Source organism: Erinaceus europaeus, chromosome 4 (assembly GCF_950295315.1).
Source record: "Erinaceus europaeus chromosome 4, mEriEur2.1, whole genome shotgun sequence".
Taxonomy (NCBI): Eukaryota; Metazoa; Chordata; class Mammalia; order Eulipotyphla; family Erinaceidae; genus Erinaceus; species Erinaceus europaeus.
Genome location: NC_080165.1, coordinates 71,691,784 through 71,980,141, shown reverse-complemented (window position 1 = coordinate 71,980,141; position 288,358 = coordinate 71,691,784). Strand labels below are relative to the sequence as shown.

At 38.0% G+C, this 288,358-nt stretch overlaps 5 protein-coding genes across 9 annotated transcripts; 2 read left to right on the top strand and 3 right to left on the bottom strand.

Moving 5' to 3' along the window:
* Positions 1-20,126: 20,126 nt before the first annotated feature.
* ANKRD66 (ankyrin repeat domain 66) lies at positions 20,127-25,745 on the bottom strand. Its single transcript, XM_007529733.2, has 3 exons — positions 25,545-25,745; positions 23,512-23,740; positions 20,127-21,057 (listed from the first exon to the last, which is right to left on the bottom strand). The coding sequence occupies exons 1-3, from the start codon at positions 25,705-25,707 to the stop codon at positions 20,856-20,858; spliced, it is 594 nt and encodes a 197-aa protein (XP_007529795.1). The 5' UTR covers positions 25,708-25,745; the 3' UTR covers positions 20,127-20,855.
* A 33,004-nt stretch (positions 25,746-58,749) lies between these two features.
* On the top strand, positions 58,750-77,362 carry PLA2G7 (phospholipase A2 group VII). The gene is given in 12 exon segments (XM_007529718.3): positions 58,750-58,889; positions 61,742-61,863; positions 62,849-62,993; positions 64,985-65,078; positions 67,959-68,027; positions 68,539-68,653; positions 70,345-70,458; positions 71,459-71,550; positions 72,593-72,763; positions 76,303-76,451; positions 76,923-77,003; positions 77,006-77,362. Coding segments are annotated over 12 exon segments (1,314 nt in total). The 5' UTR covers positions 58,750-58,762; the 3' UTR covers positions 77,041-77,362.
* Positions 77,363-82,263: 4,901 nt separating this feature from the next.
* TDRD6 (tudor domain containing 6) lies at positions 82,264-101,681 on the bottom strand. The gene is made up of 5 exons (XM_060189925.1): positions 95,606-101,681; positions 91,607-91,731; positions 87,463-87,552; positions 84,124-84,187; positions 82,264-82,813 (listed from the first exon to the last, which is right to left on the bottom strand). Exons 1-5 carry the CDS (start codon positions 101,646-101,648, stop codon positions 82,764-82,766), a joined length of 6,372 nt encoding a protein of 2,123 aa, XP_060045908.1. The 5' UTR covers positions 101,649-101,681; the 3' UTR covers positions 82,264-82,763.
* Positions 101,682-107,299: 5,618 nt separating this feature from the next.
* On the bottom strand, positions 107,300-135,402 carry SLC25A27 (solute carrier family 25 member 27). 5 transcript variants are annotated; one of them, XR_009549508.1, is made up of 10 exons: positions 135,112-135,402; positions 132,257-132,448; positions 128,843-128,927; positions 127,253-127,375; positions 124,986-125,098; positions 121,693-121,777; positions 117,741-117,833; positions 116,781-116,883; positions 110,001-110,440; positions 107,300-107,653 (listed from the first exon to the last, which is right to left on the bottom strand). XR_009549508.1 is itself a non-coding variant. In XM_007529717.3 (9 exons), the coding sequence occupies exons 1-9, from the start codon at positions 135,215-135,217 to the stop codon at positions 110,369-110,371; spliced, it is 972 nt and encodes a 323-aa protein (XP_007529779.1). In that variant the 5' UTR covers positions 135,218-135,402; the 3' UTR covers positions 109,115-110,368. The 5 variants fall into 5 exon arrangements, 4 of the variants coding, with proteins under 4 accessions (XP_007529779.1, XP_060045904.1, XP_060045906.1 ...); XM_007529717.3 differs by lacking the exon at positions 107,300-107,653 and having other exon boundaries at positions 109,115-110,440; XM_060189921.1 differs by lacking the exons at positions 107,300-107,653; positions 135,112-135,402 and adding an exon at positions 133,439-134,909 and having other exon boundaries at positions 109,115-110,440.
* A 150-nt stretch (positions 135,403-135,552) lies between these two features.
* Positions 135,553-251,955, top strand: LOC103119449 (24-hydroxycholesterol 7-alpha-hydroxylase). The gene is made up of 13 exons (XM_060189920.1): positions 135,553-135,632; positions 135,882-136,021; positions 143,824-143,959; positions 146,623-146,797; positions 148,592-148,741; positions 149,677-149,770; positions 153,278-153,385; positions 162,069-162,159; positions 188,051-188,184; positions 210,880-210,975; positions 211,946-212,034; positions 247,330-247,417; positions 251,245-251,955. The coding sequence occupies exons 1-13, from the start codon at positions 135,575-135,577 to the stop codon at positions 251,314-251,316; spliced, it is 1,431 nt and encodes a 476-aa protein (XP_060045903.1). The 5' UTR covers positions 135,553-135,574; the 3' UTR covers positions 251,317-251,955.
* Positions 251,956-288,358: the final 36,403 nt, after the last annotated feature.

Genomic DNA, 288,358 nt, shown 5'->3' with positions numbered 1-288,358 from the left:
CATCACTAGTTAATTAATATGAGAGGGGGAACATAAATTGTATGTCTCGAGTTTTTCAAAACACAAACTGAATCTTTTCTCAATATATGCAATGTAATTGATATGCAGACTCTCTCAAAAGCCTAGACCAAGTAGATCAGAAGCAACCAATAGCACAGCTATATACAAGATACTGAGTACTCTACAGCAAACCCTAACAAAAGAACTTTTCAAAGTTAACCAAATTACCAAATAATGTGATGATAACATTAACTATCGATTGTCTTTTTGAACCCTAAGACAGCAGGAACCTCACATCTCCACTATAGAGCCTCTACTTCCCCCAGTCCTGGAACCCTTGGATAGGGCCCACTTTCCCGTATGCCTCTCCCAATCCATATCAAATAATATTGCATCTGCCGATCACAACCTAACCAACACAACGATTGCCACCTCAACATGTTTCACTTCAGACTGTGTCCAGCGACTACACGTGTGGAATGACAACCCTTCAGCTTCATTACTCGGGTGAGACCTTTCCTTGCATAGTATACTCTAATTCCGTCTCAGGTGGTTCACTTTCTAACAAAGTCCCATAACCTAGATATACACCAGGTTCTGTGAGAGAGAGCAAATGTTCACACGTATCCATAAACTACTGCAAAATATATACCTGAAGGCAGAAGTACACTAGAGTTTGCAGTGAGTATCCCCCTAACACTTCCTCTCCACTATTCCAAGCTGTGGGTCCCTGATTGCTCAACAACTTGTTTGGCTTCGTATGTTAACTCTCTTTTCAGTCACCAGGTTCCAGATGTCATCAGGATGCCAGCCAGGCTTCCCTGGACTGAAGACCCCACCAACGTTTCCTGGAGCTCAGCTTCCCCAGAGACCCACCCTACTAGGGAAAGAGAGAGGCAGACTGGGAGTATGGACCGACCAGTCAATGCCCATGTTCAGCAGGGAAGCAATTACAGAAGCCAGACCTTCTACCTTCTGCAACCCACAATGACCCTGGGTCTATGCTCCCAGAGGGATAGAGATTGGGAAAGCTATCAGTGGAGGGGGTGGGATATGGAGAATGGATGGTGGGAATTGTGTGGAATTGTACCCCTCCTACCCTATGGTTTTGTTAATTAATCCTTTCTTAAATAAAAAAAAAGAAAAGTGAATCGGGTATGCAGGTGTCATATCTTTCTTCTTTTCTTTAATTTTCTTTTCCTTTCCTTTCTTTTCTCTTCTTGCCTGCAGGGTTGTCACTGGGGCTAGGTTCCTACATTATAAATTCACTGCTCCTGGCTGCCATCTTTATTTCAATTATTGGTATTATTGTTGCTGCTATTATTATTGTTGGATAGGACAGAGATAAATTTAGAGAGGAGAGTAAGATAGAGAGGAAGATAGAAAGATAGACACCTGCAGACCTACTTCACAACTTGTGAAGCAACCCCCCGCAGGTGGGGCTCCAAGGGCTCCAACCAGGATCCTTGCACCAGTTCTTGCTGTCTGCATTATGTGCGCTTGACCTGGTGTGCTATGCCCCTTGCTTATTTTCTATCTTCCCCTCCTCTCAGTTTCTCTCTGCCCTGTCAAATAAAGATAGAGAGGAATAAATAAAATTTAAAAAATAATAAGGAAAAAATGTCTGCTGGAGTTATAGAGTCTTAGTGCAGACACCAAGATCCAATGCTAACCCTAGTGATACATATAGATATAGATATGTATGTTATAGTGAGAAAAATTAACATTAGTTTCTCTCTTTTAACAAAATTTTCGATGTACATTTCAGTATTGATACCCAACATGTTCCTAGAACTTATTCATCTTATATAATAAACTATAGTCCCATTTAACAGTAACTCTTGATTTGCCCCTCACCCAGGACCTAGCAATCACTGTTCTTCTCTTTGCTTCCATGAATCTGAATATTTTAGATACTTCAAATAAGTGGAATCATCAACCTTCTGTAACTGACTTATTTTATTCAGCATAATGTACTCCAGTACCATCCATATAGTCACCTGAAGAATTTCCACCTTTTTTAAAGGCTGGGTTACATTTCATGGTGCATATACACCACATTTTTACCCAATCCCCTGTCAATGGACATTTAGATTTTTTCATATCTTGATTATTGTGAATAATTCTCTAGTACAAATTTTACCGTAATAGACTCAAACTGGAAGAAATCCAAATATGAAATCCAAATATTTATTTGGATTTCTGTTGGTGAATTCCAGAATAAATTCTATTATACTCATTCAGGGAATGAAGATGAATCTTAAGTGCATTTTGTTGAATGAAAAAAAGTTAAGACACAAAACTTGGATCATGAAGATCATCTAACCCTACTTATGTTAAGGAACTCACTGTTATGCCCAGTGAGCTGTTCACTTAATCTATGCTCCATTGACATATGTACATTGTACCCCAATGACATTGTTGTTCTTTAGAAAAAAGAAAACTAAACAAATTTGTCTGTTGTATTTAACTAGACAAAAAGAGATCACAAGACAAAGCTGAAGTACAAGATACAGTAAAAACATGATACTTACAGAGGTAGCTTTCCTGGCAAACAGTAACCCAGTGATGAATAAAGCAAAAGCAAGTTTCCAGAAAGAACAGGTCATTCAGAAAAATAATCAGCTGATGGAGGCTACCCCTACAGAGAGCTTCTCTCTGTGAAAGTTGAGTTGTCATCAAGTATAACAGAGGACTATGAAAAGGGTTGATGTAGCACATCCAGAGCATTTGTGTCAGTGAATGTGACTATAATTTGTCTATTCACCTTGCAGACAGGTTCTTTGCTATCTCTTCAACATATGCCCATAATATGGACGCTTCTCCACCTTCACTGTAACTGTAGTCACCACAATCCCCAGCCTGACTCCCCTTGTCCTCCACAGCCTCTTCTCTGCACAGTATCTGAGATGTGACTGAAATTCTCCACTATGATTTTCTATGACTCTCTGTGTTTTGTTAGTGATTTGAAACTGCTTTACAAAATTGTAAGATTTCAGGGATGTGGTTTCACATCCCATTACCACCAAATTTCTGTGCCCCCACCCCATTAATTCTTAAAAGGCCTGAGAGAAAATTTGATCACGTGTGTGTGTGTGTGTGTGTGTGTGTGTGTGTGTGTGTGTGTGTGTGTGTGTGTGTGTGTGTGTGTGTGAATTTATAAGCTTTGATTAGTTATACTGCAAATTTAAGTGAATCTACCTGATAGCTGTATTTCACCTATTTACTAAGCATAATCACTTCCAATGCCATCCATTTTGTCCCAAAGGATACAATTTCACATGTTTTTAATTTCACAGTTGCATTCCATTAATAATACATTGTTTATTCAGTCGATGGGCATTTCTACTTCTCTTGTCCCTCCCCTCTCATTTTCCCTCTCATAATAAATAAATGCTTTTTAGAAAGAAAGGGGGAATTACATAAATTATCTAACTAATATGTGGTATATAAGGCTATAAAGCAAGGAAATAAAGTCCAATGGTACAATCCCTTAAGTTCTGACTTTAGAGATGAGTTTTTTAAAACTGAGTGGGAGGTGGGAGTGAATGAAAAGGGTAGAGGAGTTCCAGAGAACTGCAGTAGAGGGATATTGATACTTGGGGTGTAAGTATTGTGTGGTGCTAAATATCTTGAAGAGTTGTGAGGCTACACTCATAAAACATGTACAATCTTGTAAACTAACATCACCTCAAAAAAAAAAACTTTAAGGCCACAAACGATTTTTTCAATCATAGCATGAGACATCTAATGTACATATTTGAATTAGTGATTTTATGCACTTTGTTTTATGAGTCCTATAACTTTATCAGACAGCCAAAATGTTCCACCATGCAAAAAATGGTAAAAGCTTACTCTACCATATGAAAATTACTTGTGAGTAGGCTCAAAATATTCATTTTAGCCACAGTATTTAATAAATTGCAGCTCACGGTAACTATTTACTGAGTAGAATCAGAAATGGAGAGCATCTTGGCAGTTCCACTGCTTAATATATCATATTTGTTGATAAGGTCTTTGTAGCAAGCACTGCAGAAAATACATACAAGGCCTATCTATCACTGATGTTCAAATATCAGTTCTTTACGAAGGCACTATCATTTTCCTCAACTCACAGATGAGCAGCTTAAAATGTTGAATAATTTTCTCAGTTAAGCACCTCACAGATCAGTCTGATGAAGCATTGTTCATTGGGATCTTCAATGAACAAGAGCAGAAGGCAGGCTAGCCAAAGTGGTAAAGTTCGAGCTTTTGGAAACAATTGCTTTGATTTGCCACTGCATTTTGAACCCCAAATACATAGTAAAGTGTAAGGAAAGGCACATTCCTTGTTTTTTGGTCATATGGGCACTGATAAGATTTCCTAAAGTCATTCACTACCATAGATAAATCAGTGGATTCCCCTCCCTTGTCAATTTGTATTTAGAAAAGTTTGAAACACACAAGAGAAGTTGAAAAAAATCTTACAGTGGGTAATTTCATACATAATAGAATCCACTGCTAGGTTTGTCATCGCTTCAGTATCTGGTCATCCCTCAGTATTCCTTCACAATATTATTTATTGTGAAAGCCTTTGGTTCTGATGAATTTTGAGAAAGATTTTTTTCTTTTTTTTAAATTTCTTTAAATTATCTTTATTTATTGGATAGAGACAGCCAGAAATTGAGAGAATGGAGGAGAGAGGTTGAGAGACACCTGCAGCCGTGCTTCACCACTCACAAAGCTTTCCCCCTGCAGGTGGGGGCTGGGGGATTGAACCAGGGTCCTTGTGTAATGTGACATGTGCGCTCAACCAGGTGAGCCACCACACAACCCCGAGGAAGATTTTTTCCATTGAGCTTCCTCAGTCTTTTCTCCTAGGTCACATAGTGCTTAATCATTACAAAAGCTAGTTTAGAGGTGTGATTATGCCTTGTAGATAAAGACATAAGTTCACAGAGCCTAGAAGCTGACTCATACTCCCTCTGGTGGGAAATGTAGGAGCACATGTCTCTTTCAGGTTAAAGTCTAGACTCTTAGTTCTACTCTTGTCACCTGACAGGTGACTTCTCCAAAACATGGGCAGCATGCTTCATTTGAGCCAATCTCCTTTGTTTTCATTATTCTGGATGCAAATTGTTGAGGAACAGGAAGTGTAGCTGGAGGGGAAACCATCTGGGGGAAAGGAACCAACTGCCCAGCAAATGGGAGTGGTGAAAGGTGTGTCTTGGAAAGGTGAAGGTGGGGCTTGGGTGTTATAAGCTAGACCTGTAGGCATGGTCTCTAAGTCTGCCCAGGTCTCTCAGGTGCTTCTCCCTCTTTCTGCCTTTCTCTACCTACATGGGGGTGTCCCATCAAGATGTGAGTAAGGGGCTTCTCTCTCTCTTCCTCTCTCATTCTCTTTCTTGACCTACCTAGCATGTGACTATTCTCAATTTTCCTGAATAAAGTTTAAAATTACTGAAAATTATGCTCTTTCCTCAATTCTTTGTTGAGATAATGTGTAACAGAATTTTAAATGTTGGGGAAACAAGCGGTGGTCCATAATTTCCCCAATACAAAATCTTTTGTTATATGTAAGTCTTGAAAACACTCTCAGAATTTGATTAGCATAGAAGTTTTTGAAGAGCAGAAATTCTTAATTCACTAATTTCCCGTTGTAAATCATATTTTTAGTGTGTTGTATAAGGCATCTTTATCTAACCTGTTGCTACAAAGATTTTATTTCTTTTTTAAAAAGTTTCAAAGTTTCTGTGTCTTATTTCAAATTCCTGATCCATTTCAATACTTTTTATACTTGGTACAAAGTATGAGTTGATTTTTTTTCCATTTAGATATCCAATTGTTTCTGTACCATTTCCTTTATTTAAATGTCTTTGATATCAAAAAATCTTATTCACAGTGTTTTGTGAATCATTTTATTTCTCAATTTTCTATTCTGTTTCATCCCTCTAGGTACCTGATTTTGATTGCCTGACATCTTCATAAAATAACTAAAAATCTTGAAATCATGTGATGTGACTGCTTTAGCATTGTTCTACTCTACAGTGGTTAAAGGGAAGCTTTATTTTATTTTACTACTATTATCATTATCATTAACTAATTAACTTTTTACCAGAGCACTCCTCAACCCTGGCTAATGGCAGTGCTGAGGATAGAACCTGGGGTCTTAGGGTCTCAGGCATGAATTTATTTTGCATTATCATTATGCTATTTCCTCTCTTCTAAATTGTTTAACTATAGTAGTTCCTTTGTCTTCCTTATACACTTTAGAATCAGTTGTCTATTTCTCCTCCCTTCACCCCTCCAAAAAACAAGTTGATAGAGTTTTAAATAAGAACTACACTGAATCTTAGGACAATTTGGGAATAATTCACATCTTTACTATTGAGTTTGACAGAGATAGCAAATTGTATACATGTGCCAACAACTATACTGCAAATCATTAGCCCTCCTAACAAAATGATAATATGAAATAAAAATATTGATTTTTCGGAGCTGGGCAGTGGTGCAGCAGGTTAAGCACACATGGCGCAAAAGCCCAAGGACCAGTGTAAGGATCCCGGTTCAAGCCCCCGGTTCCCCACCTGCAGAGGTGTCACTTCACAGGCAGTGAAGCAGGTCTGTAGGTGTCTTTATCTACTCCTTCCTGCCTTCCCCATCTGTCTCCATTTCTCTCTGTTCTATCTAACCACAACAATGATAAACAACAAAGGCAACAAAAGGGGAAAAAATAACCTCCAGAAGCAGTGGATTCCTAGTGCAGTCACTGAGACCCAGCCATAACCCTGGTGGCTATATATTTATATATATATTCTAATCAGTGAACATTTGATCTATCAATTTATTTAGATCTTGCTTTTTCAACAATTTAATAGTTTCCATATACTTATGTTGCTTACAATTTATTAGATATGTCTAAGTATTTTATGTGATTTGAGTCTTGTTATTTATAGTCCATATGTGCTATGGTTCACAATTAGTAAGCAGTAGGGGACTGGCAACCGGTTTACAGCACCACTGTCTGTGTCACTATTCAGGTCAACTTCCATGGCCCAGTCTACATATTATAGGTACACTTATATATTTGTATGTCATATCATAAACATTTTAGCGAGTATTTGAAGTTAAATTAACCATGAATTTAATCTTCTTCTTCTAGCATTTGCCATGAATTTAATGAAACCATATTAATCCACTGTCTGCTTCACTGTATTTTGCATCAATGAATATAAAACTATAATTTGTTAATTTTATATATATCTCACTATTTTTATTCTATATGTCCTTAATTTATAATGAAATTTTCATATTGTGTGAATTCTTTTAAGAATTCATTCTGGGAGCCAGGTGGTGGCTCACCTGGTTGAGCGCACATGTTACAATGCGCAAGGACCCAGGTTTGAGCCCCCAGTCCCCACCTGCAGGGGGAATGCTTCACAAGTGTCTCTCTCCCTCTATCAACCCCTTCCCTCTCAATTTCCGGCTATCCTTATCCAATAAACAAAGACAATAAAAAAAAAAAAGAATTCATTCTTTATCAGATACTTAGTATTTACACTGATACTAAACCTACTTTGCTTTATTCAAATATTTTTGCCCTTCTGGTACTTCAATAAGAATTAACACTTGTTTGAATATATATATATTCCTTATTATATAGAGGTAGAATTGTCTTTATATTGATTTTGTTTCAAGCTACCTTGCTGAACTCGCCTATTAATCCTAGGAGCAAACTTTGTAAATTGTTCTCAATTTTGTAAATAGACAATATTATGACCTGAACAGAAATAGTTTCCTTTCTTAATTTCTAGTACACATTCCTTGTCTTTTATTTCAATTCTTATTTTATCTAATGGAGCCTCTGGCATACTATGAAATAGGAATGATAAGACATCCTTGTTTTATGCCCAATTTTAGTGGGCATATTTAGGAATACATCGAATACATATTCGATGTATTCCTAAACTGTGATGCTATTTACATTAATTTTAATTTTAAAAAATTCCAAATAATTTTATTAGGGAAATAGGTTTGCAGGATTCTTCTTCTTCTAGCGTTTGCCCTTCTTCCGTAGCCAGTAAACAGAGTCAGGTTGAGCCTGATGTAAAGTTTCAAGACCTCCATTGAATCTAGAGAGGTGGAAGTCCTTGACTATGTGGGTCATAGTCTGTCTGTAGCCACAGGGGCAGTTCAGGTCGTCTCTGGCTCCCCAGCGATGGAACATAGTGGCGCACCGGCCATGGCCTGTTCGATAGCGATTGAGGAGGGCCCAATCATAACGTGCTAGGTCAAAGCCAGGTTGAGGCTTGCAGGGGTCTGTGATGAGGTATTTGTTCTTTACCTCAGCTGACTGCCAACTCTGTTTCCAAGAGACTGAACAGAGAAGTTCAGTGTAGGCATAGGGGACCAGATTGGGTGACAAGACGTCAAGCGTTGGACTTATCTCGAGGGCTTCTGTTGTTTCAAGGCTTAGCTTCTATCAAGCAGAGAAATGGCTTCTGGCATCTCCTCCTTTCGTTATAATTTAACTGAGGCAGGAAATCGGGGGTGAGGAGCAGAGACCTTAACAGCAGGTTTGGTGGGCATAACCAGAGGGAGGGAAGTATTGACCTGATTCCTCCCGCGGGGTGAATGTAAAAACAATCTTCCCGCATCTTAAGGCCCTAGGTGTCTTTTTGGGGAGGGGAGGGAGAGCCACAGTTTCCAGGGTGCAGACAACTTCAAATCAGAAGTTTTTTGTTGCTGACACCAACCTCCATGCAAATCAGGTTTGCTTCACGGGGGACTCAGAGGCGGACTATAAGGTCCTCCCCCTGCAGTGCTTTGCCTTACACCCCTTACTGGTGTCCTTGCCCTACCAAAGTTGGATGCCTCAATGCATAATTCTGAGTTTTATGCCATCCGAAAAGGAGGTCTGTCACCCTCAGGTTCAGCCAGGCCTCTGTCAGCCAAATTAAGTCTGTGATAATGTATTTGTAAAGGTTTTGATGGCAAGGAGTCAATCTGCCATTTTATAAAATCAGTAATCTTATTGAAAATAAAGGGTCCTAAGGTAATCAATAACAAAAGACTAATCAAGGGTCCCATAAGGGGCTCTGTAGTGACTCAAGACTATTTGTGGTGGAGTCTATAACCTGTTGTAATTTGTCAGAAAATTCATGGGAGGAATATATAGAGTGTCCTAGCGTGCCACCAGCAAGTCTAAGGGAAGCAGTCAGTGGATGTTATGTCCAGGGAAAGAAACACAGCATGTCTGGTCCTCTTGGTGGTCGTCAGCACCAGCTGATGAAATTCTTCTTCTTCATAGAGGGTCAGTTGTGGAACAAGCAAAACTAGGAGGCAAGGACCAGGTAGAGAAGAATTGACATGAAAATATAGGATGGTGTTGTACCAAAACACAGAGGAGGTGCATACACATTAGGTGAGGTTCCTTGAACATGAGGAATATTTTGAGAAAAGTGAGCAGTCAATAAACATGCAAAGGTGAAGTCAGCAGTGGTAGGTCAGCAGAAAGAGAAGACTTGGATAGGCTGGTGCGGTTAGCTGGAGTATATACTGCCATGGCGTCCTTTGTGGTAAGGACTTGCCAACAGGGACTCTGTGGATTTTGCAAGATCAATAATGTCATCCACCATAATAAAAGGAAAACAAACATGGACATCCAGTGTTGAAAAAGAGAAAAAGAATATGTCTCTGTGACTGGAAAAGTGGGTGGCTTTGTCAATGAGATAAAATAAATGGACAATTCTAATTTTTGTAAATATTAAAAAGGCTTAGTATAGTTACTTCATTGACACTTTAGCCAACTGAATACTGGGGGGTGCATTCCCCTTCTTTTTTTTATTAATTGACCTTAAGGGTTTTAGTTTTTCTTGTTTGAGCTGTAGCCCACATAAATTTGGAAAAAATATCAACTGAGAAAAAAAAAAGGTTTTTGTTTACTAAACATGGGCAGGTGAATTACATCAATCTGCCAGAGAGCATTGGCTTTTATCAATGGAGATTAATCTTAAAAGTCTGAATAGCAAGATCTTAATTAAACAATGCAGGAGCCAGTAAAGTGCTCTCACTATGGCAGGTCAAGCGTTAAAATTTTAAGAGGCTTGTAAAAAAATGAGAAAAATTTTAGGATATGAGTGACTTTAGGAGTCATCACACACCCATAAATAAAAAAATGAAAAATGTTTAGTTTTAAATCTTACCATATGAGCAGTCAGTTCTTCATGTGCAGATGTACCTATAATTATTTACTTAGGGAGAGAACTTGTACCAACTTAATTGATGATCTAATGGTTATAATTGGCTTGAGGTTTTTTATATGATTTTAGAAGGCTCTTTATTAGAATATACCAATATGTTATAGAAAGTCAATACCTAATGTGTTGACATGATAAAATGTTTACCATTTTTTAGCATTATTTTAAACTGATTAGACAGTTTAAGCACACTATTATACCTTTAGTTTACTAAGATCTTTACTCATCACAAGGCTATCATGAGTAAGCATAGATATAAAAGTCTTAATAGATTTTGCTCTTTAGAACTCTAATATGGCAACTTAAAAGGCTAAAATAAAACCTTATAGTTTAAATGTTCAAAATAATAATTTTGTTAAGTCAGGATTTGCCAAAATAAATCTTCTATCAGACCAAAAACACCATTTGCCAAGAATAAATCTCTGACAGCGTCTTAAAACAAACCAGATAATTTTTAAAAGCAGAAAGATATAAAGAGGAAAACCAGAGCAAAAGCCTCTGGCATGTAAATAATTAACATAACCATTGTGTTATCTTTTACTAACCCAAGACAGTCTTAAACAATTTTAAGTAGAATGTTAAACTTTGTTTGTTAGGATCTTTGTTTATCACAAAGCTATCACACCCTTAGGGCAGCTATGAACTTTGTTTATATATCTTTGTTTATCACAAAGCTACCACACCTTTAGGGCAGTTAGGGTGGGTACACAACTTAATTGATCTTTCACTTTGATATGGATAGGTAACTTAAAAGGCTAACATAAACCTTATAGCTGAAATGTTCAAAATAAATTTTTACTGTTAACATTTCTTTTAGATGACCATTTTATACTAAATAATTTTGTTGAATGATATCTGTTGAATAAAATTTTTTATCAGGCCAGGAATATCATGTTTAACCCTTTTTTTCTTGGCAAGGCCACTGCTCTACACTGACTGGGTTATTAGAAAGCCAGTTCAAGCACGGAATTAACAAATTAACAAACAGTGGCAGTTGGTATTGGGGTGCTGGTAATATTTAGAATTTTTACAAGAGTGAGAGAGACTGGAGAGGCATTTTACCATGCCTAGAGATCTCAGAAAATCTTTTAACTAATGAATTGATGCTGATATTAGCTATCAGAAGGACGAAACTGTCCTATATTTTACTTTGGTAAAGGTGTGCCAACTCTATGAGTCGGGATCTTTAAAACCACATTTAGCTTAACTAAATCTTATTTAAAACTTAAAACAAACTTTAGTTACTTAGAGGTTAACACACCTTAATGAAAACAAGGTACAGGCTTAAAACAGACATTTTTGGTGAAAAGAAAAATTTCCCTTTGAAAAACCGCTTTGCTTTTGGATTCCTAACTCACAGACTCTCTACCCCCCCAGGAGGGGCGTTAGTGGCTAGGGAACGATTGACTGGAGTCTTTTTTTTTTAATTATTTATTTATTTATTTTATTTATTTATTCCCTTTTGTTGCCCTTCCTGTTTTACTGTTGTAGTTATTATTGTTGTTGTCGTTGTTGGATAGGACAGAGAGAAATGGAGAGAGGAGGGGAAGACAGAGAGGAGGAGTGAAAGAGAGACACCTGCAGACCTGCTTCACCGCCTGTGAAGCGACTCCCCTGCAGGTGGGGAGCCGAGGTTCAAACCGGGATCCTTATGCCGGTCCTTGTGCTTTGCGCCACCTGCGCTTAACCCACTGCGCTACAGCCCGACTCTTGACTGGAGTCTTTGCCAATCTGTGGAGCAGTATCTCTGTGCTGTGATTGGCTGTGCAGGTGGAACAGGCGGGCTTAGTTTACCACCACGCATGGAGAAGCGCAGAGAAAAATCTTTGAAAGTTCTTTTTCTAGGCTAAGGTACATTTTACAGTTTTAAGGAAACAAATCATTAAATTTCTATCAAAAGTGTGTACTGGTTCTCTGATTAATAGCTTTTAAGTTAAAGAGAACGTCTTGTTTGATTGATTTCATTCTTTCTCTAAATAGCTTGCTAGCCAGATAAGATCTCACTCAGAACTGGTTTAACACTTTCTGAGAGCTCTGGGGGAAGCCGGAGGGAAAAACCTGGATCTTTTTGGCTGGATAATTTTAAGATAATGCCAAATCAAGAGCCCACAGTTCTTTAACTAATTGTAAATGCTCTCATTTTTCTTCTACTAATTTTCTAAGGGAAGCTGTTTTTTTGTGCTAGTTGCGGGGGTCTTAAGGTTGTCAAAGAGAGGTAAATCTTAACCAGAGGGCACTTAACAGGTGGCCTCAGGGGCAGATCTCCTGAATCAGGCATGGGAATAGAGACAGACTCACAAAAAGAAGGTGGCCGGGAGTGTCCCTGTAAGACTTTTTCTCCCTCTCTCATGACTCACTGTACATCAGGACAATACTTACAGACTTTGAGTATATCATTTACTAAATTCCAATAAGAAAAAGCCTGGACTGGAATCTTTTCTGGACCAAAGGTCTCATAAAAATCTCTTAAACAGTTTCCTATTCTAGCCTATCTTTTTTCATCAATAGTCCCCTCTAAGGGAAAACATGGACAAACATCATTCACAAAATAAAAAAAAAAACTTATTGAAATCCTTTTTCTTAACCCTTACTCCTCGTGTCTTGAGGGACTCCTTGAGTCCTTTAATGAACAAGTCTTGTTTGCTAAATTCATGTCCCATGGTATTGCTTACCTCAGCCGCTGTGACACTCCTCCAGATGCGACTCACGGTCGGGTAGTTCTGTGGCGATCTATGCGAGTCTTTGCGTTACCCCCTAGACTGCGGTGACTCGGTGAATTCGGGTAGGCCTACCCTCTCGATCAGCAGTGTTCCTAGGTCCAGAAGGCTTCTTTGCCCCACGTCCGGGCGCCAGAATGCCCCGACCAGCGGGGCAGTGAACAGGGGCTAGGAACCCACGAAACCTGGAATGAAAGGGACAGGAGACACAAGAAATGACAGCAAGACAGGACCCTGATCAAGCTGCAAAATTTTATTGTGTTCACAGGCATTTTAAGGCTTCGGGGAAGGGGGAGCATAGGGGGAAGGGGAAGGCAGAGATCGTGGTGGAGGGTCCCTTGCAACTATTTCTGTTAAACTATAACTATATGGTATGTCACTATAACTATATGGTATGTCACTTAGTTTCTGGCAAACATCCTTCCTACGGGAATTAGAAACTTATCTCAAGGGCTTCTGTTGTTTCAAGGCTTAGCTTCTATCAAGCAGAAAAATGGCTTCTGGCAGAGCCCCAGCAATAACCCTGGAGGCAAAAGAGAGAGAGAGAGAGAGAGAGAGAGAGAGGACATTATGTGCCACCAGCATATACAGAAAAGAAACAGAGCAGTGAGTACCTCCCTAACACTTCCTCTCCACTATTCCAAGCTTGGGATCCATGATTGCTCAACAAATTGTTTGGCTTCATATGTTAACTCTGTTTTCAATCACCAGGTTCCAGATGCCACCAGGATGCTGGCTAGGCTTCCCTGGATTGAAGACCCCACCAATGTGTCCTGGAGCTCAGCTTCCCCAGAGTCACACCCTACTAGGGAAAGAGAGAGGCAGACTGGGGGTATGGACCGACCAGTCAACGCCCATGTTCAGCGGGGAAGCAATTACAGAAGCCAGACCTTCTACCTTCTGCATCCCTCAACGACCCTGGGTCCATGCTCCCAGAGGGATAGAGAATGGGAAAGCTATCAGGGGAGGGGGTGGGTTATGGGGATTGGGTGTTGGGAATTGTGTGGAGTTGTACCCCTCCTACCTTATGCTTTTGTTCACTAATCCTTTCTTAAATAAAAAATTAAAAAAAAAAAAGAAAAGAAACAGAAAATAAAATGTCAATCTTAATTCACAAGATTAGGATAACACAGATAAGAAGAAACCTTTAGTAACATTTTTGGTTGAAACAAGTCTTTTTGAAACTCTCCCTCAAGCAATTTCAAATAAATTCCACTAAATTCTTTAATGTAATAAGTAACACAAAGATCTTTCACTGTATTTTCCATGCTTCTAACTAGTCATTTTAATTTTTCTGGAGACACATCCTGAATACTCATGAAATAACCAGAAATAATACATATAACTTCATAACTGAGCTTCTGTCACAGTGACCATGCCAAGGTGTACAAGTAATAACAGAGGGATTCACATACTTGTAGAGGCTTATAGCAGTTTTAAAGTCTGGTTATTTTTGGTACTTAAATACTTTCTTTCATCCTTGTGGTTTGAGAGATATTCACAGTTTATTTTGAGTAGAATGTCAGGCAGTGTCATGAAAGGAATAATGGTAGTGGGAAAAGACCAATGTAGGATGGATTTTAAAGGGAATTTGTTAAGTGTGGGTAGTGATCCTAGGACAAGTCCTATACCTCTATAACTCAACCTTTAAGATCATAACTAATATGGGTATGAGAACCTTATACCTAGACTAATAAACTAAGGTAAAGCAAAGTACTTTCCCTCATTGAATTTATACCAGCATTTGATATATTTAGATTCAAATATTCACTTTTATAAGAACCACAAATGCTGGTGTAAGATCACTAAGGAAATCACTAGTAATTGTTATTTTTTTGCCACTAGGAAAATCCAGAGAAAGTTGTATCATCCCTTCTTTTTTCCCTCCCTTCTTGTCTTCTTTCTAATTATTTTTTATTTAGAAGTGGAGTTTTATCACCTTAAATTAGAAACAGTGAAATATATTAACCACTCCTTCCCCTTTCACGTCATTGTTTCTCCCCTTGCTGGTCCAGCTTTCAAATGTCCTTGGCTCAGCTCGATTCAGCTCCATACTTCAAGCTTAAACTACATCCCATCTTCTTCTCTTGTTATTTTTTATTAGTGATTTAATATTGATTTACAAAATTATATGCCAACAGGGGTGTAATTATATTCCTCCTTTTTATCTCCTCTCTCTGCCAGTCCTGATGGAATTGGAGTTCAGAGCCCTCTTATCTTTTTCCTCCTATCACTTCTCCCTTACTCGGAGTCTGGATCAAAATTGTTTTGGGGGTGTAGAGGGTAGGAGTTATGGCTTCTGTAATTGCTTCTACACTGGACTTCCTCATTAGTAGGTGAATTCATACCCCCAGCCTGCTTCTATCTTTCCATAGTGGGCCAGAGGTGAAGTGGAAAAGGTGTTGTTCCAGGACACGTTCTGCCCAGAGAAGTCAGAATGGAATAATCATGGTAGTATCTGCAATTTGGTGTCTAGGAAGTGGCAGGAAATAAAGTGAGACAAAATGATTAATGAGTAGGAACCAAAAAAAAAGGCACAAAGCAGAGGAGATTCGGGATCTTAGGGTGGAAGAAAGTTAGGAAGTCCATTTTAGGCATGTTTCTAGAGGCCCATGACTATGGTAGTTTTTGCTTGAGTTTGATAGCTAGGATCAAGTTGGATAAAAATATTGTCTGAGAAAATGGTGTCAGATTTCTAATATAGAGGACTAGAAAGTCTTCTTAGGGCAGAGAGTAGCTTCCATTCTTGAAAAAATTTTGTGGATAACATTAACTATTTATCTCTATCCACCCAACCTAGAGCCTGCATATATATTTAGCACCAGAGCCTATGTAACCTCTGAGTCCCTAATGGTCTGAGCTCACAGCTCATGGTCACAGCTGGGAATATTGCAGGCTTCCCTCATTTCAGGACCAGTCTTCCTTGAGTGGCAGGTCAGGATACCTCAACCTCCCTTCAGAGTCTAGGGCAGTCCCTACCATATCTGTGCTGTGGTGAGGCCCTGGGAGGGCTTTTGATAACATTCCTGTTGGAAGTGACCAGTGGTGGTGCAGAGAAGGATCCATTAGAAGTCTAGGTCTCTCCACTATTCCGAGCTTTTGGTCCATGATTGCTCAACAATTTGTTTGGCTTCATATGTTAACTCTCTTTTCAGTCACCAGGTTCCAGATGCCATCAGGATGCTGGCCAGGCTTCCCTGGATTGAAGACCCCACCAATGTGTCCTGGAGCTCAGCTTCCCCAGAGACACACCCTACTAGGGAAAGAGAGAGGTAGACTGGGAGTATGGACCGACCAGTCAACGCCCATGTTCAGCAGAGAAGCAATTACAGAAGCCAGACCTTCTACCTTCTGCAACCCACAATGACCCTAGGTCTATGCTTTCAGGGGGATAGCGAATGGGAAAGCTATCAGGGGAGGGGATGGGATATAGAGATTGGGTGGTGGGAATTGTGTGGAGTTGTACCCCTACTACCCTATGGTTTTGTTAATTAATCCTTTCATAAATAAATAAATAAATAAATAAGAAATTTATGGGGGGAAAGAATACAGGTCCAAGAAGAATGACAGAGGACCTAGTAGGGATTGTGTTGTTATCTGGAAAACTGAGAAATGTTATGCATGTACAAACTATTGTATTTACTGTCAAATGTAAAACAGTTCCCCAATAAAGAAATTTAAAAAATTAAAAAAAAAAAAAAGAAGTCTAGGCCCGGCACAAAGCGCAAGGACCAGCGTAAGGATACTGGTTCAAGACCCCAACTCCCCACCTGCAGGGGAGTCGCTTCACAGGTGGTGAAGCAGGTCTGCTGGTGTCTGTCTTTCTTTCCCCCCTCTGTTTTCCCCTACTCTCCCCATTTCTCTGTCCTATCTAACAATGATGACATCAATAACAACAACAACAACTACAACAACAAGAAAAACAAGGGCAACAAAAGGGAAAATAAATAAATATTTTTTTAATTAAAAAAAAAGAAGAAGTCTAGGACCCGGAGTTGGGCACAAAGTGCAAGGACTGGCATAAGGATCCCAGTTAGAGGCCCCGGCTCCCCACCTGCAGGGGAGTTGCTTCACAGATGGTGAAGCAGATCTGCAGGTGTCTATCTTTCTCTCCCCCTCTCTGTCTTCTCCTCCTCTCTACATTTCTCTCTGTCCTATTCAACAATGACAACATTAATAACAACAATAATAACTACAACAATAAAACAACAAGGGCAACAAAAGGGAATAAATATATAAATACATTTTTTTAAAAAAAAGAAGTCTAGGCCCATCATGTTTGTGTGGAAATCCAAATATTTCCTAACTAGGGCCTCAGATGTGTGGTGCTGTGTATTGACCAAAAGGGCCATTATTAAGTGAGCCTGTCTCTTGCCCTTATCCAACTTTTGTAGTCCTCTCTTTATCTGATGACCTTAGACTTCCTTCCATTTGTTTAAGTATTAAGTGTCATTTGTTGAACCCAACCAGAATTAGTTTTTTTGGGATCTGTCTTCTTTGGGCCTTTCTGCTAGGTTGCCAAGCTAATTTGGTCTAAGTCTAATTGATTAGAGAATTTATGATGCCTTCTTTAGGCACTACAACTAGGACTCCAGATTTATTGGGTCTAAGACTAACTAATTACCAAGGCCTTCTTGTCTTCTTGCCATTGTGCTATTTATCAAATACTTACAGGACCCTATTTTTGCACTTCCCACTAAATCCTCACAAAGACCTTATTGAAATGAATGTGGTATTTTCTCAGTGGTGATAGGACATGTAAATCCACCTGTTAATACCTGTGTACCTTAGAAGGGATGAGCCCAGTGACAGAATCTCAATCATGAAGTGAGGTGACTGAGAGCTCCACTTCTAGGTCAGGAAACTAGGTCAACACTTTCTTGATGGACTTCAGAGGGAACACTTTCCTAAACTCTCCCTGTGGTGTTGGCAAACAGCTCAACTAGACAGTGTTCTCTTTTGCCTTGTATGCAGCCCAGGTTTAAGCCCAACCTCTACCACACTGCAGTAAGCTTCAGACCTGTGGTTGTCTCTCTTCTTTTTGCCTTTCTGCCTTTCTCCTACTTGAAGAAAAAAGAGGGGGAAAAAAAGCAGCAAACCCAGAGGTTTAAGGGGAGGAGGGGAGAGCCCCTAATCTAAAGTGGTGCTAGGGATTATTAGTAAGTCATCATTCTTTATTACATATCTGGGACACTGAAGACCAAAAACATTTGACATTTACTGACCATTATCATGCAAGGCATATTGAACTCTGTGGCTGATATGTATTACCAGAACCCTATGGCAGACACTAGGATTCTCCCCCAATTTACAGGTGCAGAAACTAGAAAAATTAAACATGGTGCCACAGCTGGAGGGACTGAGCTCCATGAAATTCAGGTAAAAATTCAGAACTACATAGGCAGGGCTGTTGGCTCACCTGATAATGCACACACATACCATATCCTGCATGAGGACCCTGGTTCAAGCCCCTAGTTCCCACCAGCAAAGTGAATGCTTCACATGAAGTTTAACAGTGCTTTTGTTTAACAGTCTCTTTTGTTATTTCTTTCTGTCTCTGTGTCTCTCATCCTTTATGAAAAAAAGAAAAGAAAAGAAAAGGAAAGGAAAAAAAAAGGAATTGTATAATTATCAGCCAAGAGAACTAGGGCAAATCACTCAGCCTTTAAGAACCTTAGTTTGTAATATCATTTGAGTAGAATGATACCAGAATTGTGTGGTGATTAGATTAGATTAGATTAGTTTTTTGAACCATTCACTCGTGAATAAAGAAATATTGCTTCTACGCTCAGCCATGTGTCCCTGGTCATCTGTCTCCCGCCGCGAAGCTAGCCCGGCATACTGGCGCCCTGAACTTTTACTGACAATTCTTCATAAACAAAAGCTGTTTTACTATCCTCTTCCTGTTATAGTTATTTGCTGTGCAAGCATTAGTGTGAGAGGAAGCATATTCCTTCTCCTAGCACCTCAAAGTAAACAAGTATGAAAGGAGGACTCAGTGAGAAGACTGAGAAGTCATAGGGTTACTTAATAGGATAATGGTCTCTAAGAGCAATCACCATGATTTGATCCAGATCTCTCTGGCCAGTGGAAGGCAGACTATTTCCTTTCCTGATATTTTCCATGGTGGTAAATTAGACTGGGAACATTTTATTGATGGACAATGGAGAATCTCAGTCTCGTCTGACCTAAAAATTGTATTCTCCTTAGACCCCTCTAGGATTCTCAGGAAAAATCAGAGCTTTCCTCAATTTAATAAGTAATGCAAGCGTCATTACACCAACCATTTACATAGTACTAATGCAGTATTTTGACACACCTTGTCTCCTTTTGTCCTTCCAACAGTCACAGGGAGTAAGCATCACTTTGTCTCTTTCACAGCAAAGGATACAAACCAATTTCTTAAATCATAAGCCTATACTAGTAAAATTTGGTACTTGTTAGAAAATATTGGTTGTAAGGGAAAAACATTCAAAATGTTAAAAGCTAAAGAGGAAGTATTATTTTGAAAGTAGTATATCACATGCTATTGAATAAGGAACCAGAATTATAAAGTAGAAATCGTTCTTTGTCACTTCTTCCCTCCATCTCTCCCTTTCCCCACTCTCCATCTTCCACCACCATCTTTTTGTAGAACAGCTGTCTACATCTTCTCATCCTTATTCTCTATTAGCTACTCTGAACTTCTGATGTTACATGAAACTGGCTCATTCTCTCTTAAAAACTTCAATTTCACAGGAAAAGAGCCACACCGGTGTAACTTAAGTAAGTTGTCTTCCATTATCTATATTGTGGGGTGAAAGGCAAAGAGATGAAGATTGGTGCTCTAAGTAGGTTATAATTCAAAATGTATACTCTGGGGCTACAGTACTTTCCCGTGGGATAATCACCTACTTATTAATTTCAGAAGATTCAATCAAGCATAGCCTATATTAATATAACCACTAATTAAAGAATGAGTAATAGAGATATTTGATACCTAAATGTATTGATTCAGGCAGAGAAATGAATAAACCTATGAAGTGGAGTAGTTAATTAAAATACATTGGGGCAGCCGCCAGCCACCTAATAGTTTTTGCTCTGTAGTAGAAAAAAAACGAATCAAAATATGCTATATTAACTGTATATCATCTAGTAGTCATGTTTTTAAGGTGAAAGAGAAAAGGTAAAATTCATGGTAATAGAATTTATTTAGCCTACAATCCAAAATATACATATTTCAAGATGTAATCATTATATTACTGATGAACTATTATATACTTTTGTATTAAGTCTTCAAAATCTAATATACATTTTAAATTCACTTCACATCTCAAATTTAGACGAGATAGTTTCATTGGCAATACCTGTCCTGAATTTGGAACTAAGGCAAGTTCCATTTCTTCATGTGATCTCTCATTAGTTATGTGGGATGAAATACATTCAGTCAGGGTTTCTTGGCTACTCATTACCAGCAGGGCTGTGACTTAGACTGTTTCTTTTGTATAGACAAGATCACTGGTACAAATGACCCCATGGAGTTTGTGAGTCTCTACCAAGAAAAAAACGAGCTAGAAGCCAGGAATTACATTTGTTCAACTCTTTGTTGCATACATAACTGTTTAGAGAGGATTAGGAAATGTTGACAATGCACATCACTGATGATAAGATGTAGACAGCTTATATTCGCCATCTAATTTGGTTAATTTTAGGAACAGCAAGTATTATCAAGTAGTCAATACCCTTGTCTGAAAATCATCCAGGCAAGACTTGCAAACTTAATGATAGGTCATGAGATACCAGTAGACACTGACTGGGAAAATCATATCAAAACAACATACCCTGGAAACCTCTATGCTAGTGCTAGGGAGAAAATTCCCGCCAGAAAATATAGGTTCCAGTATCTAGGTTTTAGCCCATTTTATTTTCTCCTCCATTTGGTGATGTTGGCTCTGGTGGAACATGGGCCTTTCTTGTTCTTTTTCTTGTTAGTATTTTTACTTGTGGAAGGAAGAGACAATTCCAGCTCCCTTTTCTTGTCACCCCACTCTTCATCATGTTGATCCAGTGGCAACCCTTTCTGTGTGGCAATGAGGCGATGGTTACTGCACTCAAGTTCTGCCCTAGGAGAGGAGAGAAAGAACTGCTCTTAGTGTGTGGGTATGGGCATGGAAGTCACTTTAGCTTTGGAATCACCTCTTTTCCTGCCCTCTGAACACAGTGTGCACACTGCAAATTCCATTCAAGAAAGAAATTGTTTAAGTTCAAGCATTTCCATGGTATGCAGAGGGTGGTCTCAGACACTGCAGAAACTACTCTGAACTGGAGAAAAATAGTGTTTCCAGAGTGGAATAATAATAGAATCAAAGACAACCAGGCACTTAGTTTGAAGAAGGCATTGCTAAGTCTTAACTACCCACTTCTAAAAACAAATGTACTACTGGGTAAGTTTTCCTTCATTTATTTTTATTGCTTTTTTTTTTTTCTAATAATAACAACCCTATCTGCTAATTGTAGAAAATGTTAAAATACAAAAACACATATGAAAGAACATAAAAATCACTCATAATCACAAATGTACCCTATGTATGATGGATTTATATAAAGAATAGTTAGAAAAGCCAGGGAAATGATTCAGTAGGGCTTGAATGCATGGGGATCTCAGTGCAATCCCCATCATGGCATATACCAGAGTGGAGTTCTGGTTCTCTCTCTCTCTCCTCTCTTTCCCTCTCTCAAAACAAATGGAACTCAAAAAGAATACATGACGGTACAGGGAAGGAAGCCAGGAGAAAGAGAATAAATGAATGAATCTGTGGATTCTTGAAGTCATTTCATTTCCTTTTAAGTAGATAAAACATTAGAGAGGAGGACCTGGACTGAGGGTGACAGTATTTTGCAGAAAGTTGAGAAAGTTTACCCATGTATCAACTACTGACTGTATTTACTGTAAGCCATTAATCCCCCCAATAAAAAAATTAGAGTTGACAGTACGTTTCCAATTAAGTGCTCATTTAGAACTAAAACGAAACAAACAAAAAAGAGGATAATTTTAATAGTTAAAATGGCTGCATGCCCATTATATGACAAGATCACCACACATTTTCTCTTTTAATAGACTCAATAAATCTATATGATGCATTATCAGTATTCCCCAATGTATTCATCTTCTGAGGATGCAGTAAGAGAAACTTTGCATACTGGGCATCTTAAAAAGACAGGAAGGTGTTCTCTTACACAAATTATGGTGTTTGAAGTGTGCACAGACATGAAACATAAAATGTTATAATTCCATATTGCTTCAACAATTTTATTTACTTTATTTATTGTTTATTATTTATTGGATAGAGGAAGAGAGAAATTGAGATAAGAGGAGATAGAGCAGCACACTGCTGTACTCCTTGCAAAGCTTTCTTCTGGCAAGTGGAGACTGGGAGTTTGAACCAAGGTTATATCAGCATTATAACATGATAGCACAACCATTTGGTTCCACATTTGGTCCCATTTTTTAAAGAAAAAAAACTTCTTTAAGAAAGAGAATTAGAAACATGAATGGATGGGTAATTATGTTTGAAAGCTGAGCATTGTCCCAATAGCTTATTCACTGGGATAAGTAGCGACCAGTAAGGGGAAGACATATTTAAGTGCAAACCATCCTAAAAGGTAGATTTGATTTGGGGGCTAGAAAAGTTGTCTGTCACTCAGCTCCCACTTCCCCCACAAACAGGAAGTAATGTCTCAGCATTCATTGTCTGCTTCTTCCCTATTCTTTTGACATTTTCTGCTTTCAACATTGTACTAGTGCTACTCATGTGTAAAAAGTTACCCCTTCTTGGGAGTCAGGCAGTAGCGCAGTGGGTTAAGCACAGTCGGTTAAGCGCACATGGCGCAAAGTGCAAGGATCCCCTTAAGGATCTCGGTTAGAGCCCCTGGCACCCCACCTACAGGGGAGTAGTTTCACAGGCAGTGAAGCAAATCTGCAGGTGTCCATCTTTTTCTCCCCCTCTCTGTCTTACCCTCCTCTCTCCATTTCTCTCTGCCCTATCTAACAACGACATCAATAACAACAACAATAAAAAATAGAAACAAAAGGGAAAATAAATAAATATAAAACATATAACATCCTATAACTGATGACATGATTTATCTGCCTCATTTAAAATGTGAGGAAACAGGTCAGGAGTGATTTGACTTTGCCAAGGTCATTCCGGAATCTGAAGCTAGTTCATGAACCTTATTCCATGTCCCATTTCCAAATGTGGAAGGTGCTAGTACCTCTCTTACCTGAAATACCTTTTGTACACTTTTAAATGATCATTTTAGCAATCGCATAGACTATTTTAAAAGCATGATGATACATATTTATACATTTTGTAATATCTAAAAATAATAGATCTCACATAAACTAAAAAATTATAGTTTCTTCTTCAAACTAGAGAAAAAATACAAAAATAACTCAAATTGCAGTTAACTGAATGCCTACATTTTATTTCACTTATTTCTGATCAAGGAAACTACATAGACTTTGGATACATATTTCTCTGCCTTTTCTATAGGTGAGAATCAATGAAACTTACTTTTCTAGGAATGCCACACAGGCTTTCTGCCCATAGATCTGTGCAATCCTCTTTGGTGTGTCTCCAAAAAAGTCAGGGGCATCCACAGCAGCATGCAGTGCATGGAGAGTTTTAAGTACATTCAGATGGCCTGACTCAGCTGCAAAATGAACTGGGGTCCAGCCCACATCTGTTACCAGGCAGGGCCTGGCTCCATATTCTATCAGCAGCAGCATCACTTCCACATGACCTTCGATGGAATGAGAAGGTGCAAGAGGTAAAGATAATGTCTTGTGCTTTAGAGGATGTTCAGTGGTAGAGTGCATACTTTGCACATGAGGCAATTGATTCAACCCCTAGCACCTCTTTTAAATATTTAAAAAGAATAAAATAAAATACTAAAAAAAAGGTCAGCAAGATAGTTGTACCTGCTTTGTCATGAGCATAACCCATATTTGAGCCCATCCCCCAATGCACAGGAGGAATCTGGTGCTGTAGTCTCTTCCGACCACCCTCCTTCTCTATCTGAAAACTGTCAACTAGGCATGGTGAATTGACAGCAGTAACAGTAATAAATTTTAAATTATATATATATATATATATATATATATATATATATATATATATATATATATATGTATGTATGTCAGGAGACAGCTTCCATGCCAGAGTGCACATTTTGCCATGCATGAAGACTCAGTTCAATACCAATTCAAATGCCAGTTTTCCAAATGGGAGCATCATACACAGTGGTGCTGTCACACAGAGAGAATGAAAGTCCTAACAAGCCCATAGGTTCAGTTTTCACCATTATCTTTCCTTCTCCAACATTACCACTAATTCATGTTAGGCATAGGGTTGGTGATACTATCCTACTATCAGGAATGATGCTTCATTCCTATTAGATATTAAGAAAACAAAAATCCTGCCTTTTTAATTTGAAATTTATTTGCAGAGACCACTTTGCTAGGGAAATGTTGATTTTCAAGGCTGTTAGTGTCACAGGTGAATACTTTTTTATCTTCTCATGATAGGTCAAAACCTCAGATCCTCCACCAACATGTCATCTCCCTCTATCAAAGGATACTAGGATCTTATTCTCCTTTCAAAGGCCTCCTCCCTCCCCTCTTCAGAGTCCTTGGATATGCTACAATAGACGATAGCTGATTAGAATTTCACCCTGTAGTTTTTCCTTTCTTTGTTACTTAAGCCATACCTATAATTATATGCAAACCAGCCATCCTAGGTGGTGGGAGAGGAGAGATTATGTGGCAGGTGCTGCATAACAATGATCTTACTGATTCCTCATCTTAGGAATGCAAGGAAGCATCATTTCTCCCATTACACCAACAAAGTCCAAAGGTATTCAATAACATATATGGTGCTTTGGGTGATAAGTGGCAGAGCCCATACTGAAAGGTTTTATCTAGTGCCCCAAAATGTTCCTTGTAGAAATTAAGAAAAAGGACATATCAAAGTCATTTTGGATAAAGAAATTGAAATGCTTTGCTTTGCTATTTCCAGGCTGAAGACTGTCCAGCTATAAAACAATAGATTGTTTTCCTCTGCTAAAAGACAGTAGAAATACATAATATGTCTTTGCTTTTCTTATTAGCCACTAGTAAACAACTAGATGGAACAAATATTGTTTTAGCTACTGGAAAATAACAGGACAGGTCATTTTTTAGTAACCACAAAACAAGTCTTAGAAATAAAAATGCAAGTTTAATTGCAAAACAGGTTGCTTTTAAGATTAGGATTCAAATAAATATGGGACAAAACTCAGGTCTGGGCATTGTGTTCTTCAGTGTTTGCTTCCCCTATATTTCGTATTTCTCTATAAGACCCTACTGGAGGGTCTTATAGACCAGGCAAAACAGTCACTCCCTACAGACTATTGATAGGTTACTTTATAAATGGGTAGTTAACAAATGCTCTACATTTGGATGGCAAGGAAAACCTATACTTTTATGTCATTATTGAATAGGAAATACTTTTATATTTGCAGACCAAGAGGCCCCAAAATGGGTTCTTCCTGGACATTACTCACTCACCTTTAATTGCAGCCCAGTGAAGTGGAGTCCGATCATTCCAGTCCACATCCTTATAGTTTGGGTCACAAAGACCTTTCTTCAAAATCTTTTTCACTGTGTTGCAGTCTCCTATGGCCACAGCTTGGTGGAGCTTGGTCATGTCTGACAATTTAGCTAACTCCATGTCAGGGGAAAAAAAAAAAAAAAAAGAACTGTGGGGAAAAGAAGTCTCTTAAATTCTCTACAATTATTTCTTTATTCCTAGTGAGTGATTCTATAAGGACTTTTTATTATTTACTTCCTGTATTGTCTCATTAATTTTCATCCTGTCCAGGGTTGCCTCAAGAGTGTATGCTGAGATCTTATCTATTGTAATTAGTGTTATTCTGGTCACCTGTCCAAAAACTATCTTTGACTTACTTCTGCCTCAGGATCACTCCAAACTAATGGGCTGATACCTTGATATTTGACCTCAGACTAACTACCAGCACTTTTTCCTACTCCTACTCCAAAGTAGTAGCAGCAGTACCCCAAGTTAATTATATAATTCTGTGCCTTAACTTTCTAGTCTGTAAAGTGGCTATAAATTACCCCTGTTGTGAGAATAAAAGAACAATTCACATGAAAAGCTTATATTGGAAACAGAGCAAGTACTCCACGAAATCAAATACTATGGGTAAACCAGTAGGAAGATGGGTAAGTTGCAAACAACCAAACAATATTCTAAAAGTTGTTTGTTAAGGCATAAGCCACCACCAATTTCAGTCTACATTCTATGGGCACTTAGGCCTCCCTGGGACTCTTTCAAGGGTAGATACTGGGTCAAAATAGCTTTTACTATAATACTAAAATGCCATAGACCTTGGTCATCATAATGATAACTGTCTTGATGGTTCAAAAGCAATAGTGCAGAAAACTGCTGATGCCTAGGATGCATTAAACAGTGGGAAGTCCTACCAACACAATGAGTAGTCATATTATGATTCACCATCATGCACACACAGTGTGAAAGACAGAGCTAATTTCATAGGAATAACTTTACAAAATAATGAGATTTCTAAATTAAATTTTGACCTTTTACTACATGACTGAGTAGCTCCCTGAACAAGTATTTCCCATAAGACAAGCATATGACATTACAAAGTCAGGTATGGGTTGAGAAATCCACTCAAGATAGGTCAGCAGATCTTAGTAAAATAGAGTGTGAAAAGTACCTGGAGAGTTTTTCAGATCTTACATTGCAACTAATAATTTAAGACACTACCATTTGTCCAGGTTAGATATTGTATCAAAAACATATGTACAAAATTATCTGAAAAAGTTCTCAGTCTTTTCCAACTCTCTATGTGTATAAAACCAGATTCTACTTATATTTTTTAAGCAGATCATAAATTAAATGTAGAGGCAAATATGAAATATGAAATACTATACTTTCGGTATCTCTCTCTCTCTCTCTGGTTTGTGGTGGTCTCCAGGGGAAAGGTAACAGACTGGTTCTTTCTTGCTCACGACAAGGGTGACACGAAGTAAAAGACACCAGGGGACTAGAATCCCAGAATCCGTAGAATCCACTTATTAGCAAAGTGGACATGAGTTAAATAGAAAAGCAACGAAGGGGCTGGGGAGACAACATAATGGTTGTGCAAAAGCCTTTCAAGCCTGAGGCTCTGAAGTCCCAGGTTCAATCCCCAGCCCCACCATAAGCCAGAACTGAGCAGTGTTCTGGTGTCTCTGTCTCTGTCTCTCTCTCTCTGTGTGTGTGTATCTTTCTCTCTGTATCTACTCTTTCTCATTACAATAAACGAAATAAAATATTTTTAAAAAAAAGAAAAAAGAAAAGCAAAGAAGGGAATTATTGTTGAAATATGTCAGAAATTACAGGTTTCTTAATGGTCGGCATGCCCCTAAGGTAGGGGGCTGGTATGACAGGAATTGATGAGATACAAGACAGCTATTCTCCATGACACAAGCAACTTAATTATCCAAAGGTATTTGAGAGAAGCATAGGGGTTAAACTCATAGGGTGAGACAGAGAGAAGATGGATATCAAAAGGTCATATAGTTTGGAGTTTCTCTTGTCTGGGGTCTGAGGTGTGTGATGAAGTGTGTGATAAGGTGTGTTCTTCTGTGATTAGAAGGTGACTTTGAATAAGTGGATCTGCGGCCATGTGGCCTGCGGTTAATGGAGGGAAGTACTGGGGTTTCTGTGGGCCTGAGAGTCAAGAAGGAAAGAACCAAGTCTGAGTTTCCCCCCCTTATGCTCACCCCGGTTGAGAGAGACTTACCAAGAGGTTATCTTCTCAGACCTCCATCCAGCATCCAGGGACGGGGGTGATTCTCCCTAAGCTCTATCAGGCTTACACATGGTCCCAACATCATACAGTATCTATCTTCTATTAAATCACCATGTGTCCTCTCTTTTCTCTAAAAGTACAGCCAAACTGACAACTGGCAAGATGACTTGTAGAAACCAAGATTCTGCTGCTCAGTGCCAGGCAGCTGTCATTAACAGTGTTCAACGTGTAGGTAGTGACCAGTAAAGCAATGGGCAACATAGTTGTGGGTTTGGAAGGCCAATTCTAGGAGCAGTCCAGGTATACATAACCTGACTTTCTGGACTTCCCTGTAATTTCCCACTGAGATTCTGACCATGGCTATATAAACAAGACGAGTTACTCAAATATCAAACATAAATATAAAACCACTATAGGGTCCAGCAATTTTATTTCCAGTATTTATCCAGGGTAAATAAAACACTAACTCATAAAGCACTCCCATTTTTACTGCAGAATTACTCACAATAGTGGATGTGAAAAGCAATTTAAATGTCCACTTATAGATGAATGGCTATGAGTTGGTACACAGAAGATAGTCTCCCTAAAGTTTACTTTTCCCTTGCACAGCCTCCTTAGGCCCCTATTTCCAAAACCAGGACAGTGGAATCTGCCTGGCACAAGGTAAGAAGTGGTCACTAAGGAAGCTTACCATAAAGAAAGTCTACCATCAAGCTACCCAGTCTTGCATTCCCAAGACCATTTTCAGGGCATCTGGTCAGAGTGGTGCCTATCTAGAATGTTCCAGTCCACTCCCATGCCCCCTGCAAGATAAGTAAAATCCATGACCTCCAAAACAAATGACTGTACTGTTCCTCCCTAAGAACTCAGAAGAAAAAAAGTATTGATGCAATTCCCTCTCCCTTTCCCCAGACATCTCTCCAGTAACTTTAAAAACCCAGTGCTCAGAGGAGGACCTAGTGAGGGTTGTATTGTTATGTGGAAAACTGGGAAATGTTGTGCATGTACAAACTATTGCATTTTACTATACACTGTAAACCATTAATCCCCCAATAAAGAATTAAAAAAAAAAAGCAATGCAACTGCCCTGGGGTCATTTGGTTTCTTGTGCCAGGTGGTCCTTTCCCTCTCTTTGGAATAGAGAAAATTTTCTTTTATGTAGTCTTTTTCCATCTCCATTCTCTTCTCGGATGTTAACCTTTGAACAGTAGACTATTAATCAGTTCAAGAGAAGGAGCTGGTGTTTTCAATAACAGACAGATCCTGAGAGTGTTATGCTAAATAAAATCAAATACAAACAGTGTACCTGATAAAATATTTACTACTTAGGCCTAGATACCCACCTCTCCTACCCCCTACTTAAATTCCCTCAATTACTTTGTCTAACCTCATCAGATGAAGTAAGGACTACAAAATCTGGATAAGGGCAAGAGACTGACATAGTTGAATGATGGCCTTTTGGGTCACTACAAGGTCACCCCATCATCTGGGGCTCTAGTCCTTGGATTTCCACATAGAATTGGTAGGCCTAGCCCTTTAAGAGATCTCTCTCTCCACCATCACTGGTCATTTCCATCAGGAATATCTTCATAAGCCCTCTTGTGGGCCTCTCTAGAATCTTGCCCTCAACATAAAACAGCAATGGCAGGGAATGCCCCACTCTCCAAAAGGAGGCTGGGTCAACCTACTGTGCCACTTGAAGAAGGCTGATCTTGAAATGAGTGAAGCCTAGAATGTTCCTAGCTGTGACCATGAACTATAAGCTCAGACTGGCAGGGACTCAGAGGTTACACAGGTTCCTGTTCCAAATATGAATATATATGGGCCCTAGGTCAGATTATTGGGGTTTACAGTTATATATATATTCCCTATATTTGGGAGTTACTCTCTGCCCTAACCCAGTTTTCTAGGTATATTCTCAACTCAAACACCATTTTCCCAGACAATATTTTTAGTCCATCTGTATGTTAGCTATCTGGCTTAGACAAAAATAATTAAAGTCATGGACCCCTTGGAACATACTTAAAATAGACTTCCTAGCTTATTGTCATATGAAGACCCCTAGTTACATCTGCTCTATTCTTACCATTAGGTTCCTAATTGTTAAACAACTTGTCCTGCTTTATATCTTACAACCTTTCAGCTGCCAAGTTGCAGACTCTACCATAACTTTCTGGGCAGACAACCTTACCAGTGTGTCCTGGAACCTCACCTATCTAGAGTCTTACCCCATTAGGGAAAGATAGAAACAGGCTAGGGATATGGATCGACCTGTCAAAGCCCTTATGTAGTGGATAATCAATTACAGAAGGCACGCCTTCCACCTTCTGTACTCCATAAAGAAGTTTGGTCCATACTCCCAGAGGGATAAAATATAGGGAAACTTCGAATAGGGGGATGGGTTATGGAACTTTGGTAGTGGAAATTGTATGGAGTTATACCTCTCTTATCCCATAATCTTGTCAATCAAAAATAAATAAATAAGGAAGCTTCCAATGAAGGGGCTAGGACACAGAACTCTGGTAGTGGAAACTACATGAAATTATATCCCTGTCATCTTACAATCTTCTTAATCATTATTAAATCACTAATAAAAATTAAAAATATATAATAACCAGTAATAAATATTAGTGATCTATATAATAGCTGTAGAAAACGTCAAAAGACAAATGTAACATAAAAAAAAAATACTTACTTCTTCATTTGTAATCTGAGCCTCTGACTGTGGCTGACAGTTTTAGCAGTCAGGGTCTTGTTGTGCTCACACCATGGAAACTGACTCCTCCCTCCCTATTAAGACTGCCAACCAATGTTAGCTTCACTGGGTGATGACTGCTAGTGGAGTGGGTCTAATTCTCTGCTTGCCACAGAAGGAGTTCTGCAATTCCAGTCTGTTTCCAAGTATGGACCTTAACAGGTTCTCTTTAATAACACTTGATACACAACCATTAAAAAATAATAATAAATGATGGTCAGTCCTCCAGACACTGTGGAGAAAGTAAATTGCTTGGCAACCACTGTAGAACGAGTAGAGGTGGCACTGTGGGGCTTTCACAGTCAGCTCTTGGGAGATGTTTTTCATTTCCTGAATCTCTTTTTTGCTTACCCATATAGTTGTCTTAACATCTTCATCACAGTTGTTGGACAAAATATTAGCTGAAGTGACTTAGAAAACAGTTGGCTATGGGTAGATGAAAGGAAGAGATGATAAAGAAAGAGAAAAAAATAAGGATGGAAGGTAAAAAACATGGAAGGAAGGAATAAAAGAAGGAAAGAAGGAAGGAAGGAAGGAAGGAAGAAAGGAAGGAAGGGAGGGAGGGAGGGAGGGAGGGAGGAAGGAAGGAAGGAAGGAAGGAAGGAAACTAAGTGTTTCTACTTGACTACTTTTTTGCTTCCTAATTCTAAACATCAATCATCTCTGATGACTGTAGTCTAAAAGATCTTTGGCATTCCCTTCCCACCCCTGGATCTTTCCTCTTTCCCCTCTTATCATTCTGCTTCTTTTCTTTATGTTCTCTTTCTCCTTCTTTATTTGTCTCATCTTTCCTTTTTTTTTTTTTTCTCCTCTTATTCCTCTGTTATTTTTTCCCCAAAGCTATAATGACTCCCAAGCAGACTTCTTCACTCATATAGAGACTAAGAGAGACCATAACACCTGTGCTGCCACCCCTGCTGCCATGGCACTCATATGTAGTGCCAGGACTGGAATCTGGGCTGTGTATATGACACAACAAAACTTTTTTACCCAATGAGATATCTCAATTCAATGAACTATCTCTCTAACTCCCTCCATATCTCCACTGATTGAAAGCTTCATAATGCCAGACACAGTACTCAACCCTGTGGAGAACAAGGCACTCATTTTACTTTCTTCTTTGACCTTTGAGTTCAGAGAAAAAAAAACAGATAAGAAGAATGAAAGTAATGAAATAATTAGTAGAGAAGTGGCTCAGTGGTTTGAGTGCAGACTTGCAAATATGAAGTCCGAAGTTTAATACTAGGCACCACACATGCCAGCAGAACTTTGGTCTCTTTCTCTTTTTAATAAATAAATGTCAATATATAAATAAATAATTTTAAAAGAAACAAATGCCTATACATAAGTTTATACTTTGTATATAGAAGCAAGCAGTGTGTAATGACTGTTTCCATGCCTGGACCTTGAACAGTTTCAAAAGTTCCTCAGATGCCTGATCCAGGGATGGAAACAGCTTGACCTAAATTAAGAATAACAGGGAAGAAACAGGGACCAGTAGCTCATTGAGAAGGATGCCCCTCCATTACCATGTGCATGACCACAAGGGAAATGTTTTGGCAATGAAAGAAGCTCTGGTGCTATGGTGTCTCTTTCTCTCATTCTGAAGAAAAAAAGAAAATAAACTAAAGATAAAATTACACATGGATGCTGCCATGATTCCATATATATATATATATATATATATATATATATTTACATTTACTTTAAAGAAGAGCAGACTAAGACACAGGAATTTGCTTCAAGTTATAAAGCTAGTGCAATAATTCAGTTGTAGTATCTATGTTCTTATCTACTCTGCTACATTGCATCCTGAGATATGAAGTCAAAATCAAGTACAAATACCATTGAAGTCAAGGCTTCACCAAGAAGGAATTCTATTCAAGTCAATATATGTGAAAGAGGCAATGATATCAAGGGAATATGGAATCTTGTGTAGATTTTGCAGAATGGTAGCTAAATAGAATGAATGAATTAAAAAAAAAAACTGAATGAACTAAGAGCTGTGGCATAAACTCATAAACGTGACTTTTGCCAGGCTGAAACCATTTGAAACCATTCATTTGAAACCAGCAGTTTATTCATTCATTTGAAACCAGCAGTTTATTTTCAATTGAGGTGAAATTTACAATATGCTAACATTCAAGGTAACAAATCACTTTTGCCTAAACAAATCACTTTTTGGCTATATGTTTTCAAAGAACTTGCAGTTCTGTGTGGTTTGACCTGTCTGGGAGGTGCTTTTTACTTTGGTAATTTGGGGGTAAGTGACCAAAAGTTAAGGTGTTCTGTTGTGCAGACTAGACAGTTTAGTTTTGACCAGCAAAGGCCTGGGATCCTTAAGACTACTTTATGCCTTATTCCAATTAAAACAAAAAGAATGTAACTAAATGGCTTCCCCCTGGAGGGATTGTCACACCCTCTAAACCTCCAGCCTCAGGCCAGATTTTCCTTTGCTAAGAGGTTTTTTAAAAAAGTTAGGTGGGGGTGAGGGGCAGCTATTCAGAATTATTTCAGATTGAGCGCCCTCTAAAGCCCACCGTTACCCACTCAGTTACAAACTCAATATCAAATCAAGCTGCGCCCCCCCCCAACACACACACACACACACACAAGCAGCATATTTTATTTTAGTTAACACAAAGTTGCGTTAAGCAGAGAACAGATCTGAGTCAGAATGGACTATTAACAGGAACTGGGCAGGGGGAGGGGGGCGGCCATAAAGCGAGAAGTAGAATCATCAACACCCACACCACACCGGGTGGGCGGGGTGGTGGGGATGTGGGCTAACCAGCCAGACTCAAACTCTGAGAAGGGTGTGTGTTGCTTGTGAGCACCCTCTAGTCCCTAGCTGTCAGTCATTTGGGAGGTCAGTGACCACAAGCTCCTCCCAGCTCCTCCTCCCGCCTTGGGAACAGAGAATCGGAAGATAAAACCCGCACGGACTGGCTCGCTGGAGGTGTCCGGCCTGCCAGTGGCAGCAGTGTGGCTGGCCGAGGCCAGAAGCAGCCCGGCTCTGCCCTGCTGACTGAGCCCAGGGATCCTGCTTCCAGCAGCAGCTCCTCCCAGCGCCGGGGTGAAGCGGGACCCCGGGGCTAAATTGAGGACCCGAGGTGAGTGCGGGCCCAACTCCACTCTAGACTGGCGCGGCTCTGGTGGCTGGCGGGGACTCAGAGGGGACCAGGAGGGATGGAGTAGGTGGACCTGTGTCTTCTCCTAGTTGCCATCCCTGCAGCTCTTGGTACCCGAGCTGGGGTCAAGACAGAGGTCATGATGAATTCGAACCCACTTCTTCCAAACCTTTTCGAGAGAGGAAGTAGCTCTAAAAATCCAGGGCTGGAGCGAGAGAATTAGGAGTAGGGGAACAGGAAACACTGGGAGTAGTTTATCTGTAGGTCTCCTGCTGGGACAAAACAAACACCTCCCTTTGGGCAGGTATTGCTGTGGCTTCTGGAGTTCTATTCTGAGTAGCTGTTATCGATCATATTTAGCAAAAACAAAGCTGAACCTTCTCTCACTATCCCCTCATCTTCCAAAGACCCGACCCCTTCTTCTACCCTGAACCCCCTTTACCAACCAGATAACACCAAGGCTGCTTTACTTCAGTCAAGGGAGAGAGGCTTTTTTTAAAAATTTCATTTTCATTTGTGATTCATAGTGGGTTATAAGATTGTTAGACTACAAGGTATAGTTCCACACCACACCCACCACCAAAATTCTGTATCCCCACCTTTCCACCTCCCAAAGATAACCACTATAGCTTACAAAGCCTTAGAAGCAGTTCATTTGCTTCTCTCTCTCTCTGCAAGTTTATGTGTATCAGTTCTCTAGATTCCACATATGAGTGAAACAACCCAGTTGCCTTTCATCTATTCACTTACTTCACTAAACTTAATCACCTCCAGTTCCACCCTTTTTTTTTTTTTTTTGCCTCCAGGGTTATTGCTGGGACTTGGTGCCTGCACTACTGGCGGCCATCTTTTTTCCATTGTTGGTTAGGACAGAAAGAAATTGAGAGAGGAAGAGAAGACGAAGAGGGGGAGAGAAAGACACCTGCACACCTGCTACACAGCTTGTGAAGTGACCCCCAGCAAGTGGGGAGTCAAAGGCTCCAACCAGGATCCTTGAGCATGTCCTTGAGTGTCCACTTCCCACTATGCACTTAACCCGAATCGCTATGCCAGACCCCTTATTTTGTTTTTATTAATTTTTTTATTATCCCATCCATCTTTTTATTGCAGAGAACTATTTCATGGAATATATATCCCATAGCTTCTTTACCCATTTATCTGTGGATGAGTATTTACACTACTTTCGCTCTTTAGTGAGAGACTTTAAAAAAAAATTTATATAAAGGAAACACTGACAAAAACCATAGGATAAGAGGGGTACAGCTCCACACAATTCCCACCACCAGAACTCTGTATATCCCCTCCCCTGATAGCTTTCCTATTCTTTAGGTATGGACCCAGGGTCATTATGGGTTGCAGAAGGTGGCTTCTGTAATTGCTTCCCCGCTGAATATAGGCTTAGATAGGTCAATCCATACTCTTGGCCTGTCTCTCTCTTTCCCTAGTGAGTGGTGCTCTGGGAAACGGGGCTCCAGGACACAAGAGAGACTTGCTTTTAAATAGTCATATGCTGAAAACAGTATTCCCCCCCCCCCCCATCATCCTCCCCACTCTGCCCATGAGCTTCTCCAAAACAGTAAATTCTTTTTTAAAAATTCATGTCTATAGTTCCCTTGGCTACTGCAGGGGTTCAGAGAGAGGAGAAGGGAGAAGTATGAAGGACTCAGTCCTGAGCTTGTCAAAAAACAGAATTCACTTTGAGGAGGGATTTGTGCTCATAAATCACTCTCTCATTACTATATCCCAAATGAGAATACTAAACTGTCAGGCATATATGAGTAGGAGCTGGAAGATGTATTTTTTTTAAATGTTAAAAATCTCAAAAGGCTCAAGACCAAATCTTGGGCTAGTACTAAACTCAGGGTTCAGGGTTTCTCCACTGAGAGAAGTCTGGTGGCCACAAGGAAGTTACTGAGAGAACTCACCTATACAGCCTGCCCACTTCCACTCATTACAGAAGGGCACTGAGGACCCATCCCCTTCCTCAGACATTTGTGCAGGAGTTGCTGCTATGTAGTTGACAGTGATGTTCATCCCAGAGCTGGATACCACAGACTGTGACCAATGCTGTCATTGTCAATAGGGCTGTAGAGAATGAAGGAGTAGTAGAGTTGGGAGGGATGTTAACCTGGTTCAGTCACTTTTCAGTTGAGAAATCCCTCCTGAGATGTGTAAGAGCTTAAACAGAATCTAGAGTAGCTGGTTCCTCATTTCCTCTCCATTGCATCTCTGTGCCTTTTAGTAGTAAAATAAATACATAAGTATATTAAACAAATAAATGTACTTGAATCTAATGTAGTAAAATGATGTTTTGGCTGGTAATGAGGGTTGAGCACCTGGTGGTGACCCAAGGAAATAAATCCACAGCAACAGACAAAGTTGTAGAAAAGGTTAATTAGACTAGGAAAGTCAAGAAACAGTCACTAAGGAAGGTGATAGACAGCCAAGTAAAGGACCAGCTGGCAACTGAAAGGTAAGAAGGGTATGTATTTATTCCTGTTATTTTAGGGTTACTCAAGAAAAACTGCTTCTTATCCTATCTCAGGCATGAAGATAGGGATCTTTCTACAAAAGCTTTCACTGATGGTGGTCCACAACCTGGGGGGAACCTCTATATACAAACTCATCAAGGTGGACAGCAAGTCTCATTGTTTTAGTGACTTAAGTTCTCCCTGATGCTGAGGTTTTGCTCATGTACCTGGGTGCATGATTGCAGTTTTGTTCACCTTTGCTACTTAGGCTGTCAGCCTGGAAAAAGGCACTTTTATGAGTTTATGCCACAGCGCTTAGTCCATTCAGCATTTTTCTTTTTTTAAGTCCTTCATTTTATTTAGCTACTATTTTGCAAAGTCTACATAAGAATACTCCTTACTACAATATTAAAAGTTAGACATTCCCTCACCCTGTTACTTTTGCAGATAATAAAGTTAGCATCCTCTTTGAGACTCTCAGCATGGAATCTTATGACAAATGCCAACACTTAACTTCTTCAAATTAGTAAGGGGATTTTGTTCATGTACTCTCTTAGTGGTACTGAGGAGGACTGTTATGTAACTCTGTGGCTTCACTTTTGATCAGCTTGGTTTGCCTAGGCTGCCAGTCTTGCAGAAGCCACATTTGAACGTGGGCCATTGCATTTAGACTATTCAGATTTATTTTATTTAATTCATTCTGTTTGCCTTTCTTTTTTTTTTTTGCCTCCAGGATTTTACTGGGGCTCAGTGCCTGCACCATGAATCCACTGCTCCTGGAGACCTTTTTTTTCCCCTTTTGTTGTAGCCTTGTTGTAGCTATTATTGTTGTCCTTCCTTGTTGGATAGGATAGAGAGAAATGGAGAGAGGAGGGAAAGAGAGAGAGGGGGAGAGAAAGATAGACACCTACAGACCTGCTTCACAGCCTGTGAAGTGACTCCCCTGCAGGTGGGGAGCTGGGGGCTGAACTGGGACCCTCACGCGGGTCTTTGTGCTTTGCACCACATGCGCTTAACCCTTTGTGCTACTGCCAGACCCCTCTGCTCGCCTTTCATATGCATTCAAATTCTTTCTCTTGCTTAAACAGAAAAGACTTAAGGTATTCCTCCTATTCCATACATGTGCATGCCCCTCTTTATATACATGTAATTTTCTGTCTTCCTCTACAAGTTCAATGGATGCTAGTGTCAGGGAAATTTTTCTAGCAGCTTTCTCCTAGGAGACTACATTCCAATGTCTGATAAGATCAGTCTAAGCAAGCAGAAAAAATTTGAGCTTTCTTTAGCAAAATGAATTAAATTTCTCAAATATATATATATATATAATATGTTAATCATTTGCATTTACACACTGTTTCTGGTATTTTTTCCATTTATACAGAATAATTAATTTCTGCCCAACAAGAAATATGGAACAAATATTTTAGCAATATTGGATGTGAAAAACATGTATGCTTAGATTTAACCTTTGCATTGTAAAGCATTCTTAATTCACCAAGAACAAACTTTATTGAGTCATTGGAAAAGTCATGATGTATTTTTCTATGTTATAAAAACAGAAATACAAATGCAAGGGGGTCGGTCGGTGGCGCAGTGGGTTAAGTGCATGTGGCACAAAGCGCGTGGACCTGCGTAAGGATCCCAGTTCGAGCCCCCGGCTCCCCACCTGCAGGGGAGTCGCTTCACAGGCAGTGAAGCAGGTCTGCAGGTGTCTATCTTTCTTTCCCCCTCTCTGTTTTCCCCTCCTCTCTCCATTTCTCTCTGTCCTATCCAACAACGAACAACATCAACAATGGCAATAGTAATAACCACAACGAGGTTAAAACAACAAGGGCAACAAAAAGGAGGGGGGGGGATGGCCTCCAGGAGCAGTGGATTCATGGTGCAGGCACCGAGCCCAGCAATAACCCTGGAGGGAGATAAAAAAGAAATACAAATGCAAAAAAATATGTAAAGTGCAAAAAAATAAAATGGGAAAAATTAAAATGCAAAAAAATGAATCACTTTTCTAATAACCCAATAAAATCCTATTTCTTGAAAACTCTTTGGGTTAGTGACTGTTATTTATTTTCTCCCAACAGCTGCAATGAGAGACAATCAGCCTCTGAAAGAGACAGTTTGACTTCATATGTCCCTTTCTCTTCCCAGATCATTGGAATCACAGCTTTAACTGTGAAATCATAGCAAAAAGATTTCGTTGAATGACTATCTCTCCTCAATTTATTTTTATTTTATTTATTTACTTATTGGATAGAGACAAAGAGAAATTGAGAAGGAAAGGGGAGATAGGGAGAAACTAAGAAACATCTGCAGCACTGCTTCACTGCTCGTGAAGCTCTCCTCCACCCCTTGCAGGTGGGGACTGGGGGCTTGAGCATTGTAGCTTGACAGGGTTCCTGAGCATTATAGCATGTGTGCTCAACTGGTGTGCCACCACTTGGCCCCATCTCCTCAATTTTTAGCATTGTAAATATGAAGACTCATTGTCACTTTAGTCAAGACACAGAGATCTTAGTGGTTCAACAGGTTAGGATTTGGTCTTTTAGATGTACTTTTAGGTGTTATCTAAGATGAGTAAACACTTTAGTGTTTAATTTGATGTTTCAGAAATTCAATCTTCATTTTTAACTTTGCAAATTAGCTCATTTGATCTTTGTAGTAGGGCCATAGATTTCTTTATAAAAGTATTTTTATGAAAGTTAAAATTTAGGCCAGGAAGGTAGCTATCTGCAGTGTTTAACTGCCTCAGGGGCTCTCAGACTAGGTATTTCTGTTCTACCAGGTGTTGGAATCAAACAGCACTTTGATTAAACCTAGAGATTAAACCTTGGCATTTAACTTAGTTTTCCATTCATTGAGTCTCATGTTTTGCTTCCCTTTTAAAACACAGTCAATCCAAAGCAATAAGATCTTCAGAATCTGGGAGACAGGCAGTGGCGCAGTGGGTAAGCACACGTGGCACAAAGCGAAAGGACTGGCTTAAGGATCCTGGTTCAAGCCCCGGCTCCTCACCTACAGGGGTGTTGCTTCACAGATGGGGAAGCAGGTCTGCAGGTGTCTATCTTTCTCTCCCCCTCTCTGTCTTCCCCTCTTCTCTCCATTTCTTTCTGTCCTATCCAACAACAGTGACATCAATAACAACGACAATAATAACTACAACAATAAAACAAAAAGGGCAACTAAAGGGAAAATAAATGAATATTTTAAAAAAGAAAAAATGTTTTTTTAATTTATTTTTTATTTAAGAAAGTATAAATTAACAAAACCATAGGATAGGAGGGGTACAATTCCACACAGTTGCCCCCACCCAATCTCTATATCCCATCGCCTCCCCTGATAGCTTTCCCATTCGCTATCCCCCTGAAAGCATAGACCCAGGGTCGTTGTGGGTTGCAGAAGGTGGAAGGTCTGGCTTCTGTAATTGCTTCCACGCTGAACATGAACGTTGACTGGTAGGTCCATACTCCCAGTCTGCCTCTCTCTTTCCCTAGTAGGGTGGATCTCTGGGGAAGCGGAGCTCCAGGACACATTGGTGGGGTCTTCAGTCCAGGGAAGCCTGGCCGGCATCCTGATGGCATCTGGAACCTGGTGGCTGGAAAGAGAGTTAACATACAAAGCCAAACAAATTATTGAGCAATCATAGACCCAAAGGTTGGAATAGTGGAGAGGAAGTGTTGGGGGGGTGCTCACTGCAAACTCTAGTGAACTTCTGCTTTCAGGTATATAGTTTGCACTTGTTTATGGATACGTGTAAACATATGATTCTCTCTCACAGAACCTGGTGTATATCTAGGTTTTGGGACTTTGTTAAAAAGTGATCCACCTGGAATGGAATTAGAGAATGCTATGAAAGGAAAGGTCTCACCCGAGTAGTGAAGCTGAAGGGTTATCATTCCACACCTGAAGTCTCTGGACACAGTCTGAGCTGAAGCATGTTGAGGTGGCAATCGTTGTGTTGATTAGGTTACAATCGGCTGATGCAATATTATTTGATATGGATTGGGAGAGACATGTGGGAAACTGGGCCCTATCCTAAGGTTCCAGGACTGGGAGAAATATAGGCTCTGTAGTGTAGATGTGAGGTTCCTGCTGTCTTAGGGTTGAAAAAGACAATGGATAGTTAATGCTATCATGACATTATTAGGTAATTGGGTTAACTTTGAAAAGTCCTTTTGTTAGGGTTTGCTGTATAGTACACAGTATCTTGTAAATAGCTGTGCCACTGGTTGCCTCTGATCTACTTGGTCTAGGCTTTTGAGAGTCTGCATATCAAATATACAGCTTATATATTAAGAAGACTCAGTCTGTGTTTTAAAAACTTCGAGACATACAATTAATTTTCCCCCTCTCATATTAATTAACTAGTGATTTATATGACTACACTTTACTAGGAGTGTACATAAACACCATTCCCACCACCAAAAGACTGTCCCATCCCACCCACCCACCCCCACCCCCCACCAGCCCAGGAAGCCGCATGTCTACCCCTCACCACAGGGTTTTTACTTTGGTGCTCTACTTTAAATATAGTCAGATCCTGCTTTTAGTTTCCCTTTCAGATCTTCTTTCTCAACTTCTGTTGATGAGTGGGATCATCCCATACTCATCTTTATCTTTCTGACGTAGCTCACTTAACATAATTCCTTCTACCTCTGTTCAAGATGGGCCAGAGAAGGTGGGTTCATTGTTCCTGATAGCTGTATAGTATTCCATTGTGTATATATACCACAGCTTTCTCAGCCACTCATCTGTTGTTGGGCACGTGGGTTCCTTCCAGGTTTTAGTTTTTATGAACTGTGCTGCTATGAACATAAGAGTACACGCTTCTTTTAGGTTGGGTGTTATGGAGTCCTTGGGGTATAAGCCCAGGAGAGGAATTACTGGATCATATGGAAGGTCCATGTCTAGCCTTGTGAGAGTTTTCCAGACTGCTCTCCACAGAGGCTGGACCAATTTACATTCCCACCGGCAATGCAAAAGGGTTCTTCTGTCCCCACAGCCACTCCAGCATTTGTTGCTGCTGTCCTTTTTGATGTATGCCATTCTCACAGGAGTGAGATGGTATCTCAATGTTGTCTTAATTTGCATTCCTCTAACAATCAGTGACCTAGAGCAGTTTTTCATATGTTTGTTAGCCTTTTGGATCTCCTCTGAGGTGAATGTTTTGTTCATATCCTCTGCCCATTTTTGGATGGGGTCATTTGCTTTTTTGGTGCTAAGTTTGCTGAGCTCTTTATATATTTTGGTGTTTAGTTTCTTGTCTGATGTATGGCATGTGAAGATCTTCTCCCATTCTGTGAGGGGTCTCTTTGTTTGTTTAATAGTTTCTTTGGCTGTGCAGAAGCTTTTCAATTTGATGTAGTCCCATTGGTTTGTTTCTACTTTAGTCTTTCTTGCAATTGGGTTTATTTCATCAAAGATGTCCTTGAGGTTTAGGTGGGAAAGTGTTTTACCAATGTTTTCCTCTAAGTATTTGATTGTTTCTGGTCTGACATCCAGGTCTTTGATCCATTTGGAGTTAATTTTTGTTTCTGGCGAGATAAAGTGGTTCAATTTCATTCTTCTGCATGTTATAACCCAGTTTTCCCAGCACCATTTATTGAAGAGAGCCTCCTTCTTCCATTTAATGCTTTGGGCCCCCTTATCAAAGATTAGATGTCCATAGGTGTGGGGATTTATTTCTGGGCTTTCAGTTCTGTTCCACTGGTCTGTGTGCCTATTTTTGTTCCAGCACCATGCTGTTTTGATGATGATGGCTTTATAATATAGTTTGAGATCTGGGAGTGTGATACCTCCATTTCTGTTTCTTTTCCTCAAGATGGTTTTGGCAATTCTAGGTGTTTTAATGTTCCAGATAAATGATTGTAGTGTTTGTTCTATTCTCTTAAAGAAGCTTGGTGGAACTTTGATGGGTATTGCATTAAATTTGTATATGGCTCTGGGGAGAATATTCATTTTGATGATATTTATTCTTCCAATCCATGAGCATGGGATATCTTTCCATTTCTTGCTATCAGTTTCTATTTCCTTGAGTAGCGACTCATAATTTTCAGTATACAAGTCTTTCACTTCTTTGGTCAACTTTATTCCTAGGTATTTGATTGATTTTGCTGAAACAGTAAATGGGAGTGATTTCTGGATGTCTTCTTCTTCAGATTTAGTGTTTGCATAAAGAATTGCCACTGATTTTTGTACATTGATTTTGTAGCCTGACACCTTGCTATATTGCCTAATAACTTCCAGTAGTTTTCTGCTGGATACTTTAGGTTTTTCTATGTATACTATCATATCATCTGCAAATAGTGAGAGCTTGACTTCTTCCCTTCCAATCTGTATTCCTTTGATTTCTTTCTCTTGCCTGATTGCTATGGCAAGAACTTCCAGTACTATGTTGAAGAGTAATGGTGACAGTGGACAGCCCTGTCTAGTCCCCGATCTGAGGGGGAATGCTTTCAGCTTCTGTCCATTGAGTATGTTGTTGGCTGTAGGTTTGCTATATATGGATCCCACTATCTTGAGGAATCTCCCATGTATTCCCATTTTTTGTGCAGTTTTGAGCATGAATGGGTGTTGGATTTTGTCAAAGAGTTTCTCTGCATCTATTGAGATAATCATGTGGTTTTGGTTTTGGTTTTATTGATGTGGTGAATGACATTGATTGATTTACAGATCTTGAACCAGCCTTGCATTCCTGGAATGAATCCCACTTGGTCGTGATGAACAATCTTTTTGATGTGCTGCTGTATCCGGTTGGCCAAGATCTTGTTTAATATTTTGGCATCTATGTTCATCAGCGATATTGGTCTGTAGTTTTCCTTTTTTAAACACAGTCAATCCAAAGCAGAAAGATCTTCAGTATCTGGGAGATAGGCAGTGGTGCTGTGGGTTAAGCACACGTGGCGCAAAGCGAAAGGACTGGCTTAAGGATCCTGGTTCAAGCTCCCGGCTCCTCACCTACAGGGGTGTTGCTTCACAGATGGGGAAGCAGGTCTGCAGGTGTCTATCTTTCTCTCCCCCTCTCTGTCTTCCCCTCTTCTCTCCATTTCTTTCTGTCCTATCCAACAACAGTGACATCAATAACAACAACAATAGTAACTACAACAATAAAACAACAAGGGCAACTAAAAGGAAAATAAATAAATATTTAAAAAAAGAAAAAATGTTTTTTTCTTAAAAAAAAAAAAAAAGATCTCCAGAATCTGAATACTGAAGATGAAACAATTCCAAATTCCCAGACAAATAGTTGGGGTTTGTAGAGACAGTAAGAAGCAAATCCCTGCTGACATAGGCTTGTAAAAGGACACCAGAGGCAAGGGGAGCTATTGATTGAGATAATTAGATTAGAATATTAGATTGAGATAATTACTATTAAGACACTGTTGGAAAAAGAAGAAACTGATCCTCAGAGGGAAAGGAAATAAAGGCTTCAAGAAAGAAAGCCTTGGAAAACTAGAGAGAAGGGCCTTCCTCAGTCATCAGAAAGAGTGACAGCATGGGATCCTTCCACTGGTCCTTGCACTTTATGCCATGTACACTTAGCCCGCTGCGCTACCACTCGACTCCCAGCTGTTTTAAATTTTAAAAGTGCTAGATTCTCCCCACTTTTTTTTTCTTTTCTGATAAGAGAAAGAGACCTCTAGCAGACCAAAAGAAAGAGCTGACCTGTCTCATTGATTGTCATATACTTCTGACCAGAACTAACTATGTAGGATCTAACATATTGAGATGGGCAAGAATAAAATCGTAGAGGGGATTCATAGGTGGTAGATTTTGTCCATAACATACCACCCTTCTGATACACACACATATGGAGACAAAGAGTTGGCTTTTCCTGACAACCCCTTAAAAAACTGGTGGGGTGACTTGCAGAAAGTCATTTAATCTGTCAGCAGGTTTAGTGGAACACAGCCACTCCACAGCAGCTCAGGGTTATCAACCAAACATGTAGAACAATGGATAGAAGTTGAAAGTACAGAGAGGAATTTGAAACCTCACCCAATTGTACCTTTGTCCTACTCAGACCCACAGGATAAGTAAGGGTGTTGTAAGAGAAATACTGGCTCACTAAAATGATGCATACTCCTGGAGGGGAAGAAATTTTAGGGGAAGATGGTCAGAAGACTCTCCAATTCCATCAAGACCTGGAGAGAGAAGAGGGAAAAAAGGAAGGGCATTCAGAAGTAGCAACAGATAGATATGACTTAGAAAGGAAGACAAGGCAGAATCATAGAAAAAAATGTATGTGTGTGTATATATATATATATATATATATATTTATAGAAATAACCCATATCTGTGACACTGGGAGAGCCACTGCTGTTTTCAATGGAGGGAGTGGGGACACAGAACTCTGGTGGTGGAAATGGTGTGGAATTATGCCCCTATTATCTCATAATTTTATAACTCAATATTAAATCACTAAAAACAAACAACAACAACAAAAAAGCAAGACCAACTACCAGCTGAGTGGTGGTAAAGGCTTCTATTCATTCCTTTAATTCTCAGGTTGTATTCTTCTGGGTTGTTCAAGAAAACTTCTTTCTACATGGTTATAGGCATGAAGACAGGGTTCTTCTATCAAATCCTTCATCAGTGGTGGTCCATAGCCAGGGGGAAACTTTTCTATCAAGAATCTTAATCAAAGTGGACACCAAGTTTCATTCTTTCAGTCAGTTAAATTCTTCCCAGTACTGACAGGACTTTGTTCATGTTCCCTGATGCATGGCTGCACTTTTACTCACCTTTGCTACTTAGATCATGAGCCTGGCAAAAGCCACATTTATGAATTTATTCCACTGCATAATCTATATAAGAATATTTCTCAATAGTAAGAAATAGGCATTTCCTTATCTAGTTACTTTTGCACACAGTGCAGTTAGCATATGCTATGAGGCTCTCTCAGCATAGAACATTAGAAAAAGTGCCAGCTAGGTATCTAAGAAACTGGACTGGGAGCCTTAGGGAGTGTCAGGTGGAATTAAGAGTTCTGTATTTTTTTTTTGAGTCAGGACCTCAAATATGTGTGATTTCACTGTTTGTGTTCATTTTATTTAGACAGAAAATCAAAGACAGAAATGACATCACAGCACTAGAGTTTCCACCCTGCTGCTATGTGACTCTCATGTGGCACTGGGGTTTGAACCTGGGCCATACAAGACACATGCTGTTCCTGGTGAGTGATCTCCTGGCCCTCAAAGTTAGTAGATGTGCCATCACCCTAGATATGACTCTACATGACTAAGTGTGGGTACAAAGATCTGTTGGTCATTGAAAACCTATATATTCACAGCAGAATTTCTGGAAAGGGCTGTCAACCTGATATGAATAAGACTGTTTTCCTAGTGTAGCATTCTCTTTCTTGAATATTTCCTCACTGATCACTGAACAAATTTCAGAGGGTCAGGAGAAGAGTTTCAAAATTGTTTTTTGTCCAGGACAGAGTCAACAACAGGACAGAAAACTGCCACAATGAGGCAATCCTGTTTCTCTTTTTTGCCTTATGTTGACATCAGGGTAAGATGTATGTGTGTAGCATAGAGGCACTTCCTCATCTATACTGTGTGTAGTGGGAAAATATGCTCTTAGTGATTTAGTGGTCTTTTTTTTTACCAGACCTTATTAATTACTTTGCCAGATCTTATTAATTACTTACTGGTCGCGTCTCTGAATGAAATTTAGCTTGAAGTGATTAGTTGTAGATAAAACATGACAGTAACTCTGGAGTTTGTATGGTTTCTCTTTTGCAATATCTCCTATCATTGTTTCAAAGAACTAGGGCAGGAGCTGGTCATCTTTAAGGGAGCGGTTGGTTTCTCCTGGGGAAAAAGCCACTAATCTATAATTTTGACTTATGTTTTGAAATGTTATATTAGTTGTTAGCCTTAAAAAAAAATCAATAGATTTGGGGCCAGACTGTGGCCAGATGGTCGCATGTCTGACAATGTGCTTAAGCTCCTGTCCCCTGCAAGAGGCTCAGGCCCACCAACAAGGTGAAAGCTTCACATATAGTGAAGTAGTGCTATAGATAACTTTCTGTTTTCCTCTCACTATCTCCACCTTCCCTCTTGATTTTTCTCTTTCTCTGTCCAATAAATCAAAATATCTTTAAAAACCAATGGATTTTTTCAATGCAAAAAAACTTTTTTTTAAAGCTTTCTAGGAAAAAAATGATCCAGTAACAGGGTGCTCTCATTCCTATGTGGAAGCCATCAACTGAAGTTCAGTGGTATTACTTCCTTTCAGAGAGCTCATTTTACCATAGTTCCTGTGACTGTTTGTTTGTTTGTTTTTTTCTAGTATACAAATCAAATTTAACTTATTTCAGTTACCTGGCAAGCCCTTTAACTTCAGGTTTGGGACTTCCTACTTTGGTCTTTTCATTTTATTTTTACCCTCCTCTGACATAGAAATCTCTTCTTCATTGTTCTTGCTGGTAGTCTCTAGACCTGCACATAAATTCTGCCTCTGGTACACAGAATGCAGTGTTTGTTGAACGGCTCCAGCTAACAAGAGTTCTGGGTTCCCACAGAATGTCGGATAGCTTGTGCCAACTTGTTTTCCCCATAGTAAACATCCTTTATTCCTTAAGCAGCTCTTTGTAACTTACTGCTGTGTTCCCTCATCACTCAGTAAATTTTCATTTATTAAATTCCTTAGTGTCTCAACAATTTAGGAAGATTTGGTTTAACTGGTGTGGAATATACCAGTATACTTCCAGTATCACAAAAGCTGTCTGGTGATTTTACATAATTCTCAATGTTTATGACAATTTCTTTTATTTTACATTCAGCTATTAAATATATATATACGTGTATATATATATATTATTTTTACTGGAGCACTTCTTAGAAGTTCTGGTTTATGGTAGTTCTGGGAGTTTAACCTGGGACATTTGGTGTCTCAAGCATGAAAATATTTTTCTTAGGTTGTGAAATGATTATACAAGATCTATACACAAGATAAGCACTTTTAGACTTGCAGAAGTAACTTAAGTATTATGTATTTGAAATAATGTACAGATTAAACTTAGTTATTTTAGTTATATGGTAGAGAGAACATTAATTTAGTTAGGCAGTGTCTTTTATATTTTCAGTATTAGCAAAGTAAAGAAGGAAACTTCTTGTGCTTTTAAGAGAAACCACATATTCAGCCTGAGAGGTGGTGCAATAGATAGGTATTAGGCTCTCAGACATGAAGTCCCTGGCATTGCATATGCTACAGTGGTGCTTGATTCTGTCTTACTTCCCTCCCTCTTCTATTAATCAATAAATATTTTAGAAAAGCCAACCATTTATCTCAGATTGAGATAGAAACTCATAGTCCAGGGTGGTAGAGCCAAGATGGCAGCTTGCAAGGAAGCTGCTTTCAACCTGGGAGTCTCAGCTACCAAGTTGCAGATGCTACCTGACTTCCCTGAGCAGATGATCTCACCAATGTGTCCTGGAGCCCCACCTCTCCAGAGCCCTACTCCATTAGGGAAAGACAGAAACAGGCTGTATGGATTGCTGTATGGATTGAAACAGGCTGTATGGATTGCCCATGTTCAGCAGAGAAGCAATTACAGAAGCTAGACCTTCCACCTTCTTCACCCCCAAATGATCCTGGGTCCATGCTCTCAGAGGGATATAAAGAATAGGGAAGCTTCCAATGGAGGGAATGGGATACGGAACTCTGGTGGTGGGAATTTTGTGGAATTGTACCCCTCTTATCCAGTGGATTTATTAATCATAATTAAATCAATAAAAAAATACTACAAAAAAAGACACTCAGAGTCCAGCTACACCTGTATACCTACCTCCTTCAAAAATCCCAAAGTATCAGTTAAGAATTTTAAGTCATTATAACGGAGAACTCTCTATACACTGTAAGTGGCCAGATTATTTAAAAATTCTTCCTTGGTTTAGTCATCCTCAGAATGAAATAAGCATTTCTTCCTTATTAAACAAAACTATAGTTTCTATAGCATCCCCTTATATCAGGGCTTCTCATTCTAAACATTATTGATGTTTTGGGCCAGATATTTCTGTTATAATGTCTATCCTATGCATTATAGGATCATCCCTGGCCTCTACCCACCAGATGCCAGTGGCAGATCTCTTCCAATGGTGATGACCAAAAATGTCCTCCAGGACGCATTGGTCGGGTCATCTGCCCAGGAAAGTCCAGTTGGCATCATCTTAGCATCTGGAACCTGGTAGCTGAAAAAAGAGTTAACATATAAAGTAGAGCAAATTGTTGATTAATCATGAACCTAAAGGCTGGATTAATTCAGATGAAGAGTTGGGGGGGGTGTCCTCCATTTTGTAGATAGTTAGTAGGCCTATTTTAGTTATATTTCAAAAATCTTATGACTATACTAGTTTTTTTTTTTTTCCTAAGCCTGACATCTGATATGCAGGTGGACCCAAATTATTGTCTGGGGAGATGATGTCATGGCTAGATAATGGACCAGAGAAGAGAGTAGCTCCCAAATATGGGAAAGGTGTATAAATATCGTTGACTGTAAACCCGATCGATTTAATCTCATCCGGGGCCCATATTCAGTTTAGGAGCCTATGTGACCTCTGCATCCTGTAGATGTGAGCTCACATTCTGTGGTCATGAGTAGGAACATTCCACGCTACCCCGATTTCAGAACCCATCTTCCTCAGGTGGAACATAGAATATGTTCTCCAGGCTCCCTTCGGAGGATGGAACATTCTCTACCATTGTTGATCCAAGTTGAGTGCAAGGTCCTATGGGGGCACATGAAGGGGTCTATTGTGTTGTTCCTGATAGAGATGACCTGTAACAATGCAAAGAGGGATTTATTCGAGGTCTAGGTCCATCATGACTGTCTGAGAATCTCAGGACTCCCCTACTAGGGCTCCAGCTGATGGGGTGGCTTGAGAGTGACTAAAAAGTCATTGTCAAAGTATGCCACTATCTTGCCCTTAATCAGCTTTTGTAGTCATTACTTTGATATAGTTAGCTTTGGAGTTACTGAAGGAAATATAATATGAAGTAGGTGAGGAGGGTATCTAAGTCTAAGTAGACACATTAGCAACTTTATGGTGTCTTTTTAGGTCTTTCTACTTGCTTTCTGCATATACTGACTCATTGCAGACTATTGTGCACTTTTGCTTTCAGGTATATATTTTGTCCTAATTTATGGATACACGTGAACATATGACCTATCTCCTATGGGGACCCGGTCTATTTCTAGGTTTTGGGACTTTGTTAGGAAGTGAACCTCCTGAAATGAAATTAGAGAATCTTATGAAAGGAAAGGTCTCACTCGAGTAATTAGGCTGAAGGGTTAACATTCCATGCCTGTCATCTCTGGACACAGTCTGAAGTGAAGTATGCTGAGGTGTTACTTGTTGCATTGATTAGGTTGGGATCAACAGATGCAATATCATTTGGTATAAACTGAGAGAAGCATGCTGGAAAGTGAGCTCTACCCTATAGATTACAGGACCAGGGGAATATAGGCTCTATAGAAAAAGCGGGAGTTTCTTGCTGTCTTAGGATTTAAGAAGGCAATAGACAGCAGCAACAAATGCTGGAAAGACTGTGAGGACAAAGGAACCCTTTTGCACTACTGGTGGGAATATAAATTGGTCCAGCCTCTGTGGAGAGCAGTCTGGAGAACTCTTACAAGGCTAGACATGGACCTTCCATATGACCCAGTAATTCCTCTCCTAGGGATATTCCCCAAGGACTCCATAACGCCCAACCAAAAAGATAATGTGTACACCTATGTTCGTAACAGCACAATTTGTAACAGCTAAAACCTGGAAGCAACGCAGGTGCCCAACAACAGATGAGTGGCTGAGAAATGGAATACTACGCAGCTATTAAGAACAATGAGCCCACCTTCTCTGACTCATCTTGGATGGAGCTAGAAGGAATTATGTTAAGTGAGCTAAATCAGAAAGACAAAGATGAGTATGGGACGATCCCACTCATAAACAAAAGTTGAGAAAGAAGAACAGAAAGGGAAACTCAAAGCAGGATTTGACTCAGTTTGGAGTAGAGCACCAAAGTAAAAATCTGTGAGGTGAGAGTGGATGTTCGGCTTCACTGGAGTGGGGAGGGGGCAGGGGGAAATCTTTTGGTGGTGGGGATGATGTTTATGTACACTCCTATTAACTTGTAACCGTATAAATCACTACTTAATTAATATGAGAGGAAACATTGTTTGAATGTCTCAAACTTTTTAATGCATAGACCATAGGCTGAGTCTTTGAAATGTCGACTGTCTTAAAAGCTTAGACTAGAGAGAACAGAAGCAATTGGCATTACTCTATAAGACACAGCTCTATATGAATAATGTCAAATGGCATAAATTATGGCGATGTTGTATATGATACAGAAAATGCTAACAAAGGGATTTTCAAAGTCAACCCAATTACCAAATAATTTGATTATCCCCAGCCTGTTTCTTCAATCTTTCCCTAGTGGGGTAGGGCTCTGGAGAGGTGGGCTTATAGCTCTGTAGGTCACATAAGTTTTGCATAGCCATAGTGGACTAAAATCGAAAATAGCATACTTTCAGGGCTGTATCACTTTCTAGACATGCTTAGGGAGAATCAATATCATTACTTTTTTCAGATCCTAGATGTCACCCATACTCCTTGGCTCCTGGGTACTTTCCTCGCTAACTGGTTTGAATTCTCACTTCTCATTCCCACCTTCTTCTCCACCTTTGTGATTATATTGAGCCTACTCTAATAATTCAAAACAGTGCCCCTATTTTAAGTAAACAATCAGTGTCCTTATTCCATCTGTAAGCATAATCCATTCTCCTTTGTCATGTATCAATAGCACAAGTAAAGGTTTTGGAAATTAAGATGTGGATTAAGGCATTTTTTTGAGGGAAGGAGAATGTGATTATACTCCCTGTCATATACTCACTCCCATTTGAAAAGTTGATTAGAAAGAAGTTAACAAAGAAAGCATTGATTCCTGTCAAAGAGCATTTTATTTGGTCATTACTAAGAACAGAAGAGTTAAATCACATGCCTTAATAGCTATCAAGTCTGGATTTCTCTAGCATTTATTCATCAACTCCAGATAGAAATTCTAAACTTGAGAATTGTTGAGCTTGACACTGAACTTATTGTTTTGGTTTGTATCTGGTTTCAAAAAGAGAAGTTATGCTGATGAAAACTTAACAGTGACAAACAAATAGGGGAAGGTGAGGTTAGCAGAGGTCATGCTTAGCACATGAAGATCTCAGCTGACATTTGAAGAATAACTGGGAAACTGTGGTTTTTATGCTAGATACAAAATTTAGAAAGGAAAGATCAAATAATGTTGTCAGCTTTTTATTTATCTTTATTTACTTTTAATATTTAACATTTATTTATTTATTTATTTTGGGTAGAGACAATTTGAGAAGGAAAGGGAGCAGTGAAGCTCCTGCAATGACAAAAGAAAAAAAATAGTTGCCCAAGGAAAGACCTTAGGTTTTCTTTCTTTTTTTTTCTTGCCTATCTGAGTAATTCATATTCATTTCATAAGTAGGAAATTTTTAATTTGGACACAAATTAGAAAAAGTGCATGTTGGAAAAAAACTAAAACAAGCTATAAACTGTTTAAATATAAATTTAAAAGATTATGGTTTATATTCATCTAGAAATGTCTTTCTCTTTGTGTGTAAATATATATTTTTAAATAAAAATCAGAGCACACAATGCTGAGAGTTTTTGTTTGTTTGTTTTATTGCTACTAGGGTTATTGGTGCCAGCACAACAAATCCATAGCTCCCAATAGCCAATTTTTCATTTTTTTCTTTTATTTTTACTGGATAGGAAAGATAGGAATTGAGAGAGGATGGGGAGATAAAGAAGAAGAAAGAGAGACATATGTAGACCTGTTCCTCCTCTCGTGAAGCTTCCCACCTGCAGGCAGGGAGTAAAGCTAGAACTGGGATCCTTGTACATGGTAATGTGTATTATTATCTAGGTATGACACTTCCCAACTAGGTTTTTTTTTTCATTGTTCTTTGTTTTAATAATTTTATTTTACTATCTTTATTTATTTGTTGGATAGAGACATCCAGAAATCGAGATGGGAGGGGAGAGGGGGAGATAGGAAGAGAGACAGAGACACCTGCAACACTGCTTCACCATTCACAAAGCTTTCCCTCTGCAGGTGGGGACTGGGGGCTTGAACCGGGTTCTTGTGTATTGTAACATGTGTGTTCTATCAGGTGTGTTACCACCTGTTGGAACTTAGTAGTCACGTGACTTACCTAGTTTCTCCATAGCTCAGTGTTTTTTCTTTTTCTTCCTTTTTCTTTTCCTTTCCCTTTCTCTCTTTTCTTTTGTCTCTTTTTTAAATCAGAGCATTGCTCAGCTCTGATTAATGGTGGTACTGGAAATTGAACCTGTGACCTCATCTTCAGTTATGAAAATCCTTTATGGAGGCCGGGTGGTGGTGCACCTGGTTAAGTGCACACATTGCAGTGCATAAGAAACTGGGGCCAATCCCTTGGTCCCCACCTGCAGGTGAAGCAGTGCTGCACATGTCTCTCTGTCTCTCTCCTTCTCTATCCCTCTTCTCTATAAATTCTTCTCAGTCTCTATCAAATAAAATAAAATTAAAAAAGAGAAAATCCTTTGTATATCCACTCTACTATTTAACTGGCCCAACTCAGTGTTCATAATTGTAAAAGAGAGGTAATAATATTTGCTTAAGTCAACTCCTTGTGAGGACTAGAAATATCTATATAAAGTACATAACCAGATAGTATTGCATACAGTAGGTACTCAAAAAAGAACTGTTAATACCTCCAATTTCTTTTCCTTAACTAAATCCTTAATCTGTCTTTGGTTTCTCATCATAATTTAAGTCAGAACACTTCCTTCATTATATTTAAGAGTGTCTGCCTAATAAAAAAGCAAAAACAAAACCAAAATTAACAAGTTAAGACAGTAAAAAACAAACAAAACAAAAAAACAATCCCTGAGTCTCTTCTCTGATGCCTGCGATATGTTAATCAGGGCATTTGTTGATACTTCTGGAAGCATGCTCCATCAAGACCTCTTTCTGGTCCAAGGAGTCCTCATTCCAATTTTCAGAAACTGTAAAACTGATCTTAAAATTCCTGTCAAAATCATTTTTTTCCCTTACTGCTTTTTTAAGCTTCTGACTTATTGGGGGGGGGGGTGCTAGGGGGGAGTTAGGGTGTTAATTTGCCAGTGGTGCCTGGACTTTCACTAAGTCAAATGTTGGGAAATCAAACTGTATTAGCATAGGCTGAGACAGAGATTGTGTGCCATGGGTGTGTAGGGGGTGGGGTCTGGGGGAGGGTGGGGGAAGGGGCTTATAAAGCCAGGTTCATAAAAAGGAAACAATACAAAAGTAGACTGTCAGCACCAGTAATTGCCCAGGTTATTAGAAATAGATAAACATAAGTTGGGAAATAGGAACATTCATTGTAAAACTGCAATCCCCTTTCAAAGGTGCTCACAACCTATATTTGTATTGTTTCCTTTTTTAAGATAAAAGGTTTGTTTCATCCTTAGTATCCCATTAGAGTGTCATTCCAAGAACAGAACAGTTTGCTCTGAGCTTCCTCTACCCTTTAAGGGTTGTCTGTTCACTACTTGTATCTCTCATATATAGAAATTACATTATAATCCATACTCTGAATAAAATCCTAATTTACAAACTGTTTCTTCATCATAGTGCTGGGTGATAGAACATAGCCTCACTCTTGTCTGAAACTTGGCAGTCAGAGGGTGTGGGGAAGCAGAGTAGAATCTAATTTGGAGGACATAAAAAAGTCCTTTCCAGTCTGCAGACTGGGAGTATGGATCGACCAGTCAACGCCCATGTTCAGCGGGGAAGCAATTACAGAAGCCAGACCTTCTACCTTCTGCAACCCACAACGACTCTGGATCCATACTCCCAGAGGGATAGAGAATGGGAAAGCTATCAGGGGAGGGGATGGGATATGGAGACCGGGTGGTGGGAATTGTGTGGAGTTGTACCCTTCCTATCCTACGGTTTTGTTAATGTCTCCTTTCTTAAATAAATACATTTTTTTAAAAGTCCTTTCTTCCCTAAACTGTTTGTGCTTCTTTCCTTTAGAATAAATTTTGTGGGACTTTGATACGATGTCTCCAGGCAACCCTAGTTAACTGGAAGGATTGTTATTTGGAAGTCAATGGGGAAAGACTTAAGAATACAGAAGTACCTCTTAACAATTTGTTAGATTAGGGAGCTGTCAGCTTGAGAAGATGTATAATTAGTGGGAGAGTGCGTATGATGTTTTAAGAGGTAAGTATGGTAGTGTAACACATAGAGTGGCCCAAATATTACCAGGGTACTAGTAACCTGAAGAGAAGACGGGCAGTGATCAAAATTTCCCTTAAGAGTTTTCCAAGAACTGCTATTTATAAGACTTAGGAAGATATTAGAGCACTTTATGGAGCCCATAATATCTATTAAACAAGAGTACTTATGAACGGGGAGGATCACTAAGAAATGACTTCAGTGAACAAAGAAAAAGTTTTCTTGTTCTTATCACAAGGTCTTGCATTGACTACGTTGGTTAACACTTATTGAGCAACTTACTGTGGGCACTGCATGCTATTAAGAATGCAAAATAAGTACGTTAGTTTTTGTCCTTAGCTACATACAAGTATGCTGATTTTGAAATATTTATTATTTAATCTAGGATAATAGTATTAAATTCAGTCCCATTTCACAGGTGAGGTGATAAAGCACAGAAATTTCTGCAGTTTATAGGAGCTGGTATTGAGGTTGGGATTCAGTTATGTATTAAATTACTTTGGTGAAATTGTGTGGGGATGTATTGTGGTGATACCAGGTAGCCTATACTTCAAATAAGACAGGATCCTTTAACCTCATTGGAGAAACATTTATCAGTACTTGTATGTAGGGCCCTTTATTAAGCAGTAATAACAAGACAAGTCCTATAGGTAAGTACATAGCAGATATGATTTGGAGAAGCTAAGAAGTCTATTTCAGGTTTGCCCCAAGGGACCCATAACTTTACTAATATTTGCCTGAGCCCAACAGCTAACATGTGGGTGGGCTCTAAGTATTGTCTGGGAAGATGGTGTCAGAGTTGGGAATAGGATTTGTATTGCTGTATATCTTAATGCTTTTCAGTTACCAATTCGCAAATGCTACATTGATGCCAACCTGACTTTCCTGGGCAGACTACCTCACCAGTGTGTCCTGGAACCCAGCCTCCCCAGAACCCTATCCCACTAGGGAAATATAGAATCAGGCTGAGAGTATGGATCAGCCTTTCAATGCCCATGTCCAGTGGAGAAGCAATTATAGAAGCCAGACCTCCTACTTTCTGCACCCCATAAAGATCTTTGGTCCATACTCCCAGAAGGATTAAAGAATAGGGAAGCTTTTAATGGAGGAGATGGGGTATGTGGAACTCTGGTGGTGGGAACTATATGGAATTGTACCCCTCTTATCCTGCAGTCTTGTCAATCATTATTAAATCACTAATAAAAATTTTTTTTAAAAAGAAAAGATGAATCCTTGCCCTGGAGAAACTCAGAGGTTATATTTAGGCAATTTTGTAAACAGAACATGCAGTAGGATTGAAGAGTATCTGGATGGAAGGTATGTGGAAAATACTGCAGAGTTAAGGGGAGACAGCTCTTGTAATACTAGTGGCCTTGTGGCTTGACTGCTAGACAAGGGAACCTCTCTATTTCCTGATGTAGGAAGTGCCTTCTCTGGCGCCCTTGAGGAGAGAAGATATCCTCCCTGGACTAAAGGGAAACTGATGGCAGTTGTCCACTGCTTCAAATATAGCTATCTTGCCATCAGCACAGCTTTCTAATCCCAGGACAAATAGGAGAAGGTAATATGTTTTGTGGCACTAGAAGGGTGGAGAGAGGAAAGGGATCCAAATCCCATTTGGGTTCTTTCATCCCTCAGTACATTGAAGTGAAAGGAAAGCCTGCCATCTAGTTGTGCTCCTCTCAAGTGGTCACTGTGTGACTGACCTCAGACAGGCTACGTAGCAATTTTCCAAAATAAAAACTGTGGGTTCTAAGACTCATTTCTCTTCTTTTATGCCCACCAGACACTTATCCTCCCAAATTTTGTACTTAATTTGTCATAACATTTATTGTGATGGTGTGAAAGTAATCTTTCCCCACAAGGATTATGAAGACAAAACTCATACACAAAACCTGTCTTTCTCAAACATAGTTATTATAGATAGGCACTCAGTATTTTGTTTTATTGTTTTGTTTGCTTTTTTTTCTTTTTTGCTACCAGGGTTATTTCTAGAGCTCAGTGCCTACAAATCTCCACTGTTACAAGTGTTTTATTTTTATTTTTTCTGGTAGAGGTAGGAGACAGAAAGGAATACATAGGGAAGCACTTGCAATGCTGAAGCCCCCTACCTCACCGTCACCCACAGGTGGTGAATGGGGCCTTGAGTTCTGGCCCTAACAATGGTAACATGTGCACTCTACCTGGTGAACCCTATCACCTGGCCTTGGATAGATAGGTATGCTTAATATTTTTATTATCTTTATTGAATGAATAGACAGGCAGAAATTGAGAGGAGGAGGAGAAGAGAGAGAGAGAGAGAGAGACCTGCAGCTCTGCTTCAACACTTGAAAAGCTTTACCCCTGCAGGTGGAGACCAGGGACCTGGACCTGGGTCCTTATGCACTGTAATGTGTGTGTTAAACCAGGTGCACCACCACCCAGCCCCAATAGGTATGCTTAGTAAATAAATTGATTGACAAATAAGAATGAGTAAGACAACTAGTCACTACATTATTTAGCGTATTATTATTATTATTATTATTATTATTTTCCTCCAGGGTTATCGCTAGGGCCCAGTGCCAGCACTATGAATTCACTGCTTCTGGAAGCTATTTTTCCCATTTTGTTGTCCTTATTGTTGCCCTTGTCGTGGTTGTTATTGTTGTTATAGCTGTTGTTGTTGTTGTTGGACAGGACAGAGAGAAATCGAGAGAGGAGAGGAAGACAGGAGAGAAAGATAGACACTGCTTGCGAAGCGATCCCCCCTGCTGGTGTGGAACTGGGGACTCAGATCAGGATCCTTAAGTAGGTCCTTGTACTTTGCATCATGTGCGCTTAACCCGCTGCACTACTGCCCAGCCCCTGAGAATTATTATTTTAAGGATAAGATCAGGTAGCACATATGATAAGGTGATGAAGAAACTCTAGACAGTACTTTTATTCCATTGCAGCAGTTTCCAATTACTTCATTCTGGGATTGCTTGTACTGGAATCTTTAGGGAATCATACACAGTATGAAGATTCCATAGAAGGCTCTTTTAAAATTTTTTTTGCCATTGGGGTTATCACAGGAGCTCAGTGCCTGCACAAAAAACCACTCCTGACAGTCATTTTTTCCTTTCTCATTTATTTGCAGGGGAGTTGCTTCACAGGTTGTGAAGCAGGTCTACAGGTGTCTATCTTTCTCTCCCCCTCTCTGTCTTCCCCTCCTCTCTCCCTTTCTCTCTGTCCTATCCAACAATGGCGACATCAATAACAACAACCATAATAATAACTACAACAATTAAAAAAAACAAGGATAACAAAAGGAAATAAATAATAAATATGATTTTTTTTAAAAAAGAAAGACTCTCTCTCTCACTCATATACACACACACACACACACACACACACACACACACACACACAGAGCTGTAAATCTATTTTACTGCTGATGAAACTGCTACTCTGCAGGTAGGGAGATGGGGGGTCTGAACCCAGGTCTTTGTGCATATGTAATATGTGCACTCAGCCTGATGTGCCACTGCCTGGTCCCCCATGGTAGGTTCTTGACAAGTTACTCTGAATAAAGAACAATGAGATCAAATGTCATGGCTTTAGAGGATGTTTTCCATCTATTTGTTAAGTCATCTTTTCATTATGAGAGGTGGTGTTGAACACTTTAACATATTGGTTTGTTGTTTTTGTTTGTTTGTTTTGTTTTTAGTAGAGCACTACTTACCTCTGGTTTATGGTGGTGTGAGGGATTGAACCTGAGACTTTAGAGCCTCAGGCTTGAGAGTCTTTTCACATAACCATTATGCTATATAGCCCCATCCCTAAATATTGTGGTTTTTAAAGTGAACAAGTAGAATTTCAGAGATTGCCAAAACCACAAAATCATCAGCACCAAAAACAACACAGTAGCAATTCACTTTGTTTTTATGAGTGTTATATGCTAAGTGTGCCTATGAATGTTGCAATTTATTATGTTTATGTCATGTGTTTGTTATAATTATTGTATGTTTATGTTATTCTCTATACCCAAACTAGACTAACACCAGACAGACCCCAAATATAACAACCTGAAAGTGTTTTTTCTGTGCTCTATAATCTAGCATTACCGGGAATCTTGCCACCCTTATCTTCACACACACACACAAAAACTAACTGAAAAAAGTGCATGTTTTCTTTGAATAAGCCTTATATATTTCTCCTAATATATAAAATCAAGTTGCTACTACCTTAGTCTCACTGATTTTTTTTCAGCCTATTTAAGTACTAATTTATTGCATTTTTTTCTCTTTTTTATAATCTGCCTTGAAGAAGGTTGAGTTGAATGAGCTTAACTTCCAAGATGTTGCCACACAAAGTCCATTCACTTTTCTGCCTCTGTGGCTGCCTCATACTGGTTCATACTTTGGAATGGCAAGATGTAAATCCTGTTGCCCATGTTAAATCATCAGGTAAGAGGTGACTTTGTTCAAGAAGTCAGACTCCAAAAAGCTCCAGAGAAGTTGCATGTGTGAATTTCTTACAAGGGCCCAAGAAGATGGCTATTAGTCTCTATTTTCTGAGAGAGGAAAGTATCTCACGAGATCATCACAACTAGAAAACAAGAAATGACTATCTTTTTCAGCCTCAGGATAGTATAACAGAAGTAGAACATTTTAAGGCAAACCAGACACTCAACTGTACTGCTTCCACAAGCCCTCTTCTCACCCTCACTGAATCAACCCCCTCCTACTGAAGTGCAGCAACACAAGGCCCTTGGAGTTATCTTCCAAATGACCTCAAAACACGCTACTTGAAAGCTGGAGATAAAGCAGATGCTTCACTCTGCAAGTGTAGTTCTGGTGAGCAAGAGGGGATAGTATGAGAAGGTCGGTATTTCAGCGTGTGAAGATCCAGAGGGAAAATGTGTTCCACATGAGAATGAATGAATGAATGCTATTTCTTGGGGAGGAAAGAGAAGAGATAAAGGATTAAGCAAGCACAAGAGAGGTAGCCAGAGTGGAAAAGCCATCACTAAACAGTTGCATCTTTTAAAAATTTTTTTATATCTTTATTTATTTATTGGATAGAGACAGCCAGAAATTGAGAGGAAGAGGGGAGATAGACAGGGAGAGAGACAGAGAGATACCTGCAGCCCTGCTTCACCACTCGCATAGCTTTCCCCCTGCAGGTGGGGACCGGGGGCTCGAACCCAGGTCTTTGTGCACTGTAATATGTGTGCTCAACCAGGTGCGCCACCACCCAGTCCCAACAGTTACATCTTTTATTACTTAGAGGACCTTCACTGCAAAATGATTCTTTTGGGAGCTTTCTGAGTTCCTGCTATTCTCAGAGTGCCATGATGCATGAACTTCTCACTCAGTCTCCTCAGGTGAATAGTGTAGGTGAGGTGGATTTTACATCTTGCATCTTGTCTGTAGTTACAGATTTGTCCATCTGAATAGATATGGTTATTCTGGAGCTAGTTCTTCAGGTTTGATGAGTCACTCATACTGTAATCTTTACAAATGAACTTATATAACTTTGGTAACTTATAGATTAGTTTTGCCCTACTTTGTTGTTGAGGAAATGAATGTATCATCAGATAAGACTATTATCTTTTATCTACATTAGCATAGGAGATGTCATACCTTCACAATTTCATTCATTCAACAACAATGACCAGGAAGTCAAGGCCATCAATGATACACAGGTGACTAAGACAAGGAGCTAGTACTCAATTTCAAGGAGCTTGCAGATTAATTTTCTCATTACCTTTTCTATGGATTTAAAAGCAGTAGAACCTTCCATGATGAGTGGATTATCATCTAGAAGATGTTGACATAATGCATTTGCTTTTTTTTTTATTTTTTAACCAAAGCACTTATTAGCTCTGGCATATGGTGGTGGTGCTGCTGCTGCTGGGGATACACTATGATTTTTTTCTTTTTTTTTTTTTTTTTTACTGGTACAGAATATGTCTTTCAAAATATGTTTTACATTCCCTCATGTCTAAGAAAAAAAAACCCCTGAAGAACCGTCACTGACTGACAGAAACCTGTGGACAGGAAGACAGGGACATTGCTTTATTTATCAACATTTATTTACCAACACTGAGCCCACTACCACTCTCCTTCTAAATACTAGAAAATAGCAAGGAGGAATAAATAGTTTTGATCCTTACAGATATAATTTATGAAATAAAATATTAAAATAATAGATGATTATACTATGCTTACTAAATGAGTACATTTAAGACACGGTTGTAAGTGTACCAGAACAAAAGGATTCTAAGGAATCAGATAATAGAAGGTGGCTGGCTGGGACTTGGATATAATGGTACAGATAACAGACACTTATCATAGGGAGATGAGAAATCATACCCACATGTCAACAACTATACTATAATCCATTAACCCCTCTCCCAATAAAGTGTAAAAAAAAATCTGTTTAGGTAAGGGCTCTAGATAACCTTTCTTGTTATTGAAGGTTATAAAGCTATATAGATAGTATACTGTTCTTAGCATGCATATAATCTATCTCCAAGCCCAGGAATGAATATCAGAAATACTTTACAAATAAATGCTACTAAAAATATGTAGTAAGATTAAAAGCTTGTCATACCTTTAACACTTTTATAAAAATAAAGTTGAAGAATAGGAAGTTATTTCATAAAATGACATTTATTAGTTCTAAACAACAAAACCATATCATATAGAGAGTGACCATTCAACCTGATGTGTCTTTTCACTGTCCCTTCCTTCATGACAAGACCTGTTAAATAGTCAAAGAATGGAAAGTCTAGGACAGTGACTGAATTAGCTGTGAACTAGTGAGCCTTTTCTTCAGTCACCCTGGCACCGATAAGCCTCAAGATCCAATGCACATATACCCAAACCTGGGCCAGCACAGTTTCCTGAGTGGTAGCGGTAGCAGTAGTGGTGGTAGTGATAGCTTCTCCTCCTCCTTTGTCGTCTTCTCCTTCTCCCTCTCCCTCTCTAACTCCTTCTTCTCTTCCTCCTCCTTCTCTTCTTCTTCCTCCTCTTTTTTTAATTTTTGTAGTCACCTGAATTTTACTGCTCCTATCTGATTTTGTTTTTAGATAGCCAGTCAGAAAGACAAAGAGACAGAGGGAAAGGTACCACACTATCAAAGCATTCCCAATATTTTAGAAGTCCAGCTCAGACCTGGGTAATTTGTATTACAAAGCAGGGACACTATTCCAAGTGAGCTATCTTACAGGCCATTCCTTTGGAATTCTTTTGCATAATTGTCTTGAATGTAGTATATGACAAGTAAGTTGATACTTATTTGTGTGTTCCAGCATGGTTTAATAAAATACAGACTGTACTCGCTGCTGAAAATTCTGGCCTAACTAAGATCCCCAGTGGAGATGGACCCTATTCTGTTGGTTGTACAGATTTGATGTTTGATTATACTGAAACGGTAATGTCTTAATACCACTTATCCTTATATTTTTACATTGACTGTTTTAATAACCTACTAGAAACTTTGTAAACGTGACCTTGTCCTCTACTGAGAGTGACTCATTTTGTCATTTGTAATGCTTCATAGGAAGCCTTTGCTAGTTAAATCATTCCCCAATTTACTGCTGTTGCCTTATTATTTCATCTATAAATTTTATTTTCCTCTCAATGGCTGGAATCAGAATGATTCCATTTTCCTTTCATTCAGGAAGCATATTATTGTTCTATCTCTCTTCCTTCAACTATATTCAGTCACTACTTGCTTAAAATTTTCTCCTGGGGGCCAGGCGGTGGTGCACCTGGCTAAGCACTCACATTGCAGTGGTCAGGGACCCAGGTTCAAGCCCCTGGTCCCCACCTGCAGGGGGAAAGCTTCAAAAGCAGTGAAGCAGGGCTTCAGATGTCTCTGTCTCTCTCCCTGTCTATCACCCCCCTTCCCTCTCGATTTCTGGCTGTCTCTATCCAATAAATAAATAAATTAATTAATTAATTAATTTTATTTTTAATAAATAAATAATTTTAAAAGGAAGAAAAGGAAAAAAAGACGATTAATTTTTTTTTTCTCTGAAGACCAATACAGAATGGTCTCAGTTATAGGTGAAGCTTAAGAAGAAAGGACATAAGGTGAAACTGGACTGAATGTGGCATGTCACACTAAAGCAAAGGACTATGAGGACTAAGGGGAAGGGGTATTGGAGTCCTGGTGTGTCCTCTAGACACCTATCAAGGGAAATAAGAGGCTGTGCCTATGTGTTAAATATTCTACTATAAGCCATTAACTATTAATGCCTCCCCCCAGTAAAATTTTAAAAAATTCTCTGACTTTGTGAACAACAAAAAGTATTTGTGTTGCTACTCATTAAATATTTTCAACACTAAATAGCCATTGGAATATGTTTGAATAGTAACTTGACTTTAAGTATATTCATTTCTTTCTTATACAGAGCACATTCATGCGTTTGTATTATCCATCCCAAGGTGGTGATCACTCAGAAACTGTTTGGATTCCAAATGAAGAATATTTTTTTGGTCTTAGTAAATTTCTTGGATCACACTGGATGATAAGCAAAATTTTGAATTTATTATATGGTAAGGTTTCAGTTGGCCCTGCCTTCTAGGTTCTAGAATATAATAAACATTTGAAAAATAGCAAGAGTTTCAGGCAACTAAAATAATGTAGGGGAAAAAAGTCCTTGGGAGTAGTGGGATCATATAGGCCTAGTTTCCAACAATAATGCTGGTGGCAAAATAAGTAAATACAAATAAATCAAAGTCATTTTCTCCAGGCTAGACTTCTAATATTACAAGGAGATTATTATAAGTCCCTGTAACAATGGGAGAATCAAGGGTTCTCATTTTACCATTCTGAATATGTTGGGATGTGGTGAATAAATGAAAGTATTAGACTAAATTGAATATTTTTACATGGCTGTCCTTCTTACAAGCTATGGGAGAGTGATAATATGAGGGTCTAACAATTTCTCTGGTGTGATCATTACTTTATATGTTCCATGCCGAAGTACTGCTTAATGTCAAAAGTATAGGAAACATAGCATGATAGTTATGCAAGCAGACTCTCACACCTGAGACTGTAAGGTCCCAGGTTCAGTCCCCTGTATTACCATAATTCAGAGCTGAGCAGTACAAAAAAAAAAATCCATCAATCATAAAGTTAGGCAATAAGCTATAGAATGTCGAAGCTGCCATAACTCTCCAGGTTCAAAATAAAGATCCAGAGTTCATAGACAGTGGCATGAAAGCTATTTTTTTTTATTTTAAAATATGGGGAAGTTTCTCTCATTCCCATCAGCCACCAGCATAGCACAGGGCCAAGAGCTATCTTTATTACAATCTTCTGTGAATTCATCAATTTAGTATACTAATACAGAGTTTTCTTCCTTATTTTTCTGACCAGACACAACTGTTGGGCTGGTGTTAATATGTCTTTAAAATTTCCTCTCACAATTACTTACAGTTCATTGCATTAATTTTAGAACACATATTTTTGGAGTTTCCTTAAAAGTCACTTTATACTAGGAATGATACAAATACATGTCTTCCTAGTATTGAAAGACTTATAAATCATTTCCATAGCATCAACCATTAGATAGTCATTACCATGTCTCCATTTTAAAAATGAGAAATTGAAACACAAGTAATTAATGATAATAATGATCTCAGTAGTAGCTGAGAAGTTAAGGAAGATTTTTCAGTTCCTTATTATGTGTCTAAACTGGAATTTTACATATATCGCCGTCTTAAGTTCTGATAAACCCCTATGAGGTAGATAGCATTTTCTCCATTTTACAAAAGAATCTGAAACTTAAATTTCAACCTGCCAGGACCAAATTATGGTACACCTGGTTAAGCACACACATTACAATGCACAAGGACCCAGGTTCAAGCCCCTGGTCCCCACCTGCAAGGTGTAAGTTTTGCAAGTGGTGAAGCAGGGCTGTAGGTGTCTATCTCTTCCCCTCTCTGCCTTCCACTTCCCTCTCAGTTTCTCTCTGACTCTATCCAATAGTAAATAAATAAATAAATTTTTTAAAATTTCAACTTGCCAAAATTCATAGCTAAATGATAGAATTGCATCAAAGACACATTTGAGTATGAAATCAAGGTCTCTCTCCTACTCTTGGTCTCTTTGGATCATGACCAAATTATAATGAGCAGTCTCCAGTTTAATGGTTCTGGTTCATAGTATAATATATCTAAAGATTTGCTAGATAGTTTGATTTCAGTATATTATTTTTGAAATTTTGCTTAAACCTGGAAATAGTAATATACACTTACAAGTAAGGAGAAGACTCATCTTCAGTTTAGTGCTGGTACTGAGAACTGATGATCTTATAGACTTAAAAAATATAGTTTGAATCTTCGGTTGGTAGGCATGATGGATTAACTAGTAGCTCATAAAAACACAACTATAAATTCCATGGATCTGTGGTCCGGGAGATGGTGCAGTGGATAAATTCCATGGATCAACATTTCATACTAAAAAGATGTAAGTTAAATTAATCAGAAACATTCAAGTCAGAGTGGGAAATATGAATTTTTGTCTCCTATTTGTTATCTAGGCTCAGTAACAATTCCTGCAGCCTGGAATTCTCCTCTGCGAACTGGTGAAAAATATCCACTAGTTGTTTTTTCTCATGGTCTTGGAGCATTCAGGTAAGATTAGAAGATTAAATAATTTTAACCCTTAAGGATCAATGACTGAAACTGCTTCCACCACCTCCCCCCAAAAAAAGTAACAAGTATTAGTTTCATATTGGTTCCTATTTTAGAAGAGATTGATCAGTTCTAGTAGTGCCTTATCAAATTACTTGTTTCTTCCTTCCAATCATGGACACTAACTCCTCAGCAAAGCAAAGGAAGTGTAGTATTCTGGGTTGCTATACTATTATATACACTCTGAAAAGGCATTGCCCCAGCACTGCAAAAAAAAAAAAAAATCAGTAATTTAGTAGTAGTCTAGCTATTTGATTTATACCATATCACTCTTTGGAAAATTAGAACCCAGCACCTAAATTCAACCTTCTGTCAGTTTCTATAAATTAAGTTTTATTAGAACACAACCACATTTAATTTTTACAAGTTTATGGCTTTTGTGCCACAGCAGTAGGATTGGGGAGTTATGACAAATAATATATGACCCACAAAGCTGGACAAATTTACTTTCTGAACCTTTACAGAAAGGACTGTGGAGTCCTGTGCCAAACCATTTCCCCTTATATTTTCAACAATAGAAAGCATAATTCCTAATTTAGCTATCTACCTCCTTTTATTTGTGGACATTCTGTAATGAATGCATGACATGAAAAAAATTGTGAAAAATGAAGACATAGAATAGGGTAGAAATGCAGTTGCTTGGTACATGACTATTTAACTATCTTATCCTGTTCATTAATTTAACAACATATATTAAATAGTTTCCAACTTTCAGATATGGCTGTAAAAACTGAAGTCATGTTAATTTACTTAATCCTTCCAGTAATTTCACCAAGCACCATTACTATTGGGTTCTTAGAAAAAAAACAGACATATTTTTGCATAGAAAAACTAAACTTATCATTACTTTTCTGACAATCAGTAAATACAGGTGGCTTATCTAAGGGTGAAAGCCAGTAAGTAGTAGGATTAGAATTCACACCAGTGATCATGGACTGAAGAGAGAGCTCAGTGAGAAACACATAACTTGCCATGTGTGATGCCCCAGGTTTATTTCCTGGTACCAAATGTGCCAGAGTTCAGTGGTAATACGATTGTTTTTCTCTCATTTAAGTAATTAAATCGTTATAGAAACAGGCTAGGGGTATGGATCAACTTCCCAATGTCCACATCTAGTGGAGAAGCAATTACAGAAGCTAGAACCCTCCCTTCTACACCTCAAAAAGAAATTTGGTCCATACGCCCAGAAAGGGAAAAAAGGGAAAGACACCAGAGGGCTCTGGACTCCAATTCCACCAGGACCCAAAATGTCATCAGGAATCTGCTTTTATATCATCACTGAAAGGTGAAACACCAGAGGAAATCAGTCAGTTTCACTTATCTGCAAGAGAAGAGGAAAAAAGGACACCTGGTTATAGTAATAAGTGTAGTTGTGACTTAGAAAGGAAGTGAAGGCCGGACAGCAGAAAAATGAGCAAAAAAAATAGATACAGACATAGACAGACAGACCACACGTAGAGTAAAGTGCAAGAACCCGTGCAAGGATCCTGGTTTCAGTCCCTGGATCCTCACCTGCAAGGGGGTCACTTCACAAGTGGTGAAGCAGGTCTGCAGGTGTCTATCTTTCTCTCCCCTTCACTGACTTCCCCTCCTCTCTCCATTCCTCTCTGTCCTATCCAACAATAAGAAAGAAAAAAAAAAAGGAAAAAGATGGCCGCCAGGAGCAGTGGATTAGTGGTGTAAGCAGGGAGCCCCCATGATAACCCTGGAAGCAAAAAAAAAAAAAAAAAAAAAAAAAAAAAAGCAGTGGTCCTATTCTTTTATCAGTATCCTGTACTGACTGCTCATGTATACTATTCTTTCAAAATAATATAGCTTAGATGGGGGAGATAGCAAAATGATTATACAAACAGACTCCATGCCAGAGACAGCAAAGGTCCCAAGTTCATTCCCCGACACCTCCATAAGTGAGCGCTAAGCAGTGCTGTAATAAAAAATAAATAAACGTATATAAAAAAAGAGAAATAAAACAAAGCCTTCTAGCTTTTTAGCTGCATGTTATGAGAAGGGAAAACAACAAAGCAATTATGTAAAAGGAAGAGTAATTCAGAATTCCTTTTTTAATTAACTTATTTTATTAGTGATTTAATATTGATTTACAAAATTGCAAGGTAAGTGTTATAACTCTGCACCATTCCCACTACCAGAGTTCTGTATCCCCAGTTCCTCCATTGTAAGCTACAGCAGTTCCTCCCAGGCTGCAGATATGGGTTTACTATTATTCTTACAACTGTCTATTTTTGTATATTACTATCCCCCCCCTTTTAAAGGTCCCATCTTCTCTTCCTTTCCAAGTTACACATACACCTATTACTACATCAAAATGTCCCTCCCCTTTTTCTTCTCTCTCTCCAGTTCCTGATGGAATTGGAATTCAGAACCCTCTAGTCGTCTCTCCCCTATCATTTCTACCCAACTGGGAGTATGGATCAAAATTACTATTTTTTAAAATCAGACTTCTTAAAGGTATAATGTAATCACTACATCAAGACATCTCAACTTGGTACTACTGACATTCTGGACTGGATAATTTCTTGTTACTGAAGGTAATTCTGTGTCTGTTAGGATATCTAGTAGCATTCTCACTAAAAGTAGCATTCTCACTAAATGCTAGTAGCAGCTTCTGCTGCAAACAGTGATAAAAAATATGCTCATAGAGATTGTCGAATGACCCCAGTGTGCAAAATTTACCCCAGTTTGAAAACTATAGCACTCTACCCCATAGGTATAGTGACATCCATGGTTCCAAGTTTGCTACTACTGGATGCCATTTTGTAACTATGACTACTAATTAAATGCTTCTCACTTTGTATTTTGAAGGACACTTTATTCTGCTATTGGCATGGACCTAGCATCTCATGGGTTTATAGTTGCTACTGTAGAACACAGGTATGGTATATCATAATAGCCGGGCTATAATTTTCAAAAGGATTCATCAAAAATTTGATGAAATTGTCAGCTATAAGTCCATAAGAGGAAATAAAAATTGTGGAAAAAAATTAAAATATATTTCTACAGTGATCATTTGTGTTTATAAAAACTCTACAAAATGGTTACTATTATAACAGTTTTGATATGGAAGGAAATGAAGCTGAGAGAGTAAATAATCCACTAGCTCTGGAATTTGGTTCCAGGACTGAATTTTCAACATAACCTGCTGGAACTGTGGAGGTAAAATGGTTTTTTTACCCAAAACTATAAAGTTTTTTTTTAATTCCTTGGAATTTTTTCTAATTCCTTGGTCTTAAAAACAATATAAAGTGGGAGAAGAAAGGGAAGTCAGAAAGATAAGAATAAAGTAAAAAAGGAAAAAAAAAAGACTAGGGATGAGGTGCAAGAGGATTGATGAAGACAGAAAGAAAAAAGCTTGTACAAATGATTAATCTTGTTTTTATTGTAGAGATGAATCTGCATCAGCAACTTACTATTTCCAGAATGAGTCTGCTGCAGAAATAGGGAGCACGTCTTGGATCTATGTTAAAAAAAAGGAGGGACATCTTGAAAGAAATATTCAGGTATATTGCAGTAAGTGGTTTTGTGACTAAATAGCATATGTAAAATGGTATAATTAGTTTATATAATTTTATATATGTCAGTCTATGCTCCTTTCTTCTCACTCTCCAAAACTTTGTCAGAAGATTCTCTGAGTAGTAAAGTTCCCTTAATTATGTCTAAAATTAGTAAAAAAAAAAAAAAAAAAACAAAAACATCAATTTCTTGTAATAATACTATTTAGTTTACTTTTAAAAAATCTAATTTTAGAATATCAAGATAAATTAGTTGATACTATCTTCCACCTCTGTCCCAGACCATATTTAAAAGACCATTATTCAGGGGGTCGGGCGGTAGCACAGCAGGTTAAGCGCACCGGGCGCAAAGAGCAAGGACCGGCATAGGGATCCCTGTTCTAGCCCCCGGCTCCCCACCTGCAGGGGAGTCACTTCACAGGCAGTGAAGCAGATCTGCAGGTGTCCATCTTTCTCTCCCCTGTCTTCCCCTCCTCTCTCCATTTCTCTCTGTCCTATCCAACAACGAACGGCATCAACAACAACAATAATAACCACAACAAGGCTACAACAACTAGGGCAACAAAAGGGGGGGAATGGCCTCCAGGAGCAGTGGATTCATGGTGCAGGCACTGAGCCCCAGTAATAACCCTGGAGGCAAGAAAAAAAAGACCATTATTCAGTTAGGTGAATATTATTCACCTGATATTATTAGTTCAGGCTTTAGAACCAACTTTATTTTTTATTAGTGATCTAATACTGATTTGCAAAATTATGATATAACAGGGGTATAATTCTATACCTTTCCCACCACCAGAGTTCTCTGTCCCCATTACCTCCATTGGAAACCGCATTAGTTTTCCCAAGATCACAGATTTGGATTAACTATTATATATCTATAGCTGTATCTATCTATCTATATGTATTTATATATATTTGCCCACTTTTTCCTGTGACCCTACCTTCTGTTCCTTTCTAAGTCACACCTACTACTTCCAAGTTAGAACCAACTTTCTATATTTAATCACTATGTCAATTTGTAGTCATCTAGGACAAGTTGATTTGCTTCTCTGACTTATCTGTTGCAGAATAATGAGTGATTACTTTTTATTCTCTCAGAATAGTTGGGAATTTTAAGTGAAATAAAATGCATTGGCTTGGGGGCCAGGTGTTGGCACACCTGGTTGAGTGTACATGCTACAAAGCACAAGGCCCCGGGTTCAAGCCCCTGGCCCCCCATCTGCAGGTGGAAAGTTTCACAAGTGATGAAGCAGGGTTGCAGGTGTCTCTCTGTCTCTCTCCCTCTTTATCTCCCCACCCTCCCACTCAATTTCTCTCTCTCTACCCAAATAAATAAATAAATAAATAAAATATTTTTTAAAAAATGCATTGCCTTCTGCCTTTGTGCCAGGCTTTACAATGGGTGCATTATATGTATGCTATTTTATTTCAGTCTCACCCACTATACAATAAAAAGCTCAGAGGGGTTCAATAAATTATGAGGTCACAGAGTTAGTAAGCAGTAGAGCCGGGACTTGACCTAAAACTATCTACAAAGCTAGTCCCTGTGTAATTATGTTAGGCTGCATTCTAGTTATGTAAACTTACATATTTCCAGTGTACAAGCACATGTAACCTATACACATAAGTTAAGTGTTACAACTTTTTGCTTTGTCATTTACTTCTAATAATTCCACTAGGTACGACAGAGAGCAATGGAGTGTTCTCAAGTTCTCAATTTCATTCTTGACATTGATCATGGAAAGCCAGTGAAGAATATATTAGATGTAGAGTTTGATGTAAAACAAATGAAGGTGAGACAAAAATATCATTTTCCCTTTGTCCTTTGATTTTTTTTGGTATTGTTTGCTTACAGTGAGGAATGCATTAGATTGAATTATATGTAAAGTTACCAATAGTCAGTTTTGATCTCCAGCAGTGAAAATTTCATTTGGTTCATCTTGAACCTAAATCATTGGTCAAAAGTTTCAGACAAAATGCTGAACAGAGGTGAAAGAATATCATACCAAATAGACAGCACGCACAGATACTAAAGGTGTGTGGGGGGGCATGGAATACAGACAGTAGAAGGAACTGGAATACTTAAGTTTGAGCCTAAGATGATGAATGATCTTGCTTTCAGATACAACAAATCATTTCTTGTTTCTCAACCAACGGATGCCCCTCCTGCCCCCATACTTTTGTACATATTATCCCCTTGTCCTGACAAATCCTTCCTACCAACTAAATCCTCTTTAATCATCAGCTCGAGTTAGGTCAAGACTTCTTCCAAGCAATTATCTTGGCACAGCAGTGTTCACTCCTAGACTGGACTAGCCATCTATTAGGCATAGGCTCTTTGGCACCTCGGTCCTGAATTGACATCATGTGTCTGTAACTCTTTCTTTCCTAACACACTGTGAGCTCATTGAAATTATCTCCAGAACCTGGCTCAGAGTCAGTGTTCTCATGAAATGAGATGAATTAACTCATGGAATGAATGAACTAATTAATAAACATGGAATAGAGAAAAAGCAGAGTCAGAAATGATGTTGATTATTTCAAGTGTAGGTGACTAGGAACACCACTAAGTTCACCTTAGTGAACTTTTATGAATGATTAATGTGTAAGTGCTTGTATATGCATGCATCTGTGGGTACATATCTATATGTATTCGTGTGCGTATTTCTCTTCTAAGAAATTTAGGTACTTGATCATGGCCAGAAAATGAGTAATAAGTATATGAGTGACAAAATAGATTTAGTCTGTTCTTTATGAACTAGTTATGAACTTATGTCATGTTTTTTTACATAGGGTTCTGTTGATAGGAATAAAATAGCAATAATTGGACATTCTTTTGGTGGTGCTACAGTTATGCAGACTCTTAGTGAAGACCAGAGATTCAGGTAAGAGAATAAACTATGTATAGAGAGAGAACAGTAATTTCTTGGAAAAGAGGAAGCAATAACCCACATAACACAGACTTTTAAATCAAATTCTTAGGAAAAAAAAAGTATCCTTCTGGGCTTACAAGTCTTTTTTTTTTTTTTTAAGAAAGTCATTAATACTTTCTTTTTTTGATTTTTTTTCTCTTTCATTACCCTTGTTTTATCTTTGTTGTGATTATTATTATTGTTATTGATGTCATTGTTGTTGGATAGAACAGAGAGAAATGGAGAAAGATGGGGAAGACAGAGAAGGGGAAAGACACCTGCAGACCTGCTTCACCGCTTGAGAAGTGACCCCCCTGCAGGTGGGGAGCGCGGGGCTCGAACCGGAATCCTTAAGCCAGTCTTTGCACTTGGCGCCATGTGCACTTAACCCATTGTGCTACTGCCCAACCCCACAAGCCTATTCTTTGCCTCCATAAATTTCCATATATGGATTTTCCTAGACAAAAACCATCTTCTTTTCCTACTACATAAAACTCATGTTTTACTTCTTTATTCAAATTTATCTGCTTAAGCACCTAATATTTTAATTTGACCTTTAATATAAGTTTTTATTAGTGATTTACAACCTTTGACACTTACATATACATGTTAACTATTTTCCATGGATGAAACAAGATCAAAATCAGTTATTTGGGTAGAAGTCAAACAGCTCTCAGTTTTCTAACTCAGAGAAATATTTTCTTTTATTGAATTCTTTCATTCCAAACTGAAAATAAATTATTTTTAAATATTTTGAAAATAAGGCAAATTAGCAATAAAATGTTCAAGGTCACTTATTCATAAATGCCACCCCCCCACAACTATTGTAATGCCAAGTCTGCTATGTTTTCAAGCTAACCATATCAGCCCTCCCCTGTCAAACATAGTGAGATGATTTATAAATAAGAATGGAATGATATGGACTTACTATTCCCCTGCTTATCCCAGAATTAAGAGAAACTGGCCAATGTGAAAGAGTCTTCTCTGATCATTGCTAATGAATATCTATCTGTAGGTGTGGGATAGCCCTGGATGCATGGATGTATCCATTGGGTGATGAAGTGTATACCAGAATTCCTCAGCCCCTCTTTTTTATCAACTCTGAGAGCTTCCAGACTCGTGAGAATATTGAAAAGATCAAAAAGAGCTACTTACCTGGTAAAGAAAGAAAAATAATTACAATCAAGTAAGTAGTATGATTTATTTAATTGTCTGAAACAGAAACTTGCATAAACATCAGTAGATATCATTTTGGAAAACATGACTTGGTAGCTTTTACAGATTTATTACATTTAATGTTTAGACTTCCAGTGAGGGAGAATATTTACCTCTGTTTCTAATTGCATTTACTGTTTTAAAAATAGAGGGATCTTGAGTAATTTTAATATGTATGGTTCAGGTAGTGATAATTAAGATCTATATTAGAACACATTATGTTACTGACAAGAGCATCTTATCTAAAAATGAGAGGCAGATACCATCATTAGGCTAGGATCAGAGAATTTTAGAAAAATGTCAGCTTGTCTAGTTAGACCTAAACTGTGCTTAACTATTTGGAAAGATTTTATATTTGTCCAAAACTCTAACGGGGGCTCCTTGAGCACCAGCAAGCAATATGCTTATATTATGGGCATGAATACAACTCCTAGTAGGGATTTGAATTCACCATGAGATGTTATAAAGTAAAGACAGAGTTCATTTCTCTTCTGCTCCAAACCTGGCTTATTTAAGAGGATAAAAGAATAGTTGGCAGGAAAGAGATACATATACAAAATGAACAAAGTAGGGTCAGAGAGCTGCTATTCCATGAATTGGTCAGGAAAGACTGCTTGTAAGAGACTAACAGTAGCTTTTAAGTGATCCAATCAGATAGATACATGATAAGGAAGGATCCAGATATTTCAGGTAAGGACCTCAATTAGGTTTATTCATATATACAAGTCTATAAAAACAGAACATAGAACATCCAATCTTTCCTTAGCTCTGCTTTGTTACTAGGCTCCCATTATACCATTGTCTCCCCCTTTTTCTGCTGGAAATGATGGAAGAATACCTTATATTTAACATTGTGTGTTCTTCCATTAACTCTTTCATTCCTGTGGCTCATCTTCTTGAGCCCAGATGCCAAAGCCATCCCCCTCTAGTACTCTTAGTGCAGTCTTATACTTTACTGTGTCTATTTCATTTTGTTTACCAACCCCATTTTTCCTCCTCTGGCTCTCACAAACCTACTCTTTTGTTTCATTTTTATTTTATTTTATTTTATTTTATTTTATTTTATTTTATTTTACCTCCAGGGTTATTGCTGGGGCTCAGTGCCTGCACCGTGAATCCACTGCTCCTGGAGGCCACTTTTCCCCCTTTTGTTGCCCTTGTTGTAGCCTTGTTGTGGTTATTATTGTTATTGTTGATGCCGTTCGTTGTTGGATAGGACAGAGAGAAATGGAGAGATGAGGGGAAGACAGAGAGGGGGAGAGAAAGACAGACACCTGCAGACCAGCTTCACCACCTGTGAAACGACTCCCCTGTAGGTGGGGGGCGGGGGGCTTGAACCGGGATCCTTACACAGTCCTTGCGCTTTGCGCCCCTTGCGCTTAACCTGCTGTACTAACGCCCTACCCCCACAAGCCTACTCTGACTTCTTTTCCCCCATCTTATCCTTAACTAACAGTGGCACCCAGGCTTCTGTTCTCTTACTCCCTTGTCTCTACCTTCTTTGTATTGTTGACACTTTAGTTTGAATGTGAAGTGCATAAGAGTGAGAGAAATTAGTTCTGTTTTGTGTACTGAAAACCAGAAGAATGGTTTAAGGTAGCAAGTAAAGAAGAAAAGGTGCACTGGCTAGGACCAAAGGAATTATTATTATTATTATTATTGTCAGTAGGAATATTGTTGGGACTCAGTGCTAACAATACCTATCTACTGCTTTTTCAATTTGATAGAGAAAATTGGGAGTGCAGTGGAGATGATGAAGAAGAGAGACACACCTGCAGCACTGCTCCACTGTTAGGCTTCCTCCCCACTATAGATGGGGATCATAGACTTGAACCCAATCCAGGTCTCTGAATGCAAGTCTTTGCACGTGTGCACTTTTCTGGGTAAACCACCACTCAACTGCTAGAGTGAAGTGTGTTTTATTACTTTTTTTTCAGGAATTTTAAATTTTATTCAGGAAAATTGAGAACATTCACGTTAGAACACGAGAAAGAGAGGAACAGAAACAGAGTTGATACTATGATGGTATCTTACTTTTTATTGCCACTAGGGTTATAGGCTCAATGTCAGCACTATGAATCCACCCCTCCCAGCAGCCATTTTTTTCTTTTCCCCCTCCCCTCTACAATTTGATAAAATAAGAGAGAAATTTAGAGATTTGGGGGGAGGGGGGTAGGTAGGGAGAAAGAAAGCTAAGACACTTATAGACCTGCTTCACTATTTGTGAAGCATCTCCCCTATGATTGGTGAGTAAGGCTTGAATCTGGGTCCTAGTACATGGAAATGTGTCCTACCTGACCCGAGTATGATGTTTTTATTTTTTATTTAGTGTTATTTTGTTTACTTATTATTGGATAGAGACAGAGAGAAATTGAGAGAGGTGAGGGAGATAGAGGAGACACACAGAGAGGGCTTGAACCAGGTCCTTGTGCACTGTGCTGTGTGTGCTTAACCAGGTGTGCCATCCCCTTGCCCCCCAGTATGATGTTTTAATCTTGTAATTTCTTAGCCAGAGACTGGGAAATCTGGATAGTGATGATAGGCCACTAATTGAGAAGTGAAAAGAGAATTGGTCTTAAAACTTTGAGAAAAACTTTTGTATGCAAGTGAAGAGCCAGTGAAAAATAAGAATAATTAGATAAGACAGGTGCAATGTCTGTAACAAAAATAACAAAAAAATGCAAGATAGTCTGTCAAATATCCCAGAGGTAACAGTAAATGAGCACTTAAAAATGTCTAATTTTTTATGCTGTTAGTAAATTTAAAAACCATAACTAGTATCACAAAGTACGTATAGCTTACATACAATGAAAAGTTTTTTTAAGTGCTGCACTCAAGGTTGACATGTAAAATGTTTTGACTGGCATAATATCGATATCAAGATAATGTTCATAAGGCAAGAGACTTGCAGTTCATGCCCCCTTCAATGTGTAATATTCCATCTAGTCAAATTGTAAGTCCTGTACTTGATTAAAAAAACTTGACTCATGGGAGTTGGGCGGTAGCGCAGCGGGTTAAGTGCATGTGGCACAAAGTGCAAGGAATGGTTAGGATCTGGGCTCAAGCCCCTGGCTCCCCACCTGTAGGGGAGTCACTTCACATGCAGTGAAGCAGGTCTGCAGGTGTCTCTCTGTCTCTCTTCCTATCTTCCCCTTCTCTCTCAATTTCTGTCTTTATCCAATAACAACAAAAAAAATTAAAAAAAAAAACTTGACTCATTTCTTCTAAGACTAAGATGACAAGACAGGAATTCTTGAATTTTTGATATATAGGGGTAAGTGAATACATATTTTAAAAAAATTTCTTGTTGGTAGTTTTAATTAAAAATAAATATTTAAAATTTAATTGTAAAATGTGAATATATGTTTTAAGATCACTGGATGAACACAGACTAGATGTTTTCACCTTGGCTTTTGGTATGTAAATCAATTAAGACGAATCTCTCTCTTTTACCTTAACTACAAAAGCATCTATTCAATGTGACTTACAAATATCTCATTTCTCTTTCAGGGGTTCAGTCCATCATAATTTTGATGATTTTACTTTTGTGACTGGAAAAATAATTGGAAAATTACTCATATTAAAAGGCAATATAGATTCAAATATAGCTATTAACCTTACCAACAAAGCTTCATTGGCATTTTTACAAAAGCACCTAGGTAAGAAATTAAATTTTTTAAAAGAAGTTTAACTGTTGAAATTGTCTTTTTGTTGGGTTCAGGTGGTGGCACACCTGGCTGAGTGCACGTTACAATGCGCAAGGACCCAGGTTTGAGCCCCTAGTCCCCACCTGAGGGGGAAAGCTTCTCAAGTGGCAAAGCAGTGATGCCGGTGTTCCTCTGTTTCTCCCCTATCACCTGCTTCCTTCTCAATTTCTGGCTGTTCCTATCGAATAAATAAATAAATATAATAATAAAGTAAAAAAACGTCTTTTTACAAAGACAGGGGTAGAGTCCATACAGAGGATACAGACATATACCTTAGCCACATTTTTAATTTAGACAGAGCAAATAAAAGAACATAGCTGCTCTCTACAATCACTATACAATCTGTATATGGTGATATGCTGCCACCTAGAGGAACTGAATGCCTAATACTCTCCAAAGCCTAACTGAGTTTTTACTTTATAGGACTTCAGAAAGATTTTGATCAGTGGAACTACTTGATTGAAGGAGAAGATGAAAACCTTATTCCGGGGACCAACGTTAACACAACAACAAAAATATACTTCTAAAGACTATCACATGAATAGAGAAATAGAATATAATTTGGAGGAGCTTTAAAAATGTGTTAAAAACTAAAACTGTAGGTATGTGATTTTAATGCTTTAAAACTAATGTACTTTAAAATGTATACTATACCACTATAGTGAATGAAATTTGGGCTAATATATTTTTCTTCAAATGTGAAGAAGGTGTGCCTCATAAAAAACCACTATCAGTATAAATTTATGATCTTCCTCAGTGCTAGACACTTGGCTTGGGGAGATACGAAACTGTACCTGCATGACAACAGCAATTTTGTTAATCAACATTTCATTAAATTCATGTGGCTGAAACAAAAATTAAAACTTCTTTTTCATTAACTTAGCAGGCCAAAACAAACACAATGGAAAGGAAAACATGTAATACTCCCTAAGGTATAGTAAAAACAGATTTCCTTGCCTTTTTTTTATGAGCAATAGAACTAAGTTTTAGGAAGACGGGCGGTAGCGCAGTGGGTTAAGCACACGTGGCACAAAGCACAAGGACCAGTCTAACGATCCTGGTTCAAGCCCCCAGCTCCCCACCTGCAGGGGAGTTGCTTCACAAGTGGTGAAGCAGGTCTGTAGGTGTCTATCTTTCTCTCCCCCGTCTTCCCCTCCTCTCTTCATTTCTCTGTGTCCTAGCCAACAACAATGATGTCAATAACAACAATAATAACAACAACAATAAAACAATATGGATATAAATATGGAAAAATAAATAAAAGACCCTCACTGAAAACAAATAAAAGATCTCAATCAACATTATATCTGAAGGAACTAGAAAAGGAGCAACAAATACATGAAAGTCAGCATAAGTGAAGTAATACAAATCAGATTATAAATAAATGAAGTAGAAAGCTTAATGATACAAAGGATTAATGAAATTAAAATAAAGTTCTTTGGATTGATAAATTGATAAACTCTTCAGTAGACTAAGGGGAAAAAAAGAAATCTATGATGGAATCACAGTTGGAAGAGGCAACATTACACTTTAAGCTACAGAAATACAAAGAATCATATAGAATGTTATGAGCATCTTTATACAAACAGACTGGAAAACCTATAAGAAATGGACAAATAATTAAATCACACAACCTCTCAAGACTGAACTATGAAGAAACAGATAGCTTGAGGACAGTCACTAGTGCAGAAATCAAAGTAGTAACTAAAAGAGTTGCCAAGAGCAAGAACCCAGTTCCAGGTGACTTCACTAGTAAAGTCAACAAAAATTCAAAAGAACACCCATATTGCTCAAATCCTTTCAAAAAGTGAAGATAGGGGGACACTCCTAAACACATGATATGAGGTTATCACACTGATCCTCAGTGCAGGACAGGGCAGTACAAAAAAAGAAAATTTGTAGACTGATACTCCCAATGAATACTGATGCAAAAATTCTAAAAATTCTCTAAAATCTTGGCAAATTCACTCCAACAACACATTAAGAGGATAATCTATCAAAGAGGGGATTGGAACTCTCAGTTGAGTGCACATGCAGCCATTCACAAGGATCTGGGTTCGACTCCAGTCTCCACATGCAGGGAAGAAGCTTCATGAGCAGTGAAAACAGTAATGCAGGTTCTTTCTTTCTGTCACCCTCTCTTGTCTCCCCATCTCCTAATCTTAAGTTTTGTCATATGAAATATAGCAAAAGATTAAAAAAAGAATAGTCCATCAAGACAGGGATGCAGGAATGGCTCAACAATGCAAATCTTTCAAAGTAATGTATCACATCAACTATAGCAGAACCATTGCCAAATGCCAGGGCGCTGAGATCTGTCACCTCTCAGGGTTGAGAGGTTGACTTCAAACACCCTTGCTGGTCTGGGTACAAACACAGGACATCCTGAGATGGGACACTGTTACTGTGTGACTCAGACCAGAACTCAAGAGTATTTATTGACATGATTCACTGCATCAAAGAGGCTGAGGAACATCAAAGGTGGTTTCCAAGTGTGCATACATTATGGGATAAATGTCATATCAAGATTTATGGTGACATCATACAAATAAAAAGTGAGGATATATTTCTCAGGCAGACATATCAAAGTACAGGTAGGGTGGTTTCAAATCTAACTACAAATGCCATTATGAAGGTCATTATGTCAGGTATATTCTTTAAAAAAAAACATTTTAAAAATATATATTCTTTTGATGCCATGAGAAATACTGAGTTTAATCTCAGGTCACCCTCATAGCATTTCAGTAGTTGGGAGGGCCTGATTTCCATCAGAGTACATGGATAAAGGTTTGTGGCCTTTTTTTCCTCAGTCTATGGACTCTAGTTATTCAGTAGTTAGTGACTTCTCTATGACCACTGCGTCAGAGAATGTGGGAGTTTATAATAAGGGACAGCCTGAAGACTTGCACATCAGCAGATCTAGTGGCTCTGAAAAAAGAAGTGAACCAATGGACAGTGAACAGTCAGTAGACATGTTCTGGCAAATGTCAAACAAATCAGGGAGATGCTACTAACAGGTACTGTGATTCTCCAATAATCAAGAAAAAGAAAGACAAAACTACATGGTAATTTCAATAATGAAGAAAGTATTAACTGTCTATGGTTATACTACCCTGAATACATGTGATCTCATCTGAAAAGAAGCAATGAGATGCAGCATCCACTTTTCATAAAAATTTATATAAACTGGTAATAGAAGTGTACAGACACTGCAGGGCTAGTGCAGTGGATAAGATCTGATTATAGATCAGGAAAAAATGTCACTATAATAAATATCATTTATTATGATAACCTAGACAGTAATGGTGAAAAACTGAAATTTTCCTGAGAACAATGGCTTAATCAATCAGGATGATATAACTTATATTTATGTAGCAAATGAAAGTGCTGAAATACAAAATATATGTGCATATGCATATAAATGTATATATAAATTGTTAACTTGAAGACCTATATAACATTAGTGATAACCCCATTCTCTCCAATAGCTTAGCCAGGCAGAAAATTAATACACTAACAAAAGGATTAAATGAAGCAATAGTTTGGACTTAGTATTGGGTTGTCAGAAGTCATAATTTTTTAAAGGTTTATTTACTTAATATTTATTTCCCTTTTGTTGCCCTTGTTTTTTTATTGTTGTAGTTATTATTGTTGTTGTTATTGATATAGTTGTCATTGGATAAGACAGAGATAAAAGGAGAGAGGAGGGGAAGACAGGGGGAGAGAAAGACACCACTTGCAAAGCGACTCCCTTGCAGGTGGGGAGCCAGGGGGTCCAATCAGGATCCTTACTCCAGTCCTTGCGCTTTGTGCCACCTGTGCTTTACCCGCTGCGCTACCACCAAACTCCCAGAAAAGTCCTAATTTTTTCTATGCAAAAGTGTATCATGACTTTCCCTACAATCCAATATACATAGTTAGTCACCTCCCACAAATCCAAATATATATCCTTTTCTAGTGTATGTGAAACATTATCAAGAATAGATCTATGCTAGCTCACAAAACTAGCATCACCCAAACTAAATAACATATGACTAAACGGAATAAAATATCTGTTTACCACGCATAGGACAGTGGGCTAGTAGCCAAGGTACTGAGTTATCAGAAAAGTTGTGATGCATTTTCACACAGAACAACAGGAAAATATACCATGACTTTTCCAGCAATTCAATACAAGCAACTCAAAACTCGTAAAAAATAGAGATAGTCTGACCACACACTAATAAAGAAGATGTATATTGTCCACAAGCACACGAGAAACGTTCATTGTCACTTAGTATAAAAAAATGCAAATCGGGCTGGGTGGTGGTGCACCTGGTTGAAAGCACGTTACAATGTGTAAGAACCTGGGTTCAAGCCCCCAATTCCCACATACAGGGGGACAGCTTTGCTAGTTGTGAAGCAGTGTTGCAGGTGTCTCTCACCTTCTCTATCAACCCCTTCTCTCGATTTCTGGCTGTCTCTATCCAGTAAATAAATAACTTTTTTAAAAAATGCCAATCAAGGCAACAATGAAAAACTACTTTCCACTTTTGAGAATGGTCAATATCCATAAGGATAGAAATAAAGCATGCTGGTGATGGGGACAAAAAAATAAAACTTTCCACTGTTGGTGAAAATGAAAATGTGGAAAATAATATGGAGTCTCTAAAATATTAAAAATAGATATTCCGTATGATGCTGTAATTTCCCTCCTACTATATTATATATACACATGCAAAGAGAAGTATATGCACTCATGTTCATCACAGTATATGCAGAACAGCCAGCAGAGGAATGGATAAGGAAGATATATACATACTCAACAGAATTATTACTCAACTGTAAGAAGTGACGAGATCTTGTCTTTTGCAACAACACAGAACTGGAAAGGATTATGCTAAGGGAAATAAGCCAAAAAGGAAAAGACTGGATGATCTTACTCATTCATGAGGTTTAGGAAATAAAGCAAAGGACAAGATAAAACAAGCATAAACCCTTTGCCTGTATGAAGTAGATCTGAGGACAGTAAAGAAGAAGAAAGGGGGTTGGGAGAACTGTACTCTCAGGTAGAAGATAGAATTCGGTGGTGGGTGAAGTGTTTTGGCACATATTTTGAGGGAGAGAGTATTATACCCCCGAGGCATCAACAGTCTTGTAAAATATTTTCCCAATAAAAATTTAAAGACCCCACCACTGGCAGAATTCATACTGAGTATCTGTTAGGGATAAGGAAGAAATATTTAACAAATGCCTACTTCTCAGGAAGATTATGTAAATTACTTTTTTTATTCTTATAGGGCGAATTTTATTATCTCCCTTTATAGATGAGAAAGAAAATGGCTCAAAGACATTATATACCCTGACCAAGTTTATATCTAGTAATCAGCATATAGCCAAGATCTGTTTCTAACGTAATAAACTTTATGCAGTGTAAACTACAATCTATGTAAAACTATGATTAAAATAATAGATTTTGACATTAGATGGATATGGGTTTGGTCAAGTCTCTAAGACACATTAATTCCTCCAAAATCTTCAACTTTATAAAGTAAAGGTAATATTAAATACACTTCAGGTATGTGTGTGAAACTGGCATAACTTCAGAATCTAGGCTCAAAAGAGAATATGTATTTTACAGTATCAGTTCAGTATCCAAGACATAAGGCCAACAACTACTTAAGTGTTTCAGTTTCTCCCATTATAGAATACCAGTATCTAATATAAATATTCAAATATCACACGTTTCCAAATCCTATTTCCTTTTTAATAAAAAGAGACCATAATGGCTTTAAAGACAAACTTTATTCAAATCTTGTTGTAATATTTCCAAACTCAAACAGAATGTTAGTCAAATGTTTAACTAGACAAAGAAGACAAAGAAAGCTTCAGAAATGAAAGGAAAAAAATCTGAAGTTACTGCGACTAAAGCGATCCTCCAAGCAGCAACATATAATATACTTGTCATAAACCTATAATTTTCTATTTAAGCACTATATTCAAAATGAACCAAAATAGTTTTTTGAAATATAAACATTAGCAGTTTGTTTAGCAAAATAAATCCTCCCAAGTGATTAGCAATCTGTTTAAGGGGGAGGGGAGCCCAGATATGTCAATATAGCAATACCGCTATAAATAACACTGCAAAGTCAACCTGAGATCTTTTTGTTTTGCACACATACTGGTTTTTAAAAATGACAACTTCTTGGACTTATGTCCTCGCAATTACTCCGCTGGTCCACGTAAGTTACTACTAGTTTAGGAGCAGCTTCTGACTGGTGACATCTATGAATCCATAGTTAAATCTATATTGCCTCCAGATCCCTTTTCTGAAACTAAAGGAAAAAACATTAAGTTGAGAAACACAGAAAGAAACAAGAAACTTATTTACATTAGTGCTATTTACTCCAGTAGTGGGGAATGGGGATAGATAAGTCTTCTAATTACTCCTATAATTTCTAGAGAATTGTGTTTTTAATATTTTTATTATTGCACTGTACCTGTTATCAAGCAAAAATTCTCTAAAATGTATGAATTGGCATATTTTGTAGCTCCTTAGAATGATATCAACAAAGCTAAGAACTAAGTGGCCTTTTAGCCTTTTTGAACTTTTTAAAAATTGTACAGAGACAGAAAAAAACTGAGAAAGAAGGGGAGGATAGAAAGAGGGAGAGATACCTGAAGCACAGCTTCACAGCTTGTGAAGCTTCTCCCCCACAGGTGGGGAGTGGAAGCTTGAACCTGGGCCCATGTGCATGGAAACATAAGCATTCAACCAGCCCTCCTTTTATTTTAGCCTTCCCCCTCCCCATTACTTAGTTATTTTCACAAGATAGTAAAATGACCAGTAGCCAATTTCACTTGTAATGTGCCTTAATCTAGGAATGACGATCACACAGTAACTAGGAACCTCTGACAAACTGAACATGAACATGTACATAAACAAAAAATCTGGGAAGGAATTCCAAGAGATTATTTAACATACAAAGGACATTTCCACATCTAAATTAACACTGAGAAATTCATGGGCCAGCAAGATAGCTCACCTGGAAGATGCACATGGCACAGGTTTGAGCTGGACTAGGAGAAGCTTGGGTGCTATGGTGTCTTTTTCCCTTTCTCCCTGTCTCCTAGCTCTTTCTATCTGAAAAGGTCATCTTGAAGTGATGATGCCCCATTAATAGCAAAGAAACAAATCTGAGAAAATTCTTTAAAGTATGAATTTATCAAATTTGCAACTTGCATTTTCAGGACTGGGCTGATGAAATTGTGTACTTGGGTGGTATGCTGTTTTGTCATTTGAGCAGCCCGGGTTTGAGCCCAGCCCCCACTGCACTGACGGAAGCTTTGGTAATGTGTTCGCTTTTATTCTTTCTCTGCCTCTTTCTCTCTTAAAAGTAACAATCTTCAAAGTTAATTCAACCAACAAACAAAATTTTCAGGGAATTATTTTCTTGATGATTTTCCCTATCTAGTACACTAAGTATCTTAACTGCTGCATTTCATTCTTTTTTCAACTACTAATGTTCACAGAAATTGAGAAACCCTTTTTTGTAATGTTTATGTTTTAGGATTAAGAACAATGGTATCTTTAAAATTTATCACTCTGAGTGATGACAGGAAGTACTTTGCATAATCAAGATACCTTTGAATGTAGTATCATCAGGTGATGTGAAGGAAAGATCCTTTCCCACTGTTTGGAGTATAGCCTAACAAAAGGGACAGTTTTGTTACAATCAATTGTTACAGGCACAAAATAATTAAAATCTGAATGGACTTACCCTATGATCCTGCAGTTCCTCTCCTGGGGATATATCCTAAGGAACCCAACACATCCATCCAAAAAGGTCTGTGTACATATATGCTCTTAGCAGCACAATTTGTAATAGCCAAAACCTGGAAGCAACCCAGGTGTCCAACAACAGATGAGTGGCTGAGCAAGTTGTGGTATATATACACAATGGAATACTTCTCAGCTGTAAAAAATGGTGACTTCACCATTTTCAGCCAATCTTGGATGGACCTTGAAAAATTCATGTTAAGTGAAATAAGTCAGAAACAGAAGGATGAATATGGGATGATCTCACTCTCAGGCAGAAGTTGAAAAACAAGATCAGAAAAGAAAACAGAAGTAGAACCTGAAATAGAATTGGCGTATCGCACCAAAGTAAAAGACTGGGGTGGGGGTGGGTGGGTGGGGAGAATAACAGGTCCAAGAAGGATGACAAGAGGACCTAGTGGGGGTGGTACTGTTATATGGGAAACTGGGTAATGTTATGCCTGTACAAACTATTGTATTTACTGTTGAATGTAAAACATTAATTTCCCAATAAATAAATTAAAATAATAATAACAATAAAAATCTGAAAGGATGTCAAAAAGAAACTAAAAAAGGTAAACAAAAACCAAGCCTTTTAAAAATGTGACAGTCTAGTTTTATAATACAGGTTTTCTACAAGTAGATTTTCTATTCATAGATATACAAATTTCTCTGGAATATCTCCAGGAGGCCATTGCAAAATAGGAGAAAAGTGCCCTTTTCTAATTTTGCAATTTTAGCTTCCAACTTCCACTCAACTCTGGTGTTTGGTGTATTATTCAAAGAGCTGACAGTCAAAGACACTTCCCAAAACAAACCAGATACCTTCTTAAAGATTTAATAAAGAGGAGTATTGTCTCTGACATCTCTTTCAACAACTAAAATCACTGTGCATATGCATGATGTTTATACCAAAATTAACTCATGAAACATTCTTTTAGCAAAACAAATAGCTGAGATGAATGAGATTTTTTTCCAAAGTAATAATAATTAGAAGACACCCAGATAATGATTTGATGTATCACAAAGAATAATTATGCATAGTCTAATTTCTTGTCATAGTCATTTTAAAGGAAAACCAGCTTGTTTGTAGAAAAGCATCCATATGCAGGGAAGAAGGGGACACTTTTCCAGTGCTCATGGGAGTGTACACTGGTCCAGCCCTTGTTGAAAACAGTTCGGAGATTTCTCAAGACACTAGAAATAGCCCAGCAATTCCTCTCCTGGGGATTACCCAAAGGATTAAGAAAAAAAAAAAAACTATCAAAAGAGATCTATGCATAGCTATGTTCATAGGAACCCATTTTGTAGTCGCCAAAGTTTGGAAGTAACCCAGTGATAGATAAGTGGATAAGCTAACTGTGGCATATATACGAAATGGAATACTTGGCTATTAAAAACAACGAAGTCATCTTCTTTGTCTCCTCTAAGATGGGACTTGAGGAATCATGTTAACTGAAACAAGCTGAAAAAAGAAGGACAAATACAGAATGATTTCACTTATATGCAGAACTTAAGACATAATGGCAGGGATAATACAATGTAAAACTTGGACTGGGTGTCCTGTATTGTACTAAAGTAAAGGTTCTGGGAAAGGAGAGGGAGAAAGTGGGCAGACATCCTGTTACATGATGTACAGAGAAATGAGTAATAGCACCTATGATTCTACAACTGCACTATTAACCATTCACCTCCAATTAAAAAAAAAAAATAAAAAAGCACCCATAGTGGTCTGGAGCTGGGGCAGTGGATAAAGCACTGAACTCTCAAGCACAAGGTCCCGAGTTTAATCCCTGGCAGCACATGTATCAGTCATGGCTCCTATCTTTTTCATTAGTAAATAAATAAATAAAATCTTTTTTTTTTTTGAAAGCATCCATAATTTAAGGATTTCCTCAAACTTGAGCATGGTAATATTTAAATATCATTAATAATCAAGTAAAAAAACACAAAGCCTCTCTTATAAGCAGTGTCATTGTTTGATAACCGGTTTAAAGTTAGAAGTACTTATGCCTATATAATTTTATGCCCACATTAGATCACCTTAAATGGTTCTTGTTTATTTGTTTACAGGCTAGAATATCTATAGTTATATCTAAACATGTATATATTCCTTTTGGATATATATTCATATATGCACACTTGACTGTGAATATTGTAAAATTAATGAGTGGGTAAGATGAGAATAGTACATAAAGTTTTAATAAATACTAATGAAAGGTAAAATAAGCAGACTGTTATTTTTGACAACAAAAATATAATTAACGCAGAGGAGGAACAGAGTTGGTAAGAAATTTTTCCACATGGAAAAACTTTTAATGATACCCAACACATAAAGAACTGATTTTTAATAGCTTATCATATAATTGCATAGAACTAGGGCCTTAGGATTGTGGCTAAGATGCACATGTAAGCTGATTACAGTCTCTCATTTGCACTGAATAAAACTGAAGTTTCTGGAAAGAATACAAAAAGTAACAACCTGAGTTGAACTCTGAAAAATAAAACAATCAGACTATAATCCAAACTCACAAGCTTATTAAGAAGCAAAAATAACTAACCAGTTTTCAAGACAATAGATGCAAAACCTGAAATAACCAGATACTGGAAGTATCAGGCAAAGACTTTGAAGCAAGAAGTTCACATTTTAAACAGGACAAGTGACCAGATACACAATAGCATGGGCAATTGTTTGCCAAACCATCTCAAATGAAGAACAAAGAATGTAAAACTGCACAAAAGAATGAAATCAAGTAAGTCCAAATTTACTAATCTAACTATCCCATATAAACAGAAAAAAATTAAACTATATGTCTTTGTCTTTGTATAGATGCTTATATAGGTGACTGATACTTTCTTTCTTTGAACTGTATTCTTCCCAGATTTCCTTTATCAAACATGTATTTTATGAAGATCAAGAATACCAGTTTTTTTTTTTTAACTTTCTAAGTCCCCAAACTAAAATCAAGAGATGAAATATTGATTAGTTTGCTCAAAGGAATATATGGCATAATGCCTGGAAATACTGATTTTGTTATTGCTTTTCTCACTGGTGTTATTTCATTACTTTTTTCCATTAATTTTCCAACACACAGATTTTGGAAATAGTTTAAGTTACCTTGCAAAATGAAAGGCAATGCTCTCATTATTACCATAACTGCATACCTCAGATGAGCTCTTATCCAATTTGGGTATGCCATTCCAGACATTCTCAGGATTCACTACCTCTTCTGTCCCATCTGAGAGGTGCAAAACCTGTTAAAAATCAACAACTTAATAAAAATTGGTATCCAAATACTGTAACTGATCTATGTGCTACCGCAATATCTTTTGAATGAAATTCTTTAAAACAACAAAAGCAATTTTGTTAAAACTTCATGTGACTACTGAGTAACAGTTCAAAACAAGTCCAGTGTGATAGCTTCACTTGAAAGACTGTCTACTTTGCCAACAGCATAAACCAGGTGTGAGCCCAGTCCTTACCACATTGGAGGAAGCTTCAGTGCTATAGTGTCTTGCCTTATCTCCTCCTCCCTGCCACTATATCATTCTATCTATCTATCTATCTATCTAAAAAAAAAAAATCATCCTGGAGCAGTGAAGCACTGGCAACAACAAGCAAAAACATCTATGATTAAGGATCAAGAAGGGTAAAATTTAGACCTCATAAAATTCAAAATTTAGTAGTGAAATAGACCTCTAAAGAAAATAACTAAAAAAAATACAGGAGGTACAGAGTTTTGCCACAGGAGGTACCAAGATTTAATAGAGGTATAGAACTATTTTCATGGGGACAGGAGTGAGAGCATGGAGAGACTTACGAACCCACAACTATAAAGCTTCCTGAGAAAGACAGTGGCTAAAGCAATCTTTATTTTATCTTATTATATGAAAAAAGAGCTTTTTTTTTTTTTTAACTTTCTGCAACATAATCTCAGGAACTGAGATTTTTAAAAATAAATTTATTGTCAATTTTTTAAAAATTTAATTCATTTGGGCAAAGGACAGAATGTAGGTAAATAAAAGTGCATTTTTAATGCGGCCCTGGGGCCTTATGATGTGTGCTATCATTGCTCCTAGTGGCCAACATTTTCAGTCAAATTATTTTAGAAAAAGAGAAAGAGATAGAGTGGGAGAGACACCACAGCACTACTCCACTACCCATGGAGCTTCCCACTGGTGCTGGGATTCAAATTCAAGGCCTCATGCATAGTAAGGTACACATTCTACTGGGTGAGCTATTGCTTGAAATTTCAAACACACTGTTACATATTTCAAAGATTATGGTCAGAATAATACATCTGAGATAAGTAAAGCAGTTTAATGCCTATCTAATCTGTTACAAAACATAAAACTAAATGCTGGAGAGATAACATGGATGCTCAAGTTTAGAGAACTGAGTATGCATTATCAATGATCTTTAACTTTTCTATTCTAGATCACTTGTTATCCGTATTTTTATTTATTTATTTATAATATGGAAACACTGAAAAAACCATAGGATAAGAGGGGTACAACTCCACATAATTCCCACCACCAGAATTCCGTACCCATCCCCTCCCTTGATAGCTTTCCTATTTGTTAACCCTCTGGGAGTATGGACCCAAGGTCACTGTGGGATGCAGAAGTCGGAAGGTCTGGCTTCTGTCATTGCTTTCCTGCTGAACATGGGCATTGACAGGTCGATCCATACTCCTAGCCTGCCTCTCTCTTTCCCTAGTGGGGCAGGTTTTGGGAAATCGAGTTCCAGGACACACTGGAGGGGTTGTCTGTCCAGGGAAGTCTGTTTGGCATCATGCTAGCATCTGGAACCTGGTGGCTGAAAAGAGAGTTAACATACAAAGCCAGAAAAGTCAGGCATGTGATGTCAACCCTTCAGCCTCATTACTCAGGTGAGACTTTTCCTTTCATAGGATTCTCTAATTCCATTCCAGGTGGTTCACTTCCTAACAAAGTCCTAAAACCTAGATATAGACCAGGTCCCATGAGGTTGGGCCTATGTTCACATGTATCCATAAATTAGGGCAAAATATATACCTGAAAGCAAAAGTACACAACAGTCTACAGTGAGTCAGTGTGAAGTTTATAATGAAATAGCGTCTACTTAGACTTAGCGACCTTCCCCACCCATTTCCCATTATACTTCCCTCACTCTCAAGCTATCCTTATTAAGCAAGGACTGCAAAAGCTGAATAAGGGCAAGAGACCGGCATACTTTAATAATGACTCTTTAGTCACTATCAGGCCACCCCATCAGCTAGGGCCCTATTTGGGAAGTCCTGAGATTCCAAATCAGACATGATGGGCCTAGACCTCGAATAAATCCCTCTCTCCACTCTTACTGGTCATCTATATCAGGAACAAAACAGACCCCTTTGTGGGCCCCCATAGGACCTTGTCCTCAACTTGGATCAACAACGGTAGAGAATGTTCTATCCTCTGAAGGGAGGCTGGACAACATACCCTATGCTACACCTGAGGAAGATGGGTCCTGATATTGGGGCAGCTTGGAATGTTCCTACTTAAGACCACAGAATGTGAGCTCAGATCTATAGGGATGCAGAGGTCACATAGGCTCCTAAGCTGAATATGGGCCCCAGATCATATCAAATCGATGAGGTTTACAGTCAACAATATTTAGACACCTTTCCCATATTTGGGAGCTACTCTCTTCCCTGATGCAGCTTTCTGGTCCTTTTTCTAGCCATGACATCATCTCCCCAGACTAACTAAGATCCACCTGCATATCAGATTTCAGGCTCAGGGAAAGAAAAAAAAAAACTAGTATAGTCACAGGCCCTTTGGAATATAACTAAAATATGCCTACTTGCTATCTACAGAATAGAGACCCCCCCTCAACTTTTCATCTTCACTACTCCAGCCTTTAGGTTCATGATTAGTCAACAACTTGTTTGGCTTTGTATGTTATCCATATTTTAATGGTATAAGAAAAATGCACATTTTTGGTTCTACCTACATGAATTCCTAGTCATCCCGCCAGAGGCAAGATAAAAGGTTCTATAATTTAATAAATAAGCCAACTAATTCTGATACAGGGGATATTCAGATTCAGATCACAGGAGAAACATATTCAACTGGAAGTCTCCAAAGCAAAGATGTTGTCATAGTTATATTTGACAAACTTCACATAGGCAAGTGTAGAGAATCAACTGAAAATCAGCTGCGGCAGTGACAATGTTGTGCATACTCTGGGATTAGAAGGAAATAGAATGCAGCAGGCCAAGTGTGCCCATGGGGTCTGTTATTGAAGACACTGAATTCCAACATGGAAACTACCAGATCTATACTCAACAAGCTACTGAAAAGCAGCTGCAGTTGTCAGAAGGGCTGCCATTTTCACTCACACTCTATTCTTTCATAGCTTGTAATTTCTTGTTTCACATTGTTGTGGAGTTGTAGGAATAAGACTAGGAAAATGAGATTTCAGTCCAGCTTGCCTCCTGTTCATCAGATTAGATAGAGTTCCATATTTTTCAGATCTCTTCTGATTGATGTTTATTGTTGGGTTTGTTTTTATAAGTGTGATTTTTTCCCCCCTTCTTGTGGGTGGGCATTTTTGCTCCAAAACTTAAATGGGTATTGTTAAATCAGTTTCCCTGTATTTACCAATTTTGGCTTTGCTCTTCTCTGTGGACATTAAAAATGATTTTTGTGGGGGACAGGTGGTGGTGCACCCAGTTGAGCGTGCACATTACCATGCACAAGGTCCAAGGTTCTAGGCCTCAGTCTGGAAGCTTCATGAGTGATGAAGCAGGTCTGCAGGTCTCTCTTCTTTCCCTGTTTACTCCTCCCCTCTCAATTTCCCTCTATCCTACCTAATGAGACAGAGATAGAGAGAGAGAGAGAGCTGAGTGGCGGTACAACCAGTTAAGTGCACATAGTAAATATGCAAAAGGACCTGTGCAAAGATCCTGGTTCAAGCTCCCACTCCCCACCTGCAGCAGGGATACTTCATGGGTGGTAAAACAGGTCTGTAAGTACCTATATCTCTCCTTCTCTATCTCATCCTCCCCTCTCATTTTCTCTCTGTCCTACTGAATAAAATAGAAAAAGAAAAAAGAGAGAGGAAAAAAAAAAGAAAATTGGCATCTGAGAGCAGTCGATTCACTGCATTAGGCACCAAGCCCCAGTGATAACCTTGGTGGAAAAAAAAAAAAAACTGTACTGCATCAAATTACCAGGGTGAAATAAAACATCTATGCACCTGGTCACTTAAAAGTTTCAAATCTTATTAATGTTTGGTAAGAATTTTCTTAAGTGTCTGCAAATAAATTTTGAGATAGAATACCTTTGTGCCTTCTTCAGCTACTTCCAAAATCTCACATTTAGACCATGTATTTCTTAGACTTGACCACACAACACATTTGGATCCAATAGTAAATCCCTTTAGGGTGTAGGTATTCTCTGGTTGAGCTGCCAAATTGAATAGAGTTAAATATGAAAGCAATGCATTTTCCTAGTCTGTATTTAGTATTCCTGTGTAATCAATATTGTGAAATTAGTAAAATGCCATAACATTTTTGATATGTTCTAAGTCTTTCTTGTGTCAATTTTATCTTAAATGCTTCCACTGTCCATTTACTCCCCCATATAGTTCCTTATGTACCCCTCAAAAAATACCACCACAAGGTGAGGGTAGATAGCATAATGGTTATGTAATGACTCTTCTGCATGGCGCTCTCAAGTCCCAGGTTCAATCCCCTCAATCCTCTACAGTACTATAAATCAGAGTTAATCAGTGCTCTGGTAAAAGAAAAACAAACAAACAAACAAAAACACCTGGTAGTTTAGATGGGGGTGACAGCATAATGGTTATGCAAAATGACTTTCATTAGAGCCAAAGGTTCTAATGTCCCAGGTTCAATCCTCTACAACACCGTAAACCAGTGCTAAGCAGTGCTCTGGTAAAATAAATTAGATAAATAAATAAATAAATAAATACCACCATAATGTATTTTTAAAGAATGAGTAGTTATTTTCTAACCCTGAAATTTATAAAAAGTAGTTATCTTCTCATAGTTGGTATGGTCTGTGGTGGAAAAAGACTTACTGCAAGTGAGCAGACATTTAAAGCTATTACTGATGATTAAAATGCCATAATGAAGATTTAAAACCTATAAAAATAAATTATTTAAATATCACTATATTAAAGCATACCCACAGAGCATACCCACTGCGCCACCGCCCGACTCCCCTCTACTTAGTTTTTAAAACTGTATGCAAACAGGGAGTCAGGCGGTAGTACAGCGGGTTAAGCACATGTGGCGCAAAGCACAAGGACTGTTGTAAGGATCCTGGTTCGAGCCCCCAACTCCCCACCTGCAGGGGAGTTGCTTCACAGGTGGTGAAGCAGGTCTGCAGGTGTTTTTCTCTCCTCCTCTCTGTCTTCCCCTCCTCTCTCCATTTCTCTCTGTCCTATCCAATAACAACAACAACAGTAATAACTGCGAAAAGGGCAACAAAAGAGAATAAATTAGAAAAAAACTGTATGCAAACATACACTCAGGTTGGAAAAAGAAAAGAGAAACACTACCACCACAGTACTAACTTTGGTCTTTTCTTAGTGTTAGTATTTATGGCATTTCCATTTCCCTTAGTCCATTGTTTTATGTATATTTTTACAGTCGCCCTCAATAATATAAAAATTGACATTTAAAGACTCTTCCCTTGAGGAGAGGTGGTAGTGCACACAGTAGAGCCTAATATATTACCATGAGCAAAGACCTAGGTTCAAGCCCTCAGTCCCCACATGTTAAGGGAAGTTTCACAAGCAGTGGAGCAGTGGTTAAGGTGTCTTTCCTCTCTGTTTCTCCCCATCATCTTTCAAAGTCTATCAACAAAAGAACAAAAAATAACTGCCAGGAGTGGTAGTGTCATCATGTAGGCATCAAGCCCCAGCAATAACCCTGGTAGAAAAAAAAAAATCTTCTGTATTAATTTTTTCCCCAGATCTAGGCCCTTGTGTATGCCTAATTTTCCTATTCTAGGCTTCTCTTTCATTTAGAGAAAGAGAAAAGGCAAGGGAGAGACATCATAGAGAGACACCACACCAACTCTTCCCCAGATACAGCATCTCCTATGTGAGGCTGGAATTAGAACCTGTGCCATGTGTATGGCAGTGTGTAGCCACGTACACACAGTATCTGACTTATCTTTCCTGTGCCCTAGATTTATTCTTAAAAATACCCTAAAAATTGGACCAGGAGGTGGCATAGTAGATATCTATAAATATTGGACATTCAAGGCTGAGGTCTTGAGTTCAAGTTTCAGCATCATGAATGTATCAGTGGTGCTCTCATTCTCTTACTCTTTCCTCTTCTCTATCTTATTAATAAATAAATAAATGAAATGCTTTAAAATGCCCTAGAGTAGTGGTAAGCAGTATAATAGTTATGCAAAAAGACTTTCAAGCCCGAGGCCTCAAAGTCCCAGATTCACTCCCCTGCACCACCATAAATCAGAGCTGAGCAGTGCTCTGGAGGAAGGAGAAAAAAAAAAAAAGCCTAGAGCTGGGGAGATAGCAAAATGATTATGCAACAGACTTTCATGACTGATGCTCTATGGTCCCAGGTTCAATCCTCAGCACCAGTTTAAACCAGAGCTGAGCAGTACTATGATGTCCATCTCTTTCTCTCTCAAATTTTTTTTAACCCTAGAGTTAATCATCTGTGTAAGTTTTAAATCTAACGGAGTAGCAGAAAAAATAGTTTATTAAAAATCTAATGACAATAAATGTTCTCCAAGGCTGTTCATTGTTTCTGGCTAATATGGACTCCTTAAATTCATTTTTTTTTTTTTTTTACTTAAGTGCTCCTAAATGAATGGCAAATACACATATGAAAAAACAAAATGGAATCTGAAAACCCAGCTAAAATGATACTTATAGTAAATTCATTTCTGTAGATGAATTTAGTGAAGGAACACTACTTATTTAAACTTATCAAAAACTATAACCTCCTGAATTTAAACAGTATTTACCTGTGGCTAATACTACTTATTTATTTTTAACACCAGAGCACTGCTCAGTTCTGGCTTATGGTGGTGCGTGGGGCTGAACCTGGGATTTAGGAGCCCCAGGCATGAGAGTCTGTTTGCATAATTATTATGCTGTCTCCCCTACCCTACTTATTTATTTTTGACACTGTTGGGGCTTTAAGGCTCTAAGATAACTTTTTCAGACAGAAAGTAGAGACAGGAGATAGGGATAGAGACACCACAGCACTCAAGTTTCCCTGGTGTCACGAGAACTGCAGTCTTGAACCTGGGTCTTTCGTGACAAAGTTAATGAGCTATCTCATTGGCCCATTTGTTTAAATTTTAAGTGTAATTAAAATTTAAGTAGTCTATTTTCAAGCATAAAATTATTCATATAGGATTAGATCTGGTATATAAAGTATTTATTTCACAACTTTTAAGATTTAGAGAGGGAGGGAGACACAAAGCATGAGTAGGACACACACAAGTGCATCATTCTGGCCTATGTAGTGCTGGAGAAGGAAATTGGTACTTCAAACATGCAAGTCCTGTATGCTACTTGCTAAACTACCATTATCGGATCTCATTACTTAATATCTTCATTTTAGAAACCTACAAAAGAGCCATCCTCTCTTAAGGCAAATATGTACTTTTGAGAAACTCTTTTTTTTTTTTTAGTATTTGCATAGAGTTATTTATTTATTTATTTATTTATTTATTTTTTACGGGGGTGCTGGGAATTGAACCTAATACCTAAACTGCCTCAGGCATGAAAATCTTTTTTTTTTTTTTACTTTTTTTTTTTAATTTAAGAAAGGATTAATTAACAAAACCATAGGGTAGGAGGGGTACAACTCCACACAATTCCCACCGCCCAATCTCCATATCCCACCCCCTCCCCCGATAGCATTCCCATTCTCTAACCCTCTGGGAGCATGGACCCAGGGTCATTGTGGGTTGCAGAAGGTAGAAGGTCTGGCTTCTGTAATTGCTTCCTCGCTGAACATGGGCGTTGACTGGTCGGTCCATACTCCCAGTCTGCCTCTCTCTTTCCCTAGTAGGATGGGTCTCTGGGGAAGCTGAGCTCCAGGACACATTGGTGGTGTCTTCAATCCAGGGAAGTTTGGCCGGCATCCTGATGACACCTGAGAAACTCTTAAGTTAAACTCAAAAAGAGAAATAATTTTTTAATATAAGTGGGTAAAGATGTCAAATTATAGTGCTGTATATCTGAAACTTATCTAATTAACTTTGTAAATAAATATTACTTCATTAAAATTCTTTTTTTTTATAAAAGAAAGAAATGACATACCTGAGACATGACCCGGTAAGGCACTGTTGGGTTTCTGTCCATCTTTAGATTCTTCTTCAGTGAACAAAGCAGTGAGCGGTGAAACTGCATCTCTGATTTTATATTCTATAAATTCTTCTTTATATATACTCATATCTTTCTGTTTTTTGGGATCACAATTCTTTCCATAGAGTTGGGTTGGTAACCTCTGCTGATCATCAGAACATTCCACACAAGACTTTCTTGTGTCCTCAACACATACGGGTTCTTGGACTTCCTGACCAATTCTTAAAGACAAAGGGCTTATTTTGTCATCGAGACACAAGTGGGATGTAGGAGATTCTATTTCTGGCTGTTTTTCATCTTCACAACTTAGGGGAAGCTGTACTGCAAATGGCTGCAAAGTCGCTTCTGTGTCACAACCTTGGGGAAGAGGCACAATAAGTGGCACCAAGCCTAGCTCTTCTTTCTCATCATCTCCATCCAGAGAATGTTGTAACTCGATAGATTCTAGTTCCAAGAACTCCTTTGATTCATCATCAGGAGAAAGTGGCACCTCCAGTGAATTTAATTCTATTATCTCTTTTGTTTCACTAGCATGTGGCAACAGTGTGTTAAATTCTGTAATTAGATATTTATCATCAAACTTTGTCTTGTCAACCAACTGGCACTCTAATTTACCTTCCAGTACCGCAGTACCAATTTTATCTGTGCATGCATCTTGAAAAGCTTCGAAAATGTTGGTAGTATCAGAGTTATAAAATAGACTTGGTTTGGTTTCAATAATGTTTAAGTCACTTTTAATAAATTCAGAAGGATCATGTGTCTCTGGTTCCACATATGGTATTTTCTCCTGTACAGCTATACTACTTAACTTCTTCAGTGCAACATCAGCAGTGGGGGAATCAAGAGTTCCCTTTATTTCTGTGCTACTTTTCTCATAGAGCAGATCACTCTTACCAATCTTAGAATATTTCTTCATTTTCTCATTAATGCTTTCACCTTTACTTTTTAAGTCAACCACTGCTAAAGGGATACCACAAATATCTCTTTTGACCTCTAATATTGTTATTTCCAACACATCTTCAGTTACAATTTCATAAAAATAGTCATTTCCCTCTTGAGGGCATATGCCTTCTGATACATTAAACTCTGAGAGGCAACATGGGAAGGCTTGCATAGGAACCACCAAAAGTTCAGAAGGAATGTTCCAGAGTGCTTTTTTGTCCACACAGTCTTCAACATTCCCGAAGTCTACAAGCCTGACAGATACAAGATCATCTTCACAGATGTTCGTGATAAGTGCCCTATAATAATGCCCATCTTCTCTATATTTAACTATGCATGGATCTCCAATATGAGGACACAAGAGGCAACTTCGCAAATCTGCTACTTGGTCTCCAGCAATCTGTACTTTGACTTCTAAAGACTGAAGTTTCTCAGTATCAGCAAACTGACACCAAAAATATTCAGGTCCATCTATCACAGTGGCATAAGCTCTTATCATCTTAATTTCTGGATTATACCAGTTAAGAAATGCTGAAATATCAAGGTCTGTTTTGTTGATAGACTTTGAACAAACACCTGGAGTTACTTGGGTAGGAATTTCCATTTGAGCTTTTTCACTGAAAGCATACCTGCTAATCATGTCCTCTGCTATGATCCCATGTTCATCTTCAAGAATAACCTCCCATCTGTCTAAAAATTTAACAAATTCACATCTTATTTGAATCTCATTTGTCCTTCGGGAAAAGTAATGCATAATTTCCTTAGAGTTTAAAATCTCAGGAACACAAACCCCTCTTAGGGAACAGTGAATACACAGTCCTGGTATCAGTGCATTAATTTGGTCAAGTTTACCTATCTTGTTAGTACTAAGCACAGAAACATTACCATAATCTATAAACTGTACAGAGAGAAGATCATTCACTTGTTGTTCCTTAACCATAGCACGATACCATAAATTATCTTCTGGAAAAACGGCACATACTATATCACCTTTTTGCAATGGTGGACCTGTATAATGTTCAGGCTTTGACCGAGTGTCATTTAATCTCTCTGAAAGATTATTAATTTCAGCTTCATCTTCTATTAGTTGAACATAAAAGTCTAAGAGGTCATTTATGTGAGAAATGTATACAGTTGTTTTAAAGCCAGGGGCTATAGTTTTCTGAGGGAAATCAGAAAATTTTAAAGGCAGATCTTTGTTATATGAATCTTCTGCTTTTATCTCTGAGACAGTGGCTTCTAGATTTGAGGTTTTCAAAGACATTTCAGCAAAACTTTCCTTTTTTTCTGTTGTTAGCAGAGATAATTGATTACTTTTATTTCCCACAGAGTCCTGACATTGAGTAGTGATGCTTGTCTTCGTTGAACTCTGTAAAAGTTTGAGTTCCTTACATGCTAAGCTGATTTTAGGGCTATATGATGCTCCCACAGTCTCTGCACTACATGATTTGTTTTCTTTTGATTTACTTAAATACTCTGTAGGTGACTTCACATTTTCCTTTTTAATTTCAAGAATTTCAGTTGTAGGCAGCAGTGGTTTAATTTTTTTTCTTCTGGTCCCACCTTTGTAACCAAGTGGCCCTAACTTCTCATTAATATTAGCATTAATTTGAGCACTGCCATCATATAGTTCTATAATCAGTCTTCCATCTGGATCTTTTGCTACAACCAAAGCCTTCAATGACTTATCTAAAACAGTTTCCTGAAACCAAGTTGTAACTTCTTCTGGTATATGATCAGGAATGTCAGATAATGAACATTTAACACCTTGCATAGGCAAAAGTAAAACATCATATGCATCACTAGGGATTGGAAGGAGATCCTCATTTTTCACTACATAAGTGTTCCCAAAATCAACAAAGAAGACTTTATTTGATTCTTTCTCTATTATTATCCCTCTGTACCAGTTTCCATCAGTATACCTGGCAAGGCACAAAGGCCCAGGAACCAAGGAAGGTGTCTTCAAATTAAGCAAAACTTTACTTAACTGTGTAATGTTACGAGACAACTGGTCTAAAATATGTGCATTTCTTCCCAGCTGGCAATAAAATGTCCAGGGGTCATTAACATGTGTTATATACACTGATTCCTCACTTCCAATTTTCATATCATGTGTACAATAGTAGTAGGAATGTAACTGAACAGAGGACTCCAGAGGTTTCTGAAGTTGTACTAGTCTAGCAAATCTCTTTTCCACCAAAAAATGGCACGCACTCTGAAAGGGTGTTAGCAAATCCACAACAGCAAACATTTCTTCATCATGTACTGACGCTAAAGCAAAGATTGTGCATTTTAATTCTAGATTGTTTGCCCCAGCATTATCTACAAATTCACTAAAAGCTTGTATTGCCATTTCATCCCAAACAAAAGGATCTTCACCAGTTGGTTGAATTAAATTATAAAGACTACACCTAAAAGCCTGAGCCTTCACCTTCAGGAACTCTTCACTAACTGAGTACGTATTTTTCACAGAAACCATTTCTTCATCTCCATAATCTACAAATATTACTTTGACATGTTCCAATGACTGTGTTCCACTAACCAGAGCTCTGGACCATTTTCCACTTGCTGTTCGTTTTGCCAGACAGGCAGGAGTGGTTCTGTCATAAGGAGTAGGTGTACTCTCACAGTAGTCCTGAATATTATACATGAGAGTTTTAAACCCTTGAATGTTTCTGGTCAGTTGGCACCAGAAATAGCCAGGATTTTCAACAAAAGACACTTTGACTTCTACTGTACTTCCAACTTCTAGTTCTTCTTTACAAGAATCTGGCTTAACCTCTAAGAAATGCTGTAAGAGAGGAGAATAGAGAAATACTTTGCTCTCTTTGTCCTGTATAACTAGTCCAGTAGAAACACTTGTGACAACTGTTGTGTCAGTCAAAGCTTCTGAAAAAGAAGTAGCTTTAGTATCTTTCTGGGCACTCTGTTCTACTTCCACCTTCTTGGCAGACGCCATTTTATTATTCTCTTTGGTAAAATGATTTGAAACCTGCCCAGGAGAGTGAGCACTCTTATCTTCCTTTGTTTCAAATTCTTGATACTTGGCATATCCAGCTTGAGCAATTACCTTACTAATGTTCTCTTCTCCTGTTCTTGACTCATCAAGAATTTCAATGATATACTGATTATCCCGTTTATCAAGGACATGGATAACTAATTCTTTGTGGAGCACAGTCTTTTTAAAAAAGGTAATTGCGTCCTGGCTCCAAAGCTTCCCCAAAGGCCAAATGTCGGCCAGGGTGCACCTCAGAGCCAATACTGGTAGCCGTCGAAACTGTGGAAGCAGCATCCTCACATCATACCAGTCCACATTTTCTGAATTGCCTCGGTCAACTAAGAACACATCCACACTCTTATCACCTAATTTTGTGACAACAGCCCGGAAATAGCCATTTTCTTTCCACTTCACACAACAAAGGTCATCAGGTTCAGGCCTGAGAACTATACCATCCAGCTTACTTGCAGAAGAATAGAAACTGCACATTCTTCTCATCAGTTTGCTGAAGGTGCCATTGTGCTTCCTCAACCTAATCCAAAACTCGGAAGGATTTTTAACAAACTCTACCTGGGCATCATAGAAGGCATTTATCTTTAACCTGATTGATCTTAAGGCTGGAAGTGAAATCTCTTCATCCACTTCTTCAGCAGGAGACTGAGAGTGAAGAGCTGTTTCTGGTTCTTCTTCCTCTCCCTCCTCTACTCCTGGGCTCTGAAGGAAACGGTCAGCCAAACAACAGGACTGTACTCCAAATACACAGTTAAGATTAATTCCATCTTCTCCATACAGGGTAACATAATATACATGCTCAAAAGAACAGTAAAATTCAATCTTTGCATTCACTGATTGACCCAGTATTAGTGCCTTCAGGTCACCAACCTGTGACCGAGACCAGCCTCTCCCACCATCCCAGAGTCCATACAAAGCACAAGGGTATGTCACCACAGGCATTCGAAAATATTCAGGCAGCAAGTAGCGAAGGCTACTACAACTCACTAATTCCTTCCTTCCATAGTCTACATGAAGCACCTGGGCACAGCGTTGGGGTCGAAAAGCCTCAAGTAAGAGAGCCCTGTACCACTGTCCATCCAAACCACAGGATGCACAGGGAGAGCCAGGCTTGTCTGGACTCTCTTCCTTCTCCTCCCAGGTGGCACTGGTAGAGTTTTCATCCCCAGTCCCTGTGGAGCTCCAGTATACCTGGGCCATGCTCTCCGAGAGGCGGCGAATCTCCTGAGAGAGGCTCCGGAGTTGGCAATGAATGCGGTGGGGATGGCACACTTGTGTTACCACTACAGGCTCTGTCACACCCAGCTGCAGCTGGGGATAGAAGTAGTCCAGGCCTGGCTGTTCCTGCTTGGGCAGGACTCGTGGGAGAACTGGAGCCACGGGCGCCATGCTAGCAGTGGCCACAGAAAGGTAGCGCTTGAGTATCGAACGGAAGAGGCTGTCAGGCACCTGCCTGGCCAGGCCAAGCTCCTGCATCTGTTTAAACAGATCTGGTATCTCCAGAAGAACCAGGCGATGCAGAAGCAGCACATCCAAGACGAGCCCTTGCACCTCCTTGCCCTGCAGGTTGCTGAGGAAGTCCACGGCACTGGAAGGCCAGTGCTGGGGCTCGCCCCCTCCTGCACCGCCGCAGCCCACGGGCACCAGGCCGGCGAGCACGCAGCCCAGCACCTCTGAGGGCAGGTGGAAGAACTCACTGCGCCCGGGCGCCAGGGAGCCTGCAGCAGCCATGATGGTGCGGCCCTCGTCGAGGAGGAAGACGCGGCTTTCCTGAGCATGCTGGCTGACCACGCGGCAGCGGTGCCACAGGAGTCCCACCTGCACCAGGCACAGCTCCCCTGGCGAGGGCGAGGCGCCCCCCAGCGCCCAAGGGCCGCGCGTGGCCGCCACTTCCTGGATTTCCTTGCTCAGCTGCACATACTCTTCCCGCCGCTCGCCCACCAGCCCCCACAGCTGCACTGGGATCACCTCGGGGCGCACGTCCACGAAGGACACCCGCAGAGCCAGCGAGGCCCCGGGCGTCGGCAGCCCCGGCGTCGAGCACATCTCCGCCCCCTGCCCCTCTGGCTGTCAGCACCGCGCGTCGAGGCTGCAAAACCTGCGCCCCCACCCGCGCCCCCTGCGCTGCCTTCCAAGAGCCCCGCACAAGCCCAGCGTCGGAAGACCGGGAATGGGGAAGTCGCCTGGCGAAGCGACCCCCTTGGTCAAGCAAAGGCCAGACGCTGGACCTCACCGACTCGCGCCGACTGGTAACCGCCCACGGTTGCGCCGCCGCTCAGGCATTACCCGCGCGAGGGGTGCTGCTGGCTTCCGGCCGCGGAGCGCAACCCTGCGGGCTCCGGCGACATCTGCAGGAGGCTCCTGGAGGAGGCAGGGCGGGGACTCCCGGGGCGGGGTGCCAGGGCAGGTGGGTGGGGCCTGGAGGGCCCTGCAGGAGGCCAGGAGGGGGCCTGACTGGACCACCACCCGCTGCTCCTTAGAATTTTTGCATCTTTGGCTGCAAGAGAAGGCGAAGGGGCTGTAGTGTGGCCCAGACCAGAAAGTTCTCTTTTTATTCTATCAGACTAAAATGGATGTAGTACTTTGTGCCAGGCGCTGTGCTAGCCACTAGAGCAACCGGAAGTAGAAATGGAGGCGCCAACAGCACATTTAGGGTCTTAGGACCCTCACCCCTTTTATTTTTTAAGAGTATTTATTTGATAGAGATAGCGTGAAACTGAGATAGAAAGGCGGGGTGGGGAAGAGACACCTGCAGCATTGCTTCACCCATATTGAAGCTTATCTCCCTGCAGGTGGGGACCTGGGACTTGAACCTGGGCCCTTCCCATGATAATATGTGTGCTCATCCGAAGTGCATCACTACCGTGCTAGCACCCCAGGGGCTTAATTGTTAAAGACTTTGGACAGTGCTCCCTCAGGGAACAGAGCACATGCTCACTCACTGGGTTATCATTGTGGTGACCCACCCCAGCAGATTGCCTATGCACTTTTGTATGGTATCGTTTTGGTTACCTGACTTGATAGTGTTGTTTTGAGGGTTAAGCCAAGTCTGAGCCTATATGGAGGCTGTAAAATGCTTCCTTCTCCATCATTAATTTACCTGGATTGGGTTTCTTTGCTGTTTTGTTTGCCTAACTAGCATCCCACTTTGCAGGAGTGGAGCGAGTACAAAAGTAGACTTCTAAAAGGAAGTCAAGAGGAATGTAAGAAATGTAATTTTTGAAGTCTTACCAGTATTAGCTATGGCAGAGGGTCTCGTCTGGACTCTTCTTTCTCTGCCTTTAATCTTACCAAAGTACCTCCATCAGAGGACTCCATTTGTGAAAGGAGGAGAAATGGGATGGAAAAATACTGACAAACCTATGTATGAGAAGCTACCAGATGTAAATCGATACAAATAACTAATAATATAGAGGGAGAGGAGCTACCAGAGATTAAGTCTACAGCAGAATTTCGGTTATTTGCAAATTAAAAATCATTCCTGGGAACTTCTCATATTTGCCTGTACTTTCTCATTCTAATTGTTCACTTGCCAATAGTCATCAAGTACAGTGTAAGTGAAATTAAGATAGTGGTTAATATAATTCTATTCTAAGAATGCAAGATTTAGTGCCTTTAGTCTATACAGATGGCAAGTTGTCATGTGCTTCCAAAGCAGTTTGTGTTCACATTTATAAGGCACCTTTTCACTTTGCTGTATTTGTATCTAATCACTTCATCTTCTTATAGCATAACAGTTCATTTTTGGCAAAAACTCTTGCATTTCTGGCATCTAGCATGGAACTAAGGCAATAAATATTCACTGGATGGATTAATTTTGGTTTTTCTAAAAAGTTAGACTTTTACCTAATAAAACTCATCCTTGAAATTTTAATTATATAATTATAAATTATATTTACATTTAATTGTATAGTTAAATTAATTGTAATTTGTTATTGTTTAGTATTTTTGATTGAAGAAAAACTAAAATATGTATTAAAAACTTGCAAGATCTAGTTGGAATGTCTCTTCCTCATGATTTCACTATTCACTCAAGCAGAAATGATTATTCCTTTTACATAATGAATATATCATCTATCACCCCTAGAATTTATTTATCTATTCATTTTTTATTGTTATTAGCTATAAAATAAAAAATATTGACAATATCATAGGATAAGAGGGGTAAAATTCCACACAATTCCCACCACCAGAACTCTGTATCCCATCCCCTCCCTTGAAAGTTTTTCTATTCTTTTACCCTCTGGGAGTATGAACCCAGGATCATTATGGGGTGCAGAAGGTGGAGGGTCTGGCTTCTGTAATTGCTTCCTGGCTGAACATGTGCATTGACAGGTTGATCCATACTCTCAGCCTGTTTCTTTCTCTAGTGGGGCAGGACTCTGGAGAGATGGGGCTCCAGGACACATTGGTGGGGTTGCCTGCCCAGAGAAGTCAGGTTGGCATCATGGTAGCATTTGCATCTTGGTGACTAAAAAAGCATTAAGATATAAAGAGAACAAGTTGTTTCAGGAACATAAAGGTAAGAATTTAGCAGATGAGTTTTGGGATCTCCATTTTGGAAAAAGCTAGTATGTCTATTTTAGGTATATTCCAAGGGGTCCATGACTTTACTAATTTTTGTCTACACATGAGAGCTAACATGCAGGTAGACCAGAAGTATTGTCTGGGGAGATAGTATCAAAGTTGGAAATAGGACTAGAAAGCTGGGTCATCCAGAGCAGAGAGTAGCTCCCAAATATGGGAAAAGTATGTAAGTATCATTTTATGGTGTCTTTTTTTTTTTTTATGTCTTTCTACTTGCTTACTGTTTTGGGTTACTGCAAACTATTGTGCACTTTTGCTTTAAGATGTGTATTTTTCCCTGACTTATGGGTACATGTGCACCTGTGTTCTGCCTCATGGGCCCTGATCTATATCTAGGTTTTGTGGCTTTTTAAGGAGGTGCACCACTCAATATGGAATTCAGGAATCCTATAAGCTAGGAACAGTCTCACCAGAGTGCTGGAGCTGAGGGGTTGACATTCCATTTCTGGTGTCTCTGGACACAATCCGAAGTGAAACATGTTGAAGTGGTACTGGTTTCATTGATTTGGTTGAGTTCAGCAGATGCAGTATCAAATGGTATGGTTACCAGAGCACTGCTCAGCTTTGGCTTATGGTGATGCAGGGGGATTGAACTTGGGACACTGGAGCCTCAAGCATGAGTCTCTTTGCATAGCCATTATGCTATCTATCCCCACCCCTGCATTTGTTTATTATTCCTCCTTTTGACTATAGAGTGAACTTCTTGAAAGTAGGAGCTCTTTTCCTTGCTTTTATACTCTCAAAGACCTAGCACAGCAAAGCACTAGACTCTGAGCACACTATAAATGTTTAATAAAACAACATGCCTGGTGCTAGGAAGGAATTCAGTATAAAATGTTCCTATGTCTTTTATTATCACATGTACTATAATGGATGGATAATGAATATTTCAAGGGGCTGGGCTGTGGCACACTGGGTTCAGCATACACACTGCCATGTGCAAGGACCAGGGTTCCAGCCCCTGCCCTCCACCTGCAGGTGATTGGCTTCACAAATATAGAAGCAGGTTTGTTACTACCGGATATTTTCAGCAAGCAGACATCTTTAAGCCTCTTCATCTGCTTTTATTAAAACTTGAAAGTGGCTCCTGCTGCTATTGACAGTTACAGCAGCCTGTATGGGGGTAAATTATGGAAAAACAAAAATAATCACATGATCACATGTTCTTCAACATTCAGAAATAATCAAACACTTGACTGGTAAGAGAATTTGTATGGTATCAACAATGGTCAAAATGATGATATGTTGACTTATACACTCTAGAAAATGATAATACTACTATTAATAATAACCCATCACATATGTGCTATTAATCAACTAACCACATATTTTTATGGGACAGCTACTGAACTGATGAACTGGCATATATAAACATATATGATCTTATCAAATGAATAGTATTTAATATGTTAAAAAATCTCATGAAATTAATGTTACTGAATCAATAGAATTATTCTAAAGACAGGTGGAAAACAGCACGTATCTTAATCATATGTACGTAACTTGTTTTTCTTTTTCCACCCCCATATACCAAAAACTTTTTTTTTTTTTAACATGAGAGTGACAACAAGAGTATCACTCTGGCACATGCAGTGTCTGGGATTGAACTTGAGATCTCATACATTAAAGACCAGCTCCCTTCCTGCTGTGCCATCTTCTAGGCTACCAAAAAACATTTTTTTTTAAACCAGAGTACTGCTCAACTCTAGTTTATGGTGTTTTGGGAATTGAATCTGGGATTTTGGAACCTCAGGTATGGAAGCCTTTCAATATAACTATTATGCTATCACCCAGACCCCAAAATTTTCTAAGTTCAACAAAATACCTTTGAAGTGGTTTCTATTGGAAGTTTATAAAGGATACAGAAATGTGTGCTCAGCCAAGTGTGCTACCACCAGCCCCTCAGAAATGTGTGTTACATTTTCCTAGCTTTTAAGCCATTTATCTTGTGTAGAGGAAGCAGATCTGTACTTTGCAGACTTTCATAGTTGGGGAAGCAATAGAAGCACAGGGATGTTAAAGATGCTAAGACTTCAGATATCAAGTAGCATGAAGTCATTACAAATATTAATGTAGAACTGCAGATGAAGGTGCACAAACGGTGGTGAAGTGAGGAAGGTTGGGCAGAAAGTATATCATGAGAAGCATCCAAGTGACAAGCATCTCAGACAAGTAGAAGAATGCATTTGCTAAGTAGAGTACAGGTATGCAAGGGAATACAAGGGGCACAAAATTGCATTGGAATCATATTGAGAGCATCTTGAATCTAACATTAAATATTTTAATTTTCATTGTATAATATGAAGGAACAAAGGAATGCAAGAATATTAGCCAACATGCCCAGAGTTGCCTGAAGGAAGATAACTGTTACTCTGAGGGAAGTATTTTGGACTGAAACTGGACAGCCCTGTAAGTTTATATTATGCTTTTAGACTTGAATAAATCTTTTCCAGTCTTGGGGGGGGGGGAGTAAGTTCAAAGGGGAAACCCAATACAAAAATTCTGTATCCACAATGGTGAAGAGAGTTTCTTAGTGGTGGGAATGTTACGCAGACACTTATTATAGGAAAATAAGAATCTGTACCCATATGTCAACAATTGTCCTGTAAACCATTACTTTTCCAATAAGATGATTCAGAAAAAAAAAGAATTTTTAATTCCATTTTTTCCTATGACATGAATATAGTGGTTCCCTTCAAGTATAATCAAGTTAAGATTCTAGAACTGAATCACTTCATTTTATAAAGAAGTGAAAATTAATAGAACTGAAAGGATTTGATCACAGTTATACTTCTCTATCAGATTTTGATACTAAAATGACATAAAGGCCTTTAGAATCCACATTTCATTTTTCCTCTACAATCCTTGATGTTTATAATACTACATATGTATTTTCTAATCATTTTTAAAGAGTTCTTGCTTAATTGGAGAGAAAAGACTGAAAATACTCCCATTTTTTAAACCACCAGGTATGTTTCCAATGGAGGTTCTAACAGAATCTGCATTTGTGAGACAAATATGTATAATATATATATTATAATATGTATAATAATTTATTTTGCAGTAATAAATTAATAATAACAGTAAATTCAGTAATAACAGTAATAAACAGTAATTCTTAAAAATGTTAAGATAATTTAACAGCAAATATTTAACATTTAAAACCTTCCTAAGACCAAGCAATTATCTCATGTGATAGAGCACAAGATTTGCATGCCTGAGGGATTCCAGTTGCCATATATACAGAGTAGTGTGATAACTTCTCTCTTCCTTTCTCATATGAGAAACTCTCATGGCATAATAAATCCTGAAGAAGAAAAAAAAAAAACTCCTTGGATATTTTTGCCCTTTTTTTCTTAGCAAATGGATGGTAATTTCAGATTTGTCTTATGATAGTCACATGTTATTAAAATAGTAAAAACAAAATTGTTTTAAATATGTAGATACCAATTTCTGTTGAGAACCTAAAAGTAAAGAAAATGCTATTAAGAGTAGACCTTGTTCATATAAAAACAAGCCATCATCCTACTCTAGTGGCTTATATTCAAATGTGATGCAGAACACTTAATAAGATAAATTATTCTTTACTAAAGACAAGTTTAAGAAATGTTATCTATCTATATATGTATGCATATGTTAATTTAATTACAATGAACACTGTTTAATAAATAAAATATTTTTAATGAGAAAAATTCGTTTGTGAAGAGAAAAAATTTGATAACTAAGCAAAGGAAACTTAGAAGTTAGCTATTGTTAATACTGAGCTGAAAACATATATCCCATACAGGAATTTCATAAGACATATTGAAATGGTTAGACCTTTCAGGTTGGACACATACTAAATGATATATTTTATTCGTTTATTTATTTTTGTTTGTTTTGTTTTGTTTTACCATGGATTATTTTGGAGAGGAAGACGATGACTTCAAGTTAGTAAAAATAAAGCAAAATTCCAAGGGATATTAAGAAATAAAATGTCACTGGAAAAGTATTAATGTGCTAGATAAACAAGATTGGCTCCTAATATAGAGGAACTTCATATTTAAGATAAAGCACGATAACTTTATTCTAAAAATGAATGCTAAAGACCATTCAAATTCACTTAAAATATAAAAGATAAAAAAATGTCATAAAGAAAAGTCTTGTTTCTGGAAGACTCAAGAGTCCATTTGATTGTCTGCTGATGTCATAAGGTACTTACTCAGTGTTTAATTAGTATACAATAGCTGTGAGTTGGAGAGCTGTTCACTTATCCTGGCTCTGTTACTAAGTCACTTATGAAAATGAACAACTCTGTTTACAAAACCTTAGGTTTCTTTTCCTAGCATGTGAGAATGAAAGAATTAAGCCAGATGACCTCAAGGATTCAAGTTAAAAGATTCCAGTTAGTCAAGTTGAATTCAGATAACAAGGAATAGTTTTTTTTTTTTAACCTAAAAGAGAAATGTCAATAATATTTTTCATAATTTGGTTTTCAAATGATTATTTGGATCCAGTCTTTACTTAATTAAAAAAATTGTAGAACACACACACACACAAGTTCTACAAAGTGATTCTAAGAGAGAACACTTAGGAATTAAAGTACATATTACCAATTTAACAACTCCATTTACACAGATTAACAAGTGCAATAGAAAGTAGATAATTTAAATATTTTCATAGATTAAACTTCAGTCTGAAAATTCAATAGAAAAACAATAAGCTACTTACTGCACATGAGTGTGTCACATTAAATATGATAAAAAGTATACTTCCCTCTTTAGATGGCAGTGATTATACATTAATGCAGCCACCAAGCATTTGTAAACACTTTTCTATTCAACACCACCTCTGCTCATTCTTAACAATTCTGCTTGATTAGCTCAAGGTCTTTCTTAGGTATGAGTTTGTGTGTGTGTGTGTCTGTGTGTGTGTGTGTGTGTGTGTTTTTCATTTTCTTACTTTGATACTTCCTCTACCCAACAACAGTGCTGAGTAAGTCAGAAATGCCTGTTCTCTAAGGTTGGGGGTATGGGAGACATGTATATGAATCTAAAGAATCACCTTTCTAAATTAAGAAATTCAATTTAGTGATTCTAGATATGACTATATTGTATACAGTTTATACTTATTTTTTAGGTAGGAAGCTTTGTCAAACTAAATAAGATTCAGACAACAAAGACAATTTCACTGTGATTTCTGAATTTTCTCTCTCAAAGGTCGTGTTAAGAAAAGATGAGGAAGAATGGGATGTTAGAATTCACTGACTTCAACTCAACCTTACTTTTAAAAAAATGCCACTGAACAGCTGGTAATAACCACTGTTTCATTAAGGAAGCATATCCACCTGACTTTTAATCTAATAAATTGTATTTATGTAGAGAGAGATTCTTGAGAGCTAGTGATAATTCAAGTTGTGATGACATATGTAACAAGACAAATATATCCTGTTTTCATCAAGATTCAGATTCTAAAGGCTACCAAGAAGTCCTTAGCTTGTATAGTGAAATGTACAGCTAACCAATTAACACAGATGAAATGATGGGGCAAAGAAGAAGGCAGCTTCTTTCCTTTAATTGCAAAACATCATCTACTTGATTTTTCTCGTCTTCCTGTCAAGAAAAGGTATATCAACTTCCTTTAACACTAAGGAAACTCAAAATGTTTATTCATAAAGTTTCACTCACCTCCTTTTAAAGTACAGTATGTACTTTAATGAACAATGTACTTTAAACTATGTACTTTAACAACAACAGTGTAAATACTGACATAACAGGTTGACTCTATTTCTTAATCACTTAATCATGTACATCCCTATTGTCTTCTTCAGACCTGAGATGCTGCCTCTCATCTGGCACTTGCCCTCTAAGCAGGTTCTTCAACAGAGACTAGTATCTCAAAGGTCAAATCTTCTTGCTCAAGGTCAATACTAGGTCAGAACTTGACTCTTTAGAAAATGGTACATGGAGTATTTCATTGGACAGCCTTGTATTATCCCATCAGATTACTTTTGAACAAAAAGAGCAGTCAAAGAAAACTCAGTGTTACCCAGGAAATACAGAGTACTACCCCCTGTATATCAGTCTTTGTTGAATATGATGTCTTCTTATAGAGGTAGAAAGAATAGAGATGTGTGTTGCCGCTGTCCATACTTCACTGACAATGACCATAGTAACTTTAAGGGTTGCATCTTTAAAGTCTTAAAATGGAGTGACTCCACTCATCTCTCTGATTTTTTCATATGTAAGCCAGAATACCAGTGACCAAGGGGTCTGAAAGATTAACCAAAAAAGTTAGTGCATATTTCAAAGTAATTATAAATTATAAATATTCCACATATATGCATACACAACTCTGAATGACAGTCATTTTGAATCTCTTTAGAATGTAAGTAAATATGTTGATATTTTGTCTTTATGAGGCAATCTGTAATTTACAATCTTGGGGTTCTTTTTAGGGGGTTTCATATCCAGGGCTTCACTACTTTGGACTGACTTTTCCAGATAGACAGAGAGGCTGGCTGGCAGGGGAAGGGAGAAGAGGGAAGAGACAGAGAGAAGGAAAGAGTGAGTGACAGGGAGAGAGAGTGACAGGGAGAGGAGGCACCACAGTATCGAAACTTTTCAGAGCATGGGAGTGGAGGGGAATGAATTCAGACCTGGACTACGCACACTATCCAAGTAAGCTATTTTGACCACCCTATGTCATATTTTTTGTAGATTCCTCTGAAGCATTTTAATAGACATGAAAGGGAATAATAAATAGTCTTATGGTATCTTTGAGGACACAGAAGGCTAGTTACTAATCAAATGCCTAATAGCATTCTATGGAGGAAGACCACAGATTTCTATTCTTATATATATATATTTTACTAAAACATTATTGGTTAACAAACCAAAGCTATCACACATGTGAATTCTAGGCTGAGATTCTGTCATATAGCTTGTATAGATAAAATATTATCCTTTCTGAGTTAGGGCATACAACCAACAACTGATATGTCAAAAAACAGATGAAAAAATATATAAATAAAGAAAAGAACTTCCAACTCAAAAAAAGTTTATCAACATGAATAGAGGTGTAACTCTAAAGAGTAAGGGGAATGTACAATATAATAATACAATATAAACACTAGGGACACAGGGAACTCACAGGGTAGACAAAATGACCATCAGAGAAAGGGTGTCAGCTTCATTTCATATCAACTTTGGTTCATATGTGATAGATAATATTGGGTCAAAGGATAAATCTGATAATACTAAAGTAGAAAAACAAACCTAAGTAATTTTATTGCTAAATGTAATTTCTTAAGAGTGTTTGCAAAAAAATACTAATGTCATATATGTTTGTAACTCTTTTTTTCAGCCACCAGGTTCCATGACGCCAACCAGACTTCCCTGGGCAGATGACCCCACCAATGTGTCCCGAAGCCCACTTCACCAGAGCCCTACCCCATTAGAAAAGAGTGAGACAGGCTAGGAGTATGGATCGACCTGCCAACACCCAGGTTCACTGGAGAAGCAATTACAGAAGCCAGACCTCCCACCTCCTGCACCTCATAATGACCCTGGGTCCATACTCCCAGAGGGTTAAAGAACAGGAAAGCTATCAGGAGAGGGAATGGGATATGGAGTTCTGGTGGTAGGAATTATGTGGAGTTGTACTCCTCTTATCTTATGTTTTTGTCAATGCTTCCTTTTTATAAATAAAAATTAAAAAAAAAGAAAATTTTGAGCATGTTGCTTTGATAGAGAATTGACTTCAATTTAAGAGTATACACATTAGTTAAATCCAGACATAAAATAGAAAATATGAAGTTGTGATGGTATGTTTTTATAAAAAATAAAATGAAGCTAGTTATATAGCCATGATTAAATCAAAGAGCAAAACTCAAGAGTCATGCACTGTGGCAAGTCAATAAGAAGTCACCTAGTAATCTCTGGTGATTAGCCAGTTTTTCAGATGTCTGTTTCAATTCTCTTAAAATGCAAAAATAGGTATAGGATCTTTTTTTCCCCCACTCCAGATCAACTTTTACATATAGAGAGATAGTACAGTGACTAAAGCTTCCCTCAGTGCCATAATACTCCTATGTGATATACTGGAATCTTGAACGTGGGCTGAAATCATGGCCAAGGCAGGCACCCTCCTAGGTAAGCTGTCTTGATAGACCCTCTTAGCTGTAGGATCTTGAGAAGCTTAAGTCTACTGTTAGAAGCATGGGGTTAGAGTTGAACAAGCCTGCAATCAATTCCCAACTCTTCCCATACTGTTTATATGAACTTGAGCAAGTTTCTTATACTAAGATATGTTTCTCATCTGGAAAATGAGGATAACACCACCTATTTTACTAGATTCTTATAAAATATATTTTTTTAAATAATGAAGTTAAAGAGTTTATTACAGCCATGAGCTGCGAGCTCAGACCAATAGAGACTTAGAGGTTACGCAGGCTCTGGTGCTAAATATAAATATACATGCCCTGGGTCAGGTGGGTGGAGGTAAATAGTTAATTTTATCCACAGTATTTTTTTTTAAAGAATGGGAGCTACTCACTGTCCTAGTCTAACTTTCTAGCCCTTTTCTCTACTCTGATACCATCCTCTCAGATAATATTCTTACCCAACTTTAGGCTAACTATCAAACTCAAGCAAAACTACCATAGTTGTGTGCCCCTAGTTCTTAGCTTTCTTCTACCCTAAGATCCCTAATCTTATCTGCTCTATTCCTACTTTTTGGCTACTGTTCATTAACCATTTTGTCTCAACTTTTGTTCTACCACCTTCCAGACACCAAGCTACAGATGCTACCATGATTCCATCCTAATTTCTCTGGGCAGACAATCTCACCAGTATGTCCTGGAACTTCTCTTCAGAGCTCTGGCCTACTAGGGATAGATAGAAATAGGCTGGGGGTATGGGTCGACCTGTCAGTACCCACATCCAGTGGAGAAGCAAGTACAGAAGCCAAAATTCCTACCTTCTGCACCCTAAAAAAAACCTTGATCCATACTCCCGGTGGGGTAGAAGTGCTAGGATGAAGATAAGAGAGCACTGAACTCCAGTTTCATCAGCACCCAGAGAGAGAGCGAGAAAAAGAGAGGGACATATGGAGGTAATAATGTCCTCATGAGTGGCTTGGAGGGGAAGAGAGGATTGAGTCAGGAAGAAAAAGGGGGCAACTATGTATAAATGTGGACAGATAGTTGTAGAGATGATGGTTGGCCCATGTCTACAACCTTAGGGGAACTGTGGTGGGTTGCAGTATGGAGACTGAAGATTCAGAACTCAGGTGGTGGGAATGGTGTGGATTTAAACACCTGCTGACATGTAATTTTGTAAAATAAAATATTTAAAAAATTAAATTAAACTCAGATGTCTCAAAAAGAGCTTATCACAGTGCTTGCCACATATTATTTTTTTATGCTTAAGTTTCATGTGGAAAGAAAAGAGGTCAGAACACAAGATATCAATCTTTCTATATACTTTTGACAGTCTTCTTGTCCTTGTTCCTTCTGATGTTGATTTTTTTTTACATCAGGTGTCTTACTCTTCATCTAAATTCTACACTAGAAACACAAAAATTTCATCTCCCCTTTCTATAAATATTCAGTTACCAAGTTTTAAAATGCCTGGAAATTGGTTTTCTCTCCATTTCTACAGTCATCTCCTTGCTAGACTATTACCCAAACTTCTATATTGTTACTGAAGCAATTTTATTCCCTAACAAACCTCAACACATTACTACCATATTTTAGCAGCTGCTTGCTGGATATAGGGCCATACCTAAACTACTAAACTTGGTCCACAAGTTCCTTCTCTGGTTGGTACATGCATATTTTTCTGGAATTCTCTATCACTTCCTCCACAGACCTATTCTCCAGCCACATGGAATCTTCCCCAGTTCTCCAAACAAATTTTGCCCACATATGACCTGATGCCTATGCTCATATTGCTCTCTCAGGCTTTTCTTCATAAATGCTAAAGCTCAGATCAAGTGACAAATGCTAAAACCATTTTTTACTCTACTATTCATTCGCCTGAAACATTTTGTTCACATCACTGACAGATCATTAATACAGTCTGCTTAACAACACTGTCCTTTGGAATTAAGCTGCCTGGGTTTGATGTCCTAATGTTATTAATTCTTTTTCTTCTAGCGTTTGCCCTTCTTCCGTAGCCAGTCAACAGCGTCAGGTTGAGCCTGATGTAAAGTTTCAAGACCTCCTTTGAATCTGGAGAGGTGGCAGTCGTTGACTATGTTATTAATTAATAACCACTTAATCTGGTCAAGTTTTTTTTTAGACTCCCTAAGGTTTTGTTTCCTCTACTAATATGTCTTCTATTTTCAAATAATAGAATTATATAATATACTACATTAGATAATAATAGAATAATAGTAGCCTACTTAGTAGATTATTGAAAGAATTAATTTGATTAGGCTGTTAAAATGATGAGCACAGTATTGGCCATAAAACAAGTGACTGAGTCATAGGTTATTTCTGTTATCTCAACTACTTGCATGCCTACATCATTACAGTGCATGCTCCTCTAATGTAGGGAAAAACAAAAATATTTTATACCTCATAAGTGGTTTTAACAGCACTTACAATACTGCATGCAGTACTGAAATTTAGATATCTATCTTCATTTTTAAGGTCCAGCCCAAAATACTGCATTGTTGGAAAAGCCTTGCCATATTTTTCTATGCAAAAGTGCACCATGACTTTTTTTTTTTTGCCAACCTATATTAAGCCAGTTATCTTATTATCTATTCTTAGATGTCCTGTGGGTATCTAAAACATAACATGTCTAAAATCAAACTTGTTTTTCTACAAAATTTTCTCCCCTGGAAATAACACCCATTTTAGGAAATATATCTTGTGTTTCTCAGGACTACAGTCTAGGACTGAAACCTGACTTTTCCTTCTCTTCCTCAACTATCTTCCTATCCACACCCAATCATGCTTTTATTTCCTTTCTCCTAGGTGTCTTTTGATACTACCTCCTTCTTCCCCCGTTTTTACAGTCTACTTGAAGCTATCATTATCTCCATCTGTAACTACTGCTGACTTTTTTCCAACTCAAATGGCAGCAGGAATATATTTCTAAAAACGCACATGCCATCAAGTCAGTAAAACTGACTCCAATGGACCATGTGACCTTTGAGATCCATACTCTGGTTCTCTCTCTTGCCTCCACACCCTGTGCAGCTCTCTTCCAGGTCTCTGTGACTTGTTACTCTGGGCTTTCTTAAATACTTTGAACTAATCATGTTCTCTTCCCACTCCAACTATTCCCTCTGCCTCAAAGCTGTCTTTTTTTTTTTTTTTCAGCTATATTCTAATAATTTTTATCTCAACCTCAAAGTCCATTCTTCCAGGATATTTTCTTAACCTCTCAACCTAGACTGTACTTAATTGCTAAATTTTTTTTCATAGTACTACATACCTTTATCCTACAACTCATCATTTCATGGTTTTTTTTTTTTGTTTTTTTTGTTTTTGTCTCCAGGGTTATTGCTGAGGCTTGGTGCCTGCACTACAAACCCACTGCTCCTGGAGTCTATTTTTTCCCTTTTGTTGCCCTTGTTGTTTATCGTTGTTGTTATTATTATAGTTGCTGTTATTGCTGTCGTTGTTGCTAGATAGAACAGAGAGAAATGGAAAGAGGAGAGGAAGATTGAGAGGGGGAGAGAAGGATAGACACCTGCAGACCTGCTTCACTGCCTGTGAAGCGACCCTGCTGCAGGTGGGGTGCCGGAGGCTTGAACTCGAATCCTTACACCCAAACTGGGATCCTTACGCAGGTCCTTGCACTTTGCGCCATGTGCGCTTAACCCGCTGCGCTACCACCCGGCCCATTTCATGCTTCTTATTCAATGCCTTCTTCACATAAGGAAGACCTGAGACTTCTCTGTTCATTTAATGCCTGGCATGAAACATAGGACTTTGCATGAAAAAGGTGCTCATTAACATACTATACTAAGTGGGGATTATAGAGTGCTAGAATTTTTAAAGAAATAACTTATTCAAGCTTTCAAATATTTTATAATATAAAATGCTTGAATAGCTTGTTTTTTTTAACATTTGTTACGTTATTAAGATAAGTCTTAATCTATTTCTATTTAAATTTAGCTCAGTAAAAAATAACATTCCAAGTCAAATAAGTGACATGTCTTTTTACTAAACAGAACTTTTTAAGTACTAAGTTCAACATTTACCATAAAAGTCATAATTTTTTTTTGAAAATAGCAATATTTTCATAGGAATAATCTAGTATAAAATCTGTGTGCCTGTCCCAGACCATAATACTTTGGTAAAAGAGACTACTACTCAAGGCTCTACAATACATGAAATCTATACCTATTTGTCAGATTTACAATAATAGGATATCCAACAATTCATTCCTGGATATAACTGTATTCTTTTAGCTTAATCTATAGCAAGTATGATCCTTATAAGGGATAAAAGGAAATAAATGAAAAAACTATAAAGCCAAGCTAAAAATCAAAATTGGAAATATTTACATATTAAGACTAATGTAACAACTTAAGACAGGCACTCTGAATATGAAGAAAACAAAAATAAAAATAGGAAAATTCTAACTTTACCATTCGCAGCCAGGATGGTAAAAAGCCTTTATAAAGACTCATGAATCCTTCTCCTTGAACAGCCTGAATCAAACAGTCAGTTGATGATTTATATAAAAGTCCCCTAAAAAAGATCATTTTATTACATTTCTTGTGTGCAAATCAATATATACATAAGAGTAAATAAAAAGTCAAGAAAAATTACCATAAGTTAAATATTTTCTGCTAGTTTAGAACAAGTACTATTTGTGGTTATTTATATAGAGATCACCCCTTCTGAGTTGTAAGACATTTTCAAGGTTGACTCTTCTGATTGCTTCCATCATTAGTTTTATTCTTAGAATTCATGGCACCTGATCTCTTTTGGAGAAAATATACTGCATTTTCTAACAAAGCAAATTCTTTGTGTTAGCTGGAAGTCACAAGTCTCTTATGAGGAAAGCGCTCTATATAGATTCTCACCAGAGTTCTTTTTCAAAAACACTCTGAGGGGGCCAGGTGGTGGTGCACCTAGTAGAGTGAGCATGTTACAATGTGCAAGGAACTGGGTTCAAGTCCCCAACCCCCACCTGCAGGTGGAAAGCTTCACCAACAGTGAAACAGTGGTGCGGGTTTCTCTCTCTCCCTCTCCCTATCTCCCCTTCCCTCTAGGGTTTCTCTATTCAGTAAATAAAGAAATAAAATATTTCAAATATTTTTTGAACAAAACAACTAAGTCAAAATGAATACCCTGTGTCTAAATACAGATTGTCAGGTAAGTCATGAGGAATTTTTGCATAGAAAAATATGTCAAGTCTCTCCCAACAACCCTATACCATTAAATTAGTTTATTTCCCATCAAGGTATAGGTAATTACATAAAAATAATTGTCTGGTTGAACACAAATACATAAATACATTTCTGTTATGAAAAATACAGAAGAAAATCTCTAAAGAACAATATTTTAGACATTCAAGTATATGAATACTGAACTCTTTCTACCTTCCTTGTTTATCTCGTGGTTGATTCATTATTCGACTCTTGATGACATCAGCTGGTGTTCCCAGAATAGAAGCTACCAGTCCTGAACAAAAACTAGATACAAAGAAATGAAATTGAAAAAGACAGTACATAACAGTTTCTAAACCTACTAGAGGGTTGTTGGTGAAAGTAGAGGACTGTTTATAGGAACACAGGCTATACGTTTCTGTGTTCAGGGGCAGGGATGGCTCATGAGGAACAAAGAAGTACATTTAAAATAAGGCCTTTAATATATCATGAACAGGGAACACTTCCTTGGTATAGTCCTTATTGCTCACTTTATTTCTCTATAAATATGAGACAAAGAGAAAAATGAACAGTTTCTAAACTGTAAGTAAAGGAGAATGTAGCAATTAGAAAGAATGGAATACTAATCCACAATTTTAATATCCTTCATGAAAATGTACTTAAAATCAAAGCTAAATCAATTCATTAAAATGGTAGAACAAAAATAATTTTAGTCAATGAATATATAATGAACCACTCACTACAGGTGTCAGGCAGTGAAAAACAGTATGATCCTGTTCTCAAGATATTTAGATTCTACTTCAGAGCAGACAGAAGAGAAATTAACATTTATGATGCTGACTAATAATATAAAAAATGTTTACTGGCGTAATGTGATAGGAATGACAGGCAGACCTGGAAAGTCTCTTGAGGTGATAGCAGAACTGAGAACTGATGTTGGAGAAAGAAGCATCTATGTAAAGAATTGCAGGAAAAAATGGTGCAAGCAGAAGGGATAGCACATGAAAAATACTGAGTGAGGAATACTCTTGCTGTGATTGAGAGACAGAAAACAGCAAGCATAGTTAATGGCATCCTGGAAGAGTTAAGAGTTAAGCCAGAAGAAAACACTAACGAATCAGGCAGAGCCCATTCAAGGAGTTTGAATTTATTCTAGATGAGAAAGGAAGTCAGTGAGAGTAATTTAAATGCAGGAATCACATAATTTCGTGAACATTTAAAAACTAAACAAGATATCCACCATGGTCACTGTGTAAGCTTTATCTCACTAAATTATTCCATTTGACCATTATAACTGTACTTTCCTATATCCTAAAGGATCTTTCTAAAATACATGTATAATTATGAGGATTTTCCTTCTTGAAATAGTCCAGAGCTCATTACCTATTTTCAGAGGTAGCTTGTACCTCTGACCATATCATACATGTTTCTCTGAGGTCTTATCTCTTCTTGCCTATATCATGCTCAAACACAATGACAAAGTGTTCTTCTCTGTATTTACCAAACTATGCAAAAATTACATGCCTTTAATTCTTTCATTTGTAATGTTCTGCAGCACATTAACTATGCAGTTTCTGTTTTTCCTTCCATTAATCCTCAGACATCAGGTCTGATGAGTTCCTGCTTATCACTTTTCTCCACGTTCAACAAGGTCAGTATTCTCTTCTTAGAAAAAAAAAAAATCTCTTTGTCCTATTTTAGGTGACTATATTTAGAATATAAAAATACCTATCTGGAAAGATATGTGTATTTATCATTGCAATAGCAAAATTACAGAAACAAGCCAGATGACAGATGAGTGGATAAAAATGTAGTATATCACACAACAGACTACTACTCAGCTATGCAAAAAAAAAAAAAAAGATAAAATTCTATCTATTGTACAACATAGATGGAATAAGAGGGAGAATCATGTTAAGTAAAATAACTCATAAGGAGAAAGACATAAACTGGATGATCTCTCTAAGAAGTAAGATAGAAAGAAACAAAGCAGTTAAATAGACAAAGTCAATTGTAAATGAACCATAGAATAGAGGTTGCCAAAATGGGAGGTAGGGAGATTATCTGTATTTGTTATTATCAGAGCATGTTGAAATTAAGAATAAATAGGGGCAATATTATTCTGTGTCTATTGGGAAGACCTGAATTTTCAGATTCCTAAGTAGAGTATAACCCCAGAACAGACAAACATCTTGAAATATGAGAATTTTTCACAAGGTTACTTGACTAAGTAGAAAGTTGGAAAATCTTAGTGGTAGAGAGGACAAACAGCAGAACAAAAATGGCAGGGGAAAGAACAAATATAAAGGCATATAGGAAAAAAGTAGAAGGCCAAACATTGTCTTCTCTAAGAAATGGAGGCCAGACAATTGGTTAGAGTAAGAATGGTGTAGTTTATGAGTATACGTAAGTTAAAAGATTGGAATAGGCAAGAAGAGTGACTAAAGAGATATGAAGAAAGTGCCCAAGGAGAACCTATTAAGTACATTTTATTGATTTATCAGTGGTTTATAATGCTGAAAAATTTTCTTCATATCTCATCATACCTCAACACTTATTTTAAAAATGATAGAAATGTGGCCAGTAGGGGAGTCGGGCTGTAGCGCAGCAGGTTAAGCGCAGGTGGCGCAAAGCACAAGGACCGGCATAAGGATCCCGGTTCGAACCCCGGCTCCCCACCTGCAGGGGAGTCGCTTCACAGGCGGTGAAGCAGGTCTACAGGTGTCTTTCTCTCCTCCTCTCTGTCTTCCCCTCCTCTCTCCATTTCTCTCTGTCCTATCCAACAACGACGACAACAACAATAATAACTACAAACAACAATAAAACAACAAGGGCAACAAAAGGGAATAATAATAAAAAAAATAAAGAAAAAAAAAGAAATGGGGCCAGTAAGATAAGACAGCTCACCTGCATAGTGTATCTGCTTTGTCATGCACACAACACCACACTGGAGGGATAGTCTGTGCAGTGGAGTCTTTCCTTGTCTCCCTCTATCTCTGTAACTTCTCTATCTGAAAAAGTCTGTTTAGGGTGATGTAACCCCAGTGATGACTAAATAGAAGGATGGAATAAGAAAAAGTACTCTAAAAATATTAAGATAAGGGTCTGGGTGTATTGCATCAAAATAAAAGACTCTGGGGTCAGGGGAGGGTTCAGGTCCTGGAACATGATGGCAGAGGAGGACCTAGAGAGGGTTGAATTGTTATGTGGAAAACTGAGAAATGTTACACATGTCCAGACTACTGTATTTTATTATTGACTGTAAACCATTCATCCCCCCAATAAAGAAAAAAATTAAAATAAAAAGGGGGTTGGTTGGCAGTGCACCCAGTTGAGTGAACACAAGGACTTGGGTTCAAGTCCCCAGTCCCTATCTAGAGGAAGAAAGTTTCATGAATGGTAGAGCAGTACTACAGGTGACTCTCTCTCTACCTTCCCATCTCCCTTTCCCCTCTCAATTTCTCTATCCAAAAATAAATGAATAAAAATATTAAGATAAATTTGAAAACTGAAATCATTTGTATCTATATTTTTTAAATATTATTGATTTGACACTAATAATCAACTTTCACGTTGAAATAAATAGCATAGAGGATTTAGAGCTAAATCATAATGTTGACGCTGATCATCTGTAAAGTAGCCTATTCTATTGAATGATTATATTGTCTTCACAGGCCTTTCCAAGTGTTTTATTTCTCTCTCCTTTGAACCCTACAATAATTAGTAACTTTCCTTTCACATTTTCTTGCAGGGATTTTATACTTGTCTTGTTTTCTCCTTTGGCAAACTCCTTGGGAAATATTTGCGCTTACCTTTTGAATTCACTATAGGGCATTACACAAGACCTTTAACACAAAGTACTTAAACATATCTGCTGGATTAAGCTGGAGAGTCAGTGATCAGAACCTGACTATGTGGGAGCCCCAGGAAGGTGCAAATATTCAGGGAGGTTGAAACAGAAACATTCTGCAGCTTTGTCTTTTTTTTTTTTTCCCCCATAAGAGCTGCACAAAACTGTAAAAGAAAAATTCTATTTTATATGGATTGTGAGTTTTCTATAAGGGCATTATAACTAGATATCATAAGAAACAAAAGGTTAGAATTTGTAAGTATGAAAAGAAAAGGTGATATAGGAAAAGAAAGTAAAACTAAAACAAAAACTTACCTTGATAAACCATGAGTCATGATATTGTCCTCAAGTGTCGTATTCAATACCAAATAGTGTTTTACTGTATCATAAGTGGTTAAATCTGGCAATAGACAGAAAAAAAAAAAGGCTTAAGTAAGTGTTCACTTACTCAACAAAAATGAATGTCTTTTGGGTCAGGAATATGCTAGGAGTGGTGTGAGGATCTATACAAAGATGAAATAAGCAATTCTGTTTCTCAATTGGAAGAAGCAAAGCTACACAAGAAAGAAGGAGACAAGAAGAAGAAAGCTAAAATATTCAGTTGTATCTTGTAAGCACTTAAAAGCAGCTGTGACTAACATCAACCCCTGGACAATTCTGTATATGATCTGATACATTCCTTTGTGGGTCTAGGTTAGAGCTGAGGTAGTCACATATAATCAGAAGGTTATAGCATTATTCTCCATTAAACTTGTCATACTTCTCTTTTCCCTAATGACAATGAAGATCTGTTGGAGAGTTCTGAATAAAGAAGTGGTATGGACTTCATTAAGATCACCTGCACTATATGGAAGATAATTATTAAAAAAACAATTGGTAGACGCCTTTAATCATTCACTAGATGGGAGTCGGGCAGCAGTGCAGCAGGTTAAGCGCAGGTGGCGCAAAGCGCAAGGACCGGAATAAGGATCCCGGTTCGAGCCCTGGGCTCCCCACCTGCAGGGGATTCACTTCATAAGTGGTGAAGTAGGTCTGCAGGTGTCTATCTTTCCTCCTCTCTGTCTTCCCCTCCTCTCTTCATTTCTGTCTGTTCTGTCCAACAATGACGACATCAATAACAACAACAATGATAATTACAACAAAAAAACAAGGGCAACAAAAAGGAATAAATATTTCAAAAATAATAATATTTATAAAAAATCAATCACTAGATAGCTGAGCACCATATTTGACTATATGATAGGTATTATTTTACTCATGAGGTAAGTAACTATAGATAAAGTCAACAAAATGCCTATTCTTTCTTGCAGTATGAGACACTAAAAGTCAAAGTAAGCCACAGGGAGTTTTAGGAGGTAGAACTTCTCTGAAGATAAAGCAAAGGAAGAAGATGCAAAGTATAGGATGAGAAAAATACCAATTATTAATTTAAAAAAGAATGATGGGGGCAGGGTGTGGATCACCTGGTTAAATGCATACATCACCATGTGCAAGGACCCAGGTTTGAGCCCCTACTCCCCTCCTGCAGGGGGAAGCTTCAGGAGCAGTGAAGCAAATAGTGCAGATGTCTCTCTGTATCCCTCTCTTTATCCTCCCCTCTCTACTTGATTTCTCTCTGTCCTATCAAATAAATATATGAAAAAAGAAGAAGAAGAAGAAGGAGAGGAAGAAGAAGGAGGAGGAGGAGGAGGAGGAGAAGGAGAAGGAGAAGAAAGGTCAGGAGCAAGGGCTCTGTCATGCAGGTTACTGAGCTCCTGGTGGCAAAAAATTAAATTAAATTAAATTAAAAAGTTGTACCCCTCTTATCCTATGGTTTTGCCAGTGTTTCCCTTTTATAAAAAAAATAAAATAAAATAAAGTAAAATGGTCACGGAAGTTTTTCAATGCCATTTTGCCATTTAAGCAGACTTAAAGGAAGCTAAAGAAAACAAACCTTACATATATAAGAAAAAATGTCCCAGGCAATCCCAAGGCAAAGGCCAGTTTGGTATGCAGGAAGAACAGCGATACTGAGTCTATGCTTCCAGGTTATTCAGTTGAAAGCAAGGTAATAGCATAGTTTGAAATCGGGGGAGTCGGGCTGTAAAGCAGCGGGTTTAGCGCAGGTGGCGCAAAGCACAAGGAACAGCGTAAGGATCCCCGTTTGAGCCCCCGGCTCCCCACCTGCAGGAGAGTAGCTTCACAAGCAGTGAAGCAGGTCTGCAGGTGTCTTTCTTTCTCTCCCCCTCTCTGTCTTCCCTTCCTCTCTCCATTTCTCTCTGTCCTATCCAACAACATCAATAACAACAACAATAATAATTACAACAATAAAAAAACAAGGGCAACAAAAGGGAATAAATAAACATTAAAATTTTTTTAAAAATTGGTATCCGTGAAGAAGAAAAAATAATTTGATAAAGTAGTTTGGGAATATGCAAAGTGACAGATCTAAGATAGCCTAATGAAGGCTGTAGCTAGAGCTTGGAAAAGAAACCTGAACTGCAACAGATTTGAAGCAACAAATGAAGAAACTAGTCAGAAAGGTTTCCTCACAATCAAAATATTCACCAATTTGATTCATCAAACATGAGTGTTCTTAACTAACAAAATAAGATTTACTGTCTTTGATGTTCAAGTGCTATAATAATCCTGAAAAACGTTATTTGTCTGCTTTCTAGAATTGTTATTTTGTAAAGCAATGAAAAGTATAAGCAGTGAAAGACAAGTGCAGAAAATCACAGAAACTCATAAAAGGCATCTAAGACAGTATAACCAGAAAGAAGAGGAGATGTTGTAGGAGGTGCAGTAAAGATATACCGATGAAGAAGAGACTTTAATTAAGCATTAAAAGATCCTAGAAAAAGAAGAAAATTCATTAGAAGGTACAAAAAAGTTGGCTATGTGCAGACAATGAACCTAATGACTTTCTGCCTCAATTATCAACAAATTGTGTTAGCTGCTGAAGGCACAGTCTATGCTATGCAAACATTCTACGTTGTATTAGGAAATTTATACTTTATTCTCCTACATAAGTAGGTATGATAAGTCAGTGAAGAGTTTTAGAAAATCACAGTATGTTCACGTCTGTATCCCAGGAAGATCACACTATAGAGTGGACATACATTTGAGAAGAGAGGAAACTAGTTAGCTAGTTTTTGCAGTGGTCTACGTGCGAGATTTTGATGGTACAATACAATTTATAAGAGAAATTTTATAAGACAAAAGAAATTAGTGGCTGATTATTGGAAGAGAGGGATATGGATGAATTAAGGAAAACATTCAGGCCCCAGGCTATACAAAATGGACTGTAAAGCAATAGAAGCAGGATTACTTGGAGGGAGAAATGAATCCAGATAATTCAGAGGTAATGATCACCAACTGGCTGTACAGAACTTTTCTAGCCTTACAGGAAAGTGTGGGCTGGAGAGGAGACCTTAGAAATAATTTGAACTTAACTCTTTATTGCCACAACTTGTTGAAGAAATCTTTTTCACCACAGAATAAAGTAGAAATGCTCTTAAGTACAATTCAAATGTAATAGTATAACTCAAGGAAGGCATAATTTTCCCTTTACTCTTGAAACCATTTAGACAATTAGGACTTCAGAAAGTTCAGTAGTTTCCAATTACCTCCCATATTCACCAGTGCTGCTCTTTGTATATTGGGTATCCAGCCTGCCCAAAGCCCACGAATTCCACCTTCAGCTAAGATTTTTGCAAATGCATGATGCACACCACGGAATCTAAGAGAAGCAATAACGTATTGTGAAAACTGTGTATTCCTTCAACTACAACTGTTACAGTTTGGAGTAACCATAGCTATGATCATGGAATGCGAGCTCATACCTACAGGGATGCAGAGTATACACAGGCTCCTGTGCTGAGTATGAACTGACATGGGTCCCAGATCAGACTGATGGGGTCTACAGTTGATGATATTAATATACTCATCCATATTTGGGAGCTACTCTCTGTTCTGGTCCAGCTTTCTAGTCCTATTTCCAACTCTGACACCACTTCTCCCAATAGGCTCAGACAAAAATTAGTAAAGTCATGGGCCCCATGGAATATACTTTAACTAGATTTCCTAACTTTTCCAAAATGGAGACCCGAATCTTAACAGCTATATTCTTATCTTTAGGTTCCTGATTATTAAGCAATTTGTTCAGCTTTATATCTTGATGTTTTTAAGCCACCAAGTTATAGTTGCTACCATGATGACAACCTGGGCAGAAAACATCCCTGGGCAGAAAATCTTACCAATGTGTCCTGGAACCCCACCTCTCCAGAGCCCTGACCCACTAGGGAAAGATATAAACAGGCTGGGGCCAGCCAACAACCATGTCGAGCAGAGAAGCAATTACAGAAGCCAGACCTCCCACCTTCTGCACCACATAATGATCCTGGGTCCATACTCCCAGAGGGGTAAAGAATAAGGAACCTTCCAATAGAGGATGGGATTTGGAACTCTGGTGGTGGGAATTGTATGGAACTGTATCCCTCTTATCCAACAATCATTATTAAATAATAATAAAAAAATACAGTAGTTGGAGACATACTGGGGGGGAAATTAAAGTAATCGGAGATTGACTGGGTGGTAGTGTTCCTCGTTGAGTGCATACATTACTGTGTGCAAGAATCCAGATTCAGACCCTGGCCCACACCTGCAGGAGGGAAGCTTCATAAGTGATGAAGCAGTGATGCAGGTGTCTCTTTCTCCCTCTTTACCCCCCCTTCCCTCTTAATTTCTGTCTTTATTTATTTATTCAAAATAATAAATAAATAAAATAATAAAGTAAGCTAGGCCAGGTGGTGGCACACCTGGTAGAGCATATGTGTTACCACGCATGAGGATGCATGCAAGCTCCTGCTCAGCACAAGCGACTGGGGCAGAAGTAGAAACACTTCAGGGGTGGAAAGCAGTGCAACAGGTATTTCACTGTCCCTCTAAGTGGCTCTCCCTCTCTATTTCTCTATCAAACCAAATGAGAAAAAAAAGGGGGAAAATGGAATTGTACAGGTACTAAGTCCCAGTGATAACACTGGCTGAAAAAATAAACAGAAAAGAAAAAAAATCAAATTAATACAGGTAAGTATGATTCCAAATAAACTTTAAGAGGCCATCTGGTGGTACCCTGGTTAAGTACACACATTATAGTGCACAAGGACCTGGGTTCAAGCTTCTGGTTCCCACCTGAGAAGAAAAGCTTCATGAGTGGTGAAGCAAGGCTGCAGGTGTCTCTCTGTCTTTTTCCCTCTCTCTATCCCTCTTCTCTCAATTTCTGTCTCCATCCAATAGTAAATAAATAAAAGATTGTTTTACAAATAAACTTTGAGCAAAAGTCAGCATTTAACTTAAGTACTTTATGTAACTTTTCATGAACGGCTATACCCTCTTTTTATCCTCTCAAATGATTAAACTTTGGTTAAAATTCCATTCATGATACTATTTTATCATCATTGCAAATATTAAACTATAGGAGGTAACGGCAGTCTTCAGACTCCTGTGTTTGCTTTACTGTGCTGTAGAAGAACAGCAATTTTTATAATTTTATCAAACAATTTTGAAAAACCAGTCTTCTTATAAACTCATTAAGGAATTATTTTCTATGATCAGACTTTTATATCAAGCAAACAGGGGACACGTTTAGCAGTTTTGACTAGGAAAAGCAGCTATGAGCTATTCTAACATAAAATCTGTCAGTAGCGGACACATATACTTTATCATACAAAGAAAAGATCTTACCACACTTCTTAATAAATATAACTTCCAAATTATAGAAATTAGAATTAATGTCTTTACTGAGTGGTAAAGTACAAAAAAAAGCTGTCATTGTCATTAACATGTTGCAAATATGATCTTAGCAAAGGAGAAAGGTATCAATTAAAGAACTTACCTCAAAGGTTTTCCTTCAAGTTTTCTTCTTCCTTCCATTTGCATCTGAACCTTCACTAAGTCAGTTGGATTAGCTAAGAATTGGCCAATTACTCCAGCCAACATTCCGCCAATTACAGATTTCCTATTCATAAAAAGAGATACACTTTTTAAAGCTTATCATCAATTTCATTACTTTTGTAATGAAGAATAACCAGGTGACATAGTCCCTGTACAAGAGATTTAAGACCAATTGAAGAAGAAAAAACATAAAAAACCCAAGCTGGTCTTCTTTTATAAAGTTCGTTCACTGTAGAGAAAATCTAAGAATAACAGGACATAAAATTCAAATCTGCTGGGCTAGCTCCTATATTGGTGAGATATGAAACTGTAACCCCATGATAATAATCTTGTAAAATATTTACTCAAACAATTAATTTAAAAAAAACAAAAAACAGTACTTTGCATAAGTCTGTGTAACCTCTGCATCCCTGTCAGTCTAGTCTCACATTCCATGGTCATGGTTATGAACAATCTAGGCTGCACTCATTTCAGGACTAGTCTTTCTTGAGTGGCAGAATATGTGGACCCAGTCTCTCCCTTCAGAGAGTAGGGATGTCCCTACCATACTTAAAATGGATTTCCTAGCTTCTTCCCACATGAAGACCACTTATTTCATCTGCTCTACTCCTCCTTTGGGTTCCTTTTTATTAAACAATTTGTTCTGTTTTATATCTTACCACTTTTTAGTCACCAAGTTGCAGATGCTGCCATGATACCATCTTGGGCCTGGGCAGATGACCTCAACAATGTGTCCCAAAGTCCTACCTCTCCGGAGCCCTATTCCACTAAGGAAATACAGAAACAGGCTAGAGGTATGGATCGAATCTGCCAATGTCCGTCCAGCAGAGAAGCAATTACAGAAACCAGAGCTTCCACCTTCTACATCCCATAAAGAATTTTGGTCCAATTTCCCAAGGCGATAAAGAATAGGGACAACAGAGGTGATGGGACACAGAACTCTGGTAGTGGGAATTGTATGTAATTTTCCCCGTTACCTTACAATCTTGTTAATCACTATTAAATCACTAATAAATTTTAAAAAATTAAAGTACATATAGAAATAAATTTCAAATCTGAAGTTCTGGGAGTTCAAATGACTTGAAATTCAAAGATATAAACATCTGAACTGATAGTTTAATTACATGTTAATTCAGAACACTGGGGAATCAAATCAGCTTAGATGTAACCAGTGTTAGAGATAAAAGCTGGTAAGTCATTTTATCTGCTATAATTGTAGTTTTCCAAAGCCAAGAAAGTGTTGAAAGCATTCCTATTTGAAGCAAGTCTTTCTGTCCCGAGAGTCTTATTTCTCACCTCCTAGAACCACTTTCTATTTTCTCCGGTCACTCCCTGATAGTGCCAGGGTCTGAAGCTGGGTTTTGCAGATGGCAATATATGCAGTCTACCTGCTGGGCTATCGCTATAACCCTACAATTACTATTTTAAATCTAACTTGGGGGGAAGTTTTAGAATAAATTAATAAGTTATATAATAAATAAACATTAAAGCCTTATTGCAGTAGTCTATTACTTTTTAAGACAAAACTTACCAAAGGGGATAATGTTTATCTTCACTTTTGCCAAACACAACTTCACGGAGATGTTCATATGTTACCATTCGACCTCCAGAGTACACTGTGTAAAACAGAACATTAAAAAGTTAAATTAAGGGGGCCAGGCGGTAGTGCAGTGGGTTAAGCACCAATAGCGTGAAGCGCAAGGACCAGTGTAAGGATCCCGGTTCAAACCCCAGGCTCCCCACCTGCAAGGGGGTCGCTTCACAAGTGGTGAAGCAGGTCTGCAGGTATCTATCTTTCTCTCCCCAGCTCTGTCTCCCCGCCTCCATTTCTCTCTGTCCTATCCAACAACAATGACAAAAGTGACAACAACAATAACAACAACAATAAACAGCAAGGGAAACAAAAGGAAAAAAAATAGCCTCCAGAAGCAGTGGATTCATAGTGCAGGCACCATGCCCCGGCGATAACCCTGGAGGCAAAAAAAAATTAAATTAAATTATATGTTTATCAAGGTAAGAGGACATTCTCACCTCACCTAGTTGATCTTCCTACCTGTGTCTTTCTCACATGCACCTGATATATCTGATACATGAACTTTTTAGTGTTTGTCCAAATCTAACATGACTTTTAAGTCATCAGGTTGTCTTATATTGTGCCTGATTTTTTTAAAATGAATTTTCCTTTCTCTGCTTTGTTAACTTTTGCAATAAAAAAAAAACAAAAAAACTCTATTGCACCAAAGTAAAAGACTCTGGGGTGGGTGGATGGGGGAGAATACAGGTCCAAGAAGGATGACAGAGGACCTAGTGGGGGTTGTATTATTAAATGGAAAACTGGGAAATGTTATGCATGTACAAACTATTGTATTTACTGTTGAATGTAAAACATTAATTCCCCAATAAAGAAATTAAAAAAAAAACTCACCTCAGGGGCTGGGTGATGATGCACCTGGTTATGTGCATGTATTTACATGTTCAAGCCCCTGCTCCCCACCCTCAGGTGGAAAGTTTCACAAATTGTGAAACAGGGCTGTGGGTGTCTGTCTCTATCTACCTATCTCCGCCTCCCTCTCAATTTCTCTCTGTTCTATCAAGTAAAATAAATAAAGTTAAAAAAAAAAAGGCAATTCAAAGAACATGTTTATAGAAAGTGCTCTTTGACCTCTTATCTAATATTCTTGGCTGTCATTATCATGCTTGTTGCCTTAAAACTATCTAGACATGTATCTGATATAGTATTTATCATGCTGATCAGAGATCATTATGAGTTTCTTGTTCATCTTTCTAGGCCATAAACTTTTCAAAGCAGACTTTGTGTATTTTCATTATTATATATACCATAAATGTATGAACAAAGCCAGCACCACTGAAAACACTAACTTGCTCATGTGAATGAAAACAAAAACAAAAAACAAACAAACAAAAAAACTTTAATTAAAGATGCCGAATCATCTGGTCTCCAATATGGACATAAATTTTGGATTGCTGAAGTTGTCTAGCTGACATCTAGTCCATAGGAAGCTACTCAAAGCATATACTCAGACAAGGGTCTATAGTCACTTGAAAAGAGGGTTGAACAAAAGTGCCATCTACTTATCAAAACATACTTCGTCAGTGTGTGATTTTTTCCCCCACTGGAAAAACATTAGTCTAGGAATGTATTATTATTTTTTTGAAGTTTTTTACATAAAAATAATATGTGAGTTGGTTCAGGAGGAGGTATAGTAGAAAGATGGTGAACTCTGAAACAAGAGGTCCCCAGTTTGATCCCTATCATCACATGCTTTGCAGTAATAATCTGGTTCTCTCTCTAACCCTTTCTAATTAGTAAGTAAACTCATCTGTAATAATATTCTGATAAATTTAAGTGCTGGGTCCTAATATTTGGTCAAGGATCCCTGTACATTTGAAACATTATAGATGTAGTGTGCTACTCCTGTACCTCCTCCTATTAAAGAGCAGTTTATGTTCTCCTGTTTAAAAGCTTGAAAATGTAACACTTCATTTTTGTGTATGTGTGTGTGAGTAAAACTCTGGAAGCAGAGTGGAAAAATATTCTTATTGGCTGTACTGTACTTATAATTATTTTTCTTTAAGGGTGATTAAAGAATCTAGCTAATTAAGCAGCTGGGGAACGGGAGCAAAAATTCTTGCTCTATGCTGGAAGAGGCACACCCAGTTGAACACATATGTAATTTATTGCAAGGACCTGGGTTCCAGACCCCAGTATCCACCCACAGGGGAAACTTCCCAAGTGGTGAATCAGTTTAATGGGTGTCTCTTTTTCTCTCTCCCTTTCTATCTCCCCTTCCCCCTCAATTTCTTTATCCTATCAAATAAAAACTAATTAATTAAAAATAAATCTTAAAAAAATACTTTGCATTGAATGTACCCTAATACTAAAGCTGGAAGAATTATCCCTGCTACTTTTCAATATAACCTGGTCTCTAGTGTACGGTGCAGCGACTGGTGAGATTTTTCACTGTATTTATAAGTCAATGTAAAAAGTAAATTAAAAATCCAAATGGGGGAAATGCTAAGAGGAGGTTTAAGGTCTAAGGCCCTATCTTGGAAGAGGAGGATGGTTTAATGAAGAGATGCACTGATAAGATATACTGTAGTGATCATGATCAAATGTGGAAATGTACCACTGTGACAACAACAATCTTGTAAATCAAATTTCCTCATAGAAGTGAATCTGAAGTCGGAAAAGAATTAACAAATAAAAACTTGTATTTAAAGTTTCTGCATTGGAGAAATTATCAACTTTTTATTTAGTTTAAAATATTTTATTAGTAAAATTTTCAAATGTACAAGGGTCATGGAACTTCACACCTAAATAATTTCATATATATGTCTAATAAACTTGCGGATTATTTAATAATAATTGGTAGTTAACTTTTTTTCTTTTAGAAAATAGGAGGAATATCAAAAGCCAGTCAATTCCACTATCCATGGAACTTACTCATTTTCATCCATGGTGCTTTTCTTGGTGTGAGGGATGGAACATGGTTCTTAAACATGGACATCATGCACTGTAGTTACAAAGCCATCTTCTGGGTCCTGATTTTCTCTTTATATTTTGTTTATTGGATAGAGACAGAAATCGAAAGGAAGGGGGGGGTGGTAGATGGGAGAGAGGGGTGGGGTGGGGAGAGAGAAAGAGAGAGAGACTGGGAGACACCTGCAGCACTGTTTCACAGCTCACAAAGCTTTCCCCCTAGAGGTGGGGACTGGAGGCTTGAATCTGGGTTCTTTCCAATTGTAACCTGAGCTCAACCTGAGCTCAACTGGATGAGTTACCCTCCCCTACCCCCTGCAATTCCTTTTTAAGAGACTGCTAGAACATTAAACTAACTGTTGTTTATACAGAATTAAATAGAGAAGCCAAGGAGATAAACACAGAAAACATAACAAACTTACCAGCTAGAATCAAGATAAATACCTATGTGCCTGTAAATGGCAGGTGTCACTCCTTGCCAAAGCTTTAGAAAGCCTTCCTCTTGGACAATACCTAGGGCTGTGCGTACCATGCCCCTATAGGGAGCAGACTGCTGTGCACACTCCCCCAACTGAGCAAGAGCGGCTTCTCCTTGCATTTGGAGACGAGTTTTTGTGAGATCGAGAGGAAAGGTTGCTAGCAAAAATGAAAAAAGAAACCCGCAGAATCAGAGAAATAAAAAATATCCTGGAATCATGGGACTAATATTTTCCCTTCAAAAAATTGTTAGGTCTCTAATTTTAGAGTATTTTAGAACCATCTAGGGAGACTGTTAAAAATTACAAATCTCCTAGACCCATGCCTATGGATTCTCAATAGGTTGATGTAAATTTTGAAATCACACCTAATGTATATGACCACTGCTTGATTATTATATATTCATAAACGTAAACATTATTCTATCATTTCACCCTAAAACCACCCTCCAAGTTTTTTTTTTTTGGGGGGGGGTGTCAAGCCTTGGTTTTTTTCCTACCAGAATTTTTCATCTAGACATTGTTTTTGTTATTACTTTTTGCTGATAGAAATATTTTCAGGTATCCATCTACTATGATGTTCCCTTGACTATAGCCATGACTATATAAAATTTTCAATGTGACTTTTAGAACACTGTAATATTCATGGTATCATCTTAGTGCATGGCAGATGAAGCTGAATTATATAATTTCATGGGAGATGTTCACAAAGAAACAAATCACCAGTCTGATATTTTGAGACATAGAAAATGCAATGTGATGTCTACTATGTTTTTCAAATGAAAAAAAACACACAATTTTCTTTCAATTAAGGCTTATATTGAGCTGTTGGCACTGATACATTTATGCATCATATCCTGTTAAGTATCAACTGTAAATTACACCTTTTCTGATTATATTCTGAATTAAATATATAGTGTTAGATCGTTTATCTTAAAGTAGAGTGAAAGTGCCCACTTATAAGGAAAACCAAGTCCATAACTTTATATACACAATGTCCTGAATAATTTAAACAGATAGATTCAGCTAAATTCAAGAACATTACTGATATTATATGTCTTTTCACTGATCACCACCTGATTGATACAAAGTCATACTTAATAATAACAATGCCTTTTCCATGAAAAAAATAGAGAATAGTAAATCTTACCATTGTGTCTTTGGAAAAGTCATTATCTTCTGATAGTTTCTCTAAAATAGAAGTAGCCTTCATATAGACAATTCAAGCAATAGTGCAATAGACTTTTTGACTTATGAAACCTGAAAAGTCTTAGGATGTAGGAACCTCTATTTTATCATAGGCTAAAATTCTAACACAGGACTCTCAAAATAATTTTGGTTCCCTTGCTACTTAAATAATACTTCAAATTTTGATGCTTAGTTTCTGGATATTCAAAACCATCTCCTACTTTAGTTTCCCTGCCTCCCACCTCCTTCACAATTCATAGAAGAAAAGTTCCATTGTTGTAGAGAGAAGTCTCTGTTTTAAAAAAAAAATGTTAACTAGACTTATTGTGATAATTTAATAATATATACAAAGATAAAACAATTGTACACCTGAAACAAAATAATGCTCTATGTCAATTACATCTCAGTAAAAACAATGAACAAATAGTAAAGTAAACTTAAGTGTAAAAAAAAAAATCTTGGAAATATAACCAGTCATTGAAAAATATGCTTTTAATTTTTAAAAAAACGCTTATGATTTCAACTGAAACAATGAATAACAAAAATTCTCCATCCGTTTTAAGAGAGAAGAATAAGAAGGCCCAACGGGAAAAGTGGAGGATTATAAAAGGAATAACAAAGAGATTGTGTTTATTCCTCTGGAATACAAAATAAAGTTATTCTGGAAGTGGACAAATAAATGGTAGCACATCAGATATGTGTCTTTTTTTTTTTTTAATGGGCAAGAAAACGAAGGTTATTCTTAAAATACACGGTGAAGAATTCACAGGATGAACATAGGCACTCTACTCAAATAACCCTTGGAAGAAATAACACCTCGGCATACACAGGTGTCAAAATTCCATCCCAAGTGGCCGATTTGCTTAGGCAGAAGTCATTGTTCCTCCTCTATAATATTTAATAATGCCTTCTTTATAGTAAATAACACCATGCAATGCTCTGTATCTGCATGTCTCCCCACTAGCTTGTGAAGTCAGGATTGGGTGTTAATTTTATTTCCACAGTTCTAGTATTGTAGTGTTTCTTAAAATGTTGTGATTATCAGTTGGTGTCCTGCTTATATTACTAATAGGTAGTACTGACTTCTCAGATTCCTGATAAGTAGTCCTAGAATAGATGTTCCAGTTAATTGGCAGATGTTTAGTATAGATGCTCATTAAGTGATAATAACTCAAGTCCAACAGGATAGTCCCACAACTTAGACCCAAAATACAGCCTAGCTGTGCAGAAATACAAATCAAGATAATATCAAGAAGGATAAAAAGACAAGTTTTTTTTTTTAATAAGACTATTGTCATGTAAAGGAAAATGATTCCTATAAATGAATGACCCTTCATAGAGCTTCTAAAATATTAGTACACATTTAGGTAAAATAGCAACACACCTCTAAGGGAAATGAAATTGGATGGAAAGGACCATAGCGACCTCTAATGTTTGCTCCTCACCCCCCCCCCCCACACACACACACACTGGTCTGCATCCATCCAGCCACATCTGAGGGACAGATATATGGGGGGGGGGGGGGGGTAAAGGAGAGGGGGCTTGCAATCTAGCGGGTAACAGAGGTCAGGAACCAAAACCTCCCGCCCGTCCCCCACCCCAAAGGGGGAGGCCCAGGCGCGGGGGGCCGGGTACCTAGCTCGGCCACTGTAGCCGCGCAGCCGGACAGTAGGAACTTGCTCGCTCGTGGCCATCTCTGGGCGAGCGGCACAGGGTTCTCCTCATCCTCTGGGACCGACATTCAAGCAGCAGGACAGGACAGTGCACCCCTTCTGACCAGAATCGCCGCACCCAGTCAGTACCACTCTTCCTTCCTCAGCCAAAGAGTGGCGAGGCAGGGACCATTTTCCTTCTTGGGGTTGGCCAGGCCAACCCAGTTGCACGGCAGCCTTCCAGGTAGCCCTGGGTTGGTGAGGTCCAGCACATTCCGAGCAGAAAAACAACGCAACGTCAAGGCTTCTGGGAAATGTAGTCGTCTGGATTCCGCGCCTCTCTGGCTTCATTCTTTGATTGGATGTGAGCTTGAATCCCCTCCCCCACAAGCCCCCCAAGGTCCCCACACCCCCTGGCCAGTCTTCCTGGCAACAGCATCTATTCTATGGGACAGCCCCTCTCAAACATCCAAGTTCGGTCTATACCTCAAATATCTATGCCGGGTGACTGAGATTTGAAAGAGCTGCAGAGGTGGGAGGTGGCGATGGTAAAAAAATGGGGCGGGATAGGTTAGAGTTAAGCCAAACAAATTGCAAGAGTTGCAACACAGAGATTGGGAAATGCGATAATAACTCCAGGGCCCATAAATTAAGTGGCACAAAAGCAAGACATTTTCTTTCTCTGAATCTAAAAGGTGCTAGACTGGGGGGAAAAAATGGTTCTAATTTCTACAACCATGGTTATAATCCTAGGCTTCCTTGCTCATTGGTTATTCCTCCAATGGAAAAATCTGCGTGCACCGCCTTGCATAAAGAGCTGGATTCCCTGGCTTGGAGCTGCATATGAAATGGGAAAAGCCCCTCTAGAATTTATAGAGAAAGCAAGAATCAAGGTATGTGATTTATAACAGGTGGGGTTTAAGAAGAGGTAATTATTATTATTGTTTTATTGGTATTATTATTGTATTATTGGTATTATTATTATTTCTTTCACTGTGTCTAAAGTGTAATGATTTGTGGCCGTCAAGTAAATTGTGTAGTCTTTATTTATGTTTTTCTTGAGAGAATTTTTTTATCATTAGTGATTTAGTATTTGTTTACAAAATTATCAGATAATGGAGTATAATTCCACGACTTTCTCATCCCGAGTTCTCAGTCCCCATCCCTTTCATTGGAAACTGCATTAGTTTTCCCAAGATCACAGATATTAGTTGACTATTATTTCTTTTTTTTTTTTTCTTTTTCTTCACTTTGAGCTTTATTGAGTTCCACTTGCCTTTTAAAAAATAAGTTTGAGGTAGGGGTTGCAGGAGATAATCTGGCCTGGTAGAGCACACAGTTTATTATATGCATAGTTTACCCAAGTTTAAATCCCTGGCTACCACATGGGAACACTTGCATGAGAGGAAGTTTCAGGAATGGCAGAGCATTGCTTTGGCATCTTGCTCTCTCTCAGCCTCTGTCTAAAAAAAAAGGGGGAGTGTGTCCAACAAGGGTGGTGGGATCTTACAGTTACAGTGACCCAGCTCATTCATAACCTTAGTAGAAAAAAAAAACATGAAGGGAAAAACAGAAACAGGCTGGGGGTTATGGATCAACCTGCCAATGTCCATGCCCAGCAGAGAAGCAATTACAGAAGCCAGAGTTCCCACCTTTTGCACCTCAGAAAGAATTTTGGCCAACTTTTAGAGGGGGTAAGCCCATACTCCTAGAGGGATAAGTGATAGGAGAAGATGACCATAGGACTCTGACCTGCAGTTCCACCAGGACCCAAAGTATCTGTCACGAGGAATCTTGTTTTTATTTCATCACTGAAAGGGAAGTGAATCTGGAAAACAGGAATTCAGGTGCTGTTTCTCTTAATTGAGAGAGAAGAAGAAAAGAGAAGGGCACTTGAAAGTAATAATAGGTGTAGATGTGATTTAGAAAGGAAGTGAAGGTAGGACGGAGACAAAAAAAAAGGGGGCAAAGAAATATATAGAGAAATAGATATAAAGTCAACCCATATGTGTGACTTTGGGAGAACTACTGCAGTTTCCAATGGATGGGATGGAAACACAAAACTCTGGTGGTGGGAACAGTGTGGAATTACACTCTTGTTTTCTTTTGCTTTGATCCTGCCCAGGGAAGCTTCAGCTTCATTAAGAAGACTTTTCAATTTCAGGATCAAAATCTGTAAGTAGGCAGGTAGTGTGTCTGTAGTAGAGAATCAGGGACAGCTCCTCAGTGAGGAACAATAGGTAGAGAGAGGGCTTAGGGAAGGATCCCTGCAGATTGTACAGAGTCTTTGTCAAAGTCCTAGAAAGATGCCATTTTCTCCAGGCCATGGGCTATGAGGGCAGTCAAGAAAAGTAGATCTCTTAATCATCTCAGAGCAAACCAGAAAATTATGGTAATTACAGTCCTACAGACTTGCATTGCCTATAAAGTTTACAAATATATGATTAACTAATCTCTGTATTGACCAGTAAAAACCTCTAGGAGACACAAGCACAGCCCTTGAAAAGTTAAAAGTGATAAGAATAAATAAAGCAAGTAGCAGGTATATTTACTCCTGAAGTCATATCATGGATATCTTTGAAACGCCCCCTCTGTAACTTGAGAAGAAAATCATCTTGATTGTATGCTTTAAGACTTGCAAGAATCAGAGCCAAAGCCCCCCAGCCCACCCACCCCCACCCCAGTCTTCAAAATCACATTTCCTTCCATCCATCCATTCTTCCATCCATCCATCCACCCATCCATCCATCCTTCCTTCCTTCCAATGATAGTTTGGTATTTGTTTATTTATTTATTTTTTAAATTAATTATTTAGTACTGATTTGCAAAATTAAAAGAAAACAAGAGTTGGGACTATTATTTCTATAACTACCTATCTATATTTACATGCATTTGCCCCTTTTTTCTTCTCTGATCATGCCTTCACTTCCTTTTTTTTTTTACAGTTTAATTTTATTAGTGACTTAATATTGATTTACAAAATAATCAGATAACGGATATAATTCCACACCAGAGCTCTGTATCCCAATTCCCTCCATTGGAAGCTACAGTAGTTCTCCTAAGGTCATGGATAAGTGTTGACTATCCAGGTGGATCCATATTCCCAGCCTGTTTCTATGTTTCCATATTTCCATAGTGGTGTAGGGCTCTGGATTGGTGAGGTTCCAGGGCATATTGATGAGGTTGTCTGCCCAGGGAAGTCACGATGGAATTATGAAATGAGTGTAGTCGGGAGTCTGGTGGTGGCGCAGCTGGTTAAGTGCATGTGGCACAAAGCACAAGGACCAGTGTAAGGATCCAGCGTAAGTTTGAGTCCCGGCTCCCCACCTGCAGGGGAGTTGCTTCACAAGCGGTGAAGCAGGTCTGCAGTTGTCTGTCTTTCTCTCCCCCTCTCTGTCTTCCTCTCCTCTCCCCATTTCTCTCTGTCCTACCCAATAACAATGACATCAATAACCACAACAATGTTAAACAACAAGGACAACAAAAGGGAAAATAAATAAATATTAAAAAAAAGAAATGAGTGTAGTCTCCCCTGCAACTTGGTGGCTGAAAGGTGGTAACATATAAGGTAGGACAAAGTTATTTATGAACAAGAGTCAAAAAGTAAGAATAGAGCAGATGAGAATAAGGATCTTAGGGTGGAAGGAAGTAAAGAAGTCTTTAGGTATGTTCCTAGGGGCTTAGGACTTTCATAGTTTTTGCTTGAGTTTGATAGCTAACATGGAGTTGGACAAAAATATTGTCTGAGAAGATGGTGTCAGAGTTGACAATAGGGTCAGAAAGTTGGATTAGGGCAGATAGTAGCTCCCAATCTTGAAGAAAAGCTATGAGTAAAATTAGCTGTTTACCCCATCCACCTGACCCAGGGCCTATATATACACCTCTGAATTCCTGAAAGTGAGCTCACAGTCCATGGTCACAGCTGGGAACATTCTAGACTGCACTCATTTCAGGACCAGACTTCCTTGAGTGACAGGGAGGATGACCCAGCCTGTCTTCAGAGAGTGGGGTAGTCCCTACCTTTGCTACTTTATAGGGAGGACAAGTTCCTGTAGTGACCCATGAGAGGGCTTAGGCTGATGTTCCTGATGAATTGTATCATCTTAATTCATCAACAATTAACAATTCTGTCTTAACCAAAGTTCTTCAGCAGATTTTTACCAGTATGATAATGAAAGTTTCAGTTCCTTTTTTGGAACTAGCTATTAATTTATAAATTTGGCTGCTTCTTCATAGTTAAAGAAACAAACAACCTAACTGACATGCATATTTACTAAATGATTAAGATAGTTGGGAAGATAAAGAAACACTATCAGTTTTAGAGAAGGTATTAATTCACGGTGCATGATGGTAGAAATGGACCAAGCTGTGATTGAGAGTGCTCTGTAGACACCTATAAAAAAGAGATGAGAAATTGTGGCCATGTGTCAACAACTGTATTGCAACCATTAAGCTCCTATTAAAATGATAAAAAATTAAAAGTAAAGTGGTAAAAGAATTGTTATCATAGAGATTTAAAAAAACTTGAATTTGATAATGTATATAAAGTATCTATTTGCATATAGTATGTAGCAACCAAATAAATCTTTTTTTTTCTTTTATTTAAGAAAGGATTAATTAACAAAACCATAGGGTAGGAGGGGTACAACTCCACACAATTCCCACCACCCAATCTCCATATCCCACCCCCTCCCCTGATAGCTTTCCTACTCTCTATCCCTCTGGGAGCATGGACCCAGGCAACCAAATAAATCTTAACTACTATTACGTATTAGTGAAGAAAATGGCTCTCTTTGCAGTCATACTTTGTTCTTCAGGGGAATTTCCTTTGTTCTATGGCTAAATACAAGATGAGCCTTATCAGTTTTAGATCTAGGGGATAAAAAGTCATTAGAATGTCAAGAAGAAATTTTGGAAAGAATACCAGTTCTGAAATTTTAGGACTTGAGTGTCTGCAGAGTATGACTGTCATTTTGTAGCTGTAAGCATCAATAGTATTTGTATCCTTCATAGCCTACTTACTAATCTGTAAAGTGAGTTTAATAATGGCTATCCTATTTTTTATCCAAGTCACTAGAATAAGATAAGATAAAATTATAAAAATTAAGAAAGGATAGTGTACAATAAATTAGTATTTAAGTCATAGTTGACACTAGGTTATTATAAAGTCTGCTCATAAACTTACTTTGTACAGATAGCAGGCATTAGTTTTCAGTTAGTGCTATTATTATTCAATCACTACTCAATTATTATTCACTTCATAGAAAGATTAGTAATCCTTGATGGTGGAGGGGAATAAAAAAAGATTAGTAATCCTTGCTTTGGTAGATGCTTTCTACTTTGACCTTTGGCTTCTGACTTGTGAAAAACTGCTGTGTTATTTGGTCACTATTCTAGATGGATCTGCCTAGCTTTCAACAATCATCTGAACCAAAAAACTTCTAGAAAAAACAAACAAAACTTCTCTACATATGCCAAAAAAAAAAAAAGCCAAAAAACTTCACCTCAGTCAGCAAGTGCAAAGTGTAGTCATAAATCCTGAGTATACTTAGTCAGCAAGTGCAAAGTGTAGTCATAAATCCTGAGTATACTTAGTGAAGTAGTTCTCCTCCTCCTAATTGGAGTGGTGTCAAGAAGCCAACTAGAGAGTCATGAATTTCAACACAATTTAGCAGTAATACCACCATCCATTGTAGTGTTACTGGAGATCAGGAGTCAGGGCTTTACCAACAACCAACAATAATGATGCAATAATGAGCCTAAAGTTTGAGATATAATATTCACCACTACTCAGAAATATAGAATCTACTTCCCAAAGTTTCTTACCGTCATGACTGTGAAGGTCACATGGAATCAGTAAAGAGGAACTGTTCCCTCTCATAGCTAGAGTGATATAAGAAAAATTCTAGTGGGAGAATTAACTTTCACCACCAATTAGTAGTAACAATCAACCCTACTTCTCTAAATGTTAAAAAGAGACTCAATGAAGAACCAAAATTTCTGTACCCTATCTGATAATATGACACCGCCCCCAAATCAGATTAATATCAAAGAGGGTCAAAGAAACCATAAGATTTAAGTAAGATTTAGAAGATTGTAATATAAATAAGATGTCTAGATCTCAATAGAAAAATTATTCTTCATAAACAAGAACCAGGAAGATTTAGACTTGTATAAGAAGGCAGACACTGACATTGTCATGACTCTATCAGAAAATTATATTAAAATAATAATAGCAAAATCTTCTGCAAGCAAGTATCAATATTAATGAAACAAAGAGAAAACCTTAACAAAGGATCGGATAGGACATTTAAGAAAAAAGTGAATGAAATTTTTAGATATAAATATCCTTATATTTTAGAAATAAAATAATATCAAAAATAAAAAATGGGTATTATAACACAATGGGAAAGAAAGAAAAAAAATCAGTGAACTTGAAGACAGATCAATACAATTTACTCAATATGAATAAAAGAGATCAGGCAGATTGAAAACAGCTCTAAGAACTTTAAAACTAAATAAAAGATATAACATCCATGCCATCAGTCTCCCAGAATGGGAAGAGAGAGTTGAAAAAAATAATTGTAGAAATAAAGACTGGAAATTTTCCAAGTGTAGCAAAACTCCAAGATGATATAAGCCTAGGGAAATCCCAATAAAGACAAATGTTAGGAGAAGTTCTGAAAGCTAAAGACAAATAATTTTTAAAAACAGAGTCAAGTGAAATGTTATTATAGGAGGAGAAAGCGACCAAAATAATAGATTATACATTGGAGCTTCTATAGGAAAGGCAAGACAGGGTAGGGTAAGCCATTTTGGATTGGCTAGTATGCATATTTTCTCTTGTCTTTGGGCTACAAGGGCAGTTTCTAGTTGTCCGGTATCTAACCCTGGAATGATTTAGGGCAAAGGAAATAGTGGCCTGGTGTGTGAGGTAAGGAGATATTTAGGAGTATAGACTCATGATTAGTTGTTTTGCATAAAAAGGCATGCTCTTGGCTGGTTGAGCCCTTTTCTCTCTGTAAGAATTCCATAGCCCTAAGAGGGCAATCTTTATTTAGAGAGGTGGCCACCAATACCAGAGAGTAAGAATAAGAGTACAAAGCTAATATATTCGATAGTTACTCTGATATAAATAGGCATAGAATCTAAGAAATGCAGTTATAGCAATGGGTTCTTTTGAGGAAAGAATGTGAGTTGTGTGGTTTGTTTGGAATGTAGTTTGTTGCTTTTATTCAAACTGAATAAAATGTTAAATTATAATTATAGGCTAATAAAACAATAGCTTACTATATATCCACTAAAATCTTAGACTCCCTGGAAACAAATCCTACTCTTGAGTGTTTGTAGGCTACTAGTAATGACCTGATAAGAGGGATAAAATGATGTAGGAGGACGGGGGTAGAGACTCCCATGCTTGAGCTTCCAATGTCTAAGCTTCAGTCCCCCGCACCAACATAAGCCAGAGCTGAGCAGTGCTCTGGTAAAAAAATAATAATAAAATAAAATGATGTAGGAGAAGAAAGGCATAGGTGTAGAAAAAAGAAATGGTAAGAGAGTATAGGCTCCATAACACAAGTGAAAGGGTGTTGACATTTCACCTGAAGTGAAGTAGGAAGTCTGGGTACAAGGGTCTGTCCTCTGTAAGTTTTGGTGGAGAGAAGCTGAGTATGCTTTTACTTGATTGCCTCTGAATTGCAGCATAGAAACTATGTCTCTGATTGGAGAGGGTTGGGGAAGATAGATGAAGAAATGTTTATTTGCAAGTCTGAAAATGAAATATTAGATTGTAGTATGACATACATTGCATGGACATTGTTGAGTCACCATAGATTTTCAATAAAATCAATGAGCACTTTGTACCCACTTCTTGAACAAAATGGAACTATGGACTGCGTGAAAGCTAACTGGTGTTTTCATAATAATCTTCAAGTATCATAGTAATTGCTATAATCTCTATTTATTTTTTTTTTTGTCTCCAGGATTATTGCTGGGGCTTGGTGCCTGCACTATGAATCCACTGCTCGTGGAGGCTATTTTTTCCCTTTTGTTGCTTATTGTTGTTATTATAGTCATTATTGTCATTGTTGTTGGATAGGACAGAAAGAAATCAAGAGAGGAGGGAAGACAGAGGGGGAAAGAAAGAGAGACACCTGCAGACTTGCTTCACCACCTGTGAAGCGACCCCCCTGCAGGTGGGGAGCCAGAGGTTTGAACTGGTATCCTTGTGCTTATCCCTGCGCTTTGCTCCATGTGCGATAAACCCCCTGCGCTACCGCCCAGCCCCTAATCTCTACTATTTCAGAGTATCAGTTCTAATGACTATTATACTACCAGAAAAAAAAGTGAAATAATAATAATAATAAATAATAAAACTATATAAAAAAGGTGAAGTATTAGGATAGAATAAAGGTATGTGTAATTGAGATTTGACTGAATCTTTTAAAATGTATATGATTCATACCATCATAATTTATTATAACACTTGATATTTAATAAGACCAAATTATGTTGATGTTATAAAAACATCATGACGTTTAAAGACACATGACTTATATCATAAAAATAATCTTTATCTTGACTAGTTTCTGTATTGTGGTTCCTGAAGAACTCTGTCTTAAATGTAACTCATGTCCAAGTAACTTACATTTCAGAAATGCTGACTAATATGAGCTGTTTTGATTTTTTTTTCCAGTATGGACCAATATTTACTGTCTTTACTCTGGGCACCCGAATGACTTTTGTTACTGAAGAAGAGGGAATTAATATTTTTTTAAAATCCAAAGAATTAAGTTTTGAACAAGCAGTGCAAAGTGTTGTCAGCCATACAGGTAAATAATCTTTCTCTCTCTCTCTTTTTTCTGTTTTATTTGATAGGAAAGAGAGAAATTGAAAGGTGAGGCGGAGATAGAGAGAAAGACACCTGCAGACCTCGCTGCAGGTGGGGAGTGGGAGCTTGAAACCAGGTCCTTGCATGGGTCTTTGTGTACTTAAATTCGTGTGGCAACATCCATCTGCTGATAAAGAATCTTCAACAGTTCATTCAATATGGGAAGTACAATATGGGATCTAAGAATAAGAGTAATTTTAAGTTAACAATTGCATTCACAACCCTCTAGCCAGAATGATGAAAACCCATTATTTTATTCTTTACAGTAGGGATAAAAGGAGAAATAATGTAATTATTGGTATCCTAATCCCTTTAAATGGCAATTGGACATGTGGTTGGGAGACCTTGCCTCACAGAGGTTTACTTAGGAAAAGAAAATCTGTGTCATAGTATAGCTAGGGGAGTCGCTTCACAGGTGGTGAAGCAGGTCTGCAGGTGTCTTTCTCTCCCCCTCTCTGTCTTCCCCTCCTCTCTCCATTTCTCTCTGTCCTGACAACGACATCAATAAAAACAATAATAACTGGGGGGTGGGGCGGTGGCGCAGTGGGTTAAGTGCACGTGGCGCAAAGCGCAAGGACCGGAGTAAGGATACCGGTTGGAGCCCCTGGCTCCCCACCTGCAGGGGAGTCGCTTCACAGGTGGTGAAGCAAGTCTGCAGGTGTCTATCTTTCTCTCCCCCTCTCTGTCTTCCCCTCCTCTCTCCATTTCTCTGTGTCCTGTCCAACAACGAACAAAATCAACAATGGTAATAATAATAACCACAGCGAGGCTACAACAACCAGGGCAACAAAAGGGGGAAAAAAATGGCCTCTAGGAACGGTGGATTCATGGTTCAGGCACTGAGCCCAGCAATAACCCTGGAGGGAAAAAAAAACAATAATAACTACAACAATAAAAAATAAGGGCAACAAAAGGGAATAAATAAATAAATATTTAAAAATTGCTAAACCTGTTCTGTTGCTATATATACACAGGGTATATTTCATTTATTTATTTGTGATTTAATATTGACTTACAAAATTATAGTAGAGGTGAAGCAGGCCTTCATGTGCTTCTCTTTCTCCCTCTCCCTACCCCTTCCCTTTTGATTTCTATCTCTACACAGTAAATAAACAAAATATTTAAATAGACAAATCTGTAAAAAAGAGAAAATAAAGCAATATTGAGTTCAAAAACTCATTTTTACTCACAACATACAAACCAATCAGGAGCATCAACAAAATATTAAAGAAATATTGCATGTGAATATTACTCAAGTAGTTCGAAAACACTTGGTAGAAATTATATTCAAGAAGACATTTGTAGGAGAAATAGAAATTAGAAGGACTTGTAGTTTGGGAGAATATAGGTAAAGTTGGTCAAGTGGAGAATGTTCTGAGCAGACAGAATATTGAATAGAAATGCTGGGGAAAGGATCTATTTCCAGCATATGTGGAATATAAAACTGGAGGGAAAGACTGAAAATATCTTTGGAAAGCAAGAAAGGTGTTTGAGCTTGCCTTATAAGTCTTGTTAAGTATGGAAAGTCAAGTAAGGGTTTTCAACTTGGAAATAAAAATGTGTGGAAATAAAAATAAATTCTCAGAGACCCTTTTAATTATCCACATGTATACTGTCCTGTTGTCTATCCACAGGACAGGGTAATTAATGAACCACCAAAACTATTCAGAGAAACACAGGTTATGTTTCTGACTGCGACCCTGAAGGTAACTCCATTGAACATGTACCCTTCCAGGAGGAGGACAAACAATGAAGCACCCCCTTAAGGGCTAGAACCCTTTTTATAACAAGTTTTACAATACACCAAGAATTCCAGGTTACAAAGGAGTTGAGGCAGGAAGCAAGACAAACAGTGCCAACATGAGCACTGTTTGGGGTATTAAATAAGTCTTACACATTTTTGTTGCCTCCAGGGTTATCATTGGGGTTCAGTGCCAGCACTAAGATCCACTGCTGGCAGATATATATTTTTAAGTTTTATTTTACTGGATAGGACAGAGAGAAATTGAAAGAGGAGGGGAATATGGTAAGGGAGAGAAAGAAAGACACCTGCAGACTTGCTTTACCACTTATGAAGCTATCCCCCCCTCCCCCGCACAGGTGGGGAACTGGGGGCATGAACCTGAATTCTTGTGAGGGTCCTTACACGTTCTAGATCTCATCTCATCATCTCTGTGTTTGTTGTGCCTCAATGAGCTATTCTTCTCTCACATATCAGGAGTTAAGGATTAACCCAGGAGCTTTGGTTTCCTGAGAGCTTTTGCTCTTTAGCCCCATCCAAGCTTGAGGAGCAAAGCAGATAGTTTACTGGGTCCAGTTCTCTTCAGGAACTGAGTTAGGCATTAAGTATACATGAAGTCTGAAAACACCAAATATTGGAATGTGCTATTACAATATACAATTCCTCAATGTGAATCAACTTTCAATTTTTTTTGCTGTCTCTTACACACAATATAGGTTGAATCCTAACCTACTTTATTCTTAGAAGGTAATCTAATGTAATGGGTGGAATTTGGCTATATTCCCAATAATCAATAATAGAAATATATTGTGCCTCAAATAATTCTTTTATTTTCTTCTGATACCAGTCTTCTCTGTTTACAGCAACAGTTCCAAAGAATGTCTTTTTAACACTTCATGATAAACTTTATGTTGCGATGAAAGGGAAAATTGGGAATTTAAGCATACACCAATTCACTGATCTGTTTACTGAAGGAATACATGAACAACTGAAGAATTTAGGCACTCATGGATCAAGGGACCTGAACAAGTTAGTAAGGTAAGTAGATATATTGTCTGTTGTTTTATTTGGTCTTTTATTTTTTGGAATGTGAAAATTGAAGGCTGTCAGTTGGACTTCAAAAATTGTTTGGTAGATGAATGAAGGCTACATAACTTTGTAGTTACGATCTTATGATTTTAATGTGTTTAATGGAAAAAATTCAGTTAGCAATTCAGTTTTAAAATTAGAAAATAAGCCAGTACAATATTTTAATATATTGATACTAACTTCTTTTTATTAATTTCATATAAGTGCTCTACATGGGTTTACCTACTACAAATGTTTTGCAGATATCAGAATTTTGGTTAAACATCCAGTGAAATTGTGAATATTAGAACAAGTGGGCATTGGGGGCACAGACCTAGAAGAGGATAGGTCATGAAGTTGATACAAGGATCCCAGAGATGTTTGTGAAACTTTGCAAAATGGTTGAGACAAAGTCAGTTTGGGTCTCAGGATTGTGCCAGGGGGTCCTTCTAAGAGGGGGCTCATGAGGGAACCCTGAAACAGAAACAGACAGTGGAGAGACAAGATAGCACTCAGCCATGTTCTTTAACTTTCTGTAAGCTACTAAACCAGGAATGTCAGCAGTTAGAAAATTTTCCAAATGCATAAAGAGATCTGGTAAGTGGAATTCACTAAGTAGGCATTTTTCATCTTAGTAGGCTGCTGAGGTACTGAGTTCAACAGATCAAACACATAAAACAGAGTGGTATTTAATATTTTGTTGGTGATCTAGAGAGAGACAAAGAAAATACACACAAGCAAGCAAATGATTTTTCGCCTGCCCAGTATCTATAAGAAAGCAAATTCTTGAATATCTTTGAAATTTTGGGGAAGAACACTCTGAAACATCATTAGCAAACAAGGAGTTGTGAATCAAAATGAAATAAAAATGCTTTACACACACACACACACACACAAAATCTCTTTACACTACTAATCTAGCACATATTATTCATCTTAGATATTCCCTTATTTAAATATGTCAAGGTTAATCATTTTATTCACTTAGGGTATAATATCTTATTGATGATAGGTCCTACCTTTCAATATACGATGTATAAAATTTGTAGGATCCTATAAGATAATTGCAAAATTTATAGACTCATATTGTTCTTGATTCTTTGGTTAATTTTATTGTTGCTATCAAATGATGTACACTATATCATATTGTTTTTGTGTGATAGTTGTTCAGTTTTTTAATTTATTTATTTTCCCTTTTGTTGCCCTTGTTTTTTTTTTTTTTTTACTGTTGTTGTAGTCATTATTGTTGTTGTTATTGATGTTGTTGTTAGGACAGAGAGAAATGGAGAAGGGAGGGAGGACAGAGAGAAGGAGAGAAAGACAGACACCTGCAGACCTGCTTCACCACATGTGAAGCGACTCCCCTGCAGGTGGGGAGCCTGGGCTCAAAACGGGATCCTCACACTGGTCCTTGTGCTTTGCTTTGTGCCCTTGTGCTTAACACGCTGCACTACTGCCCAAATTCCCAGTTGTTCAAATTTTATTGTATCAACTTACTATTGCCTGTCATCTCACATTTATTAGGCTTTAACAGTGTTTATTTATAAAATATTTTAAAGCATAAGACTACATCATCAATTATCCCTAAGTTATCTTGACCACAGTGAACAAATATTAAACTTCTTAAGAGTCATTTTTTTTCTGAAGGAATCGGTCACATATTGACAACCTCTGATAAATAACAATTAACAATGCTCTCTTTTGTGTCTTGTTCTTTTCTTCTCTTGTCATTGAGTCTGACTTTTTGTTTTTATATCTTTGTAGGCATATACTTTACCCAGTCACAGTGAATATAATCTTTAAAAGAGGCTTGTTTCCCACTAATGAGATGGACATCAGGGAGTTCCAGCAGCATTTTCAAACTTATGATGAAGGTTTTGAAAGTGGATCCCAGATACCAGAGTATTTCTTGAGGTAAAAAGTTGTTCCCTATCATTAATTAATATATTGACCAAGTTCTTCTCAGCAGTTCCTACATATGTTTCATTTTCTAGCCTAAGTAGACATAGCGTAGCAGCTGTTTAATAGATAGAAAGTCTTTGTTCTGATCAGTTTTTTTTTGGTGTGTGTGTGTGTGTGTGTGTGTGTGTGTGTGTGTGTGTGTAGAGGAAGGAACTGAAGGAGAAGGGTACAATATGCTCTGTATTTCTTGAAGAGCAAGAGGAAGTAGGAGGGAGAGAAAAAAAAGAAAATATGAGAATGAAATTGAAAATTTATTTTCAAACCTTTATTCCATTTACAACTTCTGATACATACATTGCTACACTTTGAAACTATTCAATCATCAAGTATGACCAGTCTCCAAATCAGAAGTTGTTCCTATTCTCTCTGAAGCAAAAGCAAGTTTGCTTAAATTATGTATGTGCATATATATTTCTTTTTTTGCACAGTTAGCTCAGATAAGTACACAAAGTGGCTTAATTTAAAGTCACAGAATGTTCTTTTAAATATATGACCGTTAATCTATAATGATGATTGGTCCAAAAACATTTTAAAAGGTCATGACAAATTTGCTTTAACTGTTTCTGTGCAGCCGTGGATTCCTTGCCTAGTTTTGTGTTTTTCTACAACTGGCTAGAGGAAGGAAAACAGGCAAATTATAGACCCTATTTTCCTGTATAATGCCATTCCTGTAGGAATGTAGGCATTCATTTGAAAAAGATAGCTACAATGTTACTACTTTGCACCTTTTGTTGTTAATAAGTCTGAAGGCAGATAACATTCTAGCAGAAAATGAAGACATTTAGAGAAACAACTGTAATTCCATTGATATCTTCCATTATTACTATGACCTTCTTCCTCTGATAGTGATTTCAAATTAATGTATACACATTTTTTTTCTCACTTAGAAACTGGTCAGAATCCAAAAAGTGGTTTCTAGCTTTTTTTGAGAAAAACATTCTAGAAATTAAAAATTACAAATCCGGAAAAGATCATTCCATGGTAAGTATTTCCTAACCAATAATTTTTGCTAAGATATATGATAAAGCTAAAAGTAATAAAGTGATTGTTAAAATATATTTGAGTTTAAAAGTGTGATATATAATTAGATGATCTTGTGACAAACACTGTTGATCATTTACAAACATTATTTTTCTATTATCACAACAGTTTGCTAGGCATTCATCTTATTCCTTTTTTAAATTTCTTTATTTATAAAAAAGAAACACTGACAAACCATAGGATAAAAGGGGTACAACTCCACACAGTTCCCACCAGCAGAACTCATATCCTATCCCCTCTCCTGATAGCTTTCCTGTTCTTTATCCCTTTGGGAGTATGGATCCAGTGTCATTATGGGATGCAGAAGGTGGAAGGTCTGGCTTCCGTAATTGTTATCCTGCTGAACATGGGCGTTGACAGGTCGATCCATACTCCTAGTCTGTCTCTCTCTCTCCCTAGTGGGACAGGGCTCTGAGGAAGCAGAGCTCCAGGACACATTGGTGGGGTCATCTGTCCAGGGAAGTCCAGTTGGCATTATGTTAGCATCTGGGACCTGGTGGCTGAAAAAAGAGTTAACATATTAAGCAGAACAAATTGTTGATTAATCATGAACCTAAAGGCTAGAATATTGCAGATGGAGATTTGGGATCTCAGTTTTGGAAATAGGTATATTCCAAAGGGTCCATGACTTTATTAGTTTTTTCCTGAACCTGACATCTGATATGCAGGTGGACCCAGGTTATTGTCTGGGGAGATGATGTCATGGCTGGAAAAAGTTCTAGAAAGCTGGATCAGGGAAGAGAGTAGCTTCCAAATATGGGGAAAGTGTATAAATATTGCTGAGTGTAAACTCCATCGATTTGATCTGGGGCCCATATTCAGCATAGGAGCCTTTTCTTTATAAAAATTTATTTCTTTACTTAGTCACTGGATGGATAGAGATAAATTGAAAGAGGAGAGGCAGGCAGAGAGGGAAAAAAAAAAGATTCCTGCAGGACTGGTTCACTGCTCAGGAAGCTTTCCTCATGAAGAAGATGGGGACTGGGAGCTTAAACCTGTGTCCTTGTGCACTATAATATGTGTACTCAACCAAGTATGCCACTGCCCACCCCGACAGTGCCAGATGTTTCTAGTCATATTCTTTTTGAGGAACTAGGAGTTAAATCACATGGTATAAATGTTACAACCAGATCTGTAGTTGATAAACCTAGCTGTTTAAAATGTCATAGCTAAAGCAGGCTCACAACCAACAGTACTTTTTAGAGTACCATTTATTTTTCTTATTCTAAATAAATGAGACATTTGTAATCATAGACACTCTAATTCCCTGTTTAAATAAAGACATATTCTGCACTTTGCTGAAGCTAAGACTGGGACAGAATTCATTTGGAACAGTAATGAGAAGTTTAAGTTCATTTTAAAGGCTACTGCTTCAAGTTTTCTTCCATCAGTGTTCACACTGAGCTTATGTTTCATACCCACGTTTAAAAAAATGTGGGCTAAGAAGAAAATGAAAGATTCTGTTATTTTTCTACTGTGTGAGCGGATTACAATGGCTTCATTAAGCAGAAGACTGGAAGGAATTTTCTCTCTTTCTCCACACATGTGTGTATATTTGTGTGTGTGTTTTAAAATTATTACACACTTTTTATCATAGTCATTTAAAGCTGTAATTTCTTCTGTGTTATTCTAGCTGGAAAACTAGTATTTTAAATACTGTACTACGGGGGGCCGGGCAGTGAATCATAGTACTAAGTGCAAGGACCTGTGCAAGAAATCTAGTTTGAGCCCCCAGCTCCCCACCTGTAGGAGGGATGCTTCACAGGTGGTGAAACAGGTCTGCAGATGGCTTTCTCTCTCCCTCTCTATCCATTCTCTTCTCTCTCAATTTCTATCTATCCTATTGAATAAAATGGAAAAAAAAATGGCCACCAGCAGCAGTGGATTTGTAGTGCTGGCACTGAGCCCCTGCAATAACCCTGAAGGAAAAAAAGATATATAAGCTTTGTGTTGTAGAATTTGTAAATATGATAGAAACCAACAGTAGAGAAAATCATATTAATTTTTCATCTCTGCTAATTTACTACTACAACAATAAAAATAAAAATGGGGAGGGGGGTTCAGGCAGTGGCATATCTGGTTAGGCTCACATATTACAGTGAACAAGGACCTGGGTTCAAGCCCTTGGTCCCTACCTGCAGGGGGAAAGATTCATGAGTGGTGAAGCAGGTATTTCTCTGTCTTTCTCCCTCTCTACCTCCCCCACCACTCTCAATTTCTCTCTGGTCTCTATCCAATAATAAATAAATAAATGAATAGAACATACATAAAAACCAGTGACATTTATGTAGTCATAATGATATACATTTATAAATTTATTATTCATTTATTTTTTTCATAGCAACTATAATACTCAGAAAGCTAGGAGATTAGCAAAAAAGAGTGGTTAATCATTTGTGTCTTAGTGTATAACAATAAAAACTACCTATTTTATTTAATAGTGCTTCACTAGTTATTTTCTGTGGCATTGGATCTAAGTAAAGCCCATTATGGTACAACATAATTCTTTTAATTACTATCCCATAAAATTACTGGTTGTGTCTCTAATGGGAAAATAGAACATACTAATTGTAAATATGAATTCTGGAATCAGGACCAGGCTCACAAATTTGAATCCCAGATCAGCCATCCTTTGACAAACTCTATGTCCTTGACAAAACTTGTAGAGCTTATCTAGAGCTTCAGTCATCTCAGATAGAAAAGAGAATATAGGGAGTTAGGCACAAGGACCAGCGTTAAGGATCCCGGGCAGATGGCTTTGATAGAGCAAGTGGTGATTTAAATTATGTATGGGTGTGAAATTATACCTCTGCCATCTTATAATTTTGTAAAACACTGGTTAATTAGTAAGAAAATAAATAATCTTTTAAGTAAATAAAACAAATCTATATTACTGTTAACAATATTTGCTCATGGATGACAGGATCCTATGTTTAGAAAATCCAAAATTATTTATCCCTCTTTGTACTAATATATGACTATAGCAAGGTTGCGTGAGAGCAATATTGCTATGATTGCTTTTCTTTTCATTTTTTGTGTTCAATTGGGTGATTCATAAGACATCAGGATTATTTTATGGAAAAATGATTTTTTTTCCAAAAAATAATCTCAGAACACTTAAGGGACCCACATATACTGACTGAATCTGGGCTTATATTTGTGATGATTGCTTTTTTATATAGCTACAATGAACAAGTGAAATTTTAAATAAGAGAAATAATACTGTTTATATTAGCACTCCATAAATGGAATACATTTAAATATAACAAAATATACATTTGGTCTATAATAAAGTGCAAAACTCAGATGAATAAAATCAAAGTACTAAATAAGTGTATGGTAGAGACAATCTTTTGAATCAAAGAAAAATGTGTACTCTTTTTTTCCCCCTAACACAAGTATTTGCCACATAGCTGTGGTTTAACAATATTTCTTCCTTTTAAACAGACAGTAATTCAAACTGTATTTGATACCATAAAGATGGCAACAAATGAGAAAATATGTCCTAATTATGGTCTCCTGCTACTCTGGGCTTCTCTCGCCAATGCTGTGCCTGTAAGTATATGAGTAAACTAAGGGTTACATTTCTGTCTAATGTTGTCCTTTCTCCTTTCCTTTTCCTTTTCTGTTGTTTCTCTTTCTGTCCTCTTTTCCTTCTCTCTTGTTGGCCTTTTTACTTTTTATGTGGGAAAACAAGACAATAGTGGATTTGGTTGCAAGATAAGCAAAACAAACTAAGCATCTAGTGATACATGATAAAATCACAAAGGAAAGAGAACAGGGATCTGAAGTAAATCCTACCTTCTGAAAGGCAGTATATTACATGCTAAGGGAAATACTTACACTTTGGGTCCAGTTGGGACAAAACTTGCTTATGGAGCATATTCTGTATCAGACAACATGAGTTATTTCCTTACTGATGAAAAAGAAATAAAATACCTTGCATGGTCCTGTGACTTGGGCACATAATAAATTATAGTTCTCATTTCTCTACAAGGTTGTTGTGAAGACTGTAGATACATCAGCTGCTACCCAATGAATATTGACTTTTTGTCTTCCCCTGTACTCATTCTCCTTCTGTGCTACATTCCTGTTTGCACTGCTTTGCATATTGGTTCTGTAAGCTTTCCCATGAATAGAGCTGGTGGCATGTACAAACTCAGCATATTTATTTATATATTTATTATCAGAGCACTGCTCAGCTGTGGCTTCAGGTTATGCCAAGGGTTCCGTCTTGGACCTTGGAGTCTCAGGCATGAAAGTCTTTTGTGAGATTTTGAATACAGAACTTGAATAATTGTAAAGATGTTGTATATTTAACTGTTGGGTTGTTGGAAAAGTCATAACATGTTTTTTCTATGCAAAAATGCATCTTGGCTTTTCTGACAACCAGATATACTAAAGTCATGAGATTTGTCTGCCACTTCATTTCCAGTGCACAGCAGTTTCCTGTACTAGGAGGATTTCACATTAACTGAAGCTATGCTTACCTTAGCTGAGAAATTAGCGTGCAGCCATTTTAATATTTCTTTTGACCTAATAGGAATATTTAGTCCAGCTCTGGTGATGGACATGGCCAGTTTTCTTTTTCACTTAGCAACGCAAATAAGATGTTCTGAGAATTTTTATTTCTACTTCCAGTTATGAAGTTTATGATATATATCCTTTATGTTTCTATTATGAAAGATATCCTAAATCCTAATAATCTACCTTCTTTTGTCCTGTTGTAAACTGTATTGGATAAAGAGCAGAATTATAAACTCTGACCTTTCTTCTCAAATATGTGTGAACCACTGTAATATATATTTCTTCTGCAGTGAACAAGTGAAAACAAACTAATCCTTTTCCTGAATTTATGTACCTCTAATATTATTCTCTAATTTTTACTTAAATGATTGTCTGGGAAACTGATTAATCTATAGTAAAAATAAAAAAGAACTTCAAGACAACTTTCAAAACAGCTTCTCTTGTCACAGAATTAAATTTCAAAACCACATTAGAAAGGTTTCCTGAAAGAAAGGAACACAAAACCCTATTGTCCTTACACAGGATCAGTCAGTCCTTTGGAATTGGTTTCTGGCACTGGTATTAAAGGATTTGAATCATTCATTTCTGAAAGGAAGTGCTTGATGATTAGCAAAAGTTCCATCTTGCTGACTACTATTGGCAAGTTCAAAAAGCAGCTGGTAGACAGTGTCTACCCAGGAAGACTTTAGAGACAGGGCCAAAGCCAAATCTCAGCTCTGAGTGTCCTTAGACCAATTATTTAACTCTTTTGAGCTTCATTGTCCTAAAATGGGATTAGGATTATCTACCTTGTAGAATAGTTGTGAGCATTTTATTTTTTAGGAAATAGGAAGTGAAATAAGCCAAGAAGAGAAGGATGAATGTGGGATGATCTCACTCATAGTGGGAACTTAAGAAACAAAGACAAAGGGAATACCAAGTAACATGTGATTTAATGCAACAAGCAAAAGACCCTGGAAAATGAGGAAGGAGGGGGTGGGTGGGTGTTTACTGGTCTGGGTAAAAGGTGGTAGAAAAGGACCTCAGCTGAGGGTGAGAGTGTTTCGCAGACACCAATAGGGAGAAGAGAAATTGTACTCATGTGTCAACATCTGTACTGTAATCTGTCAGCTGCCCCCCTCCCCAATAGAGTTAAAGGAAAGGAAACAGCCCCCAAACATCAAAAATAAAATAAGGAAAGTGGCTTATGGTACCTGGCACAAAGTGTGAATTTTTCTTCTTATAAAAGTGACAGTTTTATATATTTTATTTATTTTTTTTTTACAAAAAGGAAACACTGACAAAACCATAGGATAAGAGGGATACAACTCCACACAATTCCCACCACCAGAATTCCATACCCATTCCCTCCCATGATAGCTTTCCTATTCTTTAACCCTCTGGGAGTATGGAACCAAGGTCACTGTGGGATGCAGAAGGTGGAAGGTCTGGCTTCTGTCATTGCTTCCCCGCAGAACATGGACTTTGGCAGGTCGAGCCATACTCCCAGCCTGCCTCTCTCTTACCCTAGTGGGGCAGGGTTCTGGAGAATCAGAGCTCCAGGGGTCATCTGTTCAGGGAAGTCTGGTTGGCATCATGCTAGCATCTGGAACCTGGTGGCTGAAAAGAGAGTTAACATATGAAGCCAAACAAGTTGTTGACTAATCATGAACCTAAAGGCTATAATAGTGCAGATAAAGAGTTGGGGGTGTGTGTGTGTCTCCATTTTGTAGATATCTAGTAGGTCCATTTTAGTTATATTCTAAAGCGCCTGTGGCTATACTAGTTTGAAATCTGAAATGCATGTGGATGCAAGTTATTGTCTGGGGAGACGATGTCATGGCTGGAAAAAGGACCCGAAAGCTGCATCAGGGAAGAGAGTAGCTCCCAAATATGGGAAAGATGTATAAATATTGTTGACTGTAAAGCCCATCGATTTGATGTGATCTGGGGCCCATAATCAGCTTAGGAGCCTATGTAACCTCTGCATTTCTGTAGATCTGAGCTCACATTCTGTGGTCATGAGTAGGAATGTTCCAAGCTGCCCCAATATCAGGGCCCATCTTCCTCTGGTGTAGCATAGAGTATGTTGTCCAGCCTCCCTTCAGAGAATGGAACATTCTCTACCATTGTTGATCTAAACTGAGGACAAAGCCCACAAAGGGGTCTATTGTGTTGTTTCTGATAGAGATAACCGGTAACAATGGAGAGAGGGATTTACTCGAGATCTAGGCCCATCATGTCTGTTTGGGAATCTCAGGACTCCCCGAGTAGGGCCCCAGCTGATGGGGTGGCCTGATAGTGACTAGAGTCATTGTTAAAGTATGCCAGTCTCTTGCCCTTATTCAGCTTTTGTAGTCCTTGCTTTGATAAGGTTAGCTTTGGAGTGAGGGAGGGAAGTATAACAGCAAGTAGGTAAGGAGGGTATTTATGTCTAAGTAGACACTATTTCATTAGGAACTTTATACTGACTCACTGCAGACTATTGTGTATTTTTTGTCTTCAGGTATATATTTTGCCCTAATTTATGGATACATGTGAATATATGCTCTATCTCACAGGGCCTGTTCTATATGTAGGTTTTGGGATTTTGTTAGGAAGTGAACCACCTGGAATGGAACTAGAAAATCCTATGAAAGGAAAGGTCTCACCAGAGTAATGAGGCTGAAGGGTTGACATTCCATGCATGAGGTCTCTGGACACAGTCTGAAGTGAAGCTTGCTGAGGTGGTACTCATTGTGTTGATTAGGTTGGGATCAGCGGATGCAATAGAATTTGCTATGAATTGAGAGAAACATGAAGGAAAGTGAGCCCCATCCTAGATGTTCCAAGAATGGGGGAAATATAGGCTCTATAGAGGAAGTGGAAGGTTTCTGCTGTCTTAGGGTTTAAGAAGGCAATAGATAGTTATTGCTATAATCACATTATTTGGCAATTGGGCTAACGTTGAAATATCCTTTGTTAGGATTTGCTGTATCATACACAACATCACCATAATTTATGTCCATTGACATTATTTGTATATAGCTGTGCCACCGGTTGCTTCTGTTCTCCCTGGTCTAAGCTTCAGAGTCAGCATATCAAAGACTTAGCCTATAGTCTGTGCATTAAAAAGTTTGAGACATTCAATCAAATTTTCCCTCATATTAATTAAATAGTGATTTATATGGCTACAAATTAATAGGAGTATACATAAACACCATTCCCACCACTAAAAGACTGTGTCCCATCTCATCATGCCCCCCCCCCCCCCCATGAAGCCGAACATCAACCCTCACCCTCAACTGAGGGTTTTTACTTTGGTGCTCTACTCCAAATTTAGTCAAATCCTGCTTTGAGTTTCCCTTTCTGTTCTTCTTTCTCAATTTCTGTTTATGAGTGGGATCATCCTATACTTTTTATCTTTCTGACTTAGCTCACTTAACATAATTCCTTCTAGCTCCATCCAAGATGGGTCAGAGAAGGTGGATTCATTGTTCTTAATAACTGCATAATATATATATATATATATATATATATATATATATATATATATATATATATATACAGCTTTTTCAGGAACTCATCTGTTGTTGGGCACCTGGGCTGCTTCCAGAATTTAGCTATTATGAATTGTGCTGCTATGAACATAGGTGTACACATATCTTTTTGGTTGGGTGTTATGGAGTCCCTGGAGCATGTCCCTAGTAGAGGAATTACTTGGTCATATGGAAGGTCCATGTCTAGCCTTATGAGAGTTCTCCAGACTGCTCTCCACAGAGGCTGGACCAATTTACATTCCCACCAGCAGTGTAGAAGGGTCCTCTCCAGCATTTGTTGCTGCTGTCTTTTTTGTTGTATGACACTCTCAGAGGGTTGAGATGGTATCTCAATGTTGTCTTTATTTGCATTTCTCCGGCAATGAGTGACCTGGAGCATTTTTTCATGTGTTTGTTAGCCTTCTGGATCTCCTCTTAGTGACTGGTCTGTTTATATCCCCTGTCCATTTTTGGATGGGGTCATTTGCTTTTTTGTTGCTAAGTTTGCTGAGCTCTTTGTATATTTTGGTGATTAGTCTCTTGTCTGATGTATGGCATGTGAAGATCTCCCATTCTGTGAGGGGTCTCTTTATTTGTGTGATAGTTTCTTTGGCTGTGCAGAAGCTTTTCAATTTGATGTAGTCCCATTGATTTGTTTCTGCTTTAGTCTTTCTTACAATTGGGTTTGTATCACCAAAGATGTCCTTGAGGTTTAGGTGGGAAAGTGTTCCACCAATATTTTCCTTTAAGTATTTGATAGTTTCTGGTCTAACATCCAGGTCCTTGATCCATTTGGAGTTGATTTTTGTTTCTGGTGAGATGAAGTGTCTGAATCACTTTCTAAGTTCTTTAAGCAGTGAATGACATCTCTTACCTCATCCTATCCTCAAACTCTTTGTGCCCCCCCCCCATTGTATTGCCTTTATCACCCATTTAGCTCTTTTTATTTTTCCTCCTGTTTGTCTCTCAGATACCTATGTAATTGTGAAAGTTCTCTGGCTAGGACTTATATCCTATATATGTGTGTGTGTTCATAATTGAGAGAAGACTGACTGATATGGTACAGAAACTCCATCAATATTAAGTATTGTTTTGAATGGATTACTGTGTGATGAGAAAGAACATAACTCAGTTTATCTTTTCTATTACACAGTAGAGCAAAGCTTCCTGCCTTGTCCCTTCTCATATTAATTCTTTGCTTTCTTTTTTATTGTTTTTTAATCCTTATTTATTTGATAGAGACAGCCAGAAATTAAGAAGGAAGGGAGAGATCAAGAGGGAGACAGACAGAGAGACACCTGCAGTACTGCTTCACCACTTGCAAAACTTTCCCCCACAGGTGGGGACCAGGATTCCATCCTTGCACATTGTAACATGTGCGCTTAACCAGGTGTGGCACCACCCAGCCCCTCTTTACTTTCTAAATCAGTTAAAAGGTACTGTAGTGGCTCCTTCAAAAAGTCGGTGCCCTAGGCAGGCCTTTTTTTTTTTTTTTAATACAACTTTCACTATGGGCTTGGTTTTTGGAAAAACTAATTGGTAGTTTGGGGAATATATAGATAGATATAGATGTAGATATGAATATATAGAGATGTATATAGAAAGATTTTATTTATTTGTAATAAAAGATAGGAAAGAGAAAAAGAACCAGATATCACTCATGTGCTGCTGGGAATTAAATTCAGTCTATTTCTAACTTTAACCTTGTGAGGGTTCTCCAGGCTGCTCTCCACAGAGGTTGGACCAATTTACATTCCTACCAGCAGCACAGGAGGGTTTCTTTGTCCCCACAACTTCTTCAACCTTTGTTCCTGCTGTCATTTTTGATGTATTACATTCTCACAGGGGTGAGAAGTTTTCAAATTTCTTCCTCAAATATAGTGCACAAAGATCTCAAAGTTGTTTATCTTCTCTGTTGACTCATGCTTACTTTATTATAACTTGTTTAACTCTAGTTTACAGACTTTTTTCTTTTCTTTTTCTTTTTTCTTTTTTTTTTTTTTTTTGCCTCCAGGGTTATTGTTGGGCTTTGTGCTTGCACCAGGAATCCACTGCTCCCGGAGGCTATTTTTATTTTCGTTTTTTTGCCCTTGCTGTTGTCATTATTGTTATTGTTGCCATTGATGTTGTTGTTGCTGGATAGGACAGAGAGAAATTGAGAGAGGAGGGGAAGACAGAGAGGGGAAGAGAAAGACAGACACCTGCACACCTGCTTCACCGCTTGTGAAGCGACCCAGTGCAGGTGGGGAGCCCGGGCTGGAACCAGGATCCCTATGCCAGTCCTTGCGCTTCCACCATGCGCGCTTAACCCACTGCGCTACAGCCCGACCCCGTTTCTTTCATTTTTAAAAACATAATTTTCTTTTTAGTATGAAAATAAGATAGCTTTTTTAGAAAATTAGTTTAAGGAAAGAGACATTAAAATAATTGACACTGTTCTGTAACCATTTATGATTTATCCAAATTCCTTGTATTTGTCATAAAACATGTATTACTCAATTTTACTAAAATCCTTAGAACTCTTAAATGCTAATTAATAATACTCAATACCTCTTATTTATTACTGAAAATCTATGTGCTATCACAGAGCTAAATTTTCCCGTGTTTTTCTATTATAAAAATGAACTAGAAGATCAACAGGATAAAACTTTCATAATTTGAATAATGCCAGATATTTCAATGACCTGGTTTCTATTATTTATTTTTTTTTTCTGTGAAGAGCACCATGTTTGTTTTTGAACAATCAGCTTTATTGTCACAAAGGGGAAAACAGTAGTATTGAATTTGGCTTATTTGAATACTTCCTTTCACACAATTGCTATACCACTTTTGACCACAGAGGGGAGTGTCAGGATTATTAAATGGTGCTTAGAATTAGTGGAAAATTAGTTTTTGAAATATATAGTGTGATTTTATTTTATAATGGCACAGTGGGGAAATATATAAAATAATTTAGTTTAATATATAGAGGTAACTTGCTAATGTGCTACAATTTATGACAGTTATACATATATATATATATATATATAGACCATAATTTAAATTATGCATTTTAGGTATGTTTTCTTTGCTTAATGAAAACTATTTTTAATATTTTATTTAATAATAGTGATTTAATAATTTAATAATAAAGATTGTGGGATAAAAGTGGTATAATTCCATACAATTCCCACCACCAGTGTTCCATATTCCCAACCCTTCCATTGGAAGATTCCCTATTCTTTATCTCTCTGGGAGTGTGGACCAAAGTTCTCTATGGGGTGCAGAAGGTGGGAGGTCTGGCTTCTCTGATCACTTCTTGCTAGACATGGTCATTGTCAGGCCGATCTGATCCGTACCCCCTGCCTGTTTCATTCTTTCCCTAGTGGGGTAGGGCTCTGGGGAGGTGGGATTCCAGGACACATTGGTGAGTCATCTGCCCAGGGAAGTCAGGTTGGTGTCATGGTAGTATCTGCAATTTGGTGGTTGAAAAGCAGTAAAATATAAAGCAGAATTAATTGTTTAATAATTAGGAAGCTAAAGGTAAACATATAGCAGATGAGATTTGGGGTCTCCATGTTGGTAGAAGCTAGGAAGTATATCCTAGGTTTATTCCAAGGCCCATGAATTTTTGCCTGAGCCCAATAGCTAACATGTAGGTAGGCTAAAAGTGCTGTCCAGAGAGATGGTGTCAGAGATGAGAATAGGAGTAGAAATCTGGTTTAGGGCAGAAAGTAGCTCCCAAATACAAGAAATGTATATAAATACCATTTACTGTAAACCCCATCAATCTGACCTAAAGCCCATATCTATTTCATATTCAGCACAAGAGCCTGTGTAACTTCTGTATCTCTGTAGGTGTGAGCTGATATTCCATGGTCATAGCTAGGAATAAGCTGGATGTTTTCCTTTGTTTATTTCTTTTGTTATCTCTAGGGTTTCAGCATTCTGCGCTGACTTTTTCAGATAGGCAGGATGAGGGTTGGGAAGCAGGGCGAGGGGAAGAAGCCACAGCACCAGGACTTCCTTCAGTGTGATGGAGGCCGGGCTCAAAACGGATTTGTGCACTTGGTAAAGGAGTGAACTATTCATGTGAGCTATTTTGTCAACTGAACTTGCTTTCACTTTTGACTTAAACATTTCCCTGATTCTTTTAAATGTGTATGGCTAATACAAAATAGATTTTGTTCACTTTCAAAGAAGGTTGTGTTGCTTGACATGTTTCTCTTTTATAGGTTGCATTTTGGACACTTGTATTTGTTCTCTCTCATCCAAATATCCACAAGTCCATTATGGAAGGCATATCTTCTGTCTTTGGCACGCCAGGTACTAAGTTTGAATAAGTTGCAAATCGGTGATTTATATAAGAATTTGTAGGGAGTCCCACGGTGGCGCAGCAGGTTAAGCACGCGTGTTGCAAAACTCAAGGGCCCGCTTAAGGATCCTGTTCGAGCCCCGGGCTCCCCATCTGCAGGGGAGTCGCTTCACAGGTGGTGAAGCAAGTCTGCAGGTGTCTATCTTTCTCTCCCCCTCTCTGTCTTCCCCTCCTCACTCCATTTCTCTCTGTCCTATCCAACAACAACAATGTCAATAACAACAATAATAACCACAACAATGTTAAACAACAAGGGCAACAAAAGGGAAAATAAATAAATATTTTTAAAAATAATAAAAAAAATTTTTAAAGAATTTGTCCATGTCACATGACATGGGCAAAGCTAAATGCCCATTATTTTATAGAAACTCAAGATAATCTGAAATTTAACACAATTCATTATATGTTTAAAATGTAAATTGACCAGATATAAGGCTAGAGTTTAATTGCTGTCAAGGACTTTTTAAATTTTTTTTTAAGATTCTTTAAAATTTATTTATTAATGAGAAAGATAGGTGGAGAGAGAGAAAGAACCAGGTATCACTCTGGTACATGTGCTTCTGGGAATTGAACTCAGGACCTCATGCTTGAGAATCCAGTGCTTTATCCATTGTGCCACCTCCCGGACTACTGTCAAGAATTTTAAAGATCATTTAGTCTCTCCTCTTTCTAAATCTTGAAATCAGTACTAGAGAGGTTGTGATTTTCCTGGCTTTCTCAGATAAACAGAATTATATATATGCAGAGAATATTTTTCTTCAGATATCTGTGTTCCTCACAGAAAGTTCACAGTTTTTTGGCATTCTGGATTTTGCAGACTTTATAGATAATAATAGATATTCTATAAGTTATGTAACAGTATTGATGGAGTATGACAAGGTTGGGCATTGTCATGGTGGTGTGGCCATAAATACAAATGGAATAGGGATATGAACCACCAAAGGAGTTATTTTGGTAATTAATGTTTGTTAGAGGTTGGGGGTGGGAGGTAGAATTGCAGATAAATATTGCTTCCTTGTATGCTTTAGCTCACATGACCTGTTTCAAAAGCAGAAACAAACAGGAGTGGGAAGCATTCAACTACTTGTTCATTTAGCATAACTTAGAACACTTTAATGATTTAAAAAAAAAATTTTGTTGTGTTCTTGTTCCTAATATTTTTAAAAGGTTTTTATGTATTTACTTATTTATTTTAATGATAGAGATACAGGGAGAAAAACAGAGAGACCAGAACACTGCTTAGCTCTAGTTCATGGTGGTATTGGGTATTGAACCTTAGACTGCAGAGCCTCAGCCATGGAAGTCCTTGGCCTAACTATCATGCTATCTACTCAGCCTTTATTCTTTTTCTCTTCCTTTCTTTTCTCTTTCTTTCTTTCTTTTTTTTTTTTTGTGTGTGTGTGGGCAATTTTATACCTATTCTACCAAATTTCACAATATCTGGAGACTGGGAAGATGCATAGGGATAGAGTGTTGCTGTCATCAGGGGTAGACATCAAGGGTAGAGATCAGGGATGATACTAAACATCCCATAATACATAGGCCAGCCCCCCCCCCCAGGAATTATCTAGCCCAGATATCAATAGTGCCAAGTCTGAAAATCTACTAACTACTTTCTTTGAACAATATACCAACAGCTTCAAGCAGGAGGAATCCCCAACCTCCAACATAATCTAGATAGAAGTCCTAAGTATACTTTTATTCAGTACCCCCTCCACACACACATTCAGGGCTCCTAACAAGAAGGCCACTGCAGCTTCTCCAAAGAATGCAGGTTAGAGAGAGTTTGGCTGTGTCACTGGAAACTGGATTTAGGATCTTAAAGAGAACTTGGCATCTAGAAAGTCCCTAGCCAATGAAGTAGTTAGTATGACAACCTTCCAGGCCTGCAGTGCAGAAATAAACATTCCCACCTTACAAAGGAGGGGCTGGGAGCCCAGAGGAACTCATAGGCCTGTAGATTAGCCTAACAATTTTTATACTCACCAAAAAGGCAAGTAGTCCTGGTCCTTCTTACAGCCTTCTGGGGAGCACTTCCAAGTTCAGTTTTAATATACAGTATTAAAGAGGTGTTGAGGCAAGAACCCAGGACCCTGCATATGTGCTATGTCAATGAGCAGTCTCTCACTCCCAGCCAAATTTGTGGAAAAAAAAAACAACTTACTATACCAAATTATACATTTTGATATAAAAAGAATAAATGACTTCCATGGAAGGAAGTAATTTAACAAATCGTTGAATTCCTTCATTAGTGTTGAAAATATTTTGATTTTTTTTCTGTTGTTTCTTATTGAGTTAGACCAAAATGCACACTGGCTTGATGAACTTGACTCAATCATACTGTCTATAAGTGCAAAATATCACTTATTAGAATCATTGAGCATCAAGAATACAAAAAATGTTAGATTCTGGTGATATAGTAGTGAATACAGAGAAGATTATTTGCCTTTACTCACCTCTGCACATATAAAAAGCTAATGGAAATGTGCACTTCAGCATGATGTAATATAGTCTTCTTTGCCATTTGTTTACTAGAGTCTGTCCTGACTTAGAATCCTCCAATTTCCTGATCTTTAGGAAGTAAGCAAAAGGAGGCATGGGGTGACTAGCTTCTGACCCCAAAGGCAAAGTAAATGTGCTGCATTGATAAAAATCTCTCTCTCTTTCTCCCCCTTTCCCTTTCTTTCTTTCTTTCTTTCTTTCTCTCTCTCTCTCTCTCTCTCTCTCTCTCTCTTTCTTTCTTTCTTTCTTTCTTTCTTCCCTTTTTCCTTTTACCAGAGCACTGATCAGCTCTGGTTTATTGGTGTGGGGGGTGGGGGACTTGGGAGCCTCAGGCATGAGAGTCTCTTTGCATAGTCATTATGCTACCTACATTCACTAATCAACATTTCTACAGAGCTGCATTTTGAACTTAAAAGGCTCTCAGGGAGGAAAACAAAACCTCTCTTTAAAAAAATAAAAGACACTCCTGGGGGCTAGGTAGGTGGTGGTGCACCTCATTGAGTGTATATGTTGCAGAGCACAAAGACCTGGGTTTGAGCCCCCAGTCCCCACCTGCAGGGGGAAAGCTTTATGAGTGGTGAAGCAGGGCTACAGATGTCTCTCTGTCTCTCTCCCTCTCTAGTACACATTTCCCTCTTGATTTCTGACAGTCTCTATCGAATAAATAGAGATAATAAAAAATTAAAAACTCCTTTTCTGTATTTATTTCTAGAACCCAGGTTGTTGTAGTTTTTTTTTTTAACAGAAATAGCATTCTTTCAAATAGTAGTGCCTGTATGTCTCTATATGACTGTTTTTGTTTTATTTTCTTTTTTAAAAAATATTTTATTAATGTATTAGTGGACAGAGACAGCCATAAATTGAAAGGTGAAGAGGAGATAGAGAGGGAGAGACAGAGAGACACCTGCACCCTTGCTTCACCACTCATGAAGCCTCTCCCCTACAGTTGGGGACCAGGGGCTTGAACCCAGGTCCTTGCACACTGTAATGTGTGAGCTTAATCAAATGTGCCACCGCTTGGCCCCCTGTTTTCATTTTCCTTAGTAACTTTTGAGGGAATTAAAACAATTTATAGAAACATCAAAGTTTTGTTGTTTTTTTTTTAACGTATTTGTACATAAGCAATTCAGATCCACCAAACATGAGTTGTAGGAGCACCCCAAGCACTTAGATGCTATAAGAAGATACCACAGATATTTTGAGGCTGTTACAAGGAAAATAGTCATGTACCCATATCAAGGTTACAATTAAAGAGTGCTGGGGACTCAGTGCATGATGGTGGAAGAGGACTTAGGTTGATAGTGTGCATCACCTACCACAGAAAGATAAGCAACTATATCCATGTGACAACTATCTTAAATCACTAACTTCTTAATAAAAACAATTTTAAAAATAAAGAACATCAAATTACATAGAAGAGAATCTAACTCAATATGTTAGGTTTATTTTATTTTATTTTATTTTCCTTCATGTACTTTTTAATTATCTTCTTTGTGTTTGGTCATCATTCTTTATTGTAGATGCCCTTAAGTGATTTTGTAGCACTGCATCTCTCTGGCCTTAGCACCCACTATCAAAGCCCACTGAGTGCACTTTGCCCAAATTTCTTATAAACTACATTTTTGGGGCAGGGGGGAGTTGCTGTTAGATAATCAATCCTTTATGTCTGGCTTTTATTTGGTATAATTTCTTGTTTTATGTCATGATTAATTGTTCTTACAGTCCTAGAGTAAATTATACTTACTCATGATATATACTTCATATGGTTTTACTGCTTTAACATGAGTTTAAAATATTATGAGATTTTAGAGGTATAGATCACACCTATATATGTTTGTAAGATTCATCACCAAAGTTTCACTATCAGTGGATTCATGGTGCTGGCACCAAACCCTAAGAATAGCCCAGGAGGCAAAACCAAACCAAAACAACAGACCTCTCAAGGACTAGAATTCCAGCACCCACTCCCCACACCCCTCTACAGCAGAGACTCTTCAAAAGGGTGAAGCAGGTCTGCAGGCCTCTTATCCTTCTCTCCCTCCCCTCTCATTTATTTTTTTTTCTATTTATTTATTTATTTATTTATTTTCCCTTTTGTTGCCTTTCATTGTTGTAGTTATTGTTGTTATTGACGCTGTCCTTGTTGGATAGGACAGAGAGAAGTAGAGAGAGGAGAAGACAGAAAGGGGGAGTGAAAGATAGATACCTACAGACCTACTTCACCACCTGTGAAGCGACTCCCCTACAGGTGGGGAGCCGGGGGCTCGAACCAGAATCCTTAGGCTGGTTCTTGCTCTTTGTGCCACGTGTCCTTAACCCCCTGCATTACCGCCTGACTCTCTCCTCTCAGTTTCTTTCTGTCCTATTGAATGAAAAGGTGGGGGGTGGGGTGGGACAAGACTTCCAGGAGCCTTGGACTAGCAGTATTGGCACTGAGCCCTAGCAATAACCCTGGAGGCAAAAATAAATAATAAATAAATAAATAAATATACTCACCAGCATTTATTGTTTAGTCTTTTTGGTGGAAGCCATTCTCATCTTTATGAGGTGGTTTTTCCTTATAGTTTTAATTTACACTTCCATCATAGTAAGTATTGTTAAACATTTATTTTATTTCATTTTATTTATAAAAAGAAAACACTTTTGACAAAACCATAGGATAAAAGGGGTACAACTCCACACAATTCCCACCACGAGAACTCCATATCCCATCCCCTCCCTTGATAGCTTTCCTGTTCTTTAACCCTCTGGGAGTATGGACCCAAGGTCATTGTGGAATGCTTAAGGTTGAAGGTCTGGCTTCTGTAACTGCTTCCCCAATGAACATGGGCATTGACAGGTTGATCCATACTCCCAGCCTGTCTTTCTCTTTCCCTAATGGGGCATGGTTCTGGGGAATCGAAGCTCCAGGACACATTGGTGGCTTGTCTGTCCAGGGAAGTCTTTGTGTGTGTGTGTGTGTGTTTCTTTGGTCCATCTGATCACAGATCCAGTCAGTTCCATATAAAAAGCCAAATGTATATCATCAGTTTTGTTTCAAAAAGCTAATCTATGATTTTTAAAAATGTATTCTTTATTTCTTTTTTAATTTTTAATTTAACTTAATTTATTTTGTTTATTTATTTATTTATTTTGCTTCCAGGGCTATCACTGTGCCTCGGTGCCTGCACTAGGAATCCATTGCTCCTAGAGGCTATTTTTTTCCTTTTGTTGCCCTTGTTGTTTATCGTTGTTTGTTGTTAAAATTTCGTACGGCTCTTGCCGGCTGGGATAGCTTCACAGGCTGGTAACAGAGACGCGGAGACAATGGCTGGGCAGGGAAGCTGTATTTCTTTATTCAGGAACAACGATTCACAAACTAAGACAAACTAATCACCAAACAGAACTCTGCTGTCTCTTTGTGGCGGCGCAAGCACTCTCTTACTCTCGAACTCAGGAACTCTCCAACTCTAGAACTCTCCGAACTCAGGAACCCAGGAACTCTCTCTCTCTGGCACTCTCTCTTACTCTTAAACCCTGAAACTCTCGAACTCAGGAACTCAGGAACTCTCCAACTCTGGCACTATCGAACTCAGGAACCCTCTCCTGGGGTTCCTTTGGGGCGGGGCCAAGCGGGCCAGCGAAATTAGCAGGCCTGATCCAATTCTCTTGGCGGGGGGAAGGCTAGAACAAGCCAATGTAAAGCATACAATTCCCCCTTTTCTTTTTAACTAAATGACTATAGTATCAAGGGTGTGGGGTGAACAGAAACATATAACAAAAACCAGCATGTTGCCAAGGGAAGGCCTGAGGGGGCCATGTCTGAAAAAAAAAACATTTCTTGCCTCTGGGGGGCTACTTGCCTCGACGGGCAATTGCATGGGGGCGGGGAACGGACTAGGGTCCCACAGGCAGCTGGCTGCAACTTACTTACTATGAAACAAAACTTGTTATTAGCATATCTACTGCACGATCCAACGTTTCTAATAGAGAAGGAATTTGAGACTTTTACATATCAACAACGTCTTTTAACCTTTTGTTACACCCATTCAAGATGGAGACACACCCTAGGTGTGGGCCGGAGAGGAAACCTCAGGCATGAGAATAATTAGCATAGCCATTGTGCGATCTGCCATTTCTAATAGAGAAGGTAGTGTTTTACATATCAACAAGTCTATTTAACCTTTTGTTTAGACCAACTTAGTTAAAATATATTGATTGTTAACTAATTTTTACCTCAGACTTTAAATGTAAGTTAATTTTTATCTTTATGAGAATTACGTTGAAAACCTTTTTCATTTAACTTTGACTAGTAAGAATTTAGCCTTAAAGCTACTGTTTACCAAACTTTAAACATACACATAAACATGGTCATTAATACACAAGGAGAGAAACCTTTGTTACGAAGACATGTCATTTTAAACACGAATTTAAATCTGTACTGTCTTAGTTGTTGGGGGGGTTCACCATCCGGAGGTGGCTTCCCGCGCAGCTCCACTTCTAGGAATTGCAGGTTGGGATCTCTGCACAAATCTCTGCGTACTCGAGCTCGTCTGCCTTCAGACCGGACCGGCGGCTGGAGATCTCGTGTGCCCAGTTTCGGCAGGGAGGCCGGGGGTCCGGGAGGCCTGGGATGGTTCCAGAATTCATAGAAAGAGGGCAGGCAGGCCAGCTTTGCAGAAGGCGTGGGCCTAGGTGCCCAGGGGTGGCGGCCATAATGGGCCGCCGCGGCCCTGCCCCATGGCCCTGCCTTGTCTGTTGCCCTGTTCGCAGTGGCCGAGCAGCGTGGAGGGAGCACGCGTCCAGTGCCCTGCGCCACGCGGTGGAGAGCCGGCTCCTGTGGGCTGGCCTCGGGCTCCTGCGTGTTGGCATAGGGCTCCAGCATGTTGGCATTGGGCTCCTGGGGCTTTTGTGTGCTGGCGTCGGCCTCCTGCGGGCTGCGGGGCTGTGGGGCTGCGGGGCTGCGGGGCTGCGGGCGCGGTGCGCGGGGTTGTCTGGGCGCAGCCGGCTGGCTGGCTGTTTAACCAGGTGGAAACGGCAGCTCCGTGCCTCGCCTCCCACCCGCTGGCTCTTCCCGCTGGCTGTTCTAAGTTTGCCCGAGCGAGTGGAAACCACAGAGTGGTCCAGAGATAAATGTTCCAGAAACAGCAAAACAGTCTCGTGAAGAAAGAGCAGAGGCCTTTGGAGATCTCTTCACAAACAGAAGAGAAGGCCATCGTGCATAGGTAGCCAAATTGTCTTTACTTATCTGAGAGATGCGCAGGTCAGGTCCACGTGGGCGCCATTTGTTGTTAAAGTTTGGAAGGCTCAAGGTTGTGGGTTACAGAGTAAGAGTTCCAGTGTGCCAGAGTTTCAGAGGGTTCCTGAGTGCGAGAGTTCGGGAGTTCCGGAGTTCGAGAGTTTCAGAGTTACAGAGTAAGAGAGAGTGCCAGAGAGACAGAGTTCCTGAGTTCTGGAGTTCGAGAGTTTCTGAGTTCGAGAGTAAGGGAGAGGGTTCCTGAGTTCGAGAGTGCCAGAGTTTTCAGAGGGTTCTCCAGTACGAGAGTTCGAGAGTTCCGGAGTCTGACAGAGTTCCTGAGTTCGAGAGTGCCAGAGTTGGAGGGTTCCTGAGTTCCTGAGTTCGAGAGTTTCAGGTTTTCAGAGTAAGAGAGAGAGTGCTTGCGCCGCCGCAAAGAGACAGCAGAGTTCTGTTTGGTGATTAGTTTGTCTTAGTTTGTGAATCGTTGATCCTGAATAAAGAAATACAGCTTCCCTGCCCAGCCGTTGTCTCCGCGTCTCTGTTCACCACCGCGAAGCAAGCCAGCCCGGCCAGAGCCTTTACAAATTTTAACAACAGTTGTTGTTATTATTATTGTTGTCATTGCTGTCATTGTTGTTGGATAGTTCAGAGAGAAATTGAGAGAGGAGGGGAAGACGGGGCTGGGGGAGAAAGACACCTGCAGACCTGCTTCACTGCTTGCTAAGCAAACCGCCTGCAGGTGTGGAGTCGGGCACTCAAACGGGGATCCTTGCACAGGTCCTTAGGGCTGCCTCACACTATGTGAGCTTAACCTGGTGAACTACCACCCTGCCCCCAGCCTCCCTGTTCCTTATTTCTAATCCTTTTCATTAATTATTTCTTTCTCCTCAGTAATATCTTTTTTTAAATTTTTTTGTTTTACATATTTATTATTGGATAGAGACAGAGAGAAATTGAGAGGGAAGGGGGAGACAGAGAGGGAGAGAGAGACAGAGAGACAGACCTGCAGCCCTGCTTGACCACTTAGGAAACTTTTCCTCTACAGGTGGGGACCAGGGGCTTGAACCTGGAATCTTGCACACTATAAGGTGTGAACTTAACCGGGTGTGCCACCACCTGGCCCCTCTCCTAAGTAATATCTATCTAGTTTTTTAGACATATGTCCTTTAATTTTGTCAACATATTTTGAATATTATATAGAGTTTACTTTCTTTTTTTCTTTTCTTTTCTTTTTGTCATAGGAGTGTATATTAACACCATTCCCACCACCAAAGGTCTGTGTCCCTACCCACCCCCACAAGCCCCCTATAGTGGAGCTGAAGATCTATCCTCACTCTCCACCCAGAGTTTTTACTTTGGTGCAGTGCTCCAAACTCAGTCAAATACTGCTTTGTGTTTCCCTTTCTGTTCTTCTGTCTCAACGACTGTTTATGAGTGGGATCATCCCATACTTGTCTTTCTTTTTCTGACTTAATTCATGTGACATAATTCCTTCTAGCTAACAGTTTGCTTTTAATTACATTTAGCACTTGGATTTTTTTCAAGAGTGGTTTCTTTTTTAAAATTTTTTTTAATTATCTTTTATTTATTTATTTAAGAGACAGCCAGAAATTGAGAGGGAAGGGGGTGATAGAGAGGGAGAGAGAAACACCTGTAACACTGCTTCACCACTTGTGAAGCTTCTCCCCTGCAGGTGGGGATCGGGAGCTTGAAACCAGGTCCTTGTGCACTATAACACCTGCGCTCAACCAGGTGCACCATCACCCAGCCCCCTGGAGAGTAATTTCGATTGATTGCTCTTCTCACACTAGTAACTATACTATACCTTTTTGCTTCATGCCTTATTTTATATCTCTTCTTGTATTTTTTCAATTTTATTAAGAATTTTATATTTTAAATAGTAGAACGTGGTAATTATAGAAATCAGATTCTCCTTACTCCTCAAGGGACTTTTTAAAAATTATTGTTGCCTATTGTTCTTGTGAATTTTTTTTACATTTCTATAAAATTTGTATTCTTTATCTTTTTTGGACATTTATGTCTCTGGTTAGTTTAGTGGTCAACTAATTTATGGACAGAAATTTCTTCTTGCAAGAAACTAGTAATCCTTTAAAATTTTTTTGTATCATCTTTATTTGATAGAAAGCCAGAAATCAAGTGGGAAGGGGGTGATAGGGAGAGAGACAGAGAGACACCTGCAACATGCTTCACCACTTGCCAGGCTATCCCCCTGCAAGTGGGGACTGGGGTCTCAAACCCCGGACCCTTGTGCATTGTAATATGTGGGCTCAACTAGGTGTACCACCACCTAGCCCCACTAGTAAGTTTTCCATCTTTGTCAGTGAGATTCATTTTGTGTGTTGTGATCTGCATTATATACTTCATCAGGCAATTGGCAATACTGCCTTAACTTTCACTTCCTGTTTCCAAGTTTAGTCGCAGGGAAGATCTCAGAGCCTTTCAAATAATACCTAAAATTGAATCTATCCCTGGACACTTCATCCAGTCCTACAGAAATATCAAGAACTAGCTTTTCATTTTAATCTTCTTGGTTTGTTTCTAGCTGGTTCCAGTTTGCCTCAGATAGCTGCATAACTAAATAACTAGTTGTGAAGATTATTGATCCATCAGTACCTCTTGGGTGGGCTGGGGCAAGGATAGGAGGGAGTGGGAGGTCTACAGGGTGAGGGCCAAGTCAGGTCAGATAAGCACAGTCTTGCAAATGGGGTATTCCAGGAACTGCCAGACCAGACTAGTAATGAGAATTCTCTAGGAATGAGGTTTTGAAGGAGTTCTAATCTTGCCTTGTCCCCCATCCATGAATGCAGGACTGCTGTTTTGCATAGTGATTGCAGGCTGTTGCAATTAGGGCAACTGTGGAGCTGTAGAGAGAAAGATGAGAGTAGGGCAAGTTAAGATGTAATTAAGCTTTTTGGACTTGTCATGATTTTGCATTTTTCTTGGATAAATACTTCCTAGATGACTGTAAGCCTGTGGTTAATTTCCAGCATTCTGGAAAAACTTTATTATTCATTTATTTATTGCCAGATTTCTCACTGATTTCAAAGAAGGAATTTTTGGAATGTGTACACTGCCAATTTTGCTAACACAACTCTGAACCAAAACTTTTAAAATTACTTTTAGGATACTTTGCAAACTCATGTGGGTTATCCACTTATCTATTCATTTCCTTGGCCCTCAAACATCTTTGGGTACTCAGTACACAAAGGGAAGGTATTGCTGAAGAATCAAAGTGGTGAAGATGAGTGAAGTGTAGTACATGCTTTGAAGGAAAACTCATGAACAAAATGTGTCTTATTCTCTTTTTAAAATTTAATTATGTAATATGGTCCTGGAGATGGAACCCCAAAATCTCAGACAAATACATTTCCCTTGAGTCACTGCTTCCTGACTAAACTTCTCTGAGAGACAGAAAGTAAGAGACAGAGAGAGTGTAAAGCACCATTCCACAATGGTAGTGTGCTGTTCCCACAAGATGTTGGAAACAACCCAGAGCATCCAGGTATTCTACAACTGAGTCATTTCCCCGCCTCTAAATGTACTACACAATAATAAAAAGAGATTTGGAAGTAGCCAAATGACCATTTATGCAGCATTAGCATGGGAAACAATACCACTGAATTTTGTAGATTTTTTACTTCTGGCTAGACCCCTTTTACTTATTCTTTCCATCTGCCATACAGCTTGAGTATTCTTTCTTTCTTTTTTTTTTTTTTTTCCTCCAGGGCTTGTTGCCTGCACTATGAATCCAACTGCTTCTGAAGGCTCTTTTTTCCCTTTTGTTGTTGTTTTATCCTTGTTGTGGCTATTATTGTTGTTATTGATGTCATTGTTGGATAGGACAGAGAGAAATGGAGAAAGGAGGGGAAGACAGAGGGGGGGAGAGAAAGACAGACACCTGCAGACCTGCTTCACTACTTGTGAAGCGACTCCACAGCTGGTGGGGAGCCAGGGGCTCGAACCGGTCCTTATGCTTTGTGCCATGTGTGCTTAACCCACTGTGCTACCACCAAAACCCCGAGTGTTTTCTTCAAAGAAATATTTTAGGATTCTCCTTTCTAAGGTTGATTTCTGCAATTTTTCCCTTGTGATTTCAGATTCATTTCATTCTTTAGTTCCTTCATTGGAGTAATTTTTTTAAAAATATTTTTTTAATATTTATTTATTGATTTATTCCCTTTTGTCGCCCTTGCTGTTGTTATTGATTGTTCTTGGATAGGACAGAGAGAAATGGAGAGAGGAGGGGAAGACAGTGGGAGAGAGAAAGATAGACACCTGTAGATCTGCTTCACCCCTTGTGAAAGGACACCCCAGCAGGTGGGGAGCCAGGGGCTCGAACCTGGATCCTTATGCTGATCCTTGCACTTCGCACCACATGCGCTTAAGCCACTGTACTACTGCCTGACTCCCTGGAATACTTTTTATTAGTTATTCATTTATTCTCTGTCTCCTTCACCAAAATGTAATCTCTAACAACAAGAACTTGTCTCTGTTGGTCTCTATAGAATCTCCAAATACCTAGAGCCAACAATCACTCAGCAAATATTTTCAGACACATTCTAAAAAACTTACTGTTTTCAAATCTTGCCTGAGATACTAGTGATATGCCTTTATTCAAATTCTTTAATTTTGTTTTCTCTTTGGGGAAGTGGATATATAAGATTATCCATCTCATTAATTTATAAGAAGGGTGTAGCATGGGTTGATGGCATAATGCCAGTCAAACCTTAATTATTTTTCTAAATATTAGCTATGATAAAGCAAATGTATCATGAAATTAGTCACTATATAGTCTTCCCATATCACGACCTTAGTAACTATTATAAATTTGAGTTTTTCTATTTGTAAATACAAGCCAGTATTGCTTTTTAAATTAAGAATTAAGTGACTGTGTATAGTAGTATTTAAATTACTTTCTTATCAAATATACATGTAAAAATCTGAAATGCAGCAGATATAGCATGAAGCCATGTTGTTAAAGTTTGGGGGCTCCTGTAGGCTGGGCTAGCGTTGGGCCAGTAGATAGAGACTTGAGGACACACGGCTGGGTTGAGAAGCTGCAGTTTAATCTTTATTCACAAACGGGCAAATCACCACACCATGTGCTTCCCTATCATTCTTCCTCCGCCGCTGCTGCTGGGACTCTGCACATCCTTAGCATACGGGGCGGGGAGAAAGAGGGGCGCGAAACTAGCAAGGACCAAACCATTTCTCTCAGAGGTAGGGGGAAGGGGGCCAAACCAACATGAAGAATACCAACATATTCCCCCTTTTCTTTTTAACTAAATGACCACAGTATCGGGTGTGGGGTGAACAGAAACCTATATCATACAGGCATTTTCAAAAAAGAAACTGGCACAAACATGGAGAAACATGTAAGCGAGTAACAAGAACCAGTGTGCTGCCAAGGGAAGGCCTGAGGGGGCCATTTTTTGCCTCTGGGCAAAATTTGGGCGCCAGATGTTGTTGTGCACGGGCCGCGGAGAAGAGAGAGGGGGTCCGGAGTGAAGAGGAAACACAAATCTTTACTTGCGCTGGCACCTCAGAGTTGGGTGCTAGAGAAGCAGGTTGGGCCACGTGGAGGTAGCGAAAATGGCTGCCTCACACGGTAACCTTTCCTGCATCTGAACACCAGAGTGAAGTGCTGGCAAGAGAGCGAGGTGCGGAAAACGAAGGGTTTTTATAGGAGTAGCTTTCACGAGAATGGGAAGGGGGAGGAGTAACCATAGCACTCCAGGATAGGACGATAACTCTCATGAGAATGGGAGGGGGGAGGAGTGACCAAAGCACTCCAGATATCGCGAAGATATAGACAATGTCCTGAGAGCATAACATGGCAGAACAGGCACTCCCAGAATGTCCCAACTCTCACGGGAACTAGTAGCCTGAGGGGAAAACATGGCAGATGTGAATGCATCTGCACAATTTCCCAGCATCTCCCCCTTTCCTTTTATCTAATGCCCAGGGCAACAGTGTGTAAAGTCTGTGAACTACTCAGGGTCAGTCTATGAAAAACCAGCAATGTGAAGGGAAGAAAGCTGCTGTAAAATTGTCTAAAGTGTCCAAAGGGTATACCAGCAAGTCCAATAGAAGTCTCAGTCCAAAGTAGGCGACTAGGGGGAGAAATGGCAGGGGATGAAATGCTGCACGAGGAAGGTCAGCCTCTGAAATTCTGCTTTTCTGTAGAGAGTGAGCTGGAACCACCAAAACTTGACAGGTCAAAGCAAAAGCAGGAAAGGCAGACAGGCAGTAAAAAGGTTCTGACCTTGGAGTCTGTGAATCAGGTTCTTCAGATCGTGTCAGGTGACATCTAGGGTTTCGGGGGGTGTGCCACTGTAGTCGTGCCATCTAGTGGGTGATGTCAGGGTGTGCAGGGGTCCAGATGTTTTGTTTTGTTTTTCTGGGATTCCTGTGGAAGAAACACAAATGATCTGCTTCTCGTGGTTAGCAGGGCATCTGATTTGAATGCTTTATAGAAAAAGAGGTTTGGTGCCTTGACCAACGGAGTATTGGTGGATGTATCTTTCCTATTTATTTATGATTATATTTTATATTATTTGTCATGGTAGTCAGCCGTTATCTGGAAGGTCCTGGGTGATTCATGGGGAGAAAGAACTTATCTTTTAACAAAGACTCTAAGGTGTAGGGAAGCGGGAACTATCTTATCCCTTTTTTTTTTGTATCTTGTCTTTGTTGCCCTAGTTGTTTTATTGTATGTAATTATATTGTTGTTATTACTGATATTGTGGTTGTTGGATAGAACAGAGAGAAATGGAGAGAGGAGGGAAAGACAGAGGGGGGAGAGAAAGACACCTGTAGACCTGCTTCACTGCCCATTTGTTTTACTTCTTCTGCTCACAATAGGTCCTATAATTCTTTTTTTTAAACATTCTAATTAATTTATTAGTGAGAAAGAGAGGAGGAGAAAGAAAGAACCAGATATTTTTCTGGTACACATGCAGCCAGGGATCAAACTTGGGATCTCACACTTGAGAGTCTAACGCCTTATCCACTGCGACACCTCCCAGACCACGGTCCTATAATTCTTAACAAGCTCATGGCCTTTTGCGGCAACAGATTGATGCCATAAAGATGCAACCTATACAAACTCACTATCATAGGCTGGACATGGCAGAATATTGAGTTGCTGTGGAGGATTTGCCCCCCTCCATCAGAACGTCCACCATGTAGAGGGCTGGCTAGCCAATGACGGGTAAGAGGAAACTAGCGCTATCCAGTCAATCTAAGACAGGGCACCTGGTACTACTGGGCAAAAATGACCAGGTGTTCCAATGACGGGTAAGACGGAAGACTGATCCCCAACCTAAGACAGGCACAGTCCACCCTGCCACAAAACAAAGTCCGCCAAACATCAAAACATGATATAAGACAGGGGGACATGTGGGGAGCTACATGTGCCCTCAAGGTTGCTATTGACATGGCCATAGAGTTTATGTTAAAAGATAGTTCCTGGGAATCGGGCGGTGGCGCAGCAGGATTAGCGCAGGTGGCGCTAAGTGCAAGAACTGGCTTGAGGATGCCAGTTTGAGCCCCCGGCTCCTCACCTGCAGGGGAATCACTTCACGGGCGGTGAAGCAGGTCTACAGGTGTCTTTCCCTCCCCGTAATCCCCTCCTCTCCCCATTTCTCTCTGTTCTATCCAACAACCATAATATCAGCAATAACAACAATATAATTACAACAGTAAAACAACTAGGGCAACAAAAGGCAAGATACAAAAAAAAAAGAGATAAGATAGTTCCCGCTTCCCTACACCTTAGAGTCTTTGTTAAAAGATAAGTTCTTTTTCCCCATGAATCACCCAGGACCTTCCAGATAACGGCTGACTACCATGACAAATAATATAAAATATAATCATAAATGAATAGGAAAGATACATCCCCCAATACTCAGTTGGTCAAGGCACCAAACCTCTTTTTCTATAAAGCATTCAAATCAGATGCCCTGCTAACCACGAGAAGCAGATCATTTGTGTTTCTTCCACAGGAATCCCAGAAAAACAAAACAAAACATCTGGACCCCTGCACACCCTGACATCACCCACTAGATGGCACGACTACAGTGGCACACCCCCCGAAACCCTAGATGTCACCTGACACGATCTGAAGAACCTGATTCACAGACTCCAAGGTCAGAACCTTTTTACTGCCTGTCTGCCTTTCCTGCTTTTGCTTTGACCTGTCAAGTTTTGGTGGTTCCAGCTCACTCTCTACAGAAAAGCAGAATTTCAGAGGCTGACCTTCCTCGTGCAGCATTTCATCCCCTGCCATTTCTCCCCCTAGTCGCCTACTTTGGACTGAGACTTCTATTGGACTTGCTGGTATACCCTTTGGACACTTTAGACAATTTTACAGCAGCTTTCTTCCCTTCACATTGCTGGTTTTTCATAGACTGACCCTGAGTAGTTCACAGACTTTACACACTGTTGCCCTGGGCATTAGATAAAAGGAAAGGGGGAGATGCTGGGAAATTGTGCAGATGCATTCACATCTGCCATGTTTTCCCCTCAGGCTACTAGTTCCCGTGAGAGTTGGGACATTCTGGGAGTGCCTGTTCCGCCATGTTATGCTCTCAGGACATTGTCTATATCTTCGCGATATCTGGAGTGCTTTGGTCACTCCTCCCCCCTCCCATTCTCATGAGAGTTATCGTCCTATCCTGGAGTGCTATGGTTACTCCTCCCCCTTCCCATTCTCGTGAAAGCTACTCCTATAAAAACCCTTCGTTTTCCGCACCTCGTTCTCTTGCCAGCACTTCACTCTGGTGTTCAGACGCAGGAAAGGTTACCGTGTGAGGCAGCCATTTTCGCTACCTCCACGTGGCCCAACCTGCTTCTCTAGCACCCAACTCTGAGGTGCCAGCGCAAGTAAAGATTTGTGTTTCCTCTTCACTCCGGACCCCCTCTCTCTTCTCCGCGGCCTGCGCACAACAACATCTGGCTCAACAACAAAGCCATTTATGTCTAACATCCTAGGGGATATAAATGATAGCAAAAGTAACAGCTAACATTCAGATAGAACTAAATACAAGACTCAGAACTTAGTGTTTTTCTTATTGACTCACTTGATTCTTCAATCATCCCTTTTTAATGTTATTATTAACCCTCATTTTAAACGAGGGAAATGAAGTATCATTTTGGTAACTCACTCAAGACCACACAGCTAGTTACTGGTAGAGCTATAATTTTAACCAATGTTTGTCTAAAGATTGATAGTACAAATTAGCAAATCTTGTTTCAAAAATTTACTGAGTGTCTGAATTAGGATGCTGAGATGCATTTCCAGCTTAAGTTAATTCCAAGTTGCTCCCATATTAAGTACCCTAAAATATACCTCTAGTTATATGATATTTCTATTTATAAACTATTACTGGAGTAATGTTCATATGCAGAAGTCAGATATCATTACTTTGGTGTTCTGATCCACTTTTCTTTCTTTTTAGTTGTCTCCAGAGTTAGCACTGGGATGTGTGCTAGCATTACTCATCCACTGTACCTACACGCATTCCCCCTCCCTTTCTATTTTATTTGATATGACAGAGAGAAATTGAGAGGGAACAGGGAAATAAAGAGGGAGAGAGAAAGACACTTTCAGGCCTGCTTCACTATTCATAAGATGTCCCCCTACAGGTGGGGAGCAGGGACTGGAACTCAGGTCCTAGTGCATGGTAATGTGTACATTCAACTGGGTAAACCCCTGCCTAGTCCTTTCTGATCCACCTTTGTATGCAGAGTAATAGTCTAACTAATATAGACTTTTGCATGCCTTCTTAAAGTAATGAAAAAATAGGGAGTCGGGCTGTAGCGCAGCAGGTTAAGCGCACATGGTCTAAAGTGCAAGGACCAGTGTAAAGATCCCGGCTCCCCACTGGCAGGGGAGTCACTTCACAAACGGTGAAGCAGGTCTGCAGGTGTCTATCCTTCTTTCCCCCTCTCTGTCTACTGCACAACCCCCTACTTGTTTATTTTTTTATTGGAGATAATGATAGGGTACATAAGAGAGATAGAGAACCAGATTATATTTTTTGCCTGTGCAGTGCTGGGGATCAAACTGGTAGTTCTGGATGCAAGGACAATTTTTTACTACTCACATACTCTCTGACCACTCTGCCTGATCTTTTTCAATGTACTAAGTGTTAATACCTTTTTTTTTAGTGTAGTTTGTGTCAGTACCTTTTTTCTTTGGTTTTTCTGTACATTTATGTATGTGGAAATTAACTAATGTTTAATATTCATTTATCAGGAACCAGATTATTAACAGTAGAACTGACCCCCCTCTTATGGAAAGTCATACATTGTACATCATAAACAATAGATGTTCATTGAACTACAGTCAGATATTTAATTTATATATTTTTTCATATTGTCACTCTCCAATAGCGTGACTTTGGATAAAATAGAAAATTTACTCAGAGTAACTAATAATATGCTTTTGCTTTCACTGTGTCCTGACTGGGAACATACTGACACTGTCAAGTAGCCAAATACTATTACATGGTGACATTACTCAAATGACTACACTCACCACACAGTGGTCAGGAAAGAGTCTATCTCAGCTCCAAATTATAAATAGGTATAAAAACAAACACACTGATCTTATGGTGATGTTCAGGGCAAATTCCATGTTGTTTGCATTATTTTTAATTCATCCCTCAGTTGTAATTCATTGGATTTAAATATTTAAGTTATTTTGAAATCTATCTCTTCTTAATAATATTATAAACTGTATTTAATTTATCAACACTTGATTGTGTTCCTAATATCATCTTATCAGCCAATAACAACATTCTTGGACTGGTTCTGGGAGATCACTGGATAAAACATGTATTTTTGCCATATAGCAGTCTTGGTTTAAACCCCAGCACCATGTGGGATTCCCAGGGTACTGGAGGAAGCTTTGGTGCTCAGTGTTTCACCTCACCTTCTCAGTCTCTCTCTCTCTATATATATATATATATATATATCTCTCTCTCTCTCTATATATATATATAGTTAATATGTTTATATCATATATATGTATGTGTAGAAATATATACATTTTACATATATATATATATATATATATATATATATATATATATATATATATAAAATTTAACCTGGGAATAGTGGAATCGTATATATGAGGCCTTGCTACAAAACCAACACAAAACATTCATGAAGGACTCCATCATCAAAGACCCAAGTCCTTCCACTTATAACCTTACTGGTGTGCTCTTAATTCTCCTACTCAATCTTTTTTTTCCCCTTTTTAAAAAAATATTTTGAGTAATGCACAGCACAAAGTACCAAGAATCTATCACAAACACAACTAACTTTGGTAATCAGTCTATGAGTCCTGTCACATTGATGAAGGGTAAGTGGAGTAAGCTTCTTCAAACACTAACTGACTTACTCCTGCTACCCTTCAGCAATGTGACAGGACTCAGAGACTTGAAGAACATGCATAGATTACCTATTACGATAGTTAAAATGTCATGAGATTCTATCTGAAACTGTTGTTTATTTTTAAATCTTTATTTATTGATTGGATAGAGACAGCCAGAAATTGAGAGGAAAGGAGAGATAGGGAGAGAGAAAGAGTGACACCTGCAGCACTGCTTTACCACTCGCAGAACTTTGCCCCTGCAGGTGAGGACTGGGAACTTGAACCTAAGTCCTTCTACTCTGTAACATGTGAGCTCAACCAGGTGTACCACCACCAGGCCTTCTCATTTGAAATTATTCTTTCCCACTTGAAGTATATACTTTTGTTACCTTCTTTACTCCTTTGTCTTTAAAGATTGTGATGGTCTCACTATGGAACCCAAGACTTAATACTTTTCCATTCACTAATCCAGTCATAAAACAAGGGTGAAATTTGCACATATGATCTCTGGCCCACAAATGTTTTTCCAGTAACTTCATTTCCTCCATTACTTTCTCCTCTTAGTTCCTGAAGTGTCTCGTGGCACTCTAACTTAGGTGATCTTGTGTGATGTCACTTTCTCCTCCTTTATTACTTAGCTTCAACAGATTGAAGAGATACCTGTGGTAGCTGCAGATTATTCCATATCCCTGTTCAAATTTACAATCTTGGAGACAGGTCTTACTCTGGTGTTTTTCATTTTATTAAGTCTTTCACTATCTCCCTCCAGTGCAACAGTTTTAATCTGCTTTATTTATCCTGGACATTTTTCATTCTGACACAGTCCTTTTTTCAGAGTGTTCTGTTGGAAATTATTCAGGCATTTTGGATTATCTTTTTTCTTCTTTATGAAATATTGAACTAAAGGGCTTAAGGTTGGGTCAACATCTCTCCAAAGAAAATAATCCAAAAATTCAGAGTTATTATGCAGAATTGATTAGTAAATGGCATTTCTGGATCAAAATTTAGTTGACATTTTATTACCTACTAATGTTGGCTCTTTTTTTAGTTATTATAAATTGGAATATGCCCTTTACTCCTAAAAAAACCTCTATAACTATGAAACAGGTTTTATTTCATAGGGTAGTAAATAAAGAAACTGTTAGTCTCTTTTTACTATATAAGAGATTTTTAAAAATAATATCAGAGTATTTTTTTCCTTTAAGTGGACTTGACAAAGTGGTATTAAACTTTTCATGAAATAATAGAATGAAATTTTGGATATTTTAGTATACATATACTGTATAGTTAAACTAGCAAGGCCAGATTTATCCTATCGGAGGTTTAGAAACTTTAAGTATAGAGTTGTTATAAGAGAACACAATTGGGGTAAGAAAACCAATTGATCAATATAACTCTTGTTTACCCCTTAGCCTATAGAAAGCAAATTAAAAATATTTTGCAAAACTGAACAAGATATAGTAAGAAAGCATTGTTTTTTCACATTTTTGATGCAAAATTTTCTTTTTTTAAAAAATATTTGTTTTATTTATTTATTCCCTTTTGTTGCCCTTGTTGTTTTATTGTTGTAGTTATTATTGTTGTTGTCGTTGTTGGATAGGACAGAGAGAAATGGAGAGAGGAGGGGAAGACAGAGAGGAGGAGAGATAGTCACCTGCAGACCTGCTTCACCGCCTGTGAAGCGACTCCCCTGCAGGTGGGGAGCCGTGGTTGGAACTGGGATCCTTATGACGGTCCTTGTGCTTTGCGCCACCTGCGCTTAACCCACTGCGCTACAGCCCGACTCCCTGATGCAAAATTTTCTAAACAATTAATGTTGACAGTGAACTTGGGATAATCCCAGAGACCTGACTTATAAAAGACCATATAGGTGAATAGCAGTGTACTTAAAGTTATTTAACTTAATTTTCTATTAGATACCTTTCTATGTTCACACTCCTGAGGTTTCTGTAAACATCTGAATGAAGCAGCAGGCCAAGGGGTACTCCTGTTTGATTCCTGAGATTTATAGCCTAGTAACTTTGCCATTATTCCTTTTTTTGGTTGTTAGTGCTGTTAATTATACCATTTATTGAATTTATATTATATAATTTCCATATATTTATTTACATGTTGATTTTAAATGATATTTATTTGTGTACATGTTTGAAATGGACATTTTTTCAAGAACATCTTTTCATAGTTGCATCTTCCAAATTGCTTTATTTCTGTGTACACTGAAACAAGAGAAAAGAAATCAAACTTTAATGATATCTGAAATGAAAGAGAATTAGGTAATGCATTTTTTATCTGCACTCATAAATATCAGTCAGTTGTGTAAGCTTATCTCACTGGTACTTTTTTTTGTTATGACCAGTTCATTAATACATTGAGGAAATCTTGATAAAGCAAAACAACCTCATTTCTTGTTGTAGTCCCTTGAACATCTTGCTTCTTTTCACATTGTTTCCAGAAATCCACTGAAACATGAGCTTTCCTACATAAAGACATGATTCCTACATGATAGTGGCATGCTTTAGAATGCTAGTATTTAGTGGAGTCTGACCTTACTGCTCACATTAAGAGAAACCAGTTCTTACTATGGAAAATTAGTTCTTCTAAAGAGAAACCAGTTCTTACTATGGAAAATTAGTTCTTCTAAAGTCACATATTTCTTCAACAACTTAGCTCTGTCACCTTGTTTTCTAATTAATTCTTTTATTTTTCTTCTCTCCTACTCTTGTTACATTCTGATTCTTATGCTGGTCCTTGTTTATGGTCCTTATGCTGGTCCACCTGAGTTTAACCTGCTGCACTGCAGCCTGACTCCCACATTCTGATTCTTAATTCTAGTCTATTCTTATTCTAGGCATTTCTCTCTTTCCCCTAACTATAGAGAAAAATACATGTTTGGAGAAGTGAAAAGTTACTTATCTGAATTTTGCATATTTTTCCAATAATCAAAGATTAATTTCTTAATATTTGTTTTCAAATTTAAGAGTAATTATAGAAAGGGATTTATTGCTCTTACCATGCAGAAATAGGTCAGGAAACAAACCTTCACCCCACTAAAAATTTCCATGATTTGTAAATAACATGCTCTCATTTCCCTTAAGTGACTGTTTTGGGATCTCTTAGCATACTATCCTAAGTAATATTACTTACTTCAGTTCTTTTTAAACAGTTTCACTCAATTTGAAATGCACTAAACTTGTCATGTGAATGGTTAGTTGTCTACTGAGAAGCTTAATGTTTTGTACATAATATTTTTAATATTTAATATTTTAATTTTATATTTAATATATTTAATATTTTTAAGCTTAATGTTTTGTACATAATATTTTTATTTTATATATATATTCCTGGAATAGAGTAGAGGTTTGTTTTTAATTGAATTAATGAACATTGCTTATATTGCTTTTAATTCCTGAGATTAAGGGATTAACTCTTCCCCCTCTGCAATACTTTAAATTCCTTACTAACGATTTCTTTTTAGCTTTGTCTTTGTTCTCAAAATCTTATTTTTTCAAGGAATTTATCGTGAGTTCTCTGGTTGAGAATAACATGCCAAATACCTAGTTTTATGCTTATTCTCTGTAAGCAGTTTATGTTGCTTCACCATTTTTTAGTTGAAATCTCAATACTACTGCTTTTGCTAAACTATGAATTTCAGTTATTAGTATTGTAATTTCCCTAAGTAGCGGTCTAAAGTAAACATCAACTTTTATTATTTGTTTTATTTAATTTTACATCTTTTCTTTTTTATTTTCTTTATTTATTTTGGACAGATACAGAAAAAAATTTAGAGGGAAGGAAGAGGTAGAGAGGCACAGACAGTGACACGAAGAGAGACTGAGAGAGAGAGAGAGAGAGAGAGAGAGAGAGACTGAGACTTGCAACACTGTTTCACTGCTTGTGGTTTCCCCATGCAGGACCCAAGGTGTGCAGGATGATGGGGTACCCAGATCTTGAATCTGAGTTCAAGTTTACACAACTGACTGATATTTATGTGTTGATAAAAAAATGCATTACCTAATTCTCTCTTTCATTTCTGACAACATAAAGTTTTATTTATTTTTTTTCTCCCTTTTGATACCCTTGTTTTTTGTTAATTGTTTTTGTAGTTATTATTGTTGTTGTTATTGATGTCATCACTGTTGGATAAGACAGAGAGAAATGAAGAGAGGAGGGGAAGACAGAGAGGGAGAGAGAAAGATAAACACCTGCAGACCTGCTTCATCACCTGTGAAGCGACTCCCCTGCAGGTGGGGAGCCAGAGCTCGAACCTGGATCCTTGCATCACTGCCGGACTCCCAAGTTTGATTTCTTTTATCTTGTTTCAGGATACACAGAAATAAAGCAGTTTTAAAGATGTACACACTATAGTGCCACGACCAACTTCTTTGATTTTATTTGGGTAGTAAATGCCTTTACTAAACTTTGGTAGGAATCTTAGCTTGGTTTTTTTGTTGGGGGGGGGGGGGTGTCTTGTGACCATAACACTGCTCACTGCTCAGCCTTGATTATCATTAATGCTTTGAACTGAACTTGAAATCTCTTGCATCCAAACTCTGTGCACTACTGCGATTCTGCTGTTTTATCTCCTTGGCTTTCATTTTCTTTACTTTTAAAGTTTTGTCTCTCATTTTTTATTCCTGGGCACCATGACCTTTTAGCACACACCTTAACTTTATGTATTTTAAATAAACTCTTCTGCAAATATGGAAAGATACCCTCTATGAAACAAAGTTTATCTCACAGACTAGAAAAGTAAGCAGAAATGAGAATCAAGGCTTTGAAAAGTAAAGAAGAAAGTGATGAGATGTGCAAAGATGCACTAAAGAGTTTTTCAATGGAGTTTACTTGCTTCTCTTCATCTTTCCTTATTTCCCAGAAAATACAGTTGCCTTTTGTTTGTGTAGAATAGGCATCTCAGTATTCAATACCACTCTGCTACTCTACCTAGTCAGTTGACTATAATTCTTCCCTTTATCTGTCAAACCCACATCATTTCCCCCAAATAACTAGTTATATCTTTATATAATGTTATTCCAGGACAATGGAACATTTTTGTGTTTTATTTAGTGTGTGTGTGTGTGTGTGTGTGTGTGTGTAGTTCCAAGGAGAGGTAGTTGTGTAATATTAAGAAAACAGAGGAACTATCTCTCAGAAAAACAGCCTTCTTCAGTGATTCTATCTGAGTCATGTTCCATGCTTTAAGTCCATAAAATCCTTTCTTTCATGATTAATTTTGGATTTAAAATTGCTTTTCTTTCTTTTGACATGAGTCCTACTTATCCTTCCAGGCTTAGCTGAAACCTCAGCCATAAGAGAGAAGGGATAAAAACCAATGATGCTTGAATCCTTCCTTATGAAACTTGCATTATAGTTATTTATATCCAGATATCAGTTTGTGTCCTGTGTCAGACTCCTTTCAGGCAGTGACTGTGCCTATTTCATCCCTTTGACTTTTTAGAGTAGATTAATAATTGTAAACAAGGTTAAAGATGTTAAAAATAAATGGGTAGAGGCTTAAAGTTTGCCCCATCATGTTCAAATTTATCTCTTTAGACACATACACCTCTGGGAGGCTTGGTGGCTAGCAGGTAGTGATGGGGGAATAAATGAACTGGCTTGAAATATTTATGGCATTTGATGGTTCTATACATTTTTATTGTTCTCTCCCTGTCTTTTTTAACATCTATGCTTGAACTAGCATGTAACAGAAGCACATTTATACTGAGCTGCTGAGTAGCTGAAGTAATAGAATTTCAATCTCTTACATATCCTTAACACATTATTTATAGTTGTGTGCTATAGTTGCTTGTCATCATGCTTGTGAAGTCACCTAAATATCAGACTGCATTTTAGAAATCTTTTTTTTTTTTTTGCTATTTATACATGCAAGAAGTATCTTTTCTTTAATTTGGTTTTAAGTTTATTAAGGTTTTGTCTGTCTTTTATTACTTTTTTTTTTTTCATCGCCCACTTCAACTAGTAGGCCCAGTTTTTTTAGTGACATAGAGACCAGGTACTGAACTAGATCTTGTGCATGACAATCCAGGTGCCTTCTCAGGTGAGCTATCTTACTGGCCCAGCTTTTGCTGCATTTATGCCAAATGTTAAACAGATGGTTTCTGAATTTTACCCCAAATCACCCATAGTTTCTTCCCTGGATATCTTCTGCTCTGGTTGGTCTCCTCTGTTAAGCTCAAGCCCTTTTGATGATTACCTTGGCAAGCTTCCAAGTAGAGACTTCTAATTTTAGAGTCAAAATGCTGCAAGAACAAACCACAGATGTGCATTGAAATATGCACAGTGCGGGTACAGAGCCATTTCTAAAAGTTATAATAAGAAAGGTCTTTAACCTAAACATGCTGTTTGAAAACTTAGAATATTTCCTTTTCTTTATTTTTGTCTAGTTCAAGAACTACTTTATTTTTTCAGAATCAAACAGGGACAAAATAATTCTTTGACATTATAGTCCTGGTGTGTATCACCTATGTTGTCTTCTATTTATTTTATAGCTTCACATCTAATACCCAAGGCTTTAATGCATTTTAAATTAATCTTGATACATGGTATAAGTGGAAAATGCTAAAGAGAGGTAATCAGCATTTGGTATGAAAAAAGTAATAGTAATGTGCTGTGAGAATCATTGCTTATGCTTGATGAGCTTACATGAAGTCACTTTCTGACCTCTTGAACCACATATTTTTATTAATTCTTTTTACAGGTAAAGATAAAATTAAAATATCTGAGGATGACTTGAAGAAACTCTTTTTAATTAAATGGTGTATTTTGGAAACCATTCGGTTAAGGGCCCCTGGTGTCATTACTAGAAAGGTGATGAATCCAGTTAAAATTTTGGTGAGTTTTGTCTTGATTTTAAAGTAATGGACCTTTTATACTTTGGTGATGGACTTGGTGTGGCAGCATGCATTTTCATGAAGTGTGTGAAAATTTTCCTCCTTTAAAACATATGTGGTCTTATAAACAAATGTTAGTTCAATACAAAATAAACAAAAAAACACAGAAACTGAACACCCCCCCCCATAAATAACTTTAATAAAGATTCAGAAATAGGGGGCTGGGCAGTTGCGCACCTGGTTAAGCACATATATTATCATGCACAAGGACCCAGGTTTGAGCCCACCTGCAGGCGGTCCACTTCTTAAGTGGTGAAGCAGGTCTGCAGATATCTATATTTCTCTCCCTCTCTCTATCTCCTCTCCCCTCTCAATTTCTCTTTATCCTATAAATTATAATAGAAAAGAAAAGAGAAGAAAGAAAGAGAGAGAGAGAGAGAGAGAGAGAAAGAAAGAAAGAAAGAAAGAAAGAAAGAAAGAAAGAAAGAAAGAAGGAAGGAAGATAGCTACCGGGAGTGGTGGTTCATAGTACTGGCATTGAGCCCCAGTGTTAACTCTGGTGGCAATAAAAAAAAAAGATTCAGAAAGAAAATTAATAAATATTGTCTTTTAAAAATAACAATAAACTTTATACAAAAAAGGTAAATTCTTTATCTACTTATTAGTAAAGAATTCCTAAAATTCTCTCAGATCCATTTAAGTAATGACTTAAACTGAAACAAGTCACTTTAAAATGTTGTACAGCAATGTTGTATCTTTATGGACAAAGTGTGGAAATATTCTCAAGTATTTCATGAATAGTATGTGTTCTTGGCTGATACTCAGTTAGATATTTGGTGAATTAACTAAGCAAGACAATAAGTAAAATATATATGTTGTTGTCAATCTGACCTTCACTACTCCGGGCCAGCTTTTTCAGATACGTAATGATAGAAAAGAGGGAAAGCTAGAACATCAAGGAGACATCTTTCAGCTCATTTTTTTGGCAGCACATGATAAAAATAATAAATTTTCCATTTCAGGGTCTGGCTGTGGAACACTTTGTCTATAAAGTGGACTCACAACCATGTGTATGGACCTGGGTCAAGCTCTCAGTCCCCATCTGTAGGAGTTTTACTTGTGGTGGAGCAGTGCTGTAGGTCTCTTACTTTTTTTCTTTCTTATTTTTCCCTGTCTCTATCAGAAAAGAAAGAAAATGTCCACTTGGAACAGTGGAATTATCATTCAAACCAAGCTATGGCAATAGCCCTGGTTGTGATTTTTAAATAAATAACTCCCCATTTCATTTCACTTCTACTAACACTATCCAGGACTCAATAACAGGGAGTAGGAACCATAAAGATACTTCTATTTAATTCCTGTAGATATTTTCCATGTTGTTTTTGCATTTCTTTTTTAGGTCACTTTACTGGAGAGGTGTTGATTAATAACACTGTTGTCACAGGTGTATACTTTAGAAGCTCACCATGATAAGTGTCACACTCCACCAACTTGTCATTTTCCTCTACCATAGGACACTGACTTTCCCCTCCCACCTCCATTTTTTTGGAGTCCTTGGATACTCTGATATAGACCATATATTGCCATTCTCTGTTCAGGGCACCATTTGCCGGGCTAGCTTCACGGGCGGGAGACAGAGGACCAGGGACTCATGGCTGAGCTGGGAAGCAGTATCTCATTTATGAATCAGATACATCGCTTTTCATGCATCTCTTCACCGGAAGTGGCAAGGGAAAGGAAATGACTAGGAGAGGGGGTGGAGCAAAAAAAAGAGCACAAACAGAACATAGAAAGCTTCCATCTAACCAGTGGGGATTAAACCAATACCCTGCAGGCAGGGCAGGACCCAGGTAAAACAGTGATTATGTAAATAGACCACATCTTAAGCAATACAAGCGAACCTAATATGATGATCAAAACAGAAGGCCTTATAAGCAGAATTTAGAAGCATACCAACAATATATAATTAATATTTCATTTTTAGTTTTTTTCTTTTTAATTTTCACCTCTGAGTGATATCTTTTGATGCTTGTCCTTCCCCTTCTGGCATATTTCACTTACCATAATTCCTTGAAGTTTCATCCAAGTTATAGTAAAAGAGTAAATTTCATCACTTCTTACAACTGAATAATATTCCACTGGGATTATATCACACTATAAAGCTTCTGTCTAATGAAGGAAACTCTCACCAAAGCAAATAGACAGCCTGCCTAGTAAAAGAAAGTATTCACACACACATACAACAGATAAATGTCTAGTATACAAGATATATGAAGAACTAATATCAATAATAAAAAGTAAATGAACCTATCATAACTGAGGACTAAACAAATACTTCAGTGACGAAGACTTCAGATTGTCCACAAACATGAAAAATGCTCATTATCACTTATCATCAGAGAAATGAAAATCAAGACAACACTGAGATACTACCTCATCATTCTGAGAATAGCATGCACTACTCACACCAAAAATAAAAATACAGGGGAGGATATAGAGAAAAGAGGACTCTTGTAAATTGTTGATAACATAAAGATTGGTTCATTCCCTATGGAAAACACTATAATATTTCTAAAAACAAAGCAACAAACATAAAAAAAACAGATCAGTGATCTGATCATTCCACTCTTAGATGTATTTCTGAAGAATACAACAACACTAATTTGAAAAGATAGATGCATGTCTGTGTTCATTGAATTTAAAATAGTCAAGATTTGGGAACAGCCCAAATGCCCAATGACAGATAAATGGATAAGGAAGTTGTGGTATATATACACTATGAAATTCTACTCAGCCTCAAGAGAAAATGAATTCTTGAATTTTCCTATATGTGAATGAAACTGTAGGGTGTCATACTAAACTTAGCAAGGTAGGAGAAAATATGGTGAAAATCTCTTCTGCCATTAAAGAAGATAAAATATAAAGTGAAATATGGACTGGAGATTGCACCAAAGTAGGACTCCAGAGAAGGAAGAGTAGAGAGGGCCGTGGAGATGCTGGTGCATGATGGGAGAAAAGGACCTAAGTTTGGGGTGAGAATGTTTTGCAGACACCTTCCATGGGAAGTTGAGAAATTGTACCCATGTGTCAGCAACTATGCTGTAAACCGTTAACCTCCCAATATAATGATTTAAAGAATGTTAGAAAAGAAAAAGAAAATATTGGAAAAAAGATCAGACAGATTGTCTTGAGGTAGAGCTCAAGGTGATTATTTTCAGTGATGTAAATGAGACAGTGAAAAAGCCATTCCTATTTCCAGTAATTCTGATTATATAAAACATTTCCAATGGGGTCACCTTTATCCCTTTATTGACTATTAGAAAAACTCATGTTTCCTCTCCTTGAACACCTGGTCAAAATTTCTTGCTATGAATGCTAAAGTTCCTTCACTACTCTTCTCTGATGTAGTTTGAATAGGACCTCACATGTTTCCCTTTTTTTAAAGTTTTATTTATAAAAAGGAAACACTGACAAAACCATAGGATAAGAGGGGTACAAATCCACACAATTCCTACCACCAGAACTCCATATCCCATTTCCTTCCCTGATAGCTTTCCAATTTTTTATCCCTCTGGGAGTATGGACCCAGGGTCATTATGGGGTACAGAAGGTGGGAGGTCTGGCTTCTGTAATTGGTTCTCCGCTGAAGATGGGCTTTGACAGGTCAATCCATACTCCCAGCCTGTCTCCCTCTTTCCCAAGTGAGGCAGGCCTCTGGGGAAGCAGGGCTCCAGGATACATTGGTGGGGTCGTCAGCCCAGGGAAGTCCGGTTGGTATCATGTTAGCCTCTGGAGCCTAGTGACTGAAAAAAGAGTTAACATATAAAGCCAAACAAATTGTTGACTAATCATGAACCTAAAGGCTGGAATAGTGCAGATGAAGATTTGGGGTCTCAGTTTTGAAGATAGCTAGTAGGCCTATTTTAGTTATATTCCAAAAGGCCCATGACTATACTGGCTTTTTCTTGAGCCTGACCTCTGATATGCAGGTAGATCCAAGTAATTGTCTGGGGAGATGATATCATGGCTGGATAAAGGACCAGAAAACTGGATCAGGGAAGAGAGTAGCTCCCAAATATGGGAAAGGTGTATAAATATTGTTGACTGTAAACCCCATCAATTTAATGTGATATGGGGCCCATATTCAGCTTAGGAGCCTAGGTAACCTCTGCATCCCTGTAGGTCTGAGCTTGCATTCTGTGGTCATGACTAGGAATGTTGCAAGCTGCCCCAATTTCAGGACCCATCTTCCTCTGGTGGAACACAGAGTATGTTGCCCAGCCTCCCTTCTGAGGATGAAACATTCTCTACCATTGCTAATCCACATTGAGGGCAAGGTCCTTTGTGGGCAGAGGGGCCACAAAGGGGTATATGTTTACCTTTATATCCATTTCTTTCTGTATTTTTGGAGAAAATTAAAGTGGACAAACTGTCTTCTTTATTTGATTTCTCAATTTTCTCTTTCTCTTATTTTGACACTTCGCCAAAACTCATAAAATTCTACTTCTACTCTGTTCAGGCTTTCATAATTGTGATACACAGTCAATCTCCAAGAATATCCCCCACCAAAATAATCATTGATGTGTTGTGATATATGAATAATAAAGGATTTTTAGTGATCTCTCTTTGATATTGAAATATTATCAAATGGCAAATAAAATGATTGGACATTGTTATCAAACTATATGTCAGATCAATGTAACAGACTGGCTAGATTTAAGAAAAAAAATTCCACTCCCCAGGGGCTGGGTCATGGTGCACCTGGTTGACTACATATGTTACAATACACAAGGACTCCAGTTCAAAACTTGGTCCCCACCTACAAGGACCAAGCTTCAAGAGTGATGAAGTAGTGCTGCAGGTGCTGTTCTTTTCTTCTCCCTCTTGTATTTCCTTCCCCTCTCAATTTCCCTCTGTCTCTATCCAAAAAAATAAAATAAAATAAAAAATAAGTCATTAAAAACCAATGAACTGCCCTTGTACATAAGAATGTAATATATGATAAATGCATTATTATAGCTTAATTAATCCAGAAGAGATAAATATATGGTTTGGGATGACTGGTTAAAGACATGTAATTTTTTAAATTTATAGAGTAGAAATTTAAACTTTCTGATCTCAGGATTATACTGTTAAGCAATAAACCTCAAAGGGTTTATCTCTGTGTGACTATATATTTACTGTATTAAAAACTATAGCTGAGAAATTATTAAAATATTTAATGACTCATTAAAAATAACAAGAAGCCTATTACATATAAAAAAACACAAATTCATGAACTACAAACATATTTTCCAAGTAAAAAAGCAAAATAATATCATCATTTTAAGTATTAATTCATCTAATGCCTTACTAACATAAGACACCTGTATTCCTATATATGCATCTGTAGTCAGTCTGTTGTGATAGTTTCCTTTGGTGGAAATGATGAAAATTTAGCCTCGGGACCAGGTGGTGGCACACTTGGTTAAGCACACACATTACAGTGTGCAAGGACCCAGGTTCAAGCCCCTGGTCCCCATCTGCAGGGGGAAAGCTTCACGAGTGGTGAGGCAGGACTGCGGGTGTCTCTCTGTCTCTTCCCCTCTCTATTTCTCCCTCCCCTCTCATTTTCTCTCTATCTCTATCCAATAATAAAGAAAGGAAGGAAGGAAGGAAGGAAGGAAGGAAGGAAGGAAGAAAGAGAGAAAGAAAGAAAATCTAGCCTGACAGAGATATATAACTGGGAAAAGAATGAATATTTTAATAGCTTTTTGTATATTTTTTTCTTTTTTATGCAATGTTATACCTAGTAGTGGCAGCTTCTTATAGGGATTTGCTGACATATGGAAACATATCAATGGCAGTTTTGTACTCAGTTACACCAAAATTCATAGGTCTGTCTTATGTTTTGAATAAGTTTTATACCCAGGAATGATTTTTACATGGCGAAGCCTCTGACCCCCAAAAATCCTAATGCCACCTTTGAGAAATTCTATTTTAGAGAGCAGAATGTCCAGAACTCATCATTCGTCAGTGACACCACAAAGTAAATGAAGAAACATGATGTACCAGTTCAAAATATAGCAATTTATCTTTCACATATAATCTAAATTAAATGTAAACTAAAATGAAATATTAATGTCAATGCAAGGGCAGTCCATGAGTGAGTAATTTTAATACTGAAATAACTCAGATTAATAAAGAAAACACATTAAATAGATTAATAAGGACAGGGCATGAATGAAGTCCATAGGAGTAAGTAGCTTAATATTAAATTATGTCTGTTTGTAACATACGATTTATATAGTAGCATAAATAATTGACAAAACAATGTCATGAGCAGGTATGAGAGCACTCATATTGATACTCTTCAATTTATATTTGTGAAGACACTTTACTAACAAAATTTAAGGAAACAGTTCAATAATAGATATTAATAGCCTTATAAATATTCATGTTCTTTTTCTTCTGTAAATATTAAATTATTTTACTTTTTTTTCAGTGAAGATGTTCATGATCCCATTGTTATACAAGACAATAGAAAACCATTAAATAAGTTATAGTTTAATCTGCCCAATGAAAGATTAAACAGACACTGGAGAAAAAAATTACACAATATGCATATAGTATAAAAAATACATATGCTATAATGTTGGTTGAAGAAATCAATATTCAAAAATTGATTATTCATCAGAATTAACCCCCCCATACACACGTCACAATTCTTTTATGAGGTTTAAAAAAAAGCACTGAAGGAATTTTAGCAAATGGATGACTATCTTGTTGTCAGCACTGTGTTGTTTTTTTTTTAATTTATTTCTTTATTGGGGAATTAATGTTCTACATTCAAGAGTAAATACAATAGTTTGTACATGCATAACATTCCCCAGTTTCCCATTTAACAATACAACCCCCACTATGTCATTTATCATCCTTCATGGACCTGTATTCTTCCCACCCACCTGCCCCAGAGTCTTTTACTTTGGTGCAATATGCCAATTCCATTTCAGGTTCTACTTGTGTTTTCGTTTCTGATCTTGTTTTTCAACTTCTTCCAGAGAGTGAGATCATCCCATATTCATCCTTCTGTTTCTTACTTATTTCACTCAACATGATTTTTTCAAGGTCCATCCAAGATCGGCTGACAACGGTGAAGTCACCATTTTTTACAGCTGAGTAGTATTCCATTGTGTATATATACCACAACTTGCTCAGCCACTCATCTGTTGTTGGACACCTGGATTGCTTCCAGGTTTTGGCTATTACAAATTGTACTGCCAAGAACATATGTGTACACAGATCTTTTTGGATGGATGTGTTGGGTTCCTTAGGATATATCCCCAGGAGAGGAATTGCAGGGTCATAGGGTAGGTCCATTTCTAGCCTTCGGAGAATTCTCTAGACTGTTCTCCATAGCAGTTGGATCAACTGACATTCCCACCAGCAGTGCAGGAGGGTTGCTTTGACCCCACACCCTCTCCAGCATTTGCTGCTGTTACCTTTTGTGATGTATGACAATCTCACAGGAGTGAAGTGATATCTCATTGTTGTCTTGATTTGCATTTCTCTGACAATCAGAGATTTGGAGCATTTTTTCATGTGTTTCTCAGCCTTTTGGATCTCTTCTGTGGTGAATATTCTGTCCAAGTCCTCCCCCATTTTTGGATGGGGTTATTTGTTGTCTTGTTGTTGAGTCTGGCAAGCTCTTTATATATCTTGGTTATTAAACTCTTATCTGATGTATGACATGTAAAGATCTCCCATTCTGTGAGGGGTCTCTTGGTTTGGGTAGTGGTTTCTTTTGCTGTGCAGAAGCTTTTTAATTTGATGTAGTCCCATAGGTTTATACTTGCCTTACTCTTCTTTGTAATTGGATTCGTTTCATTGAAAATGTCTTTAAAATTTATGCAGAAAAGAGTTCTGCCAATATTTTCCTCTAAGTATTTGATAGTTTCTGGTCTAACATCCAAGTCCTTGATCCACTTGGAATTTACTTTTGTATTCGGTGAAATACAGTGACTCAGTTTCATTCTTCTGCATGTTTCAACCCATTGTTTCCAACACCATTTGTTGAAGAGACTCTGCTTTCCGCATTGAATAGTCTGGGCCCCTTTGTCAAAGATTAGATGACCATAGGTGTGGGGCCTCATTTCTGGGCTCTCAATTCTATTCCATTGGTCAGTGTGTGAATTCATGTTCCAGTACCAAGCAGTTTGTTGACAATGGCCCTATAATACAGTTTGAGATCCGGGAGTGTGATGCCTCCAGTTCTGTTCTTTTTTCTCAAGTTTGTTTTGGCAGTTCTAGGTCTTTTGTGGTTCCAGATAAACATTTGTAGCAATTTTTCTATTCTCCTAAAAAATGTGCTTGTGATCTTGATGGGGATAGCATTAAATTTGTAGATGGCTCTGGGTAATATATTCATTTTGATGATGTTAATTCTTCCAACCCATGAACATGGAATATCTTTCCACTTCTTTGTGTCTTTTTCAATTACTCATAATTTTCAGTATACAAGTCTTTCACTTCTTTGGTTAGGTTTACTCCTAGATATTTTATTGTTTTAGTTGGTATAGTAAAAGTAATTGATTTCTGGATTTCAATTTCTTCTTAGTGTTTGCATAGAGGAATGCCACTGACTTTTGAATGTTAATTTTGTAGCCTAATACCTTACTGTATTGCCTGATGATTTCCAAAAGCTTCTTGCTGGATTCCTTAGGTTTTTCCATGTATACTATCATGTCATCTGAAAATAAGGAGAGTTTGACTTCTTCTCTTCCAATCTGTATCCCTTTAATTCATTGCTCCTGCCTGATTGCTATGGCAAGAACTTCTAACACTATGTTGAATAGTAATAGTGACAGTGGGCATCCCTGTCTAGTACCTGATCTGAGTGGAAATGCTTCCAGTTTTTCACCATTGAGTATGATGTTGGTTATAGGTTTGCTATATATAGACTCCACTATCTTCAGGAATTTTCCATCTATTCCCATTTTTTGTAGTGTTTTGATCATAAAGGGATGTTGTATTTTGTCAAAGGTTTCCTCTCCATCTATTGATATGACCATGTGGTTTTTGGTCTTGCTTTTGTTGATGTGGTGGATCACATTGATTGATTTATGTATATTAAACCAACCTTGCATGCCTGGGATAAACCCCACTTGGTCATGATGAACAATCTTTTTGATATACTGTTGTATCTGGTTGGCTAGAATTTTGTTCAATATTTTAGCATCTATGTTCATCAGAGATATTGGTTTGTAGTTTTCTTTTTTGGTTGTGTCCCTGTCTGTTTTTGGTATCAGAGTGATGTTGGCTTCATAGAAGCTGGCAGGGAGTATTCCAGTGTCTTCAATCTTCTGGAAGACTTTTAAAAGTAGAGGTATTAGTCCTTCTTTGAAGGTTTTATAGAATTCATTTGTAAAACCATCTGGTCCAGGACTTTTATTTTTGGGGAGATTTTTGATAACTGTTTCAATTTCATTAGCTGTGATGGGCCTGTTCATGTTATCCACTTCCTCTTTACTTAGTTTTGGAAGTTGGTAGGTATCTAGGAAATCGTCCATTTCTTCCAGGTTCTCTAGCTTGGTGGCATATAGTTGTTCATAGAAGCCTCGCATGATGTGTTGAATTTCTGCGGTGTCTGTTGTGATATCTCCTCTTTCATTTACTATCCAATTTATTTGGGTCTTCTCCCTTTTTTGTTTTGTGAGTCTGGCTAAAGGTTTGTTGATTTTGTTTACTCTTTCGAAGAACCAACATTTACTTTCGTTGATCTTTTGTATGGTTTTCCTATTCTCAATGTTATTTATTTCTGCCCTAACTTTAGTGATTTCTGTCCATCTGGTTGCTTTAGGGTCCCTTTGTTGTTCTTCTTCTAGGTCTTTAAGATGTGCAATCAGGCTGTTTATTTGTGCTTTTTCTTGTTTCCTAATGTGTGCTTGTATAGCTATGAACTTCCCTCTTAGGACTGCTTTAGCTGTGTCCCAAATATTTTGATAGCTTGTGTCTTCATTTTCATTGAACTCTCGAAACATTTTGATTTCTTCCTTGATTTCCTCTTTGACCCAGAAATTGTTAAGAAGTGTACTGTTGAGATTCCACATTTTGGCACTGTTACTAATCTTTTGTTGATTGTTAAGTGTTAGTTTAATTCCACTGTGGTCTTAGAAGATGCTTGGGATGATTTCAATGCTCTTGAATTGACTGATGATGTCTTTGTGGCCTAATATATGGTCTATCCTTGAGAATGACCCATGTGGATTTGAGTAAAATGTGTATTCCAGTTTCTTGGGATGAATGACTCTGAAAATGTCCAATAGTTCTAGTTTATCTATCTCTTCATTTAGCTCCCTTATGTCTTTATTGATTTTCTACCTGGATGATCTGTCAAGTTGAGAGAGTGGGGTGTTGAAGTCTCCTACTATGATTGTGTTACTGTTAATATATTGCTGTAGCTCTTTCAGTAGAAGTTTGATGTATTTAGATGGCTTCTCATTGGGTGCATAGATGTTAATAATTGTTAAGTCCTCTTGATTGACTGATCCTCTGAGCATTAAGTAGTGTCCATTCCTATCTTTTTTAATCTTATCTATTTTAAAGTCTATCATGTCAGATATGAGAATAGCTGCTCCTGCCCTTTTTTGTGGGCCATTGGCTTGTATGATAGTTTTCCATCCTTTCACTTTGAGTCTGTTTGTCTTGTTGAGTTAGGTGGGTTTCCTGTAGACAGCATATTGTTGGGTTGTGTTTTCTGATCCATCTTCTTACTCTGTGTATTTTAATAGGTGAATTCAGGCCATTGACATTTATTGATATCAAAGATTGAAGATATTTTAACGCCATTCTTGTAGAGTTTTAGAGTATTTTGATATATGTCCTATTTGTGGTGGTCTGGTTGTTTATAGGAGACCTTTCAGAACTTCTTTCATGGCAGGCTTGGTGATGGTTGATTCATTCAACTGTTGCTTGTCTGAGAAGGTTTTGATGCCTCCATCTAGTCTGAATGACAGTCTAGCAGGATATAGTATTCTTGGCTGAAAGCCTTTCTCATTGAGCACTCGATAGATATCTTGCCATTCTCTTCTGGCCTGTAGTGTTTGTATGGAGAAGTCTGCTGCTAATCTTATGGGTTTTTCTTTGTAGGTGACTCTTTGTTTTTCTCTTGCAGCCTTCAGGATCCTTTCTTTATCCTTATTCCTTTCCATTCTAAGTGTGATATGTCTTGGTGTCTTTAGGTCTGGGTTAATTCTATTTGGGACCCTCTGTGCTTCTTGAATTTTTATATCTTTGATGTTGTCTAGACTAGAGAAGTTTTCAGCTACTATGGCCTAGAAAATGTTTTCTTCCTCTCCTTCTCTTTCTTCCTCTGGTATGCAAATAATGCCTATTTCATTTCTTTTGAACTCATCCCATAGGACTCTGTTGCTTATTTCAGCATCTCTTAATCTCTTTTTGAGATCTCTTACTTCTTTTTTAGTTGTCTCTAATTCATCCTCAATCTTGCTAATTCTGTCTTCAGCCTCATAGATTCTATTCTCTCTGCCCTCTACTCTTTTCTGGAGTTTATCTATTTTGTTGCCCTGCTCTATTACTGTTTTAGCTTGTTCAGCTAGTTGCATACTTAGCTCAGCGATTTCAGCTTTCAGCTCCTTAATAACCATGAGATAATTAGTATTTACTTCCATATTCTCATTTGTTGTTCCTGCATTTCTGATTACAATTTTTTCAAATTCTTTTTTTTTTTTTAATTTTTTATTTAAGAAAGGATTAGTGAACAAAAGCATAAGGTAGGAGGGGTACAACTCCACACAATTCCCAACACCCAATCCCCATAACCCACCCCCTCCCCTGATAGCTTTCCCATTCTCTATCCCTCTGGGAGCATGGACCCAGGGTCGTTGAGGGATGCAGAAGGTAGAAGGTCTGGCTTCTGTAATTGCTTCCCCGCTGAACATGGGCGTTGACTGGTCGGTCCATACCCCCAGTCTGCCTCTCTCTTTCCCTAGTAGGGTGTGACTCTGGGGAAGCTGAGCTCCAGGACACATTGGTGGGGTCTTCAATCGAGGGAAGCCTAGCCAGCATCCTGGTGGCATCTGGAACCTGGTGATTGAAAACAGAGTTAACATATGAAGCCAAACAATTTGTTGAGCAATCATGGATCCCAAGCTTGGAATAGTGGAGAGGAAGTGTTAGGGAGGTACTCACTGCAAACTCTAGTGTAGTCCTGCTTTCAGGTATATATTTTGCAGTAGTTTATGGATACGTGTGCACATAAGCTCTCTCTCACAGAAACTGGTGTATATCTAGGTTATGGGACTTTGTTAGAAAGTGAACTACCTGAGATGAAATTAGAGTGTACTATTAAAGGAAAGGTCTCACCCGAGTAATGAAGCTGAAGGGTTGTCATTCCACACGTGAAGTCTCTGGATACATTCTGAGGTGAAGCATGTTGAGGTAGCAATTGTTGCCTTGGTTAGGTTGTGATCAGCAGATGCAATGTTATTTGGTTTGGATTGGGAGATGCATACGGGAAAGTGGGCCCTATCCAAGGGTTCCAGGACTGGGGGAAGTAGGGGCTCTATAGTGAAGATGTGAGGTTCCTGCTGTCTTAGGGTTCAAAAAGACACTCAATAGTTAATATTATCATCACATTATTTGTTAATTGGGTTAACTTTGAAAAGTCCCTTTGTTATGGTTTGCTGGACAGTACCCAGTATCTTTTATATAGCTGTGCTATTGGTTGCTTCTAATCTACTTGGTCTAGGCTTTTGAGAGAGTCCGCATATCAAATACATAGCCTATATATTAAAAAGATTCAGTTTGTCTTTTGAGAAACTTTGAGACATACAATTGATTTCCCCCTCTCATATTAATTAGCTACTGATTTATATGTCTACATTTTGCTAGGAGTGTACATAAACACCATTCCCACCACCAAAGGACTGTGACCCATCCCTCCCGCCCACTCCCACCCCCCACTGGCCCAGGAAGCTACATGCCTACCCCTCACCACTGGGTTTTTACTTTGGTGCCCTACTTACAATTTGATCAGGTCCTGCTTTTAGTTTCCCTTTCAGATCTTCTTAGTCAGCTTCTGTTGATGAGTGGGATCATCCCATACTCATCTTTATCTTTCTGACTTAGTTCACTTAACATAATTCCTTCTAGCTCTGTCCAAGATGGGTCAGAGAAGGTGGGTTCATTGTTCTTGATAGCTGCATAGTATTCCATTGTGTATATATACCACAGCTTTCTCAGCCACTCATCTGTTGTTGGGCACCTGGGTTGCTTCCAGGTTTTAGCTATTATGAATTGTGCTGCTATGAACATAGGAGTACACACCTCTTTTTGGTTGGGTGTTATGGAGTCCTTGGGGTATAACCCCAGGAGAGGAATTATTGGGTCATATGGAAGGTCCATGTCTAGCCTTCTGAGAGTTTTCCAGACTGCTCTCCACAGAGGCTGTACCAATTTACATTCCCACCAGCAATGTAAAAGGGTTCCTCTGTCCCCACATCCTCTCCAGCATTTGTTGCTGCTGTCCTTTTTGATGTATGCCATTCTTACAGGAGTGAGGTGGTATCTTAGTGTTGTCTTGATTTGCATTTCTCTGATAATCAGTGACCTAGAGCAGTTTTTCATATGTTTGTTAGCCTTTTGGATCTCCTCTGTGGTGAATGTTTTGTTCATTTCCTCTGCCCATTTTTGGATGGGGTCATTTGCTTTTTTGCGGCTAAGTTTGCTGAGCTCTTTATATATTTTGGTGATTAGTTTCTTGTCTGATGTCTGGCATGTGAAGATCTTCTCCCATTCTGTGAGGGGTCTCTCTGTTTGTTTAATAGTTTCTTTGGATGTGCAGAAGCTTTTCAATTTGATGTAGTCCCATTGGTTTGTTTCTGCTTTGGTCTTCCTTGCAATTGGGTTTGATTCATCAAAGATGTCCTTGAGGTGTATGTGGGAAAGTGTTTTACCAATGTTTTCCCCTAAGTATTTGATTGTTTCTGGTCTGACATCTAGGTCTTTGATCCATTTGGAGTTGATTTTTGTTTCTGGTGAGATAAAGTGGTTCAATTTCATTCTTCTGCATGTTTCAACCCAGTTTTTCCAGCACCATTTATTGAAGAGAGCCTCCTTTTTCCATTTAATCCTTTGGGCCCCCTTATCAAAGATTAGATGCCCATAGGTGTTGGGATTTACTTTTGGGCTTTCAATTCTGTTCCACTGGTCTGTATGCCTATTTTTGTTCCAGTACCATGCTGTTTTGATGATGATGGCTTTATAATATAGTTTAAGGTCTGGGAGTGTGATGCCTCCATTTCTGTTTCTTTTCCTTAAGATGGTTTTGGCAATTCTAGGTGTTTTCAGGTTCCAGATAAATGATTGTAGCGTTTGTTCTATTCTCTTAAAGAAGCCTGGTGGAACTTTGATGGGTATTGCATTAAATTTGTATATGGCTCTGGGGAGAATATTCATTTTGATGATATTTATTCTTCCAATCCATGAGCATGGGATATCTTTCCATTTCTTGGTATCAGTTTCTATCTCCTTGAGTAGCGACTCATAGTTTTCAGTATACAAGTCTTTCACTTCTTTGGTCAACTTTATTCCTAGGTATTTGATTGATTTTGCTGAAACAGTAAATGGGAGTGATTTCTGGATGTCTTCTTCTTCAGATTTAGTGTTTGCATAAAGAAATGCCACTGATTTTTGTACATTGATTTTGTAGCCTGATACCTTGCTATATTGCCTAACAACTTCCAGTAATTTTCTACTGGATTCTTTAGGTCTTTCTATGTATACTATCATATCATCTGCAAATAGTGAGAGCTTGACTTCTTCCCTTCCAATCTGTATCCCTTTGATTTCTTTCTCTTGCCTGATTGCTATGGCAAGAACTTCCAATACTATGTTGAAGAGTAACGGTGACAGTGGACAGCCCTGTCTAGTCCCCGATCTGAGGGGGAATGCTTTCAGCTTCTCTCCATTGAGTATGATGTTGGCTTTTGGTTTGCTATATATAGACTCCACTATCTTGAGGAATTTCCCATCTATTCCCATTTTCTGTAGAGTTTTGAGCATGAATGGGTGTTGGATTTTGTCAAAGGCTTTCTCTGCATCTATTGAGATAATCATGTGGTTTTTGGCTTTGCTTTTATTGATGTGATGAATGACATTGATTGATTTACGGGTGTTGAACCAGCCTTGCATTCCTGGGATGAATCCCACTTGGTCATGATGAACAATCTTTTTGATGTGTTGCTGTATCCGGTTGGCCAAGATCTTGTTTAATATTTTGGCATCTATGTTCATCAGAGATATTGGTCTGTAGTTTTCCTTTTTTGTTCTGTCCCTATCAGCTTTTGGTATCAGGGTGATGTTGGCTTCATAAAAGGTGGAAGGGAGTATTCCTGTTTCTTCAATCTTATGGAATAGCTTAAGAAGTATGGGTATTAACTGTTTCCTGAAAGTTTTGTAGAATTCATTTGTGAAGCCATCTGGTCCAGGACTTTTGTTGTTGGGGAGATTCTTAATAATGGTTTCAATTTCTTTGTCTGTGATTGGTGCATTTAGATTTTGTAGTTCTTCTTGGTTCAGTTTTGGAAGTGCATAGGTTTCTAGGAATTGTTCCATTTCTTCCAGATTCTCTAGCTTGGTGGCATATAGTTCTTTATAGAATTTTCGCAGAATTCTCTGGATTTCTGTGGTGTCAGTTGTGATATCTCCTGCATTGTTTACAATTCTATTAATTTGAGTCTTCTCTCTTTTTTGTTTGGTGAGTCTGGCTAGGGGTTTGTCAATTTTGTTTAATCTTTCAAAGAACCAACATTTGGCTTCATTGATCTTTTGTATGGTTCTTTTATTTTCGATATTGTTTATTTCTGCTCTAACTTTAGTGATTTCTGTCCTTCTGGTTGCTTTAGGGTTCCTTTGTTCCTCTTCCTCTAAGTCCTTGAGGTGTGTAGTAAGGTCGTTCATTTGGGCTTCTTCTTGGTGTTTAATATGTGATTGTATGGCTATAAGTTTCCCTCTCAGTACTGCTTTTGCTGTGTCCCAAATATTTTGATATGTTGTGTCTTCATTTTCATTAGTTTCCAGGAACATTTGAATTTCCTGTTTGAGTGAGTCTCTGACCCAGTGGTTCTTAAGGAGCATGTTGTTTAGTTTCCAAATTCTATGTCTTTTAATAATTTTCCGTTTGTTGTTAAAAGTTAGTTTTACTCCACTGTGGTCTGAGAAGATACTTGGGATGATTTCAATGCTCTTGAATTTATTGATGCTGTCTTTGTGGCCTAACATGTGGTCTATCCTTGAGTATGTGTTATGTGGATTTGAAAAGAAGGTGTATTCCAGTTTTTTGGGGTGGAGGAGTCTGAAAATGTCCAAGAGGTCTAGTCTGTCAATCTCTTCATTCAATTCTCGTGTATCTTTATTGGTTCTCTGCTTTGTTGATCTGTCTAAGTGTGAGAGTGGGGTATTGAAGTCTCCCACTATTATTGTATTACTATTGATGTATTTTTGAAATTCTTTCAGTAGGTGTTTAATGTATTTAGATGGTCCCTCGTTGGGTGCATAGATGTTAATAATTGTTAAGTCTTCTTGGCTGATTGATCCTCTAATCATTATGTAATGTCCTTGCCTATCTTTTATTACTTTATTTAATTTATAATCTATCGTGTCTGAGATGAGAATGGCTGTTCCTGCCCTTTTTTGTGGACCGTTAGCCTGTATGATAGTTTTCCATCCTTTCACTTTAAGTCTGTGTTTATCTTGTTGTGACAGATGGGATTCTTGCAAGCAGCATATGGTTGGGTTATGTTTTCTGATCCATCCCCCCACCCTGTGCCTTTTGATGGGTGAGTTTAAGCCATTGACATTTATTGATATTATGGATTTAATGTATTGTAGTGCCATTGTTCTAAAAAACGATTTGTTTACTCTGATATATTACAAGTATTATAGTGATGTTCTTGTTTATAAGAGGTCTTTTAGTACCTCTTTCAGGGCCGGCTTGGTGATAGTTGCCTCCTTTAACTGTTGTTTGTCTAAGAAGGTTTTGATCCCTCCATCTAGCTTGAATGAAAGTCTAGCAGGATATATTATCCTTGGTTGAAACCCTTTTTCATTCAGGGCTCGATAGATATCTTGCCACTCCCTTCTGGCTTTTAGAGTTTGAGTGGAGAAATCTGCAGAAAGTCTTATGGGTTTTCCCTTGTATGTGATTTTGTTTCTCTCTTGCAGCCTTTAGGATCCTTTCTTTATCCTTACTTCTTCTCATTGTGACTATGATGTGTCTTGGTGTTTTCAGGTCTGGGTTGATTCTGTTTGGTACTCTCTGGGCCTCTTGCACCTTGATATCCTTTCTGTTATTCAGGTCTGGGAAATTTTCTTGTATTATTTCCTCTAGAATGTTTGCTTCCCCTTCCTCTTTCTTCCTCTGGCAGGCCAATTATATGAATGTTACTTCTTTTGAGATCATCCCATATGTCTCTGTTGTTGTTTTCAGTGTCTCTCAATCTCTTTTTAAGCTCTTTCACCTCTTTCTTAGTTTTCTCTAACTCATCCTCTGTCTGACTAATTCTGTTTTCTGCTTCTGTTAGTCTGCTTTCCCTCGCCTCAGCTTCTTTCTTCATTACAGCTATTTCAGCTTTCAGTTCTCTAATTGTCTCAAGATAATCAGTATTTTCCTTGGGTGTCTCAACTGTTTTTTCCCTAATACTGCCATTCCTTTCCTCCAATGTTGTTTTCATTTCTGTGATTAATAAGTTTATTATTGCTTGCATACTTTTCTTATCTATGGTTACTTCTGATTGATTTATGGTTTCTTCTGGGCTCTTGTCTTCATTCATTGGGGTAGCAGTTTTATTTGTTTTTAATCTACCCATATTTTTTTTTTATTTATGTGTTTCTCTCTCTCTCTTTTTTTTTTTAATGCTCTGTTGTTCCTCAGTTGTTGTGTTGTGAGCACAAGTAGCACTGTACTAAATACCTTTATGACAGTTGCACTCACCAACCTCCGGAATTACAGTAGCAACTGAAGTAAGTATTGAAGGAGTTTAATCATTACCAGTTAGCCAAAAAATTTCTCCAGTCCGTGAAAAAATAGTAACCAAATCCCAGTGAAGAAAGAGAAAAGAAAGAGAGGATAGCAAGAATAGACAGTTATGCAAATCTACTATCCAGTGTATATTCTAGGGGTAACAAGAGTGTAAAAGGAACTAGAGCAGAGATACACACATAGAAAGTCCACTCTGGGTCAGATTTCTTCCCCAAAGTAATTCACAAATTCAGAAAGGCAAAGAAGAAAGAAGTGTATGACAGGATAAAAAAAAATAGTAATAATAAAAAATAAAAAAAGAGATAGAGAGAGATAAGAGAGAGAAAAGGGAGAATATAAGAAGAAGGGTTGTAATTAAAGAGCAGTGCGAGGAACTTCCCAAATGTGTATCAGTGAGTTTAAAAACAAAAAAAAAAACAAAAAAAAAACCCTGTTTGGTGGTATGGGGTATCCTGCTAGTAGCTGGTCCCAGGCACTGTTTATGGTGGGGCGGGGGGAGCGGCGGGAAGGATGTATGCTTGAAAATTAAAAGGAAGAAAAAAGAATTTTTTTCCCCTACTCTAATTCTTAACCCAAATTAAGTTATAGACACCTTGGTATGACCGCTGTGGCCCCTTATTGGCTGGCCTGCCAAAGGCAGAAAATCCTATTGTTTACACGAGATGTGTCCGGAGCTCAAAGGCTAGCCGCTTCTCCGTAGTCCGCCATCTTCCGGGAAACCCCCCCCTCCAGACTTTTTTAAAGGATTTCTCAAAAATGAAAACTAGCTCCAAATCCTTTGATCCAATGAGAGCTATACTCAGGAAGTCTTTGGATCTGCTCTCAGGGTCGCGGTGGACCCTGGATTCTCCCAAGAGGAAGCCCCCGAGCTAAAGTGCTCACTCCGGGTCCTCTGCCCGCCGGGCTCTGCAACCGGCGGAGGAGCCGCCTTCCTGGGCGGGCGGAGGACAATGCCCGGCGCACTCTCCTTGCCCGGTGCCCTGGGAATTCTGGAGCCCCGCTAGTCCGTGTCACCTTTACTCTAATTCTTAACCCAAATTAAACTGTACCCACTCTTTGGTGTCACCCCTTATTAACTGGCCTGCTAAAGGCAGAAAATCCTACCGTTGCCGACGATGCGGTCAGAGCGCTCGCTGTCAGCAACTTCTCAGGCCGCCATCTTCCTCTCCCTCTCCTCAAATTCTTTACTCACTCCTGTTATTATTTCCTTAGCTAATGTTTGGATGTTGAACTCGTTATTTTGTGCTTCACCCTCTGGAGGACTTTTAGCTGGACTCTTGTCCTGGTTCGATTCTCCAATATTTTTTCTTGTTATTTTAACCATTTTATATATTATGTTATGAGTTCCCTTTATCAGTACTTTTCAAATTATTGATCACTATTGCCTGGATTGACTTGTGTCTAAGTAAGCTAATTAAAGGGTTCACAATGGTGGAAGTTAACAGTTATTTCAATCCCTGAGATGGAGCTCAGTGGTTTAAAAGCCTCTTTCTTTTTTTTTTTTTTTTCCCTGTAGGCTATGGGAGCCTGAGGGCTTTTAAACTGTCAATAGGTTTCTTAGCTTAATCACTGACTCCTGACCAAGAGATAAAGCAGGGTGTGGCAGAGATAATCCAGTGGTTATGCAAAGAGACTTTCACAGCCCCTCAGCTATGCCACCGAGGTATAGTTCTTCTGAGTTTCCTGGTTAAATCTCTGTCCCCTGGTGTCCCTTCCTGTTGCTGCTCCAGATTCTGAGGGTAGTAGCAATGGAGACTCAGAGTTACACTTGGTGAGTCTCTGGGGAGTCCTCTCCTCCCTTAAGCTGTCGTCCCCTTGTTGGTGGAGCAGACTGGAGGTGGTGTCTCAACTGATAAACTGCTGAACTGTTAGCAGTCACTTAATCTCTCCTTAGGCCCCTTTCTCCTCTGTCACCAGCCACACGTGTTTGTACTCACCAGTGATTTAGTGGGTTCTTGTGGTCATTCTAGTCCTGTCTTGTTTTGGTCCCGGGGGGGGGGGGGTCTCCTTTGGTATTCCTAGTTCTGCTCTTTAGCTTTTATAGGTATTTATTTGTTTGTTTTTGTAACTAAGCTCCTGGCTAAGAGCTAGGAATAAACATGTGCACTTTAGACCTTCTCTTTATAGATGCTTTGCCTTTTTAAGGACTCCTTTCTCTTCAAGATTCTGCATTCCTTTCAATCACATTCCTTTGGTCTCAACATCCTTCTTGAGTTATAACATAAAGTCCTGCCTTGTATTCCCTCTTGAAGAAAGTCTCTTTTCCAGCTTAGCAGCACTCACAGTATCCTTATGAAGTATGCTGACAAATTCAATTCTCATCTACTTGAGAGATGCAGCTATTGCCACATAGAAATATTATGACGTGTCTTTGTTACTGATTTGTGCCCTGGATTGATGAGGTTTTTTGAGTGTTTATTTTGAGATACACACAGAAAGATCAGAGCACTGCTTAGTTGTGGTTTATGTTGAGACTAGGGATTGAATGTGAACCCCTGAACCCTTGGGCATGCCCATCATGTACTCTAACAGGTTGGATTATCTCTCTGGATTTCTGTGACATTTGTGTAATCACTTGATGGTCTCTTCATCTGTTTAAACAACATGTTGTTTACACAACAACAGGGACTGTTAGGCATTCTGATTTCCAGTTACACAGAGCGTCCTATAAAGCTGGCTAGCTCTCACATTTCTTTGTGTCACTCATCAGTATGACACTTCTTGCTTCAAAGGAACTTTTTCCTGTTAACCACCAGAAAGGTTGCTAATATTAATTCTTTTCCTGAAAAACCATTGGATGTCCCCTACTATTTTTTTAGAGCTTTCAGCGGTTATATTAACAACTACTACAGAGAAGCATGGGGTGGGGGTAGGGGTGGGGGGGCTCAGGGGTTGAGCAGTAGCGTACCAGATTAAACGCACATAGTGTGAAGCGCAAGGACAGGCGTAAGGATCCTGGTTGGAGGATCTCTGCAGGGGGGTCACTTCACAATCTTTCTCTGTCCTCATCCAATAATAACAACAATTGGGGGGAAGAAAAGATGGCCCCCTTTTTGACTTAGAGCAGTGAATTCATAGTGCAGGCCCAGCTAATAACCATGGAGGAGACAGAAAGAGAGAGAGAAAGAGAGAGAGAGATAAAGAGAGAGAGAGAGAGAGAGGTGCATGAGGTAGGCATTGGAGGCAGGAGTTGCCCCCACTCATCCTCCCAAATCCACTTTAGAGCTCCTCTGTAGCTGATTCAGTTGTTGTGATCTCTCCTTCCAGCACAAGTAGAATGAATAAGCAAGACTGGAATCTCACAGGTTTCTTTCTACTTTAAAAGTGTTAGGCAGACATCAATAAAAGATTGAGTTTGTTTCTCACTTTGAATCTGACTTTCCAGTACTTCTGGTATTAAAGTTGCTAAAGCCCAAGCTATCATTGAAGCCAATAAAGGTTCTCCTGGTTAGAAAAATCATGACTCTGGATAGTTCACTCCCCTTATCCATTAAATGACATGTTTATAATTGTAAGTGCTGGTGTTCTATATATGTAGTTTTAATGTTTTGCCACTATCTTGAAGACATTTCAGAATTCTGCTGAGTTCATACTGTTGTCATTTCTGAAGACTTCTAATGTTAGTTAATTTCACCTCAGTAAAATTGGTAGCTCTTAGGGTGATCAAGAATCATGTTTTATCCTATAATTTATTTTTTTTCTAATTTTTTATATATATTTATTTCCTTTTGTTGCCCTTGTTTTTTTTGTAGTTGTAGTTATTATTGTTATTGATGTCGTTGTTGGATAGGACAGAGAGAAATGGAGAGAGGAAGGGAAGACAGCGAGAAGGAGAGAAAGACACCTGCAGACCTGCTTCACCACCTGTGAAGTGACTCCCCTGCATGTGGGGATCCAGGGGCTAGAACCGGGATCCGTAAGCCAGTCCTTGCGCTTTGCGCCACTTGCGCCACGTGCGCCATGAGCACTTAAGCCACTGCTACCACCTGACTCCCCTATCCTGTAATTTCTGAGCCTGGTGATATAAGGGTGACCCTTTAAGACATGAATAAAGAAGCAACATGTAGATTCTGATGATTGAGGAAATCCATGGTTTATTTTGAACATTCCAACAAATACAAAACCCAACAAATAAATGCACACCATTTGTCTTGTTCTGTTTTTTCCTCCCCAGTTGTCTTCATATTTCTTCTGTCCTAACAGCTTCTTCTAAAGTGAAAAGAAAATCCACTGCCTATTCTTTGATACAATTAGGAGTGTTCCAAGGGCCAGGCTACCCACTGCCCTTGTCCTTAGGCCACTATGGCCAGATATCCCACCCCACCCCCATGGTCCCTGTCTTCAAGCTCATTTGCTGCAAACCCAATAGAAACTGCATTAGAATGAACTTACACTAGCTTCTAAAATTTTCTTATGTATCTAATATTTCTCTCATGCAACTGAATATATATGTACATGAGACTAATGATAAGAATCAGAAATCCCTCAGTGCCTAATGGAAAATGGAAACTGCACAGGAGTTTCATATATTATCATCACTGTTTATAAAATATGTCTATCTTTCCTATAATGTAGTTGTAGCATTATTCTTAATGTCCCAAAACCTGTTTAGAGCATATTTCAAATAATAAGTTGGAAACTTTTTTTCTGTTATAGAATTATATTGTTCCTGCTGGTGACTTACTGGTGCTGTCTCCATTTTGGCTACATAGAAACCCCAAGTATTTTCCTGAGCCTGAGACATTCAGACCTGTAAGTTATCACTTTCAGTATGCATTTATCCCTTAGTTTTTATTTCCCTTTCTGCATGGCATAAGTTACTGGGGGTAGATAGTATGATGGTTATGCAAACAGACTGTTATGCCTGAGGCTCTGAGGTCTCAGGTTTACTTCCCCCAAGAAGTAAACCCAAGCTGAGTAGTGTTCTGGTGAAAATAAATAAATAAATAACTCATAAATTAAATAGGTCTTGGTAACTAAGAACCAAATTCTGCCAACAAAGTACAGATTAAACTAACAATATAGATGCTATAACATTTGCAAATCAGAAGTTTTTGGAATAAACTTCACCAACTTTAAAATATAATTTTGTCTGAAATCAACAGCAGGACATGTTAAAATACACTTGATTCTGATAGAAGAACATTTTATGTTCTTTAGGTAATTGCTGCTGCTACTAGTTTCCAAGAAACACCAAATATCACAATAAGGCAGATGAAAACTGTGCTGCTATTTCTTAAAATAAGGGAGTTATCAGGGCTGAGTTGAATCTTAAGAAGTTAGTTAGTCCATTTTTGCATTTGGTTAAAACTGTCAAATAGGACATCCAAATGTAGTCATTCTACATCCTAAGATTTTTCCCAGAGGAGTAGGATTATCGGTGTCTTCTTATTAGAGTTACTACCAAGGAAAATTTTATGATGGAGGCTGAGACCTTATTATAAATATTCTTCCTCTTTTGAGGTCAAGTTTGTAGTTGATTTAAATTATCACTTACATTTACCACTTAACAGAATCCTTCTTAAATCTTTTTATTTATTAATTCACATTCCAAAACACAGTTGTGTCTGGTATTAATAACAGGTTGGAAAAAAATTACTAACAACCCTGCAACTTTATATGCAAGGATTAGCGGTACAAGGTCATTTTTAGCCTAGAGAACTAAAGTTAAGCTTATTTACATAAGGCTGATTTTGGAAAAAAAAATGCTTTCTTCCCACAGGAACGTTGGAAAGAGGCAAATTTAGAGAAACATGCTTTCTTGGATGGCTTCTTGGCATTTGGAACTGGGAAGTACCAGTGTCCTGGAAGGTCAGTAAGACAGCTGGGTCACATTTACCCAAAAATATCTGCAGAAGGATGATGGCACAGAGTAGAGAAGCTTTGGCTTAATCCTATTCCTTCCCTCCTCCTCCTCCCGTTCCTCCTCCTCCTCCCCTCCTCCTTCTTCTCCTTCTCCTTCTCCTTCTCCTTCTCCTTCTCCTTCTCCTTCTCCTTCTTCTTTGCTATTGAACTACAGGAAAATCTAGGGGACCATATTTTGTTTAGTTGGTGAGTTGTATTGTGTAAAGTCTTTGTGGGAATGCCCATCATGGCTTCTGATAGGTGACCTCATGAGAGCAAAGTGTTGCAGCTGCAGCTGCCAGATGAAAGCAGGGCTTATGACTCAAATGTTCAGCTTTCATATAGGGATGATTCAAAAGGGGTTGAGCTGCACTCTTATTTTTTCAATATTATAGTTTCATTCTATAAAATCTTTTTCTTGATATTATTTACAGTTAGGTTTAAATGGTGTCTGGGGCTCCTCTTTAAGGCTCTGTTGTAACACATGTCTATTGTTTAATGAAAGTATTTTATATGTATTTATTCAACAACAACAAAAAACTTCTTTCAGCATTTTCCCTCTGCCAGGCCCTCAGCTAAATACCTGGGCAACTACATATACTTAAAAATGTATAATGGTCCTATGGTTTTTGTCACTTTTTCTTTTTTATAAATAAAAATGTAAAAAAATGTATAATGGAATAAATTTAGTTTTTTAATTTAGTTATTTTTAGCATTTGAACATGTCAGTTCATATTTACAATTGTGATACCCCACAGCACCTATTCAATTCCACCTTTCCTCTATGTTTTTTTTTAATAACAATATGCTTTTTATATTCTGTACCTCTCCATGCTGTTCTAGAAGCCTAGGAGTAAGCAAACTGATGGCCAGTGTTTCCTTGGAGACAGCTATTTTTCCTGAGGTGAATAAATTATCTAAAGTGAGCTATGAAACTAAAAAGGAGACTTTCCTCCATAATTAAGTGAGCTATCTCTTTTCACCTCTCCTATTGAATGTGAAAAAGAAAATATAAAGTCCCACTTGTTACTACAGTGAGTCCAAGCAAAGCAAGTCTTTTGCTTGAGCAAAGTCTGTGAATAGAAGAATAGAGTTATGGAAAGAACCCATAACTACAGCAATGCAACATATATATCCATGTTATATCATTGTGCCATGAAACCATCATTTTCTAAAAGCTAGTCTACTTCCTGTTATGTTAGCTAATGAATGTTTCTTTTAAAGTAATAATACTTCACACATACACACACATAAACACACTATTCAATATTTTTAAGGTAGTTTGACTTGATTTCTTTGTTTAAAGCTCATTAATGTTGATTTACCCAACTCAACTCTAACTTTGAACATTGTAACCAAATATCAACACACTAGGGGCATAAAATGATAAATAAAAGCACCAATAACAGCAAAATCACATCATGTTTACTTTACCTGTCATGTTATTTTTACATTTTTGAAGCAGCTCTGAAACCAGCAAAAGTTGGGGGGGTGTTTCTTATTTATTTACTTGGTGATTTATGATTGACAAGATTGTGGTATAAGAGGGTTACAATTCCATACAATTCCCACCACCAGAGTTTCATGTCCCATCCCATCCCCTCCATTGGAAAGTTCCCTATTCCTCATTCCTCAGGAGTATGGTCTAAAGATCTTTATGGGGTGCAGAAGGTGGGAGGTCTGGATTCTATAATTGCTTCTCCACTGGACATGGACATTGACAGGTCAATCCATACCCCCAGCCTCTTTCTATCTTTCCCAAGTGAGGTAGGCCTTTGGGGAGGTGGGGTTCCAGGACATGTTGGTGAGATCATCTGTCCAGGGAAGTCAGGTTGGCATCATTCAACTTGGTGGCTGAAAAGATATAAAGATATAAAGCAGAATATATAAAAAAAAGATATAAAGATATAAAGCAGAATAAATTGTTCAATACTCAGGAACCTAAAGGTAAGAATATAGTAGATGAGATATGGGGTCTTCATGTTGGAAGAAACATGAAAGTCTATTTTAGGTATATTAGTTATATTCTACGGGTGCCATGACTTCACTGTGTTTTTTTGTTGTTGTTATTGTTGTTGTATAATAATGATCAACAAGACCATAGGATAAGAGGGTACAGTTCCACACAATTACCACTTCTATTGTGTCTATTGTGTTCTAGGGGGGGTCAATTGTGTTGTTACTGATAGAAATGACTGGGAACAATGGAGAGAGGGATTTATTCGAGGTCGAGGCCCATCATCAGGTCTGTTTGGGAGTCTCAGGACTCCCTGACTAGGGCCCCAGATAATGGGGTGGCCTGATAGTGACTAAAGAGTCTTCCTTAAAAGTATGCCAGTCTCTTGCCCTTACTCAGCTTTTGCCGTCCTTATTTTGATAAGGTTAGCTTTGGAGTGACTGAGGGTAGTGTAATAGGAAGTAGGTGAGGAGGATATCTAGGTTTAAGTAGAAACTATTTCATTATGAACTTTATGGTGTCTTTTTAGGTCTTTCTACTTGCTTGCTGCATACACTGATTCACTGCAGACTATTGTGCACTTTTTCTTTTAAGTATATATTTTGCCCTAATTTATGGATACATGTGAACATATGCCCGATCTCATGGGACCTGGTCTATATCTAGATTTTGGGACTTTGTTAGGAAGTGAACCAGCTGAAATGGAATTAGAGAATCCTATAAGAAAAGAAAGGTCTCACCCGAGTAATGAGGCTGAAGGGTTGACATTCCATGCCTGACGTCTCTGGAAACTTTTTGTAACATGTACACTCAACCAGGTACACCATCACCTGGTCCCAAAGCATAGCTTTTTAAAACCTTTTTGGTCAGATCCCTTTATACATATCCGAAGTAACAATTAAAGTTCATGATATTTGACATTTTTGACACTGAATTAGGAATGTTTGAAACCCAAGACAGAAAATGCTTTTCATTGAAGTTTGTAATATTGAGCAATTATCAAGAATTAACTAATAACTATTATATATTTTTTATTTCTATTCATATTTATTTATTTATTATTGGATAGAGACAAAGGTAAATTATAAGTAAAAAAGGAAATATATATAGAGAAAGACAGAGAGACACCTGCAGCCCTGCTACCCTACTTGTGAAGCTTTTCCCCTGCAGGTGGGGACCAGAGGCTTGAACCTGGGTCCTTGAGCACTATAATGTGTGCTCTTAACCAGGTGTACCACTGCCTGGCCCTATTTTTTATTGTTTGCCACCAGTGTCACAGTCATAGCTGGGGTTTGGTGCTTATACAACTACACCTTTCTCCATGATCTATTTTTTTTTTTTTAATAAAGGTTGTGAGACAGAGCAAGATAGAGAATGGGGAGAAAAATAAAGAAAAAAAGTGGAGGCATTTGCAACAATACTCCACCACTCAGGAAGCTTCTCCCCTGCAGGTGTGGACCTCAGGTCTTCAAATTTGGTAACATTTATGCTCTACCAGCTGTGCCACTGCTCAGCCCCTCTGTTTCATCCTAAAATGAGTTCTTATTATATTATTTTGGTATCTTTTGATTCTTACAGACATTTCTTAAGTTTAGGTATAATAGGTATAATATGATACACTGATGCCAACCTGACTCCCCTGAGCAGACGACCCCACCATGTATACTGGATCCCCGCCTCCTCAGACCCTTGCCACACTAGGGAAAGAGAGAGACAGGTTGGAAGTATGGATGGACCTATCAATGCCCATGTTCAGTGGGGAAGCAATTACAGAAGCCAGACCTCCCACCTTCTGCGCCCAATAAAGATCTTTGATCTATAATCCCAGAGGAATAAAGAATAGGGAAGCTTCCAGTGGAAGGGATGGGATACATAATTCTGGTGGTGGGAATTGTGTGGAATTACGTACCCCTCTTATCCTATGGTCTTGTCAATATTTCCATTTTATAAATAAAAATTATATAAGTTAAAAAAGAAAAAATAGGTGTAGTAGAGGATGCCACAATGTTCCAACTCAGTCAATATTATCTTACTTATTCAAAAATTTTACTTTCTCAAATGTATTTACTTGTACTATATGCAAGGCAGCATCCTGAGCATTTCTGAAACTTCAGAGAATACTAAGTATGTTCTTAGCCCTTAATAAACAGAATTTTGTAGAATGCAGGGAGGATATTATTTTTATAGATAACTGCATTGAATATAGCATGAGAGAGGCACAAATACCACCCTGTGGAGATTTAAGAAAAACAAGATCAGAAAGGAAAGCACTAAGCAAAACTCGGACTGGAATTGGTGTTTTGCACCAAAGTAAAAGACTCTGGGGTGGGGGGTTAGTGTTTGTGTCATGGAAAATGATGGCAGAGGAGAACCAGAGGGGGGTTCAATTGTTATGTGGAAAACTAAGAAATATTATACATGTACAAAGCACTATGTTTTACTGTTGACTGTAGCCCATTAATCCCTCCCAATAAAGAAAAAAAAAAAGAATGGATATCAATTGAGAGGACAAATTTGAAGACAACTGTAACTTTGAATCTTGGTGAATAGAGGAGGTGGTGGGTATAGAGAACAGGACCATGATAAGTTTGAGGACATGATGCTAAGTTTTTCCTTTGGTAATGTTTGAGTCTGAAGTATGGCAAAGTTTTTGTCATAAAAGCCAACATAAAGGGGACCAGGTGGTGGCGCACCTGGTTGAATGTACACATTACAATGTGCAAGGATCCATGTTCAAGCCCCTGGTCCCTATCTGCATAGGGAAAGCTTCATCTGTGTCTTCTATCTATATATCTGTCTATCTATCATTTATCCATCTGTCTATTTTTACCTCCCTCTCGATGTCCCCCATTCATCTTAATTTCTCTCTGTCTCTACCCCAAATAAATAAATAACATCAATATATAGGTGTTGTATAAATATAACAATAAAAACTCCTTAGTCTGGCTGGCAAGAGAGATCGTTTTGGTAGTGCATCTGTTCTGTCATACTGGTGACCCAGGTTTGAGCTTGGCCACTGGCACAGTGGAGGAAGCTTCAGTGCTGAGGTATCTTTCCTCCCTTCCTCTGTCTCTCTCTACCTGAAAAAAAAAAAAAAAGACTCCTTAATTTAGATTTCCATTAAGTTTCTCTTTCCTGAAAGTTTCTAATTATTCTGTTACTATTTTAAAAAAATGTCTAGACCATGAAACATTATGTTTTGAAAAACAGATAAAGTAGAAAGTTGTTTAGGAAAGTAAATGACTTCATTTGGACAATGTATGCCAAGATAGATCTTTGAACTGGAAATGTAATCCCAGAAACTCTGAGTATAATCCCCAGAAAATTACAGTCATTCTTAGTTTCCGTACCAGAAGCCAATTTATTTTCTCATGTACCAAATACCCAGTGATTCAGAGAAAGTTTCATTTAAAGCAAAGTTCACTATGAATATATAATCTTGTGACTTCACAGCTGTCAACCCTTTGAATTCAGGCTACTGAGAAAGTATGAAAATCTTTCACATATAAAGTTCTACTGAATTTATTACATAGGTACTCAGTACTTCCACTGACTACCAAACAAAAAAAGTGAGAATAAAAAATTCTTCTTTTGAATAATGGGAGTTCTGAAAAATGTATTTGATGGAGAAACTCCTTGTTGGACACTTTGGGGTATCTGGGAATATACTGGATATACATAGGAAGGGAACTCTTCCCATTAAGTCTATCCCTGGAGATATCTGGTCTGTGAGTTTGCAGAAAAATAAACAGAAGAAATCAGCATGGGCTCCTAGAATTCTTCAGTAACGGCTGCTTGCTAAATGATGAGTTAGATGCATTGTAGTGATATTTTTTCCAGCATTCAGTGCACACCTCTAAGAATTGATGATGCAAAACAACAGGATATGCTTGTACCCATTCTCCTCAAAGCAAATAGCCTTAATTTTCCATGGTCCCTAATCTCACAAGTGGATGCCTAGTGGCTGGATCACTATTCTAACTGACATAACCTGAATTTCAGTACAAAACCCTAGCCATAATCTCTGGCAAAATTATCCTGCTCACAAACACATACTTGGAGAAGAATAGGATAAAGTAATCATAAAGAGGCAGTACTTGAGACTTGGAAGTGAATTATAGACTCCTCAGTAATAGAAACTATGGTGTGTGTGTGTGTGTGTGTGTGTGTGTGTGTGTGTGTGTGTGTGTGTGTGTGTGTGTGTGTGTGTTTCTCATATTACCTAGGGTAGTGGTTGACTACAGTGTCATGATCTTGTCTTGATTACTAATGGAAAAAAGTCACTGAAAATTAATGTAAAGCATAGGTCCAGCTGAATATTGATTAATACTTTATTGCAGGGGACAGGTGGTCATGTCCCTGGTAGTGTATACATGTTATCATGCACAAGGACCCATTTCAAACCCTCAGTCCCCACATGCTGGGGGTAAACTTCATGAGTGATAAAGCAGTGGTGCAGATGTCACTCTTTCTCTTTCCCTACATTACTTTTTTTTCTCATTTTCTTCCTGTTTCTAGCAATAAAAGAAAGAATACACACACACACACACACACACACACACACACATATATAGAGAGAGAGGGAGGCTGTGGATTCATTGTGCAGACATTGAGTTTCAGTGATAACACTGGTGGCAATTAAAAAAAAAAGTAGTATTCAACCAGACAAATATCTATCAAACACATAGTATTACTCTAATTCGATAAAAACTAACCAAATATATGCTATATTTCCCTAAATTGTATTTTAATTCAAGCCACTTTCTTAAACCTTGGGAGATTCAAAGATATATAATGCTGTTGAATGTCTTATAATATAGCTAGGGAGATGAGACATAGCAACATGAAAAACAAGCTGTACTTAACACTGTACAATGCACATGAGAAATGTCAGGTAACCTGTATATATAACAACTGCCAGAGGCGTTCACAAGAAGGAATATGAAAAAGGGTAATAATAAAAAACAAACAAAACAAAACAAAAAAACAAATTTCATCAGATATCTAACTCTGAGTGAGTGGTTAGGTCACAGCACACCTGGTAGAACTCATACCATATGTTACCAAACTTTGAGAGAAGAAGAAAAAAATTAATTGTCATAGGGCTGTAATTTATCAATACTCGTGGAAGTAATATCATGATGCCAACATAGTTGTAGTTGTAATGTAAGTACAGCTGTCTCTATGTTTATTATCAAGGGTAATTTTAATAATTGTATCTTACTCAGAAAAGTACATTGCACTATCTATAAGAGAAATAAGGTGTTTTCCTTCCCTTTATACTTAGAAATAGCTGATTGATTTTGAGTAGAGAGGAAACTCAACTCCCTGTGCTTTCCAAGAGATGATGCAAATACATCCCCTCATTTTGGGTTGTTAAATAGAATTGAATAGTAATAATAATAACTGTGCTTACTTATACAATTGCTTCCTAAAATTTTTACTAGGTTGTGTATATGTCTTAGAAGGCATATGAAGAAGGGTTAGGAATTATGGTAAAAGGGTGGATGTGTTTAATTCCAAGACAGAACAAGACTTCAAAAATGCCTTGTTAATTTTCAGTCATGCTTCTCTTACTGCTTTGCTAAGGAGCAATGACTCATTCATTCAAAGGGGCACAGAAACCATTGACAAAATCGCTGCCATTATTTTCCTAGCTATTTTGTTTTGACATATCATCATGAGGCTAAGATTTAAGTCTGTCAGAAATTTCAGAAAAAGGAATTGAAGAGTGATTTTTATTACTTAAGCCAAAGTGTTCCTAAGATAAAAAAAATATGTTCATTTCTGAGAGAAAAAAAAATCTAAGAAAATGGCTCTCTTTTTCCATTTAGTTACAAATTAGATATCCGGTCCCTCTGTGGTTCACAGACCACTTGGACAATATTTTTCCATGGAAAGAAGTGATAGTGGAAACTACCATTTTTTTTCCCTTTGTTTTGAATTACACCATTTATTAGCTCCTCAGTTCCACATCTGCAAAGTAGGACAGTTAGAGCAGGCAAAGTAGCTCACATGGATAGCAGAGTGCTTTGCCCCAATTGCTACCCAGGTTTAAGCCTGGTTCCAACTACATTTAAAGCACTAAAAAAAGTTTTGTGGGGCTGGGTGACAGTGCATCTGGTTGAGCACACAGTTACAGTGTTACAGTATGAAAGACCTGGGTTCAAGAACCCAGTCCCTGCCTGGAAGGCAAAAGCTTTGCAAGTGGTGAAGTAGTGCTGCAGGTGTCTCTCTGTCTCTCTCTCTTTCCATCTGCACTTTCCTCTCAATTTATGGTTGTCTATCCAATAAATAAAGATAGTATGTTTTTTTTATTTTAAAAAATGTTTTGGTGCTGTAGGCTCCTCCTCCACCCCCACCCCACCATACCTACGTATTTTTTATTTTAGAAAGCTTGGAATAGTGGAGAGGAAGTGTTAGGGGGATACTCACTGCAAACTCTAGTATACTTCTGCTTTCAGGTATATATTTTGCAGTAGTTTATGGTTACGTGTGAACATATGCTCTCTCTCACAGAAACTGGTGTATGACTAGGTTTTGGGGCTTTGTTAAAAAGTGAACCACCGGGTGGGAGTGGGTGGGAGGGATGGGTCACAGTCTTTTGGTGGTGGGAATGGTGTTTATGTACACTCCTAGTAAAATGTAGTCATATAAATCATTAGTTAACTAATATGAGAGGGGAAAAATCAATTGTATGTCTCAAAGTTTTTCAAAACACAAACTGAATCTTTTTAATATATAGGCTGTGTATTTGATAAGCAGACTCTCTCAAAAGCCTAGACCAAGTAGATCAGAAGCATCCAATAGCACAGATATATACAAAATACCGGGTAGTGTACAGCAAACCATAACAAAAGGACTTTTCAAAGTTAACCCAATTACCAAATAATGTGATGATAACATTAACTATTGATTGTCTTTTTGAACCCTAAGACAGCAGGAACACCACATCTCCACTATAGAGTCCCTACTTCCCCCAGTCCTGGAACCCTTGGATAGGGTCCACTTTCCCGTATGCCTCTCCCAATCCATATCAAATAATATTGCATCCGCCGATCACAACCTAACCAATGCAATGATTGCCACCTCAATATGCTTCACTTCAGACTGTGTCCAGAGACTTCACGTGTGGAATGAAAACCCTTCAGCTTCACTACTCGGGTGAGACCTTTCCTTTCATAGTATACTCTAATTTCATCTCAGGTGGTTCACTATCTAACAAAGTCCCAAAACCTAGATATACACCAGTTTCTGTGAGAGAGAGCATATCTTCACATGTATCCATAAACTACTGCAAAATATATACCTGAAAGCAGAAGTACACTAGAGTTTGCAGTGAGTACCTCCCTAACACTTCCTCTCCACTATTCTAAGCTTTGGGTCCATGATTGCTCAACAATTTGTTTGGCTTTGTATGTTAACTCTCTTTTCAGTCACGAGGTTCCAGATGTCATCAGGATGCCGGCCAGGCTTCCCTGGATTGAAGACCCCACCAATGTGTCCTGGAGCTCAGCTTCCCCAGAGACACACCCTACTAGGGAAAGAGAGAGGCAGACTGGGAGTATGGACTGACCAATCAACGCCCATGTTCAGCGGGGAAGCAATTAGAGAAGCAAGACCTTCTACCTTCTGCAACCCACAATGACCCTGGGTCCATGCTCCCAGAGGGATAGAGAATGGGACAGCTATCAGGGGAGGGGGTGGGATATGGAGATTGGGTGGTGGGAATTGTGTGGAGTTGTACCCTTCCTACCCTATGGTTTGTTAATTAAACCTTTCTTAAATAAAATTTAAAAAAAGTAACAAAAAAAAAAGTGAACCACCTGAGATGGAATTAGAGTATACTATGAAAGGAAAGGTCTCACCCAAGTAAGTAATGAAGCTGAAGGGTTGTCATTCCACACCTGAAGTCTCTGAACACAGTCTGAAGTGAAGCATGTTGAGGTGGCAATCGTTGCGTTGATTAGGTTGTGATCAGCAGATGCAATATTATTTGATATGGATTGGGAGAGGCATACGGGAAAGTGGACCCTATCCAAGGGTTCCAGGACTGAGGGAAGTAGAGGCTCTATAGTGGAGATGTGAGGTTCCTGCTGTCTTAGGGTTCAAAAAGACAATCGATAGTTAATGTTATCATCACATTATTTGGTAATTGGGTTAACTTTGAAAAGTCCTTTTGTTATGGTTTGCTGTACAGTACCCAGTATCTTTTATATAGCTGTGCTATTGGTTGCTTCTGATCTACTTGTCTAGGCTTTTGAGACAGTCTGCATACCTATATATTAAAAAGATTCAGTCTGTGTTTTAAAAAACTTCGAGACATACAATTAATTTTCCTCCTCTCATATTAATTAACTAGTGATTTATATGACTACATTTTACTAGGAGTGTACATAAACACCATTCCCACCACCAAAAGACTGTGACCCATCCCACCCACCCACTCCCACCCCCCACTGGCCCAGGAAGCTGCATGTCTACCCCTTACCACAGGGTTTTTACTTTGGTGCCCTACTTACAATTTGGTCAAGTCCTGCTTTTAATTTCTCTTTCAGATCTTCTTACTCAACTTCTGTTGATGAGTGGGATCATCCCATACTCATCTTTATCTTTCTGACTTAGCTCACTTAACATAATTCCTTCTAGCTCTGTCCAAGATGGGTCAGAGAAGGTGGGTTCATTGTTCTTGATAGCTGCATAGTATTCCATTGTGTATATATACCACAGCTTCTCAGCCACTCAACTGTTGTTGGAAACCTGGGTTGCTTCCAGGTTTTAGCTATTACGAATTGTGCTGCTATGAACAGAGGAGTACACATCTCTTTTTGGTTGGGTGTTATGGAGTCCTTGGGGTATAACCCCAGGAGAGGAATTACTGGATCATATGGAAGGTCCACATCTAGCCTTCTGAGAGTTTTCCAGACTGCTCTCCACAGAGGCTGTACCAATTTACATTCCCACCAGCAATGTAAAAGGGTTCCTCTGTCCCCACAGCCACTCCAGCATTTGTTACTGCTGTCCTTTTTGATGTATGCCATTCTTACAGGAGTGAGGTGGTATCTTAGTGTTGTCTTAATTTGCATTTCTCTGACAATCAGTGACCTAGAGCAGTTTTTCATATGTTTGTTAGCCTTTTGGATCTCCTCTGAGGTGAATGTTTTGTTCATATCCTCTGCCCATTTTTGGATGGGGTCATTTGCTTTTTTGGTGCTAAGTTTGCTGAGCTTTTATATATTTTGGTGATTAGTTTCTTGTCTGATGTCTGGCATGTGAAGATCTTCTCCCATTCTATGATGGGTCTCTTTGTTTGTTTAATAGTTTCTTTGGATGTGCAGAAGCTTTTCAGTTTGATGTAGTCCCATTGGTTTGTTTCTGCTTTAGTCTTCCTTGCAATTGGGTTTGTTTCATCAAAGATATCCTTGAGGTTTAGGTGGGAAACTGTTTTACCAATGTTTTCCTCTTAAGTATTTGATTGTTTCTGGTCTGACATCCAGGTCTTTGATCCATTTGGAGTTGATTTTTGTTTCTGGTGAGATAAAATGGTTCAATTTCATTCTTCTGCATGTTTCAACCCAGTTTTCCCAGCACCATTTATTGAAGAGAGCCTCCTTATTCCATTTAATCCTTTGGGCCCCCTTATCAAAGATTAGATGTCCATAGATGTGGGGATTTATTTCAGGGCTTTCAATTCTGTTCCACTGGTCTGTGTGCCTATTTTTGTTCCAGTACCATGCTGTTTTGATGATGATGGCTTTATAATATAGTTTAAGGTCTGGGAGTGTGATGCCTCCATTTCTGTTTCTTTTCCTCAAGATGGTTTTGGAAATTCTAGGTGTTTTCTGCTTCCAGATAAATGATTGTAGTGTTTGTTCTATTCTCTTAAAGAAGCTTGGTGGAACTTTGATGGGTATTGCATTAAATTTGTATATGGCTCTGGGGAGAATATTCATTTTGATGATATTTATTCTTCCAACCTTGAGCATGGGATATCTTTCCATTTCTTGGTATCAGTTTCTGTTTCCTTGAGTAGCGACTCATAGTTTTCTGTATACAAGTCTTGCACTACTTTGGTCAACTTTATTCCTAGGTATTTGATTGATTTTGCTGAAAAAGTAAATGGGAGTGATTTCTGGATGTCTTTTCTTCAGATTTAGTGTTTGCATAAAGAAATGCCAATGATTTTTCTACATTGATTTTGTAGCCTGATACCTTGCTGTATTGCCTAATAACTTCCAGTAATTTTCTGCTGGATTCCTTAGGTTTTTCTATGTATGCTATCATATCATCTGCAAATAGTGAGAGCTTGACTTCGTCCCTTCCAATCTGTATTCCTTTGATTTCTTTCTCTTGCCTGATTGCTATGGCAAGAACTTCCAATACTATGTTGAAGAGTAACGGTGACAGTGGACAGCCCTGTCTAGTCCCGGATCTGAGGGGGAATACTTTCAGCTTCTGTCCATTGAGTATGATGTTGGCTTTTGGTTTGCTATATATAGACTCCACTATCTTGAGGAATTTCCCATGTTTTGTGGAGTTTTTGAGCATGAATGGGTGTTGGATTTTGTCAAAGGCTTTCTCTGCATCTATTGAGATAATCATGTGGTTTTTGTCTTTGCTTTTATCGATGGGCAAATGACATTGATTGACTTACGGATGTTGAACCATCCTTGCATTCCTGGGATGAATCCCACTTGGTCGTGATGAACAATCTTTTTCATATGTTGCTGTATCCGGTTGGCCAAGATCTTGTTTAATATTTTGGCATCTATGTTCATCAGAGATATTGGTCTGTAGTTTTCCTTTTTTGTTCTGTCCCTATCAGCTTTTGGTATCAGGGTGATGTTGGCTTCATAGAAGGTGGAAGGGAGTATTCCTGTTTCTTAAATCTTATGGAAAAGCTTAAGAAGTATGGGTATTAACTGTTTCCTGAAAGTTTTGTAGAATTCTTTTGTGAAGCTATCTGGTCCAGGACTTTTGTTGTTGGGGAGATTCTTAATAATGGTTTCAATTTCTTTGTCTGTGATTGGTGCATTTTGATTTTGTAGTTCTTCTTGGTTCAGTTTTGGAAGTGCATAGGTTTCTAGGAATTGTTCCATTTCTTCCAGATTCTCTAGCTTGGTGGCATATAGTTCGTTATAGAAATTTCACAGGATTTTCTGGATTTCTGTGGTGTCAGTTGTGATATCTTCTCCATTGTTTACTATTCTATTAATTTGAGTCTTCTCTCTTTTTTGTTTGGTGAGTCTGGCTAGGGGTTTGTCAATTTTGTTTAATCTTTCAAAGAACCAACATTTGGCTTCATTGATCTTTTGTATGGTTCTTTTATTTTCGATGTTGTTTATTTCTGCTCTAATTTTAATGATTTCTGTCCTTCTGGATGCTTTAGGGTTCCTTTGTTCCTCTTCCTATAAGTCCTTGAGGTGTGTAGTAAGGTCGTTCATTTGAGCTTTTTCTTGGTGTTTAATATGTGATTGTATGGTTATAAGTTTCTGTCTCAGTACTGCTTTAGCTGTGTCCCAAATATTTTGATAGGTTGTGTCTTCATTTTCATTAGTTTCCAGGAACATTTGAATTTCCTGCTTGAGTGAATCTCTGACCCAGTGGTTCTTAAGCAATATGTTGTTTAGTTTCCAAATTCTGTGACTTTTAATAATTTTCTGTTTGTTGTTTAATGTTAGTTTTACTCCACTGTGGTCTGAGAAGATACTTGGAATGATTTAGATGCTCTTTAATTTATTGATGCTGTCTTTGTGGCCTAACATGTGGTCTGTCCTTGAGTATGTGTTATGTGGATTTGAAAAGATGGTGTATTCCAGTTTTTTGGGGTGAAGGACTCTGAAAATGTCCAAGAGGTCTAGTCTGTCAATCTCTTCATTCAGTTCTCTTATATCTTTGTTGGTTCTCTGCTTTGTTGATTTGTCTAAGTGTGAGAGTGGGGTATTGAAGTCTCCCACTATTATTGTATTACTATTGATGTATTTTTGAAATTCTTTCAGTAAGTGCTTGACGTATTTAAATGGTCCCTCATTGGATCCATAGATGTTAATAATTGTTAAGTCTTCTTGGCTGATTGATCCTCTAATCATTATGTAATGTCCTTCCCTATCTTTTATTACTTTATTTAATTTAAAATCTATCGTGTCTGAGATGATAATGGCTGTTCCTGCCCTTTTTTGTGTTCCGTTAGCCTGTATGATAGTTTTCCATCCTTTCACTTTAAGTCTGTGTTTATCTTGTTGTGACAGATGAGATTCTTGCTAGCAGCATATGGTTGGGTTATGTTTTCTGATCCATCCCCCCACTCTGTGCCTTTTGATGGGTGAGTTTAAGCCATTGACATTTATTGATATTATGGATTTAATGTATTGTAATGCCATTGTTCAAAAAATATTTTTGTTTGCTCTGATATATTGCAAGTATTATAGTGATATTCTTGTTTATAAGAGCTTTTACAACCTCTTTCAGGACCGGTTTGGTGATGGTTGCCTCCTTTAACTGTTGTTTGTCTAAGAAGGTTTTGATCCCTCCATCTAGTTTGAATGAAAATCTAGCAGGGTATATTATCCTTGGTTGAAACCCTTTTTCATTCAGGGCTCGATAGATATCTTGGCATTCTCTTCTCCTTTTAGAGTTTGAGTGGAGAAGTCTGCAGATAATCCTATGGGTTTTCCCCTGTATGTGACTTTTTGTTTCTCTCTTGCAGCCTTTAGGATCCTTTCTTTATCCTTACTCCTTCTCATTGTGACTATGATGTGTCTTGGTATCTTCAGGTCTGGGTTGATTCTGTTTGGAACTCTCTGGGCCTCTTGAATCTTGATGTCCTTTCTGTTATTGAGGTCTAGGAAGTTTTCTTCTATTATTTCCTCTAGAATGTTTGCTTCCCCTTCCTCTCTTTCTTCCTCTGGCAGGCCAATTGTATGAATGTTACTTCTTTTGAGATCATCCCATATGTCTCTGTTGTTGTTTTCAGTGTCTCTCAATCTCTTTTTGAGCTCTTTCACCTCTTTCTTTGTTTTCTCTAACTCCTCCTCTAATGACTAATTCTGACTCTGTTTTCTGCTTCTGTTAGTCTGCTTTCCCTTCCCTCAGCTTCTTTCCTCAGTTCAGCTATTTCAGCTTTCAGTTCTCTAATTGCCTCAAGATAATCAGTATTTTCCTAGGGGGTCTCAACTGTTGTTTCCCTAATACTGCCATTCCTTTCTTCCAATGTTGTTTTCATTTCTGTGATTAATAAATTTATTATTGCCTGCATACTTTTCTTGTCTATGGTTACTTCTGGCTGATTTATAGTTTCTTCTGGGCTCTTGTCTTCATTCATTGGAGTAGCAGTTTTATTTGTTTTTGATCTACCCATTTTTTTGATTTATGTGTTTCTTTTTTTATGCTCTGTTGTTCCTCAGTTGTTGTTTCTTGAGTACAAGCAACACTGTACTAAATACCTTTATTTCAATTGCACTGACCAACCTCAGGAATTACAATAGCAACTGTAGCAAGTATTGAAGCAGTTTAATCACTACCAGTTAGCCAAACAATGTCTCCAGTCCTTGAAAAAATAGTAACCAAATCCCAGTGAAGAAGAAAGAGAAAAGAAAGAAGGGATAGCAAGAATAGACAGTTATGTAAATCTACTATCCACTGTATATTCTAGGGATAACAAGAGGGGAAAGGGAAGTACAGCAGAGGTACACACATAGAGAGTCCACTCTTAGTCAGATTTCTTCCCCAAAATAATTCACAAATTCAGAAAGGCAAAGAAGAAGGAAGGTAGAAGTGTATGACAAGATAAAAAAAAAAAAGAAACAAGAGAGAGAAAAGAGAAAAGATAAGAAAAAGACTTGTAATTAAAGAGCAGTGAAAGGAAAGGTTTTTTTGATTACTTTATTTTTAATTTAATTTAATTTAATTTTTTTAATTAGCTAGGAGGAGGAGGAAAGGGAGAGTCTGTAGAGGAGGTAGGAGTAAGGAGACAAGTTCCTCCCACAATAGATAAGATGCCCACTACCCTAGCAATGAAAGATACCCTAAGAGTTAATTCTGATCAACCTAAAGGGGGGAGAAGATATATGCCTTTATATAATATTAATATTAAAATAGAGCAGGGTAAAAAAAACAACCCTGTCCCAGATTACCTCAAACCTCGTGAACAGAGGCAGCTGATTGTTAAGAAAGAAAAAAAAAAAAAAACATCACACAAATAAAAAAAAAAACCTCAGGACTAGACAAAGAAAGCTGAAATAGACAGTTATGCAAATCTACTATCCACTGTATATTCTAGGGGTAGACAAAGGAGGAAAGGAAGTTGAGCAGAGATACTCACAGTGAGAGTCCACTCTGAGTCAGAATTCTTCCCCCAAATAATTCCCAAACGTGTATCAGTGAATTCTGTGAAAGCACACTGTTTGGTGGTGTGGTGGATGGAGCCTGTGGCTTTGGAAGCTGTAGGATTAAGGAAGAAAGGATGACAAGAGTGAGAAAAAGAAAAAAAAGAGAGAGAAAAAAGAAAAATATAAGAAAACGAACAGTAATAAAACAGCGGTGAAAGGAAAGAGTTTTTTAATTTATTTTTTATTATTTAATTAGCTATGCGGGGTTGGGGGGGTTGGCTACTTAGAAAGCAAAAAGGCCAGAGGTTTCAGAAGGGAATAGACTTAGAATGAATGATACTCCCTGGTGGGACAGGAATCTTGGTAAAGAAAGAAGCTCAGCAGGGAAGCCTGCTAGGAGCTGGTCCCCAGGGACTGGTTTTTTTGGGGGGGAAGGGGGAGGAGGTGCACTTTGGAAATAATAATTTAAAAGAAAAAAATTTTTTCCCTTTTTTTTCTACTCTATTTTTTAACCCAAATTAAGTTATAGTCACCTCCTTGGTGTCACCGCTAGGACCCCTTATTCACTGGCCTACTAAAGCCAGAAAATCCTACTGTTTCCAGATGATGTGGTCAGAGCTCAAGCCACTAGCAGCTTCTCAGTCTGCCATCTTCCGGGAACCCCCAGCCTCAAGTTTTTCTGCATTTACTTGTTAGATTATTCTAATAAAGGTTGTCAAAAGAAAAATAAGTCTGTTACTTGATATATAGTTTTGCACTGACCAGTTGTATAGTGTTTCTTCTAAAGCTTACTAATAATGTTGATACTCTGTTAGAAGAGATTAAAACAGATGGAAGAATACATCATACTTTCTTGTATATAGTTAATTGAGTAGACAGAGTAAGGGAAGTGAAGTAAAGGTTAGTAGAGAATGGTGTCTAGACTTAAGTAATAAATATATAGAGAATTTATGATGCCTTCTTTAGGCCGTTCTATTAGAATGCCAGCCTTATTAGGTCTAAGTCTATCTATAGAGGGCTATTAAACACTTTTACTTTGAGGTATATAATTGACACTTGCTTATGGATATATGTACACATACTCAGTACACTAGGTCCTTGTCTGTATCTAGTATCTGTAACTTTGCTAGAAAATATACCAACGGAAAATCCTTTAATGCACCCACACATTTGCCCAGAGTTCCACTGATAATATATTTCTATATAATGTTTATCATCCTGGGACTTTTAAAAAGTGAAAAAATAAGTACTTATTTTTATTTTGGTTTCAATAAATTGTAAATAGTGTTTGTCTTCCTTCGTTGCCCTTCTCCCTTCACCTCAATAGTCACTTGACACTCAGAAAAGAGGGGAAGAGGTTGGGAGAGAGATAGGTCCTAATGCTTGATACGACCCAACTCTCTAACTTGGGAGTCAGACTGTTCTGCAGACACCTACCACAAGAAAAGGAGAATTTGTACTATTTTCAAACCATTAAGCTCTCAATAAAATTATTTTAAAAAGATAAAAAGAAAAAGAAAAACATGCCATCAGAAATTGAACTAGGTAGTCTCATGTGTTAGGAAAGATCTAATCAGATTAGAGAAGTTGGGAGTTTGACATCTCAGGCTTGGCATCTCTAGAGATAGTCTGCAGTTACAAATAAGTAGTAGCATAACATGGCATAACATGGCATGGCAGAACTGGCAGCACTGATTTAGTTGAGGTCAACAGAAGCAATACAAAAGGATAAAGTATCAGAGAGAAGAAACATCAAGTACGAGCAAAGTCCTAGAGGTTCCAGGATTAGGAGACATACAGATCTTAAAGAGAAGGAGAAGGGTTCCTTGAGTCTTACAATTAAAAATAAGGGGCTGGGCAGTAGTGCAGCAGGTTAAGCCACATGATGCAAAGTGCAAGGACCAGCATAAGGATCCCGGTTCAAGCCCCCAGCTCCCTACCTACAGGGAGGTTGCTTCACAGGTGGTGAAGCAGGTCTGCAGGTGTCTATCTTTATCTCCTCCTCTCTGTCTTCCCCTCCTCTCTCCATTTTTCTCTGTCCTATCAAACAACAGCTATAACAATAATAACAAGCACAATAAAAAAAGAGAGGGAGAAAAAAATTGAAAATAGCAGTAGTTAATTATTAATATTATAACCCAGTTAGTTGGGTTTTTCTTTGAAAATTTAACGGTTAGGATTTACCGTAATATACTTGACATCACTATGCTTTATGCAATTTAAGGGTGTCTACTAATAACAGTACCTTATACTTGTAGGAACAAATGGTTTTGATCTACCTGGCCTAAATTTTCAGGTAACTTAGGTATTAAATATATATATGCTTTTAGAGCTGCTTAAACAATTTAAGTCCTTTGTCAGATTTTGATGATCTTACAAATCTGAAACATTGAATACTTAGGCTAAAACGAAAATATGTATACTCAGAGCTATTATCTAGGTAGAGAACTTGAAGTATTAAATCTATTCCTCCTTGCTATATTGAATTAATAGTGATTTATAAGATTATAAGTCAGTACAAGTAAAATCTCACATCATTCCACCACCAAAGGTCTGTGTCTCTCCCACCCCCAGATCACACTATAATTTTTCTACAGTCTTGATTATGTTTTGACTTTTGTTTATTTTCATGTTCATGGTACTATTCCCTATATTTTATTTATTTTTAATTAGTGATCTATTGTTGATTTACAAAATTATGAGAAATTACATTGGTGTAATTCCACACTATTCCCACCACCAAAATGTGTCACTATTCCCTCCATTGGAAACTACAGCAGTTCTCCCAAGGTTACAGATATAAGTTGACTATTATTTGTTTTTTGTTTATTTGTTTTATGTATTATTTATTCCCTTTTGTTGCCCTTGTTGTTTAATTGTTGTAGTTGTTGTTGTTATTGATGTCGCTGGTGTTAGATAGGACAGAGAGAAATGGAGAGAGGAGGGGAAGACAGAGAGGAGGAGAGAAAGAGAGACACCTGCAGACCTGCTTCACAGCCTGTGAAGCGACTCCCCTGCAGGTGAGGAACCCACTCCCTAACTATTAGCCTGACTCCCTAACTATTATTTCTGTAGCTATCTATCTCTTGTATATATTTGGCAAGTTTCTATGGTCTGGTCCTGACTCTATTCCTTTCTTTTTTTAAATTTAAATTTATTTGTAAAATAAAAAATAGAAAATATTGACAGAACCATAGAAAAAGAGGGGTGAAATTCCACACATTTCCCACCACCAGAATTCCATATCCCTTCTCCTCCATTGGAAGCTTTCCTATTTTTTATTTCTCTGGGAGCATGGACCCAAGGTCATTATGGAATGCAGAAAGTGGGAGATCTGGTTTCTGTAATTGCTTCTCTGACGGACATGGGCACTGGCAGGTTTATCCATACTCCCAACCTGTCCCTATCTTTCCCTACTGGGGCAGGGCTCTAGAAAGGTGGGGTTCTAGGGTACATTGGTGAGGTCATCTGTCCAGGCAAGTCAGGGCTACCATGGGGGTGCCTCTTCCCAGGCGCGTAATCTTTGGGTTGGAGAGAACTCGACCGGAGCCAGCCTGGGCTGCTACTCACTCAGCAACGCGAGGGAGATGATTCAGGAACCAAACACGTGGTGATGAGGCAATGCAAATCTTTACTGATCAGAGAGCCTAGGCTTTTAAAGTGCAAAATGGCAAGTCGGAATGCTAGGAAAGGGGCAGAAAAAAGGCAAAAGGGGGCTGGGAAGGTAGAAACTGCCTTAGCAACTGTTGAGAGGGTTTTAACTGGTAGGATTACTATTACCCTGTAGACAGGGAGGGTGTCAAGGGTAGAAAGAAGATAGATCAAAGGAATGAAATGGGTGGGGATCTTTCAGGCTAAACAGTGATTACATAGATAGGCCACAGTATCAGGAATGCAGGGTGCTTTGTGAGGATCCTCACAATTTCCCGACAGATATCATGGTAGCATCTACAACTTGGTGTGTGTAGTCCTTTGCTTCCTCCTTTCTTGTGGGACTCAGTTCAGTAGTTTTTGTAAGGTGGGGTTGATTGTGGCAAATTCCTTTAGTTCTTGAATGTTTGAGAAAATCTTTATTTCTTCCTCATATTTGAAGGATAATTTTGCAGTATACAATATTCGTGGCTGGAATTCCTTCTCCTTTAGAACTTTGAATATGTCATTTCCACTCTTTCCTTGCCTCTAGAGTTTGTAAAGAGAAATCTGATGAAAGTCTTATAGCTCTGCCTTTGTATGTAACTTCTTTCCTTTCCCTAGCAGCCAGCAAAATTTTTTCCTTGTCATTGACTTTTGATAGTTTTACAATAATGTGCCTTGGCATTGGTCTTTTTGTATTTGTAAATCTGGGTGATCCTTCTGCCTCTTGAATGAGAATGTTCTGAATGTTTCCTAAGTGAGGGAAGTTCTCAGCTAAAATTGCTCTGAAAATGGACTCTGGACCTCTGGCCTTGTCCCCCTCTTCATATATACCTATCACACAGATATACCTGTGTGGATCTACTTCCTAAGCCTTCTACCTGGGCATGGATTGCAGTTAGGGTGTCTTTTACTCCCTGGAGTTCTGACTGAAGTTCTTCTTTCAAGATTTGAAAATTTTTAGTCATCTCTGTTATAAGTGTTTTAATTCTATAGTAACGTGCTCTTTTAATTCTTGCTTAATTTCTTATTAAGAAAATTAATGAGTCCTCATAATGATTAATCCTCATAATGAGCTCTGTGTAGTCTGTCTCTGAGAGTCTCTCTAAATCTGTATTTCCTTGGATTTCCTGTTTCATTTCTGTCTGGCTGATACAGCATAGTTGGCTGTTTAGTTCTGTTTCTCTGCTTGTACATTTTTTATGCTGGTTATTGCTGGCCAGCAGGTGGTGCTATTGTGATCTGTAGGTTTCTCTTGTTTGTATGATCTGTGACAAGTGGGATTGGGTGGGGTGGGGTGGTTGCATTGGTGGATGCTTTTGGTCACAAATGCTGTGTTTTATGTTGTGTCCTTACCTTAAATTCACAAGGCTAAAGCCCCCCCTGAGTCAAAGACTGAGAGGTTTTAATCCCTTGTCTCTTTTCTTCTGGCACTAGGAACAATGTTACTTGCTTGCTGCTCTTAAAGTGAAATTGCCAAAATGACGCAGCTCAGCACCTGCACTGCCCTAATCTCTGATTTTGGCTTTGCTGTTCTTCAACCCACACCCATGCCCCTTTTCCTCCAACTGCACGCGAGCACCAACCTGAGGCTGCAGAACTTTCAGCTGTAGATTATGACTTCACTTGGGTCTCTTGTTGTATTTACTTGTTGTCTTGGGAGGAGAGGTGATTTGGTGCTAGTTATTCCATGACCACACCTCCCAGAAGTCCCCTATTCTCTATACTTTACATGGGAAAGCATTCTGTAGTTGTCCTTTCCCTCCTTACTTCACTAAGCATAATCTTCTCCAATTTCATCAATGTTATCCCAAAGGACACAACATCATTTTAATTCTTGAGTAGTATTCCATTGAGTATATGTCCCATAACTTTTTTTTTATCCATTCATCTGTTGAAGGATATTTTTTTGCTTTCATATTTTGGCTATGGTGAATAATGCAGCTATATACATGGGGATGCATATATCCTTTGGATTAGTGCTATTATTATTATTACTATTTTTAATAAATGCCTAGGAGTGGTATTACTGGATCATAGGGTATTTCCATGTGTACTTGATTAAGTATTTCCCCTACTGTTCTACATAGTGATTGCACCAGTTTGCATTCTGACCTACAGTGTAATAGAGTTGCTCTCTCTCCACATCCTCTCTAACATTTATTCTCTCCTGTTTTGTTGAAGAAGGTAATTCTCACAGGTGTGACCTGGTATCTCAATGTAGTTTTAATGTGAATTTCTCTAGTGATGAGTGAATTGGAGCATTTCTGCATATGTCTGTGGGCCATGTATATCTCTTCTTTAGAGAACTGTTAATATCTTCTGCTCACTTTTTTTATTGGGTTGTTCTTTTTCCTTATGTTGAACTGTATGAGTTCTTTATATATATTTGATATCAACCACTTGTCTGAAGTGTGGTGTGCAAATATCTCCTAGTTGCTAGGTTTCCTCTTTATCCTTATGGAATTTCCTTTTGATGTGTAGAAGTTTTTTAATTTGTCCCATTTGTTCAATATTGTTTTTGTTTCCTTTGTACATGGGTTGGAATTTCCAAATATATCTTTAGTTTTAATGTCATGAAGTGTTTTATTGATATATTCATCTATGTATTTTATACTTTCAGGTCTAATATCCAGATTTTTTATCCACTTTGAGCTAATTTTGGTGCATGGTGTTAGATGGTGGTCTAGTTACATTTTTCTACATGTGGCTGCCCAGTTCTTCCAGCACTATTTATTAAAGAGACCTTTTCACCACTGGGAAGTTTTGGCCCCTTTATCAAAGATAAGGTACTTTTACATGTGTGGGTTTAGTTCTGGACTCTCTATCCTGTTCCATTGGCTCGTATGTCCATTTTTGTTTCAGTACCACACTGTTTTAACCACAATTGCTTTTTAGTGTAATTTGAAGTTGGGCATTGTGATGCCTTCATTTTTTTTCTTTTTCCTTAGGAGGACTTTTGCTGTTTTTTGTTTGTTTGTTTGTTTTGTTCAGCTCTGGTTTATGGTGGTGCAGTGGATTGGACCTGGAACTTTGAAACCTCAGGCTTGAGTGTCTCTTTGCATAATCGTTATGTTATCTATCCCCCTGTAGTGATTTTGCTATTCCTGTTTTTTAGTAGTTCACACAAATTTTTGGATAAATTGGGTAAGTTTAATTTCCTTGAAATATGTAATTAGATTTTAATAGGGATTACATTGAATCTATAGGCTGTTTTTGGCAGAATTGCCATTCTAGTGATATTTATTCTTCCATTCCATAAACAAGGGATGTGTTCTATTTCTTTCTATCACTCTCTTTTTCTTTTAACAGTGTCTTATAGTTTTCATTAACAAAGTCTTTCACAACCTTTGTTAGATTTATTCCTAGGTATTTTATCTTTCTGGTTTGATTATAATGGGATTGCTTCCTTCAGTTCCTTTCCGCTGGTTCATCCTTTGCATATAGAAATGCCACATATTTAAAAGTAACTTTGTAACTTGCTACTTTACTAAATTTATTGATGATTTCCAGTAGTTTTTTGAGGTCCTCTAGGTATAACTACATAAAATTTGCAAATAATGATAATTTAACTGCATCCTTTCCAATTTGAATTCCTTTGATATCTTTTTCTTACCTGAATTTTATGGCAAGGGTTTCTTGGACTGTGTAGAATAAAACTGTTGAGAGTGAACATTCTTCATAGTGGGGAGTGGAGCATGGGATTGTTTCTTATTATTTCCTGAGCTTTTCTGTATTCCATGTGTTGTGTATATATGATTTCACTGTATGATTTTTGTCTGAAACTAAGCCACAAGGGTTTGCTGCTAGGCACAGCTGTGTTCAGAGAAGCAGGGTTCAATTTACCATTAAGCCACCAGCTTCTGCAAATTACCTTTATGTCTGCCTGGGTTTGGCCAGAAATGTCCCCACTATTGTGATGTGTCCTTGCCAATAGGCTAATACCCCAGAAGTCAAGGATTAAAAGCTCAAGGGTTCCCTCAGCCAGCACTGTGTGTTTCCTTGACTGCTGCTTGCATAGAGGGAATATGGTGTTGTCTTTTGTAGAGACTCTTAAGTTCTGTGTGTTTGGTTTCAATCCTATACCCCTCTCACCCTAGCCATACTTGTGAGCACCTGCCTGAGGCTGCAGTGCTTCTGCAAGTGTCTCAGTTGTAGTTGATGAAGTTTGTCAAGTTCAATAATTATAGATATTTCTTTATTTGGGTGGGAGTTTCTGTTTAGTTGGCTGTTACTCTATGGCTTTGCCTGCCGGAAGTCCTGACTATTTTTTTTCATTTATTTTTTATTGACTTTACACACCAAATTCAATAACTACTCTTTAATAAATAAGAATCTTCTGTTGAGAAAGTGGATTTACTTTTTAGAAAAAGGAGTGAAATGAAAACTGTACTATAGGGAGCTTAATAGTGCACCAGGTTAAGTGTATACCTTATCATGTGTGAAGCCCTAAATTTAAGTCTTAGCAGCACATGGGAGCAACATGGACTGGGAAGGGGATTCTGTGTGTTGTTGAATGGTGCTTTGGTATCTTTTCTCAGTCTCTTCCTGTCTTCTTTCTCTTTTTAGATTTCTTTTTTCTTACCAGAGCACTCTTCAGCTTTGGCTTATGGTGGCGTGGGGGATTGAACCTGGGACTTTGGAACCTCAGGCTTGGAATCTCATTGCATAATCACTATGCTGTCTCCTCCACCCCTTCTCCTTTCTTTTCACCCAATTCTCTAAAATAATGAGTGAAACATTAACCTAGGGAGGCTACTCAGTGGTGACTTTGTACGTAAGTGAGGTCCTGGTGCCACAATAAGAAAAAAAAAACTAACATATTACAATGTTGTATATAAGGTTAAGTCTCTCCATCACTTAATGCCTTCTCTGTTGTTTCTAGACTGAAGATATTTCAATGCTATTTTTGTAGATTTTTAGAGTGTTTTGATAGAGGGCATATTTATGATGGTCTGGCTGTTTATAGGAGACCTTTCAGAACTTCTTTCAGGGCAGGCTTGATGATAGTTGATTCTTTCGACTGTTGCTTGTCTGAGAAGGTTTTTTATGCCTCCATCTAGTCTGAATGACAGCCTAGCAGGAAACAGTAGTCTTCGTTGAAAGCCTTTCTCATTGAGCACTCAATAGATATCTTGCCATCCTCTTCTGGCCTGTAGTGTTTATGTGGGTTTTCCTCTGTAGATGACTCTTTGTTTTTCTCTTGCAGCCTTCAGGATCCTTTCTTTATTCTTATTCCTTTCCATTCTCAATATGATGTGTCTTGGTGTCTTTAAGTCTGGGTTAATTCTGTTTGGGACCCTCTGGGCTTCTTGAACCTTTACATCTTTGATGTTGTCTAGACTAGAGAAGTTCTCAGCTATTATGTCCTAAAGAATGCTTTCTTCCCCTCCTTCTCTTTCTTCCTCTGGTAAGCCAATAATGTGTATATTATTTCTTTTGAAGTCATCCCATAGGTCTCTGTTGTTGTTTTCAGTATTTCCTAATCTCTTTTTGAGATCTCTTACTTCTTTTTTAGTTGTCTCTAATTCATCCTAGATCTTGCTAATTCTGTCTTCAGCCTAATTTATTCCATTCTCTCTCCCCTCTATTGTTTTCTGGAGTTAATCTATTTTGTTACCCTGTTCTGATACTGTTTTAGCTTGCTCAGCTAGTTGTGTTCTTAGGTCAGCTATTTCAGCTTTCAGCTCTCTAATAACCTTGAGATAATTAGTGTTTTCTTCCAGAGTCTCATTGGTTATTTCTTCATTTCTGATGACAATTCTTTCAAACTTTTTACTCACTCCTGTGACTACTTCCTTAATTAGCATTTGGATGTTGACTTCATTATTCTATGCTTCAACCTTGGGGTGGTTAGCTGGACTTTTGTCCTGGTTCATTTCTCCAATATTTCTTCTTAGTTTAACCATTCTATATAGTATGTTATTGTTGTGGGGTAAGTGTCAGAGACTACCTGAGACCAGTTCAGTCAAATTTGAGAGTCTTTATTAAGCCAGCTGGTGACTACACTCAACAGCTAAGAAGCGCTGATCAGAGTGCAGTCGAAGTGCAATGTACCACAACCATTTATAGGAGTAAATGCGGAAAGTAAGCTAGGTTACAGAATCCAAACATGTGGTGGTTAAGGCGGTCTGTTACTGCAGTCAGGACAACCCCTTATGGAAACAATCAACAATTAATCAATAATTTCAGAACACTAAGATCTACTTCTTGTTGGCAAGTAAAGCAATTGCACAAGTTCATGTTCAGGTTAAGATGGAGTCAGTTATGCTAAGGAAGTGGGGACCCTGTCACATTATGAGGTCCCTCTCTCATTACTTTTCAGATTATTGATCACTCTTGCCTGGATTGACTTGTGTTTAAGTAAGGTACCTAAATAGTTCACAGTTGTGGAAATTAACAATTGTTTCAATATTACTTCAATCCCTGAGTTGAAACACAGTGGCTATTAAAGCCTCTTTTGTTCTTTTTCTTTCCTGTAGGCTATGGGAGCCTGAGGGCTTTTTAACTATACCTAGGCTTCTTAGCTTAATCACTCACTTCTGACCAAGAGGTAAGTCAGGGTGTGAGAGAGATAATACAGTGGTTATGCAAAGAGACTCCCACACCCCAAGGATCCAAAGCTCCCAACTCAATTCAGCTTTTCTGCCAAGCCCGGCAGCACTGCTTGGCCCTTTGAGTTTCTAAACAAGTCCCATTTATAGTCTGTGGGTGCTGAGGCAATTATTCACCATGTTCTCATCAGGAAAACAATGTGGAAAGTCTCCCACTATACAGCCCCACCACTATGCCACCGGGATATAGGTCTTCTCCTGAGTTACCTGGTCAGTTCTCTGTCTCCTGATGTCAGCACAGGACTTCCGACCCTCTGCTACAGTTTCTGAGGGCAGTAAGGATGGAGATTAACAATTGCATTTGGTGAGTCTTAGGGGAGTCCTCTTCTCCCTTCAGCAGTCCTTTTGTTTGTAAAACAAATTGGAGGTGGTGCCTCAACCAGTAAACTATTACCAGCTCCTCAGGAGTGGAAACAGGTTTTAGCCCCAGGAATCTCTCCTTAGGCTCCTCTCTGTCCATGAGCCACACGTGTTTGCACTCAGCAGTGATTTGGTGGGTTCCCAAAGTCACTCTAGTCCTGCCTTGTTGGGGTCCCAAGTGATCTTCCTTCTCTGTTCTTTCCAAAAGCTTACATTTCCATTTGGTGATCCTGGACTCCTCGAATACTGATTTCACCCTTAATTCTCTGGGAGTGGAACTTTGTTCCTTAAATTAATCCATGCATCCCACAAGTTTGACTCATTCATTCCTTTCCATAGATATTGGTCTCAACATCAGTGTTTGTTTTTAGATTTACAATTAGCTATTGGAGTTCCATCAAGAAGTTATGGTCATAATCATCCCTTGTAAAATGTGCATAAAGAGCCCTTTGGCCTCAAGAACTAACTGGTGACTTTATTTTGAGGCTATAAAAATAGATAATGGTAGTATTAGAGCAAGGGACTTGAATGAGTGAGATGCTGGCTTCCCCTCCTGGCACTGCATAAACCCAGAGTGATTCTTCATTCTATTCTTTTCTCGCATTAAATAAATAATTCATTGAAAAGAGCAAATGCTTCTTAGATTTTTTTCTAGATAGTTAGGGATTAAAATATGTTACAAGACCATTTCTATTCTGTGAGTACTCAATCTTAACAAAGTCAGTATTATTGCTTTGTTCTTATCTTGAGTAAGAAGACTGAAAAAGAGGTATCCAAATTTCTCATAGCTAATACACATGGGAGTTTTATTTCTAGAAAGAGTAATTGCAGGGTCACCATAAGAACAGTTCAAGGTACAACTGAAAAATAACAGTGATCTTAGTGTATGTCCACTAGCATGCATTTTTGCTTTTCTCAATGAATGAAAAAACAAAGAACCACTTGTTTTATATGTATCTTATTTCCCTTCTTTTCTAGATTACCATATCTCATTCTTCTCTTACAATTTTGTTCTGTCCTTCTCCCAGTACTTAATCATCTTACCCTCTCAAGTTAATATCTCCTTCAATCAACAGCTAAATAGCTGGCTTATTTCACTGAAAAAAATATTTCAATATGTTTGTGTATGTGCAAGAATGAAAAATTTTGATAAACTTCATTTCTCAGGCTGTCAGACTCCTCTAGATCAGTGGTTCTTAAAGTGTGATATCCAGACCACTAGTATTAAGTAGGATACCTAAAAATGTACAGAAGATGAAATTTTTGGGTCTTTCCCAAGACTTTCTAAATCCAAAATATTGGGAGAAGGAAGTGGCAATCTGTGTGTGTATGTATTAACACACCTTTCATCTAATTCTTATTCAAACTGAAGGTTTAGAATGTCAGATCTGGATTATTAACCTGCACCCATTTGATCTTGGTTTCTTAATAGATTTCTTAAGGAGATGAGGTTATGGGGAAAATACTCCCCCTTTAACTTGACTCACCATGCTTCAATGAAGGATGCTGGTGAAAGTATGTCTGTATGCTGCCTTCTCTGAATTCCAGGGCAAGATCATTCTATTTTCATAAGCTGCAGCTGGTAGCAACTAGGAATATACTTCAGAGCCCCTGCTCCTGGCAACAGTGGCAGTTTTCCAGTCCATGTTGGCATTGCTTGCAATGACTTCTTGTAGGAAAAGAAGAGAGAGCTATTTATCTTTAAATGTGAGAAGGAAGTCTCTAAATGAAGATATTTAAGGCTCAAATCATGAATTTCCCCTAATTCCATCATTGTTTAGTATCCTTTCTCTTTTCAGGACGTCATTCTCTTAGGAACAAGACCTTTTAGACTTAGACCATTTACTTCTCTCTACTTTTTGGTCCTGTTATTAAAAAAAAAAAAAGAAAAGAAAAAAAATTTTCATTGCCACCAGGAACTCAATTGCCTGTATGATGAATTTACTTTTCCTGGTAGATTTTTTTTTCTTTTCTCCTATTTAATAGGACAGAAAGAAATTGATGAGGAAGGGAGAGAAAGAAAGAAAGAAAGGAAGGAAAGAAGAAGTACTTGAAACTCTGATTCACTTCCCATGAAGCTTCCTTCCCTAGGTGAAGAGCAGGGTTTGAATGGGGCTCCTTTTATGCACTTATCCATGTGGACCTTTACCTGGCCCCCTTGGCTTTGGTCTTCCATGTCCATTCCCTCCTCCTAAACCAGGTTTTTACACCTACACATCAAGTACCATCATTGTTTCTTCATCTTATTCCCAAGCTGTATTATCTCTATTTCAAGCCACCTTTGCTAAATTAATCTGTACATGTAGATTAATTTTCCCTGAATAAATATTCTTGAGTGTGAGTCTCTCATTAAGCCTCTGACTTTACTATCTACAGGCCAAACACATTAAGCCTAGAACTCCAGGCTGTCTATGACCTGACACAATTGTACCTTCTGAACATCTCCCCAGAGGGTTTACTTATTCCCTCACTATGGTGCCCATTCTACTTCTTGTTCAGGCTGTCTTCTGGGTCTGGAATGCTGTCACTCAACGGTCTACTTATTTAAAGCCTGTCTTTCCCTCAAGGTTCAGCTCAAGTTTCACCCCCCACACACACATAATGTTGATTACTCAAGATCATAGTGCTCTCTCCAGACTCCAGAGTTTCCGGAGTCACTTATATTCACCTTGATCTTGTACAGTTACTTTCTCTATGTGCATTATTGGCATGTTGAGGCACAGTCTGTATCTAGTCAACTTTTAAGTTCTCAGTGCCTGTGTAATGTTCCTTGAACTTTTAAAATTTTTTAAAAAATTTTTCTTTCGTTTATTTTATTTATTCCCTTTTGTTGCCCTTGTTTTTTTTTTTTTTTTTACTGTTGTAGTTATTATTGTTGTTGTTGATGTCATTGTTGTTGGATAAGACAGAGAGAAATGGAGAGAGGAGGGGAAGACGGAGAGGGGGAGAGAAATATAGACATCTGCAGACCTGCTACACCGCCTGTGAAGCGACTCCCCTGCAGGTGGGGAGCCGAGGCTCAAACTGGGATCCTTACACAGGTCCTTGTGCTTTGTGTCACCTGTGCTTAACCCGCTGCGCTACTTCCTGACTCCCTATCCTTGAACTTTTATATGCAAATGGGGAAAGTATGTAAGTATTAAGTAGTTAAGGGATTTTAAAACATGTTTATATTATAATGCGCTTTATTTGCACATATGTAATGTTCTTCTAAGTGTAAAAATAAATCTTTTCTGTGTAATACCACTCATTTTCACTGCTTTGACGTTTCTAAGTATTAAGAAAATATCTCTAATATGATCACAGTTGAGCTTGCTGCTGAAGAACTTCTGTAAGAATACAATTTTATGAAGTCTACTTTATTTGACATAAAAAGCTTTTAATGTCATAGGTATATATTAATTCATCTCTCCTATATTAGACAGCAAATAAGAGTTGATAGTATGATAAAGACTTAAAACACTTTCTTACCATTGCAAAAAATATTTATTTAGTGGTTAATTGTGGTAATTTTGCTAGTATTTTAAAATGTTTTGATCTGTAGAAATAAAATTTTGAGCCCATATTTTATTACCTATATTATTTATCTTTTATGATGTTACAATGTCTAACACTGACTGATATTAAATGTAACCAATATTTATGCTGTTTTACTTATTACAATGGTTTAATAACTAAACTAAATTATAAATAACAACAATGAAGAAATATTATTAACATACAGTATGAATTGGTCAAAAAGTAAGTTATCATTTTACCTCAAGGGAAATGGAATTCCATGATGTGTAAGAGCATAACAGGAACTAATGTTAAATAAGGAAATAAATACCTTATTTTCTACAAGATTCTGTTGGAAAATTATTTAGTAGACAAAATTATTAATTATTTTATTAATAAATTATTGCTAATATTAATTTATAATAATTCAATAAAATTATTGTTCATAAAATTGAAAACACATTTCTAGTGATTTTTTAAAGTAAATACATATAGTGTTTATGTACTATTTAACTTTGTCCTATAAATAGCTTGTGAATATTGGTCTTATTTACATTATTCATGTGTTTCTCTGTATAATGACACTCAGAAAAACTTCATTTTCACATATAGGTATAATTTTGAAATGAAATTTATTGCTCTTTAGCATCAGAGTCCCAAAGCTATGACCTTGACTGTGACATCACACATTTAGGCCCCTCCATAACTACTTGTCTTGATCTGTCCAGTCTCAACCTTCACCACTGCTACAGGGAGTGAATAACCTGATGTTCCAGCGTTTTTTCTTTTCTTTTTTTTTTTCTTCAGAGTTATCAATGGGGCTCGGTGCCTGCAGTACAAATCCACTGCTACTGGTGGCTGTTTTTTCCATTTTATTGGGTAGGACAGAGAGAAATTGAGAGGGGAAGACAGGATAGAGAAGGGGGAGAGAAAGATAGACACCTGCAGACCTACTTCACCACTTTTGAAGTGATCCCTTGCAGGTGGGGAATCAGGGATTTGAACCAGTATCCTGGACTTGAGCCAGGTCCTTGGACTTTGTACTATGGTTGCTTAATCCAGTGCGCCACTGCCAACTCCCCAGATTACTTTGTGAATCTGTGCTTGGAACACGTTATCCTTCAGTCTAGAGTGCCTTCTTCACTTAGAACTGCCTTACCTCATTCCTGCCATGAGTAATTCATTATCTTTGTTCTTCCTTGCAGTGTCTGTCTTCTGGGGACTTGAATGAAGGCTCTTTTATTATTATTATTTTAAATTTTATTAGTGATTTAATAATGATCGACATGACTGTGGGATAAGAGAGGTACAATTCCATATAATTCCCACCACCAGAGGTCCCTATCCTCCATTGGAAGGGACCTAGTCTTTATCCCTCTAGGAGTATGGACCAAAGATTTTCATAGGGTGCAGAAGGTAGGAGTTCTGGCTTCTGTACTTGTTTCTCTGATGGACATGGACATTGACAGGCCAATCCATATTTCTAGCCAGTTTCTATCTTTCCCTGGTGGGGCAGGGCTCTGGAGAGGTTGGGGTTCAAGGGTACATTGGTGAGATCATCTGCCCAAGGAAGTCAGGTTGGTGTCATGGTGGCATCTGCAACTTGGTAAAGCATTAAGACATAAAGTAGAATAAGCTGCTTGATAGTCAGGAACCTAAAGGTAAGAATATAGTAGATGATATTGGGGGCCTTTATGTTGGAAGAAGCTAGGAAGTCTATTTTAGCTATATTCTTTCTTTCTTTCTTTCTTTCTTTCTTTCTTCCTTCCTTTCTTTCTTTTATTTTTTTATTATCTTTATTTATTGGATAGAGACAGCTAGAAATCGAGGGGGAAGGGGGTGGTAGGGAAGGGAAAGAGACAGAGAGACACCTGCAGGCCTGCTTCACCACTCACAAAGCTTTCCCCCTGCAGGTGGGGACCAGGGGCTTGAACCCAGGTCCTTGTGCATTGCGACATGTGCACTCAACCAGGTGCGCCACCAGCTGGCCTTCCTATTTTAGGTATATTCTAATGGGCCCATGACTTTACTAATTTTTGCCTGAGCCTGGCAGCTAACATGCAGGTGGGCTAAAAGTATTGTCTGGGAAGATAGTGTCAGAGCTGGGAATAAGACTAGAAAGCTGGATCAGGGCAGATAGTAGCTCCCAAATGTGGGAAAAACATATATATTTAGCTATAAACCCCATAAATCTGACCTAGGGCCCATGAAAAGAGTAAAGCCTAGAATGTTCCTGGCTAAGACCATGGAAGTGACCTCAAACCAATAGGGATGCTGGGATTACACAGGCTCCTATGCTAAATATGAATGAAGACTCTTAAGGGTCCTAAAGTTACCCCAGGGTACTACACTCATTGCTCTATAGTTAGCTGATGTTAAAGAAAGACTAAAAGCATTTATAAGAACAAAGTGGAATCTACAAAAACTATTTCATAATCCACAAATGCAAAGTTAGCCAGCATTTTATTTTAATACTTTCAGGTATACATTGAATATAGGGAATTACTTCTTATTCCACTGAATACAAGATGTCACACTAGTTACTTGACAGAGTGAACTCATCAAATTTACTTCTAGAAAAAGAACTAGGGATTGAGAAAATGTGATCATAAAGTGGGAACTTTAATATCTAATTGGACTTGTTAGCTGGCCATTGTCATCTTTGCCATTTGTTAGGGAGATCATGACTTCCAAGAAACTCTTAACTGGGCTTTGTAGATATCACTCTTATTTTGTTATACTACCTCTCTGACCACTGTTCCTCAGTCTCATTTGTTTACCTTTCTTACCTTTTTAAAAAAATTAATTAGTGATTTAATATTGACTTACAAAATTATATGATAACAGGTATAATTCTACACTTTTCCCACCACCAGAGCTCTGTGTCCACATTTCCTCCATTGGAAACTGCATTAATTCTCCCAAAATCACAGATATGGTTTGACAATAGTTTCTATAACTATCTGTATATATTTACATATGTTTGCTCAATTTTTCTGTGGCCGTGTTTTCTTTGCCTTTCTAAGTCACATCTAGTAATTCATAGTGCCATGCCACACCCCCCACTTATTTTTCCCTCTTCTGTCTCTGAGACCTGATAGAATTGGAGTTCAAGCTGAATAAGGGCAAGAGACTGGCATACTTTAATGATGACTCTTTAGTCACTAAACGGCGACCCCATCAGCGGGGGTCCTAGTTGGGGAGTCCTGAGATTCCCAAACAGACATGACAGGACTAGATCTTGAATAGAGCTCTCTCTATATATTGTTACTGGTCATTTCTATCAGAAACAACACAATAAACCCCTTTGTGGGCCCCTATAGGACCTTGCCCTCAACTTGGATCAACAAGGATAGAGAATATTCCATCCTCTGAAGGGAGGCTGGACAACATACTCTAAGTTCCAAGATGCAAGATGGGTCCTGAAATTGGGGCAGCAAGATGGGTCCTGAAATTGGGGCAGCTTGGAACATTGCTATAGGGATACAGAGGTCACATAGGCTCCTAAGCTGAATATGGGCCCCAGATTAGAACAAATCAGTGGGGTTTATAGTCAACAATAGTTATACCCTTTTCCCATATTACGGAGCTACTCTCTTCCCTGATCCAGCTTTCTGGTCCTTTTCCCAGCCATAACATCATCTCCCCAGACATTAACTTGGGTCCACCTGCATATGAGATGTCAGGCTCAGGAAAAAACAAACCAAATAACTAGTATAGTCATGGGCTCTTTGGAATATAACCAAAATAGGACTACTAACTATCTATAAAACAGAGACACCCCCCCCCCCAACTCTTCATATGAACTTTTCTAGCCTTTAGGTTCATGATTAGTAATAATTTGTTTGGCTCTATATGTTAACTCTTTTTTCAGCCACCAGGTTCCAGATGCTAACATGGTGCCAACCAGACTTCTAATTTATTTATTTATCTGTATCATTTTTATTGGGAAGGTTAGTTGTTTACAGTGCAGTAGTTGACACATGGGTAAAATTTCTAATCTCCCTGTGGAAGTTCTCTGCAGAGCACTCTCACTCACAGCCTAGGTCCCTTTATATCAGTATGCACCAGGACCCCAAGGTTCTCTTCAGCCGTTCCCTCACCCTTCTTCCTCAGAATGCTTTGCTTTGATGCAATACACCATGCCTAGTCCAAGTTTCACTTTGTGATCTCCCTCCCTGTCTTTTTGTTGTTGTTTTTTATTGAGTCCCTCTTAAAAGGGAAATCATTCAGTGTATGTTCTCTTTTTTGGTTTATTCTTTTGCATCTTTTAACTCCTCTTTAGTCTCCTACTCTAGCCATAAATAGTTGTCTCTTTTGCAAATTAGTCAGAGAGAAATAGCCCTCATTTTAGCCTCACCCTTCCCTCCTCCAGGAGTTAATTTGATTCTAGGATCTATCTCCCTCCCTTACTCTATTAAAATAATTCTCAAAGTCTAAGTGAAGAATTGGGGTTGAGGGGGCGCTTTTACTGCTGTCCACTGGTATATTTGGGATTTGAATTCTTCAAAACACTTCAACACCACGTACAGCTCACTTAAAATATGCTGACATGTGTATTCTTTGTTGGGTTCAGCCTGAATCTGAGCTGTGAGCATGACAAAGGAAAGATGTTACCTAGTGTGCTATTTTGCTGGCCCTTTTCTTGCTTATGTGCTGTCAAACTTTCCTGTTGCTGCTAAGCCCTAGTAATTGTTGGACAGATTTAAGACCTGAATTTTAAGTGTAATGGATGATAGATTTTGTTGCACTCTCTTAAAAGATTTATTTTGTCATGAAAGGGCATATTTGTTCTGAAAGTTTTTCTGTACTTTGGTAGATAATTTACATTCTCTTTCACAAACAGGCAACACTTTATATTTTTTTCTTTCAGGTGGTTTGCTCTGTCGGAAATTCAAGTCTTTATTATTTTAATGTTATATAAATATGATTGTAGTCTCCTAGATCCATTACCAAAAGAGGTGAGTGCTTTTAAAATTTTTAAAGCCCGAGTTTCAAGTTTTCTTTTCTTTTCTTTTCCTTTCTTTTCTTTTCTTTTTTTTGTTTATTTGCTTGTTTGTTTTTACCAGAGCACTGCTCAGCTCTGGTTTATGATGGTACAGGGGATTAGGAGACTCTTTGCAGAACTATTATGCTATCTACCCCTGCCCGAGTTTCAAGTTTAACACAAGCTCTATCCCTTTAGTTTTAATTACTAGGGATAAGCTGCTGATTCCTCACTTATATTTAATCTTAACAAGTACCTTATACAGAACAAGTCTGAGAAGATAATCCCTTAATTCTGAATCTAATCTATGTTCTACATTATAAGATTACAAGAACCCAATGATAGTGTTTCCATCACTAATAGTATCTAGGATCTCCAAAATGAATTTGCCAATTTTGATTTTATTCCCTACTGAGTTAAATAAACATGACTGTGGTGTTGATCCTGTTTCCCTCAAAAGTCATGTCTATGGGCTGAAATCTGAACAATTTATAGTTCTTGGTCCATCTGAGAAGCAATGACATGGGAGAAATACAGAACAAAAATGAGAAATCCATGACTTTGTTCCTAACTTTGATCAGTAATTTATGTCCTCTCTGTTTCTGTTAATTTATTATTTTAGTGCCTGGTCCTCAAGGGGGTACAAATATCAAAATCACTTGGGAGAGAAGGTGATAGGATAAACACTAGCAGGTCTCACTCTTTAATTCTTCATCTATGAGGTCTAGGGAGGAGTTCAAGACTATGTATTTCTGCTTGAATATTATACTTGAGGCCCATTGTCCTAGAAAATAGGGAGAAGGTTAATTTAATTTCAAAGGTTTGGAAGTCATTTTAAAAACTCTCAGTAAAACAGATTGTCTTTCCACTGAGGCTAAAGCTCATAAATCAAACTTTACAATCTCAGGACTATCCACATAGCATTTTGTGCTTCAATTCGCCCTTGATATAATAAGGCTAATGTATGGAGGGATAAATAAAACTCTTGGGTGACATTTCAGTAAGAATTATGTAAGTGCTTAAGTGACACTAGCAATATTATATTACTCACAGATATGCACATTTTATCTCTTTCCCTTGATTTTTTTCACTTATATTTTAAGTACGAGTAACTTTCAGTTATGAAGATCCCTCAAAATGCCACAACAAAAGGATATTTGGGCCAATGAAATAGCTTCCTTGGATAGTGTGTTGCTTTGTCATGAGCATGACCCACGTGCAAATCTCGCCCCCTCTGCATTGAAAGAAGTTTCAGTGCTATTCTCTACCTTTCCTCTCATTCTCCTTTGCCCTTCCCCTCTCTCTGCTTTCTTTTTCTCAGAAATGATAATAATAGTAATAAAAAAATCGAGACCTTCACAAAAGTTCCTTCCTATAAGTATGATTTAGTAACTAAATAATGGTTCCTGTCATAATTCTGCCCACAACAGACTCAACATCTAGTACGAATGCCTTTTCAGATTAGAAAGGTGGCATTTGTCTAAACCATATAGCGTCTAGCCTTAAGAGTGGCAATTTCTTGCTAATTTCTTTTTTCTAAGTTTTTTTTTAAAAAAATGGTTTGCTTATTTAATAAGACCGAGAGATAGAGAGAGGGGAAGGGTAGGTATAGGGAGGAAGAGAAAGAAAGACACTTGCAATACTGCTTCATCACTAGCAAAGGTTTCCTTATGCAGGTGAGGACTGGGGATTTGAACCTAGGTCTCTGCACATGGTAATGCTTGCTCATAACCAGGTTTGTCACCACCCAGCTCCAAGTTGTTTTTAATCTTATGAGCACACAAAAGAGAGATCAGAGCACTGTTCTCCTCTAGCATATGCAGTGTTAGGGATCAAATCTAGAAACTCATTCATGTAAGACTTGTCTTTTCCCATAGCCACATCCCTGGCCACAAGAGATCAGCTATTTTAATCAGTTTTTTAAAAGCAATATTTTGCCTGCTACTTCATTCTACTAGTTCTATTCATTTTATTATTCTGTCTACATTTTATTTCTGTTTTGATATTGCAAAACTATTTTTTAAAGTGTTACCTTAGTCTGTAGAAAAACAGGAGTTTAAATTGTCAGTTATTTCAAAAAATATTTCATTTCACAATTCCTTAAAGAGAAATCTCAATTAAAATTATTTAGTTATTAGGCTTGTGTTAATATGTTATAAAATGCATCAAAAACACAGAAAATAACCTTCAAATTACCAACCTCTTAGAAGAAATGAGAGAAGGTGAAGTGTAGCTCATATTCTGAGAACTCCTTTGTCAAGTACAGGAAAATTATTGTCCTAAGAAACCGCTTCACTCAAATTAATACATTTGTTACAGCAGCAAATATCAGTTTTGGAGATTTCAATTTTTGATTTTTCAATAGCCCAAAGTTTTATTTTACCTCAACAGGTTATTAGGGAATTTAGTTCAATTTCTACCCTTTCCCATTAAGAATCAAATAATAAGGAAACACTATAAAAGTTTCCAGTATCTATGATGATGCAGACAATAGGGGTTACTACATTTAGGGAATTTTAAAATCTCATCTCAGTATTCTTGCAAATGCACTTTTGTTTTTCTGAACATAATGGAGGGTTTTTTTTGTTTGGTTCCTTTTGTTCCATTTTACCTTTTAGGAAGTTATGCAAAAATCTCACCAAAGCTATTATGGATCCCCTTTGTAGAAAAATGCATATTTGGATAAATAAATATTAGAGTATGTGGACACCTTGCAATATTTATCAATACCCCTTAGGATCTCCTAGCTTAAGAATCATTCTGTGTCCTATGCACTTGAATTTGACAATAGATGGATGATCCAGACTGAACTGATTCCTTTCTTATTTTCTCAAATGCTTAGGTTGACAGAACTTGTTTTTTCTTTTTCAGGCTCCTAAATTTCTACAATTTCTCTGCATTATTTGCAATAACTCATCTTCTCTCACACTTCCTTCCACATATTTATCCAGTATTCATAAATAAGATAGATTAAATCGTTTTCAAACTACAACATAGATTTTTGGAAAATTATGAGTTTAGGCGAACTATAATAATGACTCACACCTTCAACACCAGGTTGTTGTTTAAACTTCTTCTTTTTTTTTCTTTCTTTTTTTCCCTCCAGGGTTGTTGCTGGGTTCAGTGCCTGCACCATGAATCCACCACTCCTGGAGGCCATTTTTTTCCCCCTTTTGTTGCCTTTGTTGTTGTTGCCTCGTTGTGGTTATTATTATTGCCATCGTTGACGTTGTTTGTTGTTGGATAGGACAGAGAGAAATGGAGAGAGGAGGGCAAAACAGAGAGGGGGAGAGAAAGATAGACACCTGCAGACCTGCTTCACCGCCTGTGAAGCGACTCCCCTGCAGTTGGGGAGCCAGGGGCTCGAACCGGGATCCATACACCGGTCCCTGCGCTTTGTGCCATGTGCACTTAACCCACTGCGCCACCGCCCGACCCCCTATTGTTTAAACTTCTATAATATGTGGCATAGGGGTTTGACTCAGCAGTTGTAGATGAGGTTTTAGAGCTTTGGATCAAGAAATGTAGACTAAAACAGATAAAGTGAATGTTAGATGGCAATATTCTTGGGATTTGTGAAACTGTGAAGAGATTGTCATTAGAATAATGAATTTGCTTCCCTTACTGTTCCTTGAGTTTGTGAAACCCATCAAGCAAATCTTTGCAGTACTTCAAATCAAAGTTCTGCATCTTGTAGTGATAATTAGAATGAATAAAGCCTGAGTCTAAAATTGTAGACTTGTTGCTCTTTTTTTTTTTTCACATTCTTCCTGCATATATATACACTTTTTTTCTTTTTAGAGTTGTCTCCATTTGACGGGTGTGCAGCAGCCAGAAGGGCCATGCAGGATTGAATTTAAACAAAGGAAATGACATCCTCTTGGCCTTTAGAGGGGCCAGTGCTTGATGGAGTGACTGCTTCCCAGTTGCAAGCCTGAGAACACTTACAACTGAGTTCTTCTAAAACATTCTTCATAACTTTGTGTGAGGATTTAATTCAAGAAAATGTCCAATCTTTCTATTTATTTGGTATTTCTAAAATAGACCAAGAATCTGACATTGCTTTCACTGAGAGAAGAATACATAGTTCATAGAAAATGTTAAAATGATCCTACCCCAAAGAGTAATTTTTTTAAGAGCTGGAATCTGGTTTCATGTATAACTATATTAAAGCTTTAAATGGAAATAATGTCATTTGAATGAAAATTTTAATACAGAAAAATTCACTGTGATGGCAAATATACTTAACTTTCTATTTTAGGAAAGGCTAACTGACTTCACTAACTTCTGTGATATTTTAAATTTTTCTAATATGATTCTGATATACTAATGTAGTTATTCATTTCTATTGATATATTTCTTTATTACAGACATATGTAATGTATGGATAAAATTGTAGCTTTCTAATCTTGTGAAGGGGGATCATTTCTTGCTTCCTTCTAAACTCAACTATGCCCAGGGCAGGAACTTCTCTACATGGTATATTCAATAAATAAATTCTGATTAAATGTTTATTTGTATTTTAATTGGGATACAATTAAATTAACCAAAAATATATTTTAGTCAAGGTATTTGTAAGTATAAATTAAAGATAATTATTTTTGCTAATATTTCAAAGTAAGTAGCATTACTTCAGGCAATCTTTTTTTTTTTTCTTTTTCTTTAATTGGAGGAATTAATGGTTTATAGTGAACAGTAAAATACAGTAGTTTGTACATGTGAAACATTTCTTGGTTTTCCACATAACAATTCAACCCCCACTAGGTCCTCTTCTGCCATCATGTTCCAGGATTTGTACCCTCCCCCCAAGCCCAGAATCTTATTTTGATGCAATACACCAAACCCAGTCTAAGTTCTGCTTTGTGTTTTCCCTTCTGTTCTTATTTTTCAACTTGTGTTTATGAGTGAGATCATCCTATATTAATCCTTCCCTTTCTGACTTATCTCACTTAACATGATTCCTTTAAGTTCCACCCAAATAAGGTAAAGAAAGTGAAATCACCATAGCTGAGTAGTGTTCAGTTGTGTATATGTATCACAGCTTACTGAGCCACTCATCTGTTGTTGGGCACCTGAGTTGCTTCCAGATTTTGGCTATTACAAATTGTGCTGCTATGAACATAGGTATACACAAATCTTTTTGGATGGGTATGTTTGATTCCTTAGGATATATCCCCAGGAGAGGAATTTCAGGGTCATTGGCAAGGTCCACTTACAGCCTTGGTGAGGGTTCTCTACACTGCTCTACAGGGGTTGGACCAATTTACATTCCCATCAACAGTGCAAGAGGGTTCTTTTGCCCCTGCAACCTCCCAAGCATTTGCTGCTGCTACCTTTTCTGAAATATGACATTGTCACAGAGGTAAGGTGGTATCTCATTGTCGTCTTTATTTGCATTTCAATGACTTATACCACTTTTTCATATGTTGGTTGTCCTTTTGGATGTCTTCTGTGGTGAATGTTCTCTTCATGTCCTCTCCCCATTTTTGTATGAGGCCATTTGTTTTCTTGCTGCTGATTTTAGTGAGCTCTTTATATATTTTGGTTATTAGCCTCTTGTCAGATATAAGGATCTCCTCTTATTCTGTAGGGGTCTCTTTGAGCTATGGTTTCTTTTTATGTGCAGAAACTTTTTAATTTGATGTAGTCCAATTGGTTTCTTTTTGTTTTAGTCTTTTTTAAAATTGGATTTATATCATTGAAGATTGTTTCAGACAATCTCTTACTTAAAATATATGCTTGAAATATTTTCTATGAATTCCTGAAAAGAAGTCCTATCACATTCAAAAGAATTATGAATAAGCCACTAATAATAGAATGATCAATCATGTCATGATTTCCTCTAATATTCAGTACAGTAATGCTTGTCTCCTATTTCTTTATAAGTTAACTGCAGCATAATCTGTACTCTGGATTATTTGTTCCCTTTGCTAAAATGATCCCTCAAGGTTGATAATGATTGCTTGGTCATCAGTTTCCTGTCAAAGAGCATATGACTCTCTAGGAGAAAATTAAGTACTTTAGAGTGCAGTGTATTAACTCTTCTGGACTAATACAGCTTAGCTAGCCATTCATAGTTTAGATTAGTTGGTTTAAGGATCTGGAGACAGAAAAGGTTGAAGCAAGCTGTTTAGAATTGCAAGGCAGAACCGAGAGGTCCAAACCTTCACTTGGCCAGTTTTGCTGAACTATAGCAGGTATGTTTTAAGAGAAGGTACATTCTCCCAAACAGCTGAGACCCTTAAAGGCACCATATTTACATATATTCATTTCATATGAACTTTCAGTCACTCATAGATAGTGTTGACCAGGATCCTTATTCTTGTTATGTGAAGATGAGTATTAGCTAACAAGTTTGTACACTTTACAATGGACTACAGACACTGGACATCCATCTACTGTCCTTTGAAATATTGAATAGCAAGGAACAAACTTTAAAAAATACTCTATTTCTATTTATTTCCCCAACCTTGGATTTAATATTTATGTTTACATGCATATAAAAATATATTATATCTACATTTACATTTGTTAACTTGGGTTTTCCCCCGAGGCAAAGATTTGAATGTCAGGTGGATAGTTTTTTTGGGAAGTATTTCCAGAAAACAGAAGTAAGAGCTGAGGGAGAAAACAACAATATACTAACGTTGGGGACCTGATTTCACTGAAATTACTAGAAGAGTTTATGTACCACCACCCATAATTATCCCCCTGAAGGAGGTGGCAGTGTTAAAGGACTGACTTTGTTTTCCATGGATTGACGAACCCTACCTCCACCCCCTCCACCTCATTGTTAAACCTACACATCTAGATACTTAGGACCAGTGGGTTCCCATAGCATTAGATAAGGCCTAATAATTCTGAGATTATATAGAAGTATATTTTGCATCTGAACTCAGAGTTGAGAGGACGGGACATGGGGGAGTCATCATAGACATCTGATACACTCCCTCTTTGCATCATCAAACTTGCTCATTATTCATGCTACGCAATAAGTCAGGTCAGTCACCCAGTCTTCTCCCATTTTTCAGTGTGTAGCAGCAATCTTATCTGTTGCTGACAAGGAGGGTCAATTTCTTCTATCGGAGTAGTAATTCTCATAGTAACAGTGTGAAGACTGACACAGTTGAAGACTGGGTGACAGGTTATTAATAGAGACTGTAGTTACTGGCTATAATCTCTACAATCTCTTTTAAAAACCCAAGACAAAATGATTAATATAAGATGCTGTAGTCCCTACTGCTGCGGTTGGACAGGGAGCTGTTTTCAGTGGATGTTCATCTTATTCTGCGACACATTCAGTATTTCTCTCACCCTGCCTGAGACAACACTAAAATTGATCTAGTTTGTCCAAGTGGTGAAATGAATCAAATCTCATTGCTGAAGTAGTTAAGCCTTTAGTAGTCTTGCTTTTTGTAAAGCAGTGGTTAATGCAATTTTCTATTCATATTTTTGTCAGGCATGAAAGTATTAAGTGGTACCAAAGCACTTTTTTATAAAAAATTTTAGACCACTTGCTCCTCTTTGCCTTGTGTATCAGCATCCATACAGGTTACTGACAGGAAGGTAAATTTATCTTACCAGAGTACTAATTCCCATTATAACAACATGTAGAGCCCTCAAAGACTTAAGTGTTATTAAAAGACTTGGTCTCAAAGAGAATCTTATTGTGTTTCTTAGTGGTAACATCCACTTCTCCCTTGAGATCCAGGATCTCTAATTATTGGAACTGAGGGTTTCAGGTAAGTGAAATACTAATTTCTCAAATGCTTTCCTGCAAGTTATTGTTAACAGGATCAATTCTATTTCAACCCATGTGTTCTTGGGCCTGTATATCCTTTCTACTGGAGACAATATTGGCTGTTGTATGAGATGAGTTGGATTCATATAATGCATTGGATGCCTAGTGCATCCTGAGAACAGAATGCCAGCCAACCGGCATCATCCTTAAGATAACACCCTAGTTTCTCCTAGCTGGTATGATATTAATACATCTAATATTCATAACCCATTACTAAAGTTCTTTGCTTTGGAATTCTGATGTTCTGAGGTAATGTCAAAATACCTCATGTTGGTATAGCGAACTATATATATATATATATATATATATATATATATATATATATGGAGAGAGAGAGAGAGAGGGAGAGGGAGAGGGAGAGAGATAATGAGAGTGAGGGAAAAAGACAACAAGAGTAGAGACATTGCAACACCACTCTATCACTGTAGTGGTGAAATTTCCCCTATGTAGGTGCTCCTATATGTTGGCTGGGGGTGGGGTGGGGTGGGGTGGGAGAAGAGGAACCCTAAATCCTTACACATGGTTAAGTGTGTTCTCCAAAAAGTATTTTCTACCTTTGATGGTGCCATTGTTGGGAATACCCTGCAGTAAAGACCCACTTGTGGAGGTCAAGTTGTGGTTTACCCAGTAGAGCATACCACATTATAGTGGTCCAGGATCAAGGTTTAAGCCCCCAGGTCCCACTTGCACGGGGGAAGCTTCATGAGTGGTGCAAGGACTGCAAGTATCTCTCTTTGTCTCTCCTTCTCTTCGTCTTCCCTCTCAATTTTTCTCTGTCTCTGTAAAAAAAAAGGGAAAAAAAGGAAAAATATAAATATAGTAAGTAAAATAAAAGCTCTTTAGGAAATACCCAATTGTGCTATCTTGACATTTGAAACAAGGACAACCTCACTGTTGTAAACATAAGTCCCTGTCCCCACTATATCCATATAGATAAAGTCTCCTAGCCAAACAATCCTTCCTGTCTAGTGAAACAGGCATAGTTTGTGCTTGAATGCCCCTCTAAATGTCAGCTGTGTTTCCTGATTTCTTGATTCTTGCCATAACAGAATCAGGTAGACAGTTTGGATCAGTGGACTATAAGCATTAATTTCAGTTGGAACAAGGACATAGGGATGCAACTTCTCTTTATTTTCCTTTTACCCTGTTATGATGGGAGAAATGTGAAACAACAAGAAGATAGGACCTACATCAGCCAGAGTTCAGTGAAGGGGAAAATTCTTTCTTGAAGCCTACACTGGTCATATTGTATAAGCAAGTGACACTGATGTTTGCTAGTACAGCATTAAGTAACCTACATGAACAATTTAGAAAGGAACTTCTCATTCTTTGTATGCTTTTAGTCCTCTTTCCTCTGATTTATTATTGAAGAATATATAACTCCACCATGCTGCATACTACCTCAAAAGTATTAGAGAATTATGCTAAGATGACTTCATGGAAATGCTATGTAATAATGTTTTGACAACTGATAACATTGAAGCCAAAGCTATATTTTAGCTATGAGGCTTTCTTTTCTGAGGAATAAATCAGTTTATAAAAGATAAAAGCATTCTCACACAAAATAATTGCTAAGTGAGTCATCTAGGTTATTAAATTACATAAGAGGCACTAAACAACAATTTTAATGTGTACCTACTGTATACTAGAAACTGTGCTTATAATTATAGGTAGTAGAGCATAGAGACAGTAAGCTTGAAGTGCAGTAATTTACATTCAAAATATGACTGTCACTGACTGACCTTTTGCGAATTACTCCTCTACATAAGCCTTGGAACTACAAAGAAGCTAATAAGGCATACTCTGTAGGGTTGTTATGGCTAAAATTACTACTGTAATATAAAATATAGCAACAGCAAATACAAAAGAAGCCAAAACTACCATCAGTATTAAATTTGTTTTATCAAAAAAATTCCCATTAGTATTAGATCAGTAATGAGCTAATTTTACTAAAGTATAAGAACAGAAGGTATATTTAGTTCTGTTAGAATATATTACATGAGGGGAAAGACTGTCTTGCAGACACATATTAAGGGGAGAATAGAGGTTATACCTATGTCAACAACTGCTTTGTAGACTACTAGTCCTCCCAATAAGGTAGAAAAAATAATATGTTGTATCACTAAAGATAAATTTCTGAATAACACTATGGAATTTTATTTTTTAGTTGTTATTGCATTTTCGATTTCATATGCTAGTGATTCAGTCCAGTTTTCTAACCTTCACTTTCCTTGCATACTAAGTGGTTATAATACCATTTTTGTTCAGAATTACTGTGTGAAGTACAACTGGGTATTCACATATAAGAAAATGAACTTGGACTTTTTATACTATATACAAAGACAATTTCAAAAAAAAAGCTTAAGACATAAATCCATACAATTCTCAGAATAAAGCATAGGTGAAAATCTTCATTATCTTGAATTACGCAATGCTTTCATAGGCATGATCAAAGCAAGGACTGCAAAAGCTGAATAAGGGCAAAAGACTTGCATACTTTAACTCTTTAGTCACTATCAGGCCACCCCATCAGCTGGGGCCCTATTCGGGGATTTCTGAGATTCCCAAACAGACATGATGGGCTCATACCTCAAATAAATCCCTCTCTCCATTGTTACTGGTCATCTCTCTATCAGGAACAACACAATAGATTCCTTTGTGGGAACCCATAGGGCCTTGCCCTCAACTTGGATCAACAACAGTAGAGAATGTTCCATTCTCTGAAGGGAGGCTAGACAACATACTCTGAGATACACCTGAGGAAGATTGGTCCTGATATTGGGGAAGCTTGGAACATTCCTACTCATGACCACAGAATGTGAGGTCAGATCTACAGGGATGCAGAGGTCGCATAGGCTCCTAAGCTGAATATGGGCCCCAGATCATATCAAATGGTGTTTTCTGGTCCTTTTTCCAGCCATGACATCATCTCCTCAGACAATAACTTGGATCCACCTACATATCAGACTTCAGGCTCAGGGAAAAGAAAAAAAAAACTAGTATAGCCACAGGCCCTTTGGAATATAACTAAAATATACCTACTAGCTATCTACAAAATGGAGACACCTCCCCCCCAACTCTTCATCTGCACTATTCCTGCCTTTAGGTTCATGATTGGTCAACAATTTGTTTGGTTCTGTATGTTAACACTCTTTTTAGCCACCAGATTCCAGATGCTAGCAACCAGACTTCCCTGGACAGACAACCCCACCAATATGTCCTGGAGCTCTAATTCCCTAGAACCCTGCCTCCCTAGGGAAAGAGAGAGACAGGCGGGGAATATGGATCAACCCATATGTCACCCATGTTCAACAGGGAAGCAATTTCAGAAGCCAGACCTTACACCTTCTGCATCCCATAATGACCTTGGGTCCATACTCCCAGAGGGTTAAATAATAGGAAATCTATCATGGGAGGGGATGGGATATGGAGTTCTGGTGTGGGAATTGTGTGGAGTTGTGCCCCTCTTATCCTATGGTTTTGTTAGTGTTTCCTTTTTATAAATAAAATAAAATAAAGCAGATAAAAGACTGGTATATGATGATGGAAAAGGACCTAAGTTGGGGGTGAGAGTATTTTTCAAACACCTATCACAGATAGCTGAGAAGTTGTACTCACATGTCAACAACCATACTATAATCATCCATTACCCAGCACCAATAAAGTTAAAAAAACTTTTAAAATATTTTTATTTATTTATTTTAGTGCTGGATAGAGACAGAAATTGAGAGGGGAGGGGCATATAGCAAGGGAGGGAGAAAGAGAGACACCTAAAGCCTTACTTCAACATTTGTGAAGCTTTCCTGCTGCAGACAGGCCAAGGAGCTTGAACTCAGCTCCTTGCGCACTGTTAAGTGTGTGCTTAACCAGATCCGCCACCACCAATCCCCCCCTTCCCCCCCAAAAAAAATGTTTTATACTTCAAGGGACAACATGAAAAATGAAAAGATAATTTACCAGACATTCTATTTGGAAGTTTTTCCTTAAAATTCACATGTTGAAAACCTAATGCCCAAGGTGATGTCTTTAGGAGAGGTCTCGGGCATGAGGCTAGAGCTCTTGTGAAAGAGGTTAGTTCCCTTAAAAAAGAGCACCAGAGAACCCAATGCCCCCTCCCATTATGTAAAGATAAAGTAAGAAACTGGTAATTGAAAGCCAGGAGGGTTATCCCCCAGAGACCAACCAAGCTGATACTTTGATCTTGGAGAGTCTCCAGAAATATATTTCTGTTCTTTCTACATCACCCAGTTTATAATATTTTGTTACAGCATCCAAATAGACTAACACAAGATGGGGCTTTTTAAAAATCATATATCTCAATAGAGATTTATGCCTAGAATATATAGAAACAGTTCTAACTCAATTATTGAAAGACATGTAACACAACTAAGTGTATGGACAATTCTCCAAAGGAAATAAGCAAAGATAACACAAACAAAGAAACAAATATGAAAGGATGCTTGATAGCACCAAGCGAATGTGATCAAAATCAAGTATCATTTCACATCCACCTAAATATCTATCATCAGAAGGAAAGGTGATAGGGATTAGGTGATGGCATTCCAAGCAGAGTGCACGTTAGCATGTGTGAGGATCAAGGTGCAAGATCTTGGTCCCCACCTGTAGGGGGAAAGCTTCAGAAATAGTGGAGCAGTGCTGCAGGTATGTCACTTTCTCCTTTTTCCTCCTCCTCCTCCTCTCTACTTCTTTCTGTTTTTGTCAAAAGAAATAGCCAGTGGGAATGGTGGAATTGTACAGGTATGAAGCCCCAGTGATAGCTCTGGTGAAAGAAAGAGAGAAAGAAAGGAAAGAAAGAAAGAAAGAAAGAAAGAAAGAAAGAAAGAAAGAAAGAAAGAAAGAAAGAAAGAAAGAAATAGGGAGTCGGGCTGTAGCGCAGCGGGTTAAGCGCAGGTGGCGCAAAGCACAAGGACTGGCATAAGGATCCCAGTTCGAACCCCGGCTCCCCTCCTGCAGGGGAGTCGCTTCACAGGCGGTGAAGCAGGTCTGCAGGTGTCTATCTTTCTCTTCTCCTCTCTGTCTTCCCCTCCTCTCTCCATTTCTCTCTGTCCTATCCGACAACGACAACAAGAATAATAACTAGAACAATAAAACAACAAGGGCAACAAAAGGGAATAAATAAATAAAACAAATATTAAAAAGAAAGAAAGAAAGAGAAAAGGAAAGGAAGAAAGGAGTAGGAAAGGAAGGAAGGAAGAGGAAAGGAAGGAAGGAAAGAACAAGTTCTATTAAGGCTGTGAGGAATTTGTTATATGCTTCTAGTAGGAATGTAAACAGTGCAGTTAACTTTTGAAAACACTTTTAGGGGTTCTTGTAATGGTTATGTGTAAAGGTTACCATATGATCCAGAAAGTCTCCTCCTTGGTATGTATCTAAGAAATTTGAAAATAGTTGGTCAACATATTTTTTACACTAATTTTTAAGGTATTATTTATAATATCCAAAACATGTCAACAGGGACTGGAAGATGGCTCACTTGATAAGGTATGTGCCTTGCCATGTACACAGCTCAGGTTCAAATGTTCACACCACAAGAGAAGCCCATAGCACAATGGAAAGCTTCAGTGCTGTGGTGACTGTCCACCTTTGCTTCTCAGCAGGAAATGAAAAAAAAAAAAAAGAAATGTTTGCACAAGAACAATGAAACCACACATGCACAAAATCTTAGTAATTCAACAACAAAAAGTGACAATAACCTGAGTGCTCACTAGTATACCATTGGGTTGATAAAAATGTGATATAGTCAGACAGTGGAATACCTGGCAATAAAAAAGGAATGATGTATTGATAAATGCTACAACCTAGATGATCTTATAAACATTATGCTAAGTGAAAGATGCTGAACTCATACATACTGTATTATTTCATATAATTGAAATATCTGGAAAGACAAATCTGCAAAGAGAGAAAGCAGATTAATGATTTCTAGAGTTCTTGGGGGTGGTAAGATTGAACAAACTAGGTTAAGGTGCATAATGTTTCCTTTAGAAGCAATAAGATGATTTATATTGATTAAGATGGTTTTTACAGCCCTGTAAGTATACTAAAAGCCATTGAATCTTACACTTTAAATGGTTGAATTGGATGAAAGAATGAAAGAAAGAAAGAGAAAAAGAAAGGAAGAAAGGAGTAGGAAAGGAAGGAAGGAAGAGGAAAGAAAGGAAGGAAGGAAAGAACAAGTTCTATTAAGGCTGTGAGGAATTTATGTCAATTATGTCTCAATGAACCTGTTTAAAAAGGTTATTGTGAAGAAGAGCTGATGTGAAAACTATGACTCTTAGAACACAAGATAGAAGTGCAAAAAATACTAGTCACTAAACACTCTACAAAGTAGTACATTACCCCTACTTCCTATTATTTTAAACCAGCTATCAGTTCTTTCTGAACAATAAATTACAAGAATCTTCTAATTTCCCCAACTTCACCACAGAATTAGTGATGTTACTGCTGCACTAAAATAGCGAAGTGCCTAGTCACCAATGTCTCAAGTCTCCTTTTCTCTAGTGATCTACTGTCCATTAAAGTCCAGTGAATGCATACACTTTCTGTGCCTTGTTCAATATGGTTAGAATCCTGGAACCTATTCCTATGGGCAGGGATTCCATTGGTCTTGTATGCATATCAGTCTCTTCAATCCTTAGCTCTCAATGACTCAACCATCTCACCCCTTGCCAGTCCAGTGGTATGTCTTTCTAACTAAGGAGAATTTATATTTGCTCCCTGATTCTGTTTTGTTTGGTGTCTTTGACACTTAATTATCCTGATTCTTTAGGAGTAGGTCTGGGTGGTTTATATAGTGCATAGCCTAACTAAATGTTAAACAGAAGTGACTTGAAATTAAAACTTCTGGGAAATGATGGGAAGGAGTTAATTCCTTTCTAAATCAGTGAAGAACAAATGGAATAAGTAAATTACTGTAAGAACATAATGACAGTTTACATATTTTGATAAGTGATGTCATGAGTTAAAGATAATTATAAAAAGTTAATGCTTAGTAATAATATACACTGATCAATTCCTTGCATTTGGTATTGTGGAAGCACTTTCCATGCTTTACCTTTCTTCTTTCAAGAACAAATAAGAACCACACTCAGTAAGGAAATATTGATTTTAGTTCTCAGTTCCAAGAAGTGTGACAAACTGATTCATAAAATAAGCAAGCTGACATTTGTCACAATACTTTATTGAATTATGCAAGCCAAGGAACAAAGTATGCTTGCTTTATAGTTTCCCACAAAGCTAGAAATAGACAATGCTGTTTTTTTTATTTTTAAAAGTCGTTATCCACTCAAATAAGTGAAAGAAGAGTTTCCACTAAAGAAAAAGGTCTTTGAAGCAGAGTTTGCAACACACAAGAGACTGCGCTTAATTTTTGTTGAAAAAGACCAAGACAAAGAAAAGAGGTCTCATTTCTGGATTGAATTATTGCACATACAGAAGGAAAATATCTGTAAGCTGAATCCTGATTGCTCACTGAGTCATACCTTCATGAATCCATTTTCTACACTGTAAAACTAGGAGACTGGATTGAACTACAGGAGTTGTAAGATCCCTCACAAAATCACATCCTCTGTTACATACACATAGTTGTACAATAAGAATTATTAGGGCAAATAAATCATAGCTCCAGGCCATTCTGTATCCTAGATCCAGCAAATGCATTCACTATTTTTGGTACTACTTTACCTCTCTCAACCCATTTTCTAGTGTATAGAAAGGTTAACTAACCACTTCACCTTCATGTGTAGACAGTCATCTTGGGAATAGTGTTAGCTGCCAAGTGTTATACAGTTATAAGGTACAATAATGATGGAAAGTTTTTCTCAATCAACTTCCTAGTTCCAAACACCTCTCTGCAAATTGAAGTAAAAATTCACTGCAGTTCTTAACATCATTAGACCCAGAAAATTCTGTCATGCTTTTTTTCTTTTAGAAACCCAATTGTGTTTTTCTCCAGGAGCTCTAAGAGCTGTCACTATGCTTTTCCTGTCACAGATGTCCTGATTCTTATAGACAAACAAGTGTCTTATCTGAGACCCACATACTTCACATTCTCCTTGGACAGTTTATTGTGAATAACTTCAGTTCTCGTCTAACTCAATTTTTAGAAGTTTCTTTTTAATGTTCTTTTTCTTTTCTATACTATATTTTGTCATTCAAGATAGTTTTATGGAGAGTGAGAAATTATCTTTGAGAATATACATTCATCACTGAAAATGAATGAAAAGAGTACCAAGAACTGCAAGGGGTTGGGGTGAAAAAAAGGAAGGAAGGAGGGAGGGAGAAAGAGAGAAAGATAGAAAAAGAGAGAGAGAGAGAGAAGCTAAATTCACCTGCCCTCAAGGAGTCACTGTTAGTGGAGAAGTTAAACTAATAAATTGTATAACCCTATGATGCAATTATTAACATTATCTTCATTTTTTTCACAAAAAAAAAGGAAACTGAAGCACAGAAAATTGAATACCATTTTTTGTGATAGTCTTTTTTGGGCAAGAAAACAGACTATTCTTAGAGTGTAGTGGAGGTAAGAGCAATGCTCAGACCTACCTCCTGTTTATTTACTTCAACGAATATTTATACAAGTGAAAGAGGGGGCTGAAAATGTCTATTTCTTGAAAAACAGGAGGCAGGTTTCAGTTAAACCGAATGGGGTCCTGAGGTTACCAGCATCAAGATCCACTGACCTACCCGATTTGTGTGGGTTTTCTGTGCATCTCTTCCCTGTAAAAATTCCGTAGCTGTTGCTTGCCCTGAAGGCAAAGGGTAAACAGGAAGAAAGAGGAAGTAACCTTACAGTGACACATGTGATGAACCAAGGCATTTTGACTATAGGATCTGTGCTGTTAAGTGTTTTTATTTCTCCTCTAAAGTCACTGTCAGCAATTTACCCCCAAAGTAATGATTCATAATAATTTAAAAGATATTCAGTTGCAGTCTATCAAATTACTCATCTCTAGACGCTAAATAAGCAATCTTCTCTTCCAGCAATTTGTAAGTCCCCAAAGAGCCGGAACTTAATAATCACAGAGCACTGCTGTCCCTCAGGAGGAAGTTTTACTACATTTTCAATTCTTTTTTGTAAATTTTTTTTTATTGGGGAATTAATGTTTTACATTCAACAGTAAATACAATATTTTGTACATGCATAACATTCAATTCTTTTAAAACGTTTTCTCTAAATGTTTCCATACTTTTTTTTTGCCCCCAGGGCTATTGCTGAGCACCACGAATCCACTGCTCCTGAAGGCTATTTTCCCCCCTTTTGTTGCCCTTGTTGTTTTTTTATCATTGTTGTGGTTATTATTATTGTTGTTCTTATTGATGTCATTGTTGTTGGATGGGACAGCGAGAAATCGAGAGAGGAGGGGAAGACAGAGGGGTAGAGAAAGACACCTGCAGACCTGCTTCACGCCCTGCAGGTGGGGAGCCAGGGGCTCAAACCTGGATCCTTACGCTGGTCCTTGGACTTCGTGCCACATGTGCTTAACCCTCTGCACTACCAGCTGACTCCCTGTTTTTGTACTTCTTATCATATTTATCATTGAAGTAATAAAGAATGATAAGAGAAAGGATACTTAAATAGCTATGAAAGCATTTACTGTATTTAACTTGTTGGTCATGCTATTAAGATGAATCAGTGATTTCACTTTGAAAATATCTACTGAATTCCATCAACATTCCATTAACCCACAAGACCTATCTCCAGAACTGATGTGTGGTACAAGTGAAGCAATGCCACAGAATTTAGAAACATTTCAGCAAGAAAATCACCAGTAGTCAATAATTAGCATTTATGATACTTGATGGCTTAGTGTGCGGGGTGCTGGGGTAGGGAGGAATATATCCATTTGATTTCCCACATATTGTTCCAGTTTGTTTCTAAGAAATAAAATGTGGCTTTGATAAGTATACCTCAGCCCAATGTCTTCTACTCAACAATCAACCCTCACTAGTTTTCCCTCTCTCTCTCTCTCTCTCTCTCTCTCTCTCTCACACACACACACACACACACACACACACATACACACAGTGTAACCACAAGAAATTAAATATAGGATACATATCCTAAAGATTCTATTAATCAATTTAAATACAGAAAATTAGCATCATTATACAACAGATGTGGACTAGGGAGGTAGCATAATGGTTATGCAAAAGACATTCATGCCTGAGGCTCTGAACTTCTAGATTCAATCCCCAGCATTACCATAAAGTAGAGCTTAACAGTGCTCTAGGCTTAGTTTTTTCCTTTCTTTTCTTTTCTTTTCCTTTCCTTTCCTTTCCTTTCCTTTACTCTTTTCTTTTCTTCCTTCTTTTCTTTCTCTCTCTTTCTTCTTTCTTTCTTCCTTTCTTTTTTCTTCTTTCTTTCTTTCCTTCTTCATATCATTAAAATAAAATTTGAACCAGTGGTGATGCACCCAGCTGTGTGTACACGTTACTGTGCACAAGGACCTGGATTCAAACCCCTGGTCCTTACCTGTGGGGGCTAGGCCAGGGGGAACTTCATGAGTGGTGGATCAATGTTATAGGTGTCTCTCTTTTTCTCTCCCTATCTCTCCATTCCCACTCAATTTCTTTCTGTCTTATCAAATGAAGAAACAAACAAAATTATAAACTTAAAACTTATTATAAAGCCATCATCATCAAAACAGCATGGTACTGGAACAAAAATAGGCACACAGACCAGTGGAACAGAATTGAAAGCCCAGAAATAAATCCCCACACCTATGGACATCTAATCTTTGATAAGGGGGCCCAAAGCATTAAGTGAAAGAAGCAAAGCACAAGGACCGGCATAAGGATCCCGGTTCAAACCCCGGCTCCCCACCTGCAGGGGAGTCGCTTCACAGGCGGTGAAGCAGGTCTGCAGGTGTCTATCTTTCTCCCCTCCTCTCTGTCTTCCCCTCCTCTCTCCATTTCTCTCTGTCCTATCCAACAACAACAACAACAATAATAACTACAACAATAAAACAACAAGGGCAACAAAAGGGAATAAACAAAATAAATATTTTTAAAAAATTTTAAAAATAATAAATAAAGTACCACTAACATGTAGTAAAAGCAGGAATGATATTGATAAAAGTACAACCAAAATGACGTAATTCCAGGGGAGAAACAATGTGTGTGGGAGGGGGTATTACCCTCTCTGTGTGGGGTAGTGCTGCCTTTAGAACAATAGCAGACTTTAAACACAATTTTCACTGTTTGCTTTTTGTCTTAAAAGCAAGCAACCTCTCTGGATTTCTTCTGGCTAATGAATAAAGATACAGATGTATCTATTTTGTGAAAATGAAGTGGTCCAAAGGACTGGGCAGTGGTGTACCAGGGTGAGCACATGAATTAATATGCACAAGGACTTGAGTTTGAGTTTGGTCCCCATCTGCAGGGGGAAGCCTCATCAACAGTGAAACAGTGAAACAGATTTTTTCTCTTCCCTTCTCTGTCTCCTTCTCCTCTCTCAATCTCTCTCTGTTATATCAAATAAAAATAAAATAAAATAAAATAAAAGTGAAGTGGTATAATGTGACATTTAGAGAAGTGGGGATTACCTATACACCCTTCAATTTTTTGTTTTCTTTTTTGTGGTGTTTTATTAAGTACACACAAGAACTATACATGAAAACAAGCTTGATTTTTGTCATTCTTAGCTCCTTCAGAAAACGATTGCATGCTTTATACAGTGTGTTTGTTAGTGAAAAATAATAATAGTTTAAGTACTAAGTCACAAAGCCCCAAATTACTTCCCTCTGATTTGGAAAAAGCAAGGTTTCACATGTGAAATTTCTTAACAGTTTTTCTTTTTTTCTTTTCTTTTAACTGGAGGGTTTCACTATAGTAAGGAAGAGTAAGAGTATAAAGTTGTGATTGTTGAGTACTCAAAGATTGATTGACTTCTCTCAGACCCTTATGCTATGGGGTAGGTGGGTGAAGGGGGTGCAGGGAAGTTTACTTTAAGAAGGCAAATATCTGACAGGTGAAGAGGGGCAACAGAGTCAGGATTGAACTGACCACAAGTATGAAAGGAAAGGCTCCGTTGTTATTCCAGACACTGGAATGTGCAGATACATTCAATAATCAGGCATTGCAGGAGGAACATATTAGACACATGAGCTAGCAAACAGTTGTTAAATCAGAAAGTTGCACAGTGGTGAAATAAATTTAGGAAAACAGGTCCAGAGTAGAGGTGGGGGGTTATGATTATGGCAAGTGTTAGTCATATTGGCAGAGAAATAGGCAGAGATTATTCACACAAGTCATGTCAAATGTGACTAAAGCAAAAAGTTTGCATTCAAATGAAGATCATGACATTAACTAATGAATAGAGATTATTATGCTGATTATTGCTAAGGAAATCTTCATCTTATGCCAGCGGGAAGGAAAACCGGTCTGGTCTTTAAGTAAAGAAGATGTGCAGAGTTTATAAAACTGGGATCAGAGACATGAGATTTGCTTATCTTTGTTTTTCCATTTTGATCAATAGAAGATATTGAAAAAGTAGAGGCTGTACTATCTTGAGACACTGACTTTTTTTTCTTTATTAGGGGGATTAATGGTTTACAACTGACAATAAAATACAGTAGTTTGTACAAATGTAGTATTTCTCAGCTTTCCACATAAGAGTCTAACCCTCCTCTTGTGGGCTCTGGCTCCGAGTCCCCCGCCTCCCTAGCTGTTGGGCAACGGAGGTCAGAAGGCCCCCTAGGAGTCCTGGGGTGACTCCACGTGACTAGGGCAAAGTGCGTGAAGAGACAAGACAGTCAGCTCTGGGAGAGCCTCAGAGGGTCATCTCATTTATTGGGGGAATAAACACAAGCAGATATACCCATAGCTCTGGGAGAAGGTTGAGGTAATCATTAACCCAAACACAAACCAACACAATGCCTAGTCACATTCTGACCTACAAACTATTTGATCATAAGTGGAAAGTTACCATACAAGATTTGATCATGAGCTTCACAATGCATATTTATCTGGGGGTAAATTACAGGCACTTCAGGCCAGAGGGGAAGGGAGGCAGTTGAGTAACAGGATGTCTGTGGCAGTTCTCAAGTTTGGCCAAGCACGATATACAGTAATTCATGGCCTTTGTTTAAAGGTGGGGGGAGGAGTGGTATGTGTAGAATGGTAACCCCTGTCTGGAGAAGCCATCCATCATTAGTTCACGAGGTTAGGGCGGACCTGCCATTTTCTTGACTGGGGTGGAGGGAGATCTTGGGGTCTACCGGTTCAGACTCTCATGGAAACAATGGCCTGGACTTCTCGGACAGTGGGTCCACTTCCCAACACCTTCTCACAGGTCCTCCTTTGCCATTGTATTTCAGAATCTGAACACAAACTCCACCCGAGTCTTTTACTTTGGTGTAATATAGCAACTCAGGTACAGGTTCTGCTTAATGTTTTCTCTTATGTCTTATTTTTCAACTTCTGCCTGTAAGTGAGATCATTCCATATTCATCCTTCTGTTTCTGACTTATTTCACTTAACATGATTTCTTCAAACTCCATCCAAGATGGGCTGAAAACAGTGGCATCACTATTTTTTAATAGTTGAGTAGTATTTCATTGTGTATATATACCACAACTTGCTCAGCCACTCATCTGTTGTTGGACACCTGGGTTGCTTCCAGCTTTTGGCTATCACAAATTGTCCTGTTATAAACATAGGTGTACACAGATATTCTTGAATGAATTTGTTTGATTCTTTGGGATATATCCCCAGGAAAAGAATTGCAGGATCATTAAGTAGGTCCATGTCTAGCTTTTTGTGAGTTCTCCAAACTGTTCTACAGAGGTTAGACCAATTTATATTCTTACCAGCAGTACAGAAAGTTTCCTTTGTCCCCACATCTTCTCCAGCATTTGTTGCTGCTACCTTTCTTGATGTATGACGTTCTCACAAGAGTAGACACTGACTTTTCTGTTTTTTGAATTCTTCTCTTGTCACACTACTTCCTCTGTAACATCTGTTATTTTTTTTCTTTGCTTCTGTCAGAATCTTTTCATCTGGGGATTAAGATGAACTCCCTACTTCCTTCTTAATTTCTCTCTTTTTCTACCCAAATAAATAAATAAATAAATAAAATATTTAAGAAAAAATACAAAACACATACCAATTATTCAAGTTAGATTATATTTGGTGGCAAATAATGGAAAATTCAAAAATAATAGTGGTGTAAACAAGTAAGAATGTCCAAGTTCAGTACTTCAAGACCTGATTGTCTGCTAGTATTGTCAAACTGGTACACAGATGGTCTAAGAGATCAGATAAGGTCACATGTCATATTGGTGGAAGAATATACACTATTAGAAAATGGGACATATTGTGTCACTTAAACAGTGAAATTTCAAATGATTTCTAAATGTAGCTCATTTGAACTTGACTCTTCTCCTTTCTTTCTCTCCAGCTCTTTTGTTGGTCTTATCTTGCCTTTGCAGCATCCATGTAATGAACTGCCCTGACTTCTCTTATTCATCATGAAAAGAGTATATATCAGAAGCACAAAAGTTACTAACTCTGAAGTGGTGCCTACATCTGCTTACAACTTGACAGAATCTTTCAAAGAAGGTACATTGCACAGGACTCAAAAAGTGAAATCAACTATAAAAAATTGGACATAATTAATATGGTTACAAAAAGGGACACAAATCCAATTGATTTAGTCATTGATGTGTGTTTAGTCATTTTCTCTATAATAAGTATTTGTCATACCACTGTCATAAGAAGTAGTGAGAATGGTAGAAAAGAATATAAGCTGTGATTTCTGAACTTACATTCAATGTTTTGGGTATTTTTTTTTCAAAATCTCAATTTATTTATTCATGTGTTACACAGAGATAATAGTTTCCACTATAGAGGGTGACTGCTAGTGTTAAATGAGAAAATACACATAAAATATTTCTTTCGTTCTGCTTTAAGCAAGTAACAGCAAACAAAAAAGTCCCTCGGGTTATATTTATATAATACATAGATTAATTATTAATAATACACATTTCTTTTTGTTTAGAAATAGTTTTTTGTTCTCTTTTAATGTTTTCATTCATTTATTTTAGTATTAGTGATTTAATACTGATTTATAAATTACAAAGTAACAGTACATTTCCACACTATTCCCACCACCAGAATTCTGTGTCCCCTTTCCTTCCACTGGAAACTGAAAGTATAGTGGTTCACCCAAGGTTATATATATATACCCATTTTTTCTATGGCCCTACCTTCTTTTACTTTCTAAGTCACACTATTTCCAAATGTCCCTTCCCTTTTGTCCTCTTCTCTCTTTGGGTCCTGATAGAATTGGTTTTCAGAGCCTTCTGGTCAACTTCCCCTAACATTTCTTCCCCTCTGGGAGTATGGACAAAATTTCTTTTTGGGAGTGCAGAAAAAGGTAGTTCTGGCTTCTATAATTGCTTATAAACTGGACATGGGCATTGGCAGGTCAATTTATACATTCAGTCTGTTTCTATCTTTCCCTAATAAGGCTCTGGAGAGGTGAGGCAGGACAAAATGTTTAATAGACATGAATAAGAAAGTAGGAATAAAGCAGGTGAGAACAGACTTTAGGGGAGTAAAAAACTAAGGAGTCTTTTTTAGGCATGCTGCTAGGTACACATTACTTAAGTAATTTTTGTTTGAGCTTAGTAATTAATATAAAGGTGGACTAAAATATTGTCTGGGAAGATGGTGTCAGAGTTGCAAATAGGGGTAGGAAGCTGGATTAGGGCAGAGAGTAGCTTCCAAATTTGGAGAAAGTATATAAATACAATTAACTCTTTACCACATCAATCTGATTCAGGACCCATTTATATTCATATTTAGCAGGAGCCTGAATAACCTCTAAGTTTCTGTCAGGCTGAGTTCATAGTTCATGGTTACAGACTGAAACATTTTAGCCTGCACTCATTTCAGGACCAGTCTTCCTCAAGTGGTAGAATAGATGCTATACAAATAATAGTTAACCCATATTTGTGACCTTGAGAGAACTACAGTTCCCAATGGAGGGAATGGGGACAAAAAACCCTGCTAGTAGGAATTATGTGGAATTATACTCCTGTTATCTCATAATTTTCTACATCACTATTAAATCACTAATAAAATTTTGTTTAAAAACTTCCATCCAGAAGCAGAATAGTTTTGAGCATATTGTAAGTTTCTAGTAATGACTGTCAAATACTTTACTATATTGCCTGATAAATTATTTTTTTAATTTAATTTTATTCATAAAAAGGAAACACTGGAAAAGTGTTCCACCAATGTTTTCCTCTAAGTATTTGATAGTTTACCTTACCATTTCACTTGAGTCAATGAAGATGCCTCTAAAACTTAGATCAAAAGAGAAAAGAGTTCCACATATATTTTCTTCTAAATATTTGATGACTTCTGGTCTAATATCCAAATCCTTAACCCATGTGGAATTTACTTCAGTGTGTGGTGAGATGAATATGTTCAGTTTCATTCTTCTGCACTATTCAACCCAATTTTCGCTATAGCATTTGTTAAAGAGACTCTCTTTTTTCCATTTAATATTTTGGGCTCCAGTCTCAAAAATTAGATGTCTATACTCATGGGAGTTTATTTCCAGGCACTAAATTCTATTCCACTGTCAATGTGTTTATTTTTGTTCCACTAATAAGCAACTTTGATTACAATGAGCCTATAATATAGTTTGAGATCTGCGAGAGTGATACCTTTAGTTTTGTTCTTTTCTTCTCAAGGTTGCTTTGGCAATTCTGGATATTTTCTGATTCCTCATAAAAAGGTTGTAGCTTTTGTTCTATTTTCTAAAAATAAATGAGAGGAACCTTGATGGGGATTGCATTCACTCTGGATATGGCTTTGGGTAGAGTAGTTAATGTTAGCTCTTTCTGTTCATGAACATGGGGTATGTTTCCACCTCCCACCCCCCCTTTATTGAGAGGAATTAATGGCTTACTGTCAACAGTGAAATATGGCAGTTTGTACATGTGTAACATTTCTCAGTTTTCCATATAGTAATTTATCCCCTTCTAGGTCCTCCTCTACCAACATGTTCCAGGACCTGAACTCTCCCCACACCCCATAGTCTTTTACTTTAGTGCAACACAACTCCAGTCCAAGATCTGCTTTGTGTTTTCCCTTCTGTTCTCATTTTTCAACCTCTGTCTGTGAGTGATATCATCCCATATTCATTCTTCTCTTTCTGGCTTATGTCACATAACATGATTCCCTCAAGCTCCATCCAAGATGAGGTGAAGAAGGTGAATTTACCATTTTTAATAGCTGAGTAGTATTCCTTTGTGGGATATATATCCTACAGCTTACTCAGCCACTCATCTGTTGCTGGACACCTGGGTTGCTTCTAGGTTTTAGCTATTATAAATTGTTCTGCTATGAACATAGGTATACACAGATCTTTTTCTATTTTCTTTAATAGTACCTCTTCATTTCCAGTATACAAGTCTTTCATTTCTTTTGTAAGGTTTATTCCTAGACATTTTATTGCTTTGCTGTTATAATAAATGGGATTGATTTCTGAATTTCTTCTTTGTCTGACTTTGTGTTTTTATAGAAGGATGCCATGATTTTTGTAATTAATTTTGTAGCCTGACACTTTACTATATTGTCTTTTCTATACCCATCACCACCACTAGGATTAGTGGGAAAAACAGTGTTTGTTTTTAAAATGATGAGTCTAGAGTGCTGATATATTTTATGTATTGATGAAAAAATAAAATTAGTGTCCTATTCAACAAGTTCTGAGTACAATACACAACATTCACAGCCAGGGCTTTTCTAGATATTTTGTTATTTCACCAATACCAAGCTAACAGGACCCTTGGAAAATTAAAGAGTGTCTTCTTATCTCCCTAAATCATTTTAAAGATGTGGAAAGTCTCAATTAATAGTTATTTGCTTCATCACATCAGCTGCATAATAATAACTATTGACCATGTCCAGCTATTGTTCCTACCACAGCGTCATAGAAGAGTCAGCCTGCGTAAGTCTTAAATGACTACATTGTTTCCAGTGTACCACACATAACCAAATGCAACAACAGTTTACCTCTGGCAATAACTGATACGTTTAGAAGATTGTTTAACAAAATATTTTAAGTCTTAATAAAGAATTGTAAGCTATTTGTACTTAGCACTGCCATCACAAGTGTTTTCAGTTCTAAGGAATTGCCTCATGAGTCATTCCTAATACTAACCCAGAGTTGAGCTAGTGGTATGTTCTTTTGGTTTGATTGTTTAGTTTTAATCCCAGTGTTGATTTCAGAGCTATGGGATATAAAAATGAAGTTATTCTGTTGGCATGAAGAAAGGGAAGCAATGAAGAATTGGAAGATGGTTCACAGGATAAAGTACACATTTTACCATGCATGAGGATCTGGGTTTGTGTCCCAACATCCACATAGAAGAATCATGTACAGTACCAAGCAAAAAGTTCACAGATGATGGAGTGGTGTTGTGACATCTCTCCTTCTCTCTTTGTCTCTCTCCCTCTCTGTCTAACATAAAAAGAAGTGCACAGGGAAGAAAGTCCCAGTGGCACAAGGAGATAAAAAAGAGAGAAAGTTAAAAAGAAAGGAAAAAATTTGGAGAAGTAGATTCTCTGTCCTTTTTTATTTTATTTTTCTTTTAGAATGCTTTGTCTCCCGATTGAAAATGGCTACAATGATTATGTTCTGTTTTATCTCAATACGATAGATTTTAATCAGAGTTTGAAGAATCCTGGTCTTAAGAGGTAAGAAGCTTGGTTTGTATATTATTTCTGTCACTTATCTAAACTTAAGTCAACCTGTAAGTTTCCATGTGCTCTTCTATAAAATGCTATCATAAATCCCATATTCTAGCTTTTTTATTCTTTTGTGGTCTAGAATCCATAATCTTTCCTTTTCTGACTTCTCAAGATACTCAGTGAATGAAAAGACTGTAATGAAGCAGGTGAGAAAATGCTCAAAGTCACTGGGTATTAGAGATATGAAAATAGAAACAACAATAAGATACCACTTTACACTTATAAGAATGTCACATTTTAGAATGGGGAAAAGGACCCTTCCACATTGCTGGTGAAAATATAAATTGGTCCAAGCCTTGTGAAAAACAGTCTGGAGATTTCTTAGAAGACTAGAGATAATCTTTTTATAGGCATTTTTGTTTTCTTCGGGAGGACTGACAGGAGAAGAATTGCTAGGTCATAGAACAAAGTGAGGCTTGTGTTTCAACTTGGACTCGAAGTAGTATATTGCTCCAATGTAGGGATGCTGAGGAAGAAGGGAGAGGGTCTAGGTGGAGAGGGTATTGGGATCCTGATGCATGATGGTGTGAAAGAATCTAAGTTAAAGGTGAGAGTATTCTGCAGATACTATCACAAGGAGATGAAAAATTGTACTTACATGTAATCAAACGTAATATGAACTATTAGACCCCTAGCAGGGACACTTCTTTTTCATTATCTTCTAACCTAGTGTGCTAAACCTTACCAAACAGTGGCTTCTAGGACAGTCACCAACAGGTGAAGAAATTGCCCGAGACAAGAATGAAAAGAAATTTACATCTTTTGAATTACACTGTATGCCTTTGTAATGTATATTGGTGTCTGAAATTATAAAATCCAGTAATGATATTGACTTTCCCCTAGCAATTAAAATAGTTGAGCTTATTATAGGACATAAGGAACTTCTAGGTTATAAAAGAGATTATACTGGCTGTCTATGATTTACTAAGGTTATGTTTCTTATGGTCTTTTTCCCCCTGAATATGTAGATAATAAAGAGGACCTTCTCTCACTAAGGAAAAGTGACAAGAATTAATTCATTGAGTTCCAAGATTTAAAAAAAACACAAATTTTAAGCTAGAGGAAACACTTAAGACTATCCTGTTTTTCATTTTGTATATGAAAGATGAAGGCCTAAAAGTTTAGATGACTTATTTAAAATCATAACTATTTATATAGTAATGATTGGGGTGTAATTTTCTTATCATGTTCTTTTAATGAAAACAATGTTGACAATGTTTTTCCATTCCTTTTTCTGTAGTTACAAAATTCCTTACTGATCCTGTCTTGAACAATCACTTTAAGATCTCATGTATACTCCAAAGTCTTAAGGAAAATTATACAAGAAATATACTCATGTGGAAAGTTAAAAGAAATAGATAAGTACAAAGAAAAATGCTAACATCATCTGCAATTTGTCTCTTGAGAAACTCATGGTTATATTTTCCATGTGTCTTTCTTCTGCATTAGATATGTTTTTTCTTTCCAAGAAAAAAAATTTAAGTGTATTCAATTATTGGATAGAGGCAGAGAGAAGTTGAGAAGGGAGGGGAAGATAGAGAAGGAGAGAGACAGAGACACACCTGCAGCTCCACTTCATTTGTGAAGCTTCCCCCCACAGGGGCTTGAACCCAGGTCCTTGTGCACTATAGTGTGTGCGCTTAACCAGATGCACCACCACCTGGCACCCAATATTTTTTCTAAAGAAGTCTTACTCTTTTGGTGGTATGCCTTTCAATGATACTATTAAGTTTTCGTATGTATGCATGTATTTCTATAATCTCATTCTTGACACTATATTGAACCCATCCATGATAAATTGTTTAAATCCATTCCATAAAATGCAAATTTCTCCCAAACTACTCAACTTGGTAAAAAAATTGCATTTGACTGTAAATAGAAATAAATGTGAAACTCTTTCTCTTTTAATGTCAGACAGTATTATTAACTTCTATTTTTAAATTGTTTATGGAACTAGAATAAAGCAGCACATAGATATGTAAAGGTGATTGCTACAGTAGAAGCTTGACCTTTGAAAAATCCTTCCTTCATAAATGAGGTCTGGAATTTAAAAAAAAAACCCCTGGGCAGTCAATTTATTTATTTATTTATTTTTAATAATCATACACCTGAGTCAACAGTGAATGTCTATTTTATGTAAAGAATAAGAAAATGCTTCGGCTCTAGCCATACATACATATGGTGTATCCGACCACCATATCCTCGGTGCCTCAAACTCATATGAATCAGTGAAACTGTCTAGGCCTTGCAGGTCTGGTCTCAACCTCCTCTTCAACCTGACTCTCTTGCTATGGGTGGACTTTGGTTTTCTTCTTGTATTTTTTCATTGCACCAACCTGTTCCAATCTTGCTGTCACCTCCATAGCCTCATACTTTTTAAATATAAAGCTTTAAGAATTTTAGTGGGCAATTGTAAATGCTATCCTTTACTGATGGTAATTTATCTAAATAAAATGAAAAGTATATTATTAAAGAAGAGAGGGAACATTCAGTTAGTTTTATAAATAATGGCTACTCGTGGTTTCGTTAGTAAAGTCTGGGCCTCTCAGAATATACCTTAAATACACTTCCTAGTGTCTTCTAACATGAAGATTACAAATCTCATCTGTTATATTCTTACCTTTAGGTTCCTGATTATTAAACAATTTGTTCTGCTTTATATCTTAAATGGTTTTTGGCCACCAAGTTGCAGATGCTACCATGATGCTAACCTGACTTCCCAGGACAGATAACCTTACCAATGTGTCTTGGAACCCCACCTCCCCAGAGCTCTATCCCATTAGGGAAAGACAGAAACTGGATGGGGATGCAGATCGACCTGTCCATGCCCAGGTCCAGTATAAATGAAATTATACATGTCAGACCTCCCATCTTTTGAACCCCATAAAGATTGGTGGTCCATACTCCCAGAAGCTTAAAGAATAGGGAAACTTCTGATGGAGGGGATGGGATAACGAACTCTGGTTATAGGTATTGATTGTGGGTATAATTCCACAATCTTGTCAGTCATCATTAAATCACTAATAAAAACAATACTAAAAATAAAAAATACCCCTGGAACTGATAATAGACTATTGCAAGGTTGCAAGATCCAAAACAAAAATTCATTACTGTCCCATATATTAGAGATAAAGTGATGAACAGTCTTTTTAATATACTGCTATATCTGGTTGGCTAGAATTTTTTTCACTATTTTGGCATCTATGTTCATCAGAGATATTGGTCTGTAGTATTCTTTCTTGCTTGTGTCCCTGTCTGCTTTTGGTATCAGAGTGATGTTGGCTTCATAGAAGCTGGCAGGGAGTATTCCAGTGTCTTCAATCTTCTGGAAGACTTTTAAAAGTAGAGGCATTAACTCTTCTTTGAAGGTTTTGTAGAATTCATTTGTAAAACCATCTGGTTTAGGACTTTTATTTTTTGGAAGGTTTTTGATAACTTTTAATTTCATTAGCTGTGATGGGCCTGTTCATGTTATCTAGTTCCTCTTTACTTAGTTTTGGAAGTTGGTAAGTATCTAGGAAACCGTCCAGTTCTTCCAGGTTCTCTAGCTTGGTGGCATATAGTTATTCATAGAAGCCTCACATAATATGTTGAATTTCTGCAGTGTCTGTTGTGATATCTCCTCTTTCATTTACAATCCGATTTATTTGGGTCTTCTCCCTTTTTTGTTTTGTGAATCTGGCTAAAGATTTGTCCATTTTGTTCACTCTTTTGAAGAACCAACATTTATTTTCGTTGATCTTTTGTATGGTTTTATTATTTTCAATGTTATTTATTTCTGCCCTCACTTTAGTGATTCTGTGGTTCTGGTTGCTTTAGGGTACCTTTGTTCTTCTTCTTCTAGGTCTTTAAGATGTGCAATCAGGCTGTTTATTTGTGCTTTTTTTTGTTTCTTAATGTGCGCTTGTATGGCTATGAACTTCCCTCTCAGTACTGCCTTTGCTGTGTCCCAAATATTTTGATAGCTTGTGTCTTCATTTTCATTGAACTCTTGAAACATTTTGATTTCTTCTTTTATTTCCTCTTTGAACCAGTAGTTGTTAAGGAGTGTACTGTTGAGCTTTCACATTTTGGGACTGTTGCTAATCTTTTGTTGATTGTGAAGTGTTAGTCTAATTCCACTGTGGTCTGAAAAGATGCTTGGGATGATTTCAGTGCTCTTGAATTTGCTGATGCTGTCTTTGTGGCCTAACATATGGTCTATCCTTGAGAATGACCCATGTGGATTTGAGTAAAATGTGTATTCCAGTTTCTTGGGATGAATGACTCTGAAAATGTCCAATAGTTCTAGTTTATCTCCTCATTTAGCTCCCTTATATCTTTATTGATTTTCTGGCTGGATGATCTGTCAAGTTGAGAGAGTGGGGTATTGTATGTCCGCTACTATGATTGTGTGGCTGTTATTAAATTGCTGTAGCTCTTTCAGTAGATGTTTGATGTATTTAGATGGCTTCTCATTGGGTACATAGATGTTAATAATTAAGTCTTCTTGATTGACTGATCCATTGAGCACTAAGTAGTGCCCATCCCTATCTTTTAAATTTTTATTTATTTCAAAATATATCATGTAAGATATGAGAATAGCTGTTCCTGCCCTTTTTTGTGGGCCATTGGCTTATATGATAGTTTTCCATCCTTTCACTTTGAGTCTGTATTTTTCTTGTTGAGTTAGGCGGGTTTCCTGTAGACAGCATATTGTTGGGTTGTGTTTTCTGATCCATCTTCCTACTCTGTGTCTTTTAATAGGTGAATTTAGGCCACTGACATTTATTGATATCAAAGATTGAAGATATTTTAATGCCATTCTTGTAGAGTTTTAGAGTGTTCTGATATATGGCCTATTTATAGTGGTCTGCCTGTTTATAAGAGAACTTTCAGAACTTCTTTCAGGGCAGGCTTGGTGATAGTTGATTCTTTCAACTGTTGCTTATCTGAGAAGGTTTTATGCCTCCATCTAGTCTGAATGACAGTCTAGCAGGACACAGTAGTCTTGGTTGAAAGCCTTTCTCATTAAGCACTCGACAGATACCTTGCCATTCTCTTCTCGCCTGTAGTGTTTGTATGGAGAAGTCAGCTGCTAATCTTATGGGTTTTCCTGTGTAGGCGACTCTTTGTTTGACTCTTGCAGCCTTCAGGATCCTTTCTTTATTCTTATTCCTTTCCATTCTCAATATGATATGTCTTGGTGTCTTTAAGTCTGGGTTAATTCTGTTTGGGTCCCTGTGGGCTTCTTGAACCTTTACATCTTTGATGTTGTCTAGACTAGAGAGTTCTCAGCTATTATGTCCTGAGGAATGCTTTCTTCTCCTCCCTTTCTTTCTTCCTTTGGTAAGCCAATAATGTGTATATTATTTCTTTTGAAGTCATCCCATAGGTCTCTGTGTTGTTTTCAGTATCTCCTAATCTCTTTTTGAGATTTCTTACTTCTTTTTTAGTTGTCTCTAATTCATCCTAGATCTTGCTAATTCTGTCTTCAGCCTCATTTATTCTATTCTCTCTCCCCTCTACTGCTTCCTGGAGTTCATCTATTTTATTACCCTTTTCTGATACTGTTTTAGCTTGCTCAGCTAGTTGTTTTCTTAGGTCAGCTATTTCAGCTTTCAGCTCTCTAATAACCTTGAGATAATTAGTGTTTTCTTCCAGAGTCTCATTGGTTGTTTCTGCATTTCTGATGACAATTCTTTCAAACTCTTTACTCATTCCTGTTATTATTTCCTTAACTAGTGTTTGGATGTTGACCTCATTATTTTGTGCTTCAACATTTGGGGGGCTTTTAGCTGGACTCTTGTCCTGGTTCATTTCTCCAATATTTCTTCTTGTTGGTTTAACCATTCTATATCATATGTTATGAGGTCCCTCTCTCAGTACTTTTCAAATTACTGATCACTCTTGCCTTGATTGACTTTTGTCTAAGTCAGGTAATTAAAGTGTTCACAGATGTGGAAATTGACAGTTTTTTCAATAGTATTTTAACTCCTGAGTTGGAGCTCAGTGGCTTAAAAGCTTAGAAGTCTCTTTTGTTCTTTTTTTCCCTGTAGGCTATGGGAGCCTGAGGGCTTTTAAGCTATAAATAGGTTTCTTAATTTAATCACTGACTCCTGACCAAGAGATAAATCAGGGTGGGGCAGAGATAATCCAGTGGTTATGCAAAGAGACTCTCGCAGCTCCACTCACTAGGCCACTGAACTATAGATCTTCTCTTGAGTTTCCTGGTTAGTTCTCTGTCCTCTGGTGTCAGCACAGGGTCTCCCCCCCTGCTGCCCCAGCCTCTGAAGGCATTAGCAATGGAGACTCACAGTTGCATTTGGTGAGTCTTAGGGGAATCCTCTCCTCCCTTCAGCCATCTTTTTGTTGGTGAAACAGACTGGAGGTGGAGTCTCAACTGGTAAACTGCCAGACTGTTATCAGCAGCTCAGTCTCTCCTTAGGCTCCTCATCCATGAGCCACACATGTTTGCGCTCACCTGTGATTTGGTGGGTTCCTGAAGTCATTCTAGTCCTGTCTTGTTGACCTATGAGAGCAGAGGAGAGAAACACAGCTGCTGCTGTTCTGTAGCCCCGCCTCCAGAAGCCCCTGATTTTACACTTATAATATGATGAATGTTATGATATATTTATTTGTTATAATAATATATTGATGGATTATGTATTATATATACATATATATATTAAGTATGTATTTAGATAGAGACAATGAAAGAGTGACAGAGAGAATGAGAATGAGACCACAGCAGTAAGTCTTCCTTCAGTGTATGTGTGTGTGGGGGGCGGGGGGACTGAGCCAAACACATGGCAAAGCAGCACAGTATCCAAGTAAGCTATTTTATTGGCCCAATATAATTATTTATATAAATATTCTAAGAGGTTCTAATATTATTTGAAAAACAACTGGAGTAAAAGGGCAGATTTGGCAGTTAGGTGAATCCAACGCCTTTCACCTGAGCCAGTAAAGACAATGAAAACATGAGAAAAATGTAATTTTCTACTCTAAATATTCAAACAATAAAATTAGGAAATGTCAAGAGATTGTGTTTAGAGCTTTTACAGTGCTAAAAATAGTGTTAGGAACATTTAGAAATCCAGCCATGTTCTCCTTTTTTGGAGGAATTTGACTATTTACTTTTAGAAAGTATTAAATTATTTTCCCTCATTTTTTATTTCATGGGTGTTTATATTTAAAAAAAAGAAATAGATGTGCTTTATTTCAACAACAAGGGGAATTTTTAGCTAGTGACTTAAATGCTTTTACATGTTTAGTGGTGATCTGAAGATTTAAATCCATTCTTCCAGCTAGTTGGGAGTCTCACCCTACCTTCAATGTAGATGTGGTCTTTCCAGGAGGAAAAATGATAGGTCATCTACCCACAGAAGGAGTGCTTCAGAGTGATGTTTACCAAGGAAGAGGAGCATATTGTAGATGATCAATGTGTGTGTTTGGGAGGCGGGAAGACAGATGGAGCAGCAATGGTATGGAATAGGGCTCCATATGCATTTCAGGGGCCAGGTGTATGGAATCTAGCTCTGCCACTTGACCAGTTCTGTTTCCTTAAATGTTATTTACCACTGGGTGCCTCAGTTTCTACAGGATTGTAGCTCCCTCATGGAGTTCTAGTGAAGACTCAAAAGGTGGGAGCCAGGTGGTGGCGCACCTGGTTAATTGTACACACTACAAGTGTGCAAGGACTGGGTTCAAGCCCCTGGTCCCCCCTGCAGGTGGAAAGCTTCACAAGGGGTGAAGGGTGAAGTTGTGTCTCTGTCTCTCTCCCTCTCTAGCTTCCCCTCCCCTTTCAATTTCCCTCTATTCAATAATACAACAAATTAAAATATTTTTTTTAAAGACTCAAATATGTTTAGAAGAAAGTTTAGCTTGCACAGACTGTGCACTCAGATTCCACTAATGCAATTATCAGCAACACTGATTATGGTTTGTATGCTCTATTTTTTTTTCCTTTTACTTCACCAAGGTGGGGCTTCTCTACTACAGGTGTGGACTGAGGTATTGAACTTACCTGGATCCCCACACTTGGTGTGATCTACCGTGTGAGTTAGCACTACTGCTTTTATGATGTTGTAAGGTTCAGATATCTATGCTCAACTATAGATATCCCTGGAGGAAAAAATAAGTCAGCTGGTGCAAAAGTCCTGGGCCACCTGTGTTTGTTTGTGTGTGTGTGTGTGTGTGTGTGTGTGTGTGTGTGTGTGTGTGTGTTTTAGGAAAAAAATTGAAAGAAAAGCAGCTTGCACTGGTGATTCCTTTTATGCTACATTTCTTCCCTTTGTCCAGCCACTTAAGTGGAAAATAAAATAAAGAGAATGCTAAATGGTAAAATAGGAGCACACTTGTTGGTGCCTAAACTCCCTGAGGATAATGGAATGTGACACAATTTGTCTGGACGTATGACTGATTCTCTTCTTTCAGAGCCCCCCACCAACTGTTGACCAGAAAGCTGGACCTCCATACTCCCATTTTCTTACCCCATAAGGTTTAAGGAAGAAAACAAAATAAAGCAAGAGAATATTTCAACTTGAGTGAAAAGTGTTTGGGTGGGGATGGGTGGGGGGAAGTGATGAGAAGCAGGATTGGATCATATAAAGGGCTAAAAGACTAATAGTTTGATTTCCAAAGGGGATATACATCTATGTATATATACATACACCCATATATATGCATATATAATTACAGATTTGTTAAAGTTGATGAAATCAACTGCTTCAGTCAAATTGACTTCTATTGTGACCATATCAAAAAATTAATATTTTGTGCAAACACAATTTCTACAACATAAAGTACCCACTCTCTTCTAAAAGATTTCATTTTAAAAGTTATTTTAATATATATGGAGAGAGAGAGAAACCATTCTTCCATATGTTAACGATGCCATAAATACCCTTGACTCTGTTTCAAAGATTCTCTTCTCACTTCCTAATGTCCTTTCTGTGTGTGAAACTTTAGAATTCACTGTGATAACTTGAGATTATCTTCTGGCTCAGGTAGAGGCTCCCTTTGGAACACTCGTATTTCATTATCTAGATAAAACCAGGGGATGCTGTTATAGAAATACAATTCATCTTCCCATTACTTCAGCTGATTTAATTTAACCAAACCAGTTCTGGTGGCAAAGCCCCTGCCATGTAATTGAAAATATGAGTTCATTAATTTACTTTGTTCTTCTCCATAAAATAATACATGTAGAAATCAGGATTCTTTTTTTTTTCTTTGTAGCACTATTGTCTGCTGGGGTGTTTGACTGTCAGTGAGTTCACTAAGATTCTACTGCAATAACAGGTTATTCTCAACCATCTTGCATGGATATTTGAGAAACTGAAGAATATTTAGAGGTCACTAGAGGGACCATTTATCTACTGAATGTATTATTTTTGCTGGTAGCAACTTGATCTGGCATCTATGGAATTTCAGACCAGATTGCAGCTTGTCATTACAATTTTAGGATTCCAAATTAAGATTACCTTGGCCAGGTTCAATCCCCTGCACCACCATAAGCCAGAGTTAAACAGTGCTCTGGTAAAAAAAACAAAAAAAATTTTAAAAAAAATTACCTTGGAAATCATTGTTGTTCCTACCATAGGGAAAACTGGTCAACCCTCACCCTTTAAATCCATATGATTTACAATCTCTCTTTTTTTGATTCAAAATATTTGTGATTCAGTTGTTTCTCATGGTGGAAAAGGTCTCTGTGCTGTTGAAAAATGGTAATGAACCCTTTCCTAGTATTAAATTGAATATAGATCTCATTTATAGCCTTCACAGAAAAATCTACAAAATATGTGTTATTATACCAGTTAGGACCCTTTATGATACGGAGACACGATGTATCCAATTCCTGTTACTTTAAGAAAATGAGGAAATTCACACAGGGCTGCATGCAAGAGGCTAGATTTCTGGCACCACCAATAGTCAGAGATGAATGAGTGGGTCATACTCTGGTAAGAAAGAAAGAAAGAAAGAAAGAAAGAAAGAAAGAAAGAAAGAAAGAAAGGAAGGAAGGAAGAAAGAGGGAGAAAGGAAGGGAAAGAAAGAGAGAGAGGAAGAGGGAATCAAATGATTATTAAGAGAAAAACTCAGATTTTATAGAATTAAGGCACTGTAATACCCAAGGGACTAAATAAACTATTTGCCACCCTGTCTCTTTTCATTTTTTAGTCCTACTTTCTTTCCTTGTTGGTCACACTCAGGTGGGTTCTCTCTTCATTGTAACTTTTGACATCTCAATTTTCCATCTTTATAGTTCCAGGTCTTCCCCCTACCATGCCCTTCTCTGCAGAATCTCTTTGTTCATTAGGGTCAAACCTTAGTTTGTCTCTGATTGGGCCATGTGACTACTCTGAATTTATAATTGCTGCCAAGGGAATTTGATGTTCTTGGTGGAATGATCTTAAATTACATTTTCTTCTATCTCTTTTTTTCTTTATGGATAGAGACAGAGAGAAAGTGAGTGGGGAGGGGAGATAGAAGGGGGAAGAGGAACACCTGTAGCACTGCTTCACCACTTGTGAAGCCTTTCTCTTGCAGGTAGGGATCAGGGGTTTGAAGCCAAGTCTTTGTGCATCATAACATGCACACTCAACCGGTTTGCCATGACCTGGCCCCTGCTCCTCACATTTTCAGGCCTCACTGTGGAAGATACATCCCCTAAATTAGGGTGTTTTTTACTATAAAAGATAAGGTAGAGACCCAGGAAACAAATGGTCATAACAAGTTTGATCTCAGTTTCACAAATGAGGTATTTGAAACTAAAAATAATTAAGGTCACACAGCCAGGGAGTGGATATACCAGCCAGTAACACCCAGCAGGAAACAGAATCCTGCTCAGGTGGTTAGAGACTAATGATGAGACTATTTGTGGAAGTGCAGACAGGATTAAGTGAACCAGCAAATGCAGCTGATGCTCTGGGGATCCAAACACAGCTGGACCATTTTGAGGTTTGAAGAGCAAGAATTGGATCCCAAGAGGAGAAAACTGACAAAAGCAGTCTTGATGGAAGAACTCCATAGCTGCCGAAACTGCAAAATGGAGAGAAATCATGGGAATGGGATTGAGACTCCCTGATTTATCAGTCCTTGATCATCTTGTAGAACCTTCCAATGGCAACGGGAAACCAGCCAGAATGGCTTCAGAGAAGGGGAAGGAAAAAGAACTCAACTCTTACTAATATGAAATATATATATATATATATTTTTGTACCCACTTTCCACATATAAGAGGAGTGTGCATGATTAGAGACCTCTAGGTAAGACACTGCTTCCCTACAAATTTGACTGCTCTTCCATTAGCTGACTCTCAGATACACTGATTCTAAAGATGGCAGTTTTTTATTTAGCTGGAAGTGAGAATTCAAAAAAATGAGCCCCAGAACTAAAAAAAATAATCCCAGTTTTTTTAGGGGGCGGAAAGCAAAGCAGGAGCACTGTCCTGGTGAACTATATTGTCAGTTTTGACATTCTAATTATTTGAGACACTCTAAATGCAGAAGGTTATGAAGTAACTGTTTATGTATTATAATCTAATCAACAATAGCCAAGGAATTTAAGTCTTTAAACCTTCTTGAGTTCTTGAATATATGGTACCATGGTTTCTCTGGTATAAGTTCTATCTTGCCTTCTTCTTTTCTCTAGCTTTTGGGTCAAGGGGTGGGCTTATCTTTTCTATATAACAGTTAATAATAACTAATTTAACCACTATATATTTTTTTCTGTGTGTATATTGTTGGGGGGGTATAGTTTACAGTACAGTTTTTGACACATAGGTACAACCCCTCATCTCGCCATGATAGGTGTCTAGGTGTTTGGGAGACATTTACTCTCCTGATCTAGGTCCTTTTTCCCATAGTACACCAAGATTTCAAGGCTCCTCCATCCTCGCTCCTTTTCCTCCCTCCTTTGCTTTGGTGCACTGCAGAGGGGAGTCACTATTGTTTCAAACCAGGATCCTTAAGCGGTCCTTGAGCTTTGCATCATGTGTGCTTAATCAGCTGCGCCACCGCCCTACCCCCTTCCATGAAACTTTTGTTTCTGCAATATTTGTGTGTGAATATTTGTAAGAATATGTCTATTTTTTTCCCTGCCAACACTGAGGTCTCATGTCCTTGTGATTTTTTTTTTTTTTTTTACTACTCCTGGCTTTCTTTTTATTCCAGATAGATAGATAACATCACCAGTGTTCCCCCGGTACTCATATGCTGTGTTGAGATTTGGACCTGAGTTATATGCAAGCACTTGATCAGGTGAGCTGTCTTCCAGTATTTATAATCTGTTTGCTACAGAGATTTGCAGTCAAAGAAGTTCAAACTACGGGAGTTTGGAGGTAGTGCAGCAGGTAGCACATGTGGCGCCAAGTGCAAGGACCCGCATAAGGATCCTGGTTCAAGCCCCTGACTCCCCACCTGCAGGGGAGTTGCTCCACAGGCGGTGAAGGAGGTCTGCAGGTGTCTATCTTTCTCTCCCCCTCTCTGTCTTCCCCTCCTCTCTCCATTTCTCTCTGTACTAACAATGATGACATCAATAACAACAACAATAACTACAACAACAATAAAAAGACAACAAGGGCAACAAAAGGGAAAAAAAAGAAGTTCAAACTACATTGATTTGATCTTCAGTGAAGAAATAGGTAGAAGTGGTAAATTCCCTCTTACAACAGTAAAATGGAAGTTTTGAAGAGTTTTGATGATATTTGAGTTGAACTAGCCAGAGCAAGTTAGGAAAGAAAAGAGAAGCCCAATAGCCTAGTCAATACTAGATATTACAAATTTAGATTTCTGTTGAAATTTAGGGTCAAGGAACCTTCACGAATGCACTTGTCAGAGAATCAGGAAGAACTGTGAATACATACCTAAGAACTTCTCAAATTCATGAACACATGCCATCATCTGGGAATCTTGTTAAAATGGGTTGGGTGTGGACACTTCACGTTTCCAACTAGCTTTCAGGTGATGCTGATTCTATTGGTCCAGTGACTAGTCTCTGAGAATCAAATCTTTTCATAGAGAATAGGACTGAATGGTTTCTAGTGTTTTTTATTCTATCTTTGGACTATAGATGATTCTTACCAACTGTCCCAGAAATAGGCAGGATTCTGGTATGTGGAAGCACAAAGAGTTGCTGGACCAGTTAAAAGTATGAATGATTAGTGAATATTACTGTCTGGCAGGTCCTGTCTTAAGAGTCATCAGTTTTATATTCACTGGAAACCTAAAAAATCCTGAAAATTGATATTTCTAGCATTCCTAGTTTGTAAGGAAGAAAGCTGAGTAGCCTCATAATTATAGGGCATGGTGAAAAGAGAATTCAAATATCATGTTAATATTGCCATAAATGCCTGTTAAAGCAACTGAGATTTAGGGTCTGCTCATTCCTGTCTTTTTTTCTGGGTCATTCTCAAATACTCTCCCTATTTTCTTCTATAAATGAGAATATAAATGCTTACTAGATGAACAGGAAATGATACATACTTCATTAGGTTGCCCTTGGGCTGAATTAAGTGATGCATATAAAATAACTCAGTGTATCTAATATACTGTTGGTGGCCTACAGAATACTATTATTTGGAACATAGAACAAAAGTTTCTCCTAGTACTTAGAAGTCAGGATCAAAAATAGTTCACCCAAATAACAAAGCAGATACCTGCTCTGGTGAGCTATCTCACCTACTATATCTCATTTCTGACTGTAAAAGTGAAAGGAGTATTTCATTGAAATACAAATAGTTGTCCTTGAATGATAAGTTTGTCTTTCTATCATGTGACAAGTATCCATTGTGTGTGTGTGTGTGTGAGTGTGTTTATGTGTGCATATGCACATGCAAAGGAGAAACCAGGCAAGTGCCAGAATTCACTCTTCTCTCACAATGTCCAGTTCTGAGTTAAATGAGTCCTAGCCACATTTCTCATGAATGTCCAAGTAGCCCATCTAAACTGCTATTTCAGATGCAGAATGTTCTAAATCAGATACTGTATTTTGGCAGAGGAAAAGGACCTTCTTTGCCAGTATTCTGTGGGAAAATGTTTTCTAAGTTCCAAACAACTCAACTTACAAATACATTTTTGGAATATAATACATTTTTATATATGCTGAGGACTACTTGTTCTGAGAACAACAAAAAAATTTAAGCTTTTATACACATATCAGTGGTATCAGCTGCAGGAGTGTCATATTTTTAAGAGTGGAATTTATTAATACTTTAATTTAAAAATATAAAGGAAATATAAAAGTGCTCATGATTTTATTGATGATACTCAATTATGGGCTGCATATTTGTTTGTTTTTAAATTTATTTAATAATGATATGTAAGACTGTAGGTTAAGAGG

What these genes read in the sequence shown, in the direction of transcription:
- ANKRD66 (XM_007529733.2), bottom strand. Translation starts at nt 25,707, where the DNA reads ATGGAGTTAGCTAAATTGTCAGACATGACCAAGCTCCACCAAGCTGTG. An exon ending in TCACTGGGCTGCAATTAAAG is followed by an intron (nt 23,741 to 25,544) that starts GTGAGTGAGTAA and finishes ATTCCATCGAAG; the next exon opens with GTCATGTGGAAGTGATGCTG. An exon ending in TGTGTGGCATTCCTAGAAAA is followed by an intron (nt 21,058 to 23,511) that starts GTAAGTTTCATT and finishes CTCCTCTCCTAG; the next exon opens with GGCAGAACTTGAGTGCAGTA.
- TDRD6 (XM_060189925.1), bottom strand. Translation starts at nt 101,648, where the DNA reads ATGTGCTCGACGCCGGGGCTGCCGACGCCCGGGGCCTCGCTGGCTCTG. An exon ending in TGGATAAGAGCTCATCTGAG is followed by an intron (nt 84,188 to 87,462) that starts GTATGCAGTTAT and finishes CCCTTTTGTTAG; the next exon opens with GCTATACTCCAAACAGTGGG. An exon ending in TGATGATACTACATTCAAAG is followed by an intron (nt 82,814 to 84,123) that starts GTATCTTGATTA and finishes TTTTTCCTTTAG; the next exon opens with TTTCAGAAAAGGGATCTGGA.
- SLC25A27 (XM_007529717.3), bottom strand. Translation starts at nt 135,217, where the DNA reads ATGTCGGTCCCAGAGGATGAGGAGAACCCTGTGCCGCTCGCCCAGAGA. An exon ending in CTTGAAGGAAAACCTTTGAG is followed by an intron (nt 125,099 to 127,252) that starts GTAAGTTCTTTA and finishes TGCTTCTCTTAG; the next exon opens with ATTCCGTGGTGTGCATCATG. An exon ending in TACCATCCTGGCTGCGAATG is followed by an intron (nt 110,441 to 116,780) that starts GTAAAGTTAGAA and finishes TTAATCTTTCAG; the next exon opens with ACCCCTTGGTCACTGGTATT.
- LOC103119449 (XM_060189920.1), top strand. Translation starts at nt 135,575, where the DNA reads ATGGGACAGCCCCTCTCAAACATCCAAGTTCGGTCTATACCTCAAATA. An exon ending in GACCTGAACAAGTTAGTAAG is followed by an intron (nt 146,798 to 148,591) that starts GTAAGTAGATAT and finishes ATATCTTTGTAG; the next exon opens with GCATATACTTTACCCAGTCA. An exon ending in TAGATCCATTACCAAAAGAG is followed by an intron (nt 247,418 to 251,244) that starts GTGAGTGCTTTT and finishes TTTTCTTTTTAG; the next exon opens with AGTTGTCTCCATTTGACGGG.